This window comes from Pongo abelii, chromosome 5, assembly GCF_028885655.2.
Source record: "Pongo abelii isolate AG06213 chromosome 5, NHGRI_mPonAbe1-v2.0_pri, whole genome shotgun sequence".
Classification (NCBI taxonomy): domain Eukaryota; kingdom Metazoa; phylum Chordata; class Mammalia; order Primates; family Hominidae; genus Pongo; species Pongo abelii.
Window position 1 is genome coordinate 33,776,488 of NC_071990.2, and position 278,898 is coordinate 34,055,385.

At 52.4% G+C, this 278,898-nt stretch overlaps 8 protein-coding genes and 2 long non-coding RNA genes across 17 annotated transcripts; 3 read left to right on the plus strand and 7 right to left on the minus strand.

Moving 5' to 3' along the window:
- Positions 1–46,938: 46,938 nt before the first annotated feature.
- Positions 46,939–54,650, minus strand: BAK1 (BCL2 antagonist/killer 1). 2 transcript variants are annotated; one of them, XM_024249171.3, is made up of 6 exons: positions 54,375–54,650; positions 51,897–51,997; positions 50,182–50,317; positions 49,687–49,830; positions 48,423–48,603; positions 46,939–48,296 (listed from the first exon to the last, which is right to left on the minus strand). In XM_024249171.3, exons 2-6 carry the CDS (start codon positions 51,964–51,966, stop codon positions 48,192–48,194), a joined length of 636 nt encoding a protein of 211 aa, XP_024104939.2. In that variant the 5' UTR covers positions 51,967–51,997; positions 54,375–54,650; the 3' UTR covers positions 46,939–48,191. The 2 variants fall into 2 exon arrangements, with proteins under 2 accessions (XP_024104939.2, XP_024104940.2); XM_024249172.3 differs by lacking the exon at positions 54,375–54,650 and having other exon boundaries at positions 50,182–50,255.
- A 3,412-nt stretch (positions 54,651–58,062) lies between these two features.
- Positions 58,063–63,377, plus strand: LOC100432385 (gametogenetin-binding protein 1-like). The gene is made up of 6 exons (XM_002816765.5): positions 58,063–58,436; positions 59,095–59,207; positions 59,586–59,735; positions 59,932–60,063; positions 61,013–61,131; positions 63,267–63,377. The coding sequence occupies exons 1-5, from the start codon at positions 58,063–58,065 to the stop codon at positions 61,057–61,059; spliced, it is 816 nt and encodes a 271-aa protein (XP_002816811.5). The 3' UTR covers positions 61,060–61,131; positions 63,267–63,377.
- Positions 60,448–67,686, minus strand: LOC100431629 (putative uncharacterized protein encoded by LINC00336). The gene is made up of 2 exons (XM_002816763.5): positions 67,345–67,686; positions 60,448–62,204 (listed from the first exon to the last, which is right to left on the minus strand). Exons 1-2 carry the CDS (start codon positions 67,682–67,684, stop codon positions 61,948–61,950), a joined length of 597 nt encoding a protein of 198 aa, XP_002816809.4. The 5' UTR covers positions 67,685–67,686; the 3' UTR covers positions 60,448–61,947.
- A 17,225-nt stretch (positions 67,687–84,911) lies between these two features.
- LOC134761593 (uncharacterized) lies at positions 84,912–96,067 on the plus strand. The gene is made up of 4 exons (XR_010140483.1): positions 84,912–85,070; positions 88,365–88,419; positions 95,134–95,286; positions 95,474–96,067. It is a non-coding gene; the product is annotated as an uncharacterized LOC134761593 (long non-coding RNA).
- Positions 96,068–96,176: 109 nt separating this feature from the next.
- ITPR3 (inositol 1,4,5-trisphosphate receptor type 3) lies at positions 96,177–168,596 on the plus strand. 2 transcript variants are annotated; one of them, XM_024248061.3, is made up of 58 exons: positions 96,177–96,547; positions 115,536–115,606; positions 127,859–127,980; positions 130,017–130,103; positions 130,755–130,913; positions 131,106–131,204; positions 131,550–131,633; positions 134,563–134,709; positions 134,946–135,041; positions 135,535–135,585; positions 135,769–135,911; positions 136,900–136,999; positions 137,084–137,244; positions 137,877–138,018; positions 139,181–139,342; positions 139,841–140,013; positions 140,568–140,687; positions 141,027–141,209; positions 142,378–142,629; positions 142,724–142,868; positions 143,217–143,358; positions 144,078–144,277; positions 145,618–145,747; positions 146,235–146,292; positions 147,728–147,893; positions 148,819–148,983; positions 149,066–149,140; positions 149,554–149,679; positions 150,467–150,589; positions 150,686–150,886; positions 151,934–152,185; positions 152,381–152,506; positions 152,606–152,731; positions 154,545–154,665; positions 155,230–155,420; positions 156,043–156,191; positions 156,380–156,488; positions 156,621–156,711; positions 156,797–156,966; positions 157,368–157,542; positions 157,652–157,836; positions 158,062–158,262; positions 158,418–158,528; positions 159,047–159,142; positions 159,268–159,369; positions 159,536–159,622; positions 160,109–160,219; positions 160,291–160,483; positions 160,708–160,833; positions 161,268–161,440; positions 162,069–162,233; positions 162,952–163,144; positions 163,647–163,751; positions 163,833–163,960; positions 164,758–164,923; positions 165,575–165,735; positions 166,953–167,114; positions 167,739–168,596. In XM_024248061.3, exons 1-58 carry the CDS (start codon positions 96,459–96,461, stop codon positions 167,805–167,807), a joined length of 8,016 nt encoding a protein of 2,671 aa, XP_024103829.1. In that variant the 5' UTR covers positions 96,177–96,458; the 3' UTR covers positions 167,808–168,596. The 2 variants fall into 2 exon arrangements, with proteins under 2 accessions (XP_024103829.1, XP_063581281.1); XM_063725211.1 differs by lacking the exons at positions 96,177–96,547; positions 115,536–115,606 and adding an exon at positions 118,888–118,975.
- On the minus strand, positions 106,371–108,864 carry LOC103890875 (uncharacterized). Its single transcript, XR_655167.4, has 2 exons — positions 108,483–108,864; positions 106,371–108,132 (listed from the first exon to the last, which is right to left on the minus strand). It is a non-coding gene; the product is annotated as an uncharacterized LOC103890875 (long non-coding RNA).
- Positions 168,597–168,787: 191 nt separating the features above from the next.
- Positions 168,788–183,798, minus strand: LOC100433145 (ubiquinol-cytochrome c reductase complex assembly factor 2). Of its 3 annotated transcripts, none has more exons than XM_002816766.5 (4): positions 183,582–183,798; positions 173,378–173,452; positions 172,465–172,534; positions 169,593–169,771 (listed from the first exon to the last, which is right to left on the minus strand). In XM_002816766.5, the coding sequence occupies exons 1-4, from the start codon at positions 183,717–183,719 to the stop codon at positions 169,674–169,676; spliced, it is 381 nt and encodes a 126-aa protein (XP_002816812.1). In that variant the 5' UTR covers positions 183,720–183,798; the 3' UTR covers positions 169,593–169,673. The 3 variants fall into 3 exon arrangements, with proteins under 3 accessions (XP_054413385.1, XP_002816812.1, XP_024103830.1); XM_024248062.3 differs by having other exon boundaries at positions 172,465–172,642; positions 183,582–183,781; XM_054557410.1 differs by lacking the exon at positions 172,465–172,534 and having other exon boundaries at positions 168,788–169,771; positions 183,582–183,793.
- A 9,814-nt stretch (positions 183,799–193,612) lies between these two features.
- On the minus strand, positions 193,613–219,197 carry IP6K3 (inositol hexakisphosphate kinase 3). Of its 2 annotated transcripts, none has more exon segments than NM_001131915.1 (6): positions 193,613–195,139; positions 197,405–197,580; positions 198,695–198,870; positions 200,051–200,264; positions 207,186–207,563; positions 218,942–219,194. In NM_001131915.1, coding segments are annotated over 5 exon segments (1,233 nt in total). In that variant the 5' UTR covers positions 207,385–207,563; positions 218,942–219,194; the 3' UTR covers positions 193,613–194,671.
- Positions 219,198–244,656: 25,459 nt separating this feature from the next.
- LEMD2 (LEM domain nuclear envelope protein 2) lies at positions 244,657–262,614 on the minus strand. The gene is made up of 9 exons (XM_024248707.3): positions 261,831–262,614; positions 260,189–260,229; positions 257,772–257,847; positions 254,500–254,576; positions 253,524–253,603; positions 251,683–251,828; positions 250,593–250,694; positions 250,409–250,511; positions 244,657–246,218 (listed from the first exon to the last, which is right to left on the minus strand). Exons 1-9 carry the CDS (start codon positions 262,564–262,566, stop codon positions 246,068–246,070), a joined length of 1,512 nt encoding a protein of 503 aa, XP_024104475.1. The 5' UTR covers positions 262,567–262,614; the 3' UTR covers positions 244,657–246,067.
- A 5,496-nt stretch (positions 262,615–268,110) lies between these two features.
- On the minus strand, positions 268,111–276,991 carry MLN (motilin). 3 transcript variants are annotated; one of them, XM_002816767.5, is made up of 5 exons: positions 276,941–276,991; positions 274,228–274,351; positions 272,304–272,420; positions 268,962–269,043; positions 268,111–268,273 (listed from the first exon to the last, which is right to left on the minus strand). In XM_002816767.5, exons 2-5 carry the CDS (start codon positions 274,342–274,344, stop codon positions 268,263–268,265), a joined length of 327 nt encoding a protein of 108 aa, XP_002816813.1. In that variant the 5' UTR covers positions 274,345–274,351; positions 276,941–276,991; the 3' UTR covers positions 268,111–268,262. The 3 variants fall into 3 exon arrangements, with proteins under 3 accessions (XP_002816813.1, XP_009240022.1, XP_002816814.1); XM_009241747.4 differs by having other exon boundaries at positions 268,111–268,270; positions 268,941–269,043; XM_002816768.4 differs by having other exon boundaries at positions 268,941–269,043.
- Positions 276,992–278,898: the final 1,907 nt, after the last annotated feature.

Sequence of the window (278,898 nt, forward strand, 5' to 3'; positions counted from 1 at the left end):
TGCTTTCAATTTTTTTTTTTTTTTTGAGACAGAGTTTCTCTCCTTTTGCCCAGACTGGAGTGCAGTGGCACAATCTCAGCTCACTGCAATCTCCGCCTCCTGGGTTCAAGTGATTCCTCAGTCTCCTGAGTAGCTGGGATTACAGGCGTCTGCCACCACTTCCAGCTAATTTTTTTGTATTTTTAGTAGAGATGGGGTTTCACCATGTTGGCCAGGCTGGTCTCGAACTCCTAACCTCAGGTGATACGCCGGCCTCGGCCTCCCAAAGTGCTGGGATTACAGGCATGAGCCACCATGCCCGGCCTCAATTCTTTTGAATTCTTTTCAATTCTTCTGGGTACATACCCAGAAGTGGAATTGCTGGATTACGTTGTAATTCTATGTTCAATTTTTTGAGGAACCGCCATACTGTTTTACGCAGTGGCTTGTGATATTGTGAAATATATATTTGGTCTCCTTGCATATAACTCCTAGAAACCTTGTAATCTTCAAAGTACAAGTGTCTTTTTGTATGCTAATAAGTTGGCTGGTAGCTGGTAGCCCCTAGGTGGCTTCAGGATGGGGATTGGTCACCGGAAAGACCAAGGCATGGTTAGAAGTTTGAGACTTTTAGCACCACCCCCAAACTTCCAGGGAGGGGAGAGGGCTGACTATTGAGTTGATCACCAAGGGCCAAAGATTTAACCAATCATGCATAAGTAATGAAGCCTCCATGCTGAACACCTGGAGGTTCCTGGAAGGGTGGGGCACCTGGAGAGGGCATGGAAGCTCCACACTCCTTCCCTCATAGCTTACCCTATTCATCTCTTCATCTGGTGTTCATCAGTATCCTTTGTAATATCCTTTGTAAGTGAGAAAGAAACTTATGTGAGGAATGCCAGCCTCCTTTAAATGATCAGTCCCAGCCCCAGCACAGTAGCTCATGCCTTTAATCCTAGCACTTTGGCAGGCCCAGGTGGATGGATCGCTTAAGCCCAGGAGTTCGAGACAAGCCTGGGCAACATAGTGAGACCCTATCTCTACAAAAAATAGAAAAAAATTAGTTAGGCGGGGTGGTGCACACCTGTAGTCCCAGCTACTCAGGAGGCTGAGGTGGGAGAATCACTTGAGCCTGGGAAGTAGAGGCTGCAGTGAGCAATGATCACACCACTGCATTCCAGCCTGAATGACAGAGTGACACCCTGTCTCAAAACCAAACAAAAAATTAATTTAAAAAATTATCAGGCTGGGCGCAGTGGCTCACACCTGTAATCCCAACACTTTGGGAGGCTGACGCAGGTGGATCACGAAGTCAGGAGTTCGAGACTAGCCTGGCCAACATAGTGAAACCCTGTCTCTACTAAAAATACAAAAATTATCCAGTCGTGATGGCGGGCACCTGTAATCCCAGGTACTCAGGAGGCTGAGGCAGGAGAATCGCTTGAACCCGGGAGGCAGGGGTTGCAGTGAACCGAGATCGTGCCACTGCACTCCAGCCTGGGCAACAGAGTGAGACTGTCTCAACAAACAAACAAACAAACAAACACCCTCTCCTTTGTTCTCTGGGCCACTTCCCAGTGTTTCCCAGGCTGCAGTCCTCAATCTTGGCCCAAATAAACTCTCTATATCTATTTTGCCTCAGTTTCTTTCCTTAGGTCAACATAATAAACTGGTAAACATAAGCGCGTGTTTCCCTGAGTTCTGTGAGCCACTCCAGCAGATTAATAGAATGCAAGAAGAGGGTCGTGGGAACTCTGATTTATAGCCCCGTGGTTGGAAGCACAGGCTAGACAACCTGGAGCTTACAATTGGCATCAGAAGCGGGGGGCAGTCTTGTGGGACCGAGCCCTCAACCTGTGGGATCTGTTGCTATCTCCACAAAGGCAGTGTTGGAATTGATTTGGAGGACACCCAGCTTGTGTTTGCTATAGAATTGATTGATTGGTTACTAGTAGGGAGAACTCTGCATGCACTTCTTAGTGACCAGAGGCCACCGAAGTCTTCTGTGTTGATGGTCATGAGAGAACAGCAAAAACAGTTTGGTTTGGTTTCTGTACCTGTATTCTCAGAGGCTGTGTCATTTTACAGTTCCTCCACGCATGACCAACAATGCACAAGGGTTCCAATCTACATCCTCACCACCTGTTATTTTCTGGGATTCTCTTTGTTTTATAATAGCCATCCTGGGCTGGAAGTGGTGGCTCACAGCTGTAATCCCAACACTTCGGGAGGCCGAGGTGGGAGGATTGCTTAAGCCCAGGAGTTCAAGACCAGCCTGGGCAACATGGTGAAACACTGTCTCTACAAAAAATAAAAAAAAATTAGCTAGGTGTGGTGGCGCACCTGTAGTCCCAGTTACTTGGGAGGCTGAGCCAGGAGAATCACTTGAGCCCAGGAGCGCAAGGCTGCAGTGAGCTATGATTGCACCATGCACTACAGCCTGGGCAACAGGGCGAGATGCAGTCTCAAAAAAAAAAAAAAAAAAAAAAGTAGCCATCCTAACTGTTGTGCTGTTAGTATTTTAACCAGGTCACCTTTTGTTGTTGTTGGATTGTAGGAATTCTTTATATATTCTGGATATCTTTGAATTTTTTCTTGAAAAAAATTCAGATTCATAAAAGAGAGCAAACTGCACAGTCATAAACCTCCTGTCATTCTTGTTTCATCTATTGCCCTTGATGATCAAGAATGTCTCAATCTTTTTACTGTTGGATCAGCATCCTGAAGATTTTTTTTTTTTTTGGAGATGGAGTTTTGCTTTTGTCCAGGCTGGAGTGCAATGGCACAATCTCAGCTCACCGCAACCTCCGCCTCTGGGTTCAAGTGATTCTTCTGCCTCAGCCTTCCGAGTAGCTGGGATTACAGGCATGTGCCACCATGCCTGGCTAATTTTGTATTTTTAGTAAAGAGGGGGTTTCTCCATGTTAGTCAGTCTGGTCTCAAACTCTTGACCTCAGGTGATCCACCTGCCTTGGCCTCCCAAAGTGTGCTGGGATTACAGGTGTGAGCCACCGTGCCCGGCCTCCTGAAGATTTTTTTAAAGCTTTCTTTCTTTCTTTCTTTTTTTCTTTTTTTTTTAAGACGGAATCTCTCTCTGTCACCCAGGCTAGAGTGCAGTGGCGCAATCTTGGCTCACTGAAACCTCCACCTCCTGGGTTCAAGCGATTCTCTTGCTTCGGCCTCCTGAGTAGCTGGGATTGCAGGTGCCTGCCACCACACCCAGCTAGTTTTTGTATTTTTAGTAGAGACGGGGTTTCACCATGTTGGTCAGGTTGATCTCGAACTCCTGACCTCGTGATCCACCACCTCAGCCTCCCAAAGTGCTGGGATTACAGGCATGAGCCACCGTGCCAGCCAAAGCTTTTCATATCGATATAATTGTAGAGCTACAGGATCTTGGAGGTTTATATGTGGAGTTAAAAACCACCACAAGCTGAATATGAAGAATACATGCAAGACCAAGCCAGGGGACGAGTCTTTCTTAGCCCTTCAGAACATTACCCTAGTCCCTCTCACAGGCCACTGGAAGGGAAAAAGAGTTTTCCGTTTTCTTTTTTGAGATGGAGTCTCGCTCTGTTGCCCAGGCTGGAGTGCAGTGGCGCGATCTTGGCTCAGCACAACCTTCGTCTCCCGGGTTCAAGCAATTCTCCTGCTTCAGCCTCCCAAGTAGCTGGGACTACAGGCACGCACCACCATGCCCGACTAATTTTTGTATTTTTAGTAGAGATGGGGTTTCACTATGTTGGCCAAGCTGGTCTCAAACTCCTGACCTCGTGATCCGCCTGCCTTGGCCTCCCAAAGTGCTGGGATTACAGGTGTGAGCCACCGTGCCCAGCCGAGTTTTCAGTTTTCTTCCATACTCTCACTCGTGACACACAATACTTCCAAACCATGTCACTTTTTTTTCTTTAAATTATTTTTTCCTCATCTTCTTTGTGATGGTATCATTTCTGACACCAGATTTGGGAAGTGGAGTGGTCCCCACACCAAGCAGTTTTCCAATTTTCTGTGGGTACCAAGGAATCTGGTTATATGATACAGTTTTAGCCAATGAAATGAGAGCAGAAGTCACTGAGCAGGGCTTCCAGAAAGTTCTTTAAAGCCTTGTTACTCCAATTGTGGTACTTTGTTAGAAATGCAGAATCTTGGGCCCCAGCCCAGACCTGCTGAATCTGAATCTGTATTATAACAAGATCCCCTGTTGAGTTACACATGTTGAGTTAAAGTTGGAGAGTGATGCTTTAAGGGGAGCTGACTTAGCTTCCTCTTTCTTCCTGACTGGAATGTGGATGTGATGGCTGGAGCTAAAGGGGCCATCTTCCACATGTGATGTGACCTTAAAGAAGCCACAGGCTGAGGATGGCAGTGGAAAAAAAACAGAAGGAGCCTGGGGCACTGATAGCCTCAGGGAACCACCACACTGCCTGGAAATGAGCCTCCAGGCTTCTTTAACACAAGAGAACAACCTCTACTGTGTACACTTACTACGAAGAAGGCCACTCCAGATGTACAGACTCAAAGAGAAAGCCCAAAGCAAGAGCAGACCACCCTGCAGGCTGGCTGTGGCTCTGCGTGCTTCTCAGCCTGCAGCTGGGGCCAAATCTGACCTTTCTTCACACTCGTGTTTCAGATCAACAAGAATCCTAGGAAAGGGGAGTTCAGATACCACTTTACTATTGCTCTATGTGTTTTCTAGTATGAGAATTGGTAAATATGATATATTGTGTTTTTACATTAAGTATTTCGTGTTTGATGTAGCGTATTATTCTTTTCTAATTTTAGGTAAACGTGGACATGTTTTCCATCTATACAGAATGTCAGCCATTTAAGATGTCCTAATGAGTCACACTCTGATATACTTTCTGGAGGCACCATGCTTTAAAAATGTGTTTATTTCTTATAATACCTTATGTCCCATATTACAAACCATCCCCTTTTATGCCAAAACATATATTTTTTTAAATCACCATGCTGTTTTGGGAGTTAAGATATCTAAACCCTGGAAATAATCTGGAATAGGTCAAATCTCAGACATACTCAATAAACAGTGTTCTGCTATGTTTTCAGAAATGCTTCCAAAGATTTGTTATATAAAGAATTTGAGACTAGGCACAGTGGCTTATGCCTATAATCCCAGCACTTTGGGAGGCAGAAGTGGGAGGATCACTTAAGCCCAGGAGTTCAAGATCAGCCTGGGCAACATGGTGAGACCCTGTCTCTACAAAACTTAGCTGGGCATGCTGGTGTGCGCCTGTAGTCCCAGCTACTTGGAAGGCTGAGATGAGAGAATCAGTTGAGCCTGGGAGGCGAAGGCAGCAGTGAGTCATGATTATGCTGCTATACTCCCACCTGGGCAAGAGTGAGACTGTGTCTCAAACAAACAAACAAACAAATGAACAAAAACAAGAGGCAAGGCCAGGCATGGTGGCTCACGCCTATAATCCCAGCACTTTGGGAAGCCGAGGTGGGCAGATCATGAGGTCAAGAGATCAAGACCATCCTGGCCAACATGGTGTAACCCTGTCTGTACTAAAAATACGACAATTAGCAGGGCGTGGTGGCGCACGCCTGTAATCCCAGCTACTTGGGAGGCTGAGGCAGGAGAATCACTTGAATCCAGGAGGCAGAGGTTGCAGCGAGTCAAGTTCACGCCACTGCGCTCCAGCCTGGTGACGGAGCGAGACTCCATTTCCAAAAAAAAAAAAAAGAGGCAAATTCATTATTTGCAGATATCTAATTATCTATACAGAAAATCAACCAGAATTGGGCCAGGCGTGGTGGTTCATGCCTGTAATTCCAGCACTTTGGGAGGCTGAGGCGGGCAGATCACTTGAAATCAGCAGTTTGAGACCAGCTGGGCAACACCATGAAACCCCATCTCTACTAAAAATACAAAAATTAGCCAGGTGTGGTGGTGCCTGCCTGTAGTCCCAGCTACTTGGGAGGTGAAGATTGCAGTGAGCTGAGATCGTGCCATAGCACTCTAGCCTGGGCAGCAGAATGAAACTCCATCTCGACAAAAAAAAAAAAAAAAGAAAGAAAGAAAGAAAGAAAATAGGCTAGGTGCAGTGGCTCGCGCCTTTGATTCCCTTTGATTCCAGCACTCTGGGAGGCCAATGTGGGTGGATCACTTGAGGCCAGGAGTTCAAGATCAGCCTGGCCAACATGGTGAAACCCCATCTCTACTAAAAATACAAAAATTAGCCAGGCATGGTGGTAGGCACCTGCAATCCCAGCTATTTGGGAGGCTGAGGTGGAAGGATCACTTGAACCTGGGAGGCTGAGGCTGCAGTGAGCTGAGATTGCACCACTGCACTCCAGCCTGAGTGACAGGGTGAGACTCCATCTCAAAAAAATAAAGAAAAATAAAGAAAGAAAATAAACCAGAATCAACAACAATAAAAAAATGATTAGAGAAAAATTATTATTGCTAATAAGAGAATTTAGCAAAGTAGCTGGATAAAAAATCAACCAATAACATTTATTTCCACATCAGCAAAAAATCAGCTAGAAATATAACCCCCCCAAAAAATATTCTATTCACACTAGCAAACCTAAAAAATATTGGCTGGGCATGGTGGCTCACCCCTGTAATCCCACCACTTTGGGAGGCTGAGCGGGGTGGATCACCTGAGGTCGGGAGTTGGAGACCACCCTGACCAACATGGTGAAACCCTGTCTCTATTAAATACAAAAAATTAGCCAGGCCTGATAGTGCATGCATGTAGTCCCAGCTACTTGGGAGGCTGAGGCAGGAGAATCACTTGAACCCAGGAGGTGGAGGTTGCAGTGAGCCGAGATTGCGCCACTGCACTACAGCCTGGGCAACAGAGTGAGACTTCATCTCAAAAAAGAAAAAAAGAAAAGAAAAGCTAGAGACACATATGTGGGAGCTTAATACAGAATAACAGTGGCGGCACAGATCACTGAGACAGGGACGGACTGTTCGGATATAGTGCTGGAAGATTAGCTCACTATCCAGAGACACATAAAACTGGATCCTACCCAACACCATGTACAAGAGGAAACCAGATGGATTAAAAACTTAAGGGCCGGGTGCGGTGGCTCACGCCTGTAATCCCAGCACTTTGGGAGGCTGGGATCACGAGGTCAGGAGATCAAGACCATCCTGGCTAAAACGGTGAAACCCCGTCTCTACTGAAAATACAAAAAATTAGCCAGATGGTGGCGCGTGCCTGTAGTCCCAGCTACTCAGGAGGCTGAGGCAGGAGAATCGCTTGAACCCAGGAGGCGGAGGTTGCAGTGAGCTGAGATCGCGCCACTGTACTCCAGCCTGGGCGACAGAGCAAGAATCCATCTCAAAAAAAAAAAAAAAAAACTTAAATGTAGGAGAAAATAAAAAATAATATTTTGGGTTGTGGTGGCTCACGCCTGTAATCCCAACACTTTGGGAGGCTAAGGCAGGTGGATCACTTGAGTTCAGGAGTTTGAGACCAGTCTGAGCAACATGGCAAAACCCCATCTCTATAAAAAATACAAAACTTGGCTGGTTAGGTATAAGTTGACAGACAATAGCAAAACTAAAAAAAAAAAAAAAAGGCCAGGCACAGTGGCTTGTGCCTGTAATCCCAGCACTTTGGGAGGCCAAGGCAGGTGGATCACCTGAGGTCAAGAGTTCAAGCCCAGCCTGGCCAACATGGCAAAACTCCGTCTCTACTACAAATACAAAAAAAATTAGCTGGGCATGGTGGCGGGCGCCTGTAATCCCAGCTACTCAGGAGGCTGAGGTAGGAGAATTGCTAGAATCCTGGGGGCAGAGGTTGCAGTGAGCCGAGATTGCGCCACTGCATTCCAGCCTGGGTGACAGAGCGAGACTTGGTCTCAAAAAAAAAAAAAATTAGCCAGGCATGGTGGCCTGTGCCTGTAGTCCCACCTATTAAGGAGGATGAGGTGGGGACTGTTTGAGCCCAGGAGGTTGAAGCTACAGTGAGCCATGATCGTGCCACTGCACTCCAGCCTGGGCAAAATAGTAAGACTCTGTCTCAAAAAAAAAAAAAAAAAGGGTTAATATTTTTGTCACCTGAGAGTAAAGAAGTTCTATTTTTTTTTTTTTTTTTTTTTTTTTGAGATAGAGTCTTGCTCTGTCGCCCAGGCTGGAATGCAATGGCGTGATCTCGGCTCACTGCAAGCTCTGCCTCCCGGGTTCACGCCATTCTCCTGCCTCAGCCTCTCTAGTAGCTGGGACTACAGGTGCCTGCCACCATGCCCGGCTAATTTTTTGTATATTTTTAGTAGAGATGGGGTTTCACCGTGTTAGCCAGGATGGTCTCGATCTCCTGACCTCGTGATCCGCCCGCCTCGGCCTCCCAAAGTGCTGGAATGACAGGCGTGAGCCACCGCGCCCGGCCTAAGAGTAAAGAAGTTCTTAACCAGAAATGCAAAAGTACAGATCATAAGAAAAAGAAACATAACTGAATTTTATTTTATCAATATTAAGGATTTCTGTTCAATGTAGATATTGTGGACAAGATACTTGATGCTGGGGGGGAAAATGAAATGTTTAAAACTAATAAGGAACAGCTGGGTATGGTGGTGCACACCTGTAACCCAGCCACTTGGAAGATTGAGGCAGGAGGATTGCTTGAACCCAGGAATTCAAGGCTGCAGTGAGCCATGATCGTGCCACTGCACTCCATCCTGGGTGAGAGAGCGAGACCCAAAAGGCCATATACTGTATGAGTCCATTTATATAAAATGTCTAGAATAGGCAAAATGGTAGAGACAGACAGTAAATTAGTGGTTTCCAGGGTTTCTCTCCTGAGGCAGGAGAATTGCTTGAACCTCGGAGGCAGAGGTTGCAGTGAGCAGAGATCTTGCCATTGCACTGCAGCCTGGGCAACAGGCACAAAACTCTGTCTCAAAAAAGAAAAGGGGAGGAGAGGGAGCGGCTGCTAGTGGGTACATGACTTCTTTTGGAGATGATGAAAATGTTCTAAGATTATGGTGATGGTTGCACAACTCTGTAAATAAACTTTAAAACCCCACTGAATTGTATATTTTAAAAGAGTGAAGTCCAGGTGCAGTGGCTCACACCTGTAATCCCAGCACTTCCGGAGGCCGAGGCAGGAGGATTGCTTGAACCCAGGAGTTTGAAACCAGCCTAGGCAACATGGTGAGACTCTGCCTCTAAAAAAAATAAAAAAACAAATTTTTAGAAAGGGTGAATTTTTTGGTATATGAATTATATCTCAATTAAAAAAACTGACAAGAGATTAATATCTGGACGCTCTCACCAATTAACCAGAGAAGAACAACTCCAATGGGAAAATCGGCAAAGGATATGAACAGGCAATCTATAGACAAGGAGACCAAAAAAGTTAATCAGCATATAGAGATACTCAAAATCATTAGTGATTAGAGACATGCAAAATTAAAATGAGATCCACTTTATATCTATGAGACTGGCGAGTTAGAAAGTGGGATGGTACCGTACACTGGGGAGAATATGGGAATGCAGGGCCCTTCCGCACTCCAGTGGGAAGGGAGAGCTGACTCAGTAACTAAAGTAAAATAAGTACCCACAGGCCCACAGGCCCTGTGACCCAGCAAGGCCGCACCCAGGGACAGGGCCTAAGGGCATGTGTTGGGTTTTGTGGGGTTTTTTTTTGAGACAGGATCTCGCTGTTGCCAAAGCTGGATTGCAGTGGCTCAATCGCTGCTCACTGCAGCCTCAACCTCCCTGGGCTGAAGTGATCCCTCCTCTTTAGCCTCCCAAGTAGCTGGGACTACCGGTGTACACCACTACCCAGCTAATTTTTTTATTATTTATTTATTTATTTATTTTTTGTAGAGATGAAGTCTTACTATGTTGCCTGGGCTGGTCTCAACCTCCCGGGTTCAAATGATCCCCTCGGCTCAGCCTCCCAAAGTGCTGGGATTACAGGCTGGGAACTTGTTTGAATAAGTGGTAGCTTTGGGACAGGGAGTTGGAACAATCTTGGCACCCTGTCTCTTGTCCTGGAAAGAAGATGGATAAGGGAAGGAGGATGAAGGAGGATATTTGCTGTGAAATGCTTTACAGCAGTTAGAAACACAGAAAGGATGAACACAGAGCAAAAAGGATTTTTTTTTTTAAACCACTTACCCTCAAATTCTGTGGGATGGTTCTTAAAGATGCAATACTTGGGCAGGTGCAGCGGCTCATGCCTGTAATCCCAGCAAGTTGGGAGGCTGAGGCAGAAGGATCACTTGGGGCCAGGAGTTCAAGACTAGCTTGGGCAACAAAGTGAGATTTCTATCTCTAAAATAAAATTTAAAAAAAAATTTTTTTAAATACAGTACTGAGTGAAAAAGAGAAATAAGATTTATCTATTTATTTTTCAGAGACAAGGTCTCATTCTGTTGCCCAGGCTGGAGTGCAGTGGCTCAATCCTAGCTCACCTTAACCTCCAACTCCTGGGCTCAAGCCATCCTTCAGCCTTAGCCTCCTGAGTAGCTGGGACTACAGGTGTGCCACCATGTCTGGCTAGTTTGTAAAATATTTTGTAGAGATGAAGTCTTGCTATGTTGCCAAGGTTTGCCTTGAACTTCTGGCCTCAAGTGATCTGCCTGCCTCAGCTTCCCAAAGTGTTGGGATTACAGCATGAACCACTGCAAGCAACACACTTAATATTTAAGAAAACTGTAGTGTCCTGATGTGTACGTTTCCTTTTCTTTTTGTCTTACTCTACTCTCCACACTCTTCATACATAAGTAGAAAATTTTGGCCGGGCGCAGTGGCTCATGCCTGTAATCCCAGCACTTTGGGAGGGCGAGGCAGGCATATCGCCTGAGGTCAGGAGTTCGAGACCAGCCTGGCCAACATGGTGAAACACCGTTTCTACTAAAAATACAAAAATTAGCCAGGTGTGGTGGCGGGTGCCTGTAACCCCAGCTACTTGGGAGACTGAGGCAGGAGAATTGCTTGAACTCGGGAGGCAGAGGTTGCAGTGAGCAGAGATCTCGCCATTGCACTCCAGCCTGGGCAACAAGGGCAAAACTCTGTCTCAAAAAAAAAATATTGTGTATTGTTATTTATTTTATTTTTGAGACAGGATCTTGCGAGGTTGCCTGGGCTGGAGTGCAGTGGTGTGATTATAGCTCAGTGCAGCCTCAAAGTCCTGGGCTCAGGCAATGCCTTCGCCTCAGCCTACTAAGTAGCTGGGACTACAGATATGTACCGCTACGCCTGGGCTCAAGTGATCCTCCTGCCTGTCCTCCCTACATGCTGAGATTACAGGCATGAGCCACCTTGCCCAGCCAGAAAATTTATTTAATAAAAAAAAGTCACACTATTTAAGCTATCTTATAAATATAGCTAAGTTAAAATGTCTATGCCACAATCCAAACTGGCAGAACTCACTGAAATGGAATAAGAGTATGGCTAAGCGGGCCGGGCGTGGTGGCTCATACCTGTAATCCCAGCACTTTGGGAGGCTGAGGCAGGCGGATCACAAGGTCAGGAGTTCGAGACCAGTTCGGCCAATATAGTGAAACCCCGTCTCTACTAAAAATACAAAAATTAGCCAGGTATGGTGGCATGCACCTGTAGTCCCAGCTACTTGGGAGGCTGAGGCAGGAGAATCGCTTGAACCTGGGAGGCGAGGAGGTTGCAGCGATCCAAGATTGCACCACTGCACTCCAGCCCGGGCTACAATGTGAGACTCTCCTCAAAAAAAAAAAAAAAAAAAAAGAGTATGGCTAAGTAGATGCTAGTATATTGATACCACACAGTGAAATCCAACAGCCCACCCTCTAGAATTTAAACTCATGAGGGGAGGGATTTTTGTTTTTGATTTTTTTGTTCACTGATTATCCCAAGCATCTTAGAACAGTATCTGGCTTATCTGGCACATATTAGGTATGTGAGGAAGAAAAGTCTGCTTAGGTCTGCAAAGTCACCTTGATAAAACAAACAAACAAACAAACAAACAAAAAAACACAGGCCGGGCTCAGTGGCTCACGCCTGTAATCCCAGCACTTTGGGAGGCCAAGGCGGGCAGATCACGAGGTCAGGAGTTCGAGACCAGCCTGGCCAAGAGACCAGCCTGGCCAATATGGTGAAACCCTGTCTCTACTAAAAATACAAAAATTACCCGGGCGTGGTGGCAGGTGCCTGTAATCCCAGCTACTCGGGAGGCTGAGGCAGGAGAATCACTTGATCCTGGGAGGCGGAGGTTGCAGTGAACTGAGATTGCGCCATTGCACTCTAGCCTGGGAGACAGAGTGAGATTCCGAATCAAAAAAAAAAAAAAAAAAAAAACAAAGACATACATTAAATCATTTTGCAAACGCCTCCAAGAAAAAAGTATACTGAACAGGTTCCCACTAATCTATACATTAATCTAATAGTGTATAAAGCTGCTACAGCTTTGTCAATTGAATACTGAAATGGTACAAAGATATGGATTCTTTCCACACAAGGAAATGAGATGTAAGTTACGGAGGAAAAGATTACAAGGTAGTAGGCTGGGTGCGATGGCTCACATCTGTAATCCCAGCACTTTGGGAGACCAAGGTGGGTGGATCACGAGGTTCAGGAGATCGAGACTACCCTGGCTAACACAGTGAAACCTCGTCTCTACTAAAAATACAAAAATTCACTGGGGTTGGTGGCACATGCCTGTAGTCCCAACTACTCAGGAGGCTGAGGCAGGAGAATTGCTTGAACCCAGGAGGTGGAGGTTGCAGTGAGCCGAGACCATGCCATTACACTCCAGTCTGGATGACAGAGCGAGACTCCGTCTCAAAAAAAAAAAAATTACAAGGTAGTGTGTATACACAAGGGACAAGTATGTAAGATGTTTAGGTGTCAGTTCATTGGGATGATGCTGAAGGGCACTCGGGACCCTGAGAGTGGCAGGAGAGATAAGATTAATCACCAGCAGAACCCATTCAGCTCCAGCTATCGCTAACGGTGTGGAGGAGGAGAACTTGACATGATTAGGGCATTGTCTTTGTTGTCTTTGATGTAATTTGGAAGGCTACAATGTAGATAATGTTATCGGAACATATGTCCAAATGCAATATTAACATGCTATGACACAGCTTCCTGACTCCAGTTACTAGGATCAATCAATGCCCCTTTTTTGAATTCTGTGATACAGTTAGATTTTCTACATCCTTTTTCATAGGGAAAAGATGTGTGATCCACTTGCAGAATAGTCTTATTTACTTGCCAGATACATTTCTCATCGAAAATTGGCATGCTGGTTAATAATAACAGCTTGGAAGTTACATAAATGTCCAACAATAGGGAATCAGTTAAGAAAAAATTCATCACAATACATATATATATAATATAAGACTTTGCAGCCATTTAAAAACGATGTAAAAGAAGCTGGGTGGAGTGCTGCATGCCTGTAGTCACAGCTACTCGGGAGGCTGAGATGGCAGGATCACTTGAACCCAGGAGTTCAAGACCAGCCTGGGCAGAAACATAGCAAGACCATGTCTCTAATTTTAAAAATAATAATAGTAATGTAAAAGAGCAGAACATGCCATGGGAAAATAGAAGACATTTTAAAAATCAGGATGCAAAACAGATGTGTCAAATGATCCCAGCTGTGTTTAGAAATACATATACTCAGGAAGAAAAAAAGGCCTGGAAGAACCCTTACTAAATATGGGATTATATTTCAGGGTGGAAATAGAGATAACTTGTTTTATTTTGTAATTTTGCAAATTAATGTCTTTATTTTTCTGTACTTTCCAACTTTTCTATAATGAACAATTACTTCTATAATCAGAAAATAAGGCCGGGCGCAGTGGCTCACGCCTGTAATCCCAGCACTTTGGGAGGCCAAGGCGGGTGGATCACGAGGTCAGGATATCGAGACCATCCTGCCTAACACGGTGAAACCCCATCTCTACTAAAAATACAAAAAATTAGCCGGGTGCAGTGGCGGGCACCTGTAGTCCCAGCTACTTAGGAGGCTGATGCAGGAGAATGGCATGAACCTGGGAGACGGAGTTTGCGGTGAGCCGAGATCGCGCCACTGCACTCCAGTCTGGGTGACAGAGCCAGACTCCGTCTCAAAAAAAAAAAAAAAAAAATCAGAAAATAAAGAGCAATTTTGAAGGCTTTCCTTCAAGCCTTTTCCATTCATTCCAGCGTGAACAATAGGTAACAAAGACAGGAAAGGAAATTTAGAGCTGAGTTCACAAACTCAGACATTTTTAGGCACCAGGCGGGAATGGTAAACTGAGTGAAGCAGCTGGGAAAGAGACGAAGGGAGCTGTGGCTTCTGGAGAGGGAGGCCTCTCTGGAAGCACTGTCATCGCCCCGTTATGACAGGGATATGTTCTGAGAAATACATTGTTGTGCAAATACCACAAGGTGTCTTTACTTACACCTAGCTGGTACAGCCTATAGCACACCTAGGCTAGATTGTCTAGCCTGTTGCTCCTAGGCTACAAACCTGTGCAGCACGGTACTGAATACTGTAGACAGTTGTGTAACACAATGGTATTTGTGTATCTAAACATAGAAAAGGTACAGTAAAAATATGGCATAAAGGATTAAAAAATGGTACACCTATATAGGGCACTTAACATGAATGGAGCTTGCAGGACTGGAATTTGCTGTGGGTGAGTCATTCAGTGAGTAGTGAGCGAATGCGAAGGCCTGGGACATTACCGTACACTACTACAGACTTTATGAACACTGTACACTTAGGCTACACTAAATTTATAAAGAAATTAAGTGGCCGGGCGCGGTGGCTCACGCCTGTAATCCCAGAAATTTGGGTGGCCAAGGTGGGTGGATCACTTGAGGTCTGGAGTTTGAGACCAGCCTGGCCAACATGGTGAAACCCTGTCTCTATTAAAAATACAAAAATTAGGCCAGGCCTGGTGGCTTGCCCTGTAATCTCAGCACTTTGAGGGGCCAAGGCAGGTGGATCACTTGAGGTCAGGAGTTTCAGACCAGCCTGGGCAACATGGTGAGACCCTGTCTCTACTAAAAATAAAAAACGTAGGCCAGTGCAGTGGCTCATGCCTATAATCTCAGCACTTTGGGAGGCTGAGGTGGGCAGAATGCCTGAGGTCAGGAGTTTGAGACCAACCTGGCCAACATGGCGAAGCCCTCTCTACTTAAAATACAAAAACTAGCTGGGTGTGGTGGTGCGTGCCTGTAATCCCAGCTACTCAGGGGGCTGAGGCAGGAGAATTACTTGAACCCAGGAGGTGGAGGTTACAGTGAGCTGAGATGGTGCCACTGTACTCCAGCCTGGGTGATAGAGTGAGACTCTCTCCCAAAAAAAAAAAAAAAAAAAAGGCCAGGAGTGGTGGCTCACGCCTGTAATCCCAACACTTTGAGAGGCCAAAGCGGGCAGATCACCTGAGGTCAAGAGTTCAAGACCAGCCTGGCCAACATGGCGAAATCCTGTCTCTACTAAAAATACAAAAAATTAGCCAGGCATGGTGTCGGGCACCTGTAAATACCATCTACTTGGGAGGCTGAGGCAGGAGAATCGCTTGAACCTGGGAAGTGGAGGCTGCAGTGAGCCGAGATCGCACCATTGCATTCCAGCCTGGGTGACACAGCAAGACTCTGTCTCAAAAACAAACAAGCAAACAAACAAAAAAATACAAAACTTAACCAGGCACAGTGGTGGGCCCCTGTAATCCCAGCTACTTGGGAGGCTGAGGCAAGAGAATTACTTGAACCCAGGAGGTGGAGGTTGCAGTGAGCTGAGATCAGGCCACTGCATTCCAGTCTGGGCGACAGAGCAAAACTCTGTCTCAAATATATATCTATTTACAAAAAAAAACATTAAAAATAAAAAAAGAGGCCAGGCGCAGTGGCTCACGCCTGTAATCCCAGCACTTTGGGAGGCCGAGGCGGGTGGATCATGAGGTCAGGAGTTCGAGACCAGCCTGACCAACATGGTGAAACACTGTGTCTACCAAAAATACAAAAATTAGCTGGGCATGGTGGCCCATGCCTGTAATCCCAGCTACTCAGGAGGCTGAGGCAGGAGAATCGCTTGAACCCGGGAGGCAGAGGTTGCAGTGAGCCGAGATTGTGCAACTGCACTCCAGCCTGGGTGACAGAGCGAGACTCCATCTCAAAAAAAAAAAAAAAGAAAAAAAATTAGCCAGGCACAGTGGCACGTGCCTGTAGTCCTAGCTAACTCTGAGGCTGATGTGCAAAGATCACTTGAGCCCAGGAGTTCAAGGCTGCAGTGAGCTGTGATCATGCCACTGAACTCCAGCCTGGGTGACAGAGCAAGACCCCATCTCTAAAAAAATAATAATAAAGGACCAGGCACAGTGGCTTACGCCTGTAATCCCAAGACGGTGGGAGGCCAAGGCAGGTCGATCACTGAGGCCAGGAGTTCGAGACCAGCCTAACCAACATGGTGAAACCCCATCTGTACAAAAAAAAAAAAAAAAAAAAATAGCCAGGCATGGTGGCGTGCACCTATAATCCCAGCCAGTCAAGAGGCTGAGGCATGAGAATCCCTTGAACCTGGGAAGCAGAGGTTGCAGTGAGCCGAGATCATACCACTATACTCCAGCCTGGGTAACAGAGTGAGACTCTGTCTCAAAAAATAATAATAAATAATAACAATACTAAAATAATAAAATAAAACGGGCTGGGCACAGTGGCTCACCCCTGTAATCCCAGTACTTTGGGAGACTGAGGCGGGTGGATCACCTGAGGTCAGGAGTTCGAGGCCAGCCTGGCCAACATGGTGAAACCCCGTCTCTACTAAAAATACAAAAAAGAATTAGCCAGACATGGTGGCGCATGCCTGTAACCTCAGCTACTCAGGAGGCTGAGGCAGGAGAATCTCTTGAACCCAGGAGGCGGAGGTTGCAGTGAGCCGAGATCGCGCCACTGCACTCCAGCCTGGGTGACAGAGTGAGACTCTGTCTCAAAATAATAATAATAATAAATAAATAAAGTAAAACAGAAATAATAAAATTAAGTCGTCATGCCATGGCATTACCACAGCCAAGACACCACTAGGCAACAGGAAGTTTTTCACTCCACTATAAGCTTATGAGGCCATCATCGTATATGTGGTCTGTCATTGACCGAAATGCTGTTATTCAGTGTGTGACTGTACCTCAGTTGAACTTACTTCAAGACCCTGGGCTGGCCTAACAACCCACACTGGCCCTGAAGCTGCCCTGAGTTTGTCTTAACGTAGTCAGAAATAAAAAACAAGTGAAAGTGATGACAACTCTTCAGGAAGTTGCACAGGACAGCCACTCAATGCTCCATCTTCCTCAGGGTGTTTACAACTGGGATTCTTCTATTCTTCATCATTCCTTTAGGCAGGAGGTAATTCAAGTATATGGTTTTCATCCTCACATAGCATCACCGGCCACAGTAATGACAGAAGCCAGTTACACAACCAACCTGTGGTGAAAAGGGCTTCCTGGGCTGCACAGTTGAAGGGCGCTGGAGGTAAATTAGTGGGACTGGTTAAGTCAGAGAGAGAATTACTGGGGAGGGGTTTCGGGGAGTAGGAACCGAGACCAGGGCAAATGAAATCTGTCCTAGAATTCCAGTGACCACACGGCTTACGGTTCCAATGGAGCTACTTCTAAGAATGAAAGGGAGTAGTATTAATAATTATACTTGGGTATGCATAGGCACAGAGAAAATAAAAATAATTACACTGGCACATCGGGTCTTAACCGGCATTGTCTCCAGACAAATTGGGACATATGGCCACCCTACTAAAATGAAAGTGTTCCCAAAGGCTAGTGTAAATTCCAGCTCTTCACCTGAAAACTATCTACTTACGTGGCAGAAATAAATCTTCAAACCACCATGTGCTATTAAATAATCCAGAAGACCTATTTCAAGGGCTTACTACACACAGGAGCTTAGAATTTTCCTCTCCGGGATCCTGAACAGAAAGCAGGAGAGCCTCTACAGCCAGGGCAAGGTTCCCAGAGACAGGGAACACTGGTTCCCAGAGACAGGGAAAAGCGTTTGAGAAGGAAATGGAGTAGAAATTAGTTCATCTTTGACACATTGCCCCTGGTCCCTCCTTACAGGAGTGATACCACACCAGCCCCGAGCTCGGGGAGCTGTTGTCTGAGCAGCTCTACTTGAAATGAACTGGGCCTGGGGCTATCCTACCAGCCAGCTTCTGCTCTCCTTTCTTCATGGGACCCCAGGGGTTACTGCTTGGCCTTTGGCCCAGGAGCCACCTGTGTGGCAGTGACAGGAGAGGCTGTGATTACAGGCCTAAGGGCCACATGAACGGCTGGGACCAGCTGAGACTCAACTTATATTTGATGTGTGTTCTACCTAACACGCATCCTGCAGATTCTACAGGCAGAAAACATGACTCCACTGTATTCCCGTGTTCTTGGGAATTGAGCATTTGTTTGAAGTAGGACAGGTAAACCTCAGCATATTATTTAAAATGCACTCAGCTCAACTGCTGTGTTTAAAATACACATTTTAAATCCGTCTTTATAGACACTAATATAAAAGTTACCTTTCTGGGTTGTAAGCATGTGGTAGTATCAGAGTATTACATAGTCAATGTTGAATAAAAGCCAAAACTGGAGTGTACAGAAAAAATAAATCTATAAATATTCCTGTGTTCTGTTTGATAATTATTCCATCCAAGGCCAGGCGTGGTGGCTCAAGCCTATAACCCAGCACTTTGGGAGGCTGAGGCGGGCGGATCGCTTGAGGTCAGGAGTTCAAGAGCAGCCTGGCCAACGTGGTGAAACCCTGTCTCTACTAAAATTACTAAAATACAAAAAATCAGCCTGGTGTGGTGGCGCGTGCCTGGGAGGCTGAGGCAGGAGAATCGCTTGAACTCAGGAGGCAGAGGTTGCGGTGAGCCGAGATCATGCCACTGCACTCCTGCCTGGGTGACAGAGCAAGACTTTGTCTCAAAAAAAAAAAAAAAAAGATAATTATCCCATCCAGAGCTTTTCTCAAGTTATGAGACTTGAGCTTGTCAGCTTTGCCTCTTTTTTCCCTTCTCTGGTACTAATTACTGGAATTCCAAGCCAGGCTTTCATAAATGCTAGTGAAAAATCTCATCAAGATTACAAGGGGAAAAATTCTCTCCTCTCCTACAATTGCAGAAAGCAAATATTCAATGTCATAAAACTGCTCTTGCTGAGGTTATTTTTAAAGAGTCTTTCAAGACTCTTAGACTTCAGAGATTACTACTATGTCCAGGGAAAGTAACCTCTGGCTTCTAAAAAGTCGGCAACGCTGATAGGTTTCTTAATGATTTGTAGTCCTGGAAATGCTATTTAAATAGATATGCTGCTTTCTGGAAGGTGTGGTTTTTCATTTAAACCAGGAGAGGCTCATTATTAGCAACCAACCTCTCTCCTCATAAGAGTATGGAGGTGAAAATGAATGGAAATAAGGATGGACTCTACTGGATTTGGTTTTTTCTTTCTTTTTTCTTTTTTTTTTTTTTTTGAGACAGGGTCTTGCTCTGTAGCCCAGGCTGAAGTGCAGTAGCGCAGTCTTGGCTCACTGCAACCTCCGTCTCCGGGGGGTTCAAGCGATTCTCCTGCCTCAGCCTCCTGAATAGCTGGGATTACAGGTGCCCGCCACCATGCCTGGCTAATTTTTGTATTTTAGTAGAGCTGCGGTTTCACCATGTTGGCCAGGCTGGACTCCTGACCTCAAGTGATCCGCCCACCTCAGCCTCCCACAGTGCTGGGATTACAGGCATGAGCTACCGCACCCAGACTGGATTTAGTTTTTAAACAGAATTTGACTGTCTAATGTTTAAGTTAACTTCATAAGCAATAAAGCCTTAACTGTTTACATGTCTGGTGGCCGAGGTTATTATGTTGCCTTTAGCAAACCCATGGAGAGAACTGACCCAAGAGGCCTGGATGGTGGGGTTCACATCAATACTGTACTGTATCAGGCCCCAACCTCAGCAACCAGGAAAGTGTAGAAGAGTCCTGGGCTCCTGGCCCCGCAAACACAGGAGCCAGGGAAGGTCTTCATCTTCAAGAGGGCAAAACAGGCCAGGCGCAGTGGCTCATGCCTGTAATCCCAGCACTTTGGGAGACCGAGGCAGGCAGATCAATTGAGGCCAGGAGTTCAAGACCAGCCTGGCCAACATGGCGAAACCCCATCTCTACTAAAAATACAAAAATTAGTCAGGTGTGGTGTTGCACGCCTGTAATTGCAGCCTCTTAGCCTCTTGGGAGGCTGAGGCATGAGAATCGCTTGAACCCAGGAGACAGAGGTTGCAGTGAGCCGAGATCATGCCACTGCACTCCAGCCTGGGCGACAAAGCGAGACTCTGTCTCAAAAAAAAAAAAAAAAAAAAAAAAAAAAGGGCAAAACAGCTTTTTTTCTGTTGGGACAACTGCCTGGATTGTCTTCCCAGTACCTAGGAATTCACTAAGGCACAAATGAGGAAGGAGGTTTGGAGGTTCCATTGCCATCACTCAGACACCCTTTTCTCAGTCTCAATGCCAGAAGAGGGGCCACTGGATTCAGAGCGGTGCTTACTGAACATGAGAGTTTTTGAGAATTTGGAGGTTCCAGATCCAGTCCCATTCTCTACGCTTCTTCCATTGCCAAAAAAACAAAGACGCAGATACTAAACAACAAGAACCCTGAAAACGACCCTCTGCTCACTTCAAAATCCCAAATCCACTGAGAACTGGGATTCCACTTGATGAAGGTGGAAAGAAACTCATCCTAAACTTTTTTTTTTTTTTTGAGACGGAGTCTCGCTCTGTCGCCCAGGCTGGAGTGCGATGGCGCGATCTCGGCTCACTGCAAGCTACGCCCCCTGGGTTCACGCTATTCTCCTGCCTCAGCCTCCCGAGTATCTGGGACTACAGGTGCCTGCCACAAAGCCCGGCTAATTTTTTGTATATTTAGTAGAGACGGGGTTCCACCGTGTTAGCCAGGACATCCTAAACATTTTAATTTAATTTTATTTTTTTAGAGACAGGGTCTTGCTCTGTCGCCCAAGGCAGAGAGGTGCAGTGGTGCAATCATAGCTTACCGCAGCCTCAAAATCCTGGACTCAAACAATCCTCCTGCCTCCTCAGCTTCAGGAGTTGCTGGGACTACAGGCATGCACCACCACACCCAGCTAGTTTTTAAAATTTTTTCTAGAAAAGGAGTTTCACCATGTTGTACAGACTAGCCTCAAGCTCTTGGTCTCAAGTGATCCTCCCACCTCAGCCTCCTAAAGTGCTGAGATTACAGGTGTAAGCTACCCCACCTGACCAAGAAACCCATGTTTTTTGTTTTTTGTTTTTGTGATGGTGTCTCACACTGTCGCCCAGGCTGGAGTACAATGGCAAGATCTTGGCTCACTGCAAGCTCCGCCTCCTGGGTTCACCCAATTCTCCTGCCTCAGCCTCCTGAGTAGCTGGGATTACTGGCACACACCACCATGCCTGGCTAACTTCTTGTATTTTTAGTAGAGATAGGGTTTCACTATGTTGGCCAGATTGGTCTCGAACTCCTGACCTCGTGATCCACCCACCTCGGCCTCCTAAAGTGCTGAGATTACAGGCGTGAGCCACTGTGCTTGGCTGAAGAAACCCATCTTAACCTTTCTTCATCGTAGCCCTGAATCAGAGCAAGGCCTGAGAGTGAAAGGATAATCACTGGTAATTGTAAAATCAATCAGGAAGATAAAACTAATTAAAATGAGCTTATACTCTTAGCAATAACTCAGAAGCCTTTACACCTATTTGCCTCGATTAGTACAAGTTGAGAGCAGAGCAGACAGGGCCCCAGAGGCTTTCCTGCATTTTCCTGTCTGGCTATCTCTTGGCATTGTGTCTGGTGTGGATTGGCAAGCCTGGATACACAAGACCTCTCCTTTCCAACTGTTTTATCACCTCAGGTTTATCAACTGAAAATCCTATTTGTGTTAAGAACAGTGATCTATTTGTGTTAAGAACAGTTAAGAAAATCCTGAGTGTTAAGAACAGTGATCTCAGGCCAAATCTCTGCTGGTTAGCCCCTTCGCTCCTGGCCCCATGAGAACTAGCTGTGATCTTTTCTGCTCCCACCCCTTAGCCCCTTCCCCCTGGTTCTAGATACTTCATTTGCTTCCTTAGGGGTGGAGCTACCCCAGCCAATTATTTCAGGGTTCCTTCTCCCCATGATGAGCCAAAGACTCCCTACCTCTCCACTTTCTTCCAGTCTAAACTAGCCTAAAAGGACTTCTCGGATAAACGTTTTTCTAGCCTGGGCACAGTGGCTCATGCCTGTAATCCCAGCACTTTGGGAGGCCGAGGTGGGAGAATCACTTGAGGTCAGGAGTTTGAGACTAGCCTGGCCAACATGGTGAAATCCTGTCTCTACTAAAAATACAAAAACTGGGCATGGTGACTTGTGCCTGTAACCCAGCTACTTGGGAGGCTGAGGCAGGAGAATTGTTTGAACCCAGGAGGCGGAGGTTGCAGTGAGCCGAGATTGCACCACTGCACTCCAGCCTGGGTGACAAGTGAGTGAGACTCCATCTCAAAAAAAAAAAAAAAAAAAGTTTTTCTCCTAGTGACCACAGAAATACTGACAATGGGTAGTTAAAGTTGAATCTGTTTCCTGCTTTCATTTTTAGATGATATCCTGAGAATCTCTTTTCTATCACATTCACATCAAGGGTGGAGTTAACCCCCATCCCATCCATTCATCCTTTCTCCAATAATAGGAGACTTCTCTTTGAACTACAAAGTATGAGGGGCTGGCAAACTGTAGGTGGGAGTCTTCCACCTTAATGTCCCCCCAATTTTAATCTAATTAAATCATTTCAATACAAGAGTAGAGTGACAAAAAAGAGCTAAAAAATCATTTCATCTATTTGAGGAAGTTGGAGAAATAAGCTCTGTCAGGGGTCAGACTATACTCTGAGGTCTGGAAAACAATATAGTCCTGCTGGACACGTCCTTCTTGTGTGTCTAGGATGACCTGAAGGACAGTGGCGGTGAGCGGCCACCCTGAAAGCCTACAGTCAGTCCCAGGGCTGGGCTCCTGCTGTGCAGACCACCCACAGAGACTCCAGGTGTGAGAAAAGCAAGCAACATAGTCATGCACCCCATTACCGTTTTGGTCAATGACAGAAGGTGGTCTCATAAGATTATAATGCAGTATTTTTACTGTACCTTTTCCATGTTTAGATACACAAATACCTACCATGGTATTATATTCAGTATTTATTTTTGTTTATTTATTTATTTTTGAGACGGAATCTCCCTCTGTCACCCAGGCTGGAGTACAGTGGTGCGATCTCAGCTCACCGCAACTTCTGCCTCCCGGGTTCAAGGGATTCTCCTGCCTCAGCCTCCCGAATAGTTGGAACTAAAGACGTGTGCCACCATGCCTGGTCAATTTATGAGCCTCTATAGAGACGCCTCTTCCTATGTTGTAAGTCCTTCCTGTGGTCTTGAACTGCAGGGCTCAAGCAATCCTCCCGCCTTGGCCTCCCAAAGTCTTGGGATTAAAGGCGTGAGCCGCTGCACCTAGCGAGAATTATGGAGTAAGGACTTTCCTGTGACTCACAGCCTCTGACTGGAGGACTTACCTGCAGTTTCTTACCAGCTGTGCGCTCTTCCCCATTCTTCCTCCCGCATATTGTAGGATGTGTCAAACTAGACCTCTTAGCTTGTTATCTTAGTAAGCAGTCTTATTTTTGTGTCAGACAAAAGGCTTAGAATTTGCCTGTGCCAGGTCGGGCGTGATGGCTCAAGCCTGTAATCCCAGCACTTTGGGAGTCCAAGGCAGGTAGATCACTTGAGGTCAGGCGTTTGAGACAAGCCTGGCCAACATGGCAAAACCCTGACTCTACTAAAAATACAAAAATTAGTTGGGTGTCATGGTACATGCCAGCTACTCGGGAGGCTGAGGCAGGAGAACTGCTGGAGCCCGGAAGGCAGAGATTGCAGTGAGCTGAGAGTGCGCCACTGCACTCCAGCCTGGAGACTGGAGTGACAGAGCAAGACTCCATCTCAAAAAAAAAAAAAAAAAAAAAGAGAGAGAAAGAGAATTTGCCTGTGCCCCTGTGCCCCTTATTGGTACGGCAAGCCCTCTGTTGGCCAGAGCACTGGTGGTTAGAGCTGTTCCTGAACCCCCTATTACCTGGGAGAGCCTTGAGGTCCTAGTGGTAAGATATTATTTCTACTTCTATACTCATGTCTGATTCTTTTTCTTTTTTTTTTTTTGTAGACAGATCTTGCTGTGTTGCCCCAGCTGTAATGCAGTGGCTCTTCTCAGGTATCTCAGGTATGATCACAGTACACTACAGCCTTGAACTCCTAGGCCCGAGCAGAGTCCTCCTGGCTCAGCCTCCTGAGCAGCTGGGACAACCTCATGACTGGTTCTTATCTGTTAAAAGAGGGCAGTTCTAAGGGATCTCAGCTACACCTGTGTGTTGCTTAATGATGGGGATACATTCTCAGAAACGCATTGTTTTATTTTATTTATTTATTTATTTTTAGACAGACTCTCGCTCTGTTGCCCAGGCTGGAGTGCAGTGGCCTGATCTCAGCTCACTGTGACCTCCGCCTCCTGGGTTCAAGCGATTCTCCTGCCTCAGCCTCCCAAGTAGCTGGGATTACAGGCGTGCGCCACCATGCCTGGCTAATTTTTGTATTTTTAGTAGAAACGGGGTTTTGTCATGTTGGCTAGGCTGGTCTCGAACTCCTGACCTCAGTTGATGCGCCCACCTCTGCCTCCCAAAGTGCTGGAATTACAGGCGTGAGCCACTGCTTCCAACCCCAAGAAATGCAGTGTTAAGCAAATCAGTTGTCCTACCAACATTATGGAGTACACTTATACAAACCTAGCTAGTATAGTCTACTACACACCTAGGCTATTATGGTAGACCTGTTGCTCCAAGGCTACAAACCTGTATAGCATCTGACTACTAAACACTGAATATAGGCGGGGCACAGTGGCTCATGCTTGTAATCCCAGCACTTTGGGAGGCCAAGGCAGGTGGATCATCTGAGATCAGGAGTTTGAGACCAGCCTGGCCAACATGGTGAAACCCATCTCTACTAAAAATACAAATAATAATAATAATACAAAAAATTAGCTGGGTGTGGTGGCACGCACCTGGAATCCCAGCTACTGGGGAGGTTGAGGCACGATAGTCGCTTGAACCCAGCAGGTGGAGGTTGCAGTAAGTTGAGATCAAGCGACTTCCTCTAGCCTGGGCAACAGAGGGAGACTCTGTCTCAAAAAAAAAAAAAAAGGCCGGGCGCGGTGGCTCATGCCTGTAATCCCAGCAGTTTGGGAGGCTGAGGCAGGTGAATCACGAGGTCGGGAGTTTGAGACCAGCCTGGCGAACACGGTGAATACTAAAAATACAAACATTAGCTGGGCGTGGTGGCGGGCGCCTGTAATCCCAGCTGCTCGGGAGGCTGAGGCAGGAGAATGGCTTGAACCCGGCAGGCGGAGGCAGAGGTTGCAGTGAGCCGAGATCGTGCCGCTGCACTCCAGACTCCAGCCGGGGCGACAGTGAGAGACTCTGTCCATAAAAAAACAAAAACAAAAACAAAAAACCAGAAAAACAGAAAGAAAGAAAGCTTGGAGCTAATTTTATAGGGCAAGGATACCTGATGTTAGAATGTGCATTTTTTTTCCATTCTGTTAATCTGCCCCCTCCCACTTTGCTATCTTTGTTTTCCCCTTGCCTTATCTTTCTTGTTTTGTTTTAAATGTATTTTATCATGCTTTTTGGTTTAGGCCATTGTAAACAGCCTAAATCCTTTTAGAGACAAATTTGCATAACCATTTCCCTAGTGTTTTTCCTTACTATCCTAATCTTTGGTTAATTGAGGTTTTGCCAGGAATTAACATCTTTTAGCATAAAATACTTTTGTTTGCGTGTGTGTGGTTTTTTCTTTTTGTTTTGAGAAGAGTCTCTCTCTATTGCCCAGGCAGGAGTGCAGTGGTGCAATCACAGCTCTCTGCAGCCTTGACTGCCAGGCTGAAACAATCCTCCTACCTCAGCCTCCCAAGTAACTGGGACCACAGGTTCATGCCACCAGCCTGGCTAATTTTTAAAAAATTCTGGTAGAGACTGGGTCTCACTATATTGCTCAGGCTGATCCTGAATTCCTGGGCTCAAGTAATCCACCAGCCCTTGGCCTTCCAAAGTGCTGGGACTGGCCGAATGTGGTGGCTCTTGCCTGTAATCTTAGCACTTTGGGAGACGGAGGTGGGAGGATTGAGTCCAGGGGTTCAAGACCAGCATGGGCAACCTGGCAAAAACTCTTCTCTACAACAACAAATTAGCTGGGCGTGGTGGTGCACACTTATAGTCCCAGCTACTCAGGAGGCTAAGATTGAGAGGTCAAGGCTGCAGTGAGCCAAGATCACACGACTACACTGTAGCCTGGGTGACAGAGTGAGACCCTGTCTCAAAAAAAAAAAAAAAAAAAAGTGCTGGGATTGCAGGTGTGAGCTACTACACCTGGCCTAAAGTATTTTTTTTTATTTCGATTTTACTATTATATAAGCCAAATTTCTAAATACTGGACCAAGAGAAAGACCATTGAAAGAGTAAGCATTGAAGCTTGTGGGTGCTGTGGAATATAGAGGTGATAACCAAAAAGAGGAAGAGTAAAACTCCATCTCAAAAAAAAAAAAAAAAAAGAAGATGCATGAGCAAGCACAGTCAGCAAACTTATTTACTTTATTTCATGCCAGGTTCTTGCTAAGCCCTTCATTGGATCCTGCCCTCAAACTACTCTGACAAAATGTGTATGTATGTATGTATTTGTTTATTTTAGACAGAGTCTCGCTCTGTTGCCCAGGCTGGAGTACAGTGGCTTGATCTCAGCTCACTGCAACCTCTGCCTCCCGGGTTCAAGCGATTCTCCTGCCTCAGCCTCCTGAGTAGCTGGGACTACAGGCGTGCGCCACCATTCCTGGCTAATTTTTGTATTTTTAGTAGAGATGTGGTTTCACCGTGTTGCTCAGGCTGGTCTCAAACTCCTGACCTCAAGTGATCCACCCACCTCGAGCTCCCAAAGTGCTGGGATTACAGGCCTGAGCCACTGCGCCTGGCCAAAATGTGTATTCTTACAAAAGTGAAGGCCTGGAAGGTGGCTCGGCCCTGTAATCTCAGCACTTTGGGAAGTGGAGGTGGGAGAATCTTTTGAGCCCAGGAGTTCAAGATCAGCCCTGGCAACATAGTGAGACCTCATCTCCAAAAAAATTGAAAAAAATTAGCTGGGCATGATGGCGCTCACCTGTAATCCCAGCTACTTGGGAGGCTGAGGCAGGAGAATTGCTTAAATCTAGGAGGCAGAGGTGGCAGTGAGCCAAAATTGCAGCATTGCACTCCAGCCTGGGTGACACAGCCAGACTCTGTCTCAAAAAAAAAAAAAAAAGAGAGAGAGACAGTGTCTTACTCTGTCACCCAGGCTGGAGTGCAGTGGCACAATCACAGCTCACTGCAGCCTCAACCTCCTGGGCTCAAGTCTTCCCCCCACCTCAACCTGAGGAGTAGTTGGGACTACAGTCACGCACCACCCATGCCTGGCTAATTTTTGTATTTTCTGTAGAGACAGAGTTTCATGATGTTACCCAGGCTGATCTCGAACTCCTGAGCTCCACTGATCCTCCCGCCTCGGCCTCCCAAAGTGCTGGGATTACAGGCTTGCGCCACTGCCCCTAGCCTAAATTAATCTTCAATTAATGTTGTAAGCTTAAAAACAGATCTTCTTACGTTTTTAAGTTTAACTTCCATATCCTGATATTCTATTTAGAAATCTTGCAGGTTTTGGATAAAAGTAAGAGTAATAACTTGTTCTTTGATTAATACACAATTAGCCCATGGGCTTGACATATTTAATTTGCTTGAACATTACTCATAGCAGTTACAAACTTAGTTAATTAAATTATCTTAAATATTTAAACTACATTTACAAATTTAATATACTTGATTTTTTTCCCAACCACTTCCAATTCCTCATAGGGTAGATTTACAAGTCAAACAAGAAGAAAGTATTCAGCATGTAAATAATTCTCATAAACCTAATAATTCAGACTCTTAAATGCGGCAAGTCAAGTTATCTTAAAGATTCCAGGCTGGGGATAGTGGCTCACGCTTGTAATCCCAGCACTTTGAGAGGCCCAGGGGGGGCGGATGACGAGGTCAAGAAATCGAGACCATCCTGGCCAACATGGTGAAACCCCGTCTCTACTAAAGATACAAAAATTAGCTGGGCATAGTGGTGCGCACCTGTAGTCGCAGCTACTTGAGAGGCTGAAGCAGGAGAATCGCTTGAACCCCGGAGGCAGAGATTGCAGTGAGCTGAGATCGCGCCACTGCACTCCAGCCTGGCGACAGAGCAAGACTCCGTCTCAAAAAAACAAAACAAACCAAACACACACACAGAATATCTCAGTCTTCCAAAATCTCTTTTCTAACAATTACATTAAAAAGTAACATTATGGGCCGGGCACGGTGGCTAACGCCTGTAATCCCAGCACTTTGGGAGGCCAAGGCGGGTGGATCACGAGGTCACAAGTTCAAGACCAGCCTGGCCAAAATGGTGAAACTCCATCTCTATTAAAAATAAAAAAATTAGCTGGGCGCGGTGGCGGGCGCCTGTAATACCAGCTACTAGGGAGGCTGAGGCAGGAGAATCGCTCGAACCCGGTAAGCAGAGGTTGCAGTGAGCCGAGACCTCGCCATTGCACTCGAGCCTGGGCAACAAAGCGAGACTGTCTCAAAGAAAAAAAAAAAAGGTAACATTATGCTGGGCTCAGGGCTGTGGGACTGTAGTCCCAGCTTAAAAAAAAGAAAAAAATCTTGTGGTTTTTTTTATTTGATCATTTCTATTTTCCTTCCCAAAGTAATAAAGTACTTTCAGTTCATATTTTTCTTGCCATAATTCTACGGTGATCTTATTGATTTTCCCCTACAACTAAAAAGAGGTCTGATAATTACCTTAAATGAATTTTAAAATTACTTTTTTTTTCCTTAGAGACAGGGTCTCCTTTTGTTGCCTAGGTTGGAGTGCTGCGACAGGATCATAGCTCACTGTAACCTTGAACTCCTGGGCCGAAGGGGTTCCTCCCACCTCAGCCTCCCAAGTAGCTAGTACTACAGGCGTGCACCATCATGCTCAGCTAAGTAAAAAAAAATTTTTTTGTAAAGATGGGGTCTCACTATGTTGCCAAGGCTGGTCTCAAACTCCCAGCCTCAAGGGATCCTCCTACCTCGGCCTCCCAAAGTGCCGGGATTATATGTGTGAGCCACTGACCTCAGCCTAGTTTACATTTAGAAATTTACATTTCTAAAAAAAAAAAAATCTCAGTCTCTTCTTAGAAAGTGGGAGAAGGGGCCAGGCGTGGTGGCTCATGCCTGTAATCCCAGCACTTTGGGAGGCCAAGGTGGGCAATTCACCTGAGGTCAGGTGTTCGAGACCAGCCTGGTCCAACATGGTGAAACCCCGCCTCTACTAAAAATACAAAAATCAGCCGGGCATAGTGGCATGCACTTGTAATCCCAGCTATTCGGGAGGCTGAAGCAGGATAATTGCTTGAACCTGGGAGGCAGATGTTGCAGTGAGCCAAGATAGTGTCACTGCACTTCAGCCTGGGCAACAGAGCAAGACTCCATCTCAAAAAAAAAAAAAAAGAAAGTGGGAGAAGGGAGGCGTTTTTTTGTTTTTGTTTTTGTTTTTAAGTAGTGCAGTGTCACAGTCTCAGCTCACTGCAACCTCTGCCTCCTGGGTTCAAGCGATTCTTTCTCCTGCCTCAGACTACAGAGTAGCTGGGATTACAGGCGTCTGCCACCACACCCAGCTAATTTTTGTGTATTTAGTAGAGATGGGGTTTCTCCACGTTGACCAGGCTGGTCTCAAACTCCTGACCTCAAGTGATCCACCCAATGACCTCCCAAAGTGCTGGGATTACAGGCGTGAGCCGCTGCGCCCAGCTGGGAAGGGAGGCATATCTGAGAGGGAGTATCGTGAAAAGGAAGAAAAATGTCTTCAGAAAGACACCCTCTCCTTGCTCTTGTTTCGCTCTTGTTGCCCAGGCCTGAGTGCAATGGCATAATCTCGGCTCAGTGCAACCTCTGCCTCTCAGGTTCAAGCAATTCTCCTGCCTCAGCCTCCCAAATAGCTGGGATTACAGGCACTCGCCACTACGCCTTGCTAACTTTGTATTTTTAGTAGAGACGGAGTTTCTCCATGTTGGTCATGCTGGTCTTGAACTCCCGACCTCAGGTGATTTGCCTGCCTTGACCTCTTAAAGTGCTGGGATTACAGGCCACCATGTCAGGCCTGTTTCCTGTTTTCAAAAATAGAAATAGTGTGTACAACTGTCTCTTTTGTTTAAAGGATATGTTAAGGAGTATAAGAAAAACTTAAATAATCATTTACTTACGCAGATTTTATTTATTTATTTATGTTTTTGAAATATAGTCTCAGCCAGGTGCGGTGGCTTACATCTGTAATCCCAGCACTTTGGGAGGCCGAGGGGGGTGGATCATGAGGTCAGGAGTTTGAGACCAGCCCGGCCAACATGGTGAAACCCTGCCTCTACTAAAAATACAAAAATTAGCTGGGCATGGTGGTGGGGCTTCTGTAATCCCAGCTACTCAGGAGGCTGAGGCAGGAGAATTGCTTGAAACCAGAAAGTGGAGGTTGCAGTGAGCTCGACTGCTGCCACTGCTCTCCAGCCTGGGCAACACAAGAGAAACTCCGTCTCAAAAAAAAAAAAAAAAAAAGAAATAAAGTCATCCAGGCTAGAGTGCAGTGGTACTGCAGTGGTGCAACCTCCACCTCCTGGACTCAAGCAATCCTCCTACCTCAGCCTCCTGAGTAGCTAGGAATACAGGTATGTGCCACCATGCCTGGCTAATTTGTGTGTGTGTGTGTACATATATATATTTGTCATACATATATATTTGGTAGAGACATGGGTTTCACCATGTTGGCCAGGCTGGTCTGGAACTCCTGACCTCAGGTGACCTGCCCACCTGACCGCAGGTGACCTGCCCACCTCAGCTTCCCAAAGTGCTGGGATTACAGGCGTGAGCCACCGTGCCCAGCCCATTATTTTTATTTATTTTTTATTTTTATTAATTTTTTTTTCTGACTCTGCTCAGAAAGAATGCTAGCAGGTTTGATGCCAGCAGATGATTAAACAAGTGCTTTCTTGTTTACACTTCCTCTCTTGCTTGTGTGCAATTGTTATGAAAACATGCTCAGTCTAACCTGAGTCATATCTGGGCCAGCTAGCTGAAGGGATGTGAGAGAGACACATGGAGGGAACTCCAGCTGTGCAGGGGAGGCCATCCTATACCAGCCAGGTCCCAGGGAGTCCTCAACCACCTGATGAAAGATGCATGAGTGCAGCCAGGAGTGGTGGCTCATGCCTGTAATCCCAACACTTTGGGAGGCCAAGGAGGGCGGATCACCCGAGGTTGGGAGTTCGAGACGAGCTGACCAACATGGGGAAACCCTGTCTCTACTAAAAATACAAAATTAGCTGGGTGTGGTGGCGCGTGCCTGTAATCCCAGCTACTCGGGAGGCTGAGGCAGGAGAATCCCTTAAACCCAGGAGGTGGAGTTTGCAGTGAGCCGAGATCGCACCATTGCACTCCAGCCTGGGCAACAAGAGCAAAACTCTGTCTCAAAAAAAAAAAAAAAAAAAAGAAAGAAAGAAAGAAAAAAGATGCATGAACAAGCCCAGTCAGCAGAACTGCTCAGTTGACATTGGCTGGGAGAAATCATAAATGGTTGTTTTAGACCACTGTAATTGCCCACCTGGGTTCTTCCTGCCTGCTGTCCAGAAAAGCCAAACACTGAGAACACCAGGAATGGCAGTAGAGAAAGTTTAATCACAGGGCCAACCAGGCTGAAGGATGGAAGATGTTTCTCAAATCTGCTTCCCTGAGAATGGAATCCAGGGATTTTTAAGGATAGTTTGGTGGGCAGGGGGCTAGGGAATGGGAAATGCTGATTGGTTGGGTTGGGAATGAAATCGTAGGGGGTTGAAGCTGTCTTCTTATGCTGAATCAATTCCTATGGAGGTCAGAAACCTACCGTGTCAGTTTATTGGTAAAGGTTACTGGTCTGGGCAGTGTCAGCTGGTCCATCAGAATGCAGGGTCTGAAAAATACCTCAAGCACTAGTCCTAGGATTTAAATAGTAATGTTATCCACAGGAGCAATTGAGAAAGTTACAAACCTTGTAACCTCTAGCTGCATGACTCCCAAACCATAATTCTAACGTTGTGCCCAATTTTTTTTACAAAGGCAGTTTCAAGCCTGGGCAACATGATGACACCCATCTCTACAAAATATACAAAAATTAGCCAGGCATCATGGCGCCTGGGACCTGTGGTCCCAGCTACTGGGGAGGCTGAGACAGGAGGACCGCTTGAGCCTCAGAGGTGGAGGTTGCAGTGAGCTGAGATAATGCCACTGAAACTCCAGCCTGGGCGACAGAACGAGACCCTGTCTCAAAAACAACATCAGTGGCTGGGCGTGGTGGCTTACACCTGTAATCCCAGCACTTCGGGAGGCTGAGGTGGGCAAATCGCCTGAGTTCAAGAGTTTAAGACCACCCTGAGCAACATGGGGAAACCCTGTCTCTACTAAAATACAAAAAATTAGTTAGGCATGGTGGAGGCACATGCCTGTAATCCCAGCTACTCGGGAGGCTGAGGTAGGAGAATCATTTGAACCCAGGTTGCGGTGAGGCGAGATCACACCATTGCACACTCCAGCCTGGTCAACAAGAGAGAAACTCCCATCAGGCGCAGTGACTCACGCTTGTAATCCCAGCACTTTGGGAGGCCGAGGTGGGCAGATCAGAAGGTCAGGAGATCGAGACCATCCTGGCTAACACGGTGAAACCCTGTCTCTACTAAAAATACAAAAATTAGCCGGGCATGGTGGCGGCCAACTGTAGTCCCAGTTACTCGGAGAGACTGAGGCAAGAGAATGGTGTGAACCCGGGAGGCGGAGTGCAGTGAGCCGAGACCATGCCACTGCACTCCAACCTGGGTGACAGAGCGAGACTCCATCTCAAAAAAAAAAAAAGAAAGAAAATATACCAAACGAACTTGTAGATTTGAGCAAAGAAATCTCCAGTCAGAATGTTGAAAGTGTCCATTGGCTTTTACCATCTGTGTTTGATAAAGTTTTCTTTTTTTTTTTTTTTTTTTTTTTTGACACAGAGTCTTGCTCTGTTGCTAGGGCTGGAGTGCAATGGCGCGATCTCAGCTCAACCTCCGCCTCCCGGGTTCAAGTGATTCTCCTGCCTCAGCCTCCTGAGTAGCTGGGATTACAGGTGCATGTCACAACGCCCAGCTAATTTTTGTATTTTTTTAGTAAAGACGGGGTTTCACCATGTTGGCCAGGCTGGTCTTGAACGCCTGACCTCAGGTGATCCACCTGCCTGGGCCTCCCAAAGTGCTGGGATTACAGGCATGAGCCACCATGCCCGGCCCTTGATAACGTTTTCTAAGCTGGATCCATGGCTCATGTCTGTAATCCCAACACTTGTGGAGGCCAAGGCAGGAGGATCCTTTGAGGCTAGGAGTTCGAAACTAGTCTGGCCCATGTAGACAGATCTCATCTGTACAAAAAAAATTTAAAAATTAGCCAGGCATGCTGGCAGGTTCCTGTAGTTACAGCTACTCCGGAGGCTGAGGTGGGAGGATTACTTGAGCCTAGGCGGTCAAGGCTGCAGTGAACCATGATCATGCCTCTGTACTCCAGCCTGGGTGACCCTGTCTCAAAAAAAATTTTTACAAGAGATGAGCTAAAGAGATGAACTAGTCAATTTGCAAGCTGAATTCAGAGGAAATGTGGAGGGTGCAGCATTTTCTGGGTTGGAAAAACAAAATTACTTCCCTGCTGGGCCTGGTCATTCACACCTGTAATCCCAGCACTTTGGGAGGCTGAGACAGGCAGATCACTTGAGGTCAGGAGTTCTAGACCAGCCTGGTCAACATGATGAAACCCCGTCTCTACTAAAAATACAAAAATTAGCTGGGTGTGGTAGCATGCCCCTGTAGTCCCAGCTACTCAGAAGGCTGAGGCAGGAGAATCACTTGAACCTGGGAAGTGGAGGTTACAGTGAGCTGAAATCTCACCACTGTACTCCAGCCTGGGTGACAGAGCAAGACTCTGTCTCAAGAGAAAATTTATTTCTCATTTCTAGCCTCTTAGCCCAGTAAAGAAATGCGCTCTAGGGCATGGCTAAAGACTGTTAAATTCTCTGGGAAAATCAAGACAGTGCCTAGTAGACCCTCTGACAAAAGGACATCTGTGAATTTTAAAGGCATGACTCCCACAGCACCCTCAACACAGTTAGTTGATACCCAGTTAGTGGAGACTAAGTCAACAAAGAAACATATCTCGAGAAAATTTGGGGTGTGGTTCTTGATGCATAAGGTGGACTCTAATCATACAGATATACTTAAAACTCCAAAGTTTTTAAGGATATTGCACCCACAACCACACTGCTAATCTAGACACAAAGGGACTGAGACTGTTCAAACTGTACAAAGACCTCTGGGCTGCCTACTTTCCATCAGGAGGAAGCAAGCTGAGAAAACATCTCAGCCACCATCAGAGGCTGCCTCGGCTGGGCGAGGTGGCTCACGCCTTAATCCCAGCACTTTGGGAGGCCGAGGGGGATGGATCACCTGAGGTCAGGAGTTCGAGACCAGCCTGACCAACATGGTGAAAATACTAAAAATACAAGATTAGCTGGGCTTGGTGGTAGGTGCCCGTAATCTCAGCTCGGGAGGCTGAGGCAGGAGAATCGCTTGAACCTGGGAGGTGGAGGTTGCAGTGAGCTGAGATTGCACCATTGCACTCCAGCCTGGGTGACAAAGCAAGGCTCCATCTCAAAAACAAAAAAAAGAAAGTACCACATCTAGACCTGATATAGATCACAAGATCCTGGACTTTCAGCCTAATGTCAGAATTGGATGAGTCTTTTGGGGGTCCTGCAACGGGGAATAAGCATATTTTGCGTATAGAAAAAACATAAGTAATTGTGTCTAGAGAGGCCAGGTGTGGTGGCTCATGCCTGTAATCCCAGCACTTTGCAGGATGGAGGCAGAAGGATCGCTTGAGGCCAGGAGTTTGAGACCAGCCTGGGCAACATTTTGTAGAGACCTTGTCTCTAGAAAAAATTTAAATAAAAATTAGCTGGGCGTGGTGGCACGCACTTGTGGTCCCAGCTACTCAGGTGGCTAAAGTGGAAGGATCACTTGAATGCAGGAGTTCGAGGCTGCAGTAAGCTGTGATACCTTCGCGGCACTCCAGCTTCTGCAACAGAGTGAGATCCTGTCTCGGAAAAAAAAAAAAAAAAATCCTGTGGCCAGAGGGCAGACTGTGGTATATTGATTGCATTAATGGCTCCGAGTCTTCACCCCTCCCTGTCTCCACACCCTTTGTCCTGTGAATTTGCAATTTCTTCCCTTTTTTTTTTTTGATACGGAGTCTCCCTCTGTCACCCAGGCTGGAGTGCAGTGGTGCGATCTGCTCACTGCAAGCTCCGCCTCCCGGGTTCACGCCATTCTCCTGCCTCAGCCTCTCGGAGTAGCTGGGACTACAGGCGCCCGCCACCATGCCCGGCTAACTTTTTGTATTTTTAGTAGAGATGGGGTTTCACCGTGGTCTAGATCTCCTGACCTTGTGATCTGCCCACCTCCGCCTCCCAAAGTGCTGGGATTACAAGCGTGAGCCACCACACCCAGCAATTTCTTTCATAATAGTAGAATCTATTTCCCCACCTTCTTGAAGAATCTGAGCTTAGCCATGTCACTTGCTTTAGCCATTATGATGTTAGCTGACTTGACCCAAGTAGAGGTTTGAAAAACTGGCCGGGCCCAGTGGTTCACTCCTGTAATCCCAGCACTTTGGGAGGCTGAGGCGGGCGGATTAACTGAGGTCGGGAGTTGGAGACCAGCCTGACCAACAAGGAGAAACCCCGTCTCTACTAAAAATACAAAAAATTAGCTGGGCATGGTGGCGCATGCCTGTAATCCCAGCAACTCGGGAGGCTGATGCAGAAGAATCATTTGAACCCTGAAGGCCAAGGTTGCGGTGAGCCGAGATTGCGCCATTGTACTCCACCCGGGGGAACAAGAGCGAAACTCCGTCTCAAAAAAAGAAAAAAGAAAAAGAAAAGCCGCCTGTGTGTTTCTGCTTCTTCTCTTGCTTCTCTGTGATCACCATGAGAACACACCCAGAACATTCCCAGGGTGACCTACTGAAGGGACGTGAATGACACATGGAAGAAAGCTGACTTGTTCCAGCTGAGGCTATCCTAGACAACCCTCAGCTGACTACAAAGTTTTTTTTTTTTCAGACAGTGTCTTTTTTTTTTTTTTTTGCTACAGGGTCTCACTCCATTGCCCAGGCTGGAGTGCAGTGGCTGGATCACAACTCACTACAGCCTCAATCTCCCATGCTCACTCAAGTGAGCCTTCCACCTCAGCCTCCCAAGTAGCTGGGATTAGGAGCCACCACCCTGCACAGCTAAACTTCAATTTCTTTATCTGCTAAATGGGCATACTGCAAAAACTTGTGAACATTAAATAAGATAAAGTAGATAAACAGTATAGTGCAGTAGCAGGCACACATAGTAAAAACCCAGCAAAGTCCCTAGCTATTTTCTTTTTCTTTTCTTTTTTTCTGAAACAGGGTCTTACTCTGTCAACCAGGCTGGAGCGCAGTGGTGTGATCATGACTCACTTCAACCTCTGCTTGCTGGGCTCAAGCAATCCTCCTACCTCCACCTCTTGAGTAGCTGGGACCTCAGGCACATGCCACCACACCGTGCTAATTTTATTTATTTATTTATTTATTTATTTATTTATTTATTTATTTAGAGATGGAGCCTCACTCTGTCACCCAGACTGGAGTGCAGTGGTGCGATCTTAGCTCACAACCTCTGCCTCCCAGGTTCAGGCGATTCTCCTGCCTCAGCCTCCTGAGTAGCTGGGATTACAGGCGCATGCCACCGTGCCCAGCTAATTTTTTTTTTGTATTTTTATTAGAGATGGGGTTTCACCATGTTGACCAGGCTGGTTTTGAACTCCTGATCTCAAGTGATCCACCTGCCTCAGTCTCCCAAAGTGCTGGGATTACTGGCTTGAGCCACTGCACCCAGCTATTTTTGTATGTTTTTTAAGAGACAGGGTCTCCCTATGTTGCCCAGGCTGGTCTGGAACTCCTGGGCTCAAGCCATTCACCCACCTCAGCCTCCCAAAGTGCTGAGATTATAGGTGTGAGCCACCACACCCAGCCTTTTTTCTTTCTTTCTTTCTTTCTTTCTTTCTTTCTTTTTTTCTGTACAGACAGGGTTCCCTATGTTGCCCAGGCTGGTCTCTCAGGTGATCAGCCTGCCTCAGCCTCCCAAAGTGCTGGAAATACAGGCATGAACCACCATGCCCAGTCCCTATTTTCTTTTCTTTTCTTTTTTTTTTTTTTTTTTTTTGAGATGGAGTCTCACTCTGTTGCCCAGGCTGGAGTGCAATGGTGCCATCTTGGCTCACTGCAACCTCCGCCTCCCGGGTTCAAGCAATTCTCCTGCCTCAGCCTCCCAAGTATCTGGGATTACAGGTGCACACCACCACCCCCGGGTAATTTTTGTATTTTTAGTGGAGACGGGGTTTCACCTTGTTGGTCAAGCTGGTCTTGAACTCCTGACCTCAGGTGATCCACCTACCTTGGCCTCCCAAAGTGCTGGGATTACAGGTGTGAGCCACCGCGCCCAGCCTATTTTCTTTATATTAAAATATTTTTGGCTGGGCATGGTGGCCTGCACTTGTTATCCCTGTACTTTGGGAGGCTGAGGTGGGAGGATTGCTTGAATACAGGAGTTTGAGACCAGCCTGAGCAACATCAGGAGACCCCATCTCTACAAAAAATTTAACCAGCCAGGCGAGGTGGCTCATGCCTGTAATCCCAGCACTTTGGGAGGCCGAGATGTGCGGACCACGAGGTCAGGAGTTTGAGACCAGCCTGGCCAACATGGTGAAACCCCGTCTCTACTAAAAATACAAAAATTAGCTGGGTGTGTTGGTGGGCACCTGTAATCCCAGCTACTCAGGAGACTAAGGCAGGAGAATCGCTTTAACCTGGGAGGCAGAGGTTGCCGTAAGCCAAGACTGTGCCATTGCACTCCAGCCTGGGTGACAGAGAGAGACTCCATCTCAAAAAAAAAAAAAAGTATGCCATCACCCACAGTTAAATTTTTTTTTTTTCACAAAGGCAGTAAGTGGCAAAGCTTGGATTTGCACCCAAATATTTAGTGTCTTTAACCACTTGGATGTCAGATTATAGCAACTAGAAGCCATTTCTTTTTTTCTTTTTTCTCTTTTTTTAAGACAGAGTTTCACTCTTGTTGCCCAGGCTGGAGTGCAATGGTGCAATCTCGACTCACTGCAACCTCCGCCTCCAAGGTTCAAGCGATTCTCCTGCCTCAGCTTCCCGAGTAGCTGGGATTACAGGCATTCACCACCATGTCCGGATAATTTTTGTATTTTTAGTAAAGACAGGGGTTACACCACGTTGGTCAGGCAGGTCTCGAACTCCCGACCTCATGATCTACCCCCCCTCGGCCTCCCAAAGTCCTGGGATTACAGGCGTGAGCCACTGCGCCTGGCCGCTAATTTTTGCCCCACTAATTTTTGCCTCAGGAGGCTGAGGCAGGAGGATTGCTTGAGCCCAGGAGGTCAAGACTGCAGTAAGCCTTGATTGCATCAGTGCACTCCAGCCTTGGGGATAGAGAAAGACCCTGTCTCCAAAAAAAAATACTAATAATAATCGCTGGGCGCGGGGGCTCACGCCTGTAATCCCAGCACTTTGGGAGGCTGAGGCGGGCAGATCACCTGAGGTTGGGAGTTCGAGACCAGCCTGACCAACATGGAGAAACCCTGTCTCTACTAAAAATACAAAATTAGCTGGGTGTGGTAGTGCATGCCTGTAATCCCAGCTACTCAGGAGGCTGAGGTAGGAGAATCGCTTGAACCCGGGAGGCGGAGGTTGGAGTGAGCCAAGATTGTGCCATTGCACTCCAGCCTAGGCAACAAGAGCAAAACTCCATCAAAAACAAAAACAAAAACACACACAACAGATACACTCAGAGATTGTGCCCTCAAGTCATATACTGCACATGACAAGTACAAATACCAGAGCTAAATCCTAATACTCTCCCCATTCTGAGTTTGTTTATTGAGGCTTCAAGGCACTCAATAAATGTTTGCTGAATGAATGAAAGAAAGCCAGAATTCTCATTTGATTTCATATTAGGGGAATTGGCCCTAAAACTATTTAAGAGGCAGACTTAAACTTATACACAGGTCCCAAAACTTAGGCCATGTCAAAGGACAACATTACAACAAATTTAGCTTAAAGATCTCAGTTGGCATTATTTTCGATTCTAGAATCAGGCAGCACTTCATTCCGTAAAATAGAATAAATGTTCCATGAGCTCAGCAGAAGAGGTTGGCTTTTTTTTTTTTGAGACGGAGTCTTACTCTGTCACCCAGGCCAGAGTACAGTGGCATGATCTTGGTTCACTGCAACCTCTGTCTCCTGGGTTCAAGCGAAGTTCAGGCGATTCTCCTGCCTCAGCCTCCCAAGTAGCTGGGATTATAGGTGCGTGCACCATGTCCAGCTAATTTTTGTATTTTTAGTAGAGACCGGGTTTCACCATGTTGGCTAGGCTGGTCTTGAACTCCCGACCTCAGGTGATCCACCCACCTTGGCCTCCCTAAGTGCTGGGATTACAGGCGTGAGCCACTGCACCTGGCCTGAAGTTGGTTTTATAAACAGAGAAGAGCTGAAGAAAGCAGAAGTAAGGAAGAATGTATTAAGTTACTTCTCAAAGTTTTTTCTTTTCCTTTCTTTCTTTTTTTTTTTTTGAGATGGAGTTTTGCTCTTGTTGCCCAGGCTGGAGTGCAATGGCACAATCTCGGCTCACCACAACCTCTGCCTCCCGGGTTCAAGCGATTCTCCTGCCTCAGCCTCCCGAGTGGCTGGGATTACAGGCATGCGCCACTATGCCCGCCCGGCTAATTTTGTATTTTTAGTAGAGACAGGGTTTCTCCATGTTGGTCAGGCTGGTCTCAAACTCCCAACCTCAGGTGATCCGCTCACCTTGGCTTCCCAAAGTGCTGGGATTACAGGCATCAGCCACCACGCCTGACCTTCTTTTTCTTAGAGACAGGGTCTTGCTTTGTTGCCCAGTCTGGTCTCAAACTCCTGACCTCAAGCAATCCTCCCACCTCAGCCTCCCAAAGTGCTGGGATTATAGGTGTGAGCCACCACACCCAGATTTCAAAGTTTTTTTTCTTGTAAGGTGGGGAAAGGGAAGCAAAACAATTGAAAAACAACTGATTAGTTAACATCGGGTTTCTTCAGGTTCTTTAATCCTTTTTTTGTTTAAGGATTAAAACAGAGAGAACTTCATTATCATGTGGTTAAAGATTTAAACTGATCTTTTTGAGAAACTGGCTGTTATCTCTCCTTATTTTTCAGAAGGTCGGATAACAACTTAGTTTAGCATGGGTGACTCCATCTTGAGTTTTAGTTCTATCTGTTTTGGCCTAGTGCAGTCCCTTCCCTCCCTCCTTCCTTCCCTCCCTCCCCTCCCTTCCTTCCTTCTCTCCCTCTCTCCCTCCCTCCCTTCCCCCCTTCCTCCCTCCCTCGCTCCCTTCCTTCATTTGTTTCACTCTGTCGCCCAAGCTGGAGTGCAGTGGCACAATCACGGCTCATTGCAGCCTTGAATTCCTGGGCTCAAGCCTTCCTCCCCCTCAGTCCTAGCTAGGACTACAGGCATGCGCCACCATGTTTGACTAATGTATTTTTTTTTTGGTAGAGAAGGGGGGTCTCACTGTGTTGCCTAGGCTGATGGCTTTCTATAATTTTTATTTAATAAATGAAGTGCTGTTTCCAACTCAACAAGGCCATTAACTGGCCAATGAGAGGATCAGATCCCAAGGGCCATTGGTGGTGAGAAGGGGAGAGACTGACCCACAGGGAATTAGCATTGGATGTTAAGAAATGGGAAAGCACATTGAAACAGAAAGGAGATGAGTCAGAGGAGACATTCCAGGTGAGAAGCAGATCCTGTAAAATGTCCTGTGGGTTGAGAGGAGGGGAGAGGTGGAAGGAGCTCGGGAGAGCCCAGACTGGTGCCTGGACCATCTGGCTGTAGCAAAGGCAGGAGTCAGAAAAAAGTCTGGAAAGCCACTGAGAAGGCCTTGAGTGCCTGCCCGAACATGAGGAGTTTGTTCAAGGAGATGGTTTATGTGTCCCCTCCTCTGAAAAGCCTCCCTGGGTACTCCCAGACCAGGCCAACCTGACACATTTTTTCTGGGGCACCAAATTCCCTGTGTCCCACTCAGATTACTGCTTGATGCCTGCTCCTCCATGGCTATGTAAGCGGCCTGAGGGCAGACCCTTCAACACTCCTGTGCTCCCACCAGGGATAGGCAAGGAGGAGGCGAGTGTAATGAATATCATGCACCTCATGGATTTTCAGTGGGGATCAAGACGATGTTTTGTGAAACCAGTTTGGTGGGGGGGTGGGGGGGTGGTTTGCTGGGGACACTTTGAACTGTGTGGGACCTAAGGCAGGGCCATTACCAAAAAACCTAGAAGTTGAGAATATACCCCACAGCCTTGGCAGTGGCAATGGGAAGGCAGAGATGGGCAGCTAAGGAGTGACCGTCTACAGGAGCGGCCTCTGACTCAGGGTGGCCATGAGCAGAGGAAGGCACAGTGGCTTCGGAGACTGGTGAGCAGCAAGGAAGAGAAATCCATGTGAGGCACGGACCTGCCTCCTCCCTGCCCAACCCTGTGTGCTCTCAGCTCTTCCTCCTCTACCCTCTACAAGTTACTTTTCCCACTGGACAGCACCCTTCGGGGTCTCTCTGTCAGGCACAAGGGTTTGAGACACATTCCACAGCGTGACACAGCCTGGGAATAGGCTTTATTGGGGGAAGAAAAGACAACAAATCATCAAGAGAAGCAGCATGGGTTCTTTGACCCTCCTCTCATCACCCTCCCCACCCTGCTGGGTGTGGGGGTTTGCGGCGAGGGTGGGGAGGGCCCCGAGCCAGAGCAGCCAGGCGCTCTTCCAGTGTGCATTCCAGTGGGAGGGCCTTCCTGCCATCACGCTGCCTTTGTGTAGAGCTGGCATGAAAAAGCGTCTTTGTCAGTGGAGGTACACCAGGCTGCTTGGCACCATGCAGTCTAGATTTGGGGTGCCAGCCCATTACAGGAGCTGTCTGAGAACACCAGCATTTGAACACCCTAGTCCTGTAGACATCGCAGTGCCTCCCACTGGTGGAGGGGGCTGGGGAGAGGGAAAAGCATGCATGGAATACTCAGAAGAATCCCCAGTCTCCTGGTGAACTGAGCATGGATGTGCCCCCTCTTGCCAGGAGAAGGGAGGGCTATTCCTAGTTAGCCCATTCTGCAGGCCACCCAGAATGGAAGTCCAAGGACACGTAAAGACACTCATCCGGCCGGGCGCAGTGGCTCACGCCTGTAATCCTAGCACTTTGGGAGGCTAAGGAGTGGATCAGTTGAGGTCAAGGGTTCAAGACCAGCCAGACCAACATGACGAAACCCCGTCTCTACTGAAAATACAAAAATTAGCCTGGCATGGTGGAGTGAGCCTGTAATCCCAGCTGGAGGCTGAGGCAGGAGAATCGCTTGAACCCAGGAGGCAGAGGTTGCAGTGAGCTGAGATTGTGCCACTGGACTCCAGTCTGGGCAACAGAGTGTGAGATTCCATCTAAAAAAAAAAAAAAAAAGACTCACCCATTCTACTAGGCATTACAACCAGGGGGATCCCCCATGCCCTTACTAGGATAGCACTCGGCTTTTAACCTACCCACAGCCCCTCTCACACATAGCCTGGTAGTAGTGTTATTTAGGTTCCTGCAAATCTGTTTTTTGTTTTTTTTTTTTTTTTTTTAGCAGACATGGTAACCAACATCTAAGTGCCTCTTGCACTCTAATTCACAGCTTCCAAATTTCAGAGACACCAGACATACCAAATGCATCTTGCCTTTCCTCAGTATGGCCCACCTGAGACTTTAGCAAGAAAATATTCACACTCTTGAGGAAGCCTAACCATCCACTGGAAATTAATTGGATAAGCTGCCCTCAGCGGGGTCAGAGGTCAGGTTAGAGCAGGTCAGGTTAGAACATAAGAAGGTTGGTGAGCCCAGCCCCACACAGCTATCACAAAAGTCTGTGCCATGAACTTCACAAAGTAGGTTCACCTTAAGGTTCAGTGGAGCCTTCAGTGTGTCCTTAGCCAAAGCTGTTTGGAAAAAATTGTGACATTGGACACCGGGAGTGATTCCAAAATTGCAAAGGAAGAGCTGAGATAAATGGAGCTAAGAGATGTATTGATTCATACTTTGATTCCAACAACCGATGCCCACTCACATGTTACTCACCAGATGCCACATACACACTTAGCCACATGCACGTTCACACTCTCACATGCATCCATTTGGTGCCTGCCCACGTCCATTGCCAAATCCCATACTCCAGGTAAAGGGAGGTTGTACGGTTTCAGTCTCTTCAGTTATGAAGTGGCCTTTCCTAGAAAAGTCCAGTTTTTGCCTGTTAGCCCATCACCTGATCTTGGTAATGGGGGTGGGGTGCCCCTTCACTGGATCACTCAGACAAATATGCCAGGGATCTGCTTCAGTAGGCCAGATCATTACTTTTTGTTCTCTTTTTTTTTTTTTGAGACAGAGTTTCGCTCTTGTTGCCCAGGCTAGAGTGCAATGGCACGATCTCAGCTCACTGCAACCTCTGCCTCCTGAGTTCAAGCGATTCTCCTGCCTCAACCTCCACAGTAGCTGGAATTAGAGGCATGCACCACCATGCCCGGCTAATTTTTTGTATTTTTAGTAGAGACGGGGTTTCTCGATGTTGGTCAGGCTGATCTCGAACTCCTGACCTCAGGTGATCTGCCCGCCTGGACCTCCCAAAGTGCTGGGATTACAGGCGTGAGCCACCGCGCCTGGCCTTTTTTTTTTTTTTTCGAGATGGAGTTTCTCTCTGTCGTCCAGGCTGGAGGGCAGTAGTGTGATCTCAGTTCACTGCAACCTCCGCCTCCCGAGTTCAAGTGATTCTCCTGCCTCAGCCTCCCGAGCAGCTGGAATGACAGGTGCCCGCCACCATGCCCAGCTAATTTTTGTATTTTTAGTAGAGATGGGGTTTCACCATGTTGGCCACGCTGGTCTCAAACTTCTGACCTCATGATCTGCCCACCTTGGCCTCCCAAAGTGCTGGGATTCAGGCATGAGCCACTGCGCCCAGCCTGTTGTATTATTATCTAGTGAACTGAATCTCATCTCCTCTCACGTCTTACTTTTATATCCCAGGAGTCCAGTGTTCACCTTTAACGTATCCAGCAACTGCTCAACACACCGCAGGAGAAGCTGGGTTTTGCTGATTCTGGTTCCTGACCTTTGGGCACCTCCAGCAACCTTCGATAACTCCCTTCTCTCTCTCTCTCTCCACACATACACACACACACACGCACGCACGCACGCACGCATACACACACACACACGAAATCATGATTATCCTTATCTGTTCAGCTCAGATAGAATTAAATCCACATTTGGGCCTCGCACTGTGGCTCACGCCTGTAATCCTAGAACTTTGGGAGGCCAAGGCGGGCAGATCATGAGGTCAGGAGTTCGAGACCAGCCTGGCCAGAATGGTGAAACGCCATCTCTACTAAAAATACAACAACAAAAAAAATTAGCGAGGCATGGTGGCGCGTGCCTGTAGTCTCAGCTACTCGGGAGGCTAAGGCAGGAGAATCGCTTGAACCCGGGAGGTGGAGGTTGTAGTGAGCTGAGATTGCGCCACTGCACTCCATCCAGCCTAGCGACAGCGAGACTCTGTCTCAAAAAAAAAAAAGAATTAAATCCACATTTTACAAGCATCTTACAAAATGGGGCCTCTACATCTGAGGTGCATACAACTGGAGCAGGAGGGGCACATTTTTGTCACAGGTGAAAAAAACAAAACAAAAACAAAAAACAAAACTAGTGGATATGGTGGTTTAAGTTTAATGAATACATGTAAATTTATTTTAATGCATTCAGGTGACTATGTCATAATAACTTGTTCAATATACTGAATGATTTTAGGCTAAGGAAGGATTTTTTCAAATGAAAGGGTTTGGATGGACACTCGGTGACTCTCTAAAATATACTCTTCAGAGGAGGTAAAAATAAATACGTGAAGGTAAAACGGCAGGGTGGGGGTGGGGAAAATGTGAGGCTGTTGTGTGCAAGGAAGGGCGGGTATTCATACTGAAACTGCAGAACTAAGCAGGTGACAGCTGCACACCGCTCCTTTCCCTGGCCGGGCTGCCCCCAGCTCAGTGACATCACAGACTGTGACGAACCCAGACGTATTTGGTGGAAACCAAGCCACAATCTCAGAAGCAGCGCACAATTTGAGTAGAAATGAGTTTTTTTTTTTGTTTCTCTTCCCTAATACCCGCAGAACCCCTACACTCCCGTTATCCTCGCAGCCCCTGGCTGACTGTGTCCGACCTAACTTCTCGCCCCCTGGTTTCAGAACATCCTGGCAGCGGAATAGAGGGCGTTGGGGGGCGGTGCAGGCCAAAACTTTTTGGGCTGCCCCACCCATGCCTTTCCGGTTAGCGTTGCAGCTCCTTAGACGAGTAGGCTAACCACAGCCCACCCGCCTTTCTTCCAGCGATGCAACGATCTGTTCGCGGCTCAATGCCGCACGCTGTTCAAAGCCGAGGCTGGAGCTGGTGCTCCCCGAAGGCCCCGCCCAAGGAAGGGCACGCTTGCGTGCTCGCGGCGGCGGCCATCTTGGACTCGGGCAGCCGCCCACCTCTAACCTCTATGGCATCGCTCGGCGAGGGAGGCCACCCTGCACTCTGGGCCCCCTAAACCTGTGCTCACGAGCCCCACATTGCCCTCCGGCCTCCACGTAAAACTCGAGCCAGTTTCCTGGTGGCAAGTCCTCACTCCTTGGGTGACTCTGAGAAAGCACCCGTTTCCTTATCTGTAAATAGTAGTTTGAGTACCCCCACCCCCGTCTCCTACCTATTATTTGGGCAGATGATGAACTCTCAGCATAAAGCCTGGCACATAGTATGTGTTCTATAAATGTTGTCTGTGAGCTTTTCCTGTACACTGCGGGGTGCCTTGTAGCAACCACCTTCCAGCCACCACTGCCTGCAGCGCCGCCCTTTCCCTTTTCCAAGATCGCGTCTGTACTAGACTCTGAAGACCTTGTGGAGGGAAAAGGGGCTTGGCAAGCCCACCCCAGGAGGGTGAAAGTGAAACTCACGAGTTCTCTTGGACTTGCATGTGACCGTTCTGGAAGGACGTCAGAAACACAGACCAGGGTGCCCAGGACTGGAAAGACTGTAGATTTTGGAACATTTCAACGCCCCCATGCTTGTTATTTTTATCACCCCTGGCTGGGTACCCATAGGGACTCCCAAGCAGCATAAAACTAGAATGAAAGCCCTGTGTGTGTGCTGACTGTGGAGACATCAGGAAGGGGGAGCTGGGACATTGTGTCCCAGGCAGAGCTAAATGTGGGGGAGAAGGGCCTTTTGGACCAGCGTGGGTGGTAGCCCCAGGGTGGGAGAAGAATTCAGCCCAGGTCAGAGGTGGCCTGTGGGGGTCCTCAGATATGTGCAGCTGCTCCACCAGCTCTGTAGCTAAAGGACCTCCCAGACTTCCTAAAGGGTGGGAAACTGCATGAAACCCAAAGAGATGAGAGAAGTTCATGGGGAGGGGCGAAGGCCTTCCATCGGGGTGGGGGTTTCAGAACCATACTCAGACCTCTATGGGATTCTGGAGGCCTAGTGCGAGGTTTTATTCAGTAATAAGCCAGATGCATGCCAGGCATGCCCAGGTTCCCACAGTCTGGCCTGATGGAAAGAGGGGTAGCAGAGAATACAAAAACGACTAAGTCAGGGTGAGGGGATTGCACAGTTTATTTCCAAACACTCAAGAGGATAGGGGGTGGCCTATGGGCTCCATCTGCCTCCCCTCCCTGCATTTGGCTGAATCAAGAACTTCTCCCCCCTCACCCCCAAGACCCTAGGCTGTGCCCAATAGAGAAGGCACTCTCACCCCACCCTGAGGAGACCTAGACAGGTGAAGAGCATGGAGGGTGGGGGGACAGAGTTCAAGTATTCACAGTTCCCGCATCTACACCCCTGGATTACACTGTGCCAGAGCCATGAGGAAGGATCCCACCTCCGGGATTCCTAGTGGTGTTGATAGTCCTTCTCCCACTTAGAACCCTCCAGATGAGCTCCCTACTCCTTTTCCCTGACATAACAAACCAAGTCCTAAGCCCTGTAGTCTGGGCAAGGAGGGGCCTTAGCAGGCCACTCACCCAAGGCCCCCAGGGATGGGGGTGAGAGCCTTCACCTGTAGTGAATGGGTTGGGAGTAGGTGTCTATAAGGAGAGAGGAAGGGAGAGAACTGAGAGGACCTTGGGAGGCAGGCTTGGAGGCTTCTGACACATGAGTTCAGACAGCTCTTGTCTGCGACTCCACCCCACCCCACACCCCAAGCCCAGAATCCCTGAGAGTCCAACTGCAAAGGCAGTATGGCCGGAGGGAGGAATGGGAGCAGGGGGAGAGTTGAGCAGGACCCTGGCCCCCCTCTCCTAGTAGGTCCTGCTCCTGGGACACATGATGCTTAGGGAGGGCCAGGACCAGGCTCAGGTCCTAGTCCCATCTCTTAGGGTGCTGATCTTCCAGAATAGCTGAATCCTGGGGAACATAGACCCATCAACCCCCACACCCCAGATGTCCTGGCCTCAGGTAGAATGGTGGGAATGGGCTCTCCCAAGGGTATTATAAAAAGCTAAAACCGTTAAACACTTTCTGGGGAGAAGTGGCTCCCAGTCTCTTGCCTCCCCAAGTTATCAGTCTCCCCAGCGCCTATCAGACAGGGCTAAGGAGGTCCCAGAGAGCCGAGGGAGGAGATGGCCACAGCCCCTGGGCCCAGAGAGAGGGCCCACTAGCACCATGCAATGTTGAGGTGCCTCTGCAGCCTGACTGGCCCCCACGCAGGGGCCCTCCGAAGCTGGAGTGCACACTTGCTAAAGCTTCTGTACTCTTGAGGGGGGACCCCTGCAAGGGAGCAGAGAAGGCAAAGACTTCGCTTAAGTCCAGGCAGGGGTCTGAACTGGGACCCCAAAGGGCACCCTTGGGAGTCATGATTTGAAGAATCTTCGTACCACAAACTGGCCCAACAGAACCACACCCAGAACCACCAGCACGTTCAGGATGGGACCATTGCCCAAGTTCAGGGCTGCCACCTGCCGGGAGAAACAAGGTGGTCACAGAGAGGCTGGCAGAAGATGTAGGAACCCGAGGAAGGGGTGGGGCCTGGGAGAGGGGCAGCCCCAACAGCAGGGAGGACATTGCAATCCTTGGATACTCACCCAGCCACCCCTCTGTGCAATCCACCGGGCAATGCAGTGATGCAGCATGAAGTCGACCACGAAGCGCGTCACCTGGCCCAGGAAGCCAGTCAGGCCGCGCTGGTAGACGTGTAGGGCCAGACGGTAGCCGAAGCCCAGAAGAGCCACCACACGGCCCCAGTTGATGCCACTCTCAAACAGGCTGTGGGCAGAACATCCCATACCGTTGGTGGAGAGCCCCCAGGAAGCCCTTCAGCCTGCCTGGCCTCTCCCACCCCTCTCCCAGCTGGAAGCTAAATAGCTTAGCTGTGAATTAAGGCCGCAGAGGCTGCCCCAACCTGGCCTGTATTTGGGAACAACCTGGGTCTCTGCGAAAGGAGAAAGCTCAAGGGCAGATGAGCTGGATGCCACTGCTGGGGTGTACACTCAGGTGCAAGGGGGCACAGAGAGGGCAGACGGCAGAGCAAGTGGATGGAAGCAGCGAGGAGATTACCTGTGGGTGTTGCTGCTGGCCTGGCAGCCCGAAGGACAGCAGAGAGAAAAGGACAGAAAAGATTAGGGTAGTTCCTGTCATCACAGTGGTATGAAGGCTGGCCTCTAAGTTCACGGACTGGATATTTCAGCTCTGAGCACTAATTCTAAAATCTATCACTTACTCCTACCTTCACCTCCAGCTTCAAATCTACTCCGACACTGACCTCCCTAACTCTGGTGGTAGCAATGGCTAACACTTTGTAAGGTGGACACTGATCTAAGCATATTTTCCCTATTTTACAAACCAGGAGACTAATGGCTAGGAAGCTTCACGAAGGCAATAAGTGGCAAAGCTTGGATTTGCACCCAAATATTTGGTGTCTTTAACCACTTGGATGCCAGATTATAGCAACTAGGAGCCATTTCTAGGACCTGGCAGAGGTTAGCACTCTCACCATCTTCAGTGTGATATGTGGTTTCAAATTGGAACCATGAAGGACAGCTGTGTCCCAGCTGGGCTGGGGAGCTGTGGGGGACGTCCCCACCTCAGGCCCCCTCTAGAGTCCTGATCTAACCAGTCAAGACCTTGGAGTCAGAGCTCAAAAGAGCTGTGAGCTAATGCCCAAAATACAAGTCCGGGACCCCAAAAGAGAAAAATAGGGGGCCGAGACCACATGTGAGTTCACAGCAGACATTGGACACTGACAGAAGGCGTCTCCCCATGCCGGGAGTGCATCATGCAGGCAGGGTATGGTGTGGTCATGACACGACAGGGGAGTGACTGGAGCTGGCAGGGAGGTGGCTGGGGTACCTGGAGGCAATCTTGGTGAAGTACTCATAGGCATTCTCTGCCGTGGGCTGCAGGTGCTGTAACATGGTCTGGAACTCTGAGTCATAGCGTCGGTTGATGTCGTCCCCGATGATGGCGAGCTGCCGTCCCACCTGCCCCATGGTGCTGTAGGAGCAGGAGGCACGCAGGTGAGCCGGTAACCAGGCAGTCGGGGCCAGGCCCTGGCTCATGGCAGAGGGATTCTGCCTGAGCTGTCCATGGCCCTGTGCACCCCTTCTTGGAGGTCTCCGACAGTGTTCTAAGACATGAGCACTGGGCTCCGGGACAAGGGGCAGGCATGGGCTAAAAAGGATACAAGGTCCTGGATGGGGGTGGGAGCCCAACATAAAAGAGGAGCAACCATGAGAGGAGGGCAAGACCCCCCAGGCCTCCCCAGCTCCCAGGACCTGCACAGAGACCCATGTGAGCTACTGCCTCCCTGAAGATGTCCTTGTGGGCCCAGCGGTTGTAGCTCACCTGCTAGGTTGCAGAGGTAAGGTGACCATCTCTGGGTCGGCAGGGGCAGCCGCCCCTTCAGCCTCCTGTTCCTGCTGATGGCGGTAAAAAACGTAGCTGCGGAAAACCTCCTCTGTGTCCCGGGCTACCTGCTCCTCTGAGGATCAAAGCTGGGAGTCAGGGAGAGAGGGCCGAACCCTGGCAGCTCCATGCCTTATAGGGGGTTCACTCTTCCTAAGGCCATAGCCGTCGTCACCCATGGAAAGAAATATCCCAGCCAGGCGCAGTGGCTCACGCCTATAATCCCAGCACTTTGGGAGGCCGAGGTGGGCAGATCACCTGAGGTCGGGAGTTCAAGACCAGCCTGACCAACATGGAGAAACCCTGTCTCTACTAAAAATACAAAATTAGCCGGGCGTGGTGGCACATGCCTGTAATCCCAGCTACTCAAGAGGCTGAGGCAGGAGAATTACTTGACCCCGGGAGGCAGAGGTTGCGGTGAGCCGAGATTGCGCCACTGCACTCCAGCCTAGGCAAAAAGAGCGAAACTCTGTCTCAAAAAAAAAAAAATGGCCGGGCGCGGTGGCTCATGCCTGTAATCCCAGCACTTTGGGAGGCCAAGGCGGGCGGATCACGAGGTCAGGAGATCGAGACCATCCTGGCTAACATGGTGAAACCCCGTCTCTACTAAACAAAATACAAAAAATTAGCCAGGCGTGGTGGCGGGTGCCTGTAGTACCAGCTACTCCGGAGGCTGAGGCAGGAGAATGGCGTGAACCCAGGAGGTGGAGCTTGTAGTGAGCCTAGATCACGCCACTGCACTCCAGCCTGGGCAACAAAGCGAGACTCCATCTCAAACAAACAAACAAACAAACAAAAAACAAACAAGAAAAGAAATATCCCTACTTCAGCGCCTTAGCCGCCCCTAGAGCTTATGCTGTGTGGAGAGTTGTTCCGGCACTTGCATTGAGTCCTCACAGTAGCCCTGGGAGAAGGCAATCCCCAGCTGGCAGGGGGAAAATGGCACAGGGTGTCTAAGTAATGTGTACAAGGTCATACAGCCAGAACAAGCCGGGGAGCCGGGACAGTCCCGGGCATTTGGGGTCCTGAATCTACGTTAGTACATCTCAGCTCCGCAGCGCTTTGCGTGCAGGGAAATGTGGGAAACAAAATCTGAAATTGTAGCCGCGGCCCAGAAAAGTCACACAGGGAGATAGTGACAGACCTGGGACCTGATTCCCAAGTCCAGGGAACAGCCCGCCGTGAGGTGTGAGCTGGAGCTTCCCTGGCTGTCCCCTGGGAAGAGGGAAGGAGGGCAGCCATCTTACTTCCTCCCCAAGTCACAATAATTGCGTTCCCTGTTGAGCAGACCTGACTGGGTGATTGGCCAGCTTACTTCCTTATTTCTCCCGCTGGAGGGATACAGCAGTCAGGCCCCACTCTACTTCCTGCCTCCCTCGCCCGTGACCCCGCCCTCTGCCCCGGTGGCACTGTGCCCACCTTACACTCACTTCCTGGCGTCTCCCAACCTCCAGGTCCTCCCCAGTCCAGACTCCTCCCCCTCCCGGGCTTAACCTTGACAGCAGCTCCAGCCTCTGAGCCCGTGGGTGGGGAATACTCTTCCCCACCCACAGTGGGTGAACCGAGGCGAAGGAGCCTGCCTGAGTCCTGCTGCTTCCATCCTCACGACAGCACTCAGGGTTATGGGATGGGCGAGGGGGCAGGAAGACCCTTACCAGAAGCAGAGAGCAGGGCAGGCTCTCCGCACTCCTGCCTGGGAGGACCTGGGCCTTGCCCCGAAGCCATTTTTCAGGTCTCAGTGGAGGATGGGATCAGCCTGCGGGGATGGGCGAGAAAAAGCAGAGATGGGGGTGAGCACAGACCTGTGACTGGGGACCCCATACAGGTTGCCATGTCCACATAGGAGAGAGGATCCCCCATTCCCAGAAAGGCCCTTAGTCCTCTGGGACTTTGGCCAGGGTGGTCTCAAACTCCTGACTTCGTGAGTCTGCCTCGGCCATCCACAGTGCTGGGATTACAGGCGTGTGCCACCGTGCCTGGCCTCCTCTGGGACTTTTTATTCTTACTCCAGCATGGGTCCCAGTGAAGTCTGCTGGGAGGAAACAACTTACTGAACACTTCACTGGCGACCCTTCGAGAGAGATAGGGTAAGAAGGTGAGGCAGCCAAGGGCAGACTGAAGTATCTGCACCATTGAGGAGGGTGTGGCTGCAGCAGTGCCGGCTGGCTCTCAAGTTCATGCCACTCCTGGGGCAAGAGCCTGGGGGGTTTTCAGCCGTTCCTGAGGCCTCCTGCAGCCCACCCAGCACATGCTTGTTGCAAGCGAGCCACTGTCCAGCCAATGGCCCATGAAGGCCGCCCTCAGAGGCCCTACTTCCCTCTGGCTGGCCAGAACACACCTGTTTTTTAACTCTGGGCTGTTAGCCGCAAACATTTCCTGAGAGCCTAAGATATACTCTCCCACTTAGGAGTGCTCTGTGGGTGTTGAACACTGGAAACTCACATGAACCCAGCAGGGTGAGCGCCATCATACCCACTTTACAGGCAGGAAAAGTGAGGCACAAAGAGTTGAGTGCCCGAGGTCACGTTGTTAGTCACGGAAAGTCAGGTTGTTTGTCTGAATCTCCGTGAGTCCATGTACTCAACACACATGTAAGGTTTCTTTTCCAGTTTGTGGACCTCAGAGTGTGTTCTTTCTCAGGGCAACTTTCCCTATTTACCTCCTGTCTGTGCCTTCCCCACTCCTGCCTTGCAGTGACCGGAGGGAGCCCTCAGGATCAAGGCCTTCTTCGAAGCCCCATAACCAGCCTCGTTCTCCCATCACACACCTGGTCTTCTGTCCCCAGCCCCAATTTTCCTCTTTGCCTGGTCCTGACCGCAGCCCCAACCTGCTGTGACCCCTCATCAGGGCGAGTGTTTCCTGGATGTCAGCTGTTTCACTTTCAGTTTGCACCCCTCCCAGAGCCCCATTTCCCCAGGCAGCCTCCAGCCCTCAGAAGGAGAGCACCCTCCTCCTATCCCAGAGGGAGGGGGTGTGCAGCCCCACCCTGGGCCAAGCACACAGCCCCACCCCCACCACCCAGGGCCTGGGGACCTTCGCCCACCCTCCTTCCGCTAGGCCTGGGAGTGTTTTCGAAAGTGCCCCAGGAGCTCTCAAGAAGGGGTGGAGGAGGGCTGGACCACCTGTGCCCTCACCCAGCTCCCCACTCCTCCTCACTCTGCTGGACAGGGACAGGGCGAAGGCAGACCCTCCTCTCCTCCACCTCTAGAGGCAAGGCCTTGTTAAAACAGAACTTTGCAGCTGGGCACAGTGGCCCACGAGGTCAGGAGTTCAAGACCAGCCTGGCCAACATAATGAAACCCCGTCTCTACTAAAAATACAAAAATTAGCTGCGCATGGTGGTGTGCGGCTATAGTCCCAGCTACTTGGGAGGCTGAGGCAGGAGAATCGCTTGAACCTTGGAGGCGGAGGTTGCGGTGAGCCGAAGTCGCGCCACTGCACTCCAACCTGGGCAACAGAGCGAGACTCCGTCTCAAAAAACAAAAAAAAACAGCCCCCCGTAGCTCCTTAAATAAGATGGCCTTCCTTCTTCCCCAGTCTCCAGGACCCGGCACCCCCAGGACAGTAGGGCTGGAGGATGCTGACTGCACCCCCAACTCCCTCTACCAACACCCCAGGCTCCCGAGGGAGGCAGGTAGAGCCTCAGAACACCCCCCAAGGCCAGCAACCTATGCTGACTCAGGCCTAGCTCTGCCTCCCCATCCAAGTGGCCTAGATTCCCGGTGAGGGGAGCCACCCCCGACTTCCTGGGCTTGCTGGGCCCCGATGAATGTTCCCCAGGGATACATGCCTGGCCAGGCCCTGGACCCAGTCTAGGGATGTTGGGCAGCAGGAAGCGCTGAGAAATTTCTCTCTGCCCTTGACCTTGGCTCTGACCTCCTCTCCCATCTCCAAGACTGTTAAAGGACCCAGTTCTTACAGTTCTCTGGCATCCAGGGCTGGGGCAAGAGGGGAAGCTTGAGGGGCAGCCAGAGGCAGGCATGGCACGATCAGTTCCCCAGCCGGGGCGGCAGACCTGCCCAGGCAAGCCTTGAGCTTCCCCTTCCCCACCCGGCTCCCGGCAGGCTCCCTGCCCCACCTTGGGGCTGGGGCTGCTGAGATCTGGGAGGACGGACAGGACCCTTCCAGCTTACCTGCCGGGATCCTGGCCCAACCCGGGTGGCTCAGCAGGGTGGAGATGGAGGTTCCGAGGGGTTGGCGGCTGCTGCTCCCAGGGGCTGAGTGGGAGCCCAGCTTCCAGGAACGGGCGTCAGTGCATTCCCGGCATCTGGATGTAGCCTTTGCTTGTCCCTGTGCAGCCGGAGGGACCCGCGAGACTCCAGTGATCATAGAGGTGCCAGCGGCACCCGGCTCCAATCAGCTCCCTCTAGAGGAAGTTGCTCTATGGCCACCGGATGCAGACGCACAGGCCGACAGCCTGTAGGGGTGATCTGGGTGGGCCAGGCCCAGGAGCAGCTCCCGCCCACTTTCCCCACCCCACCTCCCAGCCAGGCAGAGCGGCTGTTAGTGGCCCACTGCTTTTCCCATCCCTGATTCTCAATCCTTGTCTTTGATCTTCTCCCCCACCTCTACATCAGTCAATACCAATAAAAAACCCAGGATGAGAAGTTTCTTAAGGTCTGCTGCTTGCCTGGCACTTTAGCAACTATTGTCTCATTGGATCTTCTCAACAACTCTTGTAAGTGAGCGCTGTTGACAATACCCATTCAGATGAACAGAGGCTCAGCTGGTTTAAAGTGCTTTCTCAAGGTCACTGACCTGGGTTAATAATCAGTTCTGGGCCGGGCGCGGTGGCTCACGCCTGTAATCCCAACACCTTGGGAGGCTGAGGCGGGCAGATCACGAGGTCAAGAGATCGAGACCATTCTGGCTAACATGGTGAAACCCTGTCTTCACTAAAAATACAAAAAATTAGCTGGGTGTGGTGGCGGGCGCCTGTAATCCCAGCTAGTTGGAAGGCTAAGGCAGGAGAATCCCTTGAACCTGGGAGATGGAGGTTGCAGTAACCCAGGATTGCGCCATTGCACTCCAGCCCGGGTGACAGTGCAAGACTCCATCTCAAAAAAAATAAATAGTAATAATCAGTTCTGTAGTCGCATTGGGGAATACTAATACTAAATTGAGATTCAACCTGCAATTCAGACCTGTGCACCATGCACCTTGGTGGTCTCTGGATATTTGAAATCCTGAAGGTGATAGTAAAGTAAACGGAGATTAAAACTCAATAGAGGCTGGGCACAGTGGCTCACGCCTGTAATCCCAACACTTTGGAAGGCTGAGGTGGGAGGATTGCTTGAGCCCAGGAGTTCAAGACCAGCCTGGGCAACAAAGTGAGACCATGTCTCTACAAAAAAAAATTTAAAAATTAGCTGGGTATGGTAGTGCACACCTGTGCATTTGGTGGTCCCAGCTACCTAGGAGGCTGAGGCAGGAGGATCACCTGAGCACAGGAAGTCGAGGCTGCAGTGAGCCATGTTTGCACCACTGCATTCCGCCCTGGGCAACAGAGCAAGACCTTGTCTCAACAACAACAAAAAAGACAGCCAGCTGCGGTGTGTCACGCCTAGAATCCCATCCCAGCCATTTGGGAGGCCAAGGCAAGAGGATCGCTTGAGGCCAGGTGCAGGAGTTCCAGGCCAGCCTGGGCAACAGCAATACCCTGCTTATACAGAAAAGAAAAAAAAATTAGCACGGCGTGGTGTTGTATGCCTGTGGTCTTAGCTACTGGGGAGGCTGAAGTGGGAGGATTGCTTGAGCCCAGGAGGTTGAGGCTGCAGTAAGCTATGATCGCACCAGGGCAACAGAGGGAGAGTGTCTCTAAAAAAAAAAAAAAAAGAAGGCCGGGCATGGTGGCTCACACCTGTAATCCCAGCACTTTGGGAGCCCGAGGCAGGCAGATCACCTGAGGTCAGGAGTTCAAGACCAGCTTGCCCAACATGGCGAAACCCCGTCTCTTTTAAAAATACAAAAAAGGGAGGCCGAGGCAGGTGGATCACCTGAGGTCAGGAGATTGAGACCATCCTGGCTAACACCATGAAACCCCGTCTCTACTAAAAATACAAAAAAATTAGCCGGGCATGGTGGCGGGCGCCTGTAGTCCCAGCTACATGGGAGGCTGAGGCAGGAGAATGGCGTGAACCCAGGAGGCGGAGCTTGCAGTGAGCCGAGATCGCGCCACTGCACTCCAGCCTGGGCGACAGAATGAGACTCCGTCTCAAAAAAAAAAAAAAAAAAAAATTGGTCGGGCACGGTGGCTCACGCCTGTAATCCCAGCACTTTGGGAGGCCGAGGCTGGCTGATCACCTGAGGTTGGAAGTTCAAGACCAGCCTGACCAACGTGGAGAAACTCCACCCCTATTAAAAATACAAAATTAGCCAGGCGTGGTGGCACATGCCTGTAATCCCAGCTACTCTGGAGGCTGAGGGCAGGAGAATCGCTTGAACCCAGGAGGCAGAGTTGTGGTAAGCTGCGATTGCGCCATTGCACTCCAGCCTGGTCAACAAGAGCGAAACTCCATCTCAAAAAATAATAATAATAATAAATAAATAAAATAAAGCTGGTCGTGGTGGCGTGCGCCTATAATCCCAACTACTCGGGAGGTTGAGGCAGGAGAATTGCTTGAACCCGGGAGGCGGAGGTTGTAGTGAGCTGAGATTGTACCACTGCACTCCAGCCTGGGTGACAAGAGCGAAACCCCGTCTCAAAAAAATAAAATAAAAATAGGGCCAGGCGCGGTGGCTCACGCCTGTAACCCCAGCACTTGGGGAAGCTGAGGTAGGTGGATCACGAGGTCAAGAGGTCGAGACCATCCTGGCCAACATGGTGAAACCCTGTCTCTACTAAAAATACAAAAATTAGCTGGGCATGGTGGCGGGTGCCTGTAGTCCCAGCTACTCAGGAGGCTGAGGCAGGAGAATCGCTTGAAGCCGGGAGGTGGAGGTTGCAGTGAGCCGAGATTGTGCCACTGCACTCCTGCCTGGTGACAGAGCTAGACTCCGTCTCAAAAAATTAAAAATTAAAAATAAAAACAAGGCCGGGCCCGGTGGCTCTCGCCTGTAATCCCAGCACTTTGGAAGGCCGAAGCGGGCGGATCACGAGGTCAGAAGATGGAGACCATCCTGGCTAACACAGTGAAACCCCGTCTCTACTAAAAATACAAAAAATTAGCTGGGCGCCGTGGCAAGCGCCTATAGTCCCAGCTCCTTGGGAGGCTGAGGCAGGAGAATGGCGTGAACCCAGGAGTCGGAGCTTGCAGTGAGCCGAGATAGCCCACTGCAATCCAGCCTGGGCGACAGAGCGAGACTCTGTCTCAAAAAAAAAAAATAAAATAAAAATAAAAACAAATAAATAGACTTAATGGTGTCTGTGCTACCACCTGGACACATAAAACCTGGATGCTAAGAGGGAAGACAGATACTGCCTGGCTGCTGGGAGTGTTCTTGAGGATAGAACAAACCCAGGAAGGACAGAGGCCTGTGCAGTCCTCAATAGCCCCTGCCCTCAGGGTTCAGTTCCCTCCCTGCCTCTCCCTGTTTGTTCCCTGCCAAGCTTCCTGGGGCTGTCACATCTTCTCCTCCAAGTCTCTACCCCCTTTCCCCCAAACCCCCTGCCTGCCCCCCACACCTCCTTCCCTGCTTCATCAAACCCCTGGCCCCTCTACCTCCAACTAATCTCCCCCAACCCCCCGTCCTCCCCAATCTTTGCCTCCCAGAATTCCGGGAAGTTTCCAACTGGAGGTTTTAATTTGAAAACTCCTCCTGTTCTTAAGCAGTTGGTCCTGGGGTGGCTGCTACAGGATCTGAGTTTGGGACCTTCTCAGGATGGAGGCCCCAGCTCTGAAGCCCCGATCACGAATTTTGGGCTGCTCCTCCATGTTCCGCGACCAGGGTGCCATTTCCCTGATGATGAGCCGAGAGGGACATGTGGGGAGGAGGAAGCCGGGACCATCTGCCTTGCTGCCCCACCCCTTCTCTGTAGCCGTACCCAGGGGCTTCTCAAAACTGTCACGGCAGCCTCCCTTAAAGCTGGGCATGGGGGGTATGGTGACCTATACCTGCAAGAGCAAGAAGGCCCGGGGTGGAGAGGTGAAGTCAGTTCTGCCCATAGCAAGCCAGGAGGTGTCGGGCAACCTGCCTGAGAAGGAGGGGAAGGAGCCAGCAGGGGACGCCTCCAGGAAAACAGGGGCCTCAGACAGGTGAGGGGCTGGAATTGGGGGGTGCCCAGGTGGGCAAGGCCTGGGACAGAGGTACTAAGAAGAGGCCTGGACATGAGATGGGGGAAGGGCATGGGCCTGAGATGGGGGACCCATGCTGGGGAGGGTCTGGGGAGGGAGGCCTTGGATGGGTAAAGGTCTGGGACAGGGCACCTGGTGGGAAAGGACAGGGAGATGTGGGTGGGGCCAACGGACAGAAGCATCTGGTGGGGAGGAGGCTGGAGATGGGGGTTTGGGTTGGGGAGGAGGCAAAGATGGGGTCCTCCCACAAGTGAGGGGTTGTGGATGGGGGATACCAGATATGAAAGAGGACGGGCTAGAGAGTAGAAAGGGAATGTGCCAGGGCCGGGGGGACGGGGGGTCCTGTTGCTCCCAGCTCCTTCTACAGGCCTGGCAGCCATCCCCTGTGAGGACAGGGACCCCCTCTCACTCTGTTCCCCACCCCCTCATCACCCTACTTTTGAGAGCAATAATCCCCTTCTATAATGAGGACCCCAGATGCAGAGCAGGGGGCTGATGGGAGAGGAAGGCTGCAGAGGGCCAGCAGACCTGTGGGTGAGCCTTGGGGGAGGTTTAGGGGGTCTCTGCCACATCTCTGAGCCACACCTGCCTCCCTCACCTGACTGTGCTTTGGGATTAGCAGCCACTTTATCCAGATCCTGCAGTTGAAGGAAGAATACCTGCAGAGAGCCACAGGGCCCCGTGAGGTCAGCCCTGAGGCTTCCACCAGGGAGAAGGCGTGTCTGTTTGAAGGTGAGTGTGGAGGCCATAGGCATAGGGGAAGCGCCAGAAACGGACCCTCTTCTTGTAGAACTTCTTAGGGGTGTGGGGCCTGGCAGGACACTGGACACATTTTGAGGGACTGCTGGAGTTGGACTGCCTGGGTTCAAATGCCAGTTCTAACATGCTGAGCCGTGCGATGGGTGGCAGCTTGCTCAACCTCTCTGCGTCTGTTTCCTCGTCTTTAAAGTGGGAATATAATAGTAGCTATCCTTGAAGGAAGTTGCAAGGATGAACTGAGATACTCTTTGTAAAATGCCCAGAACGGTGGGTGGCACACAGTAGGCATTTGCTAAAGAAAACAGGGCAACCCCACCCACAACTCAGCCCCCTGTGTGCTTGCCCTCCAAGACCTGGACCACCCCACTTGCTGCCAGGCTGTCAGTGACCACCACCCCATTCACAGGAGACTGCATGTTGGCCTCTTCCAGGGTGGAGGCAACTCCCTGGAACCACTTCCACAGTTTGGACAAGGAGCTTCAAAACTCGGCCATGGCCAAGGTCTGTGGGTGATGGGGGCATGAGGCGTGGGTTGGGGCCTTTCCCACATCAGGCTGGGCCCCAGAATATGTGGTCTGGGCCTGGAAGGAGCAATCCCCTTTCTTAACCTTTTGGGACATGTTCCCTCCTGCTTCCTGCAGGCCTGGGGTCCTGGGCCTCCTCACCTGCTCAGAGACTGGCTGGACTCCTCTCCAAGGCTTGCCCAGTGAGGAGAAAAGTGAGGAAGAGAAACTGAAGGAAGAGGACAGCTCATTCAAGTTCTGTGTCCCAGGCATTGCTGCCCTCCAGTCGCCACTGAACAACGCTTTCAGATCCACAGACACAGTGGGTAAGGGTTTCCGCCCTTCCCCTCCCACATGCCCCCAGGCCTAGGAAGCCTCGCTTTGACCGGCGGCTCAGGGGTGCGATACCAGCAGGTACCACCAGATGGTACCAGAGGACCTAAGATGACCACCCGAGACCGGGGAGCAGCGTGTGGCTGGGTTGGAGGCCGCACTAGGTGTAACTGGGGTCTTCCTCTGGGTTTGGGAGGTGGTGACTGCGGGGGTGGTACTACTCAAGCACCACCCTTTCCCCCAGCCCAGAGGCTTCTAACGCCTTCAGTGGCTGCCTCCATCCCTGGTTTTCCCATCATGCACTGCTGTGACAGAGCCCCAGAAGGTCCTCTCTCCCAGTAGAGCCCCGGGCAGCCCAGACATGGACAGCAGTTGGGTTAGTGGTGATAGCATACATAATATGATGAAAATCGTGGTTCACATTTACATAGCCATTAATGGGGCAGACCCTCTTTAAGCACTTTTCATAAAATCCTGCATTTTATGACTCTGAGGTAGGTCCTATTGCCATCTCCAGTTCACAGTGAGAACTTGCCCAATGTCACACAGCTAGTGATGGGCAGAGCTGGGACTTGAGTGCAGGCAGTTTGGGTTCCAGATCCAGGCTCTTGAGTTGGTTGGTGGTGGGGGCAAATACCTGCCCCTTGCATACTGTCCCCAGAGGGTGAAGACGCAGGCTCTCATGCTGCCACTGCCAGAGAAGGCCCTCAAAGAGTGAGCTTCCTGGGGAAGGCAGGGTGAAGAAGGGTGGTGCCTGGCTGGCTCCACGTCCTGGAAGAAGAAAGGGCTGTGGCTGAGGATGAGCAGGAACCACACAGAGCTGGGATGAGGCTCAGGGAGCGGTTGCACCTCCAGGTCCTTGGGTTCCCAGCAGGCTGCTCCACCCTACTCTTGCCTGTCCCCTGCCATCTCCCTGTCCCCTGCCATCTCTCTGGCTCTCAGGTTTCCTGGAGTTGGAGTTGAAGAAGCTTCTGGGAATGCAGCAATAGTCCCACCTCTGGAAGCTAGGCAGCCAAGAGGGCCGAGAGCTGCTTACCCTGCCAGAGATCACCCTGGTGGAGGCGAGCATTGTGGATGGCCAGGTACGCTTGGCCCGTGCCAGACCACCAGCCCCTTCCTGGAGAAGGTGGGGCTGGAGGCTTACCATCCCCTCCAGGCCCTGGGCCCTGGTTCCAGCCCCCACTGCCTGGGTAGGGTAGGCATAATGCCTTCTTGGTGTTAGTATTTCTGAATTCAGGACCCTGGCCCCGTGAGTGAGTGCACACTGCATGCACATAAACACACACATAAACACACACACACAAACACACACACACACTCTTCTCCATCAGTCTCTCTGTTTCTCAGTTGACTCAGAGTCACAATGTCCATTTTTTTGTCTCAACTTTGCTGTTCATTTGCTGTGTGGCCTTGGTCAAGTCCCTTCCTCTTTCTGAGCCTCAGTTTCCTCATCTGTAACATGAGTGAATTTGTCTAGACAAGCTGTAAGGCTTTCCTGTGCGTCTGTAATTCACATGATGCTATGTTTTTCTAATCTCTCTCCCATTTGCGTCCACTCCAAACACAAATAGGCTCAGGGGAGCGACCCCGCTGGGTCAGACCGAGTACCATCCTGCTGCTCCCCTTCCTTGACATCAGCCTTTAAAGGTTAGGCCTGTCTCAGCTTCTCTGAGTTCATGTTGATGGATCTGTTGAAAATGTGTCGATGACCTTTTTGGTTAATTTCCATCCATTCATCATCTCGTTCTTTTATTCGGTGGACATTTGCCCTGACAGTCTGTGTAGCTTACAAAAGGAAAGGGCATGGGGTTTGGAGGCCAGAGGTTTTAGTCTGGCATTAGCTTGCTCTGTGATGTTGAGTAGAGGCCTCAGTTTCTTTACCCGTGAAAGGGGACTGTTGCAAGGACCTCCTGAGATGATGAGTGTGCAGCTGTAAGCTGCAAAGGCACTCCCTTGCGGGGGCTTAGCACAGTGCAATTCACTTTGGAGTAGTGCCTATCAGAAAGACTTGCCACCTGGGGCTGGGTGCGGTGGCTCACGCCTATAATCCCAGCACTTTGGGAGGTTGAGGTGGGCGGATTGCTTGAGCTCAGGAGTTTGAGAAAAGCCTGGGCAACATGGTGAAACCTTGTCTCTACAAAAAATACAAAAATTAACCAGGCATGGTGGCGTGAACGTGTGGTCCCAGCTACTTGGGAGACTGAGGTGGGAGGATCACTTGAGCCCCGGCAGTTGAGGCTGCAGTGAGCTATGAGAGTGCCACTGCACTCCAGCCTGGGCAACAGAGTGAGACCCTGTCTCAAACAAAAGGAAAAATATGCCTGCTGGGCACTGAAGGGCATCTTTCTAATTGCCCCAAGCCCGCATGCATGCCCATGTGACAGGAAGCCCCTGTGTTACCTCATCCACAGCCACCTGTTGTCAGCACCTGGCAGAGCCCCTCACTTTTGTCTTTTCACATCGAAACCCTTTTCACATCGAAGGGTTTGAATCTTGGGATCTGCCCTCTCTGGTCCCTCCCCCTTCTTCCCATCCCCTCCCCAGCCAGCCTGCCCTGTCCCAGGAGTCACAGTCCTGGGGTTGCCTGAGTAGCGCTGAGAGACCTGGGTCATTTCTGGGTGGTGGCAAGTAAGGGCTCAGCCTAGTCCTCACTTTGGGGACAGAGCTGCCTTAAGAATACCTTTCCCCAGTGGGTGGTTTTTTTTTTCTATTATCTTAGGTTTATTTTCTTATTACTATTACCTTTGTTATTATTTAGGTTCATTACCTTCTTTTTTTTTCTCATTATTATACTTTAAGTTCTAGGGTACATGTGCACAACGTTTCAAAGGTCCTGTCCTCATCACCATTCCCATCTCCCCTTACTGCCCTCAGGGACACTGCGCTGAGGGGGAAGGAGGCTGCCCCCCAGCCTTTGGGGAATGCTGGGAACCTAGGGAGGGGCACGGAGGAAGCAGCAGCGCCACCTTGGGCTTGAGGGGAGGGCACAGACCTCCCTTGGGGTGGTGTCCAGAAGTGAGGGAGGGGAGGGACTGGCTGCGGTGCTGACTCCTGGGGCTTCCAAGGAACCCCCCAAGTTGGAGGGAGAAGGGATTCTCCATTTTGTGGCAGGGAGGTGGCTCAGGGTTGGTGGAGATGTGCCAGCCGAGGGGAGGTGGGGGAAAGGTGTCCTCGGGTGCTTGTCTCTGGGGGACAGGGGGAAGGTTATGAGGTGCAGAGAAGACTGAGGCATCTTCCTTCACCCATTTCTGTCCCCCAGTGCCTGCTTCTTGAGAAGGATGAGATGGGAAACTGGCCTCCGGAGTGAAGCTGGTGCTGGCCCCGAGTCTGCCCTGCCCAGATCCCCGGAGCTAGTACATGCGTTATGTCTCTTCTTAGGGTACATCTAAGGAGCCCCTGTGGCCAGCGGGTCTTGAGACACAGTGTCCATGTGTCTGTAGGATGGGCCTGCCCCAAACTGTATCCCACCCAGCCAACTCGGACCTGTGATGTTATTAATAAAAATCTGCTTGACTTTGGCCTCATTGTTGGCTGTCTTTGGACCCCGCCCTCCAATCTTCAACCCTGGAGCAAGCCCAGTCTATCTGAGGTCTTGATCTAGTCCCCAGTCTGTGCCCATGGGGCTGCTAGGGCTGCCCTGCTGCAGAGTGAAGGGGTCGCAGCAGGGCATCTGTGCAGAGAGGGCAGAAGGTCTGGTTGGCCTGACCTGGGGCTGGGGAAGGACCCAGGGCCCAGAGTGCCAGGGGACCCTGCTGCCCACAAGCCCTGCCCCTGTTAGGAAGGGTGTCCCTGACTTCTCTGCTTCCCCAAGTTCCCAGGCCGTGCTGCAGCCTCCTAGGGAGGATCCGGGAATTCTCCAGCAGGAAGTTCCTGCCCAGCCAGCCCAAGGACAAAGCCAGGAAAGAGGCCCTGGGACAGGGGATCTGCCTCGGGAGGGCGGGCCTGGGTAGGCCAGGGGTCCCTGGTGTCCAGTGTTGCCTACTCTCAAAAGTAAGGGTGGGCTTGGGATGGAGTGCATAATGATGGGCCTTACTGGGAGGGAAGGAGACTGACACACCTGACTTCCCAGAGATGAGATGGGCAGCAGGGCCAGGCCTAGTTTGGACACCAGGAGGTGCTGTTCACCAGAAGGTCCTGCTGGCTTCCCTGTGGGGTCCCCCATTCCTTCCTTTCTTTCTGCCTGGGTCCAGGCTCTGAAACCCTTCAGCAGATGTATGAGAAAAAGAGCTCACTGTCCCCAGCTCTTTTCAACATGACTGCTATCCATGGACGCTTGTCTGATGGTCCCCATGGGTCCCCACTGTGTCTAGCCCAAGGCCTGTTGCAGAGCTGAAGTTCAATATCAGAACATGATGGCTATTCTTAGTAATTGCTGTGATTGATAACAACAGCTGTTGGTTGGATGGCCGGCCCTGTGGCCACAGACTTGGCATGGGGAGACAGAAACTGTAGCAGCCTGGTCCCCTGCCCTGGCCCAGGCCAGCCCAGTGAAGGTGGGAGACCCTGCCTCTGTCCCCCAGCCTGCAGGGTGTGGGTGGAGCCTGGAGAGGCTGAGGGCTTTCTCCTGGACTTCCTAGCCAGAGCCCATGGAGTCCTTGACTCAGACCCTGAGCTGGGGCCGGGTGGAAGGGCCCATCTGGACTGCCCCCCTGAGTCAGCCAGGAGGCGGCCTTGTGACCAGATGACTCACCTGTGCCCTAATTGCCCTGTTAATCATTTCCTCCCAGAGTGTTCTCTGTTGGGAAGGGTGGGGCCCTGCAGGGCTTCCCTGGGAGCACCTGGATGAGGGGGCACAGGCGAGGGGGGCAGAAACCTTGGTTCGGGGTGTGGGACCCTGGGCTGGTCACCCTTCCTCTCTGTTCCTCATTTTCCCTGTCTGTCCAGTGAGGCCCATGGCACCTTCTCGTCCACTCTTGGGATTCCTCTGAACTGCGGGGCTCTGTGAGGCTGGGAAGTGTGGTGTGCTGGCGCTGTCCCTGGAGCAGGAGGGGGTCTGTGTGCTGGAGCAGGCCTGAGGGCGTCTTCCCAGACACACAGCGTCCTGGGCTGGTTTCTGTGGAAGGGCTTGGCTTGACATTTCTGGGTGGTGAAGGCAGAGGTGACCCAAGGACCTGCTGTCGGGGAAAGCCCCGTGGTGAGAGCCCAAGCGTTCCTGAAAGGCCTCAGAGAACACTGCAGGCGCAGGCCTGCGGGGCGGGGCTGAGGACTGGGGATCCTGAAGGGCCTCAGAGAACACTGCAAGGGCAGGCCTGTGGGGTGGGCCTGAGGACTGGGGACCATTGCAGCATTGCCTTCTCCCCCTTGCATGGAGACATCTGGGGACGGCTTCCACGGACCCTCCTGCACCAGCACACTCACTTGGCCGAAGGGCCAGCGGGACTGAAGCCCAGCCCATCACACTCACTCACCAGGCCCTGGGAGGGGTAGCATCCCCCCGGAGGGTGCCTTTCCTAACTTGCTCAAAAGGGACAATGGGCTGGCAGTGGCCCTGATTGGGTCCATGAGGTTTGGAGCATTGCGAAGGGACTTGCCAAGTCTGTCACTCTCCTGGTCTCTCTCTGTTGGTATATAAGTGTGTCTCTGTGTGTGTGTTTCTGTCTCTGTCCCTGTCTCCCCATGTCTCCCAGTGTCTCTGTCTCTCTCACTATATCTCAAGTGGGATGACGGCAAAAGCAAAGAGGCACTCAGGTCCATTCTGAGAGTTTAGGGACTCAGTGGTGGCTGAAAGGAAGGCAGTGGGTTGGGTCATTTAGGAACTGGGGGTCAGGGTGGGTGGTCCCAGGAAAATGTGGGCAGGGCCAAAGGTAGGCCTGTCCACCTCAGGAGACTGTATGATCCCCCTCCTGTGGCCCCCTGGCCAAGACCTCCCAGGGAGATGGTGCCTCAGGCTCTGTCTGCGGTCACTAGGGGTCAGCCTCGCCTACACTAGGGTGAAGGGAGGGCAAAACTGGAGATTTTGCTCCGCTTCTCAACTGGGAGATGAGCTGGAAAGCAGAGAGGCAGAGGGGAGAGACTCAGCTGGGTTGAAACCTGGCTCCCACTGCAGTAAGCTCATATGATGGCAGACAAGTCTCATATCTCTCTGAATCTCAGTCTCCACATCTGTGCAATCGGTGAATCATAGGCTTCTCATGTGAGCTGAATGAAGAGCTGCTTTGCTCATAGAAGATTCTCAAAGAATCTGTGGGGCCGGGCACAGTGGCTCGTGCCTGCAATCCCAGCACTTTGGGGGCCATGGCAGGTGGATCACCTGAGGTCAGGAGTTCGAGACCCACCTGGTCGAAATTAGGAAACCTCATCTCTACTAAACCTCATCTCTACTAAACCTCATCTCTACTAAACCTCTACTAAAAATAAATTAACTGGGCATGGTGGCAGGCGCCTGTAATCCCAGCTACTCGGGAGGCTGAGGCAGGAGAATCACTTGAACCTGGGAGGTGGAGGTTGCAGTGAGCTGAGATCGCGCCATTGCACTCCAACCTGGGCGACAAGAGTGAAACTCTGTCTAAAAAATAAGAATCCATGGAACCATTTTTATGAAGCATCTACTACATCCTAGTCCTGTTCTAGGCACTGGGGAATAGAGCAGTGAGCAAGAGATACACAACCTCCACTTTGGGGGGCTTACATTATTGCTAGTGAGATAAACAACAGATACGCCAGGCTGAGAGGTGCTATGAAGAAAGCTGAGACTGGATAGTTGGGGGCATATCACAGAGGGATGGGGAGGCCTTGCTGAGGAGGTCGTGTGCCGGAAGCCAGGGAGGGAGCCATCTGGGGGAAGGGCAGCCATGGGCACAGCGAGCGCGTCGCCCTGAGGCAGGAGCAGGCCTGGTGGGTTTGATGAAAGGGATCCCTAGAGCTGAAAAGGCATACGTGGGAGGGGGTGGGACAGGAGGTGAGGTCAGAAAGGAAATGTGGAGATGTGCTTTGCTGATCAGGGGTTTGGGGGTTAGTTTCCTTCTCTTTTTTTCTCTGTCGCTCGGGCTGGAGTGCAGTGGCGCGATGACAGCTCACTGCAACCTCCACTCCTGGGCTCAGGCGAGCCTCCCGCCTCAGCGAGGACCGCAGGCGCGCGCCACCGCACCAGGCTTGGGTTTCTCGGATCCAGTGTGGAGTGATGTGATGTGGTTTGGGCTGCCGAGGAGGGAAAGCTGTAGGGGGCGGGGCCTGAAACAGGGAGGCAGGTTCCGAGGCTGCCGCAGACGTGGGGCGGGGTCGTCTGGCTGTGACTTACTGCAGAGGGTATGAGGGGGAACCAAGAGGGTCCTTACCACTAGGGGGAGCGCCTTGGCCAGCACCTCTGCTCAGTGGGGAGCCAGGCCCCGCCCCAGGTGGTACCCTCCCCCTTGCCCTACATGAGAGGCTTGTGGGGGACTTTGTCTCCATCATCCTCAGGGGGGAGCGGGGCGGCTTGGGACCTGGAGTCTGGGAAGAGTCGAAGGCCTGTGGGCGGCCGAGGTCACGCGTGGGTGCCTGCGGGGGGAGGGTGGAACCAAGAGGTTTGCACCGCAGTGCCTGTGTGCACCGAAGTGCAGCAAACACGTCTCGGCCGCGACTGCCCGGCCACCCCAGGCTCCAGCGCAGCGTGCGTACCTGGGCAGGCACTCGCATCTGAAAACTGCCGAACCGTGCCACATTTCCTTCCTTCTGGCCTCGCCCTCAGGGGTCGACCGGCGGCGGAGTGCGGGGCCTCCTGTGCTGAAGGCAGCTCCCTGGCCTCCAGAAACTCAGTCAGTGGTGGGAGGGCCGGAACAGACCCGCGCAGTTAAGAACCAGATGATGATGATGTTGCTGTAGTATAGTTTGGAGAGTGCAGAGAAGGAAGCAAGCAATGCCAGCAGGAAGGAATCCAGAAAGCTTCCAGGAGAAGGCACCATTTATGATTTGGGCTTTTATCAGGAGGAGGAAGTTGACAGATGAAATAAGGGGAGGGCATGCCTGCCAGGCGAACAGTCTGTGATTGGGAAGTGTACAGTCTGCACCATGACCCCACTGTCCACCTTCCTGACCAAGTAGGAACCATTTGGACTCCTCTATTGTCCTGGGCCTCCTTGTTTAGTCCACCCTTTTATTTCATTTCATTTCATTTCATTTCATTTTATGAGATGGAGTCCCGCTCTGTCGCCCAGGCTGGAGTGTAGTGGCGCGATCTCGGCTCACTGCAACCTCTGCCTCTGGGTTCAAGCGATTTTCCTCCCTCAGCCTCCTGAGTAGCTGGGATTACAGGCACCTGCCACCGCACCTGGCTAATTTTTTTTTATTATTATTATTTTTTGAGGCGGAGTCTCACTCTGTTGCCAGGCTGGAGCAGGCTGGAGTGCAGTGGTGCTTTTTCAGCTCACAGCAACCTCTGCCTCTCGGGTTCAAGCAATTCTCCTGCCTTAGCCTCCTGAGTAGCTGGGACTACAGGCACGCGTCGCCACACCCGGCTAATTTTTTGTATTTTTTTTTTTTAGTAGAGAAGGGGTTTCACCATGTTGGCCAGGATGGTCTTGATCTCTTGATCTCGTGATCTGCCCATCTCGGCCTCCCAAAGGGCTGGGATTACAGGTGGAAGCCACCGCACCCTGCCTTTTTTTTTTTTTTTTTTTTTTTTTTTTTTGAGATGGAGTCTTGCTCTGTCGCCCAGGCTGGAGTGCAGTGGCGCGATCTCGGCTCACTGCAAGCTCTGCCTCCCAGGTTCACGCCATTCTCCTGCCTCAGCCTCCCAAGTAGCTGGGACTACAGGCGCCCGCCACCATGCCCGGCTAATTTTTTGTATTTTTAGTAGAGACGGGGTTTCACTGTGTTAGTGTGCCTGACTGATTTTTGTATTTTTAGTAGAGATGGAGTTTCACCATGTTGGCCAGGCTGGTCTCGAACTCCTGACCTCAGGTGATCTGCCCTCCTTGGCCTCCCAGTGTTGGGATTACGGGCGTGAGCCTCCACACCCAGCCCACCCATTTATGTTTAGCTTATTTTGTGTCCGCCATCTATCCCACTCAACACCCCCACTCTCACTGCCTTTGCTGGAGCCCTAAATCACCGCCCTGGCCTTCCATCCTCTCACTGCATCTGCCTCACCACTGCCAGGGTGCTGTTGGCTCTCTTCCTCTCTCCCCCCCTATAACCCCTACCCATCCTGTACAGCTCAGCCATGGCACCTACTCCAGCCCTGGTTTCCTCACAGCTCCCTGGTTTTAGGGCTAATAGGATTCACTGCATGTGTTTACTTGCTCTCCCCACGAGAGACAAACACAGCATGAAGGCAGGCCCTGGGGTATGGGTGGGGGTTTCGGGGGAGCTTTGTTTCCATTGTCTGCAGTGTCCAGCATGCTGTCAGGTTCAATATATGGCACTAGACTGAATGAGCAGAGGGTGGCTTGCAGAAGGACGCTTGCGAATAGGGGTGGATGAGAGCTGGAGAAGCAGGCAGGGGCTGGATTACATAGGGCCTTACAAGCCAACTTAAGCAGCTTGGCGTTCATCCTCAGGGCAATGGGAGCGAGGGCTGGAGGCCTGGGAGAGTGGCCTGGTAAGATGTACAGCGAGGGGAGCAGGGGCTAATGTGGAGGCCTTCACAATGGTCACAGTGAGTGAGGAGTGGACCTGAGCTGGGACAGTGGCAAGTGGAGTGGACAGGAAAACAGAGGAGAAGTGGTTCTCAACTGGGGGCAATTTTACCCCCGCTCCTCGAAACATTTAGCATTGCCTGGAGACATATTGGTGTCACAACTGGGGGAGTGCTACTGGCATCAAATGGGTAGAGGCCAGAGATGCTGCTAAATATCCTACAATGCACGGGACGGCCCCCCATGACAAGGAATGATCTGGCCTAAAGTGTCAACAGTGCCGAGGGTGAGAAACCCTGCCCTAGAGGAAAACCCAGAGAATCGCCTGCTGGATGGAGGGAAATGGAGCGCATCTCAGCCTGAACTCTTGGAGCCACGCTGAGGCCTGGCTCTTCTGTATTTTAGCCATGTAATAACCCTGAGCGAGTCACTCAACCTCTTTGCACATCGGTTTCCTCATCGTTTTTTTTGTTTCGTTTGGTTTGGTTTTTTGTTTTTTTGAGACGGTGTTTCCCTCTTGTTGCCCAGGCTGGAGTGCAATGGTGTGATCTCTGCTCACTGCAACCTCCGCCTCCCAGGCTCAAGCGATTCTCCTGCCTCAGCCTCTCAAGTAGCTGGGATTACAGGCATGCACCGCCACACCCAGCTAGTTTTGTATTTTTAGTAGAGATGGGGTTTCTCCATGTTGATCAGGCTGGTCTCTAACTCCTGACCTCAGGTGATCTGCCTGCCTGGGCCTCCCAAAGTGCTGGGATTATAGGTGTGAGCCACTGCGCCCAGCCGGTTTCCTGATCTTTATTTTTTTATTTTTTATTTATTTATTTTTTTGAGACAGAGTTTCGCTATTGTTGCCCAGGCTGGAATGCAATGGTGCAATCTCAGCTCACTGCAACCTCTGCCTCCTGAGTTCAAGCAATTCTCCTGCCTCAGCCTCCCGAGTAGCTGGGACTACAGGCATGCGCCACCATGCCTGGCTAATTTCGTATTTTTTTTTTTTAGCAGAGACGGGGTTTCTTCATGTTGGTCAGGCTGGTCTTGAACTTCCAACCTCAGGTGGTCTGCCCGCCTCTGCCTTCCAAAGTGTTGGGATTACAGGCGTGAGCCACCACACCGGGCTTTCCTCATCTTTAATAAAGGTATTGGGAGGATTAAGTGGTTGAATGCATGTTGAGTGCCTAGGAAGGAGACTGACACATAGTAAGCACTATGTCCCTGAACTACTGTGATTTTAAAGCATCAGGTCGACTGGGCGTGGTGGCTCACGCCTGTAATCCCAGCACTTTGGGAGGCCGAGACGGGTGGATCACGAAGTCAGGAGATTGAGACCATCCTGGCTGACATGGTGAAACCCCGTCTCTACTAAAAATACAAAAAATTAGCCGGGCATGGTGGTGGGCGCCTGTAGTCCCAGCTACTCGGGAGGCTGAGGCAGGAGAATGGCATGAACCCGGGAGACGGAGCTTGCAGTGAGCCAAGATCGCGCCACTGCACTCCAGCCTGAGCGTGACAGCGAGACTCCATCTCAAAAAAATAAAAATAAAAAAAAAAATAAAGCATCAGGCCTCTGTCCAGACTCCTGCACTGACTCCACATCACCCCAGTCCTTCAAGGGCTGACAAGACCCCTGGCATCTGGCTCTCCCTACGTCTATGACCCCATCTCCTATTGCTCTCCTTCTTGTTCTACATGCTCTGTCCACCCTGGGTTCGTTTTTTTTTTCGAGATGGAGTCTCACTTGCTCTGTTGCCCAGGCTGGAGTGCAGTGACACAATCTCGGCTCCTGGGTTCCGCCTCCGCCTCCCGGGTTCAAGCAATTCTCCTGCCTCAGCCTCCCAAGTAGCTGGGATTACAGGCATGTGCCACCATGCTTGGCTAATTTTTGTAATTTTAGTACAGATGGGATTTCACCATATCGGCTAGGCTGGTCTCGATCAACCTAACCTCAAATGATCAACCCGCCTCAGCCTCCCAAAATGCTGGAATTACAGGTGTGAGCCACTGTGCCCAGTCGCACCCTGGGTTCTTTGCTGTTCCTTGCCCACACCCAGCTTATCCTACCTCAGAGCCTTTGCTCTTGCTGTTCCCTCTGCCTTGGAAGCCCTGCCTCTGGGAGTCTATGTGATTCACTACCTCACTTCCTGAGGCCTCTGCTCAGCTGTCACTTTCTAAGGGGGTATTTCTAAACCGCATAATGTTTAAAAAAAAAAAAAAAAAAAAAGGCAATGGGTGCCGTGGCTCACACCTGCAATCAGTCCCAGCACTTTGGGAGGCCAAGGTGAGTGGATCACTTGAGCCCAGGAGTTTGAGACCAGCCTGGGCAACGAGGTGATTTTTTTATTTTTCAACAGCTAATTTTTGTATTTTTAGTAGAGACAGCGTTTCGCCACATTGGTCAGGCTGGTCTCCATGCTGGCCAGACTGGTCTTGAACTCCTGGCCTCAAGTGATCTGCCCGCCTCGGTCCCCCAAAGTGCTGGGATTACAGCGTGAGCCACCGTGTCCAGCCTATTTTGCCCTGCTTTATCTTTCCTCAGATCACTTTCATCATCTAACATATTATATATTCAATTTATTTATATGCTTATTGTCTGTCTCTCTTAACTGGAATGGAAGTTTCTTGAGGGCAGGCACTGTTGCCTGTTTTGTTTGCTGCTGTGAGCCCAGCTACCTAGCATATATAAAGTTTTCCTTAAATAGAGCCAGGCATGGTAGCTCGCATATGTAATCCCAGCTATTTGGGAGGCTGAGGCCAGAGGATCACTTGAGCAAGACCAGCCTGGGCAACATACCAAGACCCTGTCTCAAACAAAAATCAAACATAAAATATTCCTTAAATAGTGCATGAATGAATGGAGTGAGTGAAAAACTCTACTAGGAGTCAGAGAAGTAGGAAGGGAATGGAGAGAAGATAGGATGGTAGAAAGGAGTGCAGGGGCTGAGTGGACCCTGAGAGAGGCTAGGGTCCTGGCCTGGCCTGGCCTGGGGCACAGAGCCTCAATCATCTGCTTTCCCCAGGCCCTTCCACCCAGGTCTGCTCTGCTTACCAGCTCCTAGACATGGCTCTTCCAGCCCAGGCAGATGGCCAGGCCTGAACAGAGTGTCCTTTCCCCTCTGATAAGCTGCCTCCTTTCATGGGCACGAAGGGCAGGACGTGTCCTGCTACTCAGGAAGTGCCCAAGGGCCTGGGTGGGCCCCTGGAGTGGGCAAGGGGCTGGGCACTTGCCACCTTGGCAGCTACCCTGTGCGGAGGCAAGGCAGAGAGGAGCAAGGGGCAGGGGCCAGGGCAGATCCCTACTCCTCCCCAACATGCCCCACTCCTCATTCAGTCAACAAGTCTCTATTTTAATTTTTTTTTTTTTTTTTTGAGACAGAGTTTCACTCTTGTTGCCCAGGCTGGAGTGCAATGGAGCGACCTTGGCTGACTGCAACCTCTACCTCCTGGGTTCAAGCTATTCTCCTGCCTCAGCCTCCCGAGTAGCTGGGATTACAGGCGCCCCCTACCATGCCGGGCTAATTTTGTATTTTTATTTATTGATTGATTGAAACGGAGTTTTGCTCTTGTTGCCCAGGATGGAGTTCAATGGCACAATCTCGCCTCACCACAACCTCTCCCTCCTGGGTTCAAGCAGTTCTCCTGCCTCAGCCTCCTGAGTAGCTGGGATTACAGGCATGCACCACCATGCCTGGCTGATTTTGTATTTTTAGTAGAGATGGGTTTTCTCCATGTTGGTCAGGCTGGTCTCGAACTCCCAACCTCAGGTGGTCCGCCTGCCTCTGCCTCCCAAAGTGCTGGGATTACAGGCGTGAGCCACTGCACCTGGACAACAAATCTCTATTGAGAGGCTGTTGGGAGTACAGCTGTGAACAATCCCTGCCCCGGCTGGGTTTCTATGATTGGCTGCAGCTCAGCTTCTTTTGAATCTGAGACCAGGTGTAGGTTTCCAGCCCCCCTCACCCCAACAGGCCTTTTTTTTTTTTTTTTTTTTTTTTTTTTTTTTTTGATACAGAGTCTCACTCTGTCGCCCAGGCTGGAGTGCAGTGGCGTGACTCGGCTCACTGCAACAACCACCTTCCAGGTTCAAGCAATTCTCCTGCCTCAGCTTCCTGAGTAGCTGGGATTATAGGCACCTGCCACCACACCTGGCTAGTTTTTGTATTTTTTAGTAGAGACAGGGCTTTGCTATGTTGGCCAGGCTGGTCTGGAACTCCTGACCTCAGGTGATCCACCTGCCTCAGCCTCCCAAAGTGCTAGGATTACAGGTGTGAGTCACCGTGTCCAGCCCTGAATACAATTTAAATGCTATGTAAATGGTTGTTATACTGTACTGTTTTAAAATTTGTGTTGTTTTTTTTTTTCAGATATTTTCAAATGGAAGTTGTTTACATCTGTGGATGTGGAGCCACAGATACAGAGGGCCGACTGTAATAAGCAGAACATTGCCTCAAAGCCCTTCCCGGTTCATTCCTTAGTCCCTGCCTACTACGGCTCCTAGGCTGAACCCTTGCTGGACTGGACCCAAAGCTGGGCGATGGCTCACTGGGCTCTGAAAATGCAATGAGGGAGTGAGGCAGACTGCCCATCATTCCTCCAGCCCCCAGAGGGTAAACAGAAAGCACTTGGCCAACCCTGATGGCAGTGAGCAGCCACGCACCTGACAGATGAGCCACTAGCAGCATGTCCCACCCCAGTCCCTACTGTTTGGCCAGGACCAATATGTCCCTGATGTTTGTCTTTGTGCCCATGCTGGCCGTTAGCCAGGCCCTGCCCTCAGCCTCTGGCACCCCACGTCTCCAAGGCCTGAGCTCCTATCCCTGGCCTACTGGCTGAGCAGGGCGAGAGCCGAATGAAGACAGGATGAGCCGTCACCAGGGATCCCGGCCTCGGGGAACTGAGGCCTTAGATGTGGCTGGGGCTGGAGTAAACACTAGACTGACTGGCAAGAGAAGGGCATGTGGGAGGGAGGCTGGGAAAACAGGTGCCTCTGGAGGGAAGGGAATGTCTGGGGCTGATGGAGGGAGATGTTTTTCTGTCTACCTTTTTTTTTTTTTGAGATGGAGTCTCGCTCTGTGGCCCAGGCTGGAGTGCAGTGGCATGATCTGATCTCAGCTCACTGCAAGCTCCACCACCTGGGTTCACGCCATTCTCCTGCCTCAGCCTCCCGAGTAGCTGATACTACAGGCGCCGGCCACCACGCCCAGCTAATTTTTTTGTATTTTTAGTAGAGACGGCGTTTCACCGTGTTAGCCAGGATGGTCTCGATCTCCTAACCTCGTGATCTGCCCATGTCAGCCTCCCAAAGTGCTGGGATTATAGGCGTGAACCACCACGCCCAGCCTGTCTGCCTTTTTGTTGTTGTTGTTTGAGACGAAGTCTTTCTGTGTTGCCAGGCAGGAGTGCAGTGGCGCGATCTCGGCTCACAGCAACCTCCACCTCCCAGCTTCAAGCGATTCTCCTGCCTCAGCCTCCTGAGTACCTGGGACTACAGGTGCGTGCCACCACTCCCAGCTAATTTTCGTATTTTTAGTAGAGACGGGGTTTCGCCATGTTGGCCAGGATGGTCTCAATCTCTTGACCTCGTGATCCACCTACTTCGGCCTCCCAAAGTTCTGGGATTACAGGCATGAGCCACCACACCCGGCACCCTGTCTGCCTTTTTACCACTTGAACGTTCCTTGTGACTGTGAAACCCGGTCCAAATACACGCACATACATGCTTACATGAACACACAGATAGATGACAGCTGGGAGAAAGCTGCAGCAGTTGCCCTGGATGCCCTGCCTGCATCCCTCAGCTTTCCTCCCCACCTTTGAAGGCTGTTTACTGAGCTCTTTGGCAACTCTCTGCCCGAAGGTCTTTTTTCTGGCTGTGGGAGGTTGGCTGGTCATGGCCACAGGGCAGGCTGGAGGTGCTAGGGAGTTAAGGCCCCAGAAGCAGGCTTCAAACAATGATCGACCAGCAGTTGATGAAAAACCCTGCTGGGCACGGTGGCACGTGACTAATCCTAGTGACTCAGGAGGCTGAGATGGGAGGATCACTTGTGCCCAGGAGTCCAAGGCTGCAGTGAGCTATAATCCTGCCACTGCACTCAGGCCTGGACAACAGAGCAAGATCTTTTTTTTTTTTTTGAGACTGAGTTTCACTCTTGTTGCCCAGGCTGGAGTGCAATGGCATGATCTTGGCTTACTGCAACCTCTGCCTCCCAGGTTCAAGTGATTCTCCTGCCTCAGCCTCCCTCGTAGCTGGGATTACAGGCATGAGCCACCATGCCTGGCTAATTTTATATTTTTAGTAGAGATGGGGTTTCTCCATGTTGGTCAGGCTGGCATCAAACTCCCGACCTCAGGTGATCCACCTGCCTTGGCCTTCCAAAGTGCTGGGATTAGAGGCATGAGCCACCGCCCCCAGCCAAGTCTCACTCTGTCGCCCAGGCTGGAGTGCAGTGGCGCGACTTGGCTCACTGCAACCTCCACCTTCCAGGTTCAAACGATTATCCTGCCTCAGCCTCCTAAGTAGCTGGGATTACAGGCGTGTGCCACCACACCCAGCTGATTTTTGTATTTGTTTAGTAGATACGGGGTTTCACCATGTTGGCCAGGCTGGTCTCGAACTCCTGACCTCAGGTGATCCACCTGCCTTGGCCTCCCAAAGTGCTGGGATTACAGGCGTGAGCCACCGTGCCTGGCCAAAAGATATCTCTAAAAAAAAGGGGCCGGGTGCAGAGTGGGTCATTGCTATAATCCCAGCACTTTGGGAGGCTGAGGCAGGAGGATTGCTTATGGCCAAGAGTTTGAGACCAGCCTGAGAAACATGATGAGATCACATCTCTACAAAAAGTAAAAAATTATCTGGGCGTGGTGGCATGCACCTATAGTCCCAGCTACTTGGGAGGCTGAGGCAGGAGGATCGCTTGAGCCCAGGAGGTTGAGACTACAATGACCCTTGATATTGCCACTGCACTGCAGCCTGGATGACAGAGCAAGACCCTGTCTCAAAATAATTAATTTATTAATTAAACTAGAAACCCCCTGCTGCCAGGCAGCTTGCTTGGGTCAACTCTGAGGCATATTCTGGCCTGGCTCCCCGAGCTCCCCAGAGGTAACTGATTCAATGACACCTCCATTCTTGGCATCCTTCCCTCCCCTGCCTCACTTCTTCACTCCTTTGCTGGTGTTTGCCATGACCACCTCCATTCATGTGTGTGTCCTCTGACCTTTGTCTCAGGGTCTGCATTCTGGGGACCCCAAACCAAGACAGAGATACCAAGATGAGTCTTCAACAAACTTATAATTAGACTGAGAGGTGAAATCCACAAAGTTAGGATAATGAAGTACTATTAATAATAAGAGAGCATATATAATAAATTTAGCCATGATGACTTGCCTCTTTTAAGCACTGGCTCTGTGCCAGGGACTGATCACTGGGCTCAATGTCTGTTATCTTATTGAATACTCACCAGAGTCCTTGTGTCACTCCATCTGCATTGCTATAAAGAAATACCTGAGACTGGGTAATTTATAAAGAAAAGAAGTTTCATTGGCTCATGGTTCTGCAGGCTGTATAGGAAGTATGACACCAGCATCTGTTCCTGGTGAGGGCCTCAGGAAGCTTCCAATCATGGTAGAAGGCAAAGGGGGAGCAGGTGTCTCACATGGTAAGAGAGACAGTGAGGGAGAGAAAGAGGTAGTAGGTGCCACACTCTTTTTTTTTTTTTGAGATGGAGTTCTCGCTCTTGTCGCCCAGGCTGAAGTGTAATGGCACAATCTCAGCTCACCACAACCTCCACTTCCCAGGTTCAAGCGATTCTCCTGTCTCAGCCTCCCAAATAGCTGGGATTACAGGCACACACCACCACGCCTTGCTAATTTTTTGTATTTTTAGTAGAAACAGGGTTTCACCGTGTTAGCCAGGCTGGCCTCAAACTCCTGACCTCAGGTGATCTGCCTGTCTCGGCCTCCCAAAGTGCTGGGATTACAGGCATGAGCCACCGTGCCCGGCCGGTGCCACACTCTCAAACAACCAGATCTCACGTGAACTCAGAGCAAGAGCTCACTCATCACTGCTAGGAGGACACCAAGCCATTCATAAGGGATTCACCTCCATGACCCAAGCACCTCCCACCAGTCCCCACTTCCAACATTTGGGATTACATTTCAACATGAGATTTGGAGGGGACAAATATCCAAACCATATCACATTGCCCCATGACACCCCAAATCTCATATCCTTCTCACATTGCAAAACACAATCATTCCTTCCCAGTAGTCCCCAAAAGTCTTAACTTGTTCCACCATCAATCAATCAAAAGTCCCAAGTCCCAAGTCCAAGATCTCACCTGGAGATGAGTTTCTTCCACCTATGAGCCTGTGAAATCAAAGACAAGTTATTTATTTCCCAGATACAACGGTAATACAGGCATTGGGTAAACATTCTTTTTCCCAAAGAGAGAAATTTACCAAAAGAAAGGGTCAAGACACCCCACACAAGTCCTAAATCCAGCAGGGCAGTCATTAAATTTTTTTTTTTTTTTTTTGAGACAGAGTCTCACTCTGTCCCCCAGGCTGGAGTGCAATGGTGTGATCTTGGCCCACTGCAAACTCCTCCTCCCAGGTTCCAGCCATTTTCCTGCCTCAGGCTCCCAGATAGCTGGGACTACAGGTGTCTGCCACCACAGCCGCTAATTTTTGTATTTTTAGTAGAGACGGAGTTTCACCTTGTTGGTCAGGCTGGTCTCGAACTCCTGACCTCAGGTGATCCACCACCCTCAGCCTCCCAAAGTGCTGGGATTATAGGCATGAGCTATGGAACCCGGCCCAGTCATTAAATCTTAAAGCTCCGAAATAATCTCCTTTGACTACATGTCCCATATCCTGGGTAGCTCTGCCCTGGTGGCTTTGGAGGGTGCAGCCCCTGTGGGTGCTCTTTGTTGAAGCTGAGTGCCTGCAGCTTTACCAGGCTCAGTATGCAAGCTGCCCGTGGCTCTACCATTCTGAGGTCTGGAGCATGGCAGCCTCCTTCCCACAGCTCCACTAGGCAGTGCCCTGATAGGGACTCTGTGGGGATTCCATTTCCACATCTCTCCTCCCCTGTGGTAGGCTGTACCTCTGTGGCAGGCTTCTGCCTGGGCACCCAGCCGTTCTCATACATTCTCTGACATCTAGGGAGAAGCTGTCAAGCCTCCTTCATGCTTGCACTCTGTTCACATGCAGACTTAACACCACATGGAAGCTGCCAAGGCTTACGGCTTGCACCCTCCAGAATGGCAGCCCAAGCCATACCTGGTGCCCTTTGAGCCACAGCTGGACATGGAGCAGCTGGGATGTGTGCAGCACTGTCTCAAAGCTGGGCAGGGCAGCAGGACCCTGGGCCTGGCCCAGGAAACCAATCTTTCTTCCTAGGCCTCTGGGTCTGTGATGGGAGGGGCTGCCTCTAATGATTTCTGAAATGCCTTCGAGGCCTTTTTTTTTCCATTGTCTTGGATATTAGCACTTGGCTCCCTTTTAGTCTTGAAATTTTCTCTAGCAAGTGATTGCTCCACAGCCTGCTGGTATTCCTCTTCTGAAAATGCTTTTTTCTTGAGCTGAGCACAGTGGCTCACGCCTGTAATCCCAGCACTTTGGGAGGCTGAGGTGGGTGGATTGCCTGAGGTTAGGAGTTCAAGACCAGCCTGGCCAACATAGTGAAACCTTGAGTCTACTAAAAATACAAAAAGTTAGCTGCCATGGTGGTGGGCGCCTGTAATCCCAGCTACTAGGGAGGCTGAAGCCGGAGAATCGCTTGAACCCAGAAGGCGGAGGTTGCAGTGAGCCGGGATCATGCCATTGCACTCCAGCCTGGGCAACAAGAGCAAAACTCCATCTCAAGAAAAGAAAAGAAAAGAAAAGAAAACGCTTTTTTCTTTCTCTGCCACATGGTCAGGCTGCAAAGTTTCCAAACTTTTAAGCTCTGCTTCCCTTTTAAATATAAATTCCAACTTTAAGTCATTTATTTGCTCCCATATCTGATTATAGTTGTTAGAAGCAGTCTGGCCGCATCTTGAATGCTTTACTGCTTAAAAATTTATTCCACCAGATGCCCCAGTCATCACTCTTAAGTTGAAACTTCCACAAATCCCTACAGCATGGGAACAATGCAACCAAGTTCTTTGTGAGGGCATAACACGGGTGACCTTTGCTCCAGTTCCCAATAAGTTCCTCATTTCCATCTGACACCTCATCAGCTTGGCATTCACTATCCATCTCACTATCAGCATTTTGGTCACAACCATTTGACCAGTCTCTAAGAAGTTCCAAACTTTCCCTCAACTTCCTGTCTTCCTCTTAGCCCTCCAAACTCTTCCAACCTCTACCCATTATTCAGTTCCAAAGCCACTTTCACATCTTCAGGTATCTTTATAGCAATGCCCCATTCTTGGTGCCAATTTTCTCTGTTGGTCCATTCTTGCATTGCTCTAAAAAAATACCTAAGACCATGTAATTTATACAGAAAAGAGGTTTAATCGGCTCACAGTTCTGCAGGCTGTACAGGAAGCATGGCACCAGCATCTGCTCCTGGTGAGGGCCTCAGGAAGCTTCCAATCATGGTGGAAGGCAGAGGGGGAGCAGGCATACCACATGGTGAAAGAGGAAGCAAGAGAGAGAGCAAGGAGAGAGGTGCCACATTTTTTTTTTAACAACCAGATATCATACAAACCCAGAGTAAGAACTCACTCATTACCATGAGGAGGGCACCAGTCATTCAAGAGGGATACTCCCCCTTAACCCAAACACCTCCTACCAGGCCCCACCTCCAACACTGAAGATTACATTTCTTTTTTTTTTTTTGAGATGGAGTCTAGCTCTGTTACCCAGGCTGGAGTGCAGTGGCACAATCTCGGCTCACTGCAACCTCTGCCTCCTGGGTTCAAGCGATTCTCCTGCCTCAGCCTCCCAAGTAGCTGGGACTACAGGTGCGTGCCATCATGCTCGGCTAATTTGTGTATTTTTAGTAGAGACAGGGTTTCACCATATTGGCCAGGCTGGTCTCGAACTCCTGAACTCGTGATCTGCCCACCTCGACCTCCCAAAGTGCTGGGATTACAGGTGTGAGCCACTGCACCTGGTGAGGATTACATTTCAACATGAGATATCCAAACCATATGAGTCCTCTACAGTTGTTACTTCATAATCCCTATTTGACAGATAAGAAAGATGAGGTTTAGAGAAGGCTTTTGTTCAAGGTTAAGAGCTATACTGGCCGGGAGTGGTGGCTCACACCTGTAATCCCAGCACTGGGAGGCTGAGACAGGTGGATCACAAGGTCAGGAGTTCGAGACCAGCCTGGCCAACATGATGAAACCCCGTCTCTACTAAAAGTACAAAAATTAGCCAGGCACAGAGGCGGGCGCCTGTAATCCCAGCTACTCGGGAGGCTGAGGCAGGAGAATCGCTTGAACCTGGGAGGCGGAGGTTGCAGTGAGCCAAGATCACGCCACTGCACTCCAGCTTGGGCGACAGAGCAAGACTCTGTCTCCAAAAAAAAAAAAAAAAAAGAGCTAGGCAGTGGCAGGTTGGCCTGGAGAGCCTAGGCCCCAAACAGGGATGGTCCCTAAGCACTGACTGCATTGTGGAGAGCAGAAAAGAGAGAGGCTAGAGGTCCTTGGCATGACCTTTCAGGTAGGGAGACATTTAAGCTGAGCCTTGAAGGATGGGCAGACATTGGGAAGATGAAGAGTCCTGTGGAGGGCCTTCGGCCTCAGTTTTCTCATCTGTCAAGTAGGCCTAATAATAGTACCCCTCCCATAGGGCCATTTGGGGATTAAGTGAGTTGATATAGACATAAAGAGCCTGTAGTAAGTGTTCACTAAATGCTAATTATTATTGACTATGAATGGGAACAATGTGAGCTGTCGGGTGTGGTCCTGGCTGGAGGTCTGAACAGGTTCCAGAGGCAACCTTCCAGTTCCCGATCCCAGCACCCAGGCCCTGAAGGGAGAGAGCTGGAAAGGCCAAAAAAAAAAAAAAAAAGTTAATCAGTCTGGAGAGTCTGGAGCCCCTGAACTTGGGATTTTAGTCAGGCAGGCTGCATTCCTGCATTTTCCTTTTTCAAAGAACATCACAACCTCTGTCACCCAATCTTCACATCTCCATTCCTGACAACCTGGAAGTCCTCCCTGCTGTCTAACCTCTTGGCTTCCTCCTGTGTCTTTTGTCTGTGGGGCAAAGGAAGAGCTAATGAATCTCAGTGATTGGCACTGGAGTTGGCTGGAAGCAGGGCAGCTGGAGCCTGTGTGTGGTCCACAGACTGTGGTGCCAGAGAAAACTCACCCTGGGTTCAAAGGCCTGTCTGGCTCAGGATGGGGGGAGTGGGCCAGGGGTCCCCACTGGAAGGTGGAATCAGAGATCTTGGAGGCAGCTGCAGGTGGAGGCTGGAGACAGGCCTTGGTGAAGTCCCTGTCCCAACGTCGAGGTTCCTCCCAGCCACTGCTGGGGAAGTGTTCCGGGCAGGGTCTGTGAGGGGTCCTCTGCCAGGCTGCTGTGCCTTTGTCTGGGCATGACTCCTGAGTGAAAAGAGATTCTCCTCGCAGATTCCCCAGCTGTGACCCTTCTGCAGCACGGAGGTGACGCCTCCAGGCTCTGGCGACAAGCAGACCCAAGTTTAAGTCACAGCTCTGTCACTTATTAGCTTGTGACATTGAGCAAACCCCTTCACCTCCCTGAGCTTTCCTTATGTGAAAAATGAGGATGCCTTGCTGGCTGTACAGCCTTCACCAACCTGTTAAACAGCTGAGTTTCCATTCCCCATCTGGAGCATGGGAATGATCTATTAGCTGTTTGATCGGCAGCAAGTCCCAACAGCTTGGTAAGCCTCAGTTTCGTCATCTGTAAAATGGGGACTGGAATGAGTTAAGACTAAGCACCAACACACCTAAGCACCATGGCACCACCTAGGGGTGGGCATCGGGTGTTGGCGATGGTTGGTTATTTTTTCCTCCTTTCTGAATCCTCCCCACATGCCTCACCCTGGGTAGCTTTCCTCTCCGCTCTCCCAGCCAACTCCGGACAAACACAGAGAGCTGCTGGTATGCTGGGGTCACTCCTGGGAGTGGCTACATTTTGAAATAGAGCATAGAATGACAGCAGTGCCAACCACAGGAAGGAGCTGCTGAAGTTCAGCTTGGCCCAATCCATGTCTATCACGGGCTTGCAGGGGGTCAGGAGCTGGGTTGCAACTGGGGGTCATGGCAACCAGCGGCACCAAGGCCCTTGGGGAGTCCTCTCCTTCATGCCCCTGCTTTGGCTGGGAGGGGAGAGGAGACTGCCGGCGCAATGGTTCTTCAGGGTTGGTTCACCCGGGGACTCAGGCTGAGTGGGGGCAGTGCTTGGCAGGAATCCATCTCTGTCTTCTGGGAACCACCCTTTGGAGCTCAAGGAGACTGATCACAGGCCCTTCTATCCCTGGAGACCCCCTTCCAGGGACCCTGAGATTCCACACTTTGCTGCTTCCTGCAGCAAAGTGACAGGGATCCCAATGTTTCCTGTGAAATGAGCCCCGCACAGGGCTGGCACACAGCAGGCCCCCACTGAGGGTCTGTGGGATGAATGAGTGATTGGAGATGCGGAGGAAAAAGCAGAGCACCTAGGTTGTCCCTCAGCGCCCCTCCGAGTCCTTCCATGGGCTCTGCTAGGCTGCTCCTCTGTCCTGGGCTTCCTCCCTCTCCACAGGGACATGGGAATGCTGGGATTAACGTCCCCAGTACTACCCTCAACCAAGAAGCGCAGGAGATAGTGGTTAAACAACCTGCTCCCCACCTTGGCTGTCCCGCCTGTTGGTGGGACAACCTGAAGCTGTAGGGCACAGCCCCTGAGAATGTCGCCAGCAGGGTAGAGCCCCCGTGCCAACCAGGCTTGTGCTTCCTGGGGATCTTCTCCCAAATAAACCGCTATCCCCAAGTCCTGGCCTCAGCGTCCACTTTAGAGGAACGCAAATGAACCCAGGGTCCCAAGCTTTGCTACTACCAGCTATGTGACCGTGAACAAATGAAATAACATCTCTGAGCCTCAATTTCCTCACTCATCTGGTGTTTCCATGATGGCTGCTCTCCACCGTGGTGAGGGTAGCAGGGTAGCATTGCCTGGGAGGGTGGGGTGCAGTCTATGGACTGAGAGCACCTGGCTGGTTTCCTCTGGAATTGCTCTCCTGGGGTGGTGAAGCTGTCTGCATACTGTAAAAATGGATGCATGACATTGCACATTTTTCAGAAGCCGTGGAACTGCACAAAACGAAAAATGAGCCCTCATGCAAACTGTGGTGTTTCATTAATGATAATGTATCAATATTGGTTCCACAGTTGTAACACACATATCACACCAGAGCACCACGGTAATCACAGGGGAATCTGTGAGAGGGTGAGGGGGGTATATGACAACTCTACATTATCTGCTCAATTTTTCTGTAAACCTAAAACTGTTCTGCAAAAATAAAGTCTCTTAATTAAAAAGAAGAAGAGCAATCTGTGGGCAGCCAGCGCAGGGCTTTCTTCAGATTTGCTCTCCCAGGAGTCCCACCCACCCTGGATGAGGGTCAGAAGGGAGGAGGACGTTGGCTGGCCTGCCACATGCATCAGTTAATCAGTGGGATGATTAAGCCACTGGACTTCTTCCCTGCCCGGGATTCCAGGAGGGACTGGCCTGGTCACAATGTGGACTCAGGAGGTTAGAATTTTCCTGTGAACCAGGCGGATGCCCTGCCCATCCCAAGGCCCTCGGGAGGCTGGGGAGGGGAAGCAGGTGTGGAGAGAGAATGAAAGCCACCTCCCCAAGCGTGAAGTTCTGTCTGCTACTACACTGTGACATGCCCCATCACCCCCTCAGTCTAGGGGCCCCAGAGGGCAGAAAAGTCACCCTCACACCCCACATCCTGTCATCTCCAAGGACCGCTGTAATTTGCTCTTGACTCCCTTGAATCTGCCCACTTCTCTCCTTTCCTGTTTCCCTCCCCCATACCCAGCCCCAGCACCTGGACCCTGTGGCAGCCCCTCCCAGCAGTGCTGCACTCAGAGACTGGGAGTGGGCTTCAAAACTCAGCTACCAGCCAGTCCTCCCAGGCAAAAGCCCTCCATGGCTTCTCATTGCTTAAGACAAAGACCAATCCCTTCCTGTGGCTCCAAGTCCTGCCTGGCCTCGGCCCCATCTCTTGCCGGGGCCCCTCCTGCTCCATTACAGCTGCGCTGCTTGCTCCTTCCTGGAGCGTGTTCACTGTGTTCCTTCCTGCCTCTGGGCCTTTGCACTTTCCATTCCCCAATGCTTGGAATGTCAGTTCAAGTGTCACTTCCTCAGGGAATCCCTCCTGCCTCTCCCTGCCTCCCCACCCATCCCCTACTGCTCTAGCCTCCCTTGGGAGAGCTCCAGTCTTGTATCATCACACGCTACTCTCCCACAGCACATGGCAAAGTTGCAATATAATTTAGGTAAGTGATTCAGACCTGCACCCAAACTTGAATTCCAAGAGGGCAGGGCTGTGTCTACTTGGGGTCACTATAGTACCCGAGCATCCTGTACAGCACTTGGCACACAGCGCAGACTCAATAAATATTTGTCAAGTGGCAGAATGCAGCCCTCCACCCCAGACTGCTTGCCTCGAAAGTTAGAGGCTGGGTTTGGTCAACCACAGACTGGAGAGCCCCTTCCAGAGAAAACCTGCCCAACTTTGAAGGCCAGACTCTGAGGATTTTTGCAGCGCCAGGGCCTCAGCGCCTGGGGATGCTTCTGAGTGCCCTGGTTGCCTTGGCATTCTGGTGCCTGGCTGGGGGTTGGGGGTTGCACTCCTGCAGACCTCAGTCAGGTCTCCTCTGTTCTTAGGCTGGCCCAGCAGCCGGTGGGGCTGTGGGAGGAAGAGGCCGACTGCTCAGGCCAGGCCTGCTCTACATCTGGCCAGCAGCCTCCCCCGTTGCCCTAGGACAAGGGCCCCAGTGTCTGCTCAGCTTTTACAAACAGCAGGCCTTTCTCTCCCTCTCCACTCTGGAGCCTCAGCTGTGACCCCTCCCTGCCCCCTCGGAAGGCACAGCCCTGGATGCATGACCTTTTCCTTCTGAACGATTCGGAAACAGAGGCTGACAAACCCTGCGCAGGAGCAGGTCCTGTATAGTGGGTGAACCCCTCTATTTCATCTGTTCCCAGCTTTGGCCGGGCAGCCAGGGCAAGGACTGGCTGGGAGGGCCTTAGTCCTGCCAAGGTGGGGTGGGGTGCGGCTAGAGGCCAGGCCCAGCCCAGGTGGACTTGACGTCATGCTTTTCACCTCTGTCTCTGTCAGACAAAGCCTGCTCCTTCCTGCCTGGCCCTGCCCCCGGGGGAGTTTTCCATGCTGCTCTCCTTTCTCAACAGGATCACAGGGCTGATGCTTCCCCTCCCAACCCACCTTTCTTGTTGGCAGGTGAAGTGCCAAGGCCTGGGCACACTCACAGAGACCTGCACCGCTTCCCTCCTGGTGCAGGGTCCCCCTTCAGAGTCTGGAGACAGGAAGAATGGCCAGAGGCCACCCCCCTCTCCTTGGGAGCTCCTGCCAGGATGCCAACCTGGGCTTCAGGATGGGATGACCTCAGAGGGCAACTCAGAACTGTAATTAGCCTCCACTGTAATCCCCGCCACTCCCAACTCAGACTGAGAACTCAGGGGGCTTGGCAGCTCAGCCCAGCCCCCCAGCTTCCTCCTCCTAGCCAGCAGGTGTAACAGGCACTCAAAAACTGATTACTAAACAGGGAAGGGGACTTGGAGGCCTGATTTGTGGAGCTCTTGATAAAATCTTGCTTTATACATGTCCTATTCTTGGTCATCCATACAAAACAAAATTCCATCGTTAGATGGTCATTCCTTTAGATCTACACGCACTTGTCTTTTTTTTTTTTTTTAGAATCCTCAGGTCTAGGCAAATAATGACAATTACAGACAATATTTGTTGACTGGGCGAGGTGTTTCACAAAGTAGTTACTTATGCTAGATATTTCCATCTGCCCCTCCAGCTCTCTGTCCACTCTTCTGCCCTGGCTCTGTGCCCCAAGAGGCTGACCTTTGTGGCCTGAGTCACCCAGCTCCCTTGCCTTCTGGTTTCCCATTAAGTTGTGCCAATGGGAGGCACTGGTAAGAGACTGGAGGGCGGAGGAGAGAGAGGTGGGGGTATCCGTTCTATCAGGTCCCGCTTCCAAAGCCAGACTGGCAGTGTCTGGGCCTTGCCCTCTGGAAGGCTGTATTCCCCTCCTTGGCCTTTTCAGGTCTAAGTGGTAACAGCTTCCTGCAGTTGCCAGCTCCAGGGTGCTGCACTACCCTTGGTGCCCACACCTCTGCAAATCCATCCATTCACTAACCTCTTTTTTTTTTTTTGAGACAGAGTCTCACTCTGTCACCCAGGCTGCAGTGCAGTGGTACGATCTTGGCTCACTGCACCACCACGCCTGGCTAATTTATGTATTTTTAGTTAGAAACAGGTTTTCACTATGTTGGTCAGGCTGGTATCGAACTCCTGACCTCAAGTGATCCATCTGCCTCGGCCTCCCAAAGTGCTAGGATTACAAGTGTGAGCCACCGTGCCAGACCACTAACCTCTCTTTAATCACTTGTTGGGAGTGTGTTGCCAACTTCCTGCCAGGACCTGGCAGATACGGGTCTACATTTTTATTTTACATAGAAGGAAATGGAGACCCAGAGAGACTGGGAGCTTCTCTACCCAGTTAGTGGCTGGAGCTAGGACTCCAGTAATTTTGCTCCAGGACTTGTTTTTCTTTTTCTTTCTTTCTTTCCTTCCTTCCTGCCTTCCTTCCTTCTTGCCTGCCTGCCTGCCTGCCTTCCTTCCTTCCTTCTTTCCTTCCTCCCTCCCTCCCTCCCTTTCTTTCTTTTTTTTTTTTTTGACAGAGTCTTGCTCTGTCGCCCAGGCTGGAGTGCAGTGGAGCAATCTCGGCTCACTGCAACCTCTGCCTCCAGGGTTCAAGCAATTCTCTGCCTCAGCCTCCTGAGTAGCTGGGATACAGGCTCCCGCCACCACACCTGGCTAATTTTTGTATTTTTAGTAGAGATGGGGCTGTTGGCCATGGCTGGTCTTGAACTCCTGACCTCGTGATCCACCCACCTCATTCTCCCAGAGTGCTGGGATTACAGGTGTGAGCCACCGCGCCCAGCCCAGGACTTGTTTTTCACTGTGACTGTGAAGGTGCCCTGGGAGATGTCATAGGTTACCTACCCTATGACCTATCCTCTCAGGGAAGAGGAGGAGGGGGCACCTAGTAATGGAGTGTCAGCCTGGGGAAGACCTGGAGTAGCGGCCCCTTGGTTTCAGGACTCCAGCACCAGGGGGCTTATTCCAAGGCCAACACCAGAAGAGGGCAAGGGGGGCAGGCTTTCTTTTTTTTTTTTTTTTTTTTTTTGAGGCAGAGTATTGCTCTGTCTCCCAGGCTGGAGTGCAGTAGCCCAGTCTCGGCTCACTACAACCTCTGCCTCCCATGTTCAAGTGATTCTCCTGCCTCAGCCTCCCAAGTAGCTGGGACTACAGGCATCCGCCACCACTCCCAGCTAATTTTTGTATTTTTAGTAGAGACAGGGTTTCACCATATTGGCCAGGCTGGTCTCGAACTCCTGACCTTGTGATCCGCCCGCCTCGGCCTCCCAAAGTGCTGGGATTACAGGCGTGAGCCACCGCGCCCGGCCAAGGGGCAGGCTTTCTTCTGTGGCTGGTGGGAATCTCGGCAGCGGCTGACTTTCATCTTTTGCTTCACCAGGCTAGGACCATGTGTTGGAGTTAGCTGGCTGCATTCCTCCAGTCCCTTGCATGTGGTAGGTGGTTAGCAAATATCTGAAAGAAATAGATGTGGCATTGATGACTGGGGCATGGGGGTGGGGGTGAGGAAAACAGAACAAGTTCTGTCTCCTTTCTAGCCTTCCCAAGAAATCGGGTGTGCCAGTGTGTCTGAGTATGTGGATGAGAGTATGTGAGTGAAAGTGTTGGTGTATGAGTGTGAAAGTGTATAAGGGTGTGTGTGTGTGTGTGTGTGTGTGTGTGTCTGTAGGCTCCTGGGGCAGGAAGCACTGTACACTCTCCCTGGCTGTGGCTAAATGGTTACTGTGGGCTGGGGTGCCTGCCCAGGGCAGCTTATGGCATGGGGAAGGAATTCTCTGGGAACCCCAGCAGGCCTGGATTGGCACCCCACCCACGGCGGGTGACCCAGCTGGATGGCTGCTACACTGAGTCAGGCCTTCTGGCCCGGCCTCGCCCCACCCTGCTTGGCCCTGCTGTCAAATCAGGACTGAGGGTCAGAGGAGCCCTTGAGAACTCCCTATTATCTGCCCCCAACCACGAGACTATCTGTCTGCACAGCCAGCTGCCATAAGGAGGGTGTTCTCCTACGCCTCCCTATCACAGTCAGAGAGGGCCAGTCAGAGCTTAAAGAACAGTTAGAGCCAAGGGTGGAATCTGGGAAGATGATGTGAACCCTGTTTACAACGAGGTGGACACTGAGACTTAGAGAGGTCTGATCCTTGTGCAAAGCCACACAGCAGAGCTGAGAGCAAGTCTCTAGAAGGTGGAGGGGAAAGAAGGACATTGGTGGAGGACGCCTCGGTTCAGAGCTGCTTGCCCCTCCCCAGATCCCAGTCCCCTTCCCCGGCCCCAGTGTCCTCTCCTGAGTCAGGGAGAAGGTCTGGGCACTGCCCGCCTTCCTTTCCTTGCGTTCTCAGGCCCAGGGTGGATGCAGAGTGTAGGAGGAGGGTTTCCTAGGGGCTCCAAGCTGGCACTTGGAGCTTGGGGGTAATGCTTTGAACATCTTTATTTGTATCTATTTTTGGTTATAGTTTATACAGCCACATAGTCTGAAATGTAAAAGTTTTAAAGCTGGGCGTGGTGGCTCACACCTGTAATCCCAGCACTTTGGGAGGCTGAGGCAGGTGGATCACCTAAGGACAGGAGTTTGAGACCAGCCTGCCAACATGATGAAACTCCATCTCTACTAAAAATACAAAAAATTTTTTAAAAAAATTAGCTGCGCTTGGTGGTGCACACCTGTAATCCCAGCTACTCGGGAGGCTGAGGTAGGAGAATTGCTTGAACCCAGGAGGCGGAGGTTGCAGTGAGCCGAAATAGTGCCATTGCACTCCAGCCTGGGCAACAAGAGTGAAAATCTGGCTCAAAAAAAAAAAAAAAAAAAAAGTTTTAAAAAGAGATAGGGTAAAAAGTGATCTGTTCACCAGTCTCTGGCCCCCAGACCTCCCACACAGAGACCCCTAAAATCACTGGCTTCCTGGGAATCCTGATCAGAGCTTCTTATTCTCTTTGGGAGGTGGGGCTAGTGGGTGCTGGTAGATACCCAGCCATTGAGGTTGGAGCCTGGGCCGGGCAGATTGGTTATGAAGGGGATGATGGTGACCTCCTTCCTGGGCCTGAACTTGGCCCCAGCTTAACAGCATTCCACTCAAGCCACTCAGAAGAGGTGCAGCCCGTCAGTTCTTCCCAATTCCTTAGAGCATCTCTGGGAGCTCTGTACTCCCCACCCAGGGGACCCAGGCACATGACACCCTAAGCTAGGGCTCCCACAGTCTCCTTGTGTATGTATCTCCTGGTGTAGTTTATATACTTTCCCCACTTCTTTCTCCCTGACAGTTCGATTCCACACAGATTTATTAAACACTTACTATTTTCTTTTTCTTTTTTTTTGAGATGGAATTTTGCTCTGGTTGCCCAGGCTGGAGTGCAATGGCACGATCTCGGCTCACTGCAACCTCTGCTTCCCAGGTTCAAGCGATTCTCCTGCATCAGCCTCCCAAGAAGCTGGGACTACAGGCGCCCGCCACCACACCCGGCTAATTTTTGTATTTTAGTAGAGACAGGGTTTCACCATGTTGGCCAGGTTGGTCTCGAACTCCTGACCTCAAGTGATCCACCTGCCTCAGCCTCCCAAAGTGCTGGGATTACAGGCATGAGCCACCGCACCCGGCCTAATTTTTGTATTTTTATTTTTTATTTATTTGTTTATTTATTTATTTGAGGTGGAGTCTCGCTCTGTTGCCCAGGCTGGAGTGCAGTGGCACGATCTCAGTTCACTGCAAGCTCCGCCTCCTGGGTTCACACCAATCTCCTGCCTCAGCCTCCCAAGTAGCTGGGACTACAGGCGCCTGCCACCATGCCCAGCTAATTTTTTGTATTTTTAGTAGAGACAGGGTTTCACCATGTTAGCCAGCATGGTCTCGATCTCCTGACCTCAAGTGATCCACCTGCGTCAGCCTCCCAAAGTGCTGGGATTACAGGCGTGAGCCATCCCGCCGGCCAATTTTTATATTTTTAATAGAGATGGGGTTTCACCATGTTTGCCAGGCTGGTCTTGAGCTCTTGACCTCAAGTGATCCACCCGCCTCGGCCTCCCAAAGTGCTGGCATTACAGGTGTGAGCCACTGCACCCTGCCAAGCAAGCACTTACTATTTTCCTGACTTGGTCTGGAGACACAAAGTGAAGTGGACACAGCTTCCTTCATCTAGCTAACAGATGGCTCAGGGAGCCCAGAAAGAACAGAGTGTTTCAATCCAAGATGGCTCATGATATGTTCTCTGATAGTGTGGGAATAAAGAAATCTCATGTTAAAAGTCTGTGTTGGTGAGGATATGGTTCACTGGGCACATTACCATGTAGCTGGCAAGAGGGTAAATTAGAATATCCAAGTTGGACAATAATTTGGCAACTCCTCGGAGGTTGACAGTGCACCTTCTCTATAATCCAGCAATTGTACTTTCTAAGTTTTTACTCTAGAGCAGGGCTTTTCAGGCTTTTTGACAGGTATCCTCAATAAGAAATATATTGTGACCCACAGCACACATACCATGCAACAGACAACTTTCACCCTACTAGTTACCCTGATGATGTGTTACAAACATTGATATTTCCTAGTCAATTTTGAGTTTTAAAAATGCTGATCTTGGCTGGGCACGGTGGCTCATGCCTGTAATCCCAGCACTTTGGGAGGCTGAGGCAGGTGGATCACGAGGGCAGGAGATCGAGACCATCCTGGCTAATATGGTGAAACCCCGTCTCTACTAAAAATATAAAAAATTAGCTGGGCGTGGTGACAGGCACGTGTAGTCCCAGCTACTCGGGAGGCTGAGGCAGGAGAATGGTGTGAACCCAGGAGGTGGAGCTTGCAGTGAGCCAAGATCGTGCCACTGCACTCCAGCCTGGGTGACAGAGCAAGACTCCGTCTAAAAAAAAAAAAAAACGCTGATCTTCACCCACTAAGTTGATTTCCTAAAGCATTAATGGGCCTGCATCCATAGTTTGAACAACACTGCCCTAGAGACACACATGTCTGTGCATAAAGAGACAAGAATGCTTATTGCAAAATTGTTGCAATAGCAAAACTTTGATAAGTCTTTATCTGGGACCTGTCACCAGCAAAATGGATAAAGCAATTGTGATATGGTCAGGAAATAGATTATCACACAGTAGCTATGTATCAAAGGATGCACACACAGTGATAACATTTATACAAAATATAAGACCCTGCAAAGTGATATCATACATTGTTTATGGATACATTGAAATGCGATGCAAACATAAAAACCTGCATGAAATGAAACCCACCCAAATCAGGATAGTGGCTGTCTCTGGAGGGAGAGAATGTAGTTGGAGAAGGGTGCATAAGGAACTTCAACTGATTTTTTTTCTTTTTAAGACAGGATCTCACTCTGTCGCCCAGACTGGAGTGCAGTGGCATAATCATGGCTCACTGCAGCCTCCTTGATCTCCCTGGGCTCAGGTGATTCTCCCACCTCAGCTTCCCAAGTAGCTGGGACTACAGGTGCACACCACCATGCCTGGCTAATTTTTCTTTCTTCTTTTTTTTTTTTTTTTTTTAGAGACAGGGTTTTGCCATGTTGCCCAGGCTGGTCTTGAACTCCTGGGCAAAAGTGATTTTCCAGACTTGGCCTCCCAAAGTGCTGGGATTAGATGTGAGCCACCTTGCCTGGACACAACTGAAATTTTTTAAGTTTTAATTCTTTTTTTTTTGAGATTGAATTGCACTCTGTCACCCAGGCTGCAGTGCAGTGGCATGATCTCGGCTCACTGCAACCTCCACTTCCTGGGTTCAAGTGATTCTCTTGCCTCAGCCTCCCGACTAGCTGGGACTACAGGCATGTGCCACAATGCCTGGCTAATTTTTGTATTTTTGGTAGAGATGGGGTTTCACTATGTTGGCCAGGCTGGCTGTGAACTACTGACCTCAGGTGATCTGCCTGCCTTGGCTTCCCAAAGTGCTGGGATTACAGGCATGAGCCACTGTGCCCAGCCTAAGTTTTAATTCTTTAAAAAAAAAAAACCAAATTTGGCAAAATACAAAGATTTGACAAAGCTAGAGGAAAGATACAGGGCACTCACTGTATTTTTATCTATTACTTCTTAAAATATTTCATAATAGTACTTAAAAGATTGGTGCTCCAGTACTTTAGGGGAGAAGACTTTATTCTGACCATGGGAAACTGAAAAGGGGAAGTGCCAGAGAGAGCCACAGGAGCCCAGGCACAGGGGTATGAGTGGATGAGGTCCTGGGGAAATGAGAAGGGACACACTGAGTCCTTCCTGCCTGGGGTGCTGTACTGACATGTTGGTATGGTACTCTCTCCATTTAACAGATAAGCAACAGGCTGAGAGAATGCCTGCTAGAAAGTGGCAGGGCTGGGACTCTAATCCAGGCCTGTAAGAGTCAGAGTCCGGGCCGGGCGTGGTGGCTCACACCTGTAATCCCAGCACTTTGGAAGGCCAAGGTAGGCGGATCATGAGGTCAAGAGATTGAGACCATCCTGGCCAACATGGTGAAAACCTGTCTCTACTAAAAATAACAAAAATTAGCCGGGTGTGGTGGTAGGCACCTGTAATCCCAGCTACTCAGGAGGCCGAAGCAGGAGAATCGCTTGAACCTGGGAGGCGGAGGTTGCAGTGAGCTGAGATCGCGCCACTGCACTCCAGCCTGGGCGACAGAGTAGGACTCCATCTTAAAAAAAAAAAAAAAAAAAAGGAGCCAGAGTCTGCACTCTTGGCCAGTCCACAGCATGGATCCTCCTTGAGGAGCAATTGTGTTTTCTGCAGAGGGTGGGAGGACAGCAAGACTTGAGGGTCTGGTGTGTTGGGCTCAGGTCTGTAGACTTCTGTGGGCAGTGAGGAGGCATAGGAAGGCTTCAAGCAGGAAGCAGGGGAGGGAACTCACTGGAGCTGTACCATCTGTTTCTTAAACTTTGGTCTTCGTTGTTGTTTAACCAACAGAACCTTTCTTGAAACAAATTCTAACTCAGAACGCAGGTATATAAAATAGCTTACAGTGGAGCTGATTTGGAAGAAGCAGGTGACAGGGGCCAAGAGCCCTCACCTCTGAGACCTCCTGGTTGGTGGAGAGACAGAGGCTCTAAGTACTCCTAGGATGCCGAGGGGTGGGGAGAACCAAGGCCATGTGCTTTAGTCCAGAGAGACCCAAAGTGGAGTGACCGCCATTCCTGGCTGCTACACCTCGGCTGAGTTATGGAACCATCCATATGGATGTCAGGGGAGGAAGGAGGTGGATTCCTGAGTGTGGCTGTGGCACAAGTTCTGAGTGCAGCCACTGGAGGCAAGTTTTCAACTTGTCCCTCTTCATCCTCACAGTCTGGGGAAGGGAAAAAGGCAATTGGGCCCAGGCTGACAGCTTAATCAGAGCCTGGTGCCCAGCAGAGGCCTGACATAATAGGCCTTCAATAAATGCTTATGGAATGAAGGCATATTTTTCCCTTCTAACTTTTGGGGAAGATACAGGAGGCCTGACTCCTGGGAGCAAGTGAAACTGTCCCAGGGTCTGCCCCTTCTCAGTGAGGTTCCAGTGACCCATCGCTGTGGCTCAGTTGGTGTGGGGTAATAGGAGAATACCGGGCTAAAAATCAGAGGCTTGATTGGCTTCTGACTCCAGTTGCCAGGAACCTGCTGTGTGCCCTTGATGGGTGGTGTTCCTTCTCTTGGCTTTGGTCATCTCTTTTTGGCACAGTGGACTGGATGAGGTTTTTTAAACTGCAGTTTGCAACCCATTTGGGACATTAAAAAAAACCAATTCAGTGGGTTACAATCAGCATTAAAGCAACAACAAGAACACAACTGAAATAGAATAGAAAATATCAGCGTGCATCAAAGGTCATAAGAGTAAGTATTGTTTGGTGAACTATTGTTTTGCTTATATATAGATGAAGGTGTGGACTGGTCTGCTGTAAAACTTGTTACTGTTTGCCCTGGTGAAAAAACAAAACAAAACTGTAAAACACGGTACTTAGCGATCCTGGAGGTGTCCTTCCCTTCCACATCGTTCCTGGGGTCTTCGTAAAGCAAACAAACAAACAAACAAAACAAAACAACAACAACAAAAAACCACTGCCTGGGGCTCTTCTCCTCCCAGGGTCAGCAGCTGTCTCTTTGCTTTTAGCTGTCTCCACCCCTCCCCTAGCCTCTCTTCTTCCTGCTTCAGTCACCGAGTCCCCTCCTCCCTTTCTCCCAGGGACAAACGCCCCCCCACAACTCAGGAAGTGGGGTTGGGGTGTCCGAAGGGAGCAAAAGTGATCGAATGGCGGTGGCAAAGGGCACCCTATCTTAGGCGTTCAAATAAAGGACTAGAAAGCAAACACCCAAGCACCGGGGAACAGAACAGAAAGTAAGCGAGCCGGGGACGCGAATTTGAGGGCAGGACTTCGGGAGCCAGAGCCTGGCGGCGCTGCCGCAGCGGGTCACTCCCAGGGGGCCGGCACCCAGACTTGGCATCGTTAGCGCTTGGGTGCGCTATCAACTAGCGAAGGTAATTTTCATTCCTGCTTTTTTTTTTTTTTTTTTTTTTTTGAAAGGAAAGACGGAAGGAGCCAAGAGTTTTGGAGCCAACTCCTGGAGAGGGAGCGGCTGAACTGATTCGGAAGTTGGATCTCTTTGTACACAGGAATGCGGAGAGAAAAAAAACAAAACCCACCCCATTGCTTCATTTCCCCTCCAAGCCTGAGCACTTTCTATTGTGCAATGAAAAGGCTTTTCACGTTGAGAAAAATGAATCCCGAATTTGCTCTGCAAAGGGATGAGCGCGCCTCTGGGCGCCAGCCTGCTCTCAGCTGGGCGCGGAGACCGCGCGGTGGCCGCGGGGCGGCCGCGGCCAGGGCGCTCCAGGGCGCGTCCTCCGCGAGCGGCCCCGGGGTGACGCCCGCCGGAGAACTGGACTCCCCCTTCCGCGGGCGCCTGTACTGGCTCTTAGCCAGCCGAGGGCCCGGGTGCAGATAGTCCGGGAACCCCGAGGGCGGAGAGCTCCCCACTACGCCTGGGCCTCCCAGGGATGGCAGTTCCGAGAGCCCCCTAGACCCGGTGCCGTGCAGGACGCCTTTGGGGATCAGGAGGGCTGGCGGCGCATTCGGCGTCCGGGAGGCCGGGCCCCGGACGCGCGAGGAGCGCGGGGCGCGGGGAGGCGGGCCGGTGCACATGGGTGCCGGCGGGCGGGCTGCGGGGGAGGGGGGGCGGGGTGTGGCCTCCCCGCCTCCCAGGCGGGATTTGCATGTGTGGTGGCCCCAGACTTCCTGCTCCTTCTACGCTGCAGGTACGCGCGGGCCGGGCGGGGCGGGCGGGCGGCGGGCGCGCCAAGACGTGGGCACCTCCTCACCCGGACCCCGGGCCCCGCCGCGCCGCCTCCTGGCTCCCGTGGCCGCCAGCCCGCCCCGGCCGCAACAAGCGTCGGGCTCTGAGGTGAGAGCGCACCCCTCTCCGCTCCCCGGACGCCTCAGTCCTCCGCACTGAGCTTGGCCACGCGCCCCTAGGCGCCCCCCACGCCCTGGGCCCTGGCGGCCCGCAGCCATGAGTGAAATGTCCAGCTTTCTTCACATCGGGGACATCGTCTCCCTGTACGCCGAGGGCTCCGTCAATGGCTTCATCAGCACTTTGGGGTGAGTGAGCCGAGTTCGAGAGGGGCGCGGGTAAAGAGGGGGCGCCGTGGGCCCTGGTGCCAGCTGCGTGCGTCCAGCCGCCGCCGCCCCCCGACAGAGGGCCTGGACGTCCCCCTAGTCTCAAGGAGCGGGAACGGCTCGCCTCCTTCTTTTACAGAAAGGAAGTGAAGTGTTTGCTCAGGTAGGACTCGGGCTCCCTACTGGAGTTGGCAGGAGGAGCCCCCCTCGGCGCAGCCTCTACCCTCCCGCGCACGCCTTTGGAGGGGGCGGAGGGGCCAAGGCTTCCTTTGCAGGTGGTCCCGGAGGCGGGCAGGTGGGTGGCTGGAGGCTGAGTTGGGGAGGGGCAGCCGGGCCGAGACGTGCCCGGCTCTGAGGGTAGGGCGGAGCGTCGGGAGTGGGCAGGCTCAGCTTGCAGCCGGTAATCCTCTATTACCGATCCCGTGGTGCCTTTGAGGGGTCGCACCTTCTCCTCACAGCTCTCTGCCTGTTCTTCCCAGCTTCAGTAGGAGTGTCTTCTCAGCCCTCCCCTTCCAGGCTTCAAGGTCCTGGCCAGCTGCCCCTTCTCCCCGCCTCTCCCATTCAATTTCCTGCGCCGGTCATCTGGCGCCCTTGGGTCCTTGGTTCTAGCTTCTCTCCAGCACTTCACAAACATTAATTAATTCTGGCCGCCACCTCCCAGGGTCTGGGCTGGATGAACAGGGAATCAATTCACGTCCCTGGAGAGGGCCAGGCCTGTAGCAGGGAGAGGGCAGGAGAGAAATTAGGTAGAGAGGATGGGTTTATCTTCAGAGGAGCAGCTGGGTGATTCGCTGGATGGGAGCGTAGGTGGTTTTTCCAGCCAGACCCCAGGGCAGGGTCGGCTACCTTCGTCCCGTTTTCAGTCTGGGGGCCTGGGTTAAATTGTCTCATCCTCCCAACCACACATGGCTGTCCTCTAGGGTACACCCACCCTCCTCTGCTGATCCACTCAGTGGGACCAGCCAGCTGTGTGGTGCCTTCTCTCTATGGCCTTGGAGGACAACCTGGCACCCTCAGCTCAGGACTGATGCTGGACAGGGCCCAGCTCACCCCAAGCCTGGGAGGTGAGGGATCACTGGTCTCTCCCAGGGTTGCTGGGAGTTACCTTTCATCTTGGTGTAAAGGGAATGGATTGTGGGATTGGAGGGCTGGCTCTACCAAGCAGGGAGTTCTCACCTGGCATTCCAGCGTGCCCTGCTCGCCTTCTCGCAGAACCACCCAGGTCCCTCCTGGTGCCCTCCCTTTCACACGTGGAATCCCTCGCTGTTTGTCCCCACTTCCACTAGATCTGACTTCTTCCCAGCTTCCTAGAGGATGGGGGTGGAGCCACATCTGGGCCAGCATCTGTGCAGGCCTCCTCCAGAGAGCAGTGACTAGGCCCTGGCTGCCCTGAGGCCAGGGCTGCCCATAGTAGGTACAGAGTAAACACCTCCGATAAAGCTGAGGGAAGGAGGAGAGGGTGTGGGGGCTGGGAGGGACATAGGGAAATATCGTGGAAGTCCCCTCCTAGTATCTGAAGAGCACCAGGGACTTTTGGGAAATGACCACCTCTGTTGCTTAGTGCCTGGCTTAGGGCTGAACACATGATTTTCAAGCGCCTGTGAGTTTTGTTTGTTTGTTTTTTGTTTTTTTTTTTAGACAAGGTCTCACTTTCTCACTCAGGCTAGAATGCAGTGATGCATTCTCAGCTTACTGCAGCCTTGACCTCCGGGGTTCAAGCAATCCTGCCTCAGCTCCCAAAACTAGCTGGGACTACAGGCACATCACCACACTCGGCTAATTTTTGTATTATTTTTGTAGAGACTGGGTTTCACCATGTTGCCCAGGCTGGACTCCAACTCCTGAGCTCAAGCAATCTGCCCACCCCAGCCTTCTAAAGTGTGTGAACCACCGTGCCCTGCCTAGCACCTGTGAGATTTAACAAAATCAGGGAAAACATCTTATTGCTGCTTCCCCTGCCCTCGTGCAGGCCTCACTCCCTCACAAAGGATTCCCTCTGTTGCCTCCAAAACCTCCTCCCACCTCGGCCCTTCCCGCCCCAGGAAGTGCTTCCTCCAGTCCACCTTGATCCTGGGGCAGATCCTGGTGACCAATAGAAAGCCCTTCTACGCCAGGGTGCCCCCTCCCTCTGCAAACACCTCCAACATCTCCTGATGTTCCACCAGCGGACGTCCACCCTCCTAGCATGGCTTTCTAGCATCGGCCTGTGCAGGTCTGCGTCATAATTTTCTGGGGCTTTTCCACCTTCCCATACCTGGAACTCTAGGTGCACCACATGACTGCAACCTGTCCCGCGCTCTCAGTCTCTTTACCTTTGCTCTTGGGTTGTTCCCGCCCTTTAGCAAGTCTCCACCTGGGTAAATCTGTCCCACCCTCTAAGGCTTAATGCAAAGTGGCCTCTTTTGAGAAATCCAGCTTCCCCTACCCCTAGGGCAGAATTAACCCTTCGTCCTCTATGCTTTTGAACTGCTTTGTACAAACCACTCTCTGGTGTTCCTCACATTGGAGGCTTCCCTGTAGGCCCATCTAATGCTGGGCACCTTGCCAGGATTAACACCATTCATATATTTAGCAGGTCCACAGGCACTGTACTGGGTGCTGGGGACTTGGTGGTGATTAAGGGAGCTGTGCTTCCTGCTTCCTTGGAAGTTAAGAGTCAAAGAAGGAATGATTTGTAAGTGCTGTAAGTAATCAGTCCAGCAGCTTCAGCGTCACCAGGAAGCTTGTCAGAAATGCAGAATCTCAGACCCCGCGCCCGTCCTACTGAATGAGAATCTGCATTTTATTAAGATCCCCAGGGGACTGGTGCATTAAAGTGTAAGGAGTGTTGCTCTGAGTGATTTTCTCTCTGCCCCATCCTCCTCAGAATCCTTCTGCCTCCTTTCTGAACTCTGGTCCCCTCTGCTTTTCCCGAGGCTGTTGGTGCCCATGTCTGTGAACCCATAGGCTGATTTGACTGAATTCCTGGGCTAACCCAGTGCCCAGTGTGTGGGCCCCAAGAGGTACCCAGTAAGGGCTGGATAAAAATGAATGTGTTGAAGGCAGGGGTGGCCTTGGTGGGCAGATGGGCCAGGTCACCTGGGAGATGGGAAGGGGGCATTGGTTGGGGAGGGAGGCAGAGGCAGCATTCAGATTCTGGCCAGAGCTCTTCAGTGCAAAGCGGAGGAGGCCAATTAGAGCCTCCTGGAGAATTAGGGGTCCTGGTGAAGATTGTACATTAACTCTAGGTGGGAAGGACGGGAGGGATCTGGGGAGTGGATCCAGGAGCAGTTGAGACTGCCGGCCGGCCAGCAAGGGAAAGCAGGCCTACGCCTGTTCTTGGCAGGAGAGCAAGGCCAGTGCCAGCGCTTTATCCCTCACCCTAGGTGGGAGCAGCAGAGGCCAGGGCTGGAGTAGCTGATTAGGGCCAACAAAAAGTGGAGGATTGAATGTGGCCTCAGGCCAGTGGCTAGGGAGAACTGGCCTTGGGTACACAGGGTGGACCCATCAGGATCTCAACTCATCTCTTGAAGATCTCTTTTTTTTTTTTTTTGAGACAGAGTTTCACTCTTGTTGCCCAGGCTGGAGTGCAATGGGGCGATCTTAGTTCACCGCAACCTCAGCCTCCTGGGTTCAAGCGATTCTTCTGCCTCAGCCTCCCGAGTAGCTGGGATTACAGGCATGTGCCTCCACACCCAGCTAATTTTGGTTTTTTTTTTTTGAGACGGAGTCTCGCTCTGTCGCCCAGGCTGGAGTGCAGTGGCACGATCTCGGCTCACTGCAAGCTCTGCCTCCCAGGTTCATGCCATTCTCCTGCCTCAGCCTCCTGAGTAGCTGGGACTACAGGCATCCGCCACCGTGCCCGGCTAATTTTTTGTGTTTTTAGTAGAGTTGGGGTTTCACCGTGGTCTCGATCTCCTGACCTCGTGATCTGCCTGCCTCGGCCTCCCAAAGTGCTGGGATTATAGGCGTGAGCCACTGCGCCCCACCTTAATTTTGTATTTTTAGTAGAGACTGGATTTCTCCATGTTGGTCAGGCTGGTCTCAAACTCCCGACCTCAGGTGATCTGCCCGCCTCGGCCTCCCAAAGTGTTGGGATTACAGGCATGAGCCACTGTGCCTGGCGAAGATCTCTTTTGAGTACCCGGAGAGGTGGCCCCAGACCCACAGAAAGTAAACTGGGGGAGTGCAGGTGAACTGGGTCTTGGAGCTGAGCTTTCAACATTTGTCAAAGTGCCTCTGCCCACCCATGGCTCGGCCTTGGAGCCTCATTTGAAGCTCTCAGGGCCTCTGGACCTGGATCACCCAGGGCTGGGTAATCATAGTGAGTAGGAGACGCTGCCTCTTACTCATGGGGTTCCCTGTCTACCTGCCAGCCTGACCTGCTTCCCTGGAGGTCAGGACCCAAGAAGTATGGGGGTGAATATAGAGGAAGCCCCAGGTCTCCAGGCTCAGGATCCCTAAGTCAGAAACCTCAGAGGCATAGCTCTCAGGAAGGGTGTCTGTCTCATGTTCCATCACCAACTTGTTGGGTGGTTTCCGTTTTGTTTTGTTTGAAATGGGGTCTTTGTCACCCAGGCTGGAATGCAGTAGTGTGATCTGGGCTCACTGCAGCCTTAATCTCCCAGGCTCAAGCAATCCTTCCACCTCAGCCGCCCGAGTAGCTGGAACTACAGGCATGTGCTACCACATCTGGCTAGTTTTTGTATTTTTTATAGAGATGGGGTCTCCCCTTGCTGCCCAAGCTAATCTCAAACTCCTGGGCTCAAGTGATCCTCCCTCCTCGGCCTCTCAAAGTGCTGGGATTACAGGCATGAGCCGCCGTGCCTGGCTGTTGCTGGATGTTTTGAACAAGGCCCTGCCTTCTCAGAGTGAGTTTCTGTCAGCCTGCATTATCCTCTATGGTGCTCTGGCTGTACCTGAGAATTGCCTGGGGATTAAAAAAAAAATTTCAACTCCCAAGTCCCATGCCAGACCAATTGAATCACCATCTCTAGGGCTGAGGTCTGGCTGTTAGATTTTTAAAAAGTTCTCCAGGTGGTTTTAATGAGTACCTGGGGCCTGGATCCCTGATCTAGGGGCCCTCCCAGGCTGACAGGCTGTGAGGAAACCTGCCTGCTAGGTCTACCTGCCCCTCAGCCCAGAAGGCCCATCTCTTTGCCCTCATCAGACTTCATAATGTCATTCAACAAACATTTATTAGGCATCTACCATGTGCTAGGCAAGGCACTGTTTTAGGCACTGCAGAATCAGTGGTAATCAAGGCACAGATCCAACTTGTTCCATTCTGTGCAGTGGGGCCCTTTGAGCCTAAGTCTCTGAGACACATGTAATTCCAGGAGTGGGGGACTGCCTTTCCCTTGCTGATAGCATTCCCTGGGTGGATTTCAGACCTGTCTTGGCTTTCTTTCTTTTTTTTTTTTTGGAAAGAGTTTTGCTCTTGTTTTCCAGGCTGGAGTGCAATGGCACAATCTCAGCTCACCACAACCTCCGCCTCCCGGGTTCAAGCAATTCCGCCTCAGCCTCCCGAGTAGCTGGGATTACAGGCATGTGCCACTACGCCTGGCTAATTTTTTTGTATTTTTAGTAGAGATGGGGTTTCTCCATGTTGGTCAAGCTGGTCTTGAACTGCTAACCTCAGGTGAGCCGCCTGCCTCGGCTTCCCAAAGTGCTGGGATTACAGGCGTGAGCCACCGTGCCCGGCTTGGCTTTCATTTAATTGTGATTTCATTGGAAGAAGATGTTAGACTTCTGTTCTGTACCCCAAGGCAGAGTCTTGGTCTTAGCCTAATCCATGCAACTCATTTTTTGAAAATATATATATTTTTTCAGATTAAAAAAATAATATACATTCCATGGAGAAAATGTGAAAAACTCAAAAGAATGATCTGTAATACCACTATGGCTTACATGAACATTCCCTATGACCTTCTAGCCTTTTATATTCATAAATGAACATTTACAAACAATATCGAACTGCACGTATGGCTTTGTACCCTGTCCTTTTTTGGATATATATAGTGAGCTGTATTTTCCCATGCCAACACACCATTGTTATGGCTGCACAGCCATGGTATGCTGTACCTTAATTTATTTAAGCAACTCTAGTATTCAGCATTCAGGCTGTTTGTACATTTTTGCTGTTAAGAACAATTTGCCCTGAACATCCTAGTGCATACATGCCTGAACACTTGTCTAGTTATAGTTATCCTCTCGAGTAATACGTTTCCAGAAATGGCGATCAAAGACAAAGTACACCTTTAACTCTTAGGCTGTCTAACTTTTTGTGTTTCTGTGGTGATGGAGGGGTATAGGAACAGAACTCGGTGCCACAGAGGGTCAGACACGATTCATGTCATGTGTGAGTGTTGCACTAGCATGTGGGGAGTAAGACCAGCCTCTGCCCTTAAGGTTAGGTACCAGGCACTTCCCGGGCAGTGCGAGGATGTGATGGAGAAGGGATGAAGTGGAGAGGGGGTGGCGCAGGGTTGGCTCAGCCTAGACCCAGTGCCACACATCCACCTTGGGACTCCAGGGTCTCAGGCTGCATCCAACTGCTCGGCCTGAATCCTGCCGGCCTGAAAGAATCCTGCTGGAGCCACTTGCTTACACTCTGCCCTGCCCTACATTCCTGACCCCATATCCCCTCCCTAGCTTGGCCCATTGGGGTGGTGGCTTGGGTTGGGGGTGGGGACACATGCTGAGTTTTAGGGTGGGGCCACACCAGCTTTCTGTTTTCAGCTTAGGGGGAGGTTTCTGGGTTTGGATGACCTCTGCACACATGCCTGGAGTCCCTGCATGTCCACCCCCAGCCCTGCTCTCTAGACTTCACCCCATATGGGGCTGGGGCACCCCTTTCTGGGAGAGAGGGCTGTGTGAGTGGAGGGGAGGAAACCTGGGGTAGGGGAAGGAGGAAAGCAGAACCCAGATCTCTACTAAGTTCATCACAGGCCTCTGAATGTGAGCTCTGAGCCCCCTGGGTATGTCAGGCTGGTCATGCGAAAGGTGCCAATGGTACCCAGCATTTGTACCTGCAGTCACAATTCCCTGGAGTCAGGATCCCTGGCTTGGAGAGCTTGGGGTCACACAGCAGGGAACTGAGGAGAGAAGGTTGTAGGGCCTTTCAGGCTAGGGACTGTGAGAGAAATCGTGGGTGCAGAAAAGAGGCTGGGCGTTCACAACACAGTGAGTCCAGGGTGTGGGCTGGGGACAGAACTGGGTGGAGCCACATTACAGAGGGATTTCCACTTGGGGAGACAGTCAGGAGAGACTCATTGCAGAGGCTTCAGTGAGGGAGTAAAATGACCAGAGTGGTATGTTTTTTTGGTCAGCAGGTGGGCAGAGCCGGAAGGGGCTGTCAACACAAATCTCAGTCCAGGAGCAGCTGCAGGTGCTTGAGGCAGACACCTGTGCATATTTGGTTAGCAAATTGCTCTCCCCATCACTCAGCCAGCCAGCCATTAGCCCTTCCTGCACAGTGCAGGAGAGCCCTCTTCTCCAGTATGAGTCTAGAAATAGATGATGGGGGTGATATAGGTAATGGGAGGGAGAATTAAGTCTGTGTCTCAAAGATGATGACGATGATGGCATGGGTAGACTTTACAGATCACTTACGTTGGGCGGCCCTGGCCTTTACCTATGGTCTCACAGCCTGAGGCATAAACATAATTCAGGAAAAGCAGCGGGAAGCATTTAGAACACCAATTTGCTTACCACCTAGACTTAATCATTGTTTACAGGGGTCACATTTGATACGTGTATTTTTTGCTGAAGTATTTTATGATAAATTACATACATTGCATCTTTTTCACCTCTAAATATTTTATTATACCTCCCTATGTAACTACAGTGCTGTGATCACACCAATTAATAGTTTCCTAATAGCATTCAGGGCCCCATCCATAGTCAGATGTGCCCATTGTCCTCGGTGGTATGATCAGAGTTCGCTGTAACCTCGAACTCCTGAGCTCAAGCGATCCTCCTGTCTTGGCCTCCCAAAGTGCTGGGATTACAGCCACTGCACCCAGGTTGTCTGTGTTTGACCGACCATTGGTTTCTTTTTTTTTTTTTTTTGAGATGGAGTTTCCCTCTTGTAGCCCAGGCTGGAGTGCAATGGTGCAATCTTAGCTCACTGCAGCCTCTGCCTCCCGAGGAGTGATTCTCCTGCCTCAGCCCCCAGAGTAGCTGGGATTACCAGTGCCAGCCACCACGCCCGGCTAATTTTTGTATTTTTAGTAGAGACGGGTTTCACCATGTTGGGCAGGCTGGTCTTGAACTCCTGACCTCAGGTGATCTGCCCGCCTTGGCCTCCCAAAGTGTTGGGATTACAGGCGTGAGCCACCACGCCGGGCCTGACCATTGGTTTCTTTAAATCAGGATCCTAGGCCGGGCACAGTGGCTCATGCCTGTAATCCCAGCAATTTGGGAGGCCGAGGCAGGCGGATCACGAGGTCAAGAGATCAAGACCATCCTGGCCAACATGGTGAAACTCCGTCTGTACTAAGAATACAAGAATTAGCTGGGCATGGTGGCGCGTGCCTGTGGTCCCAGCTACTCGGGAGGCTTAGGCAGGAGAATCGCTTGAACCCGGGAGGTGGAGATTGCAGTGAGCCGAGATCGCGCCACTGCACTCCAGCCTGGCAACAGAGTGAGACTCCGTCAAAAAAAAAAAACAAAAAACCATCGAGATCCTGTCAAGGTACTCGTGTTACATTTTCTTATGCCTCTTTAATCTAAAACAGCGCCCCGCCCCCATCTCCTTTTCTACCATGAACACTGAGTTTCTGGCAAGGCGGGGTTGTGGTGTAGGCTGCTTCATTTTCTGGATTGATTTGTCAGGGCTGCCTTTGTTGCTTTGTTTCCCAGAGAGCTCTGCGGAGGTTTGGAGCCAGGGCGAGCTGGCCTGAGGGTCTGCCCTGCCGAGGGTCCTACAGCCTCAGTTACTCTGTCAAGTGAGAAAGACTGAGGGAGTCCAGTTCTGGGTTATGGAGAGTGGGAGACAAGCCTGGGGCTGGCAGGCCAAATATATGAGGCAAGGGCTGGCTGGCGGCCCGTGGTTGCACCTTTTCTCCCTCTCTTCCCAGCTTTCCCTTTGGCCTCCTGCTCCCTGTCTTTCTTCTCCTTGGCCTTACAGATATGTCCTCCCATGCACCCAGCACCGCTGTAGACCCCAGGACTTGTCGTAGAGACCCCAGGACTTGTCAGAGAGCCTGCCTGACCCTGACAGCCAGAAACCCAGGCCTGTGGCAGAGACAGGGTGGCACACTGGCCCCGACCTTTATTTCTACTGGGCCAAGTTTAGTTGTTCTTGCTATCTCCATTCTTTCTGGAGAGACTATTTGGGTTCTCTGCGTGTGTGGCTTATTGCCCTTTCTAGACTTTAAGCTTTCTGAAGGCTTTAGCTGTACTTGTTTTAAAATTCCATATATTCCATATACTGCCTGGCCCCTTGGTTGGCACAGGGTGGATTCTTGGTAAAGATATGTAGAGGTAAAGGAAATGGTTGCTTTTGCAGGGATGCAGGAGTTAATTTCTTTTCTCTGATGAGCCAGGAGCCCCAACCAGTGAATCTGGGTTCCTCTCTTAACATTCCGCCTAGTAGGTGTGACTTTGGCTATCTGGAGAAAGGGCCCCCCAGGCTTCCCACCCACCACCAGCCCATCCCAGTGTTCTGACAGTGCCTGCTGTTGGAGTGGCCTCCTTGGGGCTGGCCTGCATCTGTGGAGTGGTGGCCAGTTGTAGGGTCTAGCCCTACGGGGCTTAGTGGGTGTTCTCCCCATGTGCGGAGATGAGAGATTGTAATAAATAAAAGCACAAGACAAAGAGATAAAGAAAAAACACCTGGGCCAGGGGGACCACTACCATCAAGACGCGGAGACCGGTAATGGCCCCAACGGCTGGGCTCGCTGATATTTATTGCATACAAGATAAGGGGGCAGGGTAAGGAGGGTGAATCTTCTAAGTGATTGACAAGGTGAAGCAAGTCATGGGATTACAGGATAGGTGGCCCTTCCCTTTTAGGTAGCCGAAGCAGAGAGGGAAGGCAGCATATGTCAGCGTTTTCTTCTCTGCACTTGTAAGAAAGATCAAAGACTTTAAGACCTTTACTATTTCTTCCACTGCTATCTACTGCAATCTTCAAAGAGGAACCAGGAGTACGGGAGGAGCATGAAAGTGGACAAGGAGTGGGACCATTGAAGCACAGCACCAGAGGGAGGGGTTTAAGCCTCCGGATGACTGCGGGCAGGCCTGGATAATATCCAGCCTTCCACAAGAAGCTGGTGGAGCAGAGTGTTCCCTGACTCCTCCAAGGAAAGGAGACTCCCTTTCGCGGTCTGCTAAGTAACGGGTGCCTTCCCAGACACTGGCGTTACAGCTTGACCAAGGAGCCCTCAAGCGGCCCTTATGCAGGTGTGACAGAAGGCTCACCTCTTGCCTTCCAGGTCACTTCTCACAATGTCCCTTCAGCACCTGACCCTATACCCACTGGTTATTGCTAGGTTATATTAGTAATGCAACAAAGAGTAATAGTAAAAGGTAAAGATTAATAGTGATTGCTAATTGTCCATGATCATCTCTATATCTAATTTGTATTATGACTATTCTTATTCTAACTATTTTCTTTATTATACTGAAACAGTTTGTGCCTTCAGTCTCTTGCCTCGGCACCTGGGTAATCCTCTGCCCACAGCCAGTGTCTGGGGCTGGGAGCCAGAAGACGTGGGATCTGGAACTTGCTGTTCCATTAACTTGTGTGACCTGGGCTGGTCAGTTTCTCCTCTATGCCCCAGGGACAGTTTTCTCATCCACAGCTGAATGGGGGAGGGGGAGTTGTTCAGGGTCCCTCGGGGATTTCCCCAGTCTGTCATTCCCCCTCCCATGGTGCTCTGATGGTGGCCAAGCTGGTAGGTGCAGGTTTTGAGTCAGGCTCCCTGATAGTCACCTGCCCCACTTCTATCTAGCTCCCTTCCTCCTCCTTATCTAATCTTTCCAGACAGCACTGACCTGCCCTGCTACCTTTCCCATGGCGCCCACCTAGATCTCAAAGTCCACGCAGGGTGGAATGGGGTAGAATGGGATGCAGCTGTCTTCCTCTCCTACCTCAGATCAAGGTCTTGGGGTGTAGACCCCGTGGGCATTTCAGGGACTGTGCCCTCCTGCAACCCTAGAACAAGCTGTCAACCAGCTCCTTTCCAGAGGGCCCAGAACAGCCTTGCCTGCCCACAGGCCTCCAGCCAGGACCCTTTCCCTGTAGCCCCATCCTCCTGCTCCCTCTGCTGTTCAGACTGGTCTTGTGCCTCCCAGTGGATGGAAGGCGCACTGCAGGGACTGTCCTCTGGGCTCCTGAGCCTCTGCTGGGCTGGTCCTGAATGGAGGGGAGAAGGGGACACACAGGTGTAGCCAGGGCTCCTGTCCTCGGCACTCAGCGTGGTCGCAGGAGATCCCGGAGGGTGGGGACCACACCCAGCACATAGTAGGCTCGTAGTGAGGTCTGTTGAGTAGATGGAGACCTGGGTTGTGTCTGTGCCATTCTCTGACCAGCTGTGTGGCTCAGGGGTTCCATCCACTCTGTGGGCCTCACGACTGGACTGTGGTAAGAACACAATGAGATACTGGATGTAAAAACGATTGATAAACTATAGAGTCGCGCGATGGAGGGGCAGTTTTTCTGTGATCTTGGCTGGGGTACCACCGGCCTCTAGGTGAGGGGCGATGCCAGTGGTGGGCGTAGCGGGGCGTGGGCAGAGAACCACGCGGGAACCTCAGTTTGGCCTTGAGATGGCAGGAGTGGGATGGGGCGTCATCCTAGTAGAGGCTGGACAGTGAGAGATCGGTGGGCTGGTAAAGGGTGGGAACAGACCTTTTCCGGGGCCCGTGGGTGGAGGGACGTTGTGGGGAGGCGTTGGGGAGAGGGGGGTGAAGCGAAGCGGCCACTTACCCCTGTAGAGCGCGGCTCTGGTTTCAGCGCCCAGGTGCGCACTCAGCAGGGCACCTGTGGTCCGGCTAGTTTGATAAACACAGGTGCCCGGCATAAGGAAGAGTCGGGGTGGGGCGCTAAGGCCAGGGACGTCGGTGCCAGCAGGTGGGGAGGGGTCCCCCGGGGCCGCCCTCCGCGGGCAGACGAGCGGGGAGAGCAGGAAAGCGCGGGCGCAGCGGCACATCACCCGCCCCGCCCCCAGGCGCGTCTGGCGGAGGCGCGGCGTCCTGGCAGCGGCCGGCAGTCGGAGGCAGGCCGGGGCGAGGCCGCGCTGGCCCTCCCTTGGCGGCGGCGGCGCGTCGGGGGAGACGGCTGCACGTGGGACGGCGAGTTTCGCTTCGCCGCGGGGGCGGGGGCGGGGCCGGGGCTGGACGCCCGGAGCTCGCGGGCCGGGCCAGGCTGGGGGCGGGGCGGGGCGGGGCCGGGGCGGGGCCAGGGCGACCAGACCCACGCTCTCCCGAGCCGCACGGACCCAGAACCGCTCCCACCACGCAGCGATGTGGAGGTCTCGGCCTCGCCCGGTGAAGCTCCCTCTCCATCCAAACTTACCTAACTTGTGTCCCGGCCCTCGGGCCTCTCTCTGGCCCCAGGTCTCCCAACAGCCTATCTGATAAGAGCTTTCTTGCTTATCTGTTAATGACTTCACGCGACGCTCCCTCCCGTTCCCTCCTGCTCCCCTGTCGCCGGAGATCACCTTCATGGGATCCCTTAGGCCTAATGAGTATGCACAGAGACACGGGTGAGGGGAGCTTGGGGGCACGGTGGGACCTTGCAAACATCTGCCCAGGGCCACCTTTATCTACACACACCAGGTGGGGGCTGCGCTCAACTTCTGGAGAATAAAACAAGGAAGGCAAGGTGGCAAGGTGCCACCCCTTGGAGGTCTTGGGGGACACATAATGGAGCCTAGCATTCCCAGATGATGCCTGTTTTGCTGGTCCTGGCGGACCCAGGAGAAAATGCCCAAGGTCCCATCTCCTGCCTCCCAAGTCCTCACTCCTGACCGACCCTCCCTGCTTTCCGTAGCCCTGCCCAGGGCTTGCTTCTCTGCTCCGGTCCCTTCCACAGACCATTGTCGTCTGCTCAGCTGCACATCTGGGATGTTTTCCTTCCCAAGCTTGTTTGAATTCCCCTCCGGAGTCCATGCTCCCCTTCTGACCGTTCCCTCCCTTCTCTAAGTGGCTTCTGTTTGCACTCCTTGCTTTGTGGACTGCAGGGCACTGGCATGGGGAGGGGCTGAGCTGGAGAGGCGGGGCTTCAGAAGCTGTGCCAGCGTGGGCTCGGACAAATGGACATCCACCTAATGACCAGGTGGGCTTGTCCAGAGGGGTGAGGAAAAACACTTTGGCCCCCAAATTTGCATGTCTTCCCTGCCTGTGTGACGCAGACAAGGAGTTCCCAGGAGAGGCGTGGAGGGGTCAGGGATGAGGATGAGTTTTTTCCTCAAACAGGGACCCTCTGAGGAGGGGGACTCTGCGGCCTCTTCCTCTTTCCCCCGCTACAAGGCCCTGTGTGCTGGTCAAGATGGGGGCTGTGGGGACTGCCGCCAGCATCTCTTTAGCTGCACAACTTCCATGCTGCCCTGCGGCTCCATCACCCCTGGTCAATGCTTTCTTTCACCATCAAAATTCATCCATCCTGTGTCCCCTCCCTTCAGGGCTTTGCTAAGAGACAACCAGCTAATCTGATTCACTAATATCTTACAAGAAATTCTATGAATTATTCAAGGCTCTGAGCAGCTCCTGCTTCTCCCACACCTTCTCTGATTGGCCAAGCAGTGACCTCTCCCTTCCCTGAATTCGGACGAAACCCACGGCTGGTACCACCAGTCGGCTCTGATACATATTCTTTATGTTATTTATCTTCTGAGTATGTGATTTGTCTTCCCAATGAGATTTTAAACTCCCTGAGGCAGGGACCTTGTCTTTTGCTTCTTGTGTACTTTACTGCACAGCTAGTAAAACGAATTAATTAACTCAGTATGTATTTTGTGTGTCCCCTCTCTGCACCAGGCAGTGGTTTGGGTGCTGAGGATACGGCAGGGAGCAAAACAGACACGTCTGTGCCCTCACGGCACTTAACATTCCATGGGGTCAGGCTAAGGGATAGTAAACAAAATAAGTAAACTAGCTAGCCAACCAGGTGGTGATAAAGGCTGTGGATAACAATTACACAGGGAGGGGCATACTGAGTGTGGCAGGAAGCAGTTTGCAATTTTTAATAAAAATGGGAGAGAGGGTCTCCAGTCTCCATGGGAACAGGCTTGTTTGAGCCCAGATCTGAAGGAGGTGAGGATCCTGGAGGTAGAGGGTTCTGGGCAGAGGAAAGAGCCAGTGCCCACTCCCCTGGGGGCTTTGAGGAGCCTGGACGGGGCTCCAGGGCTGGAGCAGAGGGGTGAGGAGAAGGGGGATGGGGAGGAGATGCGATCAGAGAGGTGAGGGGGTGGACCACGTGGGTCTTTCAGGCCATGTAAGTTCTTTGGTTTTATTCTGAGATGGGTGGTTCTCGCGAGTTCTGAGTGGAGTGCTGGCCTGATTTGACTTACCTTTTAAAGGGATCCCCTGGCCGGGCTCGGTGGCTCACGCCTGGAATCCCAGCACTTTGGGAGGCGGATGCAGGTGGATCACCTGAGGTCAGGAGATAGAGACCAGCCTGGCCAACATGGTGAAACCCTGTCTCTACAAAAAAAATAAAAATAAAAAAAATAAAAAATTAGCTGGGCATGGTGGCAGGCACCTGTAACCCCAGCTACTTGGGAGGCTGAGGCAGGGAATTGCTTGAACCTTGAGGCGGAGGAGGTTGCAGTGAGCCAAGATCATGCCACTGCACTCCAGCCTGGGTGACAGAGTAAGACTCTGTCTCAAAAAAATAAAAAATTAAAGGGATCCCCCTGCTTCTGTGTGGGAAATAGGCTGAAGGGAGTGAAGCGGGAACCCAGGAGACCAGTGAGGAGGTAGTTACTGAAATCCAGGTGAGAGCTGGTGGGAGCCTGGACAATGTGGTGGTGAAAGTGCCAAGAAGAGGTCCAATTCTGTACCTGATTGTGTATTTTGAAGATGCAGCCCACAGGATTTCCTGACAGGTTAGTTGTGAGGTGTGAGTGGAAGGGAGGAGCCAAGGATAGGTCCAAGGTTTTTGGACCAAGCAGTTGGAAGGATGGAGTTGCCATCGACTGAGATGGGGAGGACCTCTGGAGGAGCATGTTCCAGTGGGAGGCCAGGAGCTCAGCTTGCACAGGCTGAGTTTGCGATGCCTGTGGACACCCAAGTAGAGATGCCGAGTAGGCAATTAGATCTCCGAGGCTGGAGTTCATGGGAGGTGAATGTGGGAGTTCTCAGTGAAGGTATTGGAGGTGCTTTTAAGTTCATGAGTGTGGTCAAGATGCGCAACGACATGAGTGCAGATGGAGAAGGGAAGAGGGCCAGGGACTAAGCAGGTGCTGGAGGCGGGGAGAGAAAAGGAGACAGAGGACCCTCTGCCCACCCTGTCATTCTGCAGTCCTGCACAGCGCCTGCTCTGACGCCGGGCTGCCTGGTTTCAAAGCCTGGCTCTGCGGATTGTTTAACATCTCCATACCCTGGTTTCTCTGCCTGCAAAATGGAAATAACAAAGTAGAATTAGAAACTTTAACAATATATGAAAACATGAGGCAGTTCTCCAGTACTCTGGGGACACCACCTGGATGTCGTGCAGTTCAATTCAATTCTGACACTATCTACCTGGAGTCAGTGTCAGATCCCACAGGTGGAAAGCTCAGTCCCCCAAGACTAACGTCACCTCAGACGCCAGTCGCAAGTCCGGGCTTCTGGTGCTTCTGACCAAACAGCCATAAATCAGGGGTTCCCACAACCCCCTCTTTATGTTTAATAATTTGCCAGAATGGCTCACAGAACTCAGAAAAACAGCCAGATGGAAGAGATTAATATGGAGCAGGAGATACAGAGCTTCCAGGCCCTCTCCAGGGGTGACCCCCTCCCAGTACCCGCATGTGTTCACCAGCCCAGCTCTCTGAACCTGGTTTTTTGTTTGCTTGTTTGTTTGTTTTTTTTTAACGGAGTCCCGCTCTGTTGCCCAGGCTGGAGTGCAATGGCTCAATCTCAGCTCACTGCAACCTCTGCCTCCAGGGTTCAAGCAATTCTCCTGCCTCAGCCTCCTGAGTAGCTGGGGTTAGAGGCGTGTGCCACCACACCTAGCTATTTTTTTTTTTTTTTTTTAGACGAAGTTTTGCTCTGTTGCCCAGGCTGGAGTGCAGTGACTCGATCTCGGCTCACTGCAACTCTGCCTCCCGGATTCAAGCGATTCTCTTGCCTCAGCCTCCCGAGTAGCTGGGGTTACAGGCGTGCGTGCGCCACCACACCTGGCTAATATATTTTTTTTCTTTTTTAGTAGAGATGGGGTTTCGCCATGTTGGCCGGGTTGGTCTCAAACTCCTGACCTCAGGTGATGAGCCTGCCTCGGCCTCCCAAAGTGCTAGGATTACAGGCGTGAGCCACTGGCTCCTGGCCCCTTTTGGGTTTTTACAGAGGCTGCCTTACATAGGCATGTTTTTTGTTTTGTTTTGTTTTGTTTTTGTTGAGACGAAGTCTTGCTCTTTCACCCAGGCTGAAGTGCAGTGGCGTGATCTCGGCTCACCGCAACCTCTGCCTCTTGGGTTCAAGCGATTCTCCTGCCTGAGCCTCCTGTGTAGCTGGGATTACAGGCGCGCGCCACCACGCCCAGCTAATTTTTCTATTTTTAGTAGAGATGAGGTTTCACCATGTTGGTCAGGCTGATCTCGAACTCCTGACTTCATGATCCACCCACCTCGGCCTCCCAAAGTGCTGAGATTACAGGCATGAGCCACCGCGCCTGTCCACATAGGCATGATTGATTAAACCATTGGCCATTGGTGGTCAACTTAACCTTCAGCGGCTCTCTCCTTCCAAGAGGAGGTTGTGATGGGGGTGGGGCTGAAAAATGGGAACCCTCAAATTACACGGTTATTCCCCGGCAGCCCCATCCTCAGGGGCTTTCCAAAAGTCACCTCATTAACATAAAACCAGGTGTGGTTGAAAGAGGCTTGGAATGAACAAAATTCATGCCATTTCATCTTTATTGCTTCCGATCTATTTCAGGAACTGGATACAAAAATCTAAACATTGTAACTCTTCTTGCCTTTATCACTTAGGAAGTTACAAGGGCTTTAAGAGCTCTGGCCAGGAGCCGGGATGAAGACCAAATATATATTTCTTATTATATCATAACGCTTTGCACTGTGCAAGGTGTTAATCATTCCAAAGAAAACACACAGAGGCTCCGTTCTCAAGGAACTCACCTTGTAGACACAGCAAGTCAAGAAGTGGGGAGAGACGCTGCCAGGACCAGGTGCTGGAACATGAAGGAGGGAGGCCCACAGGGGCTGGCCAAGGAAGGCTTTGCAGAGTAGGAAAGCAGAGCTGAGGGTGGAAGGATGGAGTTTTGCTAGGCCTGTGGCTTCATGGGGCCAGAGTGGAGTGAGTATAAAGGCACTGCAGGCTGCCAGGACTGTCTCTGGAGAGTTGAGAGCTCCAGGGACCTTGGGATCAACTGGAGGTTTAGTAGAGTTGGGGCAAGGAAATAGTGAGGCTAGCTAGGGAGTAGGTAGAGGTCAGATCACAAAAGACCTTGTTAGGCTGGGCGTGGTGACTCACACCTGTAATCCCAGCACTTTGGGAGGCTGAGGCAGGTGGATCACGAGGTCAGGAGTTTGAGACCAGCCTGGCCAAGATGGTGAAACCCCGTCTTTACTAAAAATACAAAAATTAGCCAGGCGTGGTGGCGGGTGCCTGTAATCCAAGCTACTCAGGAGGCTGAGGCAGGAGAATTGCTTGAACCCGGGGGCCAGAGGTTGCAGTGAGCCGAGATCGCGCCACTGCACTCCAGCCTGGTCAACAGAGTGAGACTCTGTCTCGAAAAAAAAACAGAAAAGACCTTGTTAACCAACCCAGGGAGAGGAGGTACAGAAGGAGCATGGGCTTTGAAATCAGCTCTGTGGGTTTAGGCAAGTTATTTGATATTCAGATTCGGTTTTCTCCTCAGTAAAATGGCACTAAAAAGAAGCCCCTTGCTGGGAAGTTGGTGAGAATTCAGAGGTAACAGGCGTGGAGGTGTTGAGACAGAGTTGGCCTTTGACATGGTGGGTGATCAGCATCACTTTATCTTAGAGGCTGGAGTGGCATTGACAATTTTTAAATGCAGGAAGGGTGGCTGGATGGGTAGATGGGTGGATGGATGGGTGCATGGGTGGGTGGATGAATAGATGGATGATTGGGGGCTGGGTAGATGGATGGGTGGAGGGATGAGTGGATGGGTGGATAGATGGATGGGTAAATGAATGCCCTCAAGAGATGCAAGATTAACGCCAGCATGGCTCTAAGAGGGAAATTGTCCTAGGGTGAACCAAAGAGGAGAATATGAAATGAGGCCTGACTGAGACTGGGAAGGCGTGAGAATCATCATCCTTCCTTGGAGACCTAAAGACTCATGCCGCTAGTTTGGTGTCTCCTGTGCTTCTCTCATCTGTCTGTCTCTGGTCTCTCTCTGCTTCTGTTTCTTATGCTTTTTGTCTTTCTGACTCACTGTCTCCCTTCCACTCCTCTATGCTTTTGTTTTTCTCCTCCTCTCCTGCTCCCTTCACCCACTGCCCGTCCCATCAGGTCAGCAGGGTCTCAGGGCTGGGACAGGAGATACACCTGCAGCATGTGACAGGCCCAACTAGTGGCAGAGTCCCCCCAGGACAGCTGCAGCTCCAGTCAGGGGGTTGGGGTGGGCTGGGTGTGCTTCTGTGTTCTTCCTGGGGTTCTCCCTGCCCCCAAGAGACACCTTGCCTTTCAACGGTGGTGCCAGGAAAGAATGACTTGATGGTGGGGAGCTTGTTAGAGATGGAGGAATTATCTTAGGGGCTCACTGGTGCCCTGGCATCCCCTGCTCTAAGGGAGGGATGCTGTGGGAGATAGTTCTCTTCTCTCCTGCTGACCGAGCTGCTTTGTTCCCCAGGCTGGTGGATGACCGCTGTGTGGTGGAGCCCGCAGCCGGGGACCTGGACAACCCCCCTAAGAAGTTCCGAGGTAAGACCTCCGCTTCCTCTGCCCCTGCCTCTCCCAGGCTGCAGGGTCCTGGACCTGCGACTGAATTTATTCAGCTGCATTCAGCCCCAGTGGCTGGATTAGATGTGGCGCTGCCCTGCAGACCTCATTCCGCTGTCGGCAGAATCCCCCTTGGCTTGCACTGCTGCCATCTTGGCACAGACGTGCCATTCCCTTCATTTTCTGGGGCCACACCCCACTTCTCAGGGTCGCATCCACTTCTGGCCAGGGGCCCATTCTCCCCCCAAAATCCCCACAGCCACAGGGCTTTCTTTGTCTGTGTGACTGGATGTTTTCTGAGGGAACGGGTGGAAAAGAGAATTGTCTTAGACTTTAGGAGGCCCTAGTGACAGCCCTTCCCTGTGCCTCAGTTCCTCACTGCATGGTAAGAGATTTGGACCCCATGGTTTCCAGAACTCTTCTGACCCTGGCTGTGTCCTCAGCCCCCTCCTGTGTGTGAGTCCTGCCCTGCAGGAGGCTCTAATAACAAAGCCCCTTGGTGGGAAGTTGGTGAGAATTCACCTTGGGCAAGTGACTTCATTCACGGGGCCTTGTCCTGAGTGGTCAGTGGGCTCCTCGGGCCACCCAGCAGGCTGAGGGCCTTTGTGGGGATTAAACAATATCCTGGCTGTCATTATGCCAAGCCAGGGTGAGGTGCTATTGTTGTGCTTACCTGTGAGGGCTGAGACCGACTGACAGTCAGACAGACAGGTCCTGGGCGTGTTGGGTAGGGTAGGAGCAGGCAGCAACACGCTGGGTCTGCTGCCACCAAGTCTGCCCGCGTGGCTGCTCCTCCGGGGAGAGCTTAGCTGGGATTGTCCTTGAGGGGGATGCTGGAAGGGGAGCGGGATTTAAGACAATCTGGAGGCATCCTTGGCTGGCTGGCTGGCTGGCTGCCAGGGGCCTTGCCCATCACTTGGAACCTGCAGAGGGGCCCCCTGTCTGCAGTTCTGTTCCTGCTGCCATCACGGGGCTCTGAGTGAGGGTTTTGGCTGGTGGAGGTCTTAGGTGGGAACTGCCCTGGCCCTGGACGAACCTCACCACCATAAGGCCCCTTCACCCTACACCGTTGGCCCCTGCTGCCTCTCCACCTCATCCTCTCCCCCTTGCCCCTCCCACTTCCCTGCAACCACACCAGCCTCCCTGCCATTCCTCATGGTCACCAGCCACACTCCCACCTCGGCATCTTTGCTGTTCCCTCTGCCCCGAACGTTCTTTCTCCAAATATCCACGCAGCCCAGATGCTCAGCAGCTTTAGGTCTCACATCTTCAGCAAGGCCTTCCCCGACCACTCAATACAAAATCGCACTGCTGGCCCCACCTGCCTTCCCTGCTTTCTTTTTCTCTGTAGCATGAATCTGCTGTGCTCAGTGTATTTTATTTGTTTGTGTTTGCCATTTTTCTGCCCCGCTAGAATGTCAGTTCCACCAGGGGCGGGATTTCTGTGTTTTTGTTGTTGTTTGCTGTTTTACCTGCAGTGTCTGCCACACGGTAGGTCCCCGAGCACATTTGAGTAATCAATGCATGCACAGGGCCCCTCCCCAGCGTCCTCTTGCCCTGCCCCTCACTCAGGCCTGGCTGCTCCGTGTCCTGTTGTTGTGACCCACCCAGAATTCCCCCAGTGGAGCCCAGGCTCTGTGGGTTTCATGTGCTCACTTGGAGGCACAGCTCTGACCTCGCCTGTCCCAGTTCCCTGAAGGATGGACGGGTAGAGACAGGAGGCCTGGGCCTCTCCTGGAGTCAGAAATGGGAGGGCGTTGAGGCTGCAGATGGAGGGTGGATTGCCATCTAGTAGCAGGATTTAGTCTAGTTCTTGGAAAGAACTTAGAGACAGAGAGAAAGAGAGAGGTGAGCGTCCCATGGGTGGGCTCTGCCAGGACCGGAAGGGGAAGCTTTGCATGTGTGTCGAGGTGTGTGTGGGCAGCTGTGTGGTGTGACAGGCTGGTGACAGGGAGGTGGGTGTGACTACTCTCTGACTACTAGTGAGGTTGAGCACCTTTTCATAAGTTTTTTGGTCACTGAAAATGTACTCTTTTTTTTTTTCTTTCGTTTTTTGAGATGGAGTCTCACTCTGTCACCCAGGCTGGAGTGCAATGGCACGATCTCAGCTCACTGCAACCTCCGCCTCCTGGATTCAAGCGATTCTCCAGCCTCAGCCTCCTGAGTAGCTGGGATTACAGGCACGTGCCACCACACCCGGCTAATTTTTATATTTTTAGTAGAGACGGAGTTTCACTATGTTGGTCAGGCTGGTGTCGAACTCCTGACCTCGTGATCCACCCGCCTCGGTTTCCCAAAGTGTTAGGATTACAGGCGTGAACCACCACGCATGTGCTCTTATTCCTTTTTTTCCTTTTTATAAAAGCAAGACAAATACATGATCTAGGATCCCCCACTCTACCCTGGTCCTCCACTCTACCCTCCTCACTCAACCTCCTTTCCCCTTCTCCAGGGGCAACCATATAAGAAAATCTAACTAGGTAATTTATTCATTCTGTTAAAACATCAAAACATCATACAAACACACACTGAGAGTCTGCTCCCACCCTCTGCCCACCCCCCACCCCCTCCACCACTGCCTCTTTAGGTCATCACTGTCTTTAATTGCTTATGTCTCTTCCAGTGTTCCATTCTGCAAATACAAACATATATCCAGATTTTCCCTTTTCTTACAGAAAGATAGCATTCTATATACACTATTCTGTTTTTTTGCTGGTTTTGCTTTATAAATCTTGCTGTAGACAGACCCTTCTGGAGATCTTTCTCTCTTAATATATAGAAGCTCAAACTTCCTCTTTCTCTCTTTCATTAATTGTATTCACTTTAGCCTGGTGTGGTGGCTCATGCCTGTAATCCCAGCAGTTTGGGACACCCAGGTAGGTGGATTGCTTGAGCCTAGGAGTTTGAGACCAGCCTGGGCAACGTGGTGAAACCCCGTCTCTACAAAAATTCAAAAATTAGCTGGATGTGGTGGCACACCCCTGTAGTCTCAGCTACACAGGAGACTGAGGTGGGAGGATCGCATGAGGCCAGGAGGTCAAGTCTGCAGTGAGCCGTGATTGCACCACTGCTTTCTAACCTGGGCGACATAGTGAGATCCTGTCTCAAAAAAAAAGATGAAAAAAAAGTATATTCATTTTAGTTGCATATCCTGGACAACCGTGAGAAAATAGTCTCCTACAAATTACATAGTAATTTGTCTTAAACATTAAAAAAGATTATTTATTTATTTATTAAGACAGGGTCTTGCTTTGTTGCCCAGGTCGGAGTGCAGTGACACCATGGCTCACTGCAACACTGACCTCCTGGACTCAAGCAATGCCTCACCTTCCAGAGCAGCTGGGACTACAGGTGCGTGCCACCATGCTTGGCTAATTTATTTATTTTTTGTAGAGACAGGGTTTCACTGTGTTGCCTAGGCTGGAAAATAAGCGAACTCCTGGACTCAAGCAATCTGCCCGCTTCGACCTCCCAAAATATTGGGATTACAGGTGTGAGCGACTGTGCCTGGCAAAAGTCACTTATTTTTAATTGTGGTAAGATTCACATAACAGGGAGTTTACCATCTTAACCATCGTTAAGTGTACAGTTGAGCAGCATTCCGTACATTTTCATTGCTGTGCAACCATTACCACCATCCATCCACAGAACTTTTTTCATCTTGCAAAACTGAAACTCAATACCCATTAAACAATAACTCTCCATTTCCTCCTCCCCCCAGCCCCTGCAACTACCATTCTACTTTCTGTTTCTATAAATTTGATTACTCTTGGTACCTTATATAAGTGGAATCATACAGTGTTTGCCCTTTTGTGACTGCCTTATTTCACTTAGCATAATGGGTTCATCCATGTTGCAGTATCTGTCAGAATTTCTCTTTCTTATGGCTACATAGCATTCCACACATAGAGTTATGTGGCTCTATTGTAATTTGTTTCAGCAGTCCCCCTGATGAACTCTTGGGCTGTTTCAAGTCTTTTATTATTCCTGTTGGTGCTGCAGCAAAGACCCTCTTCTGTGGTCATTTTATGTAAGCGCAGGTGCGCTCCGAGAATGCAGGCCCAGCACTGAGGTTGCTGAGGCAGAGGGCGGGAGCTCTGTGATTGCCACTTGCCCCCCACTGCCATTGTATCATTTTGTACCCTCACCAGCAATGTAATAAGAGAAATCAACCCCTTTTAACTCTTTTCATGGTTTCTTCTGCTAGCTACCCCCGTGTCTCCAAATGTTATGATTATTCTATTTCTTTTTCTTTTTCTTTTTCTTTTTTTTTTTTTTTTTTTGAGACAGGGTCTTGCTCTGTCATCCAGGCTGGAGTGCAGTGGCGCAATCATGGCTTGCTGCAGCCTTGACCTCCCAGGCTCAAGCCATCCTCCCACCTGAACCTCCTGAGCAGCTGGGATTACAGGTGTGCATCACCACGCCTGGCTAATTTTTTTATTTTTTGTAGAGACGAGGTCTCACTGTGTTGCCCAGGCTCGTCTCAAATTCCTGGGCTCAAGCAATCCTCTTGCCTTGGTCTCCCAGAGTGTTAGGATTATAGGCATGAGCCACAGTGCCTGGCCACTACTGCTTGATTTACCAATTTTAGAGTATCTGTTGGTGCTAAGATAGATGATAATTTAACTTTCATGGCCTGTTCTTCCACTGCCCCCCTCATCCTCTCAACAGCATCCTGTGGCCTGTAGATTCTCTAGGGTCACCTTTATAAACCTGAGAGTCTCAGTTACCCTTTTTTTTTCTTCCTCATTCTGTCAATTCCTCCAAGCACTCTGTCCATGTCTCCCTCCCACTACTGCCATGTGTATTTTTTTTCTTTTCTGAGACAGGGTCTGGAGTGCAGTGGCACAATCATGGCTCACTGCAGCCTGGACCTCCAGGGCTCAGGCGATCCTCCCGCCTCAAGCCTCCCAAGCAGCTGGGATCACAGATGCATGTCAACAGACCCAGCTAGTTTTTAAAATTTTTTGTAGAAATTGGGGGTCTCACCAAGTTGCCCAGGCTGGTCTTGAATTCCTAGGCTCAGCGATCCTCTTGTCTTGGCCTTCCAAAGTATTGGGATTACAGGTGTGAGCCACCACGCCCAGGCTGCCACGTGTATTTTTTTTTTTTTTCCAAGACAGAGTCTTGCTCTGTCACCCAGGCGGGAGTGCAGTGGCGCAATCTCATCTCACTGCAACCTCCGCCTCCCAGGTTCAAGCAATTCTCTGCCTCAGCCTCCTGAGTAGCTGAGATTATAGGCTTGCGCCACCATGCCCGGCTAATTTTTTTGTATTTTTAGTAGAGACGGGGTTTCACCATCTTGGCCAGGCTGGTCTTGAACTCCTGACCTTGTGATCCACCCGCCTCAGCCTCCCAAAGTGCTGGGATTACAGGTGTGAGCCATTGTGCCCAGCCTATACCACATGTATTTTTATTTATTTTTATTTTTAATTTTAATTTTTTTTGAAATGGAGTCTCGCTCTGTCGCCCAGGCTGGAGTGCAGTGGTGCAATCTCGGCTCACTGCAAGCTCCGCCTCCCGGGTTCACGCCATTCTCCTGCCTCAGCCTCCCGAGTAGCTGGGACTACAGGCACCCGCCACCACGCCCGGCTAATTTTTTGTATTTTTAGGAGAGACGGAGTTTCACCATTTTAGCCAGGATGGTCTCGATCTCCTGACCTCGTGATCCGCCCGCCTCGGCCTCCCAAAGTGCTGGGATTACAGGCGTGAGCCACCGCGCCCGGCCGTATTTTTATTTTTATTTTGTTTTTGTTTTGAGATGGAGTTTCACTCTTGTTGCCCGGGCTGGAATGCAATGGTGCGATCTTGGGTCGCTGCAACCTCTGCCTCCCGGGTTCAAGCGATTCTCCTGTCTCAGCCTCCCAAGTAGCTGGGCTTACAGGTGCCTGCCACCATGGCCAGCTAATTTTGTATTTTTGGTAGAGACGGGGTTTCTCCATGTTGGTCAGGCTGGTCTCAAACTCTTGACCTCAGGTAATCCGCCTGCCTCGGCCTCCCAAAGTGCTGGGATTATAGGCGTGAGCCACCGTGCCCAGCCTATTTTTATTTTTAATTCATCAAGACTGAATGACCTTTCCATTCTCTTCCGTAACCACAATGACATCTTGGGTGTTTTGTTCTATAGGTTGAGTCTAAACATTGAAGGTGATTGGAAGCAGATGCAGGCATTATTTCTTGCAGAGCTTGTACATTACTGCAACTGTATAACTTGCTTTGCTCTCTGTCCTTGACTTGGATCCTCTACTCTGGTGCTTGATTGAGCAGCAGAACCATCTGGGGTAGAAAGGGAGTTGGGGAGAGGTGCCTTTAAATATGCATATTCCTAGACCTCACCCCAGACCTGCCAAGATCTGTGGAGGGCCTGGGAGTTTGTGTATTTTAAAGCTATCCCTCTTGCCCTGGAATGATGGTATGCAGTGGCAGTGGGCATTTGGAGTGGTAGGCACCTTAGTGAGTATTGGATGAATGTTGACTGACCTTATTTAATAAATGAACAGCCTCTTGTCTGCAGCCTCACCAGCCCTGTGCCCCTTCATCCACAGGTACACACCCCGGGACACACAATCCTTACTTTAGGAAACCTCCCTGGACCCTCCACCTTTTCTCATGGCCTTTGATGCCGCAATTCCTGTGTGGGCCCAGTCTCCTGGCTACCCGTCCACCCTCCTTCTCTCTGCCCTTCAGCCCTGTGGTTTAGTGACAGGGAAGGCTCAGGCCCCTTCTGTGGTTCTGACAGGGCTGCCTTTGGGCAAGGAGCCCAGCGCAGTAGAAGCCTGGGATGTGTATGGCGATGGGCCCCAAGTCTACCTACTTTTTATTCGTTCACTCAGCATCTTCTGGCACGTGTATGTGTGGGCAAGGCTCCGAGGGAGGATCTATGTCAGAGAAAAAGTTGAATCTCACAAGTTCCGGGTATTACGTTTCCAAGAAAGATATGGAGGAGTCAGGAAGAGCAGGGAGGGCTCTTTTCTGACTTCACTGCTCTGCCGGGGATGCTTCAGGGCAGTGTGTCTCATGCAGGCACAGGCTCTGACCCGCTAGTGGGCTGTGAAGTCACTTGGATGGACTCAGCCATCATCGACAGAAATGGATAGGATAGAATTGGAATGCATTCACCCTATAAGGGCTGTTATGGTTTCATTAATTCTTTCTTCAGCTCTGGCTATTCTCTGGTTAAATATATCCAGTGAGTTTTAAATTTTGATTATTGAAGCTTTTTTTATTTCTAGAAGTTCTACTTGGTTCTTTTTTCAGTCTGCTGTGTCATTTTTTTATCGTTTTCTGTTCTCTGCAGGGACCTTCAAGCTTTTTTTTTTATTGATTGAAGCAGAGAAGACATATCTGTTTTACAGGTGATGTCTGCGTCTGAAGTCTCTGCCTGTGTCTGTTTTTAGTGTCTATTTTGTGGGCTTGTTCTCCCTCGTGGTGTCTGGTTCCCAAGGATTCCTGCTTTTCTTTGAGCATATACTGGTTATTGCATTTGAAAAGTCTGGTTTGAGTCGCCGGGCGCGGTGGCTCACGCCTGTAATCCCAGCACTTTGGGAGGCCGAGGCGGGCGGATCATGAGGTCAGGAGATCGAGACCGTCCTGGCTAACATGGTGAAACCCTGTCTCTACTTAAAAATACAAAAAATTAGCCGGGCGTGGTGGCGGGCGCCTGTAATCCCAGCTACTCGGGAGGCTGAGGCAGGAGAATGGCGTGAACCCGGGAGGCGGAGCTTGCAGTGAGCCGAGATGGCGCCACTGCACTCCAGCCTGGGCGACAGAGCGAGACTCCATCTCAAAAAAAAAAAAAAGAAAAGAAAAGTCTGGTTTGAGTCTAGGATGAAGGTACCTTCCTCCAGGAAGGCCCTGCTGTTCCTTCTGCCAGACTCCTGAGGGTCTCGCCAGTTCAAGCCCACTTGAAGCCCAGCTCGTCTGGGGTTACTTGAACCATTTGGGGTATTCCAACTGGTATCTTTAGCTCCTGGCATGAGCTGTTCTACTGTGGGCTCAGCCCTTGTCTGAGACTGTATCCCTTTAGGGTTCCGGTCTCCTGTTGACCCCTCACCTTCTGTGGGCCTGGGCATGGACCTCTGATCCTTCCATTCGAAGAAGCTGTCAAAATAAAAGTCCATGCTTCCGGGAATCATGAAGTCGCCTCAAGGCAAAAGTAGCTGAGTGTTTCTATATCTCTTTTGTTTTCCTTTCTATCTTCTCTTTTTGTTGGATAATTCTTCACCATCTTGTTGATTCTTTAAGTCTTAGCATAACACACATTTAAAAAATTCCGTTGTTTTAGTTGCTTTCTGTCACCATAGATGGTCACCATGGTTCTCAGCCCTGTCGGACCTGGAGCCTGGTACCATGACCAGGGGCAGGGAGTCCTCATGCCGTTTTAAGCAGTGGTGATCTAAGTTTTATTTCTTAGGTGAGTCAAGGTCAGAAAAGCTTGAGACCCTTGCTCTAGGGGCTGTACCTATCCCTTTCTGCCTTTTCTCCTGTCTGGACTAGGGTTCGAAGGGGCTGGTGGGCCATGCGGAGACCAAGTAGCTGACAATCCCCAGGACCTATGGGCTCAGGCGCAGGGCCCTGCACCTCTCAGCCCCTCTGGTCTCAGCTCAGCACCACCCTTGCCTGGCCCCTCTTTCCTGCATGAGCTCCCTGCCCCTGCCAGGAGGAACCTCTGTCCTGTTTCTAGATGCGCCATATCCTCTCCCACCTCCTGCTCTTTCCTCCAGTTGTGTGCCTCGTAACCTTTTCTTCCCTCCAAGGCTAAATCAAACCCTACCTCCTTATACAGGAGGAAGTCATTTCTGGGTTGATGTGTGCATCCGGCAGATTCTTGCTGAGCCAACAGGTTAGGGGCTGGAGAAACAGTGATGAGCTTAACCAGGCCCTGCCAGCCTGCCCACCCCTGAGTCTGATGAGGGTAGCAAAAAACATAAAGTGGAATTCATAAATAATATAATCTATCCATATCCATATTTTTATTTTTTATTTTTTGGGACGGAGTCTTGCTCTGTCACCCAGGCTGGAGTGCAGTGGTGCGATCGCAGCTCACCGCAACCTCCACCGCCGACCCTCGGTTCAAGCGATTCTCCTGCCTCAGCCTCCTGAGTAGCTGGTATTACAGGTGCGCGCCACCATGCCTGGCTAATTTTTGTATTTTTAGTAGAGATGGGGTTTCACCATGTTGGTCAGGCTGGTCTCGAACTCCTGACCTCATGATCCGCCCGCCTCGGCCTCCCAAAGTGCTGGGATTACAGGCATGAGCCACCACGCCTGGCCTATATATCCATATTTATATAATGCAAAATGGTGGCGGTCTAGAGCCAGGGTCTGAGTGAGCCTGGAGCCAGGGGGAGGGAATGAGCTAGTTTAATGTCCTAAGTGTGACAAAAAAGAGAAAAGAAAGGAAGGGAACTTTAAAAATATATATATTTTATTTTTTAGACAGGGTCTTGCTCTGTCGCCCAGGCTGGAGTGCAGTGGCATGATCAGGGCTCACTGCAACCTTGACTTCCTGGTTTCAAGTGATTCTCCTGCCTCAGTCCCCTAAGTAGCTGGGACTACAGTCATGTACCAGCATGCCCAGCTAATTTTTTTGAATTTTAGTAGAGATAATGTCTCGCTATGTTACCAAGGCTGGTCTTGAAATCTTGGCTCAAGTGAACCTCCTGCCTCAACCTCTTGAGCAGCTGGGATTACAGATGCACACCACCATGCCTGGCTAATTTTTTATTTTTTTAAATTATTTTTATTTTTTCCCACCACTTGCTGCCTGTTGATAATTTTTTATTAATTTTTTTTTTTTTTTGCACAGACAGGATTTCGTCATGTTGCCCAGGCCAATCTCGAACTCCTGGCCTCAAGTGATCCTCCTGCCTCGGCTTCCCATAGTGCTGGAATTACAGGTGTGAGCCACTGAGCCCAGCCCACTTGCCTTTAAATCATGAATGTGGCAGCCACACATGCACCCATTTGGTGTGGCCATGAGTGATGTATTTTCCGAAATAGCAGAAAACTCCTGGGAAAATTTGAACAACACAAAGGACAGCTTTCCCTCAGTTTATATTGGAGTTGCATTCCTGGAAAATTCAGTGTTTGCTAAATCCATGCAAAAAAAATTTGTGTGTCTGTGTATAGCTCTAGGCCCAGAACACTGCTCATAGATGTCCACCTATGCACGTGGGCAGGACATTTGCCATCAGGCATCACCCAGGATAATCTCTGTGGTGCAGCCGTCCAGCAACCCTCTTCTGCTCACTAAGTGCCACTGTGACAATTGGTGGTACAACCTAAATCACTCCCTGCCCACTGAATTTCTGGAATATTCCCTGGTGTGTCCCATTCCCCACCACTCTATTGGGAACTGCCTGCCTCTAACAAGGCAGTGAGATCCACAAAATGACGTGGGGAAGCCCTGGGAGTGCCAACCCAGCCTGAAGAAGCAGGAGGACCCCAGCTGCCTCCTGAGGGCCGAGCCAAACCCATACAGATGCACTCTCAGCCGGGCACGGTGGCTCACGCCTGTAATCCCAGCACTTTTGTAGGCCAAAGTGGGTGGATCACTTGAGGTCAGGAGTTCGAGACCAGCTTGGGCAATATGGCGAAACCCCGTCTCTACTAAAAATACAAAAATTAGCCAAGTATGGTGGCGCATGCCTGTAATCCCAGCTACTTGGGAGGCTGAGACAGGAGAATTGCTTGAGCCTGGGAGGTGGAGGTTGCAGTGAGCTGAGATCGCATCACTGCACTCCAGCCTGAGCTACAGAGTGAGACTGTGTCTCAAAAAAAAAAAAAGACACACTCTCTCCAACAAACTGAGTGCTCTTTCGGAAGTGATGTCCACTCATGCTGGCAATGCTGAGGGGGGGCTAGGCGGGGCAGCCCTTGGTGGCTCCATCTGCTTGTGGAATTGCCATTTTTCCCTTTCCTTTCTAGGAAGTTCTGTCTTCCTTGATCTTTGGTTCACTTGGTTTCTACTCCCGATGGTCCCATGGGGCTTTTGCCTCCTTATGAACTGGATGGAAAATCTAATTTTTCTTTGGTCCTTGGGACTGGATGACCAGCTTTGACCAGAGAAAAGACACAGCTTTCTTAGAGGGAACAGGAAAGGACCTGAAGAAGGGGTTTTGTTTCTGGGACCCTCCAGTGGCTTTCTCCTCTCCAGTCTCCCAGCACAGCCGTCTCCCTTCTGTTCCACACTGCTGGAGCAATGTGCGATCAGGGACTCACACAGCTGCAGCGTGAGAGGGATCTCAGTGCCCAGGCTGTGGATCCCTCCTGTGATGGGGAGCTCACTGCTTCCCAGCCCAGCCCAGGCTATTGTCACGCAGGCTCAGTCACCCACACCAGCCCCTCACCAGCACCCAGAATCCTCCCTCCCCTCCTACCAGGCTTTCGAACAGGCTTTTCCAATTCCTGCCTCCTTTGGATAAGCAGAAAAATTGGACACCCTTCCTGCAGCTTAGGCTTATGGGAATGACACTTGTTTTATCTACTTGCCAAAATAAAAATTGTACTAGAGAACGTGTTTCTGGAATTTGGATTTGCCTTGTCTTAGGTCAGATTCCTAGAAGCAGAGCCTAAGATGGGTGAATTATTGAGGAAGTTCTCAGGAGAACACAGTGAGGGAGCCTCTTCCTCCCTGTATAGGGCAGGAGAAGAAGCTAAGCAAGGGTGTGGTTTCAGGGGATGATGCGCCTCAGCCTGACCCCACGGGGAGTTCAGGACTATGAGCTGCTCCTTGGACTGTCCCCTCCAGAGGCTGGGCTGTTCTATGCCTGTGTCAGTCACTGGATAGAGGCTGCCCCTGGGGAGAAGGTATGTCATTTCCCAGGCATCTGTGTGCAAGATGGTTTCCATCAGCCAAGGCAATTATCTAAAGGAGGATGCAGATGTGAGCTGTTAGCTGCCAATACTCACAAAAGCTGGGCACAGACATGGCATAAGGGTGAGGCCCCAGCAACCTCTGGTAAATCTCCCAGGGGAAGAGGGCACATGTCCATCCCACCAAGTGAGATGCACTGCTCTCAAACCTGCCTCTGAGCCTCCCCATTCTACTCAGCGTATTCCAGGATGCTCCAAATTCTATGAGGTTCTTCCAACCGCTTCCTCTCTACCTGCAGCGGGGAACAGGTGTGGGGAAGGGTTGGGAGAGCAGAGTTGCAGGCTGAGGTTTTCTCCAGGGAGGGCCCTGAGCCCCAGATGAACCATTCCCCTCACCCCCTACCTGCCCCACCACAGACTGCCTCTTCAAGGTGTGCCCCATGAACCGCTACTCGGCCCAGAAGCAGTACTGGAAGGCCAAGCAGACTAAGCAGGACAAGGAGAAGATCGCTGACGTGGTATTGCTGCAGAAGCTGCAGGTATGTGTGTGTGTGCAGGCGTGCATCTGTGCACATGTACCAGGAACCTGGGTGCACAAGCAGCGGCGCTGCTTGTCGGAGCCAGTAGGGGCTCTGTGGCTGAGCTGAGTGGTTTCTAAAACTCGGATGGGCGTGACGGTTCACACCTGTAATTCCAGCACTTTGGGAGGCTGAGGCAGGAGGATTGCTTGAGGCCAGGAGTTTGAGAGCAGCTTGGGCAACATAGCAAGACCCTATCTCTACGAAAAATTAATAAAAAATAAAAATAAAAAAATAAATTCCAATACGCAAGAGATTGGTGTGAACTGCTGTGAAGGAGGGGATGTGGGGGGAGTAGGATCCCTTCCCAGTGACCCACCAGTCTGTATAACTCTGTTGTGTTAATGAGAAGAAAGTGTCCCTTCCTCCAGGCTGGCACAGCCCTGTGCTAGGGTGCATGGTTCAGAGAGTGGAATGTCGACACCATAGAGCAGTAAACAATCTGTACAGCTGTCCATGGAGTTCCCAGTGGCTCCTGGAGACAGTGGCTCTGGGGAACCCAATTTGGGAGCCCTGGATCTAGTCTTAACCTCTCCCCTTGTTTTATAGAGTTGGAGCCTGGGGCCCTTAGATAGGACTGGTCTGTCCATGATCATCCTGTGAGTCTGCAGTAGAGCCTAGATGGCCCCCAGGTCTCTGACTCACCCTGGCTTCCTCAGACATGTGGATCGTGCCGTGATTCTGGGATGTGGTGGTCGCTCATGAGCCCCTTGTGGGCAGTGGCTCAGTTCACATCCTGGGCAGATCTCGGGGTCCCAACCCCGTTCCCCAAACCACAAAGAGAGTGGGAGGCTTTGGCCGTGGTCAAGAACTTTGTAGCCTGGGCCCTGGGCCCTGTTGCCCCACCCCTCGTCATACAAACCTTGCTTCCCTCTGTCCCCTTCCTCTAAGCCCCATGCCTAGAGGAGGTGGGTCTAGAATGGGGACATTGGGCTGTGCCTTATAGCTGTGGACTGGGCTGGAGAGAGGGAGCTGCAGGTGGGCTGCCTGAGCTCTGATATTAATACCCCAGCTCTCTTTCTGGGATGGGAGCTGCCACAGGCTTCCTTCCTGCTGCCGGCAGGTAGAGGCTGAGCTGGGGATCTGGCCTCGGGGGAGGGCATTCACCTATGCAGAGCCACATAATCAGAACCACAAGCGGTCACACAGCCACACGCTGTTGCTTTGTGGAAAGTCACATGGTCCATGGCAAGGCTCTCCGGCTACCACCTTCGCCTCGGTCTCAGTAAAGGACTGAGGAGGAGGAAAGGGCAGAGACCACTGCTCTCAGAGAGTGCCACTCTGATGGAGGGGACAGGGCTCCTGCCCTCCAGGAACCCCTAATCTGGTGAGGAGGCAGGGCACCTATCCTTAGGCAGCTTCCAGTCTGACAGGGCACAGAAGAGCCTAAAAAGCTGTCTCTAATGGGATGCAAACCAAATCCTCAAGGCCACCAGCAGTGGATCCATCAGATTGGGATGTGACCACTCAGGGAGGGCTGCCTGGAGGCAGTGGGCTGAATGCCCACAGTTTTGGAAGGGAAGGTTGCAGAGGAGTGGGGGTGGTGGCGGGTGCCAGGAAATGGCACCAAGCAGCCCCTGCCAGCGTTTGGACTGGGACAGGGGTCCCATGTCTGGGGCATCGGGAGTCTGGTGAGGTGGGGGTGGGTGGTAAGACACACACAGCTTTAGGTTCCTGGGGGTGTAAGGGGATTGCGGGGGATGCTCAAGGTCCTGCTGGCATGCCCTCTCCAGGGGAGGTGGCTGGGGAGGGTTAGGGATTTGGCTCCCTGGGCTGTGTGTGCTGTGAGGCCTCAGGCTGCCTTCTGCACTCAGAGTGCAGCACTCTGGGTGCAGCACCAAGAGCTGGGGCAGGGGGTCCAAGGGATCCTGGAGTCCAAGGTGACTGTGTGCGTGTGTGTTTGTGTGCATGTGTGCGTGCATGTGTGGGGCTGGGGTATGTCTCCCTCTAGGAGCAGCTTCTGAGCCCACCCTTCACTTCTGTGTGTGTCTGCCCAGCACGCGGCGCAGATGGAGCAGAAGCAAAACGACACGGAGAACAAGAAGGTGCACGGGGATGTCGTGAAGTATGGCAGTGTGATCCAGGTGAGGCTGGCCTGCCTCTCTCCCACCTGCCCCTCTCCCTGCCTAAGAGGCTGGGCTGGTGTCTGGTGAGGGCTGCCGGCAGGCATTGCCCTCTGTGCATGTGTGTCCCTGGGTGAATGAGTGGCCCTGGGGCCACCTGTGTGGCTGTGCGTCTGACTGTGTGTGTGTCTGTTGCTGTGTGGCCTGAGTAGCTGTGCCATGGGTGTGTTTATAGCATGGTGGCCATCAGCATGGAGTCTGGAGCCACGTTGTCTGGATTCAAATCTTGGCTCTGCCACTCCTAATGGTATAACTTGGGCAAGTTACTTAACGTCCCCTGGTGCCTCGGTTTCCCCATCTGTGAAATCAGGCAGTAATAGTACTTCCCTCTTGGATCGTTGTAGGTTACTTGAGCTAATCTATGTAAAGTATTTAGAACAGCTTCTTTCTTGTGATCACCAGGGTGTCCATGGGGGTGTGCCTGTTGTGTGCATGTTTGTGTGTGATTGTGGTTGTGGCTGTGGGTGTCAGCCTGTATGTTTGTGACAGGTGTCTGACACTATGTGTGCAGCCAGAATGTGACCAAGGGTCTAGGGGATCCCCCCATATCCCCTCCCTAATGGGCCGACTCCTGGGGCCCGGTGACCTTCCCGCACCCGACCTGACCCCCAGCTCCTGCACATGAAGAGCAACAAGTACCTGACAGTGAACAAGCGGCTTCCGGCCTTGCTGGAGAAGAACGCCATGCGGGTGACTCTGGATGCCACAGGCAACGAGGGTTCCTGGCTCTTCATCCAACCCTTTTGGAAGCTGCGGAGCAACGGGGACAACGTGAGGGCAGGGCCGGGGTTGGAGGGGCCTGGTGGAACTCCGGAGGGGCTTCTGTAGGGTCTTCGGTGTGGGGACTGGATAAGGTCATGCCCATTTCTTAGAAGGGCAGACTGAGACCAGAGGGAGGCCTGGAGGCGTGGCGACAAGAGGGCCCTGCCCTTCCCACCTAACCTGTCCCGCCTGTCTGCTCAGGTGGTCGTGGGGGACAAGGTGATCCTGAATCCTGTCAATGCCGGGCAGCCTCTGCATGCCAGCAATTATGAGCTCAGCGACAACGCCGGCTGCAAGGAGGTGAGGGGGTGGGGGGTCAGCCATGCAGTGCAGGGACGTCCACACACCCCTGGTGGTATAGACACCCCGCTTCCCACCATGGTCTCTGCCTCCAGCCCCATCTGGCCTGCCGGGCAAGCTGGGCCTCACGGCTTCTGCATCCATTTCCCAACGCTGCCCTCATTCTCCACCCCACAGGCTGGTGGCCCCAAGGTGGCTGGGCTGGGGTCTGGGGACCCTGGCTAGGAGAAGACACCCTGTCCTTGTGCTGTAATGGTGGCTGGGCTGCTTCTTCCCTTCAGCCCCGCTCTGGGCCCTCAGTGGCTGGGTCCACCTGGCATCAATGGTCTCGTCACCCTTCCGCAGGTCAACTCTGTGAACTGCAATACCAGCTGGAAGATCAACCTGTTTATGCAGTTTCGGGACCACCTGGAGGAGGTGTTGAAAGGGGTAAGGACTGGGAACCCCGTGTCCTGCCCAGCTGGCTACCTAGTCCTCCCCACCAGGGCCCTCTTCCTGCCTTCTCCACCCGCCAGGCCTCAGGCCCTTACCCTCTCCCCAGCTTTGCACCCCCCAGCCTCCCTCCACCTCCACAGGGCCCCACCCACATGGCCCTACCAGGGCTGCCGCTTCTCTCGTCTCTGGCCACAGCCTGCTTCTCCATCCTCCCTGGATCCTGCCTGGTCTTTGTTTTCTCTCTTGTTTAAGGGGGTGTCAGTGGACTGGCGGTCTCCATCCCCCCCTGCCACCCAGAGCCTTTGAGCACCTTCCTCTCCCCGACTCCTGCTGCCGGGATCCACGCCAGGCCCCCGCCCCTTGCCCTGTGCCCTCATTGGCAAGGGAGTGAGGCTGCCCTGTCTGCTGAGTTAGGGGTCACGGCCTGTCTCCTTCCTGGTCCCAGACATGCTGGTGTGGGCTCTGGGAGAGAAGGGGGCCTGGGAAATACTTCAGTGAAGACTTCAGGAGGATCCAGGACTGAGGGCAGAGGGAGCTGTCTGGGGCCACCGGAGAGACCATTCAAGAAACCCTGAACACCAGATGTGGGCGAGAGAGGAGAGTTCAGATGTCTCTTGGGTGGGGCTGCAGGGGATGGTCTTGAGGGAGGGCAGATTTGTAGAGTGTGAGGCTCTCCAGCTAGGGGAGCAGGCAGGAACATCAGCTGTGAAACCTGTTAGAGGGACAGGAGAGCAGTCACCTAAGGAGGCTTAGGTGCTCCTCCCTGCTCGGAAGCCTGCAATGGCTCCCTTTGCCCTCCTCCCCCCGCTGAGCTGCTCTGTTAGACTCTCCTGCCCTGCTCAGGCTGCCTCAGTCCCCCACCCTCCTCATCCTTCTTACCTCCTGGGCTGCTTCCTGTCCACCCATGCCCTGCCCCAATGCCTTCTCCCTCCCTCCCTCCCTTAAGTCTGCACAGCATCCACACATTAATCAAGGTCCAGCCATGCACTACCCTTCCTGGAAGCCTTCCCTAATGTTCCAGCCCCGAATCTGTGCAGCACCTAGGAAATGAAGCATCTTGGCCGGATGGTGGCTCACGCCTGTAATCCCAGCACTTTGGGAGGCTGAGGCGGGTGGATCACTTGAGATCAGGAGCTCAAGACCAGCCTGGCCAACATGGAGAAAGCCCTTCTCTACTAAAAATACAAAAATTAGCCGGGCGTGGCGGTGGGCACCTGTAGTCCCAGCTACTCAGGAGGCTGAGGCAGGAGAATCGCTTGAGCCTGGGAGGTGGAGGTTGCAGTGAGCCAAGATTGCACCACACTGCACTCCAGCCTGGGCGACAGAGCGAGACTCCATCTCAAAAAAACAAACAAGCAAACAAACAAACAAATAAATAAAATGAAGCATCACCTGGGCCTCACTCTGTGGTCTACATAGAATTATTTCTGGGGAATCCGTCATGGCTCCGTGGTTCCAAGGCAGCTCAGAAGCAAGGCTTTCTGATGCTAAGTCCACTGCTTTTTTGCCCCTGCCCTGCGCTGCTGGGGCACAGAAGTCACTAGGTTCTGCCATAGTAACTGACCCAATCTTTATATCATCATTCATTCATGCATTCTTGCATTCACTGCTGCATTCACTCTGCAGGTATTCACTGAATGCTTTGTGTCTAGTGTGTGTTCAGTGGAGGGAAGACAGAAAGTGCCATTAGTGATGATAGCAAGAGTGGCAGCCATGCATTTGCCTGCTGGGCAGCAGGCTCTCAGCGGGAGGAAGGTGATGGAATGATGAAGGTGTAGGCCCTGGAACTGGGCCACAGATTCATGTCCCATTTGCCATTAGTTGCATGACCCTCGGCAGGATACTTACCTTCTCTATGCCTGAGTTTTTCCACCCATAAAATGGGGCTAATGATGTATTTACTCAGAGGGTTGGTGTGAGGATCAGGTGAGAAAGCTTACAAGTGCTCGCACAGTGGCTGGCACGCGGTAAGCGTGCAGTGTGACTTCATTACGCGTATTATAATCCTCACAATTTCTGCAAGGAGGTCATAGTATTCCCGTTTTACAGAAGAGGCAACTGAGGCTCAGATATGTTAAGGAACTTATCTGAGGTCACACAGCTTTTAAGAGCAGAGACAGAGGCCGGGCACAGTGGCTAACGGCTGTTATCCTAGCACTTTGGGAGGCTGAGGCAGGTGAATTGCCTGAGCTCAGGAGTTTGAGGCCAGCCTGGGCAACATGGTGAAACCCTGTCACTACTAAAAATAAAAAAATTAGCCAGGCGTGGTGGCACGCACCTGTGGTCCCAGCTACACAGGAGGCAGAGGCATGAGAATCGCTTGAACCCAGGAGGCGAAGGTTGCAGTGAGCCGAGATTGTGCCATGCACTCCAGCCTGGGCGACAGAGTGAGACTGTCTCTGAAAAAAAAAAAAAGAGAGACAGGATCCAAACATGGTGTCTGTGTCCAAAGCCATGGAGATGCCCTCCATGCTGCCCCCATCCAACGGGAGCAAAAGAAATGGGCACGACCTACCAATATTTAGGCAGAAAGGGCCCTGAGAGAGGGGCAGCCATGGCCCCGGGGACATTGAGGGGGTGAGGTCCCCCTTCTTCATGGAAGGGGTGACTGGAGATGGGCTGTTAGAGGTTAGGTGGGGTGTCTAGAGGTACAGATAGGGAGGCAGTCCAGGGTGGGTTTGAACATGGGAAGGCCTGGGAGAGCTCTGGATTTGGGGTCTGGGATGCGGGCTTAGGGCAGAGAGCCTGGGCTTTGGCTGTTCTCTAGGGGGCTCAGCTTGCATCCCCCTCTCTGTGTGCCGGCTCTGGAAGAGGGGCCCTGCTAGCAGCCACCCCTGTCTGAGGCAGGTGGGGCTGGGCCCTGGGCGGGTCCTTGAGCCTGGAGGGGCCGCAGCCATCCTGAGCCACACCTCGCTGCCTGCAGGGAGACGTGGTGCGGCTGTTCCATGCGGAGCAGGAGAAGTTCCTGACGTGTGACGAGTACAAGGGCAAGCTGCAGGTGTTCCTGCGAACCACACTGCGCCAGTCTGCCACCTCGGCCACCAGCTCCAATGCTCTCTGGGAGGTGGAGGTCAGAAGAGCCCTGCTTCTGGCACCCTGGACTCAGCCTCAGATGCCGCCCCTCCCTCTTCCCCAGCATCCTGGAGGGTGGGATGTTGACCCCTACCTCCCTCTGAGTCCCTCCAGAGTCAAAAGGCCAGGGAGGGTCCAGAACCCACCTATCCAGAGATCTCCAGGCCTCCCTGGGGTCTGACTCCCCATGCCTGTCCAGTCTCTCCTTCCTGCCTCACACCTGCGTGCCCCTAGGTGGTCCACCACGACCCCTGCCGTGGAGGAGCTGGGCACTGGAATGGCCTGTACCGCTTCAAGCACCTGGCTACGGGCAACTACCTGGCTGCTGAGGTGAGCGGGAGGCAGAGGGCATCCTGGGGCTCATGTGTGCATGTACATGTGGGTGTGCGGGAGCGTGTGTGCACATATCTGCATATGTGGCACATGTGCCTATGGACCCTGACTTCTCTGCGCTGATGCATTTATCCAATATTATCGAATAAAGGCATGACTGTAAAGAAGTCTAATAAATATCACTGTGCTCCTACTATGTGCCAGGCACTATTCTAGGCACAGGGGATACAGAGTGAGCAAAATTTCCCGTCTGTCTGTAATGCACACACTTGTGTGTGTTGGAGCATTGGTGTGTATGTGTGTATGTTCATTTGTGGTTCTATGGAGAGGGGCCATGAAGGCTTCCCCTGGAATGATATGGGCACCCCTGGGAGGGTGCAGGCTGCCTGCCCAAGCCCAGGGCCCTATGTAGGTGACCATGTTTTGCAGTGGGTCGTGTGGGTATAGTTTGGTGTCCAGTAGCTCCCCCACATCTTGTATCTCTGTCCAGGAGAACCCCAGTTACAAAGGTGATGCCTCGGATCCCAAGGCAGCAGGAATGGTGAGGAGCAAAGCAGGTCTCCAGCGAGACCATGGGCCTGCCTTGGGGGTAGGCGGCGGCAGGGGAGGCCGTGAAACCCTGGGAGGTGGGCTGGAGGGAGACGACCCCTCAGATGGGATCCCAGGTGCTTCGCGGGCTTGAGAGGAGGGAGGGCCTTCTACCTGATTTGGGGTCCTCATCCAGGGGGCCCAGGGCCGTGCAGGCCGCAGGAATGCTGGGGAGAAGATCAAGTACCGCCTGGTGGCTGTGCCTCATGGCAACGACATCGCCTCTCTCTTTGAGCTGGACCCTACCACCTTGCAGAAAACCGACTCTTTCGTGCCCCGGTGGGTATGCGCCATGTGCCTGGGGGTTGACTGGTGGTGCTCAGGGTGGGCCCTCCTGTCTCTGGGACTCTCTGGATCCCCCCACTCCTCCTCCCTCCTGAGGTCCTTTGGCCTCTGGGGTCTCTGCAGTTCCCATCCCTCTGAGGATCCAGCTCTGAGGTCTGTCAGCGGCTGACCAGCATTGCATGCTTGCCTGGTGCCCGGCGCCTGCCCTAGTTGGTCTGGGTGCTCAAGCACAGGCTGCATGGCAGTTTGTCTAGGACACCAGCACAGGGAATCCAAACACTGGATGGGGAGGCCAGACTCTCTGACTTTTGGGGTCCTGCCAACCCTGAGATTCTAGGACGGAACATCAAGAAACTTCTCAAGTGTCAGTCCAGGCTTTGGCGTGTCCTAAGCTGTATGACCTCAGGCCGCTACTCACTCTGCCTCTGTCATTTTAGTGGGAACATCAAGTTTCCCTGTCAACAGGGCTAATGGGAGAGTTAATTGAGTCACTACATAGGCCCACAGTCCCTTCCCTGAAACTCTTGGGGGCAGATGGATTTGGTATTCAGATTGTTTTTCATTTTAGAAAAGTAAACTTGTATTTTGTAATCATAGACATTGAATATTTTTGTGTAATGCATGTGTTTCTATGAAATGTGTGCATCTTGACATTCAATGGGATAAATAGTTAAATAGCCTCATTTGTCCAAATGAATTTTGGTCCCAAGTGTACAAACAAGCTTTGGTTTTGGAAGCGTGGACAAGGCTGCCCGTGTCAGCGCAGTGGTCAGGACGGGGCCTGGGCGCAGGGCTAGCTCTGGCTGTTCTTCTCTGGCTTCAGCCTCCTCATCTGGAGGGGCACCAGTGGCTCCTGTCCCACAGCTGTTGAGAGTGTGGAGTAGGGTGGCAGCTGTGGCAGTGTTGGGGAGGTAGGCCGGCAGGCAGCATGACCCGCTCCATGGTGCACTCCCGGAGTCCTTGCCCTCCCACCTGCCTGCAGGAACTCGTACGTCCGGCTGCGGCACCTCTGCACCAACACGTGGATCCAGAGCACCAATGTGCCCATTGACATCGAGGAGGAGCGGCCCATCCGGCTCATGGTGCGGGTCCCTAGGGGTGGGGGTGGGACTCGGGCCAGGGCCGGAGCTTGTTCCCAGGTGCCCTGCTGACCCCTGTCCCTGCAGCTGGGCACCTGCCCCACCAAGGAGGACAAGGAGGCCTTTGCCATCGTGTCAGTGCCCGTGTCCGAGATCCGAGACCTGGACTTTGCCAATGACGCCAGCTCCATGCTGGCCAGCGCCGTGGAGAAACTAAACGAGGGCTTCATCAGCCAGAATGACCGCAGGTGGGCTGCAGTGGCACAGGGGTTTTCTGAATAATCTTGCCCTCCCAGGGCCTGCATTTCATGAAGAAAGGAGTCATGAAGCAGAAGCCGGGCAAATTGGGGAGAGAGTGGGGGACTGGCCCCTGTGGGGTCCTGGCTGAGCCTGGGACCCCGGAGTTGGGTCCAGGAGTTGGGTGCCTTACGACTCAGGTACTCCCAGAACTAACCCTATGATGGAGCTGGTTACTGTGTTGAGCCTGGTCTCAAGGCCATTTATGATGGGACTGAGGCTCAGAGAAGTTACGAGACTTGCCCGGGGTCACACAGTAAGTGGCGGAGTCAGGATGCAAATGCAGCCCCCTTCACACCAGACTCCCCACCTTGTGCCCTGCACTTCCTTTCCAGGTTGGGATATTCTGAGATTCTGTGTCTCGGGGCCACTTTGGAATCCAGGGTGGGTGGGGCTGGGTGTGTTTGGAGAGCATTTCAGGGGAAAGCTGGGGAGAGGAATTGTAGGCTGAGGATGGGTTTTGTGCTTTGGCGGCTGCTGAGTGAACTCAGGAAAGCCATGTTTTGGGAGGGACTGGCTCCCCATGAGGGGCACCTGCTGGGTGGGCATCTCACATTCGTCATCCCCGGGTCCCCTCACCCAGGTTTGTCATCCAGCTGCTGGAAGACCTGGTGTTCTTTGTCAGCGATGTCCCCAATAATGGGCAGAATGTCCTGGACATCATGGTCACTAAGCCCAACCGGGAACGGCAGAAGCTGATGAGGGAGCAGAACATCCTCAAACAGGTGCGTGTGCACTTATGAGGGGTTGCGGAGGGCCCAGGTGCCCAGGAGAGGGATGCCTTCAACTGCAGGCTCATCCCCCACTTTAACAAAAATCAGTATCTATGGGGCACGACCACATGCCAGGCACTTCCCTAAGTACCCCACGTGTGTTGATGAATTTGATCCTCACTTCCTGGAGGAGGCGCCGTGATTCTTACCCCGTTTTACTGGTGAGGAAGCTGAAACACAGGCCAGAGTCGCTTATCCCAGGGCTCACAGCTAGAAAGCGGCAGCCAGCATTTGAGCTTGGGATGTCGGGTCCATAGCTGTGCTTCAAAAAAAATTTTTTTAATTTTTTTATTATGAGAATCGTCAAATATTGAGAAAGTATTGGAAGAATAGTACAGGGAACAAGGTGCCTCACCATTTTGCTGCCTTGGCTTTACGTAGCTCTATTCACACATCCGTCTTTCTGTCCACACATTGCAAAATAGGCAGCATTTTACACCCAAAAGTTTCTGCAGACATCCCTAACAATAGGGACATTGCCTTTTATAACCATAGTACATGATCACACCTAAGAAAATTACAACAATACCAAGTCCATATCACATTTCTCTAATGTTCCCAGAATGTCTTTGTAAAGCTTGTTTTTTTTTTTAGAAACGAGGATCCAATTAAGGTTTTTTCATTCCATTCTGTTGCTCTGTCACTTTGGTCTCTGTTTCAGAACAATTTTTCACCTCTCCACCCAGCCCCAACCTTTAAAACATTTTTGTAATTATGTAACATTTTACTTTGACAAGGCAGGCCTGTGTCTCATCTCTTAAGCTCTGGCCATAGCGGCCTGGTCTGCCTTTTCTCTTAGCCTTAGACCCTGAGCTGCCGAGACCCTCTGCTCTTCCCCCAGGCCCCAGATCTGAGCTGGGATTAGAATCCACATCAGGGAGGGATAGGCTAGGGTCAGCTTCGGGATTCCAACAAGAAGTAGGGAGAGCTGGGGCTGGAATTGGGGCTGAGGATGGCTGGGCTGGGGTTGTGGTCCAGCTTAGAATCAGCTTGAAGCTGATGTCCGGGCTGGCTTTAGGGCAGAGTCAGTTGGGGCTCAGGGATGAGTCCTGGGTTGACTTAGGGGTGCAGACGGGTGTTGGGGAATCAGTCCTCACCCTCTGTGTTCCCCTAGATCTTTGGCATTCTGAAGGCCCCGTTCCGTGAGAAGGGGAGCGAAGGTCCCCTGGTGCGGCTGGAGGAGCTGTCAGACCAGAAGAACGCCCCCTACCAGCACATGTTCCGCCTGTGCTACCGCGTGCTGCGGCATTCCCAGGAGGACTACCGCAAGAACCAGGTGCGCCGCTGCCCCGCTGGCCCACTCTCTGGCTACGCGTTCCTTCCTCAGCAAGTGATTTCCTCAGGTGCATGTGCTGTGCCAGGCACTGTTTTGGGGCCTGGGGTCCGGTAGGGCACCAGACAGCAGGGCCAGGTTCATGGGAATGGGACCTGGCCCGGTGCTCACAAGGGCCTTGCACTGGGTTAGATGCTCTGCTGCTGAGCAAGGGTCCTGCTCTTTCATTCTGCACTGGGCTCCCAAGTTATGTAGCCAATCCTTCCACACAAACAAGGTCCCTGCCCTCGTGGATTTCGCTCTGGTGGGAAACAGCCCACGAACTAAATAACTATGTAATCTAAGCCACTCTTCTGCTCAGCGATGCTTCCTTTCCTGGACCTCCGCCTTCCTAGGGTATTGGGTCCTTACCTCGGGGTTTGGGGGCAGCGTTCCAGAGCAGAGCTGAGCCCTGTGGCCCGCCTGTGACTCTCTGTGACCCCCAGCCTGTCTGCCCCCCAGGAGCACATCGCCAAGCAGTTTGGGATGATGCAGTCCCAGATTGGCTATGACATCCTGGCCGAGGACACCATCACCGCCCTGCTGCACAACAACCGCAAACTCCTTGAAAAGCACATCACCAAGACTGAGGTGGAGACCTTCGTCAGCCTTGTGCGCAAGAACCGGGAGCCCAGGTGGGTCTGAACCCCCTCCCCCGCTGGTGCCTGCCCCTCCTTCCTTGCCTGGGTAGAAAGTCTGCTGGTTGTGAGAATACTGAACTATTCCTGCACCTGTTGGTAACTGCCACCCCGAATAGCACTGGGTGGCTCAGCACTGGGAGGCCCTAGCCTCCCTAGCCCTTCTCTGGGATCCCCCCAAAATTTGGCCCACTCTAGCAACAATGGGAATGACTCCTTGTACCACTAGAGGCCCCCAAGACCTTCTCCAGGGACAAAGTCAGAACCTGTATTGAACCAGTTGTTAAATATTTTGAATATCACCTCGTTCCTTGCGCCTCCTCACCCTGTCCGCCTGAACCCCCATCTAGCCTTCCCAGACCCCAGGGTGATGCCCTGGGGCTTTCCCTCCTTGGGAAGCTGGGAGTCCATCCCACCCATCTGTAAGCCTTGGGAGGGAGCTAGTTCCAGGGTGGTGGTGCTGCCAGCTGGAGAAGGGGAAGGGTGGGCTCTGTCCTTAGAGGGACCAGCCTCCGAGACCCTCTTCCCACCGCTGGCTGTCACCACCCCAGGTTCCTGGACTACCTCTCTGACCTGTGTGTGTCCAACCACATTGCCATCCCCGTCACCCAAGAGCTCATCTGCAAGTGTGTGCTGGACCCCAAGAACAGTGACATTCTCATCCGGACCGAGTGAGCCCTGTGCCCCCTGCCCGCACTTGGGCTCCATGCTGCTGACCCCCAGCTGTCTTAGAGCTTAGGCCCTGTCTGGGTTCAGGCTGGAACTGGCACCCTTGCTCTCTGCAGCTGTGAACTCTGTGCCTGTTATGTGCCCCACTGTGTGCCTGGCACTGTGGGGGAGTGGGGAAGGGGCACAGAAAAGAATGAGCCACGGACCCTGCCTTTGAGATGCATATGGTCTCTCTGGGTCCCCGTGGTGGCTGGCACTGTGCGGCTGGGTGTGCTCAGGGAGGGGTCCAGGCGTAGCGCCCTGGACCTGGCTCCCTGTGACAGGATGCTGGTGGTCTGCAGACTTCGGCCTGTGAAGGAGATGGCCCAATCCCATGAGTACCTGAGCATCGAGTACTCAGAAGAGGAAGTGTGGCTCACGTGGACTGACAAGAATAACGAGCATCATGAGAAGAGTGTGAGGCAGCTGGCCCAGGAGGCGCGGGCCGGCAACGCCCACGACGAGAATGTGCTCAGCTACTACAGGTGCCCCGCCCCAGCTCCTCCCCTCCCTCTTCCTGTGCCTTTGGGCCTTCTCAGTAGGCCGTCAGTCAATCCCTGCTGAGGAGGAGCTCTGACAGCCTCAGGTGGGGCTCCTGCCTCCTCAGAAGCCGAGTCCCTGCTGTCACTCCCCTGCCACGCAGCCTCATTCCAGGAAGGCTGAGTGAAGAGGACCGTGTGCCCCGAATAGCACTGGGTGGCTCGGCACAGGAACCAGCCTTCAAAGAAACCCAGACTGTTTCCAAACATGTATATTATTAAAATAATCTCACCAAATTAGCTGGCCATGGTGGCGCACACCTGTAGTCCCAGCTACTTGGGAGGCTGAGGCATGGGGATAGCTTGAACCCGGGAGGTGGAAGTTGCAGAGAGCCAAGATCACACTACTGCACTCCAGCCTGGGTTACAGAGAAATACTCTGTCTCAAAAATAATAATAATAATAATAATAATCTCTTTAGATGCCCTTCTTACAATGCTTGCCACATAGCAGGCACTTTTTTAAGCACTTGTCCTGATCCCTCATTTGAGCCACATGACAACCCTTGTTGTAGCTACTATAGTTACTCCTGTTGTAAAGCTGGGGAAACAGTGGCACAGAGAGGTAAAGGAACTTGCCCAAGGTTACACAGCCATCAGTAGTGAGCCAAGGCCCACACCCAGGCTATCTGGCTCCAGAGCCCCCAGGAAGTCATGTCTGTGAGAAGGAAGCAGAGGGCCTGGTATTGCCAGGGCAGCACAGAGCTTCCTACGTTCCTCATTTTTGTATCCCCTCTATCAATGTCGCACCCCTTTCACCACCTACCCACCTCCCCTTCCTCTCTCTCCCGTCTTGCCCTCACCCTCCCTGGCCAAGGCTGGCTCTTCTCACCTCACTGCCCTCCCCTGTCTCCCATCCTTTCTCTCATCTTTCAGACGTCCCTCTTCCCATAAAGACCTGTCCTGGCTGAGCCTTAGCCAGGAGGGGGAGAACTGCAAGTACTCGTTATCACAGACAGGTTTTCCGTTCACCTTTCTAACTCAGAATTGCAGCTGGTGCATCTTTAACATAATCCCTTTGCCACTTTACTGAGTCCTCACCAAGTCCAGTGCCCAGTGCCAGCAGCCTCCTGGCTGCCGTCTGCTGTGTCCTCACCATCCTCCCTGTCCTGCAGGTACCAGCTGAAGCTCTTTGCCCGCATGTGCTTGGACCGCCAGTACTTGGCCATCGATGAGATCTCCCAGCAGCTGGGCGTGGACCTGATTTTCCTGTGCATGGCAGACGAGATGCTGCCCTTTGACCTGCGCGCCTCCTTTTGCCACCTGATGCTGCATGTGCACGTGGACCGTGACCCCCAGGAGCTGGTCACGCCGGTCAAGTTTGCCCGTCTCTGGACTGAGATCCCCACAGCCATAACCATCAAGGAGTGAGAGGGGTGGAGGCAGGGTGGGCGGGGCAGGGGCAGAGGCTGGGGTGGGTGTATCTCAGGGACCTTCATGCCTCATGGCCTCCACCCTCAGCTATGATTCCAACCTCAACGCGTCCCGAGATGACAAGAAGAACAAGTTTGCCAACACCATGGAGTTCGTGGAGGACTATCTCAACAATGTGGTCAGCGAGGCCGTGCCCTTTGCCAACGAGGAGAAGAACAAGCTCACTTTTGAGGTGGCTGGGGGAGTGCCCAGGGGCTGGGGGTCCGTGGGGCTCTGGTTGGCCCCACACTGTCCTCAGTCTGACCCAGGAGCCAGCTGTGGGATCCATGACCCCACTTCCTTCTGTGTCCCCAGCCAGTGCAGGGGGACCGCATAGAAGGCTGGGATTCTCCAAGAGGCAGGCTCCTGTTCCAATGCCTGGGAAAGGGCTGCCTCTACCTGCTCCGCTCTCCCTCCTGGGAACCCCGCCCTCATGACGCCCCTTTCGCCCTAGTTTCCCCAGTCCTGGCCTGCCCTCCACAAAGCCCCGCCCCTGCGCGCCGGCCCCTCCCACCTCACCTCGGCCACGCCCCCTTCGCAGGTGGTCAGCCTGGCGCACAATCTCATCTACTTCGGCTTCTACAGCTTCAGCGAGCTGCTGCGGCTCACTCGCACACTGCTGGGCATCATCGACTGTGTGCAGGGGCCCCCGGCCATGCTGCAGGCCTATGAGGAACCGGGCGGTGAGGCCTTTGCCCGGCTGGGGCCACCCTGGCGGTCCTCAGCCTCCTCCTAGCACAGGAAGTTCCCTCAGATCAACACCTTCCCCAGCCCCTCATTCCCCCCACCCAACCTGGCTCTGCCTCAAGGGGATATCTTGGGCCCAAGCCCCTCCCTCCTCAGCAGGACCAGAGGGGCCCCTGCCCGGACTCCCTGGAGACCCCGGGTCTGTGGGAGTTGCCTTTCAACCCTGCTTGGTCTTGAGGGGAGATAGGGAGGAGCGAGACAGCTCTGTCATCGTGTGTGTGAGGAGCAGGGAGGCACAGCCTGTCTGAGGGTTGAGCGGCAGCCCTGCCCTCCCAGACACTCCCAGGCTGCATAAACTCATCTAAACAAAAGATGCCTAGAGCCTGGCACTGGTTTTCGGGGCTGTCCTCCCCGCAGTGTCCTCTCAGTCCCCAGGCTGTGTAGCTGCTCTCATGGTTTCCTACAGAAAATTCTCAGTCATCTCCCCACACAGCTCACCTTTGCCCTGACACCTCCTTCTTTTCCCAGATTTGCTTAAAGCTCATGTCCTCCAGGAAGCCTTCCTGGGTTAGCCCTGTCCCTTCCTTAGCAAGGCTTTGCCCTGCAGCTGACATAAACAGAATGTGCATCCTCTGCCTCCCTCATCAGACCAGGGACCCCTGCTGTACACCCTCTACAACCTCCTTGGCAACCTCCTCTGCTCCCCGCTCCACAGGCAAGAACGTGCGGCGGTCCATCCAGGGCGTGGGGCACATGATGTCCACCATGGTGCTGAGCCGCAAGCAGTCCGTCTTCAGTGCCCCCAGCATGTCTGCTGGGGCCAGTGCTGCTGAGCCGCTGGACAGAAGCAAGTTTGAGGAGAATGAGGACATTGTGGTGATGGAGACCAAGCTGAAGATCCTGGAAATCCTTCAGGTGCCTGGGCCAGGACCGTGTGGGAGGTGTTGGGTATAGGGGGAGGGTAATGGGGCGGGTACAGGGAGGCTGGGCAGGGCGAACCCCTTCAGATCTCAGTATTTAGTACTGGAAGTCTCCATCATGATTGGCTGTCAGGCCCAGCGGTTCCCACAGTGTGGTTCTTGGGCCAGCCTCACCTGGGAGCTTGTTAGAAGTGCACATTCTCGGTTGGGCGCAGTGACTCACGCCTGTAATCCCAGCGCTTTGGGAGGCCAAGGTGGGAGGACTGCTTGAGCTCAGAGTTCAAGACCTGCCTGGGTGAGACCCCGTCTCTATTAAAAAAATAGTAATAATAATAAATAAATAAAAAGAAAAACAGAAATGCACATTCTCCGGCCCCACCCTAGACCTACTGAGTCAGGAACACTGGAGAGGGGCCCTGTGGGCTGTGTTGTGACAAACCCTCCAGGTAATTCTGATGTGCACTGAAGTCTAATTCAATTCTCCCATTTTACAGAAGGGGAAAGTAAAAGCGGGGAGGGGACTTTCCCAAGGTTACAGGGATTTTGAAGCAGAGCTAGAGATTTAAAAACCTATTTCTTGGCAAGGTGGACGCAGTCATCCCTGTTCTGGTCTCATCTGAGACTCCCCAGCCACACCCTAGGAAGGGGCTCATCCCCGAGGAGGGATGAGGATGCTTGCTTTTGCCTTGCTGTCACCAGAGGGCAGGAAGTGTAGTGCAGTGACCTCCACGGGGGACCTCTGGCGGTCAGAGTGGAGGGAGCCTCTGACTCATTCTGAGGGCTGGGCCTTCCATGTCTGCATCCTGGGGCTTGGCCAAAGGCTCAGTGCCCCACGAGGCTGTGTGACTCACCCATGTCTGCAAGCCCTGCATCCCCACGTCTGCCCCACAGTAGCCTCTCCTCCTCCCTCACAGGCCTCAGTTTCCCCTCCCGTGAGTATCCAGGGTCTGTTTGGCTGAGCAGGATAGGAGGACAAGAGTCAGTTTTTGGACCTGGGGGCGTCATTCTCCTTCCTGTCGGTGTCTAGCCTGGGAAAGAGGGACTGAGTGGGCCGGGCGCAGGGGTGCTCGCTGCCTCATGCTGAGAGGAGGCCCCCGTCCTCCATCACTGGGGCAGGAGCTGGGGAGAGGGCACCCTGGGCCTGGGGAGAGGGGTCTTGTTTCTTTTGCTGTGACATCCTGGAGCATCCCAAATGACTGTGCTGAGGACCCTGCTGCCCCAAGTGCTAGAGCCTATTTGGGGGCCCCCATGAAGTAGGAAGGGCCTTCTGACCTCAGATCAGTCCTCACCCCATCCTCACCTGACCCTTTCCCCATTCTTTCCCCTCTTCTCCAGTTCATCCTCAATGTCCGCCTGGATTACCGCATCTCCTATCTGCTGTCTGTCTTCAAGAAGGAGTTTGTGGAGGTGTTTCCCATGCAGGACAGCGGGGCTGATGGCACAGCCCCTGCCTTCGACTCTACCAGTGAGCCCCTGCCCTGCCTTCAGGCTGAGGCTGTGCGACTCCCCCAGGGATACACAGCAGTGGGGTGGAGCCAGCTCCTCAGCCCTGCTCCTTTTTCTAGTCTGCAAAGGCCTTTTCTTTCCATTGTCTTATTTAATTGCCTCAGAGAGGGGGAAGGGCAGGGATCCTTCCCTTCGTTTTCCAAATCGGGAAACTGAGGCTCACAGAAGGGCAGGGACTTGCTCGAGGTGACAGCCAGTCAGAGGCTGAGCTAGACCAGGACCTTATCTCCTGACTCCCAGCCTGGATCTCTGCCCACTTTGTACTGCCCTCCAGGGCAGGAGGGGGCTGTGGCTCCTCCCCTACTTGGTTCCTTTCCAGAAAGGGGCAGGCAGAGCAGCTGCTGTGTAGCCAGTGCAGGGAAGAGGGTGGTTTGAGTGTCTCCCTGTGCTCCCCTCTTTCCCGGGCTGGGCCTACAACCTGCTTCCATTTGCCCCTCTCCCCACAGCTGCCAACATGAACCTGGATCGCATCGGGGAGCAGGCGGAGGCCATGTTTGGAGTGGGGTGAGTCCAGGGTTGAGCTGCAGGGGTGTGTGGGTTTGGGAGGCTCGACACCCCCTCTTGGGCTGGTCTGGGTTCCTGGGCTGGGGGCTGGCTTTTCCTCTCTGCCATTCCCTCTGCAGACCCTCACCGGGCTTTGTGCTCAGCCCCTCCCCTGCCTCCCCAGTCCCAGAGATCTGGGGGGCCCTTTGGTTCCCAGTCATCCCACCATTATTCCACCCCTACTCAGGGCAGGTGTTCCTCTCTTGTGCAGTGGGCTTGAGTCGGGTAGATGGATAGCTGGAACAACGTCCCCAGTCCCACAGCAGGGAGGAAGTGTGGGGACATGCATCCCATCCACCCGAAGCCCTGAGGGGCTGGAGGCAGAGGCTCACTGGGGGCTCTTAGCATCTTGGGGCCAGGCTTGTGCCTGGGTCTAGCAGGGCTTATGGACTGCTTTTCAGAATGGTGATTGTAAACTCATAAAATAAAGCACATAACAAGACAAAGGGAACCAATGGCTTGGAGCGACAGTTATCAAAATATTGGAGAAAACAAATTAGTAGTGACAGTTATATATGTGCCTCTTTACTAATACGTTAAGTAGCGAGCCGCACTGGTGGGTGTAATTAGTACCATTACCTCAAGGCAACGACAAATATAAACGATATTTTGTGATTTCTCTTAACAACTCTGAGGTGATGTGAACACATCTGTTATATTTATTGGTGACAGACTTACAGGTGCCACAAATATTTCCTCATTGAAGGAAATGCTGTATTTTGGTTAGAGGTTGGGAAAAATAAAGATGTAACATTTTCTCCATCTCTGTTCATGGGCCTAGCTTCTATCCATGAATCCCCCTCATGGTGGCAGTGGGATCTGTGTTAAGAATCCTTGCTTCTGGCTGGGTGTGGTCACTCATGCCTGTAATCCCAGCACTTTGGGAGGCCAAGATGGGCAGATCACTTGAGGTCAGCAGTTCGAGACCAGCCTGGCCAACATGGTGAAACCCTGTCTACTAAAAATACAAAAATTAGCCGGGTGTGTTGGCGCACACCGGTAATCCCAGCTACTCAGGAGGCTGAAGCAGGAGAGTCATTTGAATCCGGGAGGTGGAGGTTGCAGTGAGCCAAGATCATGCCACTGGCTGCATTCCATCCTGGGTGACAGAGCAAGACTCTGTCTCAAAAAAAAAAAAAAAAAAAGAGTCCTTGCTTCAGTTGCTTAATCAAGGGGAGTCCCAAGAGATCCCAGGAGACACAGGTCACTCCAGGGATTCAGGGGAGTGGCTGTTAAACTGCTGAGAAAGTGTCAACATTTTAAACACATTTAGACTGGCCCTGCATCTGCTAATTGGGTGGCGGAGAGTGTGCTTGTGCCAGGGGCCCCTTACCCACCACGGACAGCAGGGAGCGTGCCAGTCTCACCCATGCGCCCTGCACCCTTGTGCCCGCAGGAAGACGAGCAGCATGCTGGAGGTGGACGACGAGGGCGGGCGCATGTTCCTGCGCGTGCTCATCCACCTCACCATGCACGACTATGCGCCGCTGGTCTCGGGTGCCCTGCAGCTGCTCTTCAAGCACTTCAGCCAGCGCCAGGAGGCCATGCACACCTTCAAGCAGGTGACGGGACTACCTGGCCCTGGCCCTGGCCCTGAGCATGAGGCCTGCACCAGGCATGGGGGGACAGTAAATGATGATTAAGGAACTCACAGCTCAGGGGGTAACTTGGGATGCCCATTTGGGGTTTTCAGCCTTGCTGAGCTCCTAGGTGAAGACTGAGTCTCCTGGCCTGGCTCAGTGCCTGCCATTTCTTATGATGTGGATGGCACTTTACATTTTGCAAACTCTATTATATGCACCTATGCTAAATGTTTCGAATCATGCCTAGCATGCAGACAACCCTCACTGACGTGACTGGCATTTGCTATTGTGATGTCACGCAGTCCCGACAGCTCCCTGTGAAATATCAATACCAGTCGGCGTTGGCCTTTAAAAAAATAAGTGCCTGCCACGTAACAGGCACTGAGCACTGGACTTGCATTATCGCATGGCATTCTCACAGCAGCCCTGACGGCGAGGTTACTACTCTCCCTCCCATTCCAGAGCGGGGAGAAATCCAGGCCCAGGGAGCTTTCCTCCATTGCCCACTGACCCAGAGCGAGGATGGTGGCACTCAGATGCAGGCCTGGGTCTTTCAGGGTTCAGGGCTGCCAATATGTTTTGCCCTGCCTGTTTGGGGTCTCAGTGGATAAGTGACAGACCACAGCCACATGTGACACTAGTCAGTGAGTAACCGAAGCCAGGTTATGTGGCAGCTCAGGGCAGGCAGTGCAAGGAGGCCTGTGGCCATCAGTGAAGGCTTCCTGGAGGTGGTGGGCTTATGGCAGAGCCAGAAATATTGAGTGGGAATTGGCTCGGTGAAGAGGGACAGGTGGTGGTAGGTGATGCTAGGAGGGGAACCCTCGAGTAGGGAAGGTGCTGGAGGTCTCTAAGTGGCATGGACCTGGAGCCCATCTCACCAGCCAGGCCCATCCTCCAACTTCAGGTTCAGCTGCTGATCTCAGCGCAGGATGTGGAGAACTACAAGGTGATCAAGTCGGAGTTGGACCGGCTTCGGACCATGGTGGAGAAGTCAGAGCTGTGGGTGGACAAGAAGGGCAGCGGCAAGGGCGAGGAGGTGGAGGCAGGTGCCGCTAAGGACAAGAAGGAAGTAAGTGGAGCTCCAGGGGGCCAGGGCAGGCCTCCCTGTGAGGGCTGGGCCTGGCTGACCTCCATCCTCTCTCTGCTTTCAGCGGCCCACGGATGAAGAGGGCTTTCTGCACCCACCAGGGGAGAAAAGCAGTGAGAACTACCAGATCGTCAAGGGCGTGAGTGGCCAAGGGTCCTCGGGGTAGGGCTCTGCAGCCCCAGTGGTCCTGGGGGCTCCCGCTGGCCCGGCCCCCGTGCCTCTCCCTCTGCTGGCCACTGGCCCTCAGAATAGACATCTTCCAGCCTTTGCTGCACATTAAAAACAGCCCTGCCAAGGTCCAGATGGAATTATTTTAAAGCTGAAGGAATTCCATGAAATTCCATTTCACAGTCATATTGTTCTATTTACTTTTATGGGTGGAATTGGTTTTTTTAGTGCTTCCCTGGCCTGTTGCGAGGGTCTGATTCAGCGCCTATGACCTCCTTCTCCCTCCCTGTCCCGGGTGCCAGCTGGAACTTGGCTGTGGTGGGCCGGGCAGAGGGCAGCCTGAGAAGTAGGGAAGGGGCTCTGGCTCACCCGCCTCCCCTGCAGATCCTGGAAAGGCTGAACAAGATGTGCGGGGTCGGGGAGCAAATGAGGAAGAAGCAGCAACGGCTGCTGAAGAACATGGATGCCCACAAGGTCATGCTGGACCTGCTGCAGATCCCCTACGACAAGGTGGCTCTGACTTCTGACTTCTGACTCCCCAGGGCGGCTTCCCCCTGAACCCCGACCTGACCTGTACGCTAGGCCCTAATGCAGGCAACCTCTCCCAGCCTCGCCTGGCCTCTTACACTGCCCTGTTTGCAGGCACACCTTCACCCTGAACCCTGTCTTAGTATCGGCTTAACCTTTGACCCTCTACCCCTCATCCTAATCCCCTTTGACCTTGATTTAACCCCAGCTTCATGCTGATTCCTGACCTTGACTCCCTTTTCTTCCCCCTCTCCAGCCTAACCCTGATAATCTCAGCTTCATCTCAACCTTTGACCCTCAGCTTCCTTACCTTGACCCATGTTGACCCTAACTGAACCCAACCTCTCCTTGACCCATGACGTCAATGCTGGCCTTGTCCTGACCCCTGGTTTTGATTCCTCATCCTGACATCTTATGCTGACCTGTCCCCAGGCCCACCCTGGCTTCTGACTCCTATCTTAGTCTCATCTCCCCTTTTGTCCTTCAGCCCCTTGCCATGACTGATCTTGATCTCAGTATGTCCCAGGCCTCACCTTGACGCTGACCGTGACCCTGTCACCTTGCCCCAACTCCAGCCTCATCTCGGCCATAGAGCTCCCGCCCCTCACACATTTCCATCCTGACCTGGGGGCCCCACTTTCCCTTTACGCTGGCCTCTTCACGGTCCCAGTCCCAAGCCCGACCCACCCCTGCTCCTGTCAGAGCTCAGCCAGGGCCTCACCTCCCTCCTTGGTGGGCCCAACACCCTCTCCCTGCCTCCTGTGTCCAGGGTGATGCCAAGATGATGGAGATCCTGCGCTACACGCACCAGTTCCTGCAGAAGTTCTGTGCGGGGAACCCCGGCAACCAGGCCCTGCTGCACAAGCACCTGCACCTCTTCCTCACGCCGGGGGTGAGGGCGCAGGGCTGGGAGCACCTGGACGAGGCGGGGGATGGGGGGTTGGGGGCGGGGCCCAGATCTCTTTCTGACAGATGCCCCCCACTGCAGCTCCTGGAGGCAGAGACCATGCAGCACATCTTCCTGAACAACTATCAGCTCTGCTCCGAGATCAGCGAGCCTGTGTTGCAGCACTTCGTGCACCTGCTGGCCACGCACGGGCGCCATGTGCAGTACCTGGACTTCCTGCACACCGTCATCAAGGCCGAGGGCAAGTACGTCAAGAAGTGCCAGGACATGATCATGACTGAGGTGAGGGCGGGGCTGAGGGGTGCTCAGGCATCTTGGGGTGGGGGACCGGAGCGGAGGCTTGGCGGGAAGTCCACAGAGTTAGAGAAGTCAGACGGTGGGTCACAAAAGGAACACTCAGCTGCTGACCATGGAGGGGACGCAGAGGGAGAAGTGAGGCTGCAGATGTGGTAGAACTCAGCCTGTGGGCCTGACAGAACTCAAGCAGGGTCCCAGTAGCATCAGGCACCTAGCAGAACTCAGACAATAGGCCAGAAATAAATCAAGCACCCATTCCTTCACTTGTCACTCGTCATCATTTATTTAAAATCAGGAAGCACCTGCTATGTGCCACGGACTGTATGTGCATGGGGGACATCAGCTGAGTGTCAGCTCCTGGGGGGCATGGGCAGGGACCCCGTCCTTTGTGTGCATCGCCAGGGCCCCAGTGTGTGGCGCATAGTAGGTTCTCAACAGACACCTGTTGAGTGAAGGCACAAAGGATAAAGGGCTGAGTCTAAATCTGGAACAGACGTGGTCCCTGCCCCTGAGCATCTGACAGTGTAGGCGGCAGGGGGAGAAAGGAGCAAACGCTGAAGGGAGACTAGGACATCATAAACAAGACATGATGTGCTGGAACTGCTGTGCAGTGTTAATTATTAATTTCTATTATTATATTACTGCGAATAATGCAGTCGCTGGCACGAGAGGGATGCAGTGTGTGCTCAGTGAGGAGGGTTTAAGTAACTGCTGCGGGAGCACAGAGGAGGGAGGGGGTGAGCAGGGCGGGATTAGCGAGGCTTCCTGGAGGAAGCTGCCTCTGAGATGACCCCTATGGGACTTCTTTCCAGTGGGGAGAAGCGGGGACTTTCTGGGTCCTGGGGTCAATATCTCTGCTGGCAGAGGGCCTGAGACAGCTGGGGAACCCCCAAACCCAGCCTGGGGGGGTTTTCCTGATTTCGGGTAAGGGCTGTGGTCAGAGTCCCAGTTTCTCCCTGGTAAGCAAAGGAGAGGAGAGCCCAGGGCTTGCTGGACCGAGAGAGTGTGACATGTGCCCCCTCCCGCCCGCAGCTGACCAATGCAGGTGACGATGTGGTCGTGTTCTACAATGATAAGGCATCGCTGGCCCACCTGCTGGACATGATGAAGGCCGCCCGCGACGGCGTGGAGGACCACAGCCCCCTCATGTACCACATTTCCCTGGTGGACCTGCTGGCCGCCTGTGCCGAGGGCAAAAACGTCTACACCGAGATCAAGTGCACCTCCCTGCTGCCGCTGGAGGACGTGGTGTCTGTGGTGACGCATGAGGACTGCATCACCGAGGTGGGGATCGGGGGACTGGGCAAGACGGCTGGAGACGGGGCGAAGGGGCGGGTAAAGCCACGGGACAGGAAGAGTGGGTGAAGCAAAGCCAGGGAAGTGGGCAGGAACTGGGAGGCCAGGGCACAGGAGCAATGTGGCAGCGAGAGCCTGGCCGGGCGGCCCTGCCGCGCCCCTGACCTCCCGCCCGCTGCCCAGGTGAAAATGGCGTACGTGAACTTCGTGAACCACTGCTACGTGGACACGGAGGTGGAGATGAAGGAGATCTACACCAGCAACCACATCTGGACGCTCTTTGAGAGCTTCACCCTGGACATGGCTCGGGTCTGTCCCCATGAGGGGTGTGGGCGAAGCCCCCCAGGAGGGGTGGGAGTGGAGGCCCCCATGTGAGGAGCCGCCAGCCATCCCTCTGTCCTGCCTCAGGTCTGCAGCAAGCGTGAGAAGCGCGTGGCTGACCCCACCCTGGAGAAGTACGTGCTGAGCGTCGTGCTGGACACCATCAACGCCTTCTTCAGCTCCCCATTCTCTGAGAACAGCACTTCCCTGCAGGTGAGCTTCTCCTCTCCCCCCACCCCAGGGCCAACTTGCCTAGCTTTTGTGAAGGGAAGGGGGGAAATAAGAAAACATATTTATATTTGCTTATAGTACAGAAAGAAGTAACAAAAGGATACATAAGTGTATTGGTTATCTTTTTTTTTTTTTCTCTGTGGCCTAGGCTGGAGTGCAGTGGTGCGATCTCTGCTTACTGCAAGCTCCGCCTCCTGGGTTCACGTCATTCTCCTGCCTCAGCCTCCCGAGTAGCTGGGACTATAGGTGTCTGCCACCACGCCCAGCTAATTTTTGTATTTTTAGTAGAGACAGGGTTTCACCGTGTTAGCCAGGATGGTCTCGATCTCCTGACCTCATGATCCGCCCACCTCAGCTTCCCAAAGTGCTGGGATTACAGGCGTGAACCACCGCGCCCGGCCTAAGTATATTAGTTATCTATACCGTGTTAACAAATTATCCCCAAACCTAGCAGTTAAAACAACAAGCATTCGCTATCTCAGTTTCTGTGGGCCAGAATGACAGTGGGAATGGTACCATCCAGCAGGAACTCCTAAGTCCAGTGGGTGTGGTGGGTCCCGGAGTGGCAGCACTTACTCACCAAAGATAAGGTAGACGTGCCATCCATGGGATGGTACAGCCAAAGCAGGGATCATGACAGTCTCCCTGGCAGAGATCCTTCGTGCTGGCTAGTTGATCACAGTGATCTTAGAACTGAAATAGGCAGGCAGCCTTCTGAAGGCCTAAGCAGAAGGGCTCCAGGCCAGTGTACAGAAGCCTGATTTGAATCTCGAAAGATTCATGGCTCTTCGGTCAGATTCCTAGACTTGAGCCAGTGCTCAGCCCAGAGCCCCCCTGAATGAAAGCGAGCCAGGCTTCCTTAAGGAAGGGCCCTGCTACATGACCGAAATCAAAGAAACACTGGAAGGATACAAAAGAAACCAATAAAAGGGGCTACCTAGGGGCATAGGGGCTGGGGTGGGGTGGGATAGTGCTTCTAAGACTGGGGGGAAAAATGCTGAGTCCTGCCTTCCCAGGAAGGGTGGTGTATTTTTACACACATTGTTTGGGCCCTGGGATCCCACTGGGACGATGGAACTCTGGTAATTGGTATCAGCTTTCCCCATCCTTGATCAGCTCCAGGGCAATGAGGGTGATGGGGGAGAGACTTCTCAAAGTGTTATTTATTTATTTATTTTTTTTGAGATGAAATCTCACTCTGTGTCCCAGGCTACAGTGCAGTAGCACAACCTTGGCTCACTTGCAACCCCTGCCTCCCAGGTTCAAGCAATTCTCCAGCCTCAGCCTCCCGAGTAGCTGGGATTATAGGCGCCCGGCTAATTTTTGTATTTTTAGTAGAGACAAGGTTTCACCATGTTGGCCAGGCTGGTCTCGAACTCCTGACCTCAAGTCATCCACTCACCTTGGCCTCCCAAAGTGCTGACATTACAGGTGTGAGCCACTGCGCCCGGCCTCAAAGTGTTATCTTTTAAATAACCTTTTGGTTTTTGAACCATGTAAATCCATCACCTTTTTACGACATTAATTTTTTTAAACATTTTTTAAAAGGGTCAGCAACATGGCTATGAGCCCACGGCCTTGGGGAGTTACAGGGCTGCCGTGTACAATTGGGCAGGTCGTGCACTGCTGAAGGGAATACAAGTACCTTTTTCCAACTGGCACAGAGGCACATGGTGGCTAGTGAAGGCTCCGTCTCTCCACCCATGCCCATTCTGATTGGGCCCTGGTTCCTGGACCTGGGGTTGCCCAGGGTGGGGGCCTGGGCTGCAGCAGCGGGCTCTGTGACTTCTTGCAGACACACCAGACGATTGTGGTGCAGCTGCTGCAGTCCACCACACGCCTCCTCGAGTGTCCGTGGCTACAGCAGCAGCACAAGGGCTCCGTGGAGGCCTGCATCCGGACCCTCGCCATGGTGGGTGAGTGTGCCGGGGCACTGGCCAGCTCCAAACCACTCCTCCTGCCGCTCGCAGTGGGGACACCTGCCCTCCTAATAAACGCTTTATCCCTAAGCTCGCCCATCTCCTGCTCCCAGGTGGTTGTCAGTAAGTTCTTCTTGGCGTCTGCCTCATCCTGGCAATTGAGAGAAGCTGTTTTCTCCTCTGGGTCAGTTCCCCAGAGAAGGATGCTCGCCGACATTCTCCAGCTAGAGTTTTTATGGGTATTTGCAGATGGGCTCAGGCAAGAGGGAGGCCTGTGGATTGTTAGGGACAGATGGGGAGGAGGAGACGACAGGTGAGAGAGAGGAAGGGGAAGTCAGGGTAGAGCCGGGGGGAATCAAAGAGGCAGAAACTCCTTTTACCCAACAAGGGGAAGAAAGCCTCTCAGCCCCTCAAGCGTAGGCCGGGGTGGGGGGGGTCTCTGTCCCCCAGACCCTTGGTCTAGTTCACTCTGTCTCCTGGTGTGGCAGCCCTGAGCCTGGCCGCTGGCTGATCGAACTGCCCCCGCGCCAGCACTCCAGCACCCCCTCCCTTCCCACCCAGCCAAGGGCCGGGCCATCTTGTTGCCCATGGACCTGGACGCCCACATCAGCTCGATGCTCAGCAGTGGAGCCAGCTGTGCAGCTGCCGCCCAGCGGAACGCCTCCAGCTACAAGGCAACCACGCGCGCCTTCCCCCGCGTCACCCCCACCGCCAACCAGTGGGACTACAAGAACATCATCGAGAAGCTGCAGGTGGGTGTGGGGCTGCCTAGCATCTGCCTCGGGAGCTGCTTGGTTGACTCAGCAGCTCCCCTACTTTGGAGGGGCAAGTTCTCGGGGAGTGTTTCTTCCTGTCCTGCCCACACTTCCAGGAAGGGGCTGGTTGGCTTCTCTACACTCTGGGGCTGCTAAGGGCCGGCCCAGCAGCAGGGGACTGGGGAGCCTCCTTCCAGAGGAAGCCTGGAGAACCCAGAGGCCTGCTAGTGGGGTTGGAGCTCATGAGGGGGTCGGGACCACCCCTCACTCCTGCAGCGCCCTCTTGTCTATGCAGCACATTTCTGTGCGCTGTCTCGTTGGCCTGTAGAGGGGGTGTGGTGGATTATTTTCCCCATTCGGCAGGAGACTGAGGCTCAGAGAGGGTAAGGGGTTTGCCCAAGGTCACACAGAGCTGGGAGAGAAGCCAGGCTTGGCAGCTCCCAGCCAGGGCTCTGAGCAGACAGACATCACGCTGTGTTCAGGGTGTCTCTGTGGGTGTGGGCCCCTCAGACAGAGGCAGGGCAATCTGTGGAGCTGTTTGGCATTTGGGTTGGGGGAATGGCAGTCACACCCAGGTCATTTCTTGGGCCTGGCAATGACTCTGCCCTGCCCACCCCAGGACATCATCACAGCCCTGGAGGAGCGGCTGAAGCCCCTGGTACAGGCTGAGCTGTCCGTGCTGGTGGATGTCCTGCACTGGCCTGAGCTGCTCTTCCTGGAAGGCAGTGAGGCCTACCAGCGCTGCGAGAGTGGGGGCTTCCTGTCCAAGTGAGCGAGACACTGGGGTGTGGGGGCAGCAGGGGTGCAGCGGCGGGGGACAGGGAAGGGCCCGGTGGGGACTAGACAGGCTCACAGGGTCACAGGGCCTGGGGGTGTTCCTGCCTGGGATGGGGTGGGGAAGTAGCTGGAGGGAGGCAGTTTGGGGCTGCCCTGAGCTGCCTCCTTGGCCGGCTCAGGCTGATCCAGCACACCAAGGACCTCATGGAGTCGGAGGAGAAGCTGTGCATCAAGGTGCTGCGGACCCTGCAGCAGATGCTGCTCAAGAAGACCAAGTACGGGGACCGGGTGAGTGCCCTGGTGGGGCAAGTGCTGGGTGGGCCAGTCAGGAGTGCCCAGGGGCTCAGGGTCAAGCCCGTCAGGCCAGTGGTCAGTGGTGGGCTGTACCCACAATGGGGCCTCACTCCCATCCTCCCCCAGGGCAACCAGCTGCGTAAGATGCTGCTGCAAAACTACCTCCAGAACCGGAAGTCCACCTCGCGGGGGGACCTTCCCGACCCCATGGGCACTGGTCAGTATCGCCTTCCCCTGCCCCCGGGCCCTCCCTTCCACTCTCCTGTTGCACCAGCTCTCCCTCAACCGAGTCCCCCCTCCAGGCCTGGACCCAGACTGGTCGGCAATCGCGGCCACCCAGTGCCGGCTGGACAAGGAGGGGGCCACCAAGTTGGTATGCGACCTCATCACCAGCACCAAGAACGAGAAGATCTTCCAGGAGAGCATTGGCCTGGCTATCCGCCTGCTGGATGGTGGCAACACAGAGATCCAGGTGTGGGGGGCCTGGGGCCTGGACATGCCCTCCTTTGTCTCCGTCCCTTTCTGGAGGAGGTGGGTCTTGAGTTGGGCACTGAAGGCCGAGGAGGGTGTGAAAGAGGAGAGGCCTGGGCAGTGGCTGACAGGTGAGAAGGGTGGGCATGATGGCGGCAAGATGGTGAGGAGACGGGCTCAGGCCTGGTTGGGGCGGAGGGGTATGCAGGGGTGATGAAAGGACCACGTGACACAGGAGCAGATATGGGGCATGGAGCTGCCCATGGGTGGCTATGGATGCTAGCTGCCAGCACCCAGGCCTGCAGCCCCAGCGGCCCCAGCAGTGTGGTGTGCCTGCCCCACGCCCTGAGTAGGAGCAGGGCCCAGTGCTGAGGCTGCTCCCTGGCCACTGTCCACCTCCAGAAATCCTTCCACAACTTGATGATGAGTGACAAGAAGTCAGAGCGCTTCTTCAAGGTGCTGCACGACCGCATGAAGCGGGCCCAGCAGGAGACCAAGTCCACGGTGGCAGTCAACATGAACGACCTGGGCAGCCAGCCACATGAGGACCGCGAGCCAGTCGACCCCACGACCAAAGGTCAGGGGTCTGAGGCAGAGGCACGGCGTGACAGGGCTCCCAGGATAAGATGTGCAGGGGGGTGGCCATGGGTACGGGCAGCTCCAGCCTCACCAGGTCTCACCCACAGGCCGCGTGGCCTCCTTCTCGATACCTGGCTCCTCATCCCGCTACTCGCTGGGCCCCAGCCTGCGCCGGGGGCACGAGGTGAGCGAACGTGTGCAGAGCAACGAGATGGGCACATCCGTGCTCATCATGCAGCCCATCCTGCGCTTTCTGCAGCTGCTGTGCGAGAACCACAACCGGGACCTGCAGGTGAGCGCCTCGCCACACACCTGCCCCTTCCCCCGCCGGCCAGCCAACATGCAGACCAGGCACTGTGGCTGGTGTCCCTCTATGGCATGTGTGCCCTGGCCTGGGCACTGCTGCTTTGTGGCCGGTGGTTCCCCGACCCCTGCAGCACACAAGATCGTGCTCCCCAGGCCGGCCTCCCTCTCCGTGCTGCAGCTGTGCTGTGCCCAACCCTTCTGTGCCCCGCAGAACTTCCTGCGCTGTCAGAACAACAAAACCAACTACAACTTGGTGTGCGAGACGCTGCAGTTCCTGGACATCATGTGCGGCAGCACCACGGGCGGCCTGGGGCTGCTGGGGCTCTACATCAATGAGGACAACGTGGGCCTCGTCATCCAGACCTTGGAGACCCTCACTGAGTACTGCCAGGGCCCCTGCCATGAGAACCAGGTGAGCTGTCCTGGTGGCACCAGTGGCAGCCAGGGTGGCAGTGTGGACATGTGGGTAGATGGAGCCAGCTGGGGCAGGGAGAGAGGCTGAGGTCTCTGGAGCTGCCACAATTCTGAGAGGGCCTGGGCCCTATGTCCCCCACTGCCTCCTGCCAGACCTGCATTGTGACGCACGAATCCAATGGCATAGACATCATCACCGCACTGATCCTCAATGACATCAGCCCCCTGTGCAAGTACCGCATGGATCTGGTGCTGCAGCTCAAGGTGGGGCCCAGTGGCAGGTGTGTGAGTGCTGGGTGTGCATGTGATGTGCATGCACGTATGTGTGACTTGTGTGTCAAGTGTGCATAGTGGTGTGTAATCTGTGGGTGTTAGCATTATGTGTGTGATGGGGCATCATCTGGATGCACAAGTGTGTGGTGTGTGCAGGGTGTGTGTGTAATATACGCATGTTTATATGTACACGAGTGCACGTGAGCAAGGATGCTGGAACATACACTCACTCTGGATGCAAATATGTTCTGGTTTAGCTGAGGACTTGCTGTGTGTGTGTCTGCTGTCTGGGTAGCTGAGTGTTTGCCACAGTGAGGGTGAAGGCAAGCCTGTGGGTGGGCGGCTGTGCAGGATGCTTCTCATTAAGCCGGGGGGAGGGAGGATGGGAAGATCATGGCACCTGACCTTTTGTGGGATGGGAGAGCTGTTATGGAGAGGAATGAAGGAGAAGTTGTCAGGGGCATGGTGTCCTGAGACTGTGGCCTGCCTCCCTCCGCCCCTCCACCCAGGACAATGCCTCCAAGCTGCTCCTGGCTCTGATGGAGAGCCGGCATGACAGTGAAAATGCTGAACGCATCCTCATCAGCCTGCGGCCCCAGGAGCTGGTGAGGCTGGGCAGGCAGGCGGGCAGGTGGGCGGGACTGGGTGGAGTGTGTTGGGATGGGGATGAGGGCCCGGCTGGCCCTACTGCCCCAGGAAGAGAGCACTGGAACAGGCACTGCCCCTCCAGGTGGATGTCATCAAGAAGGCCTACCTGCAGGAGGAAGAGCGTGAGAACTCAGAGGTGAGCCCACGTGAAGTGGGCCATAACATCTACATCCTGGCGCTGCAGGTACCAGTTCCACCCGTAGCCCCCTGGGTGCCTGACGGCCATCACCCCCCGGCCACCATGCCCCGCCCCAGCTGCCGTCACCCCCCCAGTCGCCACTGTCGCCCCCCAGCCACCATGTCGCCCAGCCACCATGCCCTGGTGGTGACTGTGCTGCCTTTTCCCTCAGCTCTCCAGGCACAATAAACAGCTGCAGCACCTGCTGAAGCCGGTGAAGCGCATTCAAGAGGAGGAGGCTGAGGGTATCTCTTCCATGGTGGGTGCTGGCCCCGAGACTGGGGTGGGGGCGGGGCCTGGAGCTCAGGGAGGACCCAAGGGCGTGGCCTGGAACAGAGTGAGGTCCTAGAATATGAGCCAGGCTAGAATTTGGGGGTACAGCTCAGGGGGCTGATTGGGACTGGCAGCCAGGGGTGAAACCCAGACAGAAATGTAAGCAAGGCTCAGGTGGGTCTGGGGTGGGTCTGGAAGCTTCAAGCAGGAGCCGGGCTACACTTGGGCAGGACTGAGGAGGCCCCTGCTATCCTCTGGGATTCTCTGGTCGTGGCTCTCCCACTCCCCTCCCTTTGGCACCAGATTCTCAAGGCTCAGTCCTAGTTGGGCTGGGCTTAGCCTGGTCTGGCTTGGCGGGGGCACTTGCTGAAGTGTAGTTCAGAGCTAGGCGAAGGCCTGGGAGGGTGGGGGCTGAGTGCCAGGCCTGGATGTGGAGGCTGGGGCCTGACCTCCGTGCCCTCCCCACCTCCAGCTCAGCCTCAACAACAAGCAGCTGTCACAGATGCTCAAGTCCTCAGTGCCGGCACAGGAGGAGGAGGAAGACCCCCTGGCCTACTACGAGAACCACACGTCCCAGATCGAGGTGGGCCTGTGGGCAGCAGGGGCGGGCGTGGGGGCCCGCGCCGGGAGTGACCATGTGCTGTGTGTGCTCAGATTGTGCGGCAGGACCGCAGCATGGAGCAGATCGTGTTCCCAGTGCCCGGCATCTGCCAGTTCCTGACGGAGGAAACCAAGCACCGGCTCTTCACCACTACCGAGCAGGACGAGCAGGGCAGCAAAGTGAGCGACTTCTTCGACCAGTCCTCCTTCCTGCACAACGAGATGGAGTGGCAGCGCAAGCTCCGCAGTGAGGACCCGCGGGCGGGAGGGTGGGGCGGTCTGGAGCTGCTCACTGATGCCCTGTTATAACGGCCTCTCTTGCCTGCCTGTGGGTGCCCTGTGCCCACCCCCGCCTCACCCCAAGGAAGGGCTCTTCCATGTGTGGCTTCCTCTTGAGCGGGTCCCCGCATGCAAGGGGCAGGGGGTACTCACCAGGGCCCTCCAGCAGCTCACCATTGCCCTCCTCTTCAGGCATGCCGCTGATCTACTGGTTCTCCCGCCGCATGACCCTGTGGGGCAGCATCTCCTTCAACCTGGCCGTGTTTATCAACATCATCATTGCCTTCTTCTACCCTTACATGGAGGGCGCGTCCACAGGTGAGAACACAGGGCTGGCCGGCAGGTTCGCCAGGCCCTGCCATGCCTCCCCCCTGGGTTGGGGCAGAGCCTTGACCAGATGCAGAGTATGCAAAAGCACCCCCTGCGCCATCCTGTGGGCTCTCGCCCCATCATGGAGACACAGGTGCGGACCAAGGGGATGATCAGGGTCTTTGACCTCATGGGAGATAGCGCATGCAGGCACGTGCACATGCGCAGATGTGTCAGCCAGAAACAAGACCTGGTAGCCGCAGCCGGACAGGGCCTCCCGCTTAGGCCTGAGAGGCAGGTGTAATGGAGGAGGCTAAAACCAGGCAGCAGGAACTTAACCGGGAAGGCCGCCAGGAGAAGGTGGCTTTTCGGCACCTGTTGGACCTGCTCTGGGGCCGTGGTGGGCTTGAGGGAGCCCTGCTCACCCTGCTCCTGGCCCCCAGGCGTGCTGGACTCCCCTCTCATCTCACTGCTCTTCTGGATCCTCATCTGCTTCTCCATTGCGGCCCTGTTCACCAAGCGCTACAGCATCCGCCCCCTCATCGTGGCACTCATCCTGCGCTCCATCTACTATCTGGGCATCGGGCCCACGCTCAACATCCTGGGTGCCCTCAATGTGAGTGCCAGAGGGAGCCCCCATTCCCAAACAAGCTCATGCTCACTGTGCATTCAGACGGCAAGCTGGCCTGCTGCTTCCAGGAGCCACTGCTCTGTCCCATCCCCTCCTCTCTGTTGGGCTCCCAAGTTCCTTATAGACCGGTGGCAGGGACTGTTCTGTACCTTCTTCCTTTCCCTCAACATCTGAGCGCAGCTGGCACTCAGAGACAGAAATTCAATTCAAGAGTCCCTTTGGAGCAACAGGGTCAGGGTGGCTGTGCACACTGTGCTGGCTGCGCACTGCCCAGAGGCACTGCTACGCGGCAGACGTGAAGATTCATATATAATGACAGTCTCCTGACAGATGGAAATAAAGTGCTTTGAGCAAGGAATACCTTTCCCTGATAGACCCAGTCAGCGGTCTTCTCTGTCCCCACCCTCCTTTGCCTGTACCTCACTGTCTTCCTGGAACTGAGGACCCAAGGGGCTGCCTCTGTATTCTGAGTCCCAGGCGCCTAGATGCATTTCTGGAAGCAATTTCATTAATGCCGTGCCTCTCAGGCTCTGAGCTGGGCATTGGGGCGCATGTGTGCAGATTCAGGGTGGGTGGTAGGGCGCTGACCCTCATGCCTTGCACTCGCCCCCAGCTGACCAACAAGATCGTGTTTGTGGTGAGCTTCGTGGGCAACCGTGGCACCTTCATCCGGGGCTATAAGGCCATGGTCATGGACATGGAATTTCTCTACCACGTGGGCTACATCCTGACCAGTGTCCTGGGCCTCTTTGCTCATGAGTTGTTCTACAGCATCCTGGTGAGGCCTTCTGGGTGGGCTGGGGCTGGACCGGGGCACGGGGTGGTTGGGGCTTCCCATGAGTTGTTGGCAGTTCCCCGGCACCAGTCTCTCTGTCCAGTCCTTTTGCTGCTGGGCTGGGAGCAGTGAAATTTCAGAGTCTTTCTCTGCCTGACCCAAGTGTGGCCCTCAAGGCCCTGATGGCCACTCCTGATGGCCATCTGACCCCTTTCTCCTGTGCAGTGGTGGTTCAAGCCTGGACTCTGGAGCTGGACCAGAGGTTTGCATCTCAGCTGGGCTACTACTAGCTGTGTAACTGGGCAAGTTTCTTAACTGCCCCATGCCTCAGTTTCCTTACCTGTAAAATGGGGATAACGACAGCCCCTGCCTTCTAAAATAATTGTGAGATGAAATGAGCTAATGCATGGAAAGCACTTACACTGTTTCCTGGCATGTAGCAAGTGCATTGTAAGAGTTGGCTGGTATTCAGCCACCCGTTTCACCCCTCGTGCCTTCCCCTGGGCCACTCCCTTTCTGTGACCTTAGAATTCCAGGTTCCTTGAGAAGCTCCCCTGACAGGCCCACCCAGCTTGGTTACGGCTAAGTGCAGACCTCCCTGGAGGAGCCCTGGAAAACTGTCTGGAGCCCAGGCAGCCCTCAGGGTTCCAGTGGCATCCCCAGTGAGATTGGCCGGCCCAGCCCCTCAAGGCGCCCTCCCTATCTCAACCCCATCCTGCAGCTCTTTGACCTCATCTACCGCGAGGAGACGCTGTTCAACGTCATCAAGAGTGTGACCCGCAATGGCCGCTCCATCCTGCTGACAGCCCTGCTGGCCCTCATCCTGGTCTACCTCTTCTCCATCGTCGGCTTCCTCTTCCTCAAGGATGACTTCATTCTCGAGGTCGACCGGCTGCCCAACAACCACTCCACAGGTCTTGGAGGCTTCCTCTCCTGGGCAGGTTGTGGGGAATGAGGTTGGGTCTCACAAATGTCTGGCGTCAGGACCAGGACCTGCAGCGCTTACCTCACCAGGTTCCCATCTGCTTCTCCTCTTGGCTTCGGGGATGTCTAGCTAACACCAGTCTGCCTCGCTCTTTTCTGGAACACACTGAATGGGTGGGAGAGCCTTGGGTCTCTGGCCCCTCAGGAACCCCTTGCTTGAGGGCTGGAGTCCCTTGAACTGTCATTCATGTTAAACCCAGTATTTGCAGAAACTGCCCGTGTGCCAGGCCTAGGGGTACAGAGACCCCTCCCTGCCCTTAGTGTGCAACCCAGTGGGGGGCAGAGGCGTGATGACCCTTCATTGTGGCTGGACAGTGGAGGGCTGGCAGGATCAGGGAAGGTTTCCTGGAGGATGTGACGCTGGGGACAGAGCCAGGGGATGATAAGGCCAGGCGCTGGACCTCCTGGTGATGTCATCCATGTCCCCTCCAGTCAGCCCCCTGGGGATGCCACATGGAGCTGCTGCATTTGTGGACACCTGCAGTGGGGACAAGATGGACTGTGTCTCGGGGGTCTCAGTGCCCGAGGTCCTGGAAGGTGAGGGTGGTGTGTGTGCAGGAGTCTGGGTGGGGTAGGGGGAGCAGGCAGCCCGGGCCTCAGCACACTCTCCGCTTGCAGAGGACGGGGAGCTGGACAGCACAGAGCGGGCCTGTGACACTCTGTTGATGTGCATCGTCACTGTCATGAACCATGGGCTACGCAACGGTGGTGGCGTGGGCGACATTCTCCGCAAGCCCTCCAAAGATGTGAGCACTCCTGCCCACTCCCAAACCTGTGGGGCCCAAGCCACTGTCCAGATCAGCAACTGTGGAGAGTCCTGTCCTTGGCCTCGCATCAGATATTCAGGGTTGAACCCCCTCCCCCGAACTTGTATCCACTTTTCCCTGCTTTCCACACCTGGCCAGTTCCATGACATTACTGCTCAGCTGCCCCCTCACCCTCCCATTCCATAAGGAAAGACTTTGGCAACCAAACTTTGCCCCAGGGCTAGGGATGGTGACCACTGGCTTTCCTAGCCCACAGCAGGCGGGCAGAGGGCGGAGCTGAGTCAGCTTTATCAGGAGGCCTCATAATTTGGCTTGGGCAGCCACGTTCCCGAATGTCAGGCCTTCCCGTTGCTTGGGAGTGAGAGGCTGCCTCCCTGGCCAGACAGAGGGTTTCTGGAATGTGTGAGGCCAGGCGTCCTGAGGGTGGGCAGAGGTGTTCAGAGCTGCCTCTTTCCCTCACCAATGTTAGGGGCAGAGACACGCCGAGACTCGTAGCCCTACCTCCCCGCCAGACTCCTTCTGCAGGCCTTCACCCCGGCGTGTCTTGAGTCCACGCTTTCCTAACCCAAACTCAGGGCTTCTGCTTGCAATTCTTGCTCTGTGGAGCCAGGTTGGGTCCACTCTGCCATCTGATGGCCCCCAAGCCAGAGGCCCTCATTTCCTTCTGCTGGGGGCTGGGTCCCCAATATCACAGCCCTGGCCCCAACCTGAGTCCCGTCTTGCCCGGGTGAATGTGGGGACCACTGGGCCCAGCCTCCCTGCCTCACCCCCTGCAGGAGTCTCTCTTCCCAGCCCGAGTGGTCTATGACCTCCTGTTCTTCTTCATCGTCATCATCATCGTGCTGAACCTCATCTTTGGGGTAATCATCGACACCTTCGCTGACCTGCGTAGTGAGAAGCAGAAGAAGGAGGAGATTCTTAAGACGACATGCTTCATCTGTGGTGAGGGTTGCTTCCTGCTCTGTGGAGGCCGCAGCGGGGCTGGAACATCATCTGATGCCAGCGGCAGTGGCAGTTTGGCCCTTCCTGCCCTGGGGAACCCTGGCCTGGGGCTGATGATTTGATGCATTTGCTCATCCCAGAACTGGGGAGAACATGACCCTGCCTGAACTTGGAGTCAGAAGGGAGTGAGACAGGCCCATCCCTGTAAACCCTTGGGGTTTCTAGGTGAGGACACGAGCCCAGTCAGTGCCTGGAGCTTCTGGTCTCAGTCCAGTGCTTTTCCCACCCCTGAAATGAAGTGCTATTCCACTCACCAGCCAGCTCGGGCTCAGGCAGGTGTCACCTGTATGGCCTGTAGGACCTCGCTCATTTAGCCACTCGTGCTTCCCCTGAGTTCAGGGAATTCTGGCGTTTACTCCTAGAGTCCTCGGTTGCCGCTGTGGGAGGGCTGCAGCTGTGGCAGGGCAGGATCTCCACTAAGTGGCTGCTGCTTTAAATAGAAGTGACCCAAATAGCCCAGAGCGAGCTGTTGGAAGCGCTCATCCCGAGAACAGATGCCTCCACCCCCCGGAAGCTGGGTCCCCTCCAGCAGGTGACCCTGCAGTGGCTCTTGAAGGCTGATGGTTTCATTCCCGCCCTCTGCACCCTCAGGTCTGGAGAGGGACAAGTTTGATAACAAGACGGTGTCATTTGAGGAACACATCAAGCTGGAGCACAACATGTGGAACTACTTGTACTTCATTGTGCTGGTCCGCGTGAAGAACAAGACCGACTACACGGGCCCCGAGAGCTACGTGGCCCAGATGATCAAGGTGTGAGCAGGGGCTGCGCTGGGCCTGTGGGCCCAAACCAGCCATTCTAGAGTCAACATCACTGTGCACCAGAGGCCTCATGGTGTTAGCTTCTGAGTACCCTGGGCTCTGGAGAGGAGTGGCCCTATCTGCCCTGTCTGTTGGCCCTGGGAGGCCAGGCGGAGGGGCTCGGACAGCTGCAGACACTTGTTGAAAGGTCAGCAGGGCGAGAAGCAGCAGCTGGAAGGAGCTCTGGGCTGCACGGAAGCCCGCTGTTGCTGAGGGGCCTCCTCACAATTCTGGGTGTCAGGAAAAATCCCACAGCAAACCCATCAGCCCCGAAGAACACGTGTGGTATCCCTGGGCCTGTGGTGTAGTGATGCTGAGGAGGGGTGGAGTTGGGGAGACCCTGCCCGTGGCCAGTGATCTGTGGGCCGCTCTCAGGGAGTGTTTTCTAGCTCGGTGGGAAGGCAGGCTGCTTCCTAAAAAGTCTGAATTAGATGGTCCTGGCCTGAAGGGGAGCCTGGAAAAACTTTAAAAATCACTTAGAGAAATCAAATGTCATCTGTCCAATTTCTGTAATAATCGAGTGAAGGCAGTGAATCATAAAGAAGGAATTCTTTATCGTTTAGTCTGTATTTCAAACTGATCTTTGTTTACAGGTTTATCTGTTGGTCTAAGAATTCACAGCTTGCTACAAGGAAGCTGAGAATTGCTGGTGCCCCCTCCCTCCCCACTCCTCTGTCCTGGGAAACGTGGCTTTGCCTCCCAGACACGTGTCAGATGCCAGCTCTCCTCGGCGGAGCCTCCCAATCCCTCAATTTGCCATCTGTCTGACTCGCATCTTCCCGGGGTGTGGGGCGTGCTTGTCAGGCAGGCGGGCGGGAGGAAGGAAGGAAGGAAGGAGATCCAGGGTCTGTCTGGGTGCAGAGGCCTTCCTCCACCTCTCAGGGGGTGTCATGAGAGTAAACAGATGGTGCTGATATCAGCGAAGGACTCAAACTCAGCTGCCGACGCTGCCTAACGGAAGTCAGCCTGTCTCAGTGGCAGAGGGTTGACTGCCAGCTCACTCTGGCCCCAGGGAGGACCAGGTCAATTCAGATTTTCCCATGACACATCCCTGACGAGTAATTTTGTCAAGGGTGTGGCAGAAACCTCCCCCCACATTACTGTTTTTCTAAATGAGGACTTTCTAGGCCGGTCCCACGCCTGCTTACCCCACTGGTGATGTTTTTCAGAACAAGAACCTTGACTGGTTCCCCCGGATGCGGGCCATGTCCCTTGTCAGCAACGAGGGCGAGGGGGAGCAGAACGAGATTCGGATTCTCCAGGACAAGCTCAACTCCACCATGAAGCTGGTGTCCCACCTCACTGCCCAGCTCAACGAGCTCAAGGAGCAGGTGTGCACCCCGCCTGATCCCAGGCCCACCCTGGGCTCCATCCCTGGGCAGTCCCCGCCTGCCTTCATCCTTCCTGCCTCACCCTCTTCCCCACTGGCCTCTGGCCCTGGGCCTGGATGTGAAGGCAGGTTCCAAACCCACTCTCTCCTACATGGCAAGTCAGACTGGGGTTGACAATCCCTGCCTTGGGCCGCTAAAGACAAGGCCAAGTGGAAACTTAGTACAGGGTGATGGGGCCCTCTGTCTCTCATCCCCTTCCTCTTACAGCTGCCAGGTAGGTCCTTTGAGGGGATCCCCATCACTGGAGATGGGGAGTTTAAGGCCCTCTTGCCTAGACATCCTCTTCTGCATCTGGCAGTGCCTGCATGAAGATGAGGCAGCCTCTGTTAGTGGGCTGGTTTCCCAGCTGCATCAAATCCAGGGTTTGTGACACGCTAATTGAGAACAAGGGTTTGGTGCTGACATCGACATCCTTAAAGCACCCCGAGGGGCCCTGGCCCACCGCCAGTGCTGAATAGCAGCTGGGCCCACAGGGGAAGACGGGTGCCAAGCCCTTCCACAGCACCCATGGAAGGAAGGTGCCAGGCGGCCTGACCAGGCCTGTTGGCATCTGCTTAACCCTAGATGACGGAGCAGCGGAAACGCAGGCAACGCCTAGGTTTTGTGGATGTCCAGAACTGCATGAGCCGCTGAGGAGAGCCACTGAAGGCCCCAACAGGGGATGCTCATCACTGGAGACTGCGACTGGGAAGAACACTGCCCCCTCCCTCGGGTTGGGTGGCCCTGCCAGCTGGCCAGCCTCCACTCCCACTCTGCCAGACACCCGACACCCACCCAGGCTTTGAAGAGCATGGAGGGGGAGCCTCAGAGCTGACAGTCCTGCTTAGAGCCCTTAAAAAGACTTGAAAGTTCACTGGGACTCAGTTTACCTTAATGCCTTAGCAGAAGATAAATCCTACCTAGAGACCTTTGTTCCTTAAAGCAATAACTGACAACTCTTTGTAGTCCTCCTTGTGGGTAGTTAAGAGTGGGGTCACCCCTTTATCTCCAAGCACTACATTTTGGCTGCTGCCGGCCTCTGGGGGAGGTGGCAGTAATGCTGTTACTAGTGATTTTAGGGCTTTGTTATTTAACTTATTCCAAGGGTGCTGTGCTCAGCCCTGCCCATGGCTGTGCAGCTCCCTCCGTGCCTCAGATCTGCTGTAGCCAGTGCAGACCTGTCGTGTCCATGCCACCTGTGGCATGGCTCCAGGTGGCCTGATGACTCCACGATGGACGATCTTGCTCCCGGGACCTGCCTATTCCCAGGCTTCCTGGGGAAGAGTTGTACGCCCAGGCAACAAGGGCTGAGCTGCGTTTGCGTGGCTGTTTCATGACCGCTTGTTTTTCTCCTTTTGGTGTAATGTTTTACAAATCCTTTGGCCTGAGAACTAATATGTTAATTGCCTTAAATAAATTAATAGAAATCTAGTCCATTAAAAAGGGATGTGTTTCCTGCACTCTCCTAGGGCTGTGGGGATTAACAGGACACACTGGCAGAAGACAGGAACAAGAGCCCCTTCCTGCTGGCCTGGCCTCTCCTCAGGCTCGCAGGAGATGTGCTGAGTGACATCCTGTCTCAGGGGTCCTCTCCTGAGATTTCCCTACCCAGAAGTGCATTTCAGCATAACTGGTTTCTACGGCAGTCCTGTCGATTTTATTTTATGCATTTCAGAACATCCTGAGGAGTCTAGACACAGACGAGGTTAAGAACCCACTTCCACTTTGTACCCACCAGGGGCGCTGTGGGCCCAGCCCTGTCCCTCACGGTTCCAGACAGAAGGATGCTCAACATCAGTAAGAGCCAAGGTTCCATGGAATAACGAGGTGACCCTGTGTGTGTCCTCAGCCAGCAGGGCCTCTGACTTGTGGCCACCTACAGAACCTGCCCACAGTGCTGAAGCCAACTGCAGCTGAGGCCCTGCCTGGCCAAGGCCTGTCTATAGCTTCCCTGTCCCTTAAGCCAACTGGGCAATGTGGGTTTTTGCAAGGTCAGGGACAGAGGCCTAAGGTCCGTCCTTCTCTGAGTCAGTGGGGATGAGGGCCAAGCAGGCTTTTTGCCTCTCTTGGGCCTCACACCTCTCTGCTGCTTTCTGTTTGCAACAGGATGCCCTTTTCAGTATTTACTGCTATTTTTGGCTTCCTCCCAGGAGCTCCTACAACAAAAGGGAGCCTGAGTATCTTGCCAGGAGACACCAGACCCCTGCCGGAGGGGCGGGGGCTCCCGTGGCAATGCAGGAAGCACCTTGTGCCGAGGCCCCATTACCCTCATCAGATCCAGAGGGAAACCTGCATTTCCTCTCCCCAGGAGATTTCCCTACCCTAAGCAGCAGTCACAGCAGATGGCTCAATCACCATCCCTTCTCAGGCTGAAACTTTCTTTAGAGCAGCAAGGGCTTCCTTTCTGGGAAAGCTAGAGGAGATTCCCAAACCGTAAGGTCAGGGGGAAACTGGGACAGTTTTATTGATGGCAATGTACAAGACTCCACACCTAGGTATTGCACGAGGTAAGGCCTGAGCTCAGGCCTTATGATCCTCCTCAGGACCCTTGGGGGCAAACTTCTCCTGCAGTTTCTTCCACGTGCTTTTATCCATTTCCTTAATGTCTTCCAAGGTGTCTGCAAAAGGGGAAGACAAAAAGAGAGAGGGACTGAAGTCTAAAACTTGATGACATAGATTGGACCCATTGGGCTTTCCCGACACAAGCATGCCTTACTTTTCACACAGTGTGTTCCTGAAAAAGGTGTAGACCCAGCTTCTGAAGAGCAGATCAAACAGGGTAACAGAAGTGACCACTTGCGGTGACTGAGCACTGTGTGCCAGGCTCTGTGCCCAGCATGCTCTCAGTGCTCTCCTACCCTCTCCTCACCCTCGGCATCAAAGCGGGGTGTGCTGCTCGTTGCCCTGCTCCGTATGAGGGCAAAGAAATGGCCCTGCGCTGTCCGCTGTGCAACCCACAGACCCAGATGCTTCATCGCAAAATTTGGCCTGCTCCACACAGCCCTTCCTGTCCCCAATTTTCAGGTGTGGAATCTGAGGCAGGAAGCAGTGAAGTAACTTGCTCAGGTTGCACAGCTGGGAAGTGGAGCAGGGATTTGGATCCTTGTGTGTGGACCCAGCACATGCTGTGGAGTTGAGCAGGCACTGGGAGGGGGATGGACTTGGGCCTGAATCCCAGCCCATCATCTCCCACTCTGGGTCCCCTCAAGCAAATTACTTAACCCTCTACACTTCGGGTTCCTCATCTGTGAAATGAAGATAAAAACACACATCTGCAGACAACTTGGGGAGAGGTGAAAAAGTAAGAAAAAAAAACACACGTACCTCAAAAGTTGTAAGGATTAAAGAAAATCATGGAAGTAACTCGCTTGGCACACAGCCTGCACTCAATGAAAAGGCAGCCATCACCACCACAATGCAGGCGGGAGGGGCTCTTGTTTAAGAAAATACATGTCCCCACACCCAGGAACCAAAGCAGGGTTTCTTGGCCTTGGCACTACCAACACTTTGGGCCAGATAATTTTTCGTCGTGGGCTGGCCTGTGCATCACTGAAGGCTGTTTCGAAGCATCCTGGCCTCTACCCACTAATGCCAGTAGCACCGCTGCCCCCACCACCAGTTGTGACAACTAAAAATGTCTCCAGACATTGCCACACATCCCCTGGGGGGCAAAACCATCCCCCCAGTATGGAATCATTTGTCTAAAGTCTCTAGAGCTAATGTTCCATGAAATATAGTTTTACGTGCATGTTAAATTTTAGATATTCTTATAATATTGTTTTGCTTTACTGGCTTAAATTTTCATGTTAACAAAACTACTGGAGAAAAAAAGAGTATCTTTTCTGACCAAAAAAGGTAACAGAAAAAAGCCCCTGCTCTGGAGCTTTTCCAGAAGTCCATGCTTCCAGTGTCCAGATGGACATTGAGGCCTCCCTTAGGCGCTTTCCATGATCCCAATCCCAGGGTGGATCACACACATGACCCAGAACACAGCACATTTCAGACTCGCCAGGCCCTCAAAGCCTCTCACTACAAGGTGCTGTAGGTCTTTTCTTGTCCTGTCAGAGGAAACATTTGGTAAGCTTACGCCACACAATTTGCAACAAAAATATGAGGCTTCCTGTGAAAACAAATTCTCAGCAAATTTCCTGGAACTAAACTCGCAGCCAGAACAAGCTGCAGCGCAGACCAATGGCGGGACTATCTCCCAGCCTTCATTGCTGCCTGTTTTCCACTTGCAGAAGCTGCCCTGAGGTGAACAAAACAGAGGCCAGAGGCAGGGCCTCTGGAACTTACTTCCACCCTCACTTCAAGTTCAAACTTTGCTCAAACTGTCCAGGGCCCTCACAATAATGGGCATCAATGCTGCTAATTACACGGACCCAGGGATATAGGAGTAAATTTACACATTGAAAAAAATTGCCAATAAAGTGATTCTGCCTGGCCAAAATATCTTCACCACAGTTTCCCAGAGAGTACTGGAATAAAAATAGGGTTAGAGTTGACATGTAATAGCAGGTGACACCACCAGGTTTTAATCTCAGAAGAGAGTTTTCTAGAAGCCCAAATCCTCAAAACTAAGTTGCTGAAGGCTGCCAGAAGAAGAGGAAAGACACATTTCTAGAATACCAGAAGGAAATGTGTCAAGGCCATGCCCTCCCAGAAAAGGTTAGCCTATTTTTGTATATAATATACTTCGCAACAAAAATAGTAATTTTCCAGTACCTGCCTACTTCATCCCTGGTTCTCCGGCCCCCCTCCTTATGGACAATGGAGATAGGGAAGTAAGGAAAGGACGGGCTTGGCAGGATGTTTCCTTTCTTGATAATCAGAGTCTATCAATGACTCTAAAACATACCTAGTTAAACTCATATCTAACCCACAGACCACGTCCCCTGGGTCACATAACTCTTAGGCGGATATCCCCAAACACGTTTATTGAATGGCTTTTTGTTTTAATTAAAACCTTCATTGTTTATAAAGCCCTCTTAAGACCATAAAAATAAAATTATTTTCCTTCCATCCTGATTTCAACTACTTCCATTTGGCAAATATGTATTCCCCTGTTCCCTGCTGCCCAGCCTTGAATTTAAAAGCACTAAAGATAGATTTTCTTTTTTAAATAACGCCTTTGACCTTCTCCACAGTATATGGTCAAAATGCATGAGCCCTGTGGCTTCAGAATTTCCTCTGGGCTGTTCTACAAGACTTTCCATCAAGCAAAGCTGTCTTCTTAGACAATTCCCCTTGGCCACTCAAACTCAGAATCATTTGCAAACCCATGAGAAAAGGCAGCTTGTGCTTTCATTACCTGTGGACAGGATCAGCTTGTACTCTTCCAACGACAGGCCACTGAAGCTGGTGTCTCTGGGGCGAGGGTACTGGTCACCGGGGCAGAGAGGAAGTGAAGGGAGGGGAGAGATCAGCACACAAGCCCTGCCCTCTAACTGCATTTCATCTGGGCCCTGGGCAACCAGAGGCCAGGAGGCCTAGCAAGGAGAAGAGCAGTGCCACCTTGAGGTCAAGACTTGGCCTCGCAAGAACCAGTATAGTCTCCAGGAGGCAGCTCCAACTATAACGTACCCATGAGTCCTCCCTGGAAAATGCAGGTATGGGTGGGGCCCCCGATTCTGCATTTCTAACCAGCTCCCAGGTGATGCCCATGCTGCTGCTCATGGATCACATGTTAGTAGGGAGGATTTAGAAAAAATCAATTTTCCACATAGGCATATGGCCACATATGTTTGTGGAGTTACTGAGCATATTTTTCAAGCATGGGAAAAACCACTCTAAATGGAATTTGACAGTAATCATGTTGGGCCCAGCTCAGGAAAAGGAGGGCACTTTCCCAGTCATCCCATCTTTATCACCAGAGTGTGGGGAGGTGTCAGTTCCATCAGAGTGGATGGGAAAATAGGTATAAATGCAATGGCTGTCAGACACCCCCAGGAGCACACACTGGCATATCAAATACATGGCTTCTATTCATAATTGGTGTTCTTTGTTTCTTCCCTATTCCCTATATTCACAATTTTAAATAGCTTTTATTTAGGTGGCCTAAAAGCCTCTATCAGGCACCTCTGTTGGCTTGGTTGAAATTACTGGTTTCATTTGAACGCAGCAAAACCAAGTCTTTACAAAACAATACATAATCAGATTTTCACTCATTCTTATTAGTTGTCCCGTCAGAAAGCTGGGGATATAAAAGACTGTGGCCCACTCACCTTGTGTTTGTAGTAGTTTGAATGGAGTCGCGCTAAGCTCTCGTACATCTGATCACAGGCCTCAGGCTCTGCAACCTGAAAAGCAAAGAACCCCAAAGGAGGTAAGCAAAGGAGTCCTGCCTCCCACAGTGTCTGTACCTTGAAGAAAGACCATACTTAATAAAGCATTCACATGAAGCAGGCCTGCAGCTAGCACTGGCTTCTCCACTCTGCGGGAAGCAAACCTGGACTACAGCTCTGCTATTAGAAACTACTTTTTGGAGGCATAGCTCTGCCTCATCAACTCCCCAACCTGCAGAAAAATCAGATCAATTAATCAGCAAACAAGCGTTTGCTGAGCATCTGTGACTTGTGAGCCACGACACCAGCTGCAGTGGGAGATGCCACAATAGAAAGGTAAGGTTGGAAAGGCATGCCTAACAAAGGGGGTGCTGGGCAGAGTGCGCTACAGGGACTCAGTGGGGGAGTCCCCACGTGCTCAAGTGGTCAGTGCATGATGCAAGTGAGACGATGCTAGGTTCTGAAGGAAGCACAGGGGTCAGCAAGCAGAAGGGAGAAGGGCGGGCCTTCCTGGGAGAGGAGATGCCGTCAGCAAGGAAAAGGAGGCAGGAATCCTGTGGGATGCTTCAGGCCAGACCAGTAGGATGCTTTTCTTTTTTTGAGACGGAGTCTCACTCTATTGCCCAGGCTGGAGTGCAGTGGTGCAATCTTGGCTCACTGCAACCTCCGCCTCCTGGGTTCAAGCAATTCTCCAGCTTCGGCCTCCCGAGTAGCTGGGATTAAAGGAATGTGCCACCACACCCAGCTAATTTTTGTATTTTTTAGTAGAGACAGGGTTTCACCATGCTGGCCAGGCTGGTTTCGAACTCCTGACCTCAAGTGATCCACCTGCCTCAGCCTCCCAGAGTGCTGGGGTTACAGGCGTGAGTCACCATGCCCGGCCTCAGACCAACAGATTCTTTTAGCAAAGGCAAAAAAAACCAAAATCATCTGAGTTCTCATCTGTGATAAGTGGGGAGCTGCTGAAACTCTACAAGAAGGAAAGAAACATGAAGAAGGCAACATTTAAGATAAAATGGGTAAACTGAGGAGAACCAAGATGGGACCACAGTTAGGTCCTGCTAGAAAGGAGATGGCCCAGAACACTGAGGCCTTGCCATAGAAAAGGTGATAAAAGTCAATTCTCTGGTGCCAGAGACAGCGGTGCCCCTGCTGGACATTCTCAGGAAGACAGGTAGCGTACAGAGGAGGCGTGGTCTTTTCCCTTGCACTGCTTCTAACTTTCCCTTTACTCTGTCCTTGCTATTACTTATGTATAGTTCTTTACATTTTTCTGCCAAGAATTTTGAAAAGCTCCCCAGAACAAAACTTTCTCTTTTACATTTTTTTCCCCCAGAATTCAAATGATGGATTTTTTCCTAACTTAAATCCTTCCTTGGAGAAGGCAGAGCATAAATAAATCAGTAGTAAAGCAGTTTAATAGGCAGCTCCACTGCTGCCTCTCTGTGCATGTCAAATGAGGTCCCTACTTTACAGCAAACAAAAAAGACAATCCATCATTTAGTTCTACCTGACCCATTCCTGGATTCAGGCTACTCATCATGAGACTGTACAGCTAGATACATCAGAAGAGGAAGGATTATGGCCTGAGGAGGTGGCCAGTGTTTGCCGAATAATAATCAAAGTCATTATCTGAGTGGACAGAATGAATGGAAAAGTATGAGGCTGGTGTCTCCCTGCTGCTGGACAGCTCTTCTGGGGAAAGTCCCATTAGAATGGAATTCTGCACACATCTGGATGAACACATCTAGAACATTTCTTCAGCAGGGCACGCACAGCCAAGAGCTAATGCTAGAGTGCAGTGGCGCGATCTCGGCTCACTGCAACCTCCCCTCACGGGTTCAAGTGATTCTCCTGCCTCAGCCTCCCAAGGAGCTGGGATTACAGGTACCCACCACTACGCCCAGCTAATTTTGTGTATTTTTAGCAGAGACAGGCTTTCACCATGTTGGCCAGGCTGGTCTGGAACTCCTGACCTTGTGATTTGCCCGCCTCGGCCTCCCAAAGTGCGCTCACTTATAAATTTCACAGAAATTCATCGAGACCCTATAGCATGCTTGACCCATCTATGAGCAGGGGACGCTTGGGTGAATAAGTATCTCCAAGGCTGTAGGGAGCAGTGGAGTTAAACTGCCTGGGTTGAATCCGGGCACCATCCCTTATCAGCTATGTGATGTCAGGCAAACCATTCACTCTTCCCCCGTGAAACACACTTAAAAAAAAAAAAAGTTGCCACAGTTTATCTTTCTCTGTATCTGTACATACATATCTTTCTTCTGATCCACTTGAAATTAGGAGCATAATGCCCCTTCACCCCATAATATTTCAGTGTGCATTTCCTAAGAACAAGAACATTCTCTTATATAACCACAGGTCAATGATCAAATTCAGGCCACTTAACATCGATACAACACTATTATCTAATGCACAGTCCATATTCCAATTCTGTCAATTGTCTCAATAATAATCTATGGAAAAACAGGATGTTCTGCTGCATTTAACAATCATGTATCTTTTAGTCTCCTTTAATCCGGGACAGTTCCTCGGCCTTTGTCTTTCATGCACTGAACATTTTTGAAGCATACTGGCCACCTTAACCTTTCTTTTAAAAGAAAATATAATAATAGCCCCTACTTCCCAGGGTGGTATGAGGATAAATGAGGTAATGCTTGGGCTGCTCTGAATTCCGGGCCTGGAACACCGCTAAATGTGAGTGATTCGTTTTTCTCACAGTTATTAGTAGTAAAGAGTTGTAGTAAACACAGGCCCCTGTCTCATAAAGTAAGAGGGGAAAGGACAGAACAGTTCAGAACCACCCTGGTGGGAGTGGAATGAAGGGGCATGTACGAGGTGCTATGGGCCTGCGGGGCCAGGCAGGAAGTGCTGGAGAATGAGCGGCTGAGGATGGGCGCATGTCCCAGCAAGGGAGTGGGGTGCTCCAGGCACAGGACCAGGTGGAGCCCGTGCGCAGGGAATGGGTCAGCATGTTATCAGTGGATCAGCACGGCTGGTATGCACTGCCGAGGGTGGCGCTGGAAACGGAAGTGAGGAAGGATGAGAAACTGCTGAGGCTTCACTCCTGACTGACCCCGGTGGCTCTCAGCGGTCACTGAGCACTCCGTGGTCTGCCAAGGGAGCAGCTGTTTGCTGTACCCGGTCTTCACCTGATGGCTGCTTACCTGGACCTTCCCGTCCTGCCACCATCCCCACCACCTTCCCAACCAAGCTCTTAGGAAAGGAGTCCACACGCTGATTTGCCTTCCTCCCATAGCCTCTGCCTCTCTCCTGGGCTCCTAACACTGCTTCTTGATAAACCTGCATTCCGACCAGATCCGCACCCTCAAACACCTTGTGAACTCAAGTTCCCTTCCTGCTCCAACTTCTCTAGCAGTAAGAAGTCACCAGTAGGCTGCTCAGCAACCTTATATCACACCCTCAAGCAGGTGTGGTATAAGGTGCTGTCCTTCCTTGCCACCTAGTCCCATCCCTGATGAGCAGCAGGACAGACAGGAGGGGCACAGGGGGTGGGTCACCCTTGCAGAGTGCTGCTCCTGTAAGAGTAAAGTGCACAAAGTCTAAGTGCAAAAAGCAAAGTGACCCTCAGGTACTCTCACTTTTTTTTTTTTTTTTAGACAGAGTCTCGCTCTGTCACCCAGGCTGGAGTGCAGTGGCACAATCTCGGCTCACTGCAAGCTCCGCCTCCCGGGTTCATGCCATTCTCCTGCCTCAGCCTCCCAAGTAGCTGGGACTACAGGCGCCCGCTACCATGCCTGGCTAATTTTTTGTATTTTTAGTAGAGACGGGGTTTCACCATGTTAGCCAGGATGGTCTCGATCTCCTGACCTTGTGATCCGCTCACCTCGGCCTCCCAAAGTGCTGGGATTACAGGCTTGAGCCACTGTGCCCGACCACTCTCACTTCTGAAGCTTCCTCTGTGTGAAAGAGTCAGTCTCCTAGAGAGTTCCCAGAATTCCTGGACTCAGTTGTAATCTGAGAAAGAAAACCAAACACCTGAGTCCTAAAAACAGACTTGCCATCCAGTTTCCCGTCTCAGGTCAGAAGGTATCTAACTGAGGCTCTAAAAGCAGCTCAGTGGAGGTGACAGGAGTTTGAGACATGCCCATTTCTAGCCAAGTTCTTACTGCCTGAGGAGTGATGAAGCCTTGGTCAATGCTGGGTTCCTAGCCACAGATAACTCAAGCTCAGCAATTAAAAAAGTCATGCTTACTACTTAAAAGGATGTCAGTGGAGACATCTGTCGAATTCCAGAAGCCTCACCACATTCCTATAGCTTACACTTTATTCACAGACTCCAGCACTAACATTCCTGAGTTCTGAAATGCAGTTTTTCTGATGAAATGGACTGGCATTTTTAGAAATATTCTTAATACAAGCTTTAAATTACCTGATTTTGCATTCACACCTAATGAGATCATGGACATTTTAGGACTAATAGCAGTGCTGGGTTTGAAAAAGGCAGCAGTGGGGACATTATGAAAAATTCAGCACTGCTCCCCAAATGTGAATAAAATAGATGTTCATCTGACGAGCGTCCTTTATAGCTCTATTTTTGCTCCTTTTGCATTTCCCCTGTTCAGTCGTCAGTAAATTTCTCTTTACCATATTAAACTTTTATACATACAAATCTACATCAGTGCTGCAGGCACTGATTTCGATTTTCCAAATTGAATTTTGGGTGGTGACAGCAATTGGTGCAGCGGCCCCTATTCTAGTCACACAAAGGGACGCATAAGCACTTTTGGGAAAGGGTGTTGCAAATTGCTTTGCTAATTAAGGTAGAGCTGGATTCGGTCCAGGAGGATCTATAAAAAAAGGTTTTTAAAACTTGGTAATGAACTTCTGAAATGAGTTCATTCTGTTATGGGAGCCTATTCCCTTCAATTGAGTTGAAAATGTATTTCTTGAGCACCTACTATAGAAAGAGTGCTCCACTAGGGGACTGTGAGGGGCCATAAAGAAGAAGACCCAGGCCGGCTGTGGAGAAGCTGGCAGGCACACTACAGAGACAAGATACACATGAATTAGAAACCAACCCTGCCCGGGGCAATGTGCAAGTGAGAGTCAGAGCTGCGGAGCACAGGCCGCTGCATGAGACCCGAGGTGGGAGTTGGGCACCAGGCTGTGCTGATGGGGAGGTGTGGCAGGAAAGGGCTGAGTTTCACTGCAGCGACAGTGCACAGAGTGAGGAGTGCCAACCTGGACATGAGTGACACAGGAACCAGAAATGACTGGGAGGATGAGGCATGAAGAGGCATAGGACAAGGGTGTTTTAGGCAGACAGGGCTTTTAAGGGGAACCCAGGGAGGGCTCCAAGAGCCTGGGAAGCCACCAAATTCTTGACAAACTCTGTGTTTGGGTTTTTTGGGGTTGTAGGGGTGCAGTGATCCACAGCGCACTTAAGTCTCAAAGGATCAGAATCGCTTGTACCATGGCCAATTTGGGAGACCATGAGAAGACACCCTTGCTGAGCCTGGGGCTCATGTTGGGGTGGTGAGAGGCAAGGTTGGAAACACAGGCTGGGACCAAGGATCAGAGGCACTGCAGGTCTCACAAAGTTGCCTGCCACCTGTCCAGGAGGCAACGGGCAGACCCCAAACATCTTTGAATAAAGTAGTGACCCACCAGAAGTGGCCAAGAATTTATCCCTTCAGGTGGAGCACTGCAGCTCTACATATGCAGAGATAAATGCCACCCCTTGGTGTGAATACTACCCTAGCTCACACTGGCACCATTCAGAATTGGGAGAGAAAAAAAGATGGAGATGTTTGCATTCCCTCTTAGAGATGATTCTCCTTACAACTCCAGGTTTTCGATAGGCTCAATACATAACTAAAAATAGGATAATCTGTTCTTAGGACACTCTTCAAAAACATGACTTCAGGGGGCCCACAAGTGGGGGTGAGCAACGTTGAGATGGCTTCACCGTGGCCAGCATATGCCAGGTGGCTTGGGAGCTAGCTCCCTGCCACACTGAGGAATGCCAAGGACCAGGCCTCAAATGGATGACTGAGAAAACAGAATCATAAAAAAACCTTTGAATTCTCCTCTGAGAAGGTGGAAATACCATTTACATTATTAGAAACCCAAGAAAAAGTTTAACTTCTTTCAAACTGGGCCAATATTATTATACTTAAACTTGGATATAATACAGTTAGAACTCCCTGGTGGGCAAAGAGCAGCAGCTCTTCTAGGACACCCCTTGGAGTTGCACCTTGTGCTACATAAGTGGGTGCTGGTGTGCAGTCCCGGATCTTTTAGGAAGCACCTAATGAACTCATTAGAAAGATCTGCTACTTTCTCTGTTGTCAAGTCAACAATTACATTGTTGTGCCACCTTCCCCCACGTTGCAATTCTTTTATTAAGCTCTCAGTGCTGTAGGAAACACGTGTTCTTAGACAAACTCTATTCAAAATTGGCAAAGCCCATAAACACTGACTTTTTAAAACTACACAGTAGGATATGGGGTGTAAGAGGAGTTATGTGTGTTCCTGCTCCCACCACCACCTCTCCACTTGGTGGGTTTAGGCTGGACCACAAGACTCCCCAGAGGGCAATTTGAGGTGGAATAAATGGAGGCAGTGGTTTTTGTACTCTGGTTTTGAGTATGAATTATTGATTTGCCCTTTAGTTAACCCAGCTTTTCTCCGCCTGGTGTCCCACCCAGGACCATCTTTCTTCCCAACTGGACTGGTAGTGGCTGGGGCAAAGAATAGGTGGGTAAACACAGGGAGTTCCATTTGCTGCCCAAACTATCTATGGCCCAAAAAGGTTTGAACAGGCAACCAGGGGAAGGAAGTGGTTTGACGTTCATGGAATAAGAGGTTGTTCTAACAATAACTTGCAACAGCAGCTGAGGAAAGGCCAGGCACCCAGGAGACGATGCACACTAGGGCCAGGAGGGCTGGGTCTGTTTCTCACTTGGCTTGTCTCTTATGGCTACAGAACCCCCAGTGCGTCGTCCTGTTTTTCTGATCTGTCTCCTCATCTGTAAAATGGGAACAGTAATGGCTACCACTCAGCTGCACTAAGGATTAAATGAGATCACGCCGGCAAAGGTGCGCTATGCACCTTTCGGGGTGATCATTAGGACGAAGGAAGCCAAGAGGCTGAGAGGAGGACTGACTGCCTCTCTCCTCTACGGGAATGGAAAGACGGCATGAGCAGAGCTACTTTCCCCTCTAGTTCTGTCTTCTGGCAACCGGCATAACCAAGGAGGAGCTCCATACTAGTCAGTCAACTGGATCTAATCCCCACCTCCTGCTGCCAGTTTAATGAAGAGCCTACCAGAATCATCTTGCTTTCTCAAGGTCTTTATAAATGATCTGGGGGTGTCAGTAGGAGTGACTCACAGTAGTGTTTTCAATTCCAGCGAGGAATTGCGCCCTTCAAAAATTACCACAAAGATTTACTAAGGCCAGGTGCATTCTCAGGTGACATTAGGATGAGGCACCGCAACAGTGGTCCTGAGTAATGCACCTGCTGCCATCGTGATGCACTGGTCACTCTGACAGGAATGCATTCATCAGCTGCTACAGAATCACTAACACAGCCATGACTTGCATCTGCAGCTGGGACTCAAATCTGTGTAGGCCTTTGACTGATCAGGAACGACTGCCCTAGGTAATGACAATTCCAAAAGAGAAAACTCTTTCCTCCTTTGCTGGCTCCTCTTACACTAACAACCAAGCAAGTGAATGTAACGCTCTCTCACCTCCCCAAGGATGGAGCCTCTGACTGCCCAACTGTAAGCTCCTTGGTGGTGAGGGCCAGGTTATGGCCTTCTTCCATAGATCCTGCAATTCCCAAACATGGTAAGCTCTCAAATCAATTCTCACCACTCAGGACACACAAATATTCCTTTCTCACTCTTCACAACTTCCCTTCATCTAGTTCTGCTACATCTGAAACTATATTCAAATTATCTTTGTCTCATAAGCCACAACCAATTATTTACTTATCCATTCAGACATTTACTGAGTGTTTTTTATGGGCCAAGAACTATGCTAGACACTGGTAGGGGAGAGGGGGAAAGATAAAAATGGCATCATCTCTATTTTCAGGAAGCTCATACTAAAAATATGCAGGGAGTACAGCTTTAGAAAGTTCACGGGGTTTGTAGAATTGGGACTAGATAAGATTCTTGCTTTAAAGATCCTTACACTTTGGGCCAGTGAAGACCACCATGAATGATGGGAAGGCCCTGGGTATCGTATAACCTGGGCCAGACACTCCCCAGGCTGCCAGCCAATCAGCAGTCCAGTCACAATGATGCCACTGGGCGTGCTCCTGCTCCTTTAGGTGGGCTGGCTTGGCTCTGTTTTGGGCTAAGCTGCAAAAAAAAAAAAAAAAAAAGACCATGTTCCTTCTGTAACAAGTCTTGGCCAAGTTTCACAAGTCATTTCTTCAGACTGTGTGTATATGCATCTCATTATCTCATTTCATTTCTGGTCTCTTGCCCGAGCCCCAGGCTCAAATATAGCACGGCCTACTTGACATTGCCACTTGGAAATTAGTGTACTTGACATCTCAGGCTTAACCTGCTTAACACCGAACTCAAGATATTCTTCCTACACTTCACCTATTCCTACCTCAGTAAATGGCACCATCTTAGACCTAGATGCCCAGGCCAAAAAATATCTAGGTGCTATCTTTGGTTCCTCTCTTTTCCTTTATCCCACATCCCATATATCAGCAAGTCCTGCTGACTCAACCTGCGCATAACCCGAATCCAGCCACTTCCATCTTCTGTGCTGCCGTCCTCTTCCAACCCCCCACCATCTCTCGCTTATAGTACCATAATCGGCTTCTCTCCAGCCTCTTTTTTTGTTATTGCCCCCTATAGCCCACTCACCAAATACAACCAGAATAGTCTTTTAAAAAGTAAATTAGGGCACATCAGTCCCCTCACTAAACATGCCCAGTGACTTCTCACTGGCCTTACAATGAGGTCTAACAGCTAATCAGAGCAGATAATATCCTACTATGCCTGGCTCCAGACGTTCACCTTAGCAAATTCCACCTTACTTACTACCCTGCAGCCATTCTGGCTTTCTTTCTGTCCTCAAACATGTCAATCTGCCTCCTGCCTCTGGACATGTGCAGTGTCTGGAATATCCTTCCCGCCAAGTGTACATGGCTGGCTTATCCTCTTGCCTTAGGTCTCACCTATGTGTCATCTCCTCAGAAAGGCCCGACTAACAACATTACCCTTTTATCATGCTACCCTATTTTCTATCGATCACAATACTTATCTGTCTTACGTACACCTACCTGCTTATTGTGTCCTGAACTACAATGTAAAACTTCATGCGGGCAGGACTTCACCTGTTTAACACTGCTGTTTCCCTAGCACCGTTCCAGGCGTATGGCAGGTGCTCAATAAATACGAGCTATATGAATGAATGAATCCCAGAGCTGCAGCGCCAACCTGGAGGAGAGCAAGAACATAGGCCTACTACTCACACAGAGCTGCGTGAGCTGACGACCCAAACCTGCTGCACAGGCTTACAGGGGCTCAGGAAGAACGCAAACGCTTAGCGGGGACCTGCAGAGTTAACTGGGGATTAGCTCAGTCAATACACAACACTGCGAAATAATGAGGTAATGGTACCGTGACACGCGAGCAAAAAGCTGAGGCTGTCACCAGCTGCCACTGGTGGTGTGGGTCTCAATTCTGTCTGCACCTTGAATCACCTGGAGAGCTTTCAAAACTCTGAGGTCAAGACCCCACCCCTAGAAATTCTGCATTTTAAGTTTCTGTTTGTTTTTTGATTTGTACAGACGGAGTCCCACTATGTTGCCCAGGCTGACCTCCTGGGCTCAAACGATCCTCCCGCCTCGGCCTCTCAGAGTGCTGGGATTATAGGTGTGAACCACCGCACCCGGCCCATCTGGAGTTTTAAAAAAACTTCTTCGGCAATTCCAAGGTGCAGCCGGGGGAGAGCGCTGAATACAACCGGCGTCGCTATCAGTAGCTCCCTGGGGGGAAAACGGGGTCTGCACTCACGTGCTGCCTGGAAAGAGGGCGCGCGCATGCGCAGATCCCCCTGCTAGCGCGCTCGTTAGTCCCGCCCCTGCCTCGTCCTTTTCTCCCCTCGTCCCAGCCGCCTCCCCGCCGGTCACCTGGGTATTCTCTCCCTCCCGAAAGGCCTGTGCTACCCGCTGTCGCAGGTAAGCGCCCAAGTCCCGGCCCCGTTTGGTCTCGTCCACTGGCCATTCCTCACAGAGCTTAAGAAAACGCCGGTACCGGCTAGCCGCCATTTTGGGCCCCGCGTATTCCCGCCTTAGGGGGAGGAGTCGGCGCCGACGGATGGCGCTTGCGCACTAAGTCTCGCCGCCTGCCTTAGGAGTGGGGCGGGAGGCCGGAGTGGGCATGCGCGACTTTGCGGGCGCCCCGCTGCTCTCCGGGTAGGGGCGCTGCTCGCCTTTCTCTGCAAGCAGAGCTAATTCATTCTTTGTCCTCCTGGAACCGGCCCAGCTACCAGGGGCAAGGCGGACGTGGAGTACCCCAGAGAGAGCTTTGCTTCTCTTTTTCAATGACTGCACAAGCTTGATACTAAAAAATCCTCCTCCGAGGCCTCCGCTGTTTTGCATAAACCAATACATTTGCATGTAAATACAGGTTACTGGATGAAGATGTGTTTGAACGTTGTTCGTGGGTGCCCCTGTACCTGTCACTATCCCTTGGTACTCTGCCTCAATTCCTTCTTTAGTGCTTCCTAATTCTTGTTCCTCTCTGCCCAGTCCCTGTTAGTATCCTTTCTGTTCCCCCCTTCCTACCCCTCATAAGCCAGACATTTTTCTGTGGGAGGCCCAGGTTTTCTAGCATGAGCAATGCCAACTGGGTTGATTCAGCCTAGAAAAACTTTTTTTTCTTTACAATTTATTATTTTGTATTGTGGTAAAATACACATAACAAAATTTACTCTTAACCATTTTTTTTAGACGAGGTCTTGCTATGTGGCCCATGCTGGTCTCAAACTCCTGGGCTCAAGTGATCCTCCCACCTTGGCCTCCCAAAGTGCTGGGATTACAGGTGTGAGCCACCACACCTGGCCTTAACTTTTTTTTTTTTTTTTTTTTTTTGAGATGGAGTCTTCCTCTGTCACCCAGGCTGGTGTGCAGTGAATGGCGCAACCTCCGCCTCCCAGGTTCGAGTGATTCTCCTGCCTCAGCCTCCCGAGTAGCTGGGACTACAGGCCCGCCACCATGCCTGGCTATGCTTTGTATTTTTAGTAGGGACAGGGTTTTACCATGTTGGCCAGGCTGGTCTCGAACTCCTGACCTCAGGTGATCCACCTGCCACGGCCTCCCAAAGTGCTGGGATTACAGGCATGAGCCACGGTGCCCAGCTAGCCATTTTTAAGTGTACGGTTCATAGGTATGAAATAGCACTGAATAATGTTGTGCAGCCATCACACCATCTCCATAACTCTTGTAAAACTGAAACTCTATACTCATTAAACAATAAATCCCCATTCCCCCCTCTTCCCCCAGCCCCTGGCAATGACCATTCTATTTTGTCTGTATGATTTTGACTACTCTAGGTACCTCATGTAAATGGAATCTTGCAGTATTTTTGCAACTGGCTTATTTTGCTTAGCATAATATCTTCACTTCAAAGTTCATTCATTTTGTAGCATATGTCAGAATTTCCTTCCTTTTTAAGGCTGAGTAATATTCCGTTGCATGTATATACCACATTTTGTTTATGCATCCATTGATAGACACTTAGGTTGCCTCCATGTTTTAGCTCTTGTGAATAATGCTGCTATGAACATGGATGTACAGACATCTCAAGACCTTGCTTTCAATTCTTTTGGTATATACCCAGAAGTGGAATTGCTTGATCATATGGTAATTCTATTTTAAGTTTTTTGAGGAACTGCCATACTGTCTTCCACAGCAGCTGCACCATTTTACACTCCCACCACTGGTGCACAAGGGTTCCAATTTCTCCACATCCTTACCAACATTTGTTATTTTCTGGTTTTTTGATAGTAACCATTGTAATGGGTGAGGGCTGTATCTCAATGTAGCTTTGACTTGCGTTTCTCTAATGATTAGTGATATTGAGTATCTTTTTATGTGTTTATCAGCCATTTGTATATCTTCAGAGAAATATCTATTCAAGTCCTTTACCTGTTTTTAACCGGGTTTTTTTGTTGTTGTTACTGAGTTTTAGGAGTTCTGTATATTCCAGATATTACTCCCTTGACAGCTATGTGATTTCAGAATATTTTCTCCCATTAAAATGTGTTTGTTTTACCAAGTCTTCTCTTATATGTGTCTAGCTACATCACCATGTGGACTGATTTTTGTTCTCAAAAGACTGTCCCACCATCTGCATTTTTCATAAGAAAGCCTCAGCCTCCCCGTGTATCGCCACTGTCCTGTATTTAGCCAAGACCATCCAATGTGTACAAAACTTTGCTTCCTCCAAACCTTTTCCTTATTGCCTTACCTACATTTTAAAGGTGAATCTAGGAGAGTCCTGCCTTCAAGAAGTTGACGGCCAAGTCTGGGAATGTGTACATAACCAGGACACAAAGTTACAGATGACGAGAGCTTTAACTGAAGTGTTAGACAATGCTAGAGAGTTTGGAGAAACACATGTCTGCTGTTCAAGGGAGAGTGGGAGAAGATCAGGGATGGCTCCAAGAACAGCCAGAGGCAGGCCTGGGGTGGCAATGGGAAAGAGAGGGAGGAGTTTAATTTGAGGAAAGATCAATGGGTGATTTTAACTGGAATGGCTTTAACTGTTCCGAAGATGGTAGGAGTCAAGACCATTAAAGGAAAACCTCTGGGGACCAGAATGTGTGATGCCCGCCTGAGGTAAGGAGAGTTCAGGGGGAGTGGAAAATGAGGCGCCCAAGGGCACCTCCTCCAGAAAGCTCCCCTGATTAACCCCACCAGGTTCCCAGCCCAACAGTCCCTCCCTGCTCCATCCTCACCTCATAGCCACGTAGTTTTGATGACAGCCCTAAGGCACAAAGGGCAAGGATTGTATCTATTTACTCACCAAGGTCCAGGCACCTAGGGCTGTGCTGGGTGCCCCGAGGCGCTGTCATAGCTGTGGCTTTGAAGAGCACCTGGCTGGTCCACATCTGTCCTGAGAGGCAGAGCCAAGGTCCCTCTGTCTTAGGCAACCAAAAAGTAACATTAGGTGGCAGCAAATGGTTTTCATGCCGCTTGAGGTACAAGGACAATGAGAGGTTGAGAAGAACGCTGGGCTCCAGAGGAAGCGCAAACAGATACTTCCTCCTAAGGTGCTCCCTTCCCCTGTACCCTAGCTTCTCCGTCAGGCTGTGGTTGTCCCTGGTTCTGACTGCCCTGCCCACCTCTTTTCCTCCATATGGAGGTTGTTTGGCATGGTGGTTAAGTAGTAGGGTTATGCAGTCTGACAGACCTGGTTGGAATGTAGGCTTGCTCATTCATTCATTCATTCATTCACTTACTGATCTATAGCCCTGATCACTCTATCAGTATAATTTTCTGGGGCCCAGTGCAAAATGAAAATGTAAAGCCGTTTGTTAAAAAATTGTTAAGGTCGGGCATGGTGGCTTGTGCCTATAATCATAGCTACTTGGAGGCAGGAGGATCACTTGAGCCCAGGAGTTCGAGACCAGCCTGAGCCACATAGTGAGACCTGCATCTTTCCAAAAAATTTAAAAAAGTAACTGGATGTGGTGGTGCACACCTATAGTCTTAGCTGTGTGGGAGGATGGCTTGACTGCTTTGAACCTAGGAGTCAGAGGCTGTAGTGAGCTGTGATTACACCACTGCACTCTAGCCTGGGTGACAGAGTGAGACCTTGTCTCTAAAAAAATTGTTAAGAATTTCAAGACAATAACAGCAGAGCATTAAAGCAAATGTAGCCCCTTCTGAGTGCAGGGCCCTGGGCGACTGTGCAGGCCACACACCCATGAAGCTGGCCCTGAGTTCCTGTCATGTGGTGAACAAGACAGGTGAGGGCCCAGCCCCTATGGGGACAGACAGCAACCAAGCAAACATATAATAAGAATAGTGCTCTGTATGTGTTAGCTCATTTGCTGAATGAACAAGATAATTTCAGGTGTGCTAAGTGCGAAGGATAGATCAAGGCAGGGTGCTGGGTCCACAGTGATTGGGGCAGGGGAGGGGTCAGTGGTCTGGAGGCCATCCCTGAGCAGCTTGGGAGTCACCTGAGGGGGCAGCAAAGGCAAAGGTCTTCAGAGCAGCCAACCCCAGGCGGTTTATTTAATTGCTGTAAGCTTCAGTTTCTTCATCTTAAAATGAGAACTATGATGATAAATTAACACTGAGTATTTACTATATGCCAGCACAATTTTTTTATTTTAATTTTTATTTTATTTATTCTTTTTTAGAGACAGGGTCTCACTCTGTCACCCAGGCTGGAGTGTAGGAGCACAGTCATAGCTCACTGCAGCCTCGAATTCCTGGGCTCAAGCGATCTTCCTGCTTCAGCCTCAGCCTCCTGAGTAGCTGGGACTGCAGGTGGGCACCACGATGCCCAGTTAGTTGTTTTATTTTTTGTGGAGATGGGGTCTCGCTATGTTGCCCAGGCTGATCTCGAATCCTGGACTCAAGTGATCCTGTGGGCTTGGCCTCCCAAAGTGTTGGGATTATAGACATGAGCCACTGTGCCCAGCCCAGGCACAATTCTAAATGCCTTACACATATGGACTCATTTAGTCCTCACAATGACTCTCAGATTTATGTACTACTGTTATCCTGCCATTTTTACAGAAACTGAGGAAACTGAGGCACAGAGAGGATAAGGTCACCAGCTGGTAAGTGGCAGAGCCAGGACTTGAGCCCAGGCTGGGTGGCTCAGAGCTGTGCCCTTGGCCACTCCCCCAGGCGCCTCTTCAGGCCCCCTTGCAGCATTATCATCATAAACCATGTGCGTGGTGTGTTTATACACCTGGTGTAGCCTTGGCCAGTGCCAGCACAAAGTAAGCCAACACATCGCAGTGGCTCTTATTGATCATTTTCTAGGCCCCCTTTTCCTTTCCCTGTGCCTGCAGGTGGTTTCAGCCAGTCTGGACTGACCGGCTTGTCAATCACCCAGCGCCATTCCCAGCACATTAATAGGCACTGCCTGGAATGCAGCTGGGTGGTGCCAGCACCTTGGGGAGTTGATGACCATTTTAACACCCACCTGCCGGCTGTCACTCATTCCACACTGAATGCAGTCCCCTTGGCTCGTTGAAAACCCCCACCAGGGCCTCACCTCCCAAGTCATTTGGAATGAGTATTTGGGCTTTATGGAGCCCTGATTGCTCTTTATAGAAACTAGGCATCATCGGGGGAGGAGAGAGGAGGGAGGGAGCACTGCTTCAGTTTTTCAAGTTATAGTGATCCCAGTAATCGAGACACCGAATTGCACATTTAAATCGCTTGCAAGTAAAAAATATCGTTTTGTAATGCCGGTGTTAATAATGTAAACATTAAAAAGGAATTAAATACTTAGCTTCATTGTGGAGCACGACTGCCTGAGTTTTCTTCTTTCACCTTATTCAACTGGTGGAAATGATTGGCTGCAATACCCAGATATGTTACCCAAAAAGTGGGTCTGGACTTGCATCAGAATAGTGAGTCATTTCATGCCCCCTGTTAAAGGTAGCTGGAAGGGTCACTCTGGTAATAGACTGCTGCCTTATTCTGGAGGTGAGCTTTTTTTAAAGACATGTAAGTGTTTGAGGTGTGCTGGGATAGGCTCAGTGGGGACCTGAAGTGCAGCCGAATATATCCAAAGCCCCTCAGTTCTGCGGAGATGCCTGTCATCTGCCCCAGGGATGTGCTGCCTCTCTGCATCTGTTCCGTAGTAGATGTCACCTGAGAGCAGGCTTCCTGACCCTCATCTAAAGTAGCAGCCTCTTCTCTCTTGTTTGCTTTTGCCTCAAAGCACTGGTCACTGTTTGACAGCAGGGCCTGGTACCCAGTCGTCTGTAAATATTTGTTGAGTAAAAGAATCTGAAGAGAATGAACGACCTGAGAATATAAGCCCAGGTCATCTGGCACCCCCCACCCCCACCCCGTCCCCAGCCTCAGCCCTTCCCCTTTAGGTTGCCCATCTTCGAGGGCGGGGGAGGAAAGGCTAAGGGAAATTGGGAGCAGGTAGATTTCCAGATTTTGCTCTGGGGATTTTTTTTTTTTTTTTTTTTTTTTTTAGACAGAGTCTTGCTGTTTCACCCAGGCTGGAGTGCAGTGGCGCAATCCTAGCTCACTGCAATCTCCATCTCCTGGGTTCAGGCTGTTCTCCTGCCTCAGCCTCCTGAGTAGCTGGGACTACAGGCGTGCATCACCATGCCGGCCAGTTTTTTTATTTTTAGTAGAGACGGGGTTTCACCATGTTGTCCAGGCTAGTCTTGAACTCATGACCTCAAGTGATCCACCCACCTCGTCCTCCCAAAGTGCCGAGATTACAGATGTGAGCCACCGTGCCTGTCTGCTCTGGGATTGACTCTCAAACTTTCTGTCCCATTTCAGGGCAGTTTAGTAGTGGAAGGGAGAAGTTCTGAGGATGCATAATAAAAATGGCCGGAGCCTGGCTGCAAGTCAGCCTGCCTGGCTGGCGCTCAACTCAGTGTTGTCCCAGGCTGCCTTTCCCCCTCCCTCCCTCCCCTCTAAATCTTGGCACCGCACACTTTCATTTTAGTTCTTTTCCTCATCTTCTGTTTTATGTTTTTGGCCACAGAGGATGCAGATTTAAATCAAAAGTCAGTTTAGATCATTTTGAAGAGCTGCTGATGAGTGGTCTTGCCTTGCCATTTGTTTTATTAGACTGCGTCCTGCCCTTTCCTGCGTGGTCTAAAAGCTCCGTGCAGCTGGGAAGAGTGATGGGGCTGCCAGGGTGCTGCCCAGAGGCCCAGGGCTTCCCAATGACATTGCATTATGGAAAAGCTGTAGTAACATTCCACTCTTTAGCCTCCTCTTTAATCACACAGGGGACACTGGAGGGATGGGGTGGCAGTGTGGGGTGAATATCTCCCAGGCTGCCCTGAGCCCCTGCTCCACGGAGATGGGAAGCATCCGTGTTTGCTCTTCCACATCTCCTATCTGGAGGACCAAGTTAGAGTTCCCATGGGACAGAAGAGGAAACTGAGGTAGGGGAGATGCTTAGGAAATCTACCAGCACTCGGAGCGCACTAACCATATGAGGACATGGGCAGAGGAAGGATCTAGGTCAGAACCTGCAGCCCTGGCACTGCCAGGCCCCTGCCATCCCCTCATGCTCTCCGCTTGCTCTGTATGTCTCTGTTTCTCCTTAGGTCAGGTATCAACTTGACTTGAGGTTTATGGAGAAAGAGGTTCTCATCAAACCTATTTCCTCTTTTTAGGCACACAGTTAATTATACGACACATCAGACCCCCTGGCATCTGGGTGGGGCCACATGGCTAGTTCTTGCCCATGGGATGTAGATGTGCCTTCTCCCTGCTGTCTGACTCTTACCCATCAACAGCAGCCTTGTAGATTGTGTTTGAAGAGGGTGGTGTCACATGATGGAAAGAGCCTGAGTTCCTGAATGACTGTGTGGAGCAGGGGGCTCTCCGCTAACCACATTGGATTGTAACGTTATGCTGCTGATACTTAGGGATTGTTTGTTAGCAGTTAGCCTAACTCCAACTAATACCTGTGTATTACTAATTCAGTTATTCAATTAGTAATTACTAATACCTGTGTACCTCGATTCAAAAAAGAAGAGGGCTCTTCCCTTACCCAGTTGGGTAAGGGAAGCCAGCCGAGAGGCTCTTACAGTCTTCCAGACAAGAGGGAGCCATAGAGGTAGAACTTTCAGAGGTCCTTTTTAGTTTTCATGTTCTGGGGTTTCTCCATTTCCATCTTAATCTCTCAGTGCCCAAGTATATCAACCCCTTGTGGCCACTCCAAACCGTTACTTGCCATTCCCTGGGCAGAATGCTCGATTCCCCTTTCCCATGCTTGTTGATACTTTTCCTGGAACACCTGCCCCTCTTCATCACCTTTCAGACTTGACTCTCTTTCAAGTTGCAGCTCAAACACCACCTCCGCAATCACCCAGTGAGGCAGTGAGCCCTCGCTGCCGCTCCTCTCCGGGTAGCACTGCACAGCTGAGCAGATGGTCCTCATCCCCTCTTAAAGCACCCGTGAGATTTTCATAAGGAGGTCTGACTCCTCTGTTAAATTATGAGGTTCTTAGCAATAACGATATGATCCTCATGCTTCCTTGTTTCCTGTATAGGCCTTAACACTGTGTTGTTTGTACTGGGCACTCAAGAAGGAAGGGAGGGAGTCAGGGAGGGAGGGAGGACTGATTAATGAAATCACAAACAAATGAATGAGCTACTTAGCCAGATTTTCAAGGGCTTAGCACTGTGTTGTATGTACCAGACACTCAGTAAATACTTGGTGAGAAGGAAGGAGGGAGGGAGGGAAGGAAGGAAAGAAGGAAAGGACAGAATAATGACATCACAAACGAACGATCTACTTGACTAGATTTTCAAGTGTTTTCACCATCTGGGCTCATTCCATTTCTCTTCTACTACTTCCAACCACAAAACTCCCATTCCAAATGGGTTGTTCTGTCCACAGACTCATGGGCATGTTGGACTTTTCCATTCCCCCACTCTCCACCTGCCCTCCCCTCACCCATCCCCCAGCCCTTCTCCACTCCTGTCACCCTTCAGGGTTCAGATGGAGCTCCGCCTCCGTCAACAGTTTTAGTGATGCCCCTGCTCTGAATGAACATCTTCAACTGTAAATGATAGGGTTGATCGTCTGCCCCACACAGGTGATCCTCTGTCTCACTTGGTCCTGTCTTGCATGGTTTGTGTCAGTTCATGTGTGTTATTCGCGCCTCCCTAACTAGAATACAGGCTTCCCAAGAGCTGCATCTTCCCCAGCGTGAGCCAGGAGATGAGCAAGGAATAGCTGCTCAGTGTACTCTTGCTGACTGCCAGATTATTTAGGGCTCCCTCACTCTTTTTGCCATTTTCAAGTAAACACAGATTGGAGACCAAAAACATACACACCCCACCATGTCTTCTTTCCATGCCTTTCTCTTCTGCTTCCCAGATTGGAGCAACTGGGTGGGCTCATTCAGTTTCTAAATTCATTGAGTTTCTGAATCTGCAGAGTCATGCACAAATTTTCAGATCACAGCAACCCCTCAGAGTCTATTAGTCCAGTAAGAATGCGCTAAAACCAGTAGACAACTTTGTTCCCCCAACTTTTTTTTTTTTAACAACAAATTACTTTTTTTAGGAACATATTTAGGAGGAGATGGGAACATGGGCTGGGCCTCAAATGATTTGGAGGACGAAGAAGGCCTCATATATGAGGGGTGCCATGGGATAAAGGAATAGCTGAGAGAGGGGGCATCACCTGGGCAAGAATTGGGACCCCAGCCACAGAGAATAGTTGTGACACAGCTAATGCCCTGGGTGGGCCAGCCCCCAAAGACTTGGATTCCAGCTGATCATCTCTGTGCCATCCTCGGGCAAGTCCCCTCACACTGAGAGCTGAGAACAGGTGGAGAAATGAGAAGCTAAGCAGGGGGTTTGGACTTGGCTGATGTGGTTCCAGATTCTCAAGCAAGGAACTGGCCTGGAAAAGGCAGTATTTAGGGCTCTGTTTTGTCATTAGCAAATATTTAGTTTTAGGCTGACTCCCTTTTGTCGCCCAACATGCTCTGACTCAACTCTCCCACCTTGGGCACACAGCATGCAAATGAATCACATCACTGCCTTGGCCAAACATAATTTGGGAAGTTAACCTGCTTAGAAACCCATAGAGTATGTTCTAAAATTAAACAAAAGAGTTTTTTTTGTTTTTTTTTGTTTTGTTTTTTTAAATATCCAGTCCATTCTTTATTTTTATTAGTGTGGATTTTGGAGTGTGGATAGTAATTGTCCATGAGAATAAAAAAATTACTTAATTGTGCATTGTATAAGATTCAAATAAAAGGACCACTTCTCAGGTCTGGTGCCTGCCTTGCAGATACATGCAAATATTTTATTAGCCACCATTTCCACCCGAGTTCCCTGAAGGATTGTAGGAAATCAGTGAACTGTTCTTGTGGTATACGCTAGTCGCTCGTAAATTGGAACTACCACACAGTGTGATCAGAATAAACAAATGGAAAGGGTAATAAGGCACACCAATAATCACTGGTGACCTCAGCAATTTTATTAACAAATTTATTTCCCTAATTGGGTAATGTATCTCAGTGCTTGACTCAAGGACATTGTTATAGGTTTCCATACTGCAGAAGAAGGAATTAATTAGAACTGTTTGTTCTTATTCCATATTTACACTTGTCCACCAGTCTTGTAAACATTGTCCCTGGTTTCCTCAGTCCTCCAGGTTCTTCTGACTCCCCAACCCACCCCCAAAGTAAATAAATAGAAAGCAGAGAGTAGAGCTGGACATCAGTGGTCCCTTTTTATGTGTGTTCACCCCCACTGCAAGCCGCGTCTCATGGTCAGAATGTGGCAGAAAGGGGAACTCCAAAGTCTGCTAAGAGATTCCTCATTTTAAGAGATTTTGGGGGAAAAAAAAGGAAAAAAAAAAGTCTGTAAAGGGACCCTCCTTTCCACAGGCAAAAATGGAGAATCTGGGGTCTTGCTTTGCCAGAGCTCATACCTGGGCTTGGCTTTGTCCACTTAGAAGCTGGGTGCAGAGCAGGTGAGATGGGCAGATCTGTTCTGCTTCATCCTGTCTCACCTAAAACTCCGCTTAGGAAGATAAGACGCATTCATGAGCTCTGCCTGCCCTTGGAGTGGGCAGTCCATACAAGGAGAAAAACCATGAGCTCATGAACTCACTCTTCAAGGCTGCTTCAAGTCAAGTTTTCTGCCTCACAGCTTGCGCAGACTGCAGCATGGCAATGAGTAAACATTTTTAGATGCAAATATTCCAGAATGTCACAGCAATGCTGGCCTCTAACTTGGGCTGCCCCCTCCAGTGTACTCCAGAAGGTGCCACTTTATCCTGGCTGTCCGTTCTCCGACGAGCAGCATTAGAGCATGATGCCAAGGGATGTGGAATCACCTCCAGAGCTGATTTGTTCAGCAGCTGTATATATAGTCTGCCATATATAGAGATGGTTTTTGAAGGTAGATAGGACTATTATGAAGACATCGAGGGTGTCTGGACTACCCTAGCAACCAACAGGTCCCTTTTTGAGATCTATAGCCCAGAAAAATCCAGATAAGCCCAGGAAGTTTCATTCTCCCTCTTGGATATCCTGCAGGATTCTGATGAGGTTTTCCAGGCCAAAAATATAGCCAGGGTCTGGTCCATCGTAGGTGGTGTGCTCATTCCAGGAGCCCTTGTATGTGGTATGAGCAAAGTCAATCATGCGGACGTCCACCTTGGTGAGACCACCAGGAGAGCTACCGTGGGCTGCCTGGGGAGCCTCGTGAGGATGCGGGCTGCCTGGGGCTCTTTCTGGCGGTTCCTGCCCATCATAGATGACGAGGAGAGAGCTGGAGTAGAAGCGGTATGAACTCTGGCTCCTAATGACGGAGAGGAGGGCCTGGAGCTGGTGCAGGATGGGCTCCAGGAGCTCCCTCCGGAGGTGGCTTCCATTATGTAGGAACTGATAGAGGGTTTGTCTGAACCCCTCCACTGAGAGTTTTCTTCCATAGTACTTGTCTTTGCAGAGAAAGTACTTCTTATCTGTTTGATAAACCTTACATTAAAAAGAAGAAAGAAAATGTGAAGATTGGAAACTTAAACAAATTGTATCTGGTATGGTTGCAGCATCATAAGCTAGGATAATATATGAACAGATTTTTAGGAGATGTAGGGCAAGAGTGACTGAAATGAGCAGAAGATGATCTTCCATCAAGTGCCAGGGTAGCTTTTACATTTTAAAATGCTTTCTGTGCAAGTCTTTAATAGTAATCCAAGGTCTAAAGATCCTTTACCCTACAGAGGTGACCCTCCACCCACGAGGAAAACGTTTGGATCTTCTTTCTTGTGAATTTCCAATGTCAACCTCCAAATCATGATTTAAGCCCTGGCTTCTGGCCCTCTTCAATTCAAATATTAGCAAACCCAAGCTAGAAAGCTTTAATAGGAATCTGAAATCACAGCCAATGGCCTTGGAAAGCCAACTAGATTAAAATTTCTCCAACAAAGTTTATAAAGTCCTTTCTCTGCAGATTCCAAGGCAACAGTAATACCTCTTGAAGTGGAGTGGGGTGAATTGTTTGAAGATAAAAAGACAGACTAGGTCAGGTATGGACAGAGTTTCTAGGCAGCCAGTGCAGTTGAGGGGAGCCTGGTGGAGGAGGGAGGTTCATGGCAGCTCTATGGGGCTGGTGGCTCCTCTCCTTGGCACCATCTCTCCTCCCCTCCCCGGTTGTGTCTTGGCCACCAGAAGGGAGCAGATGGAAGAGAGATGCTGATGGGGGACAGTATCTCTCCCATTTCATTCAGATGGCACAGGCAGCAGCTGAGGCTGAACCAATGCCAGCAGTGGGCATGGCCAGAGGGGGGGTGGCACCCCTCTGCCTGGCATACCTAGAAGGGGCAGCCTGTGCCTGGCCAAGACAGTTTCTCAGATCTTTCCTGCCTTCAGATTACATGATATGTTTATAGAAAACCAGTGTTGAAAAAAATAGGAAAGATATGATACACTTAGTGTTGCCTTTGGAGGGCTGCAGATTGGCTGCTAAATTAGCCATCATAAATACATGACAGGCATCACTTTCTAAATAAATCAGATCAATTTCAGAAGATTTGAGGTCCAGAGAGAGATTCCATTTACACCACAAATCATCACACTCCATTCTCTTGAGGACTACATTCCCGGCTTTCCAAAGGACATCTGTGCAACAAATTTATAGACTCAACTTCCAGCTTCAAGGGGTGGCGGTTTCAATTAAGGAAAGCTATAACGTTTACCGTCAAATCAGTGTCTGGTTTTGCTTTGAGTAGACAGACTATAAGAGGGAATGAGTAGAGGAAGTTTATTTTCTCCTGTTCTCCTGCAGCCCCTGCCATAAGCCACATCAGAGCCCCAAAAAGGAGGCGTGGAGTCTGAGTTACAGAAAATAACCGTTCCTTTGCAGGGTTAGCAGGTTATGACCTTCCCACTTTATTAACCAGAACTGGTAGCAAAAAGCAGCAGAAAACGTGGATTAAGAAGGGGAAATGGCTAATAGAAATTTAAAGAGCTGACTGCCATACAGCATCTAAGAAGGAGAGAATTCAGCTTTATCATTCAAGAGAAGGAGGACTCAGGAAGCCACGGGGTGCACCAAGAAGCCCTTTCTCTTAGTTCTTCCCCCAGCCCAGCCTCACACGCCGCCATCAAAGGTCTGCTCACAACATGAGCAGGAGCCACATGGCCGCTGTGGAAAGTTTCAGCTGCCAGAGATTGTGAGACCAAGTTCAAATGTGTTCAAGTTCAAATGTGTTGGTTTTTGACATCACTATTCTGAAGGGTGCTCTTGAAAAGATCCAGTGTGGGCCGGGCGCATGGCTCACGCCTGTAGTCCCAGCACTTTGGGAGGCCGAGGCGGGCAGATCACGAGGTCAGGAGATCGAGACCACGGTGAAACCCCGTCTCTACTGAAAACACAAAAAATTAGCCAGGCGTGGTGGCGGGTGCCTGTAGTCCCAGCTACTCCGGAGGCTGAGGCAGGAGAATGGCGTGAACCCGGGAGGCGGAGGTTGCAGTGAGCCGAGATTGTGCCACTGCACTTCAGCCTGGGTGACAGAGCAAGACTTCGTCTCAAAAAAAAAAAAAAAGAAAAAGAAAATTTCCAGTGTGTCATAGACCAGGGTACGCATTTCCTCGTTGGAAGACGGGCTCCTGGCCGCCTCTGTGGCTCCTCCAGAGTGAAGGGCTCTGCAGGGGGGCAGTGGCATCTGGATGGGAGACATCCTTGCCCCACCATGGACGTGCCGGGATGTCCCCCACCGTGGTGGGTCCCCTGCGACCTACCTGCATGCCGCAGATGCGCACACCCAGGCAGGCTGAGGTGCTCTGCGCACACTTCCTCATGTGGCGGGCCTTCTTTTCCTCCGACGCATCATCGCCGTGCTGCCGGGTCCCCATCTTCAGATCCAGGACGCAGGGATGCGTGTACTGTGACACTACGTTTTCCAGCAACAAGAACCCTAGTCACACTAAGTTAAGGAAGGCTCTGAGGACTTCAGAACTGCTGCTCCGCCAGAGGCCGTTTGCATGCCTCAGAAGCTGCCTGGAAATTCCCTATTCTGGGCACCATTCTTCACTCCCATTGCCTTCCTTACAGACAAGCTCATCCTTGCTATTAAGAATTCGAAGTATTAGCTTTGCAGGCTGCTTTAATAAGTCCATTTATTTAGGGGGAGTTTATGAGTATGTGAGCTTTTTTTTCCTTTTCCATTTTGCTCTGAGGTTGAAATTTAAATGCAAGCGTGAAATCCCTAGCAGGCCATGTCCAATTTACATTTTACGGCGGAAAATCATAAGGCTAAAACCTTCAGTCCTGCTGAATGGACCAATACCTTTTGGGGGAAGTGGGTTGATGTTAGCTTTGGAGATGAGTTGCAGGAATATTAATTTCAGTGGAGTAATTATCCTGCAAAAGCTTCTTAGGGATTATGATTGCAGATGTGTCTTGGTAAATACTATGAAACCAGCCACCCATTTGCAGGAAAGAGCACAGCAGTGGTGACGAAGGGGCATTTCAAACCTAAATTTTCTCCCTGAAAACTCTGTGGGGGAGGGGGACTTACCTCCTCCCATAGTCCACCCCATGGGCACTCCCCTAAGGGAGGAGCCACACTTCCCTCTCGCTGTGTGGGCCCCATGGGAAGACGCCTGCAGGGAGAATTTGGAGGGATGGAAGGGAGGTTGGGGCTGGGGGCCCATCCAGCTCTCTGAGCCCCCTGCTGCCCCTGCGCAACATGGCATTCGTCATTCCTGTCTAACCACAGACGCTCCCATCCCAACCCATCTTTACTGCCAAGTGGCAAAGACACAGCCAGGGCCCACCCAAGGCACTGCGCTCAGTGTAATTCCATCTGCCTTCCCCATACTGTCTAGCTGTTCTTTTGGAGGCACCTGATTTCTTCTAGGACCCGGGTTTGAGGGCTTGTGCCTTCCAGCTATCCCTCACATCTGTCTCTCCCTGCTACCCTCCATTGGCCCCGTGTTTGTGTGTGTTTCCTCTACCCACCTCTGCCCCTCTGTGTCTCTCTGTCGCCCCACCCTTGGGACCACGTGTGAGGGGGATGGCAAGGATACGATGCCGCTTGTTCTCTGGGTACTCGGAGCACAGGCGGGTCAGGTGGGCCTGGTGGCAGTGCAGGCCCCACGGGTTGAAGCTCTTCCTCTCAACCTGGTTTCCATTAGTGTCTTCCACCAGCGAGAAGGCTGGAGCGTTGAGGTGGGGCTCGGACCTCAGAAGAGCCTTGGCTGGGCTGCGGCGGAGTGGAGCACAGGACAGTCAGAGCAGAGGTCTGGGGAAGGGTGCCGCTGCCTGTGGCTGACTGGGCTCTCTGAGACGGGCTCTGACAGGGTGGTCCCAGCTGCTCTCCAGGGCAGCCCTCACCAGGCTGGGGCACCCTCCCTGCCCACCTCGGGTCCTGGGGCCAGATTTCACGACACTGCAGCCCTCAAGGGGCTTCTCCAAACCCTGGAGAACTTATTAGAACATGTTGCCCCCTTAGAGGGCTGAGGTGATTTAAACTCACTTGTAAGTGATCTGGATTATTAACGGCCTTACTATTGAGGCGACACACTAAGGGGGCAGTGGCCCTATCCGGAATCACAAGCCTGGAGTTGGACTCTGATAATCCAGCAGGCAGGCCGCCACCTCCCTGAGACCTCAGAAGGGCACAGGAGTGGGGTGGGGGCTGTGGGGAGCATGGACCATGGCCGGCCCTCTTCTCCTGCCCTCTTGGCATCTTGGCGTGGCCATCTGTGAAATGGAGATAATGCACCTGCTTCCTGACTCCAAGCCCAGAGGCTTAATGAGATCTGCAGCACTCCTTGGGAAGGGAGGTATTTTCATTGTATTAGCTCCCTTTTGTTTCCCATAAATGTTTTAAAAAGCCCCGGGGAGCCTTTTCACCTGAGAAAGGTCAGCTGACATTGTCAAAGGTTTTTGGTAGGGACCTCAGGCGCCTGAGCCTCCTGCATCTACAGGGACCCTCTGAGCACCACATTGACCTCCCTCCTGGCCCCTTCCAACTGCTAGGGAAAGAGATGATTTCTGAGAGCAATTAGCCACACTTTTCCTCTACATACACTATTCTAGGGTTTTTGTTTTGTGCACTTCCTCCCCAGAGACACTTTGTGGTCTCAGTGAAACAGATATTTAATTAAACAAATATGTACTGAATACCTACTCAGTAGACAACTCTGCCTGTGCATCAACTTCTGAGATAAAATGCATCGTAATCCTCCCTTCTAGGAGTGGCATAAAGAAAATCCATTCCTTTCTTTGGTCACATTGGTTATTCTAGACAGAGCATTCATCTGAATTTCTTTTTCTCAGCACCAGCCCTAATGGGGAGTGGTTGGCCTTGGGCACAGGTGGGAGCAGTGCCGGTCCCTGCCGAGGGACAGGGTTTCTGTCATCCTGCCCAGTGGCCTCACCTCTCCTTGGGTGAGCATGCCAGCTGGGCGTGCGGCCACTGGGCAAGGGCACAGGCGCTGCCACTGCTGCCGGTGGTCTGCTGGAGCGTCTGCCAGATGGCCACCGCCGCCGACTCTGTGGAGACCTTGAAGGGCTCCCGGCTCTCCTTCACTGGGTTGGCAACCAAGCTGAGATGGCCTGTGCTGTCTTTCCAGAGGTGCACTGTGACGGTGCCTGCAAACACACAGGGAAGGGGAGGGGAGGAGCCAGATGAGAGGGCCTCCACACGGACATGCAGGAGCGATGACACGTTGGGAATTTAGCTTAATGGCCCTGGTCCACCTCCCCCATTCCCCAGCTCCTCTCTCAAGGAAGAGCTATGGGACCGGCCTGGTTTTGCCTGAACCGATCCTGTCCCAGAATGAGCCCTGGAGCTTGGAGAAAATAGCCTTGGGCTGATCTTGGCACATCCCCTGCTTTATCGCACTTCCCTGCCCCTTTGCGCTTTAAACAAAGTCAACTCCGCACATTTTGTCCTCGCATTCCAGTTCCTCTGTGCACAGTCACACCTCCCAGTCATGCCACAGCCAACCCAGCTCTGCCTGACCTGGGGGCATTGGGGCTGGTCCTCTGCGAAGGGGCCTCCCATCTCAGAGTGCCAGTGAGGGAAGCTGGGCCCATCCCATCCCTCCCCCGTGCCCTCTGCGTCCTGATCACCCTTCTTCTCCCTCCCACGTGTCTTTATCGGACCTGCTTCTTCCAGGAAGCCTTCCTCTCACAGCCTTCCAGGGCTCAGGGCTCCCCTTCGTCCCTTCAATTGCCCTCCCCTGTCTGTCTGCCCTTGAGCTGATGGCTGGCCATTTCCTCCGGTTAGATGCATCTGCACATGAAGATTATTGGTGGAACATGGTTCTTTGATGAAACAAGCCTTGTGAGATTTCCCCAACTGTGGTACATCCTACCATCGGTGTTGGTCACTGAGGCACAAAAAAACACTGGTTGTGAAAGTGAAGAGTATCTGAAACGCCCGTACCCTACGTGCTAAGGGGCATCCTCCTGGGCATTGGCCGGGCTTGGGTAATTAGCTGTGGCAGGCACATTAGCAGCTCTGTAGCCACCCTTTAGCTTCCTATCTCTGGTGGTGGCAGAGCCCAGGCCTTCCTCCGTGGAGCTTGGCCTCCAGTGGTGCCTGGCCTCGCCAGAGTCTTGGTAGTAGCACAGGAGATGGCCACCCTTGTGGTTTTGGGAGAAGCGGAGGTGAGAATACATGTCATCTCTCCTGCAGCTGATGCGCTCATCCTCTCTGCGCCTGCCCTCACCAGCCCACTCTGCATCCCCTCTGTCCTGCTTTATGCTGAAGGAGTGACCTGATGGAGTATACCAGTGGCTCCCTTGCCCTCCAGTTTCCCAGTGGATTTGCCCAGTGGGGGGCGCTGGCAGGAGATGGGAGGGTGGGAGGAGAAAGGTTGGGCGTTTATTCCACTAGTTCCCACCCCTCTTCACCATGTTCATACCCTGCTGTGTTCCTCTGTGGCCCTCCTGGCCTGGGGTGGTGACAGCTTTCCAGTGTTGCTGGTCCCTGGGTCCTCCCAATCCCTGGTTGTTCCCCTGAATCCTGCATATATTTCTGCAAACAGTTCCTTTTTTTGTTCTTTTTTTTTTTTTTGTGAGACGGAATCTCGCTCTGTTGCCCAGGCTGGAGTGCAGTGGCGCAATCTCGGCTCACTGCAACCTCCGCCTCCCGGGTTCAAGCAATTCTCTTGCCTCAGCCTCCCGAGTAGCTGGGATTACAGGTGCTCGCCACTGCACCTGGCTAATTTTTGTATTTTTAGTAGAGATGGGGTTTCATCATCTTGGCCAGGCTGGTCTCAAACTCCTGACCTTGTGATCCACCCACCCTGGCCTCCCAAAGTGCTGGGATTACAGATGTGAGCCACCGCGCCCTGCCAAACAGTTCCTTTTTAAGGTTCTCTTCATTTAATCTCCTTTGAGTGTGCCTTTTGTTTTCTGCTGGGCCCTGACCGAAAGAGGGTAGGCCGCATGTTTTTATGTCCTTCAAGGTGTTTTATTTCTCCCCCCAGCCACGTGGTCACCTTCTCAGAGTAAGTGGCAATTTCTGCTGAGCCAGCCGTGAAGGCGGCTCCTCTCCGCTTGCATGCCTGCCGGGCCCTCCTGGGCTGGTCAGCGTGGACACTCATTTTCAGGGCTGCTCTATAATTTAGCAAGTCGCTCTCCAGAGCTGCCTGTGCCTAGCTCAGCGGTCTCCCTGGGCCAGTCCTGTCATCTCAGATTCCCAGTGCCCTAATTTTGCAGCCTGAGAGTGACATTCAGCTCTGCCCATCTCCTCACACCATCCCAGGCTCCCGTGTCCTGTGAAGTCGTCATGATGATAATGATAACGCTGCCCCTGAACCTGGCATTTTACCATTCGCCTGCCACTAGCGTTCACCCCTAGGCCAAGCCCACTGTTGCTGTCCTGCTTGTGAGACAGGGGCTGACAGCAGGTTGAGGAAGGAATCACAAAGCGTCATAGCCACCCTGTCTTCCACCTGCTGGGTGGCATGTTGCTGCTTTTCCCTTGCTACCGCTAAGTCACAGTACACCTGTAAGGGTGTCGACGGTGGGCACCGAGGCTCGGAGAGATGGGATAACCTGCTCAAGGTCACATGGTCGGTGTGGGGTGGAGCTCTGGGAGGGCCATGCCAGATGTGGGGATGGAGGAAGGGACAGGCTGTTTCAGAGGGTGTGGTGTTGTCACGCTGTTTACCCCAAGTTTGCATTAGGGACACTCCTGCTGTGTCCCCAGTCATGTTTGTTCTGGTCATTCTGTTCCATAGGAGAGAACAGAGAGGCTGTGATTCCTTCCCCTCAGGGAGGGTCGTCAGCGCTGAGGGCTGGGAGCCCAGGCTGCAAGGAGACAGAGTTTACATTTCCAGGCCTGTGTCTTGGGGAAGGAGGGTTGGAGTGCTTTGTTCTAGGGAGGAGAACTGACCTTTCAGAAACCAATGACTGTCCCGAGCCCATCCTTCCAGGGGCGAGAAGGGGAGAGAGCCACCAGCCTCGTGCAGTTCCCGGGGAACCCGGAGGCCTCCTAGCTGCCTGGGGAGCCTGGTGTGCCGGTCCTGTGCAGGGCCCTTTTGGGTCTTGGAAAATTCAAGCTGCCCTCCAGCACTCCCCTGGCCTTGCCACACATGAGGCTATGGTGACAGGCCTGCCAGAAACCACAGTCTTGGGAGCCCCAGGCCCAGGAGGTCTCCCTGGAGGGACAGGAAGCGTGACCTTCACCCGCTCCTCCAGGCTCCAGCATTTGTCTGATCTCATCAGTTCTGAGTGTCTGAGTAAATGGAGGAGAGCAGAGGTGCAAATAACCCAAAACCAATAAAATCCAAAAGTCATTTCCACTTCTCATATTGTCAGAGTTACACAGCCAGGCTCTGCATCTCTGCCTCTCTGTCTTTCTGCATGCCTCTGACGGGCTGTGTCTGTCTCCAGCTCTTGTCTGTCTTTCCCTGTCACACCCCTCTGTGGCTCAGCGCAGCCCTTCCCTCTGAAGTCGGGGACCCCAAGCAGATAGCCCCCTTACAAACAGTCTCCAGTTGCCTGCCCTTGGCAGAGCAGCATGCCAGTGGAATCCAGGCTCTTGATCTGTTCAAGAGCCATGCAAGCTCCAGCCTGGTCTCCAGCTTGCCCTGTGTGTCTGTGGGGACGAGGCCTTGGAGGCCCACGGGTTCCCAGAGCTCTCCTGACCAGGAGAGTGTGGGACCCAGCCAGAGTCTTCCTGCCTGCCCAGCCCTCCCCATGCATCTCGACCCGAGACCATGCCAGCTGGACAGACAAGAGAGCTTACTGCCACAACTGGCATGCCCAGAGCAGCTCAGCAATTTTGGTTTGGCCGAGTAGCCTCCTGAGCCTCCGTGAATATTCTATCATGTATTTATTTTTAAGTTTATGAGAGCATTTACTTGCTGCCGTCTGTAATATGAATCGGGTCAACCGTTAACCAACTGGACCTACGAGTATGTCCTCATTTCCCAGTGCTGGCCGGCAGCCTGGGAGGAGAGGGATGCAGCCCCAGGACCATCATGCCTGTGGAGCCCAGCAAAGGTCCCAGGCGAACTCTGACCCAAGAGGCTGCCCTCTGGAGTGGCATCCCTGCCCATCATCCTCCCTGATGCCATCGTGGTGCAGGGTGGCGAGAAGGGAGAACGTGCACTCTGTGGCATGTGGTGGCCACTTCAGAAATGGCCCCTCTCAGTGGGGGCTGTTCCTATAGGGAGGAAAAGGAGACCCTTGTCGTAGCCTTGTGGGGATTCAAGTGCCCCTGACCTGAGGTCCTAGCTGAATGACCCTGGGCAAGTCACGCCCCCTTCCTCCTTGGGCTAGATGACCCCTGAACACTGACACCCGAGTCCACCCCTTTAGTGACAGTGTAGCTGAGTGGAGCTGGCCCATGTGGCCAAGAGCCCACAGTCAGTAACCAGACCTCAGGGCTTGGAATCCGGGCTCTGCCTCTCAGTGTCCGTGTGGCCTCAGGCATGCCAGGTAACCTCTCTGTGCCTCAGCTTCCTCATCTATGACAGGGGCGGATAAAGGTCGCTGCCTCAGTGTGCTGCGAGGATTGTGTGAATTAGTGCACGGAAGCTGCTTATAGTTGTGTCAGGCACAGCAGACACGGAGGTTTAGCAGATGTGGCTTTGCTTAGCAGCAGCCTACACCACCCGAGAGCCCTTTCAGGGACTCTTCCCATCTACGACCAGACCTTGGCCACCTGTCCTCCTTCCCCTACCCCGGGCATCTGAGCACCTGAGTCCTGGTTCTGGGCCTTTTCCTAGAGTCTCCTTAAATATGCATATTTCATTAGTCAGTGCTTGGACAGTGGCCCTGTGTGAGTCGTGTTCTGGTCAGTGAGTGAATCAGCATTTCTGCTTCATCAAAACTTCAGCCCACGGGCTCTGTCTGCCCCTACCTGCAGGCAGAGTAGGTGGCCGGCTAGGTGGTTTCTGAAGGGTGTCATGGGGTGCCCTGACCCGGGTCCCTCCTGGCTTATATAGAAACATCATCTCCTGTGTGAAGCCTGAAGGCATATGCTGAGGCATCCCCTGTAGCTATGGATACATTTAGCTCTGACGCCTTGGCTCAAATTAATGTACTGAGTTAGCAGAGCCCCAAGGGGGCTGGCCCTGGGATGGGGTTGACCTGAAGGGGGAAGCAGGGCGGAGCAGAGGCCTAGACAGAGATCAGTGCTCAAGGGTGCTGAGAGTGGGGCCCTCCTACCCTCACTGGCTCAGGGCCATGTGCAGATGGGGAGCAGAGGAGGGGATGAGGACGGCCTCCTGAAGGCCAGGCCAGCCTCTCTGCCTCTCCCACTTAGCCTGCGGCTGCCCGGTATCCATCTCAGCCCCAGAGCTGTGTGGAGCAAGCGTGAAATGGTGCTGGCAGGAGGCCGCCCCACACACGATCCTGCCACTCCTCTGCTGGGCTAAGTTTAGTTGTGAAGGAACAGACATTAATTCCAGTGGGTGCTCTGACAAGATGGGAAGTGACCCCACAACCAGCCAGGCAACACCAGCCTGCGGGCCGGGAAGACCCCAGGGAGAGGGAGGCCCACACAGGCGGCCCATGGACCATCTTCCCCTGTCTCTCCGTGTGTGACGCTGATCGGTCTTGTCTTAGACTCTCAGGAGGTCCTGGCAGGCCGGCCTAAAGTCCAGGCATGTGTGAAACAGTGCTTGGAAGCAATGTTCAAGACTCCGGGCCCTGCTCCCCCTACCGGCGTTAGGTCTGGACCATGCTAGATAAGAATTCCTGGCCGGGTGCAGTGGCTCACGCCTGTAATCCCAACACTTTGGGAGGCTGAGGTGGGTGGATCGCCTGAGGTTGGGAGTTCGAGACCAGCCTGACCAGCATGGAGAAACCCCGTCTCTACTAAAAATACAAAAATTAGCCGGGCATGGTGGCGGGTGCCTGTAATCCCAGTTACTCCGGAGGCTGAGGCAGGAGAATCGCTTGAACCTGGGAGGCGGAGGTTGCAATGAGCCGAGATCGTGCCACTGCACTCCAGCCTGGGCAACAAGACCGAAACTCCGTCTCAAAAAAAAAAAGAGAATTCCTGACCCTCACCCCAAGACCCCAGGGGATTCTGATTCACAGGTCTGGCATGGGGTGTGGGGTCCTGTGCACCTTTGTGCACATACACACCGGATTCTAGTAAAGTTGGTTTCCCAGGCCAGATTGCACTTGAGAAACACCAGGCCCCATCCTTCCCAGTTATCTTAATCATTGAAATGCAAATGTGTTTTTGACTGACTTATTTGGATATTATTGTCACCTTCACCACCAATACTTTGACAACGAGGGCAGCAGCTTGCAGTCATGGGGTCTACCGTCATCTAAAGAGGTTACTTCTCTGAGCACTCACCTCACTGCTGGGGCCGACTGCCTGGCAGAGTGTGGCTGAGCCCTTTGAGCCTCACTTTCAGAAGGCTGGATGTGGACAAATCAGCCTGTCCTGGGGAGCCCGACCCCTGCCTGGAGGCCAGCAGGCAGCACCCTCCCCACCCACTTTCTTTCCCCAGAACCCACCTTGTGCTCAGATCCAAGACACATGCTGCCCCATGCAGAAGTTTCCCAGCTACACGCAAGCGGCAGCCTGTATCCCTGGCTTCGCCTCTTCCTGGGTGAGGGCAGGAGTTCTGGCTTCCCAAGCAAGCCACATCCCAGCATCCCCAAGCCCTGTCCCAGGCCTGAGGGTCCTGCCATCCTCCTTGGCTTTCAGAGGGAGGTTAAGGAGGCCCCATTTTGCCCTGTGTTTACAGCCAGCATGAGATGGCTGGCTATGGCACCCGGAAGGCACAGACCAGAATGCCGCCTTGGAGACTGGGTGGGACCAGGGTGTTGTTTTATTCTCTCCATCCCTCAAAGCCTGGTGGCTTGAGCTAATTTATAAGGAAACCAAACGGCATTACACTCTAGACCTGGAGGCTTGAAGAGTTCAGAGAAACTAGGACAGCAAAGGCCAGCCCCGCTGGGAGAGGGGCGCGTCTCCATGGTAACCCTTACACACACCCACAGCACAGGAGGATGTGGTGGGTGCATTGGATGAGCCGGCCCCCGTGTGGCAGCAACCAGACGTGGCCTGGCTGCCTAGACACTCACCTTTGTACTGTGGGGTGAACCGCTTCATGGCCAGCGGCAGGGATTCATAGAACCTCTGCTCCCGGGAGACGAGGGGCTTGCACACCGTATGCTCGTCATACTTCATCACGCTCATGTGCCCCCCGACCTGGTGCAGGAAGGGCTCCAGCTGCACGCCTGCCCTCATGTCCCCGGCATCTGCGCTGTTTTGCACAACCATGGTGGCACACGGTGGTGGTGGGGGGTCCCTGCACAGTCTGCTAGAGGAAGGTGTGAAGTAGAAGGGGCAGCTCCCAACAGCACACGGGGCTGTCAGCGGTCCTCAACTTTCTCCTTCTTGGCCTTTATTGCTGTCATAGTGCAGTTGTCCTCCTGTCTGTGGGTTCTCAGCGGGGTCCTCTGGAAAGCAGGGGAGGAAGGAGGAAGTTATATGAGGGAGGCGGTGGCTGGGGCAGGGCAGCGGTTGGAAGGGCCCACACAGCCTCGACCCCAGAACAGGTTCCTCACTGGTACCTTAAACGAGACTGTAAATATCCATCAATTACTTCTGGAATAATCTGTCATGAGAAACCAGTTACAGTGGTTGCCTCCATGGAGCAGGGATGAGAAGGAGACTTATTTATTTATTTAAGATGAGGTCTTGCTCTGTCGCCCAGGCTGGAGTGCAGTGGCATGATCTTGGCTCACTGCAGGCTTGACCTCCTGGGCTCAAATGATCCTCCCATCTCAGCCTTCAAGTAGCTGGGACTACAGGTGTGTGCCAGCATGCCCAACTAATTTTATAGTTTTGTAGAAACGGGGTCTCACCATGTTGCCTGGGCTGGTCTCAAACTCCGTGATCCACCCACCTTGGCCTCCCAAGTGCTAGGATTACGGGCGTGAGCCACTGTGCCCAGCCAGAGACTTTAAATAATGTTTTGTACTTTTTGAATTTAAATATTAAAATATTTTAAAAATTCAAGCAACACACTAAGCTTCTAGTGTGCAGAGACTGTATCTTAACTTCACCTGACACGTTGCCTGCCTTCATCTGGAACACTCATCCCAGGCCCAACAAGAAGCAAGCTGAGCCACTGCTGCTGGGGCTCTCACTGTTCTGCCGGGGGTTATGGGTACGGGAGTGCTTGCTTGCTTGCTTGCTTTATTTATTTATTTAGAGACAGAGTCTCACTCTGTTGCCCAGGCTGGAGTGCAGTGGTGTGATATTGGCTCACTGCAACTTTTGCCTCCCGGGTTCAAGTGATTCTCCTGCCTCAGGCTCCTGAGCAGCTGGGATTACAGGTGCCTGCCACCACATCCGGCTAATTTTTATATTTTTTAGTAGAGATGGGGTTTTGCCATGTTGGCCAGGCTGGTCTCGAACTCCTGACCTCAGGTGATCCGCCCTCATCGGCCTCCCAAAGTGCTAGGATTATAGGCGTGAGCCACCACGCCCAGCCAGGAGTGCTTTATTTTTGTACAGCATGGGTGTGCATCATTGATTTACATCATGACACCATGACATAATTGCTGTGGGACCTCAGACAAGTTACTGAACTTTTCTGGGCCTCAGTTTCTCCTTCTCCCTCTGTAGAACAGGATAATAATGATACCCACTTCATGGAGTTAGGGACATGGTTAAGATAAGGCCCATGGAAAGGACAGCCTGCACCCAGAGCAAAGCGTTCAGTAAATGTGATCATTATGTCTAGCATTATTGCCATGCTGGTCCTATTTTCCTCACAGCTCTGGGTTGTAGGACAGGCAGGCTACTTTGCAAATGAGGACAGTGAGGCCTACAGTACCATGCGCAGGGTTGCGGCTGGCCAGGAGAGTGGAAAGTAAAGCCGGGGCCTGCTCTTCTCTAGGCCTGGCCCCCTCCTCCCCTTCCCACTCCTCTTACCCTCCCTGAGGGTGGGCCTATGGGTCTCAGGCGAAAGCTGGGGCTCTGGGCTGGAAACACAGCCCCTAAAGACGTCCTGACTTTGTCTCAGGAGAGTGAGAAGGAGACATTGCAAGGGGAGGCTCTTCCTGCCCTGTTCGTCCTGTCCTGAGAGCACATTCCCACAGCGGTGCCCGTCACCACCGAGTTATTAATACTCTCTCCCTCTGCTGGACTCCTGGTCATGGTTGCCACCAGGCTGGGCAGTGCTGGGCATGATTAACGCTCTAATTGACCTTCAGTCCAGGCCACGAGCACAGCCAGCTGGATTCATGCACAGCAGTGCCCATCAATTTGTTCAGGCCTGTGGCTCAGAGAGGCTCCTGCCAGCGGCCCGGACCTCCAGCTCACTCGGGCATTGAAAACCTCAACACAGCCTGTTCATTCCCCAATACTGGGCCTCTTCCACATTGGCTACTGCCCTACAGGCCAGAAGTGCCTGTATAGGAGGGAGAAGGAGTGTGGCTTTTGGCTGGTACGTAGGATGTGGGGTGAGGCTTCTGTGGCTGGCTGCGTAGCTGGAGTGACTGGGTGAACCGGGGCTGCTGGGGTGGGATGATGGAGGCCTAATGGTGAGGGGGCTGAGCCTAAGACTCCAGCCTAGGCATTGCTCCATCTCTGCTCCAGTGTGGCACAGAGGTGAGCCCCATCTGGAAGCTGTTTCAGGACCTGAGAAAAGAAGTTGGTGACAGGTATCTGGACACAGAGGAAAATTGGCCCACAAAAAAAGCTGATAACTGCAGTTTGCTAACCCTTTGGTTATGGGACAGGATATGCCAGTTGCCTGTAAACCCAATCCTACTTGCAAATTTGGAGAAGGCAAGAAGGAGTAGAGCAGAGAAGCCAAGGCAGCCTGATGCCTCTCCTCTTGCTGGGCTTGCTGGCATGTCGGCCTTTGCCAGCTGACCTGTCCCCAGGCAGAGGCACTTTTGGTGACCACAGGGACAGCTAGTCTGTAAAGTTCATTTATAGCCACTCCTGGAAGAGGCAAGACTCCTGCCTCGCACACTTGTATCCCCAGGGCTGGCCCCGCACTAGCCAGGCCTGGCCTCAGCGGATGCCAGCCCAGCTCCACAACCGCGTCCCAGCCAAATCACACCTGGGCCTCGTGCTGCTGCACTGGGAAGTCCACGCCCCTCGTCTTTCCCCCGGCTCACATCCCCAAAGAGCTCTAAGGACGTGGATGTCACTGCGGCAAGGTGTGGCAAGGAAATAAGGGCAATAAATGGTTACATGCATACGGCGCTTGCTGTGGCCATGTTCTAGTGCTTTGTATAGAGTAACCCATTTAAGCCTTACAATCCATAATAACCCTATGAGGCAATTCGTGTTACCAGCCCCGTTTTACAGATGAGAAAACGGAGACACAGAGAGGTTAAGTAGCTTCCCTATCTGCACCTAGCTAGTATGGGAAGAGCAGGGATTTGAACCCAGGCATGGTAGCCCCAGAGTGTGCGCCCCAGCCACACTGCAGGGGGCTGAGGGTTGTTGTTTATATACTTTAAACTTCGGGAAATTGAGCCACAAGGAGGCCAGGACTTGGCCAAAGTCACCTATAAGTCCCTGGCAGTGCTGGGGCAGGTTTTCCTGTCTCCCAGGCCTGGTGTACCCCTGGCCTGTCCCCTGTCCCCCTTGATGACATTCAGTACATGTGCTAGGAGTGGGTGGGCTGGAGAGGGGAGCACATCTGTCTCCTACCTCTGCAGAAACCACCACAAGCGATCAGGCTGAAGGCCCACCTAGAGCAGGGGTTGGTATCGACCTTCCCCACAGCCTCCTGGCTGGGGGTATCAGTGAGACCCGAGAGGCGCTGTCATTCCCAGCAGGGAACTGGTTCCTGCTGCAACCTTCCCCTCTGATCTCAGATGTTCTCAGGAGCCCTGGCTATACCTCCTCAGAGAGCGCAGTGTGAGCAGGGAAGACCCCTGGGCCTTCAGCACAGTCTGTGGCACAGCAGTGAAAACTCCCTTGCCCCTGGACTTGGACGGATTGGCAGCGATTGTCTACCAGGTAGCCAGCCTGTGAAAAAGAAAAAACCTGGGCTTGGCAGCTAGGGAAACTGAGGCCCTTTCTCTTGGGGGTCAGCCTAGGATGTAGATTAGGTGACATCTGCAGGGCCTCCTGCTCCTGAGCTGTGTGGTCTGCAATTCTGACACAGGTTGGTGGGAAGGGGCAGAAGGAGGAGGGAGGAGCAGTGGCTTCTGCCCCCGGAGCTTCAGCTAGGGCTGGGCAGGGTGGGTTTCGCCGCTGCTCGGAAAGGCAATTTGTGGCTTCCCCTTGGCACTGATGCTGACCTCAGATTCCCAAGGAAGACTAGGGTTCTTTATCTGTTTCTCCCTTTGTGTGTGGCCTCCAGCTCTGTGGGATTGAGCTGGGGAAGGCCCCTGTTTTTCCCATTCCCCACGGGCAAGTCCCCGTTAAATCATTCAAGTTGGCAGGACCTTTCTCAGCCCACACCTTCCTTTTGCCGCATGCAGGCACTTCTGCTGTTGGCATGGGCCCTGCCTTTGACCAGCGCCCTGGGCCTGTTCTGTTTCCTAAGAGCCTTGGGCAAGAGTCAGAAGTCCAGGGTCTACTCCAGGCGCTCCTGGAGCTTGCTGAGGCCTGAGATGAACCGGGGAAGTGCTCTGAGGCTTGGCTTGTTGTCCTCTGCCACAGCCTTGTCATGATGCTCGGATGACAAAGTGCAGACACTCCTTTGTGGAGTCCTCCTTCCAAGCATTGCCACCACGCGGGGTCTGTCACTGCCTGCGTTATTCTCAGGACCGACTCCCATGAGTCAGCTTGGGTGCTGCATGGCAGGTGAGGCGCCTGCTGCCAAATATCCTTGGCTCTCTTTAGTGCTTTGAAGGGAGACAGTTGTCCCTGTCTTCAGCCCACATCTCCTCCCACATCCCTACAGCTCAGACCCCTTGCCCAGCATCCTTCCCTAGGGCTCCTTGGGGAGGCATAGGGGGAGTAAGAATGAGGCAGGGAAGAGGGTGAGATGCCTCTAGCCAGAAGAGCTCAACTTAAAGGCTGCCTAACCCCTGTCACCACCAGGAAGTGGACAGGATGGCCCCAGGTTTCTGTGTCCTCCTGCCCTGTCGTCGCATCACGTCCTGAATGAAGTAACGCTGGGCCTCACTCCAGGAGACTCCAGGGCTAATTTCTGCTGATGAGGCGTAGCCACCGAGCTGGTTGTTAAATGAGGCCCCAGGCTGTCTGTGCCAGTACAGACCCTGCTCCGCAGCCCCACAGGGCCTGAGTGACAGCCAGCCTGTGCTAGCCTGTGAGACACTCCCCAGTCAGAAAAGAGGGTCACTGACAGCAGGGCCGTGAGTGGGTTTGGCTTCCAGAGTGGAGACACATGACAATACCAGTGATTCTAAGACCCCAAGACCTCGCTGATGCCAGACACAATGACAGATGCCACCCATCAAGCCGAGGCGGATAAGGGCATCATAACTTGTCACAACCCGTCGGCACATTTTTATTTCCGGAGAGTCTTTGTATGTTATAACCGCTTTCCACATGCTAAATCTGAGTTCATTAACATTACGGAAGATGCATCTCTTTTAGGACTCACACTCCCATTTTAGGGAAGGTGGCAGACGAAACCACAAATCAAACTTGTAGGGGTTCAAAATAGGAATAGATTAGTCATGGACTATATCTTATCAAAGCCTGTTGGCTTCTTATATCCACAAACAGACTGGCTGACTGTGGCCATTGTCAGGGCTGTTCACAACATTCTGTTTTTCCCTGTGAGAATGTGGTATGATTGCAGCTGTGAAGGTAAGCGTGGCCCATGTGATTTGCTTTCGCCAGCATCACGTGGATGGGTGCCATGTGTTACTTCTGGGTGGGAACTTCAAGAGATGTTCCCCCCATTCTCTTTCCCTGGTCGTGGTGATCTTGGAAGCACATGCTGAGATGTGGCCTCTGTCAGCAGGGTCCCTAAGTGACTGTACATACTGGATATATAGCATTATGGAAATAATGCTTCACTCTATGAAGTCACTGAGATTTGGGGGTGGCTTGTTATGCAGCAGGACCTAGTCCATCCTGCCTGATGCACTAACTCACAGCCAGGCACCCAGTATGGAGCTCTTAAGTTGAAAGCAACTTCACTTCGCCTGGTGTGGTGGCTCACGCCTGTAATTCTAGCACTTTGGGAGGCCAAGGCGGGTGAATCACTTGAAGCCAGGAGTTCGAGACTAGCCTAAGCCAACATGGTGAAACCCCGTCTCTACTAAAAATATTTTAAAAAGTAGCCGGGTGTGGTGGCGCATGCCTGTAATCCCAGCTACTCGGGAGGCTGAGGCAGGGGAATTGCTTGAATCTAGGAGGTGGAGGTTGCAGTGAGCCAAGATCATGTCATTGCACTCCAGCTTGGGCAACAGAGCGTTCACAGTGGCTCACGCCTGTAATCCCAGCACTTTGGGAGGCCAAGGGGGGCCAAGGCGGGCCAAGGCGGGCCAAGGCGGGCACATCACCTGAGGTCAGGAGTTCGAGACCAGCCTGACCAACATGGAGAAACCCTGTCTCTACTAAAAATACAAAATTAGCAGGGCGTGGTGACACATGCCTGTAATCCCAGCTACTCGGGAGGCTGAGGCAGGAGAATTGCTTGAACCTGAGAGGCGGAGGTTGCTGTGAGCCGAGATCGTGCCATTGCACTCCAGCCTGGGCAACAACAGCAAAACTGCATCTCAAAAAACAAAAAACAAAAAACAAAAACAAACAAACAAAAAAACAAAGAAAGAAAGCAACTTCACTTGAGTCAGGTACTCAAATAGTTCATTGCACAAACATATCCTATATCATAGCCACTCCTAAGGGTCAACTCTGGACCCCTGGCTTTACAGTCACACCTCTGTTTCTCCAGATAGGAATTTTCAGATGGAGACACTGAGGGTCAGAATGGTTGCAGAGTTTTCCTGGGGTCCAGAGCTATCAGGCACCAATGCTGCCGTGATGAGTCTGTCTCACTCTAAAGTCGACGCCCATTCTGACCACATGCAGTCCCCTTGGACGGGGAGTGGCTGCTGAGTTGCTCTGGCTGTCTCTGGGAGTCTCAGAGACCCAGGACCAAGACCCAAGTCAGGCTCTTAGGGCCAGGGTGCTGTCTGGGGCCCTCTTTATGCTGTTTTCCTCAGTAACCTGTGTCAGGATAGGGAGCTTTCAGAAGCTGCACCTGACTAGGCAGCAAGAGCCGCACACCCAGGGGCAGCATGCTGCTGGTGGGCAGTGTCTAACAAAGTGCTTGGCAGTGTGGATTCTTAGGGCCCTGGGTGAGGGCTCCCACCTGGGGGCCTGCCAAGGCCTTACCCAAATCCTCCCCACCACAATCTGCAGAGCAGGAAAGTAATCCCCTAGAGGCGCGATAATTCCCAAATGTATGTGAATATGTTGGTAATTAACAAAATACAAATTCATTTAAAGGCATTATTGAATTCCTAGTAGTTTTTGTCATCATCTATTGTTCTCAATCAACAGATCCTAAAAGTATAATGAGTATTGCATAGGGACTGGTAGGGAAAAAACTATGTTGACAAATGGGTCCTGGAGAAGAGGTTAGGAGAGGTACTGCTCCTGGCTGAGATCAGGGTGGCTTGAGGGGTCTGGGAAGGAGTCCAGGAGGAGGGGAGATGTTGGCTCAGCCTTGGGGAGCTTGGGGAGGGCCTGCTTTGGGGAGTGTGTGTACAAGGAGCAATAGGGAAGGGCAAGGAGATGGTGGGAGGCGATGGCTGGAGGGGAGTGTTGTGTGGAGAAGGAGGATGTGGGAGTGCTTGGCTGGCCTTGCCAGTGCTGCAGCACCAGGGCGCCTGCAGAGGCAGCCGGCAGTGGAGGGGGACGGAGGGTGAGCCTAGCCTGGCCAGCCGGAGGAGATGCTGGCCTGGGCCCCAGCTCAGTGCAGGGAGGTGGTCCCCTGAGATCACCAAGGTGCTGAAGCCTTCGGGATCACATCCCGATAAATCTTAGGTGGTGGGGAGAGGGCTTTCTGGGTAGAAGATAATTAAGAAACAGCTTGTAGCAAAAGAAAACTGCAATATAAAATGTGGCAGGCGGCAAAGCAGCGTGGTTTATGGCCTGCCCTCTCACCTCTGAAGCTCTAACTTACATTTCACAGGCCTCTCAGAGCCAGAGGTTTGGTACAAGTACCATTCAATGTCTTTGTGATGCCCGAGGGAGCATTTTTTAATCTATTAGAGATGAGAGGACCCAAAAACCATTTAAAACCACTTAGGTTGTAATGGGCAGGAGAAATTTGGAGTTTCTCACATGGCTGAGGGGTTGTGCATCATCTGGGGCCATCCAGGTTGGAAGGCACAAGCTTATTTTCCAGGGGGAAAAATGGAGTTTTAAAATCCATTCTAAAAATGACTCAAGGGCTGTAGGATGGTGTGCCCTCTGTCCATATGGCTTCCTGGCTCGGTGGGATCAATACCTAGCGCTGGGGGACTTCACAAATCACTTTCCCAGCCATGGCTGAAATATGTGGCTTAGGAGAGCATCTCTTTCCTGGAGAAGGCTTGGTTTCTAGAATCACAGAGCAATACTTCATATTCCTCAGTCATAGAAACTTATTTCGGGGCTGATTTTATCCTTTGAGAGGGTTTTTTTTCTTCTTTTTTCTTAACATTTAAAATCTCCCAACATTTCTCCAGCTTGAGGACCAAATACGATTTTAATACAGCGATTATTAGTTTAGAAGCCCTTCAGCCACTGACAAATGTACTTAGCAGCACCAACAATATTCTGATCTTGCTGTCAATGTGGGAGACACATGGGGGAAAGATGACTCACAAAGTCGAGTGCCACTGGAAGCTGCTCTGGGGGAGGCAGAGGCTGCGAGGGCTTCTCCGTCTTGGCCCCCTAATACATCCTGACCCCTGGACACGCAGCTCCTCAGCTATGGTTAGCAACTGCTTTGACATCCCCTCCCAGGCATGCTTTTCTCCTCCGGACTTTGCCTCTTGGAGCTGCACCCAGGATTTTGGGTATTGCTAAACACCCAGACCTGCCTACACATTTCCCAGCCTCCAACACCCTGCCCCACACCTGCTGCCTTCCTCTAAGTAATATGATCAGCCACCACCTGTCTTGTGCAAGAGACCTATGAGCCACAGATGTAAGGTGTTGCCAGCGGTTAGCATGGCAGTTTTATGGTTGCAAGATGGAACAGCTCTTTAAGGTCAACACACAATAATGGGACGGAGTGTGTGTGCGTTCATGTGTTTGCATGTTTGTGTGAGTGTGTGTGAATGCTTGTGCGTGTGTGGGAGTGTGTGGCTGAGGGAGAATGCAGGCAAGGTTTTTCCCCACCAGAGGGCAGCAGCACACACGTTGAGGCCCCAAATGCCTGAGAGGGATTAAATGAAAACTAAAGCCAGCACCCACCTCCTCGCCCAGCGACCGGGGGACACATTCTTGGAACTGCCCTAGGTTTGCCTGGCTTTGCTCAGACCTGTCCCAGAGAGCCCCGACGGCAGCTGAAGTTCTGCCTCCACCAGGCAGGTGTTTTTGAACAGCTCAGAAGCCATCATTGAGGTTGGATTCTCCCCATAACATTCTATAACATCTCCTCTTGCCTTCCCCTCCTGCTGCTTAACCAGGGTCAGGGGCTGAGGGGGGAGGGGTGGGAATGGGCTGAGGGGGAGGGGTGGGAATGGGCTGAGGGGGGAGGGGTGGGAATGGGCTGAGGGGGAGGGGTGGGAATGGGCTGAGGGGGAGGGGGTGGGAATGGGCTGAGGGGGAGGGGTGGGAATGGGCTGAGGGGGAGGGGTGGGAATGGGCTGAGGGGGAGGGGGTGGGAATGGGCTGAGGGGGAGGGGTGGGAATGGGCTGAGGGGGAGGGGTGGGAATGGGCTGAGGGGGAGGGGGTGGGAATGGGCTGAGGGGGAGGGGTGGGAATGGGCTGAGGGGGAGGGGGTGGGAATGGGCTGAAGGGGAGGGGGTGGGAATGGGCTGAGAGGGAGGGGGTGGGAATGGGCTGGGGGTGGTGGGGCATTTGAGAGCCCATCTGGGTAGAGCAGGACGGAGTCTCCAGCGATCTCCACCCCATCTGTCTGTCCCACCCAGGCTGTGGCACCCTGGTGGGTGGGTGAGGCCTCTCAGCTGCCAGCTGGGCCTCCCAGCCCCGGATGAGTTGCAGTAACTAGTATTGAGGTAGCACACTGCAACTGCAGCCCGCGGGCCAGCACACGCTCCTACCCTGCGCCTCCCCAGCCAGTGCACAGGCTTTCTTCCCTGAAGGACCTGATGCTCATAAAGTTTATTGCTGTTCCCTGTGGCTGCTAGTGAACAAGAGAGCAACCATCCGGGTTTCTGCCTGGGAAGGATTTATTCAGTGCTCTGTGGAGGGCAGGAGAAAGCAGGAGATGCCGCTGGCCAGGGGGTGGGCTTGGCCTGGCCTGTGACCCCCGGAAGCAGCAGGGTGAGGACGGGGAGGGCTCCAGAGGCCACAGGAGCACTGAGGGGCAGGGATGCAGAGAAGTGGCCCAGGAGGGGACAGGAGACCTGGTTCTGCCTCAGGCTCCCTGAGCCTGCCTCTCTGGGCCTCAGCTTCCCTATCTGTACTGAGAGCTGTCTGACCCTGCCATGTTCTTACCCTCCTATGGGACAACCCCCCTTTGATTCAGCAAGGCAAAGTGGTGGGGAAAAATCACCATGGTGGGGGGTCGGGGGGTTGGCAGAGGCTCTTCCTAATTGAAAGAGATTTAAGAGACCTGCTTACCCAATGCCTTTTGACTGGATCCTCTTCTAACAAAACATTAACAGACATTTAGGGCCAGCTGGGGAAAGGAGAACGCAGACAGGATGCAGACGCTCATGGGTAGTTGTTCATTTGTTAGTGGACAGTGGGTTATGTGAGGACCTACTGAGGACTTTGTGGCAGGGGAGAGGCATGCTGTGATGTCAGAACACTCTAGCTGTAGTGTATTCGATGAAATAAACACGACAAAACTCGGGCCGCTGCTGAAATCAGGCGCAGGATGTACAAGTGTTCATGAGATCATTCCCTCTATTTGTATGCTTGAAGTTTTTCATAATAAAAGGTTAAAAAATAAATGGGTAGCTTTTAAAAAATGTAGAAGGCAGAGTCCCTCCCCATGGGATCAGAATTTCAGGGGAAGGGGCCCGGCATGGGGGGTTTAAGGCCCCCAAGGCAAGCTCAGTTCTCAGGTTCACTAGGGTGCCTAGAAGAGTCATGGGTGGGGGCCAAGACTCCACCACTGCCCAGGGCATCAGAGAGCACTGCTTGGTGGGGACATGCCTCCCACCCCCAGGACCGCCATCCCGTGCCACCACCACCCTGCACAAGGCCCCAGGCCCCCAGGCAGCTGCTGTAGACGCTGATGTCATCCAACCTTGTGCCGGCCTCCTGCCCCCTCCCGTGGAAAGCTGGGGCTGCTGGGCTAGGACATGCTGTTCCTGTGCCCAGGGGATGCTGCCCGCGTTTCTTGGACACCTGCCTCTGTTAAGGGTTAACGCAGCCCCCGGTACTTGCCCCTCCCCCCAGCTTCCTCTGTAGTCCCAGTCCACCCTGAAGTGAGAGGGCTGCAGGCACCCCGGAAGGGGAGGGGTGGAATTCCCCTGGGAGAAGGGAGAGGGATGAAAGAGGAACAGATGCCAGAATTCCTATACACTGAACTGTTCCAACGCCCTACCCCACCCCCGCCACACACAGATGGACAGACCTCCGTGAAGACGCTGGCACCTCCATGGGGCAGACTCCTCGCCAGCCCGGAATGGAGACGAGACCCCAGGGTATAGACAGGCCCTGTGGACACAAGACCCTCTCTCTCCTCAGTCAGGCCCCATCAAAGAGGCTGGCCCTGCCCATCCCTGCCTACAAGGCAGCACTCACCAGAGCTTCCTCTGAGATCGTGGGGAGTGTATGGAAGGCAGGGCCCAGGAGTCTTGTCTCTCAGTACCCACCATGTACAGGCATCAGGCAACGGCCCGTCCCAGCGTGGAGCATTCGCTGTTCACCAGAGCCCTGGTGTGCGAGGTCTGCCCGGGAGGGCCGGGTTGCCGTGGCCTGGGGAGGGAAGGGTCACCTGACCCTTTGGGGAAGGGCTGGTGGGGACTGGCATGTCCAGCTGTCAGCTGGGTTTTCTGTTGCTCTGGGGCAGGGCCAGTGGGGCTGGAAGGGAGGGGACAAAGAGGAAGAGAGAGACGAGGGGAGGAGGAAAGGAGGAGTGGTCTGAGGCAGGGGAGAGTTCAGCTCAGCTGCCCGCATAGATGTCAGGACCTGGGTACCAAGGGCCATCACCCCAAGGCCCTGGTTATTTTTTGATTCCTAATTCAAAAGAAAAGGGGTGAGTCTCGGGTTGGGGGGTTCATGCTTTCCCTTCTGCTGGGCTTCTTGCCCCATCCTCTCTGCAAGAACCTCACTGCAGCTTACCCCAAGCTGTGGCTGCCAGAGAGAAGGAAAGTCAGGCGGCAAGACATTCAGTCAGTCAACAGTTAGACTGAGGACAATAAGTCTATCAACAAGCATTTTTTGAGGCCCTCTGCTAGGGTTGACCAAGTGCCCCCAGTGTCAGGGGATTACAGTTGGGGGGCTCAGCAAGTCAGAGGGCAACTCCAGGATAAGTGTCTGGTGAGAGAATAGAGGACTTTGCAGAGAGTGAGGAGAGTGTCCTGGAGGAGCTGACCGGCTGAGAGCTGAAGGAAAAACAGGGTCATTTTGTTGAGTGGGGGAGGGTGGTGAGAAAGGGGCTCTAGCTACAGGAGAGGCTGTGCAGAGGCCCAGAGGCAGGCGGGAGCAGGGTAAGGGAGGTGGAAGCTGCAAGGAGTGGGATTTGGGAGAGATGGGGCAGGGACAAGGTGGCCTCACCAGCCTCTGTCCTCAGCCTCTGGGAGGAACTAAGGTGCTTTATGCCAGGAAGAGTCGGCTCAGGCTTGTGTTTAAAACTCTCAAAGGTGGGCAGACAGATGCTGTCCTCTGGGAGAGTCCTAGCCTGGTTGGGAGAGGGGGCAGTGTGGGGAAGGAGAGGGCGAGTTCCTGAGATGTTGAGGAATCAGGCTGGTGGACCGGGAGGGAGGGGGTGGGAGCAAAGGACAGGGTTCATCAGGGGACAGGCTTCAGGTCCAAGTAACCCTGGACCAGTATTAGGAAGATCAAACTACCCTGGACATCTGGCTAAAGTTCCCCTGGGCACTGGTACCTCACCTGCCTTTCCTGGGCTGCTCCATGTGTGGATGAGGGGCTCAGCCTCCTCTCTGGCCAGAGACGCTGCTTGCTCCGCTCAGGCCCAGGTTGCCCACTGGTCTGGTTCAGCCTCTCTCGGACTCATCCCCCAGGACCCCCTTACCCATCTGCTGGTCCCCCCAGACCTGTTGGTGCAGTACTTTCTCCATTTCCACATGTCCATGGAGAACATGTTCCAGGACAGCCCCTTCTCCCTCACTGCTCATTTCACAGAGGCAAGATGGGGCAGGCGGACTGGAACCCACTCTCCTGGCCCTCACCCGCCAGCCATTGTCCATTCAGTGCCCTCTATACCCACTCCAACGCTCGGCACAGCAGGAGCCGCTCAGCAGATGTGTTAGCAGCAAGAGAACAAGGGGTGGCTGGGCACGGTGGCTCACCCTGTAATCCTAACATTTTGAGAGGCAGAGGCAGAGGCAGGAGGAATGCTTGAGCCCGAAGGCTGAGGCTGCAGTAAGCCATAATTGATCATGCCACTGCACTCCAGCCTGAGTGACACAGAGAGACCCTGTCTCCAAAAAAAAAAAAAAAAAAAAAAAGAACAAGGCGTGATGCAGAGGCTGCAGCCCGTGTGGGGCTACCTACCTGCCCAGCTGCCCTCAGGTGGCTGAGCTCCTCTCCCATCTCCACTGTGTGGATGGACGTGGGCCTCCCCACACCCAGAGAGGGCAGAGCCCCACAGAAATAACAGGAATTCCTGGGGTGCCCTGAAGCCTGGTTTAAAGTGGGGTGGGGATCCCATCCTCCCCTCCCTGCCCCCTGACTCCCCCCTGCAGGGTGACTGACTGATCATATTTCACCAGGGAAGGCACATGGCCTGCTGCGTGCTCCGTCCCTCCCCCTGCCCAGCTGTGTGCTGGGCTCCGGTTACCTGGCCCTGGAAGAGGGTATGACCTCCTTTCCTCCCAGCCCTGTCCCACCTCTCCTCTCCCTATCAGGCTGGACTCACATCCCTATTCTGGGAACCCCAGAACCACCACAGGGATGAGCAGGAGGCCCTTCACGTTCTAGAGGGGGAAGGACTTCCCACTTGAGCAAGATGGCCAGTGAGTGCCCTGGCCCCCGGGTCTCCAGGAGGGCCTGTCCACATTCCACCACCTGCTTTCTGCGTATGTTTTGCTGCTGTTGTAAAGAGCAAGGTTCCGTATTGACTTCTTATTCTTCTATTTGTGTAACAACATTTTCGAGCCCCTAATATGTGACCTGAGACATACAGCAGTAAACACACACAGGGCCCTGCCGTCCAGAACCGGTGATCTGGTACTTTCCTTACGCAATCAAATAGGGCACTTTATTTCTGTTTTCCGACTTCAGCCAATTTCTCTCCATGGTCATTTCCCCAAAGCTCAGCTTCCCTTCCAAGATGCCTGCTGCTATGCGTCTTTCCGTAGCCATGTCTGGGACCCGCCTTGCTCCCTTCTGCTTCCTAGTCAGTGGGGCACATAGCCCCACTGACTAGGAAGCAGCAGGGGTGTCACCACTCAGGTCCTCAGGGACAGACAACCTCTGCAGGCCGTGTGTGTGTGCGCACGTGCGTGTGTGTGTGCGCGCGCGTGCGTGTGTATGTGTGCGCGCGCAGCCCCGGGAATGGGAGGTGCTGAGGGGAGCCGCCATGCCCACCCTATGGCCGTGATCAGTAGAAGCAGGGTAGGGGGAGGGCCGGCCCTGCCCTGAGCTCTTCACACACTTCATCTTGTTTGGTCCTCACCATAGCCCTGTGAGGGAGGGGCCATCGTTCCCCTCATTTCACAGCGGAGGAAACAGAGTGGCCTAGCCTGGTCCTGGCTACTGGAAATCAGTCCTGACCAGCGTGGTACTCACTCTTCTGTGGACTGGAGCATCCTAGGCCAGCCCTTAGATGCCACCATTTGGAGGAGAAAACCCCTGGGGCTCATAGGCATGCACTTACTATTTGGTGGGCAGGTCTCTCTCTGGCCAGCTCCTCCTTGGCCTCTCCCTCGCCAGCCTGGACTGACCTTTGAGGACTTCCCCCTTCACTGCTGCCTTCCCTGGCTGTTCATCCATCACTATGTCCTGTGGATTTCATGTCCCAAACATTTCTCAAATTGGTCCCCTTTTCTCCATCTCTGTGGCCCTGGCCTGGCCCACCACGTGTTCATGGATGACTTCAGTAGCTCCTCATGTGCTCCCACATCTCTTTACAAGCCTGCTCCTACAAGCCATTCTCCCCAGAGTGATGTTTAGAAACAATTCAAGTCACGTCACTTTGCTGCTTAATACTGTTCAGTGGCTCCATCCTTAGAATAAAGTCCAAATTTCACCCCTAGCGTTCAGCCCCTGCCCACCTTCTAAGCCCCACCTCACACCTGGCTAACTCCTCTTCATCCTTCAGATGCCAGCCCCAGCTCCAGTGTCACCACCTCCGGGAAGCCCTCCCAGCCCTTTCTGACACAGTCCACCACCTCCTCCCTTTTTTTAGAAGTGCTTATGCCAGCTGTAGTTGCATATTTATGTGTGTGACTTGCTCCTTGCCTGTCTCTCCTCCTTGGGGACGGTGACTTGGCTCATTTTGCTCAACGCTATGTCCTCAGCATGTAACCCAGCGCCAGCCTTCCAATACTTGTTTGGTGAATGAATGAATGAGTGGATAAACACGTGGACACATTCTGGGTCTCTGGCTTTCCCTCCTGGGCTCGCCATGCTCTGGCTTGCACAACAGCGGTTTCCTTTCCTCTCCCTGACCCCAGTTAATGGGGGCCTTTGGCTCGGTTGCTGTGGCTCTGTGGCGTCATCCCTCCTCAACAGCTGCCCCCGTCCCTGCTCCCATGACCCAGTGTTCCTGCCCTAGAGACAACAGCCTCCACCTCATTCTAGGACATGTCATCACCCCTTCCCACAGTGTAAACATGGGTGGCGGCTACAGACCTGCCCAGGTTCCAGTAAAGCCCCTCCTCTCATGCTGGGCTCCCCTCTCGCTGCACCCCAGCTTGGCATAGCACCTTCCCCTTCCTTCTCCTCCCCGCCGCCCCACTCCCTAGAAAGTGCAGGATGGAGCATGCCCTGAGAGAGGTCACTGTCCAGCCCTTCGCAGCAAGGGGGGGCCTTGAGGCTGGGCGGCTTGTGGCTTCCCTATCATCACATCCCTGCTGGCCTGACCTGGCCCCCAGCTCCCAGCCCCACCCGGGAGCTTCCAGCCTGGGTGTTGGATCCAGTTCAGGTCATTGCATCAGAGCCTGCTCTGTCGGGCTCCCAAACAGCTGAAGAGACTGGGGTAGAAGGGCCGGCCCAGACCACTACAGCCGGGAATTTGGGAGGATGAGCTATTGAGCCACAGACTGCAAAATCTGGGAGGTGATAAACTCTCTCTGGAAGGCAGATGGCCCCACTGACTGGGAAGCAAGGGTGTTACCACTCAGGTCTTCAGGGACAGACAACCTCTGCAGGGGGTGTGTGTGTGTGTGTGTGTGTGTGTGTCCCTGGGAATGGGAGGTGCTCTGTGTGTGTGTGTGTGTGTGTGTGTGTGTCCCTGGGAATGGGAGGTGCTCTGTGTGTGTGTGTGTGTGTGTGTGTGTGTCCCTGGGAGTGGGAGGTGCTGTGTGTGTGTGTGTGTGTGTGTGTGTCCCTGGGAATGGGAGGTGCTGTGTGTGTGTGTGTGTGTGTGTGTGTGTCCCTGGGAATGGGAGGTGCTGTGTGTGTGTGTGTGTGTGTGTGTGTGTGTGTCCCTGGGAATGGGAGGTGCTGTGTGTGTGTGTGTGTGTGTGTCCCTGGGAATGGGAGGTGCTGTGTGTGTGTGTGTGTGTGTGTGTGTCCCTGGGAATGGGAGGTGCTGTGTGTGTGTGTGTGTGTGTGTGTGTGTCCCTGGGAATGGGAGGTGCTGTGTGTGTGTGTGTGTGTGTGTGTGTGTGTGTGTGTGTGTCCCTGGGAATGGGAGGTGCTGTGTGTGTGTGTGTGTGTGTGTGTGTGTGTGTGTGTGTGTGTCCCTGGGAATGGGAGGTGCTGTGTGTGTGTGTGTGTGTGTGTGTGTGTGTGTCCTTGGGAATGGGAGGTGCTCTGTGTGTGTGTGTGTGTGTGTGTGTGTGTGTGTGTGTGTGTCCCTGGGAATGGGAGGTGCTGTGTGTGTGTGTGTGTGTGTGTGTGTGTGTCCCTGGGAATGGGAGGTGCTCTGTGTGTGTGTGTGTGTGTGTGTGTGTGTGTGTCCCTGGGAATGGGAGGTGCTGTGTGTGTGTGTGTGTGTGTGTGTGTGTGTGTGTGTGTCCCTGGGAATGGGAGGTGCTGTGTGTGTGTGTGTGTGTGTGTGTGTGTGTGTGTTTGGCCCCGGGAATGGGAGGTGCTCTGTGTGTGTGTGTGTGTGTGTGTCCCCGGGAATGGGAGGTGCTGTGTGTGTGTGTGTGTGTGTGTGTGTGTGTGTGTCCCTGGGAATGGGAGGTGCTCTGTGTGTGTGTGTGTGTGTGTGTGTGTGTGTGTGTGTGTGTGTGTGTCCCCGGGAATGGGAGGTGCTGTGTGTGTGTGTGTGTGTGTGTGTGTGTGTGTGTGTGTGTGTGTCCCTGGGAATGGGAGGTGCTGTGTGTGTGTGTGTGTGTGTGTGTGTGTGTGTGTGTGTGTGTGTGTGTCCCCGGGAATGGGAGGTGCTGTGTGTGTGTGTGTGTGTGTGTGTGTGTCCCTGGGAATGGGAGGTGCTGTGTGTGTGTGTGTGTGTGTGTGTGTGTGTGTGTGTGTGTGTGTCCCCGGGAATGGGAGGTGCTGAGGGAGCCACCATGCTCAGCCTATGGCCGTGATCAGTAGAAGCAGGTTAGGGGCCAAGGGCCGGCCCTGCCCTGAGCTCTTCACACACTTTATCTCGTTTGGTCCTCACAGTAGCCCTGTGAGGGAGAGGCCATCATTCCCCTCCTTTCACAGCGGAGGAAACAGAGTGGCCTAGCCGGGATTTGAATCTGGGGCCCCCACTCCTAACACAGATTCATTATCCAGCAGCCCGCGGTCACACCTTGGTGCAAAGACACATCTCCACCCAGCGGGGGAAGGGCACGGGTCACCCCTCCACTTCCCCAGCCAAGCCCGGGGCCATGTTTGGGCCTGGGGAAGGCTGGGAGGAGGGGAGGAGATGGCTGCCTCTGCACGTGGACACAGGCTGGGGACTTGGCACTGGGCTAGCTCTCCCAGCAGCGCTGGGTCATTCATCCACATCCCCCAGACCACACCACATCTGGCTGAGGCCCAGGGAAAAGATATCCCTGCTGAGGGCCACATGGGGAGCTGGGACGCAGAGGACCCAAAGCTGCCACCTCCCAGGCCAGGACAGCGCTCAAGAAGTCAGGTTCTTGTGGACTTTTAATCCATGCAAGAGCCAATGTGTGACATTGAGAAGCCAATTACATGCCATTGATACTGCAGCCGTGTCTCCTTTGTCCCACAAACAATCTGTGTGTAACATTTACGAGGCCTTCATGGTGGCTGACATCAAGGACTGCAGGAGGAAGGTGGCCAGCCGGGGCCCCGCCCTGCCCACTGGTCCTTGGAGAACTTTGCTGCCTTCTGTAGGGTGGAGGGCCGCTTTCCTCAAGAGAACAGGCTGCCACCTGCCTTCCAGGCACGAGGGGGAGACTGGGAGGACCCTGCCCTGAGCATCTCCCCAGGGCATGCCTGAGCCTGCCACTCTTGTTGGTTTGACAGCTTTGTTGGCTCCGCTCAGAGTAGTCCTTTAGAGAAAGAAAGAAAATCCTGGAACACCACAGCTGGAGGGGCCTTGAGAGGCCAGCTGATAACAGTCCTTTCATCTTCCAGGAGAGGAGAGACAAAGTTAGGCTGCAAAGAGGTGAGAGGCCCTGCCTGGGGTTGCAGGGTGGCTAGTGGATGAGCCAGAACTAAACCCCAGTCCCAGAATGGCCAGTTCCTTCTGCTGCACAGAATCCAGGCTGGACTGTGGATGTGGACTCACCTGGGCTCCATTCTTCACTCTGCCATTTCCTGGTGATGTGACTATGGCTGGGCATCTTAACCTCACTGGGCCTCAGTTTCCTTATCTGTAAAATGGGGATAATTTTCTTTGGACTGTTGTGATGTTTCAATGATACAATGCAAGTAAAAAGCATTTAGCACAGTGTATCACACAGCATTCCCCAAAATCTTGAGTATTGTTATTTTTTAATTTTTTTATATTTTAGAGACAGGCTCATGTTCTGTTGCCCAGGCTGGCTTGCAGTGGCACAGTCATGGCTCACTGCAGGGCTCAAGTGATCTTCCTGCCTCAGCCATCTAAGGACACAGGACTATGGGTGTGCACCACTGTGGATTTTTTTGTAGAGTTGGGGGTATCACTATGTTGCCTAGGCTGGTCTGGAACTCCTGGGCTCGAGGGATCTTCCTGCCCTGGCCTCCCAAAGTGCTGGAATTACAGGCATGAGTCACCACGCTTGACCTATTATTTTTAATAACATGGGGCTTGGTCTCTGGAAGTGGAAATGAGGTTGTCATACTTTCTAACTCTGATTTTGGATTCATGTCTTGACATGGTTATGTCGTGGCTCAGAATATTTGAATCTGGCATTGTCCCTCAAATCCAGGACACACGTAAATTGCTGTGGGAACAGAGGGTAGGAGAGATTAATCTACTTGCCATGGGGGTGGAGTGCAGGCCTCCTAGGGGAGAGGGCATCCAAGCTGGGCCTTCAAGGACTCCTGTAGTAGTCTCCAAGCAGAGAAGTGAATGAAGGGAACAGCAAGGGGAGAAGCATCCACAAAGGCCCAGAGACCTGGAAGAGCATGGCATTTCTGGAAGGCTTCAAGGTGGCTGGGGTGGGAGTGGGGATGGAGGCAGACAGTAGGATACCTCATCTCTCCTCCCTCTCCAGGGGTGCCCATTTCAGCTGAAGCCAGGACTGCAGCCCCTTTCCAAGACAACACTTTATAGCTCACATGGACTTTTCCTCATTCTACATGGGATTGCCCTGCCCTGGCCTCCCAAAGTGCTGAGATTACAGGCATGAGCCACCATGCTTGGCCTATTATTTTATTTTATTTTATTTTATTTTATTTTTTGAGACAAGAGTCTCGCTCTGTTGCCCAGGCTGGAGTGTAGTGGCGCAATCTCAGCTCACTGCAAGCTCTACCTCCCGGGTTCATGCCATTCTCCTGCCTCAGCCTCCCGAGTAGCTGGGACTACAGGCGCCCGCTACCATGCCTGGCTAATTTTTTGTATTTTTTAGTAGAGACGGGGTTTCACCGTGTTAGCCAGGATGGTCTCGATCTCCTGACGTCGTGATCTGCCTGCCTCGGCCTCCCAAAGTGCTGGGATTATAGGCGTGAGCCACTGCGCCCAGTGGCCTATTATTTTTAATAACATGGATTCCACAGATGAGGACATAGAAGCCCCCAGAGGGAGCGGCCCCCCAGATATATCCAGCTGGGCTGGGGGAGAGCCAGGTGAGGACCCAGATGTGCAGACTCTCCTGCTGGGGGTTGGACTTTCAGACGTGGGTGGTGGGAGCTGAGGAGGATTAACTTGGGGAATGGGGAGGCGCAAGGCGGCATCTCTCTGCTGGAAGGAAGGTGCGGGGCTGGGGCTGTGATTGCTGGGCAGGGATGATGGCCTGGGGGGCGGCCACGCGTGTTATTTATGGCTGTTTATTTGAGAGTCCTTCAGGGCCGCTAAAGTAATTGAATAAGTGAGACTGAGCAAATGCAGGCGATCATTTAATTGTGGCAGAAAATGAAGTTGGTTGCAGCTGGGGGCTGCCAGCCCGTTACTGTCGGCCCTGGTTTCTGCTGAGCTGGGCTGGCGAGGCTGAAGCTGCTATCCGTCCTTGGCCTGCCCACACACTGTCCCCTGGCAGCTGGCCCTGCACCTGGGCAGGTTGGTGGTCAGGGGATTTGTTCTCTGGGCATCCCTCTCCCCATGGTCCCATCTCTGCCCCAGGAAGGCCCCGGAGGCTGCTGTAGACAGTGGAGGAGACTGGGGAGACCCAGGAGGGCAGGGGATGCTTGGAGCCTGGTGGCAAGAGCAGCGGTTCAGATCACAACGTCTGTAACGACAACGTCAGCAGACACATATAAAGCCTTTATTATGTGCCAGGCACTGTTATAACCATGAATATGTATCAACTCAGTCAATCCTCCGGTAACTTTGTGGGGAAAGTGCCATTATTATCCCTTGATTGCACAGATGAGGAAACTGAGACACAGGCTTCTGACTCCTCACACAGGGTTGAGAATCCCCCGGGAGGTTCTGAGATTCTGGGGAATCCCCCGGGAAGCTGCCGCAGCCATCAGGTGAGACATAGTGAGACCTGGCCACGAGGGTCCCACAGGGGCGTGGGGCTCTCCTGAGCCCTGAGGACCCTTACGGCCCTGCAGACTTTCTCCCTCACACCTCTCTCTTATTTTAGCCTAGCTGTGCCCCAACTGCCTGCACCCCCAGACAAGGCCAGGGCAGAAACCCAGACCCCAAGTTCTGAGGCCGGAGGAGGCCACTTGCAGGCCTGGGCCCGCTCAGTCCCCAGAGCTCTGCTGGTGCCCTTTCCAGCCCCTGCAGGTGCAGATAAAATTAGGCCTAGAAGGCGAGAAGCCAGTTCACCTTCCCAGACTGGGGCAGTGACAGTGTCCCCAAGGCAGTGCCGGGAAGGGCAGCCTCGAGCAGATGGGGAGCGTGGGGGCAGGGGTGGGAGGCTGGGTCTAGACTGAATTGTCTAGACTGAATTGGAGGTGACCGCAGGCAAGTCCCTAGAGCTAAGGTGGCCAGAGAGCAAATAGAAATACCAAACGCCCAGTCACATTTGAATTTAATCCCATGCAACTCAAATTTCAGTGGGGTCCTGTGTTTTGTGTGGCAGCCCTCCCTGCAGCTCCAGGCCTATTTCTTCACCTGTCAAGCCGCATGTACAGGCTGCCTGCCACACTCACTGGGGGCTCCCCCACCGCTGTGAGGCTCTGGGGAGACATCACTACACCACTCATTCCGCACCTGTGCTTCCTCTCCGGGCCAGGCACAGATCTGGGTAGTGGAGTTAAGCAGGGAACAAAATCAATAAAAACCCTTGATGTTAACTGGCAGACAGCTAAAATTTTTTTATTTTTTATTATTTTATTTTATTTATTTTTTGAGATGGAGTCTTGCTCTTGTCACCCAGGCTGGAGTGCAATGGTGCAATCTCAGCTCACTGCAACCTCCACCTCGTGGGTTCAAGCAGTTCTCCTGCCTCAGCCTCCAAAGTAGCTGGGATTACAGGCATGTGCCATCGTGACTGGCTAATTTTGTATTTTTAGTAGAGACAGGGTTTTGCCATGTTGGTCAGGCTGGTCTCGAACTTCTTACCTCAGGTGATCCACCTACCCTGGCCTCCCAAAATGCTTGGATTACAGGCGTGAGCCACCATGCCCAGCCTAACATTTTTTTAAAAAGTAAAACAAGTAGAAAGTAGATGGTAGTGTGGTAGAGAAAAAAATGCAGCGAATTAATGATGGGATGTATTGGGGGTTTCAGTGTTAAATAAGCGGGTCAGGGAAGGCCTGGCTGAGGTGTCTTTTGAGCAGAGACTTGAGGAGGTAGGGATTGCCAGTGTGTAGATGTGGGAAGAGGAAGCCAGGAAGAGGCGCTGCAAGTGCAAAGGCCCAGGGGCAGGAGTCAGGAGGCCAGTGTGGCTGGAGCAGAGGAAGCCAGGGGAGAGAGGCAGAGAAGAGGGTCAGAGAGGGGTGTGTGTGTGTGTGTGTGTGTGTGTGTGTGTGTGACAGAAAGAGAGAGAGCGAGAGAGAGACTCTTTGGCTTCTCCTTTGAGTGGACAGGGGTCAATCCTAAACAATCTGTGAAGCCCAGTACAAAATGAAATCTTGGGGCCCTTCTGAGCGTGGAACTTATTTCGTGTGTCATGAAGCCAGCCTTGGGGTCAAGGAATGAAGCGGGGCCAGTGAGGATGTTTTGCATTTGTCAGGCTGGAGGTGACAGGGGTGCTAGACTATCCCCCATTTTATAGATGGAGAAACTGAGTCCTAGGGGCTGTAAGTCACTAGTCTAAGAGCACACAGCTAGTAAGTGACCAAACCAGGAAGAAAACCCAGTTCAAGGCGTGTCCCCTGCTGTGTTTGCAACACTATCTTGGTCTCCAGCCCCATCGCCCCCTGCGGGGCACTTGTAGGTTCGTGCTGGCTGCACTCTTCCCAGTACGGGGGCCACAGGTACCTCCAGGTCTTCCTCTCCTAACTTCTCTGTCCTGGTCTTCACCGCACTGCTGCTCACCTGCTGCAAGGCCCCTCCGGCCACTGCCTCAGCCTTCACCTCTCACATGGAGGACACCCTTATCCTCTGCACAGCTGGCCTCTCTGAGGCACAGCCTTCCTCATGCCCCTACCGAGGCTGTGGCCGTTCCCCTGGTGATGGGGTGAGTCGGGCCCCAGTCTGAGAGCCCCTCCTCCCTCACCTCCCCACCTGCTCCCTGAACTTGGCTGCCCAGATATCCTTGTCCAGCGACTCCCTCCATCCACCTCTCTCCTCTTCCCATGTTTTACCCTGATCAGCAGGCCATCTCCTCCAGGGAGCCCTCCCTGCTTGTGCAGCTGATGTACTTGCCCTCTGCTGAGTTCCAGAGGCGCCTTGGTGCCACAGCTAGAATAATATTTACATGTTGTAACACTAATGTAAACATGGGATGCTGAGTTAATAAAAACTGTGGTGTAAGTACAGAGGCGCCTTGGTTCCCTCCAGCCTGCATCCTCCACCCAATTGGGCCGTGAGCTTTTTAAGGGTAGAGGATTGTCTCTTTGTCATTCCTTCATTTGTTCATTTATCCATCCATGCAGCACCTGCTACGTACCAGGCACTATGCTAGTTCTCGTAGGATTTATAATAAGAAATCAGAGATGTGCTTCCAGTTAATCCCCACCGTGAACTGAGTACCGTATCCAAGAACCCAACTAAATGATAGCAAAGGATGAAAAAGTGTGTGCCTGCAAGGACAGGGAGAATAAGCCAGAGAAGACTGCAGATGAGAGAGCGCAGCTCAGAGAGGTGAAAAGAGATAGACAGACAGGTGGTAACTAGCTCCCATCCAGCTTTTTCCACTCTGGGGCGGGCCGGCCATCAAGGGATCCAACAAGAAACAAGGTAAACGTCTCTCAAACTGGAAGCCTTACATACATCCGAGGCAGGGGGGATCAGCTGAAAGCTCTCAGATAATGCCCTCCACCAAAATGAGGACAGAAGCCAAGAGAATGGCATGGCGTCTGGGAGGCAGGGAGTCCAATTCTGGAGAGTGGTGGAGGCGAGTCCCAGGGCCTCAGGGCTCTGCAGGTCTGGAGAGCGCTCCAGGGAGGGAAGATGCCGCCAAAGGAACAACAGACTGATCAGATTACCAGAGGTATGTGACTGCCTGGAGAGGAGGTTTAAAGTCTGGTCAGAGAGTTTGGGGATAAACTGATGAAGATGCATAGAAAGCTCAGGGGCCGGGGCTTGGTGGCTCAGGACTGTAAATCCCAGCGCTTTGGGAGGCCAAGGTGGGAGGGTCACTTGAGCCCAGGAATTTGAGACCAGCCCGGGCAATTTAGGGAGACCCATCTCTTCAAAAAACAAACAAACAAAACAAAAAAAACTGGCCAGGTGTGGTGGCACGTGCCTGTAGTCCTGTAGTCCCAGCTACTTGGGAGAATTTCCTGAGCCCGGGAGGTTGAGGCTGTAGTGAGCCATGATGGTGCCACTGCACTCCAGCCTGGGTGAGACCCTGTCTCAAAAGCAAAAACAAAAACCTCAGGGAATAAACAACCAACAGGAAAATTAAACTTTAGCAACCAAAAAGTTTTTTTGTTGTTGTTTATTTTTTTGTTTTTGAAATAGAGTCTCACTCTGTTCTCCAGGCTGGAGTGCAGTGGCGCGAACTTGGCTCACTGCAACCTCCGCCTCCCAGGTTCAAGCCATTCTCCTGCCTCAGCTTCTCGAGTAGCTGGGATTACAGGCACACGCCACCACACCTGGCTAATTTTTGTATTTTTAGTAGAGATGATGTTTCACCGTGTTGGCCAGGCTGGTCTTGAACTCCTGACTTCAAGGGATCCACCTGCCTTGGCCTCCCAAAGTGCTGGGATTACAGGCGTGAGCCACTGTGCCCTGCCCAGAAAGTTTTACATTAAAGGAAATATAATCCTAATATGCTGTATGGCTCAGCTAGAATAATATTTACATGTTGTAACACTAATGTAAACATGGGATGCTGAGTTAATAAAAACTGTAGTGTAAGTACAGAGGCAGGATGGGGGAGGAGGAGTGGGCAGTGGGCCAGTTAAATCCCCCTAATGGGAAGTTAAAATACAATCTTTGCTAAGTCAATAGATAAATCGGAAATAAAAAAGCCATGGATTTGTCGTGTATGCATATTACATAGAAGTGCGTCGGCCAACAGGTGGAAGTAAGCCTGGGGGTGGCAGGGACAGATGTTCTTTCTTCATAGCCATGAAGTCCTATTTGACTTTTAAAAATTATGTCATGTCACTTTTTTCTTTTTTGATACAGAGTCTCGCTCTGTCACCCAGGCTGGAGTGCAGTGGCGCGATCTTGGCTCACTGCAACCTCTGCCTGCCGCGGAGAGACTACAGGCATGCACCACTACACCTGGCTAATTTTTTGTATACACAGGTTTTTGCCATGTTGACCTGGTCTCGAGCTCCTGAGCTCAAGCGATCCACCTGCCTCCTGAAGCGTGGGGATTACAGGCGTGAGTCACTGTGCCCAGCTATGTGTCACTTTTATAACAAACTTTTTTTTTTTTAAAAAAAAAGAAGGGAGGGGAAGGCCAGGCGTGGTGGCTCAGGCCTGTAATCCCAGCAGTTTGGAAGGCCAAGGCAGGTGGATCATGAGGTCAGGAGATCAAGACCATCCTGGTTAACACGGTGAAACCCCATCTCTACTAAAAATAACAACAACAAAAAAAACTAGCTGGGTGTGGTGGCGGGTGCCTGTAGTCCCAGCTACTTGGGAGGCTGAGGCAGGAGAATGGCGTGAACCTGGGATGCGGAGGTTGCGGTGAGCCAAGATCGTGCCACTGCACTCCAGACTGGGTGACAGAGCGAGACTGTCTCAAAAAAAAAAGAGAGGGGAAAGGAAAAAAGTAAGCCCCTAGTGTATGGGTCCATGCACCAATGTGGACCCCCCACCATGCCCTGCTGAAGCACCAAAGGATGCGCAGTGCAGGTGGATCAGCACAGGTGGCATGGCTAAGGACTCAGAGAGGGACTGAGCCTGCGAGCCTGCGGGAGGTCAGAGACAGATGCCGTTGTGAAAAACTAATCCCTGCTAAGGGGTTAATTGCTCCACCTCTCAGCTATCACAAGGGCTCTTCAGCAGCTTGCTGATGCTCCATATATATTCACTGGCTAGAAGCTTTGACCCTACATTAGAAAGCAACCCCTGGGTGGGATGTAGCTCACGGCAGCCACCCCTGGAGAGGCGTTAGGAGTGCTCAGTGGAGACTGCACCCCTCCCTTCCCCCATGGGTCATCCAGGCTCAGGGTCTTATGTTTCCCAGGTTCCATGTTGAATGCATGACCTGAAGGGTGAGGGTGCAGGTTTGCATATATAGTTTCCATATGCATGTGTGTGCACAGGTGTGCACATGTTGACATGTATGTGAGGGCATGTGCCTGTGTGAATAGTGTCTTCAGTGAAGGGGCGTGAGTCTGTTCACTCCCTGCACACAGGAATAGGATGGGGAGACTCAGAGCCTCCTTCTCCTGTTTGTTTTCTTTTGTTTGAGATGGAGTCTTGCTCTGTCGCCAGGCTGGAGAGCAGTGGCGTGATCTCAGCTCACTGCAACCTCTGCCTTCTGGGTTCAAGCGATTCTCCTGCTTCAGCCTCCCAAGTAGCTGGGATTACAGGTGCCCACCACGATGCCTGGCTAATTTTTGTATTTTTAGTAGAGACGGGGTTTCGCCATGTTGGCCAGGATGGTCTCGATCTCTTAACCTCATGATCTGCCCACCTCGGCCTCCCAAAGTGCTGGGATTACAGGAGTGAGCCATCGCGCCTGGGCCCCTGCAGATGTTTTTAGAGCTGGCCGTTAGCCAGAGCTGTGTAGCCCACAAAGGAAGTCCTGGGAGCCTCCGCCTGCTCTCTCGATGGGCCTCTGCCATTCTTCTTCACCAGGAGACTATGCATCCTCTTCTCTCCTTTGACAAACCTACTTGTAGGTGAGACTCTGAGAGGTTTGCATTTTTAAAAAGGACAAAGTGTTAAGCTAAAGAATGAATCTTTAATGGTGGGATTTCAGGCCTCTTCCTCTTAGGAGAGGTTTTGTTTGTTTTGGCTCTGGCTTGGTTTTGGCAGGGAACCTCCCCTGTGTCCCTGGAGCCACCCTGAAGCCCTAAGATCCCTCCTGGACACTGTCAGCTGGGTCACTCTCCCCTTTTGACGGAGCATTTCCTGGGGTGGGAGTCGAGGTGGGGGACATCAGCTTCCTTAAGCTCCAAAATAGCCCACCTGCCAGGGACCCATGCCCTCTCTGCTCAGCCTTCAGCCCGTCCCCTTCTCTCCTGCCTGCCCTGCTCTGATACAGCCTCCCCCAGGGGAGGCCAGGAAAGATCCACCCCCACTCCTGAGGGGCTGGGGCTGGCCAGGCTGCAGTGGGCAGAGGGCATCCCAGCCACCTCTGCATCTGACTCCACAGCTGTGAGACAGTGCCAGCTCTTACCTGGACTTAGCCCACCTCAGTCGCTGGGGCTGCAGCTGCTCTCTCTGAATGGGAGCCTCCAAGAGTCAGATGCAGAAATAAGCCCCTCATCTTCTGCTGGGGCCCCCAGTAGTAGGCTCTGGGGGCTTTGTGCACCAGGGCAGGCTGCAGGGATGTATCAGGCTCTCCCCTCCTCTCCAGAGTTGGGGACAGTTTCATACTCTGCCTGCCACCTTCTCTCCAGGGCAGCCTTGTCTCGGGCCCCATGATCTGCAGGCCTGCAGGGCCAAAGAGGGAGAAGCCTGGGTGTCTCTGTTTGGCCGAGCCAGCTGGGATGAGGGTCTGCGGACAGGGTTGCGTCCCTGGCCTTCCCAGGGCCCAGTCTCCTCATCCTCAGTCTCCTGGCCCCAGGAGGCCCCCAGTGGAGCTGAGAGGGCTTAGTGCTGGGGATGGGGCTTGATGGACCCTGACAGCCTGCTCTGTGGCACTCAGAAGGGGAAGAAGATCTCAGCCCTAGCACAGAGGGCTGGGAGACTCAGGCACAGAGAGCCTGGTCAGCAGGCCCCATGTTGGCCACACGAGTGACCCTTCTGGGGGCCTGAACCCAGAGCTCTGTCTCCTGGGATGCCAGTAACCCTGCTCCAGCCCCGCAGCCTGCCCGGAGCCCCTGTGTGTTCAGCCTGGGGCTCCTCACTGGAGGCGTCAGAGCTCCCCTCTCCCGTGGCCCCAGCCCAGCCTGGCTGCTGTCCTTGCCCTGGCCTGACCCCTGCACGACACTTGTGAGAAGCTCTCAGCCTGGGCTTAGGGCCAGTGACTGGGGACTCTGCCCTGAAGCAAGGCAGCCTGACTCCGGTGTCACTCCTGTCCCCAGAACTGGTGGGGAGGTTGGCCTTCCTCCCCTCCTGCTGCACTGCTGACCCCTGCTGGCCACCCTTGCACACCCTCCCCACACAGGCATTTCTCCACAAGGACCTGCTGCTTGAATGCTCCCAGCACAGGGGGCTCAGCACCTTGCACAGCCTGCTCCAGTGAGAGACACTTCTGCCTCTCTGAAAAGTTCTTTATCATTAGCTGAAGTCTGAATATTAGTTACTTCTGTTATTCTTAGTTATACTGTCTGTAGTCACATATTTTCATAATAACAACAACAGATACTGTCTGTGTGCCAGGCGCCGTCCACTATGTCATTTAATCCATTCAACAACTTCGAGATTGGTGCCTGTGTCATTCCCATTATGCAGATGGGAATGTGAGGCCCAGAGAAAGTGTGTCATCTAAGGCCACCCAGCCACGAAGTCAGGAAGCCACTGAACTTGGAATTGGAATCCAGGGCCCAGGCCTTGCCAGCTGTGCTGTGGACAGCACTGCCATCCCACACCCACCATCTGCTTGTCCCTCTCTGGCTGGTTCTTATTTCCCCACCAGGCCCTGTGGCCCCAACTTGAGCTCACTCCTCCTCCTCCTCCTCCAGACCTTGCAGCTGGATTGACTCTGCCTCCTGGAAGCCCTCCAGGGACAGCAAAGGGTGAGGAGTGAGCCACCTGCCCCCTCCCTCCGTATCTTCTGACAGGGAGGGGAAAGGAGGGAAGGGGATAATGGGGTCATATCTACATGTGGTGTTAGTGGATCTTCAGTGAAGAGGGGTCTGATCCTACTGCTCCTCTCCCCTCCAGACCTGAGGTCCTCACTCAGAGCCTGACAGGGCCCCAGGAGTCTGCATTTGGTGGGCTGGTCTGGGCCTGGTCTCACACTGACCCTTGGCAAGATGGCCATGGCTGCGGCAGTGGGGGTAACATCTTCCTACAGGTTCGTGCCCTGGCCCTGCCCGGCAGACACCAGGTTCTGTTGGGGTCTCAGTAGTGCTGAGAGGGCAGGGCTGGGGTACAGACTTCATTGCCCCTCAGAGGACAAGGAACAGGGAAGGGCATGGAGGGGCTTCCTAGGTTCCAGCCTCCCTGGAGCACAAGGTCACATGCGGAGTGAGGAGCTGTGTGGGAGCATGAGGGGTGGGATTCCGGGCAGTTCTGGTTCCCAGAGGTCTGGAATCCCCCTTCCTTTTGTGACCCTTGGCCACAATCCAGGGCCGCAGTGCTCCAGTCATGCTCAGGAACCTTCAGCCCTGGCTGCTACCTCAAACTCCTTCCATTTCTCAATTTAACACAGAGACCAGGCAAACAGCTCCTCAGGGAGAGGTACCACATTCAGGAGGATTTGGATTCCTGTGGGTGAGAAACTCGGCCCAGCTTTCATCAAAAGCTTACCTAGAATCACACCATCTCAGTGTAGGGCAAGACCTCAGTGCATGCATCCAGCTCTATCCGTCCATTCAGGGCTAGCATCCCTGCTGAGTGACCATGTAACTCTGCTTACATACCTCCAGTGACAGAAGCCTCACCACCTCTTAGGGCAGCCCAAAGCCTTCCTCCTCCTGTAGAGCTGGGGTTTGTTTTCAGAGGCTTTCACTCACAAAGCCCAGCCCTGCCCCTTTAGGCGTCCTCAGAACCAGCCTAACCCTCCCTCCTATAATGTTTAGAACAAGTGACCATCTTCCTGCAGAACCTTCTTCCCAACCAGAGCCGAGAGAGAGGGCCAGTAAGAACCCCCTTGGAGAACTGGGAGGTGCCCTCCAGAAGGGAGAGAGGTATCTAACTTATCTAACTCCCAACCCTCAGCTGCCGCTGAAACTCCAAGCCCGGCCTTGTCAGCTTTGGTGGGAGAGTGGAGAGAAAGTTCTTGTAAAACTGACCTGTCTTCCCTGCACTTTGGGGGATCTCAGAGGCCCAGGCCAGACTTGCAAGGGAGATGTGTAAAGAGAGAGAGGGCTGGCGGTGCCCGGGCCACAGGGAAGGAGAGACGGGGTGTGGAGGAGGCTGTGTGAAGCCCAACAGATCCTGGGCTTCAAACCCAGGTGCCCTGACTCCTGAGCCCCCACTGCCATCCCTAGCCTGGATGCTACACCTTTATTGATGCAGCCGCAGACCAACCCTGCCCCTGCCAGCCCCTGCCAGCCACTGTTGCCCATAGAACTGACCATCATCATTAAACCCCCAAGCCCACACCGACCTCAGCCCCCCACCCCCTCCCCACCTCAGGCCTGTGCAGTCAGGTCTGTGGCCCCGACGGTGGCGGGTGTTTCACTTTTTTCCTCCTGTGAGCCTCATTCCTCCCAATTCCTCAGCACATGGAGGCAGGACACAAATAAATGAATAAGGTGAAATAAACACGTTTGTCCCTGTTAAGTTTCATCTCGTTAGATCTACCCCATCACTCCGGCCTGTCAGCTTCTCTTTAGATCCCAGCTCTGTCATCTGGCATATTTGCCATCGTTCTCTCCAGCTGTGTGGCATCTGCAAATTTGATAAAGTACATGGAGCATGTTTGTCTTAGAGGAAGCCCCTCCCCGCACTGGGTGGCTGGAGCATAGGCGTGTGCGTGCGTGTCAGTGTGCCCATATGCGAGCATACACACACACACACACACACACACACACACACACACACACGCATGCACTTCCCTCTCTCTGGCCCGGACTCCTCACTCCTGTCCAGTCACCTTCAAGATCCTGGTGGGGCCTGTAATCCCAGCACTTTGGCAGGCCAAGGTGGGCGGATCACAAGGTCAGGAGATCAAGACCATCCTGGCTAACACGGTGAAACCCCATCTCTACTAAAAATACAAAAAATTAGCCGGGCATGGTGATGGGCGCCTGTAGTCCCAGCTACTCGGGAGGCTGAGGCAGGAGAATGGCGTGAACCCGGGAGGCGGAGCTTGCAGTGAGCTGAGATCGCGCCACTGCACTCCAGCCTGGGTGACAGAGCGAGACTCTGTCTCGGAAAAAAAAAAAAAAATCCTGGTGGGGATTGTGGGCACCTGCTCCACACAGGGCCTGCACTGAGCAGCAGCATACTGTGCACATGAGTCCCTGCGTGGGTTGGGATGCTCTGAGATGTCCACCCTACCTCACTTCCACTTCCACTGACTGACCTGGTTGGGCCCTGCTAGCTTCTTCCACCAAGCTTTGGTCAAGGTTGACTGGCTGGCATGGACCCCGGCTCTCCTGGGACTGCTGTGTGGCCCTCCCTTCACTGCTAACCTGCCTGTGCAGCACCCAAACGTGCAGCCTCATCCTCTGCTGTGGCTCTGGCTGCTGCCGGTGGAGCTGGCATGGCTGCGTGGCATGAGGACTCCTTGCCTATGCACCTACTGGGCGCCGCTTCTTTCATTCTTCTCTTCAGGGGACTCCAGACCTTGTGTAGGTGGTAATTGCACACCGAGGGTAGCCAGCTTGGAGGGATTGGCTGCAGTGCCTCACTACAGAATCTGCCAGACACTGCCCTGGTCTCTGCACCAAGGCTTAGCAGAGCCAAAACATCCTAGGGCCTGGATAGGCCTTCCGGAGTCTTCACACCCATTCCCCACCTTCCAGGCACTGAATGTTGGTGGGTAGAGGACTCAGGTGTTCCCCCGCCTCCCCTACTGCAATGTGAGTGTGTGTCCTCCCCTCATGGAAGATGGCGATAGCCAGTTACCTGTGCCGGCTATCACAGGCCATCGGATGCTGCAGTAACAAACCCTGGATTCTTGGTGGCTTATGACAACATCGGTTGGTTTCTTGATCACACTGTACATTGTGGGGCAGCTAGAGCTCCTGCTCCCAGTCGCTGTTGCTCTGGGACCCAGGCTGAGGGGCAGCCCTCAGCTGCAGCACCACACCCTGACAGAGGAAAAGAAGGGGCTCTTAATGGTTGTGTCTCGAAGTGCCATTTGTCGCTTCCATTCACATTTCTTTGGCTAAAGCAAGTCATATGGCCATGCCTACTTTCAAAGGGGTGGAGAAATCTAATCTTTTCTGGTGCCAGAATTTTGGCAAATGGCTTCAGTGACTACTCTGTATATGAGCTGTTCCTATCCCTCAGAGTTGCCCCCAGTTCCCACGATACCTCTTGGATGCTCATTCTGGGTCCAGTGTAGCATGTCCTTCCCCTCCCACCTGGGGTCTGCGTACCCAGGGTTTGCCCTGGGTGCTCTCCTTTGCTCTGCAATGCATATCTCCCCTCTCCTCTTCTGCTCCCAGTGCCCATCCCTTTCTTTGAGGGTTGCTCCTCTTCCCTGTGCCCTTACGAGTCTGACCAGCTGCCAAGCATGGTTCTGTGTCCTGACCCAACGGAGGCACGGGGCTCGGTCTTACCCCGCCCCTGCCCCACCATGGTGCTCCCTCCCAGGGATTGGTTGGGAGGTGGGTCCCTCCTTCATCTCATATGTGTCCTCTAGAAGGGACCTCTAGAAAATGCGGCTCATGCCCAGGACCTGATACTTCCCCTGCCCCTGGGTGGAACTGCTCTGAGGCCTGCCACCCTGCCTCTAGTGGATTGGTTTACATGAGTCAGCACATTCACCTTGTGCTGAAGTTTGTCTGAGTTGTGTCCCTGGGGGATTTTGTCCATTCTTGTGTTAATTATCATTGGGAGTAACAGTCTACCCCCAAACTTAGCTTCATGGTATAACATTTCATAAAAACTGCACACACACACACACACGCACACACACACACACACAAAATTGATGAAACCCAAATATGGCCTGCACCTAAGTTAATAGGATTGTATCAAGGTCAGTTTCCTTGTTTTGATAGTATGTGGTGGTTATGTGGCATATTATCATTGGGGGAATCTGGGTGAAGGGTACACACGAACTCTCTGTACTATTTTTGTATCATCTTGTGAGTCTTAAACTATTTCAAGTTAAAAAGTAATAATAATAGGAATTTGGTGGCATAAGACAACCATTATTTACTTATGCTTCCACCCTTTGGGCAGTGTGTGGTGGGAACAGCTTATCTTTTCACATGGTGCATCTGGGCTGGTACAGAGTGGCTGCACTCACGCATCTGGTGTGTCAGCTGGGATGCTGGAATGGTGGGGCTGGCCAGGCATCTCTCCCCACAAGGCATCTCCAGCTGGGCAGCTGGACCTCTTTCTATGGAGACTTAGGGCCTAAGAGGGCAAAAGGGGAGGCAACAAGGCCTCCTGAGGCCTCAGACCGGAGCTGGCCAGTGTCCTTCTCACCACATTCCACTGGTCAGTGCAGTCATGGGGCCAGCACAGATTCAAGGGAGACAAAATAGACTCCACTTCTGGATGAAAAGAGTGGCAAGGAACTTGTGGCACCTTCAACCCACCGCCATTGCCAAGTATGTCAGAGACTTCTGAGTTTGTCAGCTCAGATCTAGTCCAACTTTCTCACTTGGGATGAGGAGATGGCAGCTGGAGACGGGAAGAGGGTCAGCCACATGGGAAGTGTCATGGACTTAGGGACAGAGCTGGACTTCCAGCCAGGGCTAATCCACCCTCACCCCATCCAAGCCCTCAGCTCCACGGGTGGGGCAGCCTCACCAGCCTGGCATAGCTGCTGGATTCTGTTTTGCACATGTTGGTGTTTGCAATCAGAAAGTTCAGCGGTCCTTCCAGTGTGCTTAAATTAGTCCCCATGAAAACCAAATCATTTCATTTGCAGAGAAGGGCTTAATTGCAAGGGGAACGAGGCAAAGGGAATTCTGTTGCCTGTTTTCATTGAAGAAAATTACCGTACTTTCCTCTGTCTCCTTACTAAACAGAAGCAGCTTAGAAATTGGGCTGTAATCATCAGTGATACCTCCTCTACCCTTTCTTCTCAGAGGTTGTTGTTCAGCCCTTTCCCTGTTCCAAGACTGTACTCGGGACTGTTCCTGCTTATCTGCCCGGCCAGGGCGGCCCAGTCCTGGTCCCTTAGTGGGTAACGCTTTCATGGTTTGCAAAATAGCCATCCATCCCTGGAATCTCACCACACCTTCATGATGCTGAGACAATCACCCTGACTTCATGGAGGAGCCTCAGTGATGAACTGGGCCACACTCTTGGCAGGAAGAAACATCCCATCACTTTCTTTAGAAACCAAGTTAAACCTGCTTCAAGCTCTCACTCACAGGGCTGGTGAGAAGTCATGTTTTAGAGGGCCTTCCTGGCCAGCGTCTTATACAAATCCTGGGGTTTGTGTGGTTCCGTGCCCGGCCTCTAGACCATCTTCACCACGGCTTCTTCTGTCATGTGGTGCTGGGGGCTACGCAGGTCCTCGGTGCTCCCCTGGCTGTTCCACTCAAGGAAATGCAAGTAAACACAGCTGCTCCTGGCCAATTTGTCTGGCTAGTCTGGGAGACTTGTCCCATCTCATACAGTCCAGCCTGGTCCCCTCTGTGGTCAGAACAAGGCTGCCTTCCCAGAGATAGCCTGCAGGGGGCGGGGTGCGTGCTGTAAGGCAGTGGGAGGGCTGGGGCTGTGGCAGATCAGAGTCACTCAGATTGGAAAAAGAAACACGAGTAAACAAAACCAGGCTGAAAGGAAACTGGAGGAATCCAGACGTTAGAAACTCAGTGCCAGGTTGGGCGCAGTGGCTCATGCCTGCAATTCCAGCACTTGGGGAGGCCAAGGCAGGAGGATTGCTTGAGCCCTGGAGTTTGAGACCAGCCTGGGCAACGTAGTGAAACCCTGTCTCTACAAAAAGACAAAATTAATTAAGCATGGTGGCATGTGCCTGTGCTCCCAGCTGTGCCTGTGGTCCCAGCTACCTGGGAGGCTGAGGTAGGAGGATTGCTTGAGTGACAGAGGCTGCAGTGAGCTGTGATTGCACCATTGCACTCCAGCCTGGGCAACAGAGCAAGTCTGTCTCAAAAACAAAACAAAAAAACCTTATTGCCAGGTTCTCCTCCTTCTAGGATCAAGGTTTCCATTAATCTATTTCTTGAATATTTATTGAGTGCCTCTTGTGGGCCTGGCAGTGTTCTGATTGCTGGGGACACAGCAGTGAATTAGCCAGACAGAGGCTTGTGTAGTAATGCGCCTAGATACAGGGATAAAGTGATTTGCCCAAGATCCCAGCCACTGAAGGCCAGAGCTGGTCCTGAGGATGCTGAGCCCTAGGCCTCCACGCCCACCTGTGTGCAGCGTCACTCCTGGGAAAACATGGGGGCGCCAGGTGGCATGGTGCCCACGGGGTCCTCCCACCTGCCCTCATCCCCTGCCTCTGTGTCCCTGCACATCATGGGACCCTCTGTTCAAACTGTCTGCTTGTGTCTAGAACTTTCTCTGGGGATGGGTGGAGAGGCTGGCCTGGCTGCCCGGGGAGGACTGTTTTGGAACGTTGGGTGACTTACTGTATAACCGCACTCCCGCGCCTTCCTTTTTGGGGAGGCCGACAGGATAATGGATTTGAGTCCACACACCTGCCTCAGCAAAGGGATTTTTTTTTTTTTTTTTTTGAGGCTCAAAGTCAATGGTGTATTAATTAAGGGGGAACAGCTGCTACCGCAGTTCTTATGATAAGTCAGTGACAAATGGCCATGTTTACCGTCTTCTTGAGTCGAGACTCCGGAAGGTGGCCTGAAGCTCCTTGGTGGATGTCCATGGCTGAGATTTGTGGGGTACAGCCTCCCCTTCCCTGCCCCTGAAGCTTCTTTATCGGTGTCCACTGTGGCCCAAGAGGGCCGTTTGTCACCGAGAAAAGACAGGTCTGCAGCTCAGGGAGCTCTCAGAAGGGATTTGGGCAGAGAAACTGGGACTTCTCAGCAGTCACTCCAGCCCACAGATGCCCTTGGACAAACCCACCACCCCATACTGTCCCTTGTGAAATAAGAGCTGCTTGAAAGGGGACTTGGCCCTGAGAAGCTGAGGAAGGTGGAAAGCCTGCTCTGAAATGTCTGCAGCCTGAGTGAGGCCGAGGACACACCTCGGGGCCTCTGTGCCAAGGCGCTCTGTGTTCCAGAAAGGAAGGAGCTGGGCTGGCAGGGGCCTTTTGTTATTTGGTTTATTTTGATCTCGCTCCTGCTCTCCAAACAGCTTCACAGAAATAGAGCCCTGCATTAGCTCCCTTCTCGGCTTAAAACAAAACGTGGCAGAGGGAAAGTCTTTCATGAGGAACAGAAAAGGGAAAGACAGGCTCATTTTTTCCCGAGTTGCGTTTCCAGGTCCTTTGACTATGGACCCAACTGTGTGACTCTAGTGACGAGAATAACAGGCTGGTGCTCACTGTGAACGGGAAAGGTGACCACAACAGCCTACAAGCCCCATGGGGCATGGCAGGCCTGGCTGCCTTCTTCTTGGGGTGACTGACCTTGGGGCCTCTGCAAAAGGAAGGACAGCAGTGAGATCCAGAAGCACATTCAGCAGCCCTGGCAAGGGAACCCTCATGTGCCTGCCAGACCACATGGGTGGGCAATGAGTGGTCTTCCCTATGGTCGGGCCTCAGAGGAGACAAAGAATTCGGCCTCATGAAGGGACGCTACCAGCTGCTGGGAAGCCCCATCCAACCTCACCCTGTTCTTTCTTCCTCCTCCTCCCGGGGCTGGTGCTGAGCACCTGAGGGGAACCTCTGGGTCTTGAGGGGAGGCAGAAATGGAGCCAAAGGAAAAAGGCCCCACTAGCCCCCACTTCTGGCCACTCACTGGGACCAAGCAGGCGCCCTGCATGTTGCAATCCTCATAGCCACCCTGTAAGACAGGGCCATCACACGTTACAAATGTGGCAACTGAGGCTGTTGAGAGTTATACAGCTTACTCGAGAACTGGTCACTGGGTGGCAGAGGCCAGAGGTCTGGGAGGAACTGCAGAGCCCGTGTCCTGCTCTCTCCCACCTTCCCTTCCAGCCACCTCTCAGAGCTGGTGCTTAAGAAGTCCACACATTGCCATTCCTTAGACATAGCTTTGGGGGGAAGGGAAAGAACCATGGGCAAGAAACATCCGTTTTTAATAAATAGTTTATTCATCCAGCAGTTTCAGCCCTGATACTGAAGCCTGTTGCGGTGTTTCTTATTTTTCTGGCTGGAGCCTGATTATGAGAACATGGCCTCACCACGGGGCCAGCGCTCAGATTCTTGCCCTGCCGATCATCCAGACATCAGAGGAAATGAGAGTATTGCTCAAATGAGGGAGACTGGAGCTTTATTAAGGAAACAAAAAATACCAATAAGACCAGAGAGGGGTGGTTCATGTTTCTGGAGGCAGCTGTGGAATTTCCTGTTTGCTCCCCCTCTCCTGCCTGCCGCAGATGAGGACACACGGGGAAGACTCGCTGGAGAGGCTTCTCGCACTTAATAAGGCCCCCGTCGGGGTGCTTCTGGAGCCTGCCTCCCAGGGAGCGGGCTGAGGAGCTGGCGGGAGGGCCGGTGGGCGGCGGCGCGGACGCTGCTCCCTTGTGGCCGGCAGGGGGCAGCCTGCGGCCACTGCGCCTCTCCCGCCGCCAAGAGCCGCGGCCGGGGTAACAGAAACGCCGGCTGCGCTGAAGTTCTTGTTAAACAGCCCCGGGTCGGGGCTGTGGTCACAGTAAAGCAAGGCGATCTTCGCACACAGCAAGTGCGAGGCTCTCGGCCCTGACGCAGGGCTCCCAAGCTCCCGGAATCGGCGTTCTGGCTGCAGGCCTGGTCTAGAGTCGCAGCTTCTGTGAGAAGCAACACTGAGGCGGGCCCACCCTGGGGCTGCCCAACCCTCCTCTCTGCTCTCAGCCCCCGTCCCTACTTCGGGATCCTCCCAGGAGGCTGTGCCGGCTGCTCACTCCTCCTGACCTGAGGGACCCTGTGTCTGGGCCTGGTGTTTCTAGACGGTCCCCCCTACAGTCACTTGCTCTAATTTCTGGCACCTTCCCTCTTCAGGATAGAGGCCCAGCCAGCCAGAGCACAGGCTTTCTCCCTTCACCCTTGAGCTCCCAGGTAACACCCCCCTGAAGGCACATGGACCAAGCTGCTCCCCATCCCGCCACCCTAAACGCCATCCCTGCCCCACCTCCCAGGTGACAGACTCCCTGGCGTGGCCATGCCCCAGCCCACCAGCCCCATGCTTGTCGGCTGGGCCTGACAGCTGCTGCTCTTGTTTTCTATTCATGAAAACTAAACCCTTCTCCCCGTTTCTGCCAGCAAAACAGGGCAGAGTCTGGGCTGTCACCCTGGCTTCTCCCCCTCCCTTTAAAGGAAGCCCACATTTTCCTGCGAGCCGAACTCCTCTGAAGAGTCTGGCAGACCTTTGGAATCGTGTCAGGACGAGACTGAAAGTCAAGGCAAGTGTGAATTCAGCACCAGTAGGCCTGGTGACCCTCCCGTGCCTCTGGAGTGGGCTGTCCTGGGACAGGCTGACCGGGAACAAGTCCCTGCCCGGGGCTTATCGCTCTGAGTCGGAGAAGGAAGAGGGCTTAGTCCATCTCCACACCAGCATGTCCTCTCCTGCAACGCGGTGGGACTCTGTCTGGATCCGGGATTCGTTGGAGGCCAGGAACTCCACAGCTCGGTCCCAGACACGCTTCATGCGCCTCCTGCAATGAGAGGGACAGGGCTCTGCATGGCACTGCTGAGGTGAGCCAGCCTGTGGATGCCCCTCCTACAAAGGGGACACATTTCCAGGCTCTGGCATGGAATTTATGTAAGAGAGGAAAAGCTGGTAGGTACTAACATGACAACTGCAGAGGAGAAAAACGTCTTGGGCCATAGAGAAATGATTCCTCAACCTTCACTGATCCAAACACATTCAATTAAAGGGAGCTGAAGGGCCGAGGTGTCTGGAGCACCCCCAGGTCTCCAGGTGTGCAGGGCTGTGCTAGGCTAGCTGACTATTGCTGGGACCTGTTGCCTGCGGCAGCCCTTGCCGAGCCAGTTCCAATACCCCCGCCAACTGCATCTTGATGCTGCTCTGGGTGGGCTCATTGAAGAGTGAGCACTGGGCTGTTTCATCTAAGCTCCACAGCACTCCAGGGGATGGGATGAGCTAAGCATCAGACGGGGGAGGCCAAGAAGCTGGAGCTGCTCTAAGGAACCAGAGCCACAACGGAGGGCCCCTTCAGTGGCCAGAGTCCCTTCTCAGCTGGGTCTCTAGGGCCTTGCACCCCCCTGGACAGCCTCCCTCTCATCTCTTCTTCCCCCCTTCCAGACTGGACAAGAAGGTTCCAAAGCCATGGGGGAGGGTCACTTTGATCTTTTCCCTTTGTGAAGCATGGTATTGCAGAGACCCCAGCCTTTTCTCATCACTGCAGACCACCTCCCCATGACACCATGTGTGGAGAGACAGTGACTGTGAGTGTGTACGCATGGGAGCAGAAGGGGAGGACAAACGGAGGTGGCCAGTGAGTCAGGAGGCAGGGAGGGGGCTAGGTCTTCCCCAGGGGTCAGGACCTGCCACCAACCAAACCCCATGGGCCTATTCAGCAGCCCCCACTTGGCTGGTCTGGCCGAGGCCACACATTCCCTGGAGACTGAGCTCCAAGGTGCTGGGTCCCTGAGCAGGAAGCGGCCAGTGTTGAGTGGGCAGTGCCTCACTCCAGCCCCTCCTTCCCAGGCCAGTTCTTCCCATCTCCCTCAGTCTTTCCCAAGCAGGCCCTCATCTACAGGGCAGACCTGACTGGCTAGCCAATGTCTCCTGACGTGCGGAGCTTGGCCTGGACTGACTGGGTGGCTTGGGAGGTAAGTCAAGAGAGCAAACAGGGCATGGGCGTCTGGGGTTCACATGGCTCTGACCCTGAGGGCCGACTACCTGAGTGGCAGCAGCTCTGGGTATCTATGCTAATGCATGAAGGCTTGGGTGGTAGCTCCGGCTGCAGGCAAGCTGCAATGCCGTCTCATGCTCTTATTTAAGCGAATATGTGTGTGGAATATCATTTAAGCCCAAGGCATAATGGCTACCCTTGGATGATGCCCACGTGCTAGGCACTGACTTTTTTTTTTTTTTTTTTTTTTTTGAGATGGAGTTTCACTGTGTCACCCAGGCTGGAGTGCAGTGGTGGGATCTCAGCTCACGGCAACTTTCGCCTCCCGGGTTCAAGTGATTCTCCTGACTCAGCCTCCCGAATAGCTGGGACTACAGGTGACCGCCACCATGCCAGGCTAATTTTTGTATTTTTAGTAGAGACGGGGTTTCACCATACTGGCCAGGCTGGTCTCAAACTCCTGACCTTGTGATCTGCCTGCTTTGGTCTCCCATTTTTTTTTTTTTTTTTTTTTTTTTTTTGAGACAGGGTCTCGCTCTGTCTTGGGCTGCTGTGCAATGGCATGATCTCGGCTTACTGCAACCTCTGCCTCTTGGGTTCAAGCGATTCTTGTGCCTCAGCCTCCTGAGTAGCTGGGATTACAGGTGCATGCCACCATGCCCGGCTAATTTTTGTATTTTTAGTAAAGATGGGGTTTCACCATGTTGCCCAGGCTGGTCTGGAACTCCTGACCTGAGGTGGCCCACCCACCTCGGCCTCCCAAAGTACTGGGATTACAGGCATGAGCCACCGTGCCCGGCTACTAGGCAGTGACTTAATGAACTTTGAGGCCACCACCCTGATACCAACCCCCCTTCCCTTAGGGCTTGTCACTACCTAATACCACATCTTTTCCTTATGCATCTTGTCATCTGTCTCCTTCCTGAGAACAAATGCTCCAGCTGGGCAGGGATTTTTGTTTCTTCCACTTCCTGCTGTCTCCCTGTGACCCAGTAGAGTGTCTGGCATGTAGTAGGTGCTCAATAAACATTTGTGGAGGAACTGAATGAATGAATGAATGAATGAATGACAGTCTCTTCATCACAGCCCTGTGCGAGGCAGTGGGATCACCTGCATTTTAGGATAAGGAAACTGTGGCACAGGTTGACTGAGATGCTCATGGTCACATGATACTCCTGCCAAGGCCAGGAATTGGGTGGGAGTTTGAGTACCCCAAATCACCTTCCCTGGGAGGTAGAGGGCCTCACGCTGAAACCAACAGCAAGCGCCCCTCAGAGTGAGCACAGCCCATGCTGCTGTGAGTCTGCTCACCCTAAACTTCCTGCCTGCCACCTTTCCAGGGGTGAGGTGAGCATGACAGGCACCAAGCACCTTCATGTTTAAGATAGACCTTTTTAAATTTTTTTAAGAGATAGGGTCTTGCTCTGTTGTCCAGGCTGATGTGCAGTGGCATAGTTATAGCTCACTGTTGCCTCGACCTCCTGGGCTCGAGTGATCCTCCTGCCTCAGCCTCCTGAGTAGCTGGGACTACAGGCATGTGTCACCATGCCCACTAATATTTATTTTTTGTAGAGATGGGGGTTTGCTATGTTGTCCAGGCTGGTCTTGAACTCCTGGGCTCAAGCAATCCTCCCACTTAGGCCTCCCAAAATGCTGGGATTACAGATGTGAGCCACTGTGCCTGACTTAAAGTGGACTGCTAATGGCTCTATTTTTCTGATTCCCCTTGGGTTGCAGATAGGGATGATGTTGACAGTAGAGCCTGGTGGCGGAAGCACAGAAATGCCACTAGCCATGGGACTCTTGAGCACATTCCTCCACTTCCCTGTGCCTCAGTTCCCTTATATGTAAAATGGGGCCACTTCTGTTGTGTGCGTGAGCCATGGTGAGGACCAAGTGAGTGAGTTTGCATCTGTGGAGAGCTCCAAGTAGTGCCCAGCTCCCAGCGAGCACTCAGCAAGGGTGAGCTCTCAGCATCATCCAGCAGATGACAGCATCTGGCCAGAAACCACAGCAAGTGTCTGCTGGGGAGTGACCACAACCAGAGCCAACACTGGGGGGCCCTGCTGGCTGTCTCCTGGGACTCTGCCCTCCCCAACCCTGGTTTTGTCAGGACCCCAGTGTACAACTCCAGCAGTCACAGCCCATGTGGAAGGCGCCCTGCAGCTGCACATGACAGTGGTCCTGCCACCCCTTCCCATGAAGCTATGCGCCCTGGAAGCTGACCCCATTCATGTTGTGAAACTTTGCTTTCAATTACATGTATATGCATGAGTGTGCGCATGAGCGTGTGGGAACTGGACCATGATGTTGCAGGTAACAGGTGTTTTTGACTGCAGGTCATGGTTTAAAAAGTTTGAAAAACAATTTCCTCCTCCTTGCCAGTGACTGTTCATAAACAGACATGTAACAGATTCTGGTCAATAGAGCCTCAAGGAGTGTGTTACTAGAGGCTACTGGGAACATGTTCTCTTGCTTATAAGACAACAATAGGAGGCCCACTTTTCCCCTGCTGGCTGTGACAAGGCAGACAGTGCCCCAGCTGCTGTTGGCCACCATCTGCAACCATGAGGGACCCCAGTCTGCTGATAACATCCATGGAGGAGTGTGGGACCACGAGAATCACAAGAGCAATGGAACTGGAGACCTGACTGTTTTGTGCCTGGAGCCCATGCAGCTCTGAACTTCCACTTACAGAGACTGAGGAGATCTTTCACTACTTGTGCCCTGGGGGAGGGAGCTGCTATTACTTGGAGCCCAAGGCCTCCTAACTGGTATCACCACTGCCAGCGTTCTCTCTACAGAGGTGTGGGATTGTGCTTTTTCATATGTCTTCTCTAGCTCATCCTGCCATAGAGCCGAGCATGCTGGGGAGCAGCAGGAGGGGGAGCAGAGCCACTCTTGGCCCTGGGGTCTGCACTGCCCTCAGCTGACATCTGATGCAAGGCTCCGGGCTTCCTTCTGGGGAGCTCAGTGGGGTCGGACCCCATCTTACCTCACACCCAGCGCCCCAGCCAGGGACTCACCGGCTCTGTGGAGGGATCAAGCTGTCGCGCACGTGCAGAATGCCTACATATGGATAGCGCTCCATGTCCTGCTCCCAGTCCACGTAATGGTCCTGGACCACGTCTGCAGGAGACAGCACACCATTTAGGGCAAGGACCTTCTGGCTGGCGTCAGCAACCCTTTTTTCACCAGGGGGCCACGCACCTATAATCTTCTTCACCATCTCATACATGGCTTGTTCCTCCTCTTCTAACTTTCGCCACCGATATTTTAGGAGAATTAGGAGCCCCCACAAAAAAGCCAAGCCTGTGAGGGAACAAAACACTGTTAATCCCTCACACTTCGTTTGGCAGTGGGTCTCACCATGGACAAGATGCTGTGATGGAGGCTGTGGGGGATCCGCCACATGGGTTTGGGTACCTACTACGTGTCAGGTTCAGGGCCAGCACATGAGAAACAAAAGATACAGAAATGCAGAGGGACGACAGATTATTAAGTGATCATCTTCCTCCCGCCGGCTGTCACCACAGCGGCATCCCCAGCCATCCAGATCTCGGCTCCTCCCAACTTCATTCTGGGGCTTTCATCTCCTCCCTTGTGAACCAGAACATGGTGTTTCATACATATATACATGCCGGGGCCCTTTGTATGCCAAGATGCTGCTGCCGATAATGATTTCTGTGCCTGATGGCACGGGGGAGGGAGCTGTGTGCACACCGAGGCGGTCTGTGATTTGTAGCTCCAACTATCTCTGGAGAGCCGTGGTTTCTGTGACTTGGCCTTTTGCCTTCAGAGACGCCCTGAGGTCTCTGCTCAAAGGCGGCCCCCGATGTCAGGGGATAAGACTGCCTCCTTTCAGTGCAGCACCCTGAGTCCTTCTTGCTTTCATCAGGTATCTATAGCTCTCCAGGAGATGTTTACATTTTTCAGGGAGTAAAATTAGGCCAAGCCCCTGCTGTGCCTCCTGCTTGAAGCTGGTCCACACTGGGATCCCTGCAGAGCCCAGAAGGGGTGGGGCCCAGCTCCTGCTCAGGCCAGGCTCCCGCTCAGGAAATCTGACAGTCCCCTGCCCTGAATCAAGGACATTTTCTGGTTATCCTCACGGATTCCTGCCACCAATCTCCAAAGGTAAAGACAACCCAGGGCAGAGGCTGACTTGTTCATCTCCTCTGTTTTATGAGACAGACCTCAGGTTCCTCAGGTTCCTCCGGGCCTGGAATTTCTCTAGATCACACTCATGCCTAGGAGTGCGCTTGACTGCACGGAAGGGGAGGGAAGGCGGCCGAGGACTTACACCAGAAGAAGATGAGCACGTTGGTGACAGCAGTGAGCAGGGCCCGGCTCAGGCGGCAGCCAACACCCATGCGGGGGCGGGCAGATTCCAGGCAGACCACCTTGTCCACCGTCGTCACCAATTCAGACTGGTCTTCTCCTTTCAACCTGAATCAGGACACAGGGCTCTAAACATGTTGGAAAGCTCCAAGGAGAGGCAGCGCAAGCCCCACTTCAAACAGGAGGAAGCAAAGGAAGGTGGGGACGCAAGGCCTCTACTTGCTTACAGAATAGGCTTGGTATCCCGGCTGCACTCTTTCCAGAAATTTCCCACATTGGCTACTTAGAATGAATAAAGCTTTAAAGACGGCAGCAGGCTTGAACCCCTACCACTAAAACGACGTCCCCCTCTGTCAGATCTTTGACAGCCTCTCTCAGCGTGCAGGAGATTAAACTGTAAATTGGATTCCCACCTCCCAGCATAGAGAAATGGAAATGTTTACTGAATCACTAGCTTTGCAATTGCATGGCAAGAACTGAAAGACAGAATCTGGGAGGTTGCGCTTTTCCTCCATGACGAGGAGGCACATAAGCTGTTTAAGCGTAAAGATCATGGGGCATCCATGAGGCTCATGGGGAATGAAAACCACCAGGCTCTCTGAGGCCAGACCCCAGCCACGGCGCCTCCACCATGGTCTCTGGCCAGGAGGTGTCAGGACCTGCAGAGGTGGGGACACCAGAGCCTTCTTCCAGCTAGGTGACCCAGGGCGAGAATATCATGCTCTTGAGGCTGCATGCTGGAATGGCTGGCATCCCAAGTGTCCTGATTTCTCAGGACCCACTTTCAATATGGTCATCCTGAGCGGCTCTGCCACCCTCCAGGCTGCCTTCCCCAACATGAAAAGGTGAGTGTCATCATTCTTCTGTGTTAGCAGCTTCAGTGAGCACTGCTGCTGAGGATAAAATCCGTATTCTCCTCCGCCTTTTCTAACACAGGAAAATTGCTCAGCTACTCAGGGCAGCTTTTTTTTTTTTTTAAGCCAACGAATTTTAATCGTGCCATGCATCCAGTTATCCAGCTTGAGGTTGAGCTGCCCGAGGGGCTTCTGCTGGATGCAGTGCTGATGGAATTAGTAATTTGGGTGGATTAGAGAGGAAAAGAACAAAATTCTAGAGGATGTTTTAATATCAAGAGCTATAACCTGAACAGAGACCCCCACAAACACCGAGAGTGGGAAGTGGGGAGGTGATGCTGTTCTTCCAGCAGGGGACAGGTCTCTCGAGGCTGCCTGGCTGTTAGCTGACACACCCCTCCCCCTGGGCTGAGCCGCCAGATACAGCCTTTCAGCCTCATGAAAGGGTTTGCTACCTTTTCTAACAGTGCTCACCAGTGATAAAAATGAGGCAGAAACTGCCTGGTCAGAATAAAATCCAGTATTTCCTTATGCGATTTCCATAGTAAGTAAAACCAACATATAGAAAGAATAATTTCATCTACAAATAAAAACTAGCTCCCGAGGAGGGGAAGTGCAGAAAAATACCTTCCCCAACAAACCATGTGGCGTTGTTGATGAATGAGAAAGGCACAGACTGAGTTACCTGAGACAGGATTTAGCTGGAACACCAGGCTAACATCCTAACACTTGGATTCTGTGTCTCATCTTGAAGCTGCTCCATACACTGCATTCCAAATGCTTCTTGCTTTTGTTGCCCCACTTCCATCCTAACCCACATGACTCAGCTGGGAGACCCAGCCTCCAGCTTCAGACCTGAGACAGCTCTGTTGGAGCACAGGTGTTAGCTGACGAGCGAGGACAGTGGCTGCAGGCACCCATGCTGCGTCGCTACCCTGCCCACACTCACCAGATGCCCACGTCCTTGTTACTGCTCAGTATCCAGGTCAGTGCGGCTTCAAACTTGGCGGAGGAGCTGCTGGTCACATTCTGTGGGAGGGCGCGGGAGAAGGTTAGTTCTGCGTCTGGGCGGAGCAGTTGGAATGTTATTCTGCTGCTGGATTAAGGAAGCCCTCTCCCGTGTCTTCCACAGCCCCAAAACCCCGTTCTGCTAAAAGCACAGCAAACTGGCAGGAAGGAAATCTGGGGCTGATGAAAGCCAAGGAAGAGGCTATAACCAGAGGAGGTGATACGGAAGCACAAGCAAGAAAACAGTGCGGGTCTGAGGTGGCCAAAAGAATATGATTCTCGCGAGGATGGAAGCATCAGGCCAGAGAGCTGGCAGCTCATCTTGGGGTAAAGCGAATAACAGCGTTGGGGCTGGGGGTGGGTGAGCCCAATGGCCGGTGCAAGTGGTCTGGCCTCAGGCAAGTCCCTGACCCTCTCCAGGCCTGTTTCTTCATCTGTGAAATGCAAATGGAACCAGATGACCCCTAAGTTCCTGGACAGGCAGGCGACCTGGAATGCCAGCTCCATAGTTCTATAATCTACCATCCTGAGGCCACATAGGAAATCAGACGGCCCCTGGGCAGTCTGAATGGTAATCATGAGGGGGAGAAGGGACAGCATGTTTCTCCTGAAAGCCGAAGGCAAGAGGAGCAAAGTGAACCAAGGGAGAAGCAGGTAACAGGCACATCTACAGTGCAGCAGGTCAGGAGTGAGCTGCCCCACTGCACATGGCGGCCTGGCTCTGGGGCAGTCACTACCATGGCTGCCTTAACTGAAGGTAGTCTAGCACAAAAAGCCATAAACCAAACCTTAACTTAAGGTAGCCTAGTACAAAAGCCACAAAGCAAACAAAAAACAAAAACTCCAACAGGGCTTGAAAGACCAATAGGAAAGCACCAGGCCCTCCAAGGAATGGATAAGCACTGAAGCCTACTTACGGCTATATATTCTTGGGCTTCCATAACAGGAATGCATTTGCTTTTTAGATTCTCTGGATTTCCACACTCAAAATTACCTAGGAGAAAAAAAACCACACACTCAAACACAAAGGAAAAATCACTCTGAAACAGACTAAAAAATGCAGCAAGAATCAAGCCATCAGCTCTAATAAGGAGCATGTGGCCTAGCGGCTCCTGGCTTCTGTGGGGCATCTTCACTCTGCAGCAAGATCAAAAGCCACTTAGCTTGGATCGATTCCAGATCATTAAAACCTGACCTGCAAAGCAGTGTGGCGATTTGCATTAAATGACTAAAAAGCTGCCCAATACCAAGGTCTCTTTGCAATTGATCCCTAAAAGGATCAGACAGATAGCTTCGGAAGGTACCGGAATGGCACTATAAATAAACACAGCCTGAGAAAAAAGAAAGGCAGGGAGGCCATGGGCACCATGGGGATTCTGACTCATGACACAGGCAGGCGACCTGGAATGCCAAGTCTATTGTCTTGAGGGGCCCCTTGGAGGAAGAGGATGTCTGTGTGCTGGGCAGTGGGGCCTCAGCACGGCACGCCAAGGGGCAGCTCCCCGGAGTGGCTTTGGAGGCCTGCTCCCATAGGATGGAGCTGGCAGCCTCCCGCCTAGTCCTGCCCAACCTCCCCGGTCCAGCCCAGGGGCCATCTCCTCTGGGAAGCCCTCAGCCCCTGGGGGCCTTTTGTTTGATGAAATGGCCCCAGATTTGGTGACCTGCCACAGCCCTTGGTCCTCGCTCCTGTGCTGTGGTTTGCCTGACTCCCCGAGAGCAGGGAGGGTACAGGGCCAGACATGCATACGCTATTTAACACGTGTGTGTGGCCTGACTTCCCTGACCCAGCACAGCCTGGGGGACTTCGGGTGGCCAGTGAGTGTGTTTCTGCATGCTGGGGAAGGGAGCAGCTGAAGGTCGTATTTTAAAATTTTGAAACTGAACTGAAGCCTGTCCCCCTCCCCCAACACAGCCAGATCCTCCTACTTCAAAGTTGATCTTGACCCCAGGGGTCCCCTGAGACACAGGTGGCTTCTATCATGCTCCTTTTCCCACTAGGACTCTTCCTGCTCTTGCCAGGCCTGCCTGGACCACGTAGATGGCCTCCCGATTCGGTTCCTCCTCTCCCTTTCCCAATCCAGTTGTTTTGTCAATAACACTTGAAAATGATTCTGCTTAAATGCGCTACTCAAGCTGCTGCCGCGTTCGCCTTCCTGGCACCTGGCTCTCAGCATGATACTCCCTTGCTCAAAGCCTCTCTGGCCCTCACTGCCTGCCAGATCAAGCTCTGGTGGCCTGGCATCCAAGGCCATCTATGGTGGGGCCCAACCAACACTTCCAAACTTCATTCCCTCATCTTCCCCTTCCTCCATGAAGGTGCTGCTTCCCACCTGAGATGTTAATTTCCTGCCGCTTTGCCTTGTCCTTCCCCACATACACATAACCAGTCTTACCTGGGCTTCAGGGCCTGGCACAGATGCTACCTCCTGTGACGCTCTCCTGACTGCTCCAGCTAAAAGGCACTGTGCCTCCCAGAACTTCTGGCCTCTTGGTTTGTGTCTAATCACATTTTATATCACCCAGGGGTCAGGGAGGTAGGTGGCCTGTCTTTTCTAGTAGACCCCAAGCAGGGGTTGGGCCCTGCAGGCAGGGCCTGGAGCTGAGTCATCTCACTGCAAGGGCCTGCACAGTGCCCAGCCCACAGCGGATCCCTAACAGGAGAGGCGGGGAGGGGTTGAGGACTACTAGGGAGCCTCTGTGAGGCACACTCCTGTCTCGATGAGATATGTACCTTCAAGGCGGCCCCCCAGGCTTGTCGGAGGGCAACAAGTGCCAGGGCCCTTGAGGGCATAAGGCAGGACCACATATGGAGGGCAGGATGGAGGAGAAATATCTACTAGGACCCAATTTCGAGCAGTGCTTCTCAACTTTAGGGTACACTCAAATCCCCTGCGGATCTTAAGATACAGACTCTGATTCACTGGGTTTGGCATGAGACCTGAGATTCTGAATTTCTAGTGAGCTCCCACGTGATGCAGATGCTATGGGTCGTTGGACCACAATTGAGACACAAAGGTTTGGAACACCCTTTTAGGTCAGAATTGACATCCCAAGCACCTGGGCTGTACAGGGGAATTCCTATGATGCTGTGAGCAGGAGCCCCAGTACCTGTTTCTCCTCCAAGTGCTCATGTATGCCTCCCCTACCATCTCAATCTCTCGCTTTCAAGAGGGAGGAGGCAGAAGAGCTGATGCTCATGAGATTGACCCTGAGGACTGAGGGCCCAGGAGAAGTCCACCCGACCCTAATTTCCCAGTGAAACCTTAGACAAGGGTTGACCTCACAGTCCTAAGAACTGTCCTCTGACCCCACAGGTAAGAGGCGCCTCTTGAATATCCCTTAAGATAGAACTGCTCTATCTGGTTCTTGTGTCCAGCACATTTAACACAAGGCGCACACGCTGATATTCACCTATGTCAACTGCAAGTGATTTTGAGAGCCTCCTGGATGCCAGGCGTCGGGCAGGACATAATAATGCAGGTGATATCTCTGGCCTCAAGGAATAACTTCACCAAATAAAACAGTAGGGGATGCATCTTCTGGATGCATTTTCAGGGGCATTTCACAGAGGTGCTGAGAATGCCCTCCTTGAGAGGACAGCACTTGACTCTCATTTGTAGAGAACACATAGATCCAAGAGTCCTTGGTCAGACAGGGAGATGAAGACCCTGAGAGGATCAGGGACTTTGTCCGAGGTCCCACAGCCACATGGTGATCAGGACCAGATGTGACACCAGGGCCCACTACACAGACTGTCTGCTACTTGCACAGGCAAGAGGCCTCTCCCCGGCCCAGCCAACCACCTGGTTCAGAGGGTCCCTCTAGGGTGGAGGACACAGATTCTGACAACACCTGGGGCTTGGCCCCTTCCCATGCCAACAGAGACCCCCAAAGCATTAGGTAGTGGGCATCCCCAAGAAGGAAGAACAGCTGCAGGAAGGCCTGTTCACATGCCAGGACCTCCCTTAAAGAGGAGCAAGAATCAAATGTTTTGTTCAAACACAAGGCTTATAAAAGATGTGCCTGAGTGAGGAGGTGAGAAGGTGAGACTCGGCTTCTGAATATGCCTTCTGGGAGACAACCAGGGAGTGTCTCGACGGCCAGCAGCAGTGTAACTAAGCCTGATGAACCGGGTCAGCCACCCATAGCTCTCACAAGAGGAATCTCAGGACTTACGTGACTTACTCACCAGCTTGGATGGCCAGGAAGTTGTAGAGTTCATGCAGCAGCTCCAGCAAGGCTGCCTTCTGCTTGGCCTGACAGAACTGGAAAGGCATGGGACAAGTGGTCAGCAAGGAGGGGTGGGTGGGAGGGGTCCGTCTGTCCATCTTTACTTCTCCAGCCACACTGTCAAATACTAAACAGCAAGGAATATCTCATACTTTTACAAAATAGAAAAAAATTCTGCCAAGTGCTGGGCCTAGGGAGAGAGTTGATAAATATTGGGTTAACTGCCTGAGAAAGACCCTGGAGAAGCAGAGGCAAAGCTGAAAGCAGACACTGTAACCAAGGGGCTGCATCCCAGAGGCTCCTGGCTCCTGCGTTTCCCTCGGAATGACGGCCAGTAAGTGGGCTGAACAGAGGCGACGTGGTTGGGGGATGATGCAGTTGCTCAGCTTCCTCAGACGGAACAGCAACTGCTGTCGGAGTCTGCAGAGCTGGGAGAGCTGGAAGAGCTAGGAGAGCTTGCAGACAGGGCAGAATGTCAGCAGCTGCCATCTCGTCTCCTGTTAGGTGGAATCTCAGGGCCCTCATCTGAGTAAGGATTGTGGTAGGATTCAGTGCGAACTCACACAAACCACTCAGCAGAGGCTGCTACCACCTAAAGGAAACAGGAGGACAGACGGTACCAGACAACGAGACGGCCTGATTAAGACAACACACCCACTCCCAGCCTGTCCCCACGTTTTCAGCAGCACAAAGGCAGAAAGAAAAACACAAAGTGTCACCGTCTTCAACGGCCGAAAAGGGAAAGAACATGAATCTGAAATTCAAATGCCTGTCTGTGATCTCGGTAAGCCTGGAGCCATGCAAAGAATAAGACTTTCAGCAAGAGCCTCACCAAAGCCAAGAAACACGTCCCCACCTGCTTGTTCCTGTGTCCACCCTCCAGAAAGGCCAAGGGTGCCCCATGAAATCTTAGCTCCACAAAGCCTGCATTGAGATGGCCCAGCCCCTGCTTTCTGATGCTCTGATGAAGATCTGAATGGTTACAAATAGGAATATCTGCATCTGAAGCCCTCGCTGGCAGGTGCTGAATGCGGTCTGCCCACGGAGCATATCTGTAGCGAGGACCTGGAGGGTACCTGTCTGGGCTCACTCAAGTGGGGCCTGAGTGTGTCCAGATCAGAGAAGGCCAGGGAACAAATGTGCCATTCACTTGTGGGTCTGATTCATTTAGAGATGTGAAGGACCAAGAAATAGAAACCATGGAACCTTTTTCTAACTAAAAGACAAACAAAACTAACAGCACTGAGAAGTCTCACAGAAAGTTATTTTTTCCTGTTTTTGTTTTAAGTCTTCAAATTCCAGTTTCCCCTCTGGCTGCCTGTGTTTCTGGGCCACTTCCTCTCATCATCAACTACAGTTTTTATGATAGAAGGCAGATTAAACTTACTATGAATCTGTTTTTACAAAACAATTGGGAAGCAAAGATATTTGGTGGATGAATGCAATAAATGGATGTAATAAAACACCCCCAACTATGACACACCCGAAGCCAAAGAGAAATAAAAGCCGCTATTTGCACCAGGATGCCCCCTCATTTACATGGGTAGGACAGTCAATGCAGGGGCGGCCAGAGGACCATGCGTCATTTTCTTTCCCAGCCCCTGGGCTACCGGAGATGTTAACTAAGGACTCGGGAGGCCAGGCATTGCACACTTAATAATTAGACTACTAAGTCACGCCCTCTGGCAGCACAAGACTCCTCCTGGTACAATTTATGACCTGAAAATTTACTGCCCCATATCTTCTCCAGACTGTCACCAGAACCAGCATCCCAGCTCCTTGATAATGCTGCTTTCATGATTCATAAATGGATGGGGCTGCTCGCCTTCCCCAAATATTATTTGTAGGGAATATTAGAGCTTCATAAAACAAATCTAAATGTAGACTAAGAGGGCTAATTCCACTTAAGATGTGTTCCAAACAAACTCCCTATGTTTCAAATCAGAACAGCATTTTCAGAGTCACAGCTGCACCACTGGAGAGAGAGAATGTGGAATTGAGAACTTGGCCTCCTGATGCTTAGAACCGCCAGCCCTTCCTCCCCGTGCTAAGGAGCTTGAGGGTCCTTCAACAACAACCTACTGCATCCCCCTAGATTGACTCAGGCAGAAGATCAAAGTCCCCGATGCTACATGTGATGGGAAAGTGTCCGTAACAAGCCCAGGGTTGGATTTTGGGAGGTCAATTCTATTTCAAGTATTCCTTCACTGCCACAATTGAGCCTGACACGAACATCACAGAACACAGTGTGACTCTGGTACATTACAAGAAGCACTCCCTGAAAATGATCCTATTCTTTTTCTGGGGAAGTTTACCTCCTGATGGAGGCTAATATCCTCAGGAAGAATAATAAAAACCAAAGAAACTCAAACTCACCTCATCTGTTTTTCTCTCACAGTCCACTGGCAATAACTTCACTGAGACCAAGAAAAGAAACACAGAGGAAATTAAGTGTGGGTTGAGAAAGGAATACAAAAAGAGACTACTCACAACATTCGGAGGGAGTAAAGCATTACCAAGCCAAGGGTGGGGATTAGAAAGATGTCATCTAAGGAAGGCACTTTTAAAATGCAGACAGCAAAATGTAAGGATATCCAAATCCTGGATTAGGAATTAAGATAGCTGGGTCCTTGTCCCAGCTGAAAATGATTAGCTCAAGTTTCTTGGGCAACTCAACCACTCTGAACCTGTTTCCTTGTCTGTAAAATGGGATCAAATGGGCCTTCCCTGCTTAACTCAGGGAGTTAGGCCCAAACAAAACAAAATATAGGAGTTTTGTAAACGATATGTTAAACAGATTAACACCATAATGGGAGCGGAAGTCCAGGTAAATACCAGCATACATTCTAGCGCTGTTGTCTTAAAGCATCTCAGCAGTGAGTACCAGTGTGATACTGTTTGACATCACCAGTGTAGTTATAGTACCATGACACTCCCAGGTCTGCTTAATTTCTCTAGCAGGTCGACAAACTATTCACATAGTTGATAAATGCTCTCATAGTGGGGAAATCATTTGGGTGTTTGCACACGAGTCTGTTGATACCCTTGCCCACAGACTTGTACACTCCCAAACATCCATCTGCCACACCAGCTAAAACATACTTTAGCTTTTTCCTGTATTTTGGCAGTTCCTGCTAGGCCTGGAAGGGTGTGGCCTTGGCTGGAAGCTGGGAACACTATTGGTCACATTCGTGCTTTGTAAAGAGTATTAAAAGTTGGTGAACTACAGTGGCCCTTTATACTAAATGTATAATGAAATGATCTCTATGTTTCCTTGCAGAAAACACACAATCCTCAGCTATTCCGGATACATACTGTATCCTGCAGACCTCTCATTGGCATATCTAACCATGTAACTTAAATGTGGCCAGAAGGATGGCTGTGAGCATCCTTGAGTCATAGTCTCTCTCTTAACACACTCCATGAGGGTGCTACAAGCAATGATAAGCGCCTCCAGTTGCGATCAGTTTAACCTGTCTGGCAAGCAAGGCTGGTAGATTCTCCTGTTGACAAAGCGGCGGCCCTGTGATTCAAAGAAGTGGAGAGTGGACTTTTTGGTGCCACAAAGCTGGGACCCCCAACCAGATTCTATCTGTGGGCCAGTGAAATCTGGAGTGCCTTCAAACAGGCACTAAATGTGTGAGTAAGCCAGAGGCCAAAAGGGAAGAACCCAAAGGGATGGGGTGAATCTGTTAAAGGGGGGTGTGGCTTCCTCTCCAGGGAGAAAACCAGAGGTTGGGGGAGCAGTGGCTACAGCTTGTGATTGAAAGGGAGACGTTAGAAGGGAGGGCTGGGGCAGAAAAGAAGAACAGGAGAAAGTGAAGGCAGAGATTATTGCAGATGCAGGAGCCTTGGCCCTCTCTTCCCACAGCTGGAAGAAGGCAGGCCTGGAAATGAGAAGAAGTCAGAGGCAGCTGACAAGGCGGGAAGTGCGCGGCCTGGCGCCGACAGGAACGAGGAGTCCTCCGGCGGACACACGCGCGCCCAGGGCCCTCCCCTGCGCCGGCCCAGGACGTACTGTTGTCCTCCGCCTCCTGCGGCGCTGAGGGCTTGCCCATCTTCACCCAAAGGATGCCCAGGAAGACGAGCAGTAGCCCCAGGCTGGCCCAGAGCAGGAGCCGTGATAGCCAGCGCTCCAGCCGGCGCCCCACCTCAGGCCGGGCCCGCGCCGCGCCAGCAGGGCCCGCTCGAGTCGCCCGCAGGCCCGGGCGCGGGTCGGGGCCGAGGAGGGAGGAAGGCAGCCGCGCCGGGGCGGGAGACGCTGCCCACCAGCGGCGGGCCGCGAGACCCGGGCCCTGCGTGGCCCTGTCGGGCGTCCGGGCGTCCTCGTCCTCCTCGGAGCTGCCCCGGACCGAGGCGCGGCGCCTGAGTTGCGCCGGGCGGGCAGGATAGGCGAGGCCGCGGCTCCCTACCCAGGAAGCCGCGGAGGGCCGGATATCACCGTAGGCCCCAGGGGTCGCGTAGGCCGAGCCCGAGGCCGGCTGGGAGAGCCAGGGCTCCGCCCGCGGAGAGGCCGCGGCGGGCCGGGCACGCAGCGGCGCATCTTCGCGTAGCCGGGCCTCTTCCCGTAACCGCTCCTCGCCCCGCGGCCGGGCCTCCTCCCGCAGCCGCTCCTCGTCGCGCAGCCGGGCCTCGCCCCGCAGGCGGCGCAGCTTGTTGCGGTAGACATCCCGGGTGGTGTCGGTGATGGGTCCTGGCTGGAAGCCCAGGGCCTGCAGCTCCCGCCGCAGTTCCAGGTCCGACAGGCCGGCCATGGCCAGGACGCCGCCCCCCGCCCGCCCCTGGCGCGCACCGCACCCGGAACTGCTCCCTCCCGCAGGCGCGGCGGAGCGGGCGGGGCCATGCGCCATGATGGGAAGGTCGGTCGCCATGTTGGGAAGGTCTGCACTTGGCCTTTGGGTCGGCCATGATGAGGAGGTCGACGTGGCTCTTAGAGCCGCCATGGTGGGAAGGTCCAAGGGGGATTAAATTTTTTGTTTTGTGTTGTTTTTCCCTCTCTCTCCGCTCTCCCACTTCCCTTTGTTTGTTAGATCAAACAGTATTAATCTCTGAGTCCTCCAACCCTAGCTCTGCCTCTGGCACGTGGTAAGCGTTCAGTAAAGTCGGTGTTGATTTAATAGATGAATTGGTTAATGGTGAACGAAGCCACTGCCACGAATGGAGAGACAGGATCATTTGCCTCTCTGGGCTTGGGGACTGATGTGTGATCCGGTTTTATTTGGGCCGTAGAGTACACTCCAGGCATGCTCCAAGACCCTGTCCCGACTTCGGGCTTGTTAACTGGGTGACACTGAGCACCAAGTAGGTGTGATCCCTGCCTTAGGACAGACACTGGCCCCCAAGGAGCGCCAGCCTTGAGGAGACGCAGCTTCCATGGTGGAGGCAGAGGAGCAAAATGCCCTTGGGGTCTAGTGGGCAGTTGAGGCCTCTCTGCGGAGGGCCTGTGTCTGCCTAATGGGATTTTTACAAAGAGACATGGGAGAGAGAAGACTCAAGAGATACACGGTCTTGCAGCCTCACTGGTGGTTTGGGATGTGGGCTTTGGAGCCAGACAGTTCAATTTCAAATTCCTACTCACAACTATTAGATGTGTGATCATATTCAATTAACATTGTTAGCCTATTTGCCAGTAAACCTCAGTAGAGTTGCTGTGAGGATTAGAAGAGGTAGTTTGGCTAAGGTGCTTGGGACAGTGCCTGGCACACGTTCATGCGTGTTTATACTTAACCCACATCTTTGCAGTGTCAGTGCTTTGTAGAGCCTCCCACAGGGCAGGTGATTTGGTTACACGAAGGCTCTTAGCAGGAAACCCCTAAGGGAAGCAAGGGAATGTGGCAACTGGAAATAGAGCCAGTTTATAATCTTCCTTCCACATCCCTCAACTCCCATTCCCAAATATTTATTGCCGGCCCAATAGGTTCCATCCATTTCTAACCCTGCCATTCCATTCTTCCCTTCCCCCAGGCCTCTCCTCCCTGGAATTGCCCCGTATCTGTCCCAACAGCCCCCTTGCCCATTCCCCACTTTATTCCCTCCCCTCCCTGACACCCTGGGCAATGCTATGCTCCTCTGTCTGGGTTTTGCATTCCTGCCACTTGCTCCACCTCAGGGGTATTCAACACTGGCCACAATTGCTGGGAAAATGACAGCCTCAGCTTGGTCAGCTTCCACTGTTAGCCTCCCCATCTCCCCCAACTTAGCTGCTCCCATGTGGTGTGATTTCTGTCACCAAGTGTTGTTTTCCTTTTCCCTGCCTGTGTTTGCATGGAATGCCATGAATTTGATATAGTGATTGCCTAACACATATACCACATAATAGTATTTTATTTCTTTCTGAAGCACTGTTTGCATGACAAATGAGTTGGTAACATTTGTGCAACTCCTTGCAGCTGTGCGGTTCAATATATAAAGAATGAGCCTTTCGGCATCAGTACTGGCCCCATGTATTCTAAGAGGGCTTGAAACTAATGCTTAAACAAAGTTATGGTTACAGCATTTCACAGAGTTATGGTCTGTTTTATCACAATGGATCTCAGGGCGATTTAAAAATATGGACTGAACTGGAGCCATCCCCAGTGGTGGCACGCAATGTGGGCTTTGTCAGCTTCCTTGTGTTTGGGGACACTGCTGCTGCTCCACACACCTGGGGTCAAGTGGCCCACAGCCCCTCCCCCAGAACCCTGTTGTCTTCCCTGTGGTGTAGAACCCACTGTGCTTGGAGTTGTGGCCTTTGGCCACCCATGGTCAGCCCTTCTACCTCCAGGGTGGCTTCTGGCTATCGATGGCCTTGTCTTGCAGGATCTTACAGGCAGGCCTTTGGGTGTGCACCAAAGGGCACCCAGTAACCACTTAACTGCGAATTTGCTGATCAATGCTCCCCTTCCCCACCCCCTCTGAGAAGGAACCTCACAAGTTAGTCAGGCGTTCCTCCCAGTTTTTGGGCCTTTCCATTTCATCCTGAACTCCCAGCTCCAGTCACGTTCCTGCCCAGATTTATAGCCCCTCTTTGGTTTAGTGAAGTTGGCGTGTTGCTTTTTGCTTTCCTCCACACAACTATCCACGTGCTCCCCTCCGCTTGGAAGGGCTCCACCTCAGCTCTTCTTTGCCACTGCTGCCCCTTCAGGAGCTACCCACGAAACCCGCCGGGGGTTCTGGGAGCCAGCCGTTCTGTGCCTTCAGCCTGGCTCTCCTGCTGGGCCTGTCCACGGCAGGAAGGCGTATTGTAAAGAAAAGGGCAATATTGCAAAGTCAGAGGCTGCTCTGCATGCCCTCCTTTCTCCTCACTTTGCTGTGGATTTTTTTTTAAGGTGAGCAGCAGCTCAGGCTGTGGTCGGTCTTCCTGATGTATTAAAGGCAGAAGAGGAAAAACAAGCTCCAATATCTAAATCTACTTAGTAACCACATCCACACATTTAGCAGAGGTGAAGGGCTGCTCGGAGCACGCTCTGGATTCCCCGGGGGGCTGCCATACTCCCTTCCGTCCTGCTGATCTCTCTCTGTCTTGGCAGAGCCTTATAATAATCACAGCCATAAATCTTTTAGTGGGTTCCATTCTCCTCCTCCTCCTGCAAAAAGCCTTGCACACATTTATTAGGTCCTCAAAGATACTCAGGGACCACAGACTCGTCCTTGATCCGCCTCATGGAAGGCCTCACGTATTGCCTCAGCTATTCAAGACTTCCTTCAAACTACATCATAGGTGACAGTGGGGGCAGGGCACCGGGAGATTGTGGTTGAAAAGTGGGGGCCATTTGGTTCGCAGATTTTGACTGGAATGACCCAGGAACACCCAGCTTCTCAATGCTCCATCTCAGTGCCTTATGGAAGAGGAGGGCACTCTTTTCCTCTCTCTAGGTCTGAGGGTGCATCAGCTAAGGGGGAAAATGGAGTCACAGAGAAATGCCAGAATGGTATTTCATAATCTGTTGGAAATTAAACAAATCTCTCACTCTTTTGACTGCTCCCACACTTTGATATCCATGAGTAAGAGTTCCTTCAAAGGCATGGAATATATTACCCAATGTCAATAACAAATTTTGAGAAATTTGAGAAGAAAAATGTAATGCTTTGAGAATATTTTCTTTTGGGCTTTGTCCATGATTAGATTACACTAAATTACAGCATACAGATATCAGGCAATTACTCTTTGCTTTTAACTGTTCAATTTCATGGCAAATCCACATAGCTCAGTAATGCTAAAATCACACCGATGTTGTTACCAAGAAAATACCTCATCATTTCCATTTTGTGAAGCTAGGTTCAAGTTGCACTGTAATGACCTGTAGTCCTGTTAAGTGTAAAGTACATTCCAGATGAACACGGGGTAATCTGTACCTCTCTGTAATTGCCAGATATCTGGAGAGATTCTTGCAGATGTTGCTGGATAAGCCTGGGTGAGGTATGAAGAGGAATGGCATCTTTGCTCTCCTGGTTACTCTGGCTACCCTCCCTGTCTCTGATCCTGGTTGGTCTCTGGTCCTACTCATTCTATTGCTTTAACCAGGAGCATGTCTCCTTTTCTTCCGTTTTGTGAAAACATGGTCATTTTCTCTTCACTCAGCTCACAGAATCCTCCCCAACCTCCTCCCAATTTTAATTTCTTCCAAAGCTGTGGATATCCCATAAGCAATCAAGTCGGCTGTCCTGGAAACTGGAGGAGCTTGTTGGTGAAAAAAGAATTATTTGAGCCGATTGTGAGAAATCGAACAGTGGCAAGAGGAGGAAAACGAGAGAAGAAAGGAGCCGACACATCTAAACAAGCAGCCAGGGCACTGTGCATACAGATGTAGGTGGTAGCTGGGTCCCTGTTGCGGCTCATTACCGAGAAGCACATCAGAGGCCGCGGGGTGAGGGTTGGGGCTGCCGGGCAGCAGCGCTGAGCTTTGAACGGGGCTTTTCTGCAGAACGGACAGCACCCTCTCCCTTCCCCAGTGCTGTAGTTGCTGAACCAATTCCCACCTAAACAGTGCAGACCTCCTGGGCAGAGTCTCCCGGGGGCCCCGTGTCCCTCCCTGGTGGGTGTCTATTTCAGCGAGCGGCTCTTCAACACCCAGAATCTCAGGGAAAATTCCCCAGCCAGTGCTGGGGCCCCGCCCCAGAAATGGGCACCCCCTCTGGTGATAGGGGAAGGCGGTCTCGCTACAGGGGCAGATTCCAGCCGAGGGTGAGGGAAAGACACAAAATGCATTTTCCACAGGGAAAGGGACCACTGTGAGCATCTCGTTTCTCTGCTTCTTGGAGTGTGTTACAGAAAATGGGGTGAACTGGCGTGGTGAAGCTAGGAAGGGCAAGGAGGAGGCTTGGATCCAGATCTTCCAAGCAGCAGGCTTTATAGATTTCTGTGTCTCCCCTGCTGTCCCCCGCATGCCCTTCTGCTGCAGCCCTCTCTCTCTATTACCAGGCATCTTGGCAGCATTTCCCGGGAACCTGCACCTGCTCCGAGGCTGATGGGTATATGTGCTGGAAATGCGTGTGAATGTTCAGCGTGGCGGGGGTGGGAGCCCATGGAAGGTTTGAGTGTTTCTCAGGAGAATTCAGAGTACCTCAAATGAGGGTGCCTTGTTCAGTGTTGGAGTTCGTGTTCTGGTAACTACTTTCTGTGGCTAAGCCTGGGTGGAAATGCAGAATGGACACTGTATCTAATTGCTGGTAACCTATGGATGGAGGGAGCTGCAGTTCCAGTGTGGCCCCAGTTTATAAATAAATGAACATTCATTAATGTAAAATTAAATTAGAATGAAATTTCCCATCCAGTTTTGTTTAGAAGGCAGAAATAAGTGGGTTGGCTGTGTAATTTTGCTGCGGATGCTGGAGCTGGTAGTCACAAGGTGCTAATAGTAATTTGCTCTTTGCTTGTGCCTCCATCCCAGATCTCAAGGCAGATATTACCACCTTGGTTTTGCACAGGCTCATTGAGGTTAAAGAGCTGGTTGGAAGTTACTTGGCAAGGGGTTGAGTGCAGAGGCCCTAAAATTCTCTGGCCCGTTAGACCCTGAGCGAGTCAGTAAACTAGAAATGGACCGAGACCCAAGAGACCTGAATTCCAGTCCTCACTCTGTCACTGACTCAGTGTGTGGGCAAAAAATGATCAGTTTCCTCACCTATAATGGAAGGGCCAGTGGTACTCTTCCACTTGTTTGGATCTGAGTTAATATTTGAACTTAGAACTCACAAAAGGCACACAATGCTAATGTAAGCATCATTTATGGCCAACTTTCTCTGAGCTTTACTTTCACCCGCTTTTTCTTGCGACCTGAGTTTGCCCTTTGGGAATTAAAATATTAAATAAGAGTCATTTCTGTATATTTCATGCTTTATTTGCTGGAGGGGGATTTGCTTTGGAAAGGGTGTTTTCCTTCCAAGCCCAGCTGGCAGGCTGTGTGAATTCCCAGGGCCTCACTTGGGTGGGAGGGGCCTTCCAAATCTGTCCACCTTCTCCCCAGCGTGGCCATCACTTGGCTGCTGGAGGAAAGCAGAGGTTTGCACTCAGTACCATCATCAGGTCTGCTTATGAAACTGCCTTCTAAAACTTGCCTGCAGGTCGGAGGGAGGAGGGGGCACCAGGGCAGGCTGGGCGGGAAGGTGGGAGGTTTTGCAAGGAGCCTGGAAGCTGTCTGTAGCCTGGGGCAAGTCATTTAACCTCCCAGTTTCTCCATCACTAACAGCACTTCCTTGAGTCTCTCCTCTCCTCCTGGGGACTATGAGAAGTAATTAGTGGCTGTTTGTCAGAGGAGATGTAGCTTTGCTCAAGTAATTCGGGCAGACCTTGAACTGGGCAAGGCCAAATGGGGCTCAGGACTTTAATTTGCAGAATGAATGGGGGAAGGGAAAGCTGCACCAAGGTTTCCTTCGGAGCAGCTGCCCTGTGGTGATGTTGTGGAAGGGAATGAAAATATCTGGAGCAGGGGAGTGGGGTGGGTAGCTGGGAACCCAGCCTGAGACCCGCCTCCCTGGAGAACTGCTGCGGCCACCAGCAGGTATCACAGCATAGCCCAGGGAGAAGACAGCTCCACATTCTCAAGTGCAAAGCAGCCAAACAAATTGCCACCCTGAAACCCTGCCTCTGGAGTATTAACGCCAGGGTGGGCGGAGGCCGGCCAAGCCACTGAGACGCCCGCCCTCCCCGTACCTTGCTGGGGAAGCATCTCACTCAGCAGCCCTTCCAGGGCGGCCTGGTACTTTTCCAGCTGTCTGGAGTTCATCCTTATTCCAATTTCCAGAGGAGCAGTCAGCTGTGAAATAAGGCAGCGTTAACAACAAGGGAGAGGTGTGGAGAGGGCCCTTAACCCCTGGGTGCACTACAGGTGGCAGGAGGGACTCACGGGAGCCATACCACCCTGCAGACCCCACTAGAGCCTCTAGGGATGGCTGGGAATTCTGCCACCTTCCCCTAATTCTAACCAGAGAGCTGGATCCTGAAGGTCACTGAGTCCTGCTGAGGGGATCAACACACCTTCCCTAACGGGGAAGCTGGGACAGGAGGGGTGGGGTCAGCAGGAACCCCAGCAGGCTTTTCTCACGGGGAGGGAATTCACTCCCCCCTCAACAATAATAGCCAACATCGTGGAGCCTTACCCTTATTCTAAACTTTACACTTATTCTAAGTGCTTTATGTATATTAACCTCTCAACAGCTCTGTGGGGTAGGGACGGTTAGTGTTCCCATTTTGCAGATGAGGAAACTGAGGACAATGAGATTGAGTAACTTGCTCAAGGCCACACATGTGGTAAGGAGCAGAGGAAGAAGACGGTACACCCAAGGGGCCTGGCTCCAGGGTCTGTGCCCACGACCACCAGGCTACCTTTCCTCTTGTTGTCTGGAGGCTCTCCACCAAAGAGGTAGTTGCAGCCTTGAGGCAGAGCCTAGGGTGCTGATTGATCTCCCCGTCGCCTGGATCAATGCTCTTGCTGCACAAACTAGCCAGCAGACTGGGAGACTCCTGGCCTCTCGGGAGATTTGCCCTGGAGGAGTCCCAGCACCCGCTCTCCTGCCTCCCATCGGGCTCCCTGGGTTCCAGGAATCGGCCTCCTAGACCCTTGGGGGCTCAGGGTGCCTGAAGGGCATCTGAAGGGCCCCAGTCCAGTCCTGCCTGTGCCGTTCCCAGCTGTGGTTATGCCTCTCCCTCTAGACCCTCTAGCAGGGTCCTTAACACAAGGAGGCTGAACTGGACAATCCCAAAGGGCCCTCTCAGCTCTGTATGTCGTGGTTCTAGGAGATGGAAAGAGGTGAGAGGTGCCCCCACCCAAGCCTCCCCAAGAAGGCTTCATGGACATACGATGTCCCCTGGCATCCTTGGAGTTAGTGCCTCAAACTCCGACTCAGGTGCATTTAGGAGGTGATTCTGAGTGTGCTCCCTGCTCGCCAGCTGCTGGATTCCCTCCCAGCTCCGCCCTCAGGAGCCCAAGGAGTTCGGAGTGGATGTGGGGGGAAAGGGGCCCCACCTCGCTGAGTGCCGAGTGCGGCGACAGCACCCAGGTTATTTTCTGGGCCCGACAGCACCAGGAAAGATCACTGGCCTGTGTCCAGTGGGAGGTGGGAGTCCAGCTGGGTTCTGCCCTGACTCCTATGTGACCGTGACAAGGCCCCTGCTCTGTCTGGATGTCAGTCTTCTTGCCCCTCAGGCCCCTTTATGTGGAAGTGACCCACACTCAGGCCTGGGCCTCTTCTTCTCCATCCACACTTGTCCCCTCAAATGGCTCACCCAGGCCTAGCTTGAAATTCCCTCTAACCACAGATGACTCCTACATGTGTGCCTCCAGCCCTCACCTCTCTTCTGAATTCCAAACTTGTATGTCCACCTGCCTTGGCAATGTCTCTGCCTGGATGCCCAAGAGCATCTCATGGTTTTCAGGCCCGGTCTGACTCCCTGATCTTCCTCCTGCCATCCTGTAGCCAACCACAGACTACTCTGTCTCCGTGAGTGGCAAATCATCTTTCACTTGTTCTGGCCCAAACCCTTGAAGTCAAGTTTCACTTTTTCTTTACATCCTATATCCATTCTTTCAGCAAATCCTGTGGGCGTCTACCTCCAAAATATTTTAAAAATCCAACCTCCTTGCCCTGCCTCCACCAAGACCGCCCGGGGCCGAACTCTCTCTCTCTTTTTCTCTGTCTCTCTTAGACTATAGCAGCCTCCTCAGCGGCCTCCCTAATTCTGCCTTTGTCCGGTCCCTTCAGTCTGTTCTCAGCAGCTGGAGAGACCCCTTGAAAATGTAAATCAGATCCCATCCCTCCTCTGCTCAAAACCCCCAAGGGCTCCACTTCAGCAGAGTGAATGGAGAGTCCAGTGGCCTGTGAAGTCCACAGTCTGCCCCTACCCCTCCACCAGTCTCTCTGGCCTCCTCACTCTTCCTGAATGCACCAGGCCCTCTCCTGCCTGAGGACTTTTGCACTGGCTGTTCCTTCCACCTGGAAGGTTCTTCCCCCAGAAATCCTTGTGGTTCATGCCTTACTCTCTTCTGGTCTTTGTGCTGCTACCGTCTCCTAGGACACCTGCTGTTGCCCACTGAGATCCATAACCCACCGCATCTCCTTGCGGCTCTGTTTCCCTCCGTAGCACATGTCATTGCCTGCCACACTGCTGAGTTTGCTTCCTGTCTTTACCTTGTTTGTGGTCTGTTTCAGTCGTCCTAGGATCTTGTTTCTTCTTCCCTATGGAGTGTGAGTTTCACAAGGGCGGAGATTTTGTCTGTTCACTACCCTGTCCCCTGTGCCTGGAACATTGCCTCAGACCTAGTGGGGGCTCATTTATTGATCACCCAAATAAACGAGTCTGTGAAATAAAAGAGCTCACGGGACAAGCTCAAGGTTCTCCCCAGCCCCAACAATCAACCCTGGGTGTTGAGGCCTGTGGCTGGCTCCTGGGTTTCTGTCTGGGAGGGGGGGAATTGGCACCCTCGCCACCTCTCTCCCAAAGACTGTAGCGCCTCCTGCCTGGCCTCCTGCCCCCACTCATGCTGCCCCAGCTCTAAGAGGGCTCCGGTGGCTTCCCTGCTTTGAATCCCCAGTGGCGCTGCATGCAGGCCATGCCTGGGCTGGCCGTGCTGACCTCTCGCCCACTCGACTCGCCCCTGCCACAAGGGCCTGTGCCCACCGGTGCTCCTCAGTCTTTGCACTCACTGTTCCTTCTCCCGGGAGGCCGTTGCTCCAGCTGTTTGCACAGGTGGCTCCTTCCCTTCATTTAGGTTTCAAATCAAATGTCACCCCCTCCAAGAGGCCTTCCCTGACCCGTCTCAGGGACAAAGCAGTCCCCCAAGCCCCACTCAGTCACTCTCCTACTTCCTTATCTGGTGCCTGAAATGGTTGATTTATCTCGTTGTTGGAGTCCGTCTCTCCCTACGAGGATGGAGCTCATTGCCTGGATGTCTCGCTCACTGCGATATCCTAGGACACTCTGAGGCTCAGTGTGGCTTGTGGGCCCTGCCTCCAGGCCAGGCAGGGGAATGCATGCCCTGCTCTGAGTTTCTCTCCCTTGTCCCAGTTGTCTGCTCACCTTGATCATTTCGTTTTCTTCTTCCTCGATGGGCTCCGCAGGGTCTACAAGACCTTCCTCCCCAGACCTCTGCCATACACTCAGGGATTTCTTTTGCCCTTTATTCCGTTCCTTTTCCTAGGAGCAGAGCAGAAAATTGCACAAAACCGCCCTCCCTCAACCCACCCTGATGGCCCCTTGCCTGTCTCCATCTGCCCAGGGTGCTACCTGCCCTGAGCTCCGTACAGACTGAAAGAACCCTTTCCCCCAGGAGCCTCCTGCATGAGGAATCTCAGATACTAACTAGTAGTTCATGGATGGCCCTTGAGGTTGCCCACCAATAGGTCAACTTGAAGAGGAATCCATTCCTTTGTAGTTAAAACATTGCACCCAGATTGTTACTGTTAATTAACTTAAAAAGCTGAAAATAATGGCTGCCCTTCATGCATATTAAGTGTGAAAATGTGTCTTTCTTAGTAGAGAGCCTATAAAAAAGGTAGCGAGACAGCCTAGCCTGGGAGGGCGCCATGGGGTGGCCCGGGAACTCGAAGTCCCTGGGAGGTGATTTATAAGAGGCAAGACAAGAGATAAATTATGGAGGAGGGAGTTTGTAGCTTCTTCATAAAAATCCCGGTGCCTGGAAATTATGAGGAGAAAAGCCATGGAGCAGATTAATGCAGTGTCCTTTGCTTGCCATTTTGCTAGTTTATGTTCCACTGGGTTTGACTGTTCCTGTCCAGCCCCCAGTCTTGCCCAGCATGCTGCTGGCCAGGTCCCCGAGCACTGAGATCCTCAGTTCTTTGCTTTCTCTGACGACACTCTTGGGACTCTGCTGTTGGCCTGCCCTGAGACGTGGTGATTCTAGAACAAACAGTCATCCTGTGGGGAGCGTGCTGGCGTAGAGGAAAGTGTGTTGGGGCCTGCAGCAGTACCTACCCAGTTCCCATGTCTGCTTGAAGAAGAGGAGCTGGATTCAGCCTTGCTTCTAAAAAGAGCCCTGTTCACTGGGAATGTGGATCCCCACACACTTCCCCACATAGAGTAGGCAGTTGCAGACAGGCTGTGCCCCAGAGCCTGGAGACCTCCCTGGGCACTAACTCATGTATTCATCCCTATTGGAGTCTCAGTTTCAGACAGGGTGGAACATGAAAGTCCCTTTCTTCATCTCCTTAGGTTAAAGGGAACCAAACATCTGCATAGATACTCAGCATCCCCTGAAGTCTAAAGTAAAAGGCAGCAGGGAGGCAGAGCCAACAGTTCCATTTTCCTTAGGCTCCGCTGCCTGAGTTCCATGAGGCCTGCCTGGTTTTCTTTTGGGCCCTAAAGAGGAGGCTTTGGCCACTGCTACATGGACCGCAGCCTTGTTTCCCGCCTCTGGGCACTGGCTCCCATTGGTCCCTTGCTCTTGATCTCTCGAGGTCCCCAGCTGAGTTCCACCTTTTCCCTGCAGGCTTCCAAGCACGCTGCAGCCCTTGGTGATTCTCCCTCCTTGAACCTGAGCACTTAGCATCAGCACCACTGATGGGGCAATTCATCATGTCCTGCCTGTGACATCTCTCTTTTGTCTTCGACTGTTAATTTTTCATATGTTCGTGTCTTGGCACCCCAGCCTGCTCCCTGGAGATGGGGAGGTGCTGAGATTCTTTTGCATGCTCGGGCCCATCGCCCAGGGTGGCCTCTTGTACTGCAGAGCAGCTCAGTAAATATTTATTGGCTTGTTAATTTAAAATTTCCTCCAAAGGATAGGCAGGGGTGGGAAAGATGTTGCTCATACGAGCCACTGACATATCTGAGTGATGCCAGTGAAGGTGCAAAGGTGGCCAGAGAGGCAGCTGGGACTGGGGGTTATCTTGGGTCCTGGTCCTTCACACTTTCCTTGGTATCACCAGCATAGGTCACGGTGACCTCAGCCTTGCTAGCAGGGCAGGCAGCAGGGGGTTCTTACCTGCATCCTCTGGAGTTCGCCATAGGTGAAGATGGGGACGAAGGCTTCCGTCTGGGAGGCCAGCATGGCAGCTGCATGTACCACCAGCAGAGCAGCCACAGCCTTACGGGATACCATCTTGGAGCTGGACAATGACAAGGAGCTCTTGTCACTAAGTTTGGGGTACAGTGGCAGACTGCTGCGTCCAAGGCAGGGGCCCTCAGTTCTGGCCCATGCCCCACCTCTAGCTGTGTGATCTTCAGCCAAAGCTCAGCCTCTCTGGATTTAGGCCTGGTATCAGAGCTTGAGCAGATGAGCTCTGAGTACCTTTCTGCCCCAGAGCTGTGGCAGCTGGCCAGGCTCCCTGCCACACACCAGGGAGGAATCATTTCATTTGTCCACTCTTCTCTTTTGTTACAGGTGAGGTCTTCTGGGGTCAGCTGGACTCATAAGGCAGGAGGGACCTCATCTTTCAGAGAAGGAATGCCTAGATTATCAACAGAACAGTGCCCCAGGACCCAGGGAGACCTCCCTGCCCCAGTGCCTATTAGAATGACAAAAGGGGTGGACCCAAGCCCAGATGACCAGGGCTCTGCCTGGAAGTGCCAGGCCAGGACCCTGGGTCTGTAGAGCCTCTGCCATTGCAAAGGATGAGCCAGATGGAAGAATTCAGCATGGAGCTGTATCCCTGAGCCAAGAGGGCACCCCATTCCCCTTTGAGGGAGCAATGGCTTGGGAACAAGCCCCCCGCCCCATGCTCCAGTGCATCTAGCTGCCTTTGGCCACCATCCCGAAACAGTAGGGAGCAGGCTTCCTCTTTCCTCACACCCTGGAACCCAGTGATTGCTGACCAGGAAGCAGGTATGTGTGGAATGGCTGGCAGGACATTGGGCTTTAGTGGGCTTTTGGAGCTCGGGTCCTGGCGGGGAGCAGGTAGGCATGGTGACTGCAGGGGTGCAGAGCCTTGAGAAAGGGTCCACTGGGCAGACTTTGGGCAGGGACAGGGTGGTCCTGGGGTGGGGGTGGGGTGGTCTAGCTGAGTGCCAGCCACGGTTGACTCATTCAAAGGCAGCAGGGGCTGGAACCTTGGCCTTTTGAGGCCCAGTGCTTTTCCCAATACCCCACTCTACTTTGCCTCTGCCCATGGCAGGCAGAGGAAGGCACAGGGGGCAGGCCTGTTGAATGCATCTTGGGCACCACTGTTCCTGCGCTGGGTGGACTGCTGAGTGCAGGGGCCAGGCCTCTGAGCAGGGAGGGGAGGCCGGGACAGCCCCTCCAGCAGTAGGGGTAGGGGTGAAGGTAGTTACAAAGTTTCAGATAAAGCGCTCCTCCAGTCCCCGGGCAGCCTGGATTCTGTCGGCAGGAAAGGGTCTGCCCTGGAAAGGCCTCGGGGCTCCTCTGCGGGTCTCAACCTGGCTCCCCCTTTGAACAGAACCTTCCAAGGCTGCAGGCTTGCATCCTGCCTCTCAGCCAAAACCTGTCTCCTCAGTCATCTGAAACCACCCTACCACGCCAGACACTCCCTCTGCCTTCTTGCTATTCCAGCTCTCTCTTCTTCCCACTTCCTATTTTCTCTCCATTTTGTTCAAACTCCATGAACAAGAACAACAGAGCTCAGACAGCGAAAGCCTCCCCATCCCAGCTATATGCAAATTCCCAGCAGGCTGAAAGGACCACCCGCCCACCCAAGACCACCTCCCAGGAAGCTGAGGCCTTGTGCGGAGCCCCAGAGGAGCTTGAGCTGAACGGAGAATGGGTTGAGGTGGGTGGGACCCATCACTGTTCTTCCCTTCTCATTCCTGTGTGTTCCCCGAAGAGTCTCTGGGGTCTGCTTTTCCCCCTAGCAGAGACGGATGTGTCACATTTATGGCATCCCATTTCCTTCACAGAGAGGCTATAGATCCTGTTTCATTCTGGTGTATTTAATTCACTCCATAGGAATCAATAAAAACTTTAAATTAAAAAAAGGCAAAATCCAATTGCTGCTCATTTTCTTGATCCAACTGGCAGTCGGCATGTCACCTACGTTCATGTGTGTCCTGGTGAGCTGGAGGTGGGAGAAGGAGCTTTTCATTGTACAGTGAGGCACTAACTTTCCTTTCCCATCGTCAGAGACGGGGGGCTTCAGCCTTCAAGTGTCCAGCTCTGCGTGAGGTGGGTGACCGTCTGCCCTCCCCTGCAGCACTCCTGGCCGGGCGAGCCTTGCCTCTCCATGTGCTCTCCCTCGGGGTCAACATGTGCCACCTCGCCCGGCTAATTTTTGTGTTTTTAGTAGAGATAGGGTGTCACCATATTGGCCTGGCTGGTCTCAAACTCCTGACCTTGTGATTCGCCCACCTCAGCCTCCCAAAATGCTGAGATTACAGGCATGAGCCACTGCAGGGCCAAATTTTTCTAACCTTTCCAGAGCAAAGCCACCATGCCAAGAGGGGCCCTGCACCCATGATGAGCTCTGGCTTGGGTTCCCGGCCCACTGTGGATGTGCCAGACCCACCCACAACAGCCTCTGCTTTGCCAGGAGTTGCACCCACCTGTTTGCCTCCAGCCTCTGTGCCTCAACCCTGCCTCTGCTCACTGATGCCCTGGAATCAGCTCGGGCACTCAGTGCGAAGCCCGGCTGGGCACTGGAAGGTGGCAGAGGGCCCTGGACCAGGCTGGCTCTGGCTTGCACCACCATTCTGCTTTAGGGCTCATGCTGACCACTCCCCACCCACTTTCTCTGAGGGCTACTTACGGCGTGCACGTGGTCTGAGTGGGTCTGGAGAAGTCTCTCTGCTTGTCTTCTGGTGTCCGGCTGATCTGACGGGTTCTTATATACCTCCCAACCCTGGGAGCTGCCCTTGGAGCCCATTAACCTTTGACCACAGCTTTGGGGGCCCTCAGTGGGGGAGCCTGGATTCTTGAAGCTCGTGGAAACCCCGGGCAGGGCTAGCCACACTATGGGCTTCCAGGGCTTTCCTGGAAGGAACAGCGACAGTCAGGGTTCGTTGGAAGCCAGCCCCCACCCAGATGGCATTGTCCCATCCACTGAAAACTCAGCTGCCTCTCAGAGGTCATTTTAACAAAGCCTTTTCTTTTTTTGTTCCTTAAATATATGACATTGGTGAGCGTCTGCAGGCCAACACTCTAGTGATCAGATTTTCTGTCAGCCTGTCAGAGTGCTGTATTAGAAAGATAACTTCTCTTCAGTCTTCCCTCTGAAGCCCCTCATGAAAGAAAGTGTTCAGGAGTTTGTGGCAGTGTTTCAGTGGATTAATGAAAATAAAACTACTGAGTCCAGACCCAGGGCTGTGTGGGGCCAGATGCCGCGAAGGAACCGAGGAAATGCAGAGGGGTGACAGTGTGGGAGGTTTGCACGCTGCAGCCCAAACGGGGAGAAAGACACCTGCCTAGGCAATGTTTCATGGTAATCATGCAATTCAAACAGTATGTGTAAAGATTCAAAGAGGGAAGAGGGAAGAGGTGAATGTGATCTGGAGTCAGACCTGGCTTGCTGTTGCTGGGGCTGGGCAGGGCCAATTCTGGACCGCAGCATTACCCAGGAAATGCTTAACACGAACGTTGTGATTAAACGCAGCAACCCCGTGAGGTGGGTGCATTTATTTCCCCCATTCAATAGATAAGGTAATGGAGGCACTGCTAAATAGCTCATCTGTGACTCTTCTGCAAGGTCTCTTTATACTAGGATGAAGGCCAGACGTGGCCAGGTGCAGCAGAGGGCAGGAGTGAGGGCTTCTGGAGATTTGGGGCACACACAGGCTTAGAATGGTGCGGTGGTGTCACAGGAGGTCCCCTGTGTGGGCTGGGAGCCGCTCAGTCGGGTCTGAGTGTGGGGACCCTTAGCAACCAAGCAGAAGGATTTAGATTTGATGGAGGAAATGGAATATTGGGCGTCTTCATGGTACCTTGAGGGGGATGTTAGGGCAAGAACATCACTCTGGAAGATCTCTAGTTTTCTAGGTACATGTAATGGACCAGGCAGAGGCCGAGGTGGGGTACAGTCTGGGTGTGGAATCCCAAGGGTCTGGGTGGGCAGTGGCCATTTTCCCAGGTGACATATGTTGGCCAGTAGCACCTTCCAGAGACGCTGTCCCACACATCCAGAGGGGCACTACTTCTTTCCCAGGAGACCCTGCCCAGCCAGTCCTTGGGTCTGCTCTGGCCCTTCCACTCAGAAACAAAAGTTTGCAGTGCTTCAAACCCGACACAGATAACTTCTACCTTCCCCGCTCAGCAAGGCTTAATGAAAACAGATGGCAGCTCGGTGTCCTCGCTTCCTGCCAGCAGGGTCTCTGCGTACAGTACTCCACTCTGTACCCACAGTTAGAACTCTAGCACGCTGGACCAGCGGCTGTTGTGAGATGTGCGGTGTGGATCTGAAGTCTGAGACTTATCTCAGGAATTAGAGCTCCAAATGCTGGGGTTTGCAGCAGAGTTACCATCCCTTAACCTTGGGCCTCATTGGAGTCTTACTGTCCCTGTTTCAAGAGGGGCTTTTAGGAAGAGGTCACTAGGCTGGGCAAGGTGGCTCACACCTGTAATCCCAGCTTTTGGGAGGCTGAGGCAGGAGGATTGCTTAAGGCCCAGGAGTTCAAGACCAACTTGGGAAACATAGCAAGACCTCATCTCTACGAAAAATAAAAACAATTAGCTAGATATGATGGCATGCACTGTGGTCTTAGCTGCTCGGCA

Coding starts and splice junctions, on each gene's coding strand:
- BAK1 (XM_024249171.3), bottom strand. CDS start 51,966: ATGGCTTCGGGGCAAGGCCCAGGTCCTCCCAGGCAGGAGTGCGGAGAG. Junction 50,318..51,896: donor TGCCCTGCTCTCTGCTTCTG/GTAAGGGTCTTC, acceptor TTTGATCCTCAG/AGGAGCAGGTAGCCCGGGAC. Junction 49,831..50,181: donor TTACCTCTGCAACCTAGCAG/GTGAGCTACAAC, acceptor CTGCTCCTACAG/CACCATGGGGCAGGTGGGAC.
- LOC100432385 (XM_002816765.5), top strand. CDS start 58,063: ATGGAGGCCCCAGCTCTGAAGCCCCGATCACGAATTTTGGGCTGCTCC. Junction 58,437..59,094: donor AAAACAGGGGCCTCAGACAG/GTGAGGGGCTGG, acceptor CTTTGGGATTAG/CAGCCACTTTATCCAGATCC. Junction 59,208..59,585: donor GAAGGCGTGTCTGTTTGAAG/GTGAGTGTGGAG, acceptor TTGCCCTCCAAG/ACCTGGACCACCCCACTTGC.
- LOC100431629 (XM_002816763.5), bottom strand. CDS start 67,684: ATGCGAGTGCCTGCCCAGGTACGCACGCTGCGCTGGAGCCTGGGGTGG. Junction 62,205..67,344: donor CCAAGGCGCTCCCCCTAGTG/GTAAGGACCCTC, acceptor TATTTTTTGTAG/AGACAAGGTTTCACCATGTT.
- ITPR3 (XM_024248061.3), top strand. CDS start 96,459: ATGAGTGAAATGTCCAGCTTTCTTCACATCGGGGACATCGTCTCCCTG. Junction 131,634..134,562: donor TGGAGGAGGTGTTGAAAGGG/GTAAGGACTGGG, acceptor CGCTGCCTGCAG/GGAGACGTGGTGCGGCTGTT. Junction 135,042..135,534: donor GCAACTACCTGGCTGCTGAG/GTGAGCGGGAGG, acceptor ATCTCTGTCCAG/GAGAACCCCAGTTACAAAGG.
- LOC100433145 (XM_024248062.3), bottom strand. CDS start 183,719: ATGGCGGCTAGCCGGTACCGGCGTTTTCTTAAGCTCTGTGAGGAATGG. Junction 173,453..183,581: donor GGGAGGGAGAGAATACCCAG/GTGACCGGCGGG, acceptor TTTGCTTTTCAG/GTTGCAGAGCCTGAGGCCTG. Junction 172,643..173,377: donor CAAACTACTACAAACACAAG/GTGAGTGGGCCA, acceptor TCTCCTTGCTAG/GCCTCCTGGCCTCTGGTTGC.
- IP6K3 (XM_054556765.2), bottom strand. CDS start 207,384: ATGGTTGTGCAAAACAGCGCAGATGCCGGGGACATGAGGGCAGGCGTG. Junction 200,265..207,185: donor GTTCACCCCACAGTACAAAG/GTGAGTGTCTAG, acceptor GTGTGTTTGCAG/GCACCGTCACAGTGCACCTC. Junction 195,140..197,404: donor TGCGCATCTGCGGCATGCAG/GTAGGTCGCAGG, acceptor TTTTAATGTAAG/GTTTATCAAACAGATAAGAA.
- LEMD2 (XM_024248707.3), bottom strand. CDS start 262,566: ATGGCCGGCCTGTCGGACCTGGAACTGCGGCGGGAGCTGCAGGCCCTG. Junction 260,230..261,830: donor GCAGGAGGCGGAGGACAACA/GTACGTCCTGGG, acceptor TCTTGGTCTCAG/TGAAGTTATTGCCAGTGGAC. Junction 253,604..254,499: donor AAGCCCAAGAATATATAGCC/GTAAGTAGGCTT, acceptor GCCCTCCCACAG/AATGTGACCAGCAGCTCCTC.
- MLN (XM_002816768.4), bottom strand. CDS start 274,344: ATGGTATCCCGTAAGGCTGTGGCTGCTCTGCTGGTGGTACATGCAGCT. Junction 272,421..274,227: donor GCGAACTCCAGAGGATGCAG/GTAAGAACCCCC, acceptor CTCTGCTCCTAG/GAAAAGGAACGGAATAAAGG. Junction 269,044..272,303: donor AAGAAAACGAAATGATCAAG/GTGAGCAGACAA, acceptor CTTATTTCACAG/CTGACTGCTCCTCTGGAAAT.